The 288,358-nt window shown below is 42.0% G+C and overlaps 1 protein-coding gene across 2 annotated transcripts; it reads right to left on the bottom strand.

Annotated features, from left to right (window-relative positions):
• Nucleotides 1-153,911: 153,911 nt before the first annotated feature.
• Nucleotides 153,912-267,942, bottom strand: ZSWIM6 (zinc finger SWIM-type containing 6). 2 transcript variants are annotated; one of them, XM_075726201.1, is made up of 14 exons: nucleotides 267,432-267,942; nucleotides 205,042-205,398; nucleotides 194,983-195,131; nucleotides 194,302-194,452; nucleotides 179,934-180,113; nucleotides 178,189-178,365; nucleotides 177,761-177,907; nucleotides 174,967-175,113; nucleotides 172,867-173,127; nucleotides 169,489-169,624; nucleotides 164,394-164,551; nucleotides 163,710-163,873; nucleotides 157,108-157,189; nucleotides 153,912-154,788 (listed from the first exon to the last, which is right to left on the bottom strand). In XM_075726201.1, exons 1-14 carry the CDS (start codon nucleotides 267,940-267,942, stop codon nucleotides 153,926-153,928), a joined length of 3,483 nt encoding a protein of 1,160 aa, XP_075582316.1. In that variant the 3' UTR covers nucleotides 153,912-153,925. The 2 variants fall into 2 exon arrangements, with proteins under 2 accessions (XP_075582316.1, XP_075582317.1); XM_075726202.1 differs by lacking the exons at nucleotides 177,761-177,907; nucleotides 178,189-178,365 and having other exon boundaries at nucleotides 172,867-173,103; nucleotides 174,949-175,113; nucleotides 179,952-180,113.
• Nucleotides 267,943-288,358: the final 20,416 nt, after the last annotated feature.

Here is a 288,358-nt window from a genome sequence, read left to right as displayed (position 1 = left end):
TCTGCTTGCAAAGCGAATGAGCTCAGGCCCTGACTGACCTACTAGCCTCAATGATGCATGAATTTTGGTTAAGGTCTCACACAGTGATGTCCTTCCCTCTTCTGCTCCTGCATTCTTGTACAAAGCCGAAACAGTTGTACCATTGCATTGTCACAGCCAAGAAAAATAACTACAAACCTTGTGTGATTCAGAACTCAAGGTGACTGTTATGCAAGCTCTCCCAAGGCTGCACCTTCATCCTCAACGTGCTGCTTTCAGCTGCCCTGCAGCCTCCTCCCAAAGGCAGGGTGGGCACACAGGGAAAATATTGTCATTGCTTTAGTCACAGGGTGCCTTTAGATAGCATGGTAAATATCATAAGACTGGAAAGATGGTGTATTTCAGTACAGAGAAAGAGTGAGCACAAGAAGTGGTTTCACAGGCTGCCAAGTACTGAATCACAGCTGTGGATGTATCTGCTAAAAGAGACTGGAGAGTCCCTGCAAGCCTGTGAGTGTCCCCGACGTGCACACACACACATGTGCGCGTGAACACACACGCGAACTCACATGCACATGGACACACCTGGACACAGCCACCCCATGCCTGCTCACTGTGCCTTTCACCTCACCAACAGCAGAGCTGGCAGCATGGGAAGATAGCAAAAAGCCACAGATGGGATGGCTGTGCCTTTATACCAAAGACCAGACAATGTGGTTTCTCTGTAAGGGCATTCCAGAACATCATCTCCCAAAGCAAGTAATCTCCATGCTGCACACTGTGATAGCATCTTTGGGAAGAGACCTTTCTGCACTCTTCAATCTTCCCAGTGCACACGCTAGATGTGTTTCGTAGGGGAATTGGTCCTTGTCCAAATGTTATTTCTCCCCCAGTAACGCAGCATGCAGTGCAGTACCAGCCACTCTTCAACCCCAAGGAGGTGGCATTTCAGCACTCTTTCACTGGCTTGCTTTGGTTTGACAGGTGCCATGGAAAGGTAGGCTGCTGTGATGATGGTAATGATAGTAGATGTTAGCTTTGCATGGCAGGTATTTTAAAATCAACCACACTCTGAGACAGTTAACAATTGTCTATTGGAAATGAAGGCATGAGAAGGCATCAGGCTGAGAAACTGCTACATGGCTCAGCAAGGTGCCGGTGGCACAAAGCCACTGAAATGCTTCTCCCCCAGGTACAAGAAGAGAAAGCAAACAGGCTAGATACTGGTCACGTTGCTTCATGCATGACCAGGAGGTACTCAGTGACTTTGCTGATACCGGAGGCAGAAGAGCCTGTGCAGACCAGAGTCCTACTTGGTGCAGTCACAAGGCCAGATAAAACGGCTTCCTTTTTTTTCATTAGGGACTTTACTGTATTTAAAATAATCATCCCAGATAAGTGAAAAGTCAATAAGTGAGCTCAGGCTGCACTCTGCTTTGCAATAGCTGAGCTGTGGATAATTACAAGATTACCTTGAGGGGCTGCTCCTTTACTCAGATATGTTTGAAAAGCCAAAGCTTTGGGACATAGTGTGATGACTTTTTCAGAGACATGAGGTTTAGATCAGCCCTGCCTTGTTATTACCCCTGCAGTCTGGTCGTATGAGGAGCTTTGTGTTAGTGGGAGAAAGGGAAGACAGCAAGGACACTGCTGAGTGTTACTGGCTGCAATGAGGCTTGGAGCTGTTAAGTTTCTGATAGTTCAGGTCTTGGAGTATCTTTTATAAGGTTGGTTATAAATAAAATAATAATTTATTCACAGTGAAAGAATACATGGTAAAGGAATTAAAATCTCCAAAGAACGAGCCTGAGATCATGATAAAAGGGAAAAAAAAATCAGGAAAAATCCAAGAACAAGGTCTCAAACAGCAGATGAAAGAGAATTTTATCAGTCACCATCAGCTGTTGTTAACAACAAAACACCTCCCCCTTCTTCTGTCCTCCAGAAACTTCATTCCACTCCCAGCCGCTTTCTGCTGAGATTGAGCATTTTCCTGGTCCTGAGATTTCATTAGTTTTCCTCCCATTGCAGTGTCCTTTCCGAGCTGTGGCCACATAGAGCAGACACGCTCTCCTGCTCCCCTCGTGATGCTCTGCCGTGGCTTCGCCTCCCCTGCTCGCTGGAGCTCGCTGCTGCATAGGGCTGGAAGTCAAAGCCCCGTCCCCCCCAGCAGCGACCCAGTGGCCTCTCCAGTCGCACCAGCGGTTCCTAAGGCTGATTTATTTCTTTAGCAGTAAGTGAAACCCAGATGTTTTGACCCGGTGTCAAAAGACTTTGCTCGTACCACAAGCACAGAGCACTGCTCACGGAGGGACCTCCCGGGTCTGCCCCAGCTGCAGCCCCGTCCCACGGAGCGGGCACCCGCGGGGCTCGGTGCCGGCGGCCCCCCAAAAGCGACGGGGGGGGGCCGGCGTGTGGCCCCGCCAGCAGCCCGGTTCCACGGGAGGGCACTCTTGTTCCACAGAAATTGAGCAGCAGGGGCATTTATCTTTCTTTTAAAAAGGCAGTTTAGCTATGACAGGTAATTTGGCACATTTCTAGTTGAAATGTGCCAAATGATTTGGCAGATATTTCGCATACATCTGAAAATAGGAGCACCTGCTGCTGGCCTACAGGGAGGCTGGGGATGGGGGAGGATTTTATTAGTTGCTAATTACAGGCCCTGTAACAAACCTCTTGCGTTGGATGCGCCAGCCGGCCCCTGTGAGGGGAGGCCCGTCTTCCCAAAGACGTGCAGAGCTGCTCACTTTAAAATAATTTTCTCCCAGGCACTGGCATCTTTTCAGCCATCTTGGGTGACTCCATCACCTTGTGATGATGAGGAGCGTGATTGATCCAGGTTGTCAATCACACCGCATGACTGTGTTTGCACGACTGAATCATGATGTGGCAGATACAAGCAGATCTGATGCACCAGGGATAGAGGAGGTTCATGAAAACTTTACCTTGTGCTCTGGGAACATCTCTTTCTTTTTTATGGACCCCCAAAGGGTCTGCTAAAGTCTAAGCTGAAGACAGAGAAGGATCCTGTCACTAACAAAAACTTTATTAAAATATGTATAGACAGAATATAAAGGAACTTATGAGAGGAGTTAATTGTGAGCATACCAGGCTTCTGCAAATAAACCAACTGATTTCCCAGGATTCATCTTAGGCAAGATTTTCAGACTAGGAAAAGAACTACAGAGGTTTTGGAAAGGTTGAAATAAGTAGTTGTAACATGAAACATATGTCAAATATGAATGAAAATTATACGTTGAAATCTCTTTTTCCATTCCCATTTTCCTGATCAAGTAATCTTTTTGGTTTTGAAAAATCAATTAAAAGTAGGAGTTAATGCAGACAACAGTATAGCCTACATGTGAATAATCGCTTTGGCAACCGCAATCACATATATTGACAGAAAATAGTACCAGTGTCAGGCCAAACCCAGTATGGAATACAAATGCAATAAAAGTTGACAGAGCAAGGAAAGGTTTGTTCCTTTCTTCCTGTCTACAAATTTACAGGACAGACAAATAGCCAAAGCTATATTATATTTTTAACCTAACCAGCTGAACTTTCATATTTCTTGCGTTGAGTCATATCTTTAGCTCTGTCTTAGGATCTTACTAGTTTCATGAATGGTTTGGATGTACATTTGATTTTCTCATAGGTCCAATCACTGCCACCTCCAATGAAGTCTAGTATGTATTTTTAATAATAAATATTTATTAAGAACTAACCAAAACCAAGAGTCAGCTGAACAGACGCAGGGGAAGAGGTGAGCAGCAAGACCAAGCAGTGAGGATGTGACTGTTTGCGACAAACTGCCCGTGCTCATATATGGGGTCAGAGGAGGGAGAGGGTGCCTGGGTGCAGCTAGCTGTGCAAGAGTCAAGACCCTGCAGTACGAAGCTGCAATATTATTTATGCTCGAAGATCAAAAAGGATCACTTCCTTGTATTTTCAGCCACATTTGTTCTTTATAAATTACGTGCTGACCCAAAATGCCTTCTGTGAATGTCTATAGAACAAATCTAAGAAAAATTAAGATTTCTATCAAAGCAAGAAAGCATGCAAAATCAAATGGAGCATGCTTGCTCTTTTTAAATGTTTTCCCATCCATTGGCAATAATGAAGTCCTGTTCCAGCAAAGCCTTTGGCAGACTCTTAGCTCTCGGCCCAGCACAGACAGCATATTGAATCCTGGGGGCAAAAGGGCTGCACTGGACATCTCTGACTGCTTGGGGTGCACTGCCAGCCCTGGGCATCAGGCACCTCCTTGGGGATGGGGCTGGACCAGGGATGGGTGGGCAGGCACGGTAAGGGCTGACATGCACTGCTGGCCCCAACAATGCCTGGTTATTTTTCTCTAGTAGTTCCCCCTCTCTGCTCTCCCTTTTAACCAGAGAGCACTGAAAATCTGGACCTATAAATCTTTCAAATTGTGTAGCAGGAAACCAGGTGCAATTTCAGGCTGTAACAATTTTAAATGGTAAATGCTGCTCATTAGAAACCCTGTAATTCTTTCTAACAGTTTGAAATGTTAAAAATAAGGGATCTGATGCTTTCCACATGGAAAGAGACATTTATTTCATTAATTTTACAAGTGGTTTCAGAGTTTATGGAGCATCAGGCCAGGCAAAGACCTTGAGCCAGCCACACAGGAGATGAAGAGCAGCCCTGGCCACAAGAGATACATCTCCGGTCTGTCCAAACAAAAGTCCCTCTCTTGGTGCAAAGGGGATGCTTGGAGGAGTACGTGAAAAGAAGTTCATTTTTAGTGCAATAATAAGCTCCTAAAGGTGCCAACCATGTATATCCAGTCAGAGTCAGGATCACAGGCTTATTTAATACAGCAGATCAAAAGAAGCAGTCTGCACGCAGCAAAAAAATTCCCGTTGCTCTTGGGGTCATCCATATCTGAGTTGGAGTTTTGAGGGGAAAGAACTAATTTCCAAAGCCCAAATCACCAAAACTTGGAGTTCTTGTCCAGTTTCATTTTGGGGACAACCAGGCAACTATTCTTCACACTCTTCTCCCATAGGTGAGGTAGAAACTAACCTGCACTTGTAGTAGACAACATGTGGCAAGAAAAGACAGAGATGGAGGTTGTGTTGTAGCATGCAAGAACATATGCTTTGGATAGCTTTGTGCTGTGAGAATATAGTCCCAATTTAAAAAAGATTAAGAGAGTGGGATGTAGAGAGTAGCTCCACAGACAGAGAAGGACCATCAGATACCCAGAACCAACACAGCAGTTGCTTATGTACAATATAATGTAATTCATTTTTCCCTCTTTATGTTACAGTATGGGGGAGGAAATTACTGTTTTTACACTTGTGGACCTGGAATAAACATGATCTGAATTATTGCTGATGTACACTATTAGGAAATTAATTTCAAGCCCCATTTTACAGTATTTTCAGTCTCTTCACCTAATGTAAAGGAATTTTTCTTAATTTTGTATCTCACCTAGCATTAAGGAGCCAGTGTTACTGATCGCACTACTGAGAAATGAGAAGACAGCAGAGGTGCAATACGCTCACTCAGCTTTTTAATGATGATAATGTGAGTTTTCTCTGAAGTGTCCCAACCCATTAGGGTGCCCAGAGTGCCTGCTTCATCCGTTAGGAAGCCTTTGAACTCTAGTCTCCTGTTTAACTTCAGCCATACCAGTGCAATGATTGCAAAAACCAGCAAATCTCCATCAGAACCTGAGGCAGTGCTATGCTATGAGTCTGAAAGAAAGAGGTACTCAGGGAAGAAGCAGCCATGATCAGTACCTGGTGGAGATCCCTTGACTAGTGCAGGAAAATCCTCTGAGTTGCTTTGAACTTGAACTTGGTTTCGACATGATAAACATAGGTTTGATCCAACACCCATAAAAATCCATGGGGGTTTTAATTTAATGGGAATGTGATTAAATTCTAGGACCACTGCACTGGATTTGTCTTCCTGGTAATTTATGATAAAGTATACATCAGTTACTAGTACAATCTACTGCTCTTTGAATAGATTCTATTTCTTTTGTGTTATTTTTATTTCAGGTTTTCATAATGAACAGAAGATGACAAATGTTTCTGGGGAAGATTAATGGCAGAACTCTAACTGTTTCTACTGTTAATTTTTAAACAATTGTTTTTACTCCACTTAGGAAAGAGTTAATTAATTAAAACTATATCTTTGTAATTATAGCATCTGAACAGGACTTGAGATTATGACCTTGAGACAGACACAAGGACTGGGTCATCTGCGCCATTTTATTCATTCCCTCTGTATTCTCTCTCAAGCAGAATTATACATTTTATTATTATTTTTCTTCTTGATAAAATGTCTAGACTGATAACAAAATAGCTAGAGAACAGTGCCTTCTGGAGTTTCATAACTATTTTAATTTTCCTTCTCAGGATAAAGACTGAAAAGTGGCATTGAATTAATCCATTCTTGAGAACATCTTAACATTATAACGAGGACAAAATGGTACAAAATGTATTCATTCTCACGACTTCTTCATGATTGTAACCAGAATAGCAAATGGCAAAATGTATTAATTCTTATAATAAAAATGTAATGAGGACAGAGGATGGTGCAAGACGAATTAATTGTAATGGCAAACTTATAACTGTGAAGCATGGTCTTATTTGAATAACATACTGCATTTCTGTAGAAAACAAGTATGCAACAAAAACTGCTGTAGAGGTACTAGAAAGATACTGATCTGATCATGTACTGATCTGATCATGTTATTGTAGTACAGTAGTTCCATTTCTAGAAACAGGGTGGATTAATAGATGTTAAAGAATTATGAATCTGGTCCAATGTTTAGTAATCCTAATGCTTTGCAATCTTGTTAAAGCTGAAACAAGAAAAAGTCTCTCTGAAGAGGAAAGTGAGTCCATAATAGTGTATGCCAGTAAAGAAAACACTGAACCTGGGGAAGAGGCAATGGGATGGAAACGAGGGCCAGGCTGACCTTGTGGGTAGTGCTGATACCAGAAGCTCCAGCTCGAGGGCAAAAATTCTCTGTGGCTTGTGGCAGACTGGAACAGGATGTCCATAACCTCCATTTACTTGGGATAGGCTGCCAGGTGGCCTTACACCCCACCAAAAGGTAGGATTGGCCCAGGGGAGACGGTCAGTTTGTTCATGGGTTCAGCAACTATTTTCCTAGCTCTCCAGTGGAAGAAATAGCTGTGGTTACCAACATCTTCCTTCCACTCTCACAGCATCCCCACTCAGAGCAGCTTGAGGCAAGAGTCTTCAAGCTATTTCACAGCAAACACCCATCTCTGCTTTAGCAGAGCATGGCACAAGGTGCAGCACTGTGTCCCATATCTCTGACGTGTCCCTGTACACACTGGGGCCCCTAGGCAGTAAGTGCAGCACCACGCAGGGCTGCTGCTGCAGACCATGGGAGCTACTGGACATGTCATAGCACGGGCCCATACGACCACTAATGAAAGCTCTGTCTTACTACTTAACCCATGATCAGTGTCACTCTGATGCATGCACACACACTGTTTCTGACCCCTGAGCCAGCTTGCAATGGTGATGACGATCCCACTGTATGTGCTGAGGAATCCCTGCTTGATTTCAGAGGTAGACTTACCAGAAGGACCCCACGTGTGCATGTGATCCCAGCCACAAGACACAGACAATGGCCACGGCTGGGCAGCTTCACACCCTGCCCTGTGGAGACAGCCCTCATCCAGGATGGTAGTGCACGGATCTTCATTTCTTCTGTCAATTGTATTCAACAACAGCATCATGGTGAGGAAAGGGCAATGTGGAGACTAAAGCTACTGTCATTTGCCTGGTGGGGTTGGGAGGGAGATCCTAGAATCATAATGAGTACAAGGATGAATCCCAAAAGGGCCTATTTCCATGACAGTTTATGAATCCATCACAGTCTTAAACCCCACACCAGCAGTGCACAGCTATTACGCCATGAAGGGAAAGGAGTTAAAATGGTTGCTGGTGTCTCATTCTAAGAGTTTGGAAGATAAGAAGTATTTCTCACCCTGAATAGAGCAAATGGAGTTTGTATGTGTGTGCATGTGTATCTATGCAGTTTATAATCAGACGGTGATAACAGTCTTATGGCAAAGGTAATGATGTTCTTATCATCACTAAGTGAAAGGCCAATCAGGCTGACTGTAAACACCAAGTTATTCCTGTTTTTAGTGCTGTTTTGAAGAAAATTCTGAACGTTCAGCCACTTAAAATGAAGCAGATAGCTTAGCTTTTAAAGATGGCTTAATGATAAAAGAGCTGGAAACTGGCTTACAGTTTCCCCTGCAGGGCTCCCACTCTGCTAGTGTTGTAATGATCACTCTTCAGAGAGCTGGCCACCTCTAGCATTCAGCTGTGCTGCAGGAGTGCCAGTTGTAATTAAACATGTTAAAAATACTTTCACAGCTTATTCAGGGTGACAAATACTTCCTGTTCTGCGAACCTGTGAAAATTAAGGCAGCTCTCCTCCCAGATTTTTTTCCCGAAGTACTAGTTTCGTTTTAATGAGTTAGAAGAACACTCAATTTTTGCAGAACTTTCTTCAACTCTTTCCCATGCCTTTCCACCAAAAAGGGAGACCTTGTTGTCCCAGTTCTGTAGCAGGGAATACCAAATCACTCTGCAGCCTGCTGACAGAACCCACTCCTGATCTCAGCTTGGCGTCCAACTAAGCCACTTGGCCCACAGGAAAAACTTTCCTAATTACCCATCATCCTGTCTTTTGACAGGTAAAGGACACCTCTGTTGCAAAAATGATGCTAAACATAAGGGCCAAATAATGAGAATAAAATGGTAAAGTAATGGTAGAAAGGGAGGACACTCACCTAGCACTGACCAGGCTGTGAATAAAGGCTAATTCCTTAGTGTGTAGTTAGTCAGCTGAAGTATGAGTGACCATACCACGCACATGCTCAGCAGCAGGGTGGGCACATATGCAGTGCAGGAAACCCTCGCTCTGCTTTCAGCCACAAACAGGAAGCACATGTGGGTCCTGTGTAGAGCATGTTGAGATGCACTATGGGCCACATCAGACAGCTGTCAAGGTGTTCTCCAAGACATTAACCTGATCTGCTCTACCAGGATGACTGGGCTGCATGGATTGACCATCTAACCTCCCTGCTTTACGTGAGGATTAGTTTCATGACTCTCAAAGCAACTTTCCGAGGATGGTGCTTATTGTCCACCTCTGAAACACACTTTTACGGCAGTGATCTGTAAACAGCTGGGAGGCTGGCATATCATTCTTGCTAGACCTGTCAGACTCATGCATTGTATGACAAGACCATGACCATAAAGGCTGCTTTCTTCCTGCTCTGCTATACCTATGTAAGTTCCTGTGACAATAAGTCCCCAGTCTTCACGCTTCAGAAACAGGTCTTTACTTCTTTATGCTGAAGGAGGTTTGTAAGCTGTTAGAAGCAGTGTGTGTATGACATATGCCCAATTTGCATGTCATCAACCAAGAGACGAGCAGATCTGGCCATATTTTTATATTGTTACTTGTTCATGAATTATGATTTTGGCCTCATTATTTCTTCATTCACCACCCTTCAGTAAATTTTCCCAGTCAATGAAGTTCTTGTATTCTCTGTACTGTAAGTTAATGAGATGGATCTGGTGATGTGGCTTTCTGTGATAGCATCAGGCTGTCCATGACGTCCATATTAACCTCTCCCATCTAGTGTTCTGAGGTTAGGGGAAAAAACTCATCCTGTTTTACTACAGCCCATCAAGAAACTTAATTTTGGAATCACCCAGGGCAAAACCTCTAATTTGTTTTTCAATATTTTTTTTTTTGTCAGAGAATGTCAGAATTGGCGTAAAGGCTGTCAGGTGTCAACATGGGTCAAAGTTTCAGAAATGAGGTCTCATACCCGCTAACTTGAGAAGCTCCTCCTCATCATTGCCCTCAGAAGCAATAGGGAACATTAACTGGTGCCATGCAGCATCACATTTTAGGATGCTCTTAAAAGCTAACAGAAAGTCATGAGTAATGTATAAAAATGAATGGTGGTTCCAGGATCCCCTGCTGATGCTCTGAGTGGCTGTAGATTAAACTGTGAAGCAAGGTCTCAGGCTCTCCAAACCAGGGTGCAGATCTGTGCTTGTCAGCATGTTTACAAAGTTCTCACGTTTTTCTGAGGGTGTTTGGCTCATCACAATTGGTTTATAATCACCTTGATACTTCATTTACAGTACCGGTGTAGCTGAATTAATTTTCTCTCTGTGATAGTTATTAGTGTAGTTCATGCCTTGCTTTTAATTGCTGGATCAAATTACTTAGTGTATTGTTTTGTGCATCATCCCACAACAGAGAAGTTCAGAAAGGTATCTGTACACCTAGCTTCTCCAAAAAAAGGGTGACTCAAAGGTAATTTGCTGAACAAAATTTTCTTCTGTCCTCCAAGTGTATTTTTAAGAGGCAGAGGGCCAAATAAGTACACTGTGTAAGTGAATGCAAATCCAGTAAAATGAAAATGATTATACCTATTTACCTCCAGAATGACTGGCCGTCTCAGCTCAGATAAATGGAGTGGCACTGTCTGTCTTTAATGAACACTGGCATTAACATTAAAAGGGGAAATGTTGAAATGTAATTAAGAGTTGGCATTTAGCCATCATGCAGGACAGAGAACAAAAGGTAGGATCTGCTGTCTCCTCTGGCCGGTCTCTCTGCTTTGTGTCAGTCCAGGCTCTCCCCGACAGCCAGCAAGCACAGAGGTGAGCTTCAAGCTGCCCCCAAGCAAAGTTACATCCTACAAATGCCCTTGCTGCTGCTGCCATCTCCCATCCAGGCTGAAAAGATCTGTTCTGCCACTTACACCTGAGTATCAAACAGCTTCACTGGTGGCATCAGAGCTGCTCTGACATGTGGCAGAAGGAAATCATGGGGTGAGACAGGGAGATGAACCTACAAAGGGAAAAGGAGTGTGGTGCAGGCAGAGAAGAACTGAGTGCTGGTTTTGCCATGGGAGACCCCTTAATATCTCTGTGCGTTGCACATACCCCAAGCCTGGAGGACAAGACTCCAGGGATTTACATGCAAGCAGAAGGTGAGAAGCTGCCAGACAGCTGCCCTGGCATGCAGGAACAGCAGAGCCGGGGGGGCAGAGCATGGAGAAAAGTCATGCATGAAGCCCAGGTCTGTTTTCAGGCTGTGAACTGGGATGCAGGGCCCAAACAGCAGGAAGGCCAAAAAGCTATACTGCTTGTAGCTGGTCTAGCCATGAGCTTCAGTTTGAATTATGCTTAAAAATGGATGTTGGTCTACATAGTGTTTTGCAGCAGTAACTCCACTCGTTATGGGAGCCAGTGCAAAGAGACAGGGTCCTCTCCTTGCTGCCAGACCCCTGAACACCTGCCTCAGAGAGCTGTGGCTGCTGCAGCTGCATAAGCTCCCATTCCAGGCTCATCTCTTCCAGCTCCACATCCATGCACGACCATGCCTCTGGTGGAGGAGTGAGGTACATGGGCCATATACTGGGGTGGAGATGACTCTCATGGAGCAGAAGAAGGTGTGAATAAGTCTGTCCCTCTTTACACCTCTGCAACCCTGCCGTGGTCCTGACCTGCCCGCTCCCACTCTGGCCAGATCTGTCAGCCTGGGACCACAACAGGAGAATTCATGGGTCTTCCTCTCCACCAGTCATGCCCCTTCCTCCCTGCTGCGTCATGATGGGGTGAGCGGGTGGCATTTGTGATATCTACAGATTCCATGTACCCTGGAAGGATGTGCACCATGGTGGTTTATCGAGGCAGCTCACAGCATACTGCTGCCAAGACCCCCAAAGCACTCGCAGCCAAAAGCTGCTGGGACATGCCAGCATGGCATTGGGCCTGCAATAGCAATCTCTGCCCTTGGCCACTGAGGGCTGCAGGGTCCTGCCACATGGAGAATTATCCTGACCCTGCTCTTACATTGTTGAGATGAAGCAGACATGGTGCAGCAAGAGAGTCTGGTCCTTCATGACTGCCCCTTCAATAAATGCCTTATAGCTAAGCAGTTAATTAATTTTAGAATAACCTAATAAAGTGTATATAATGTATTCCCATCACAGCTAAATGTCATCTCCTGTAAAAACAAAGGTATTTCAGCAAATAAAAACCCTGTAAAAATAGCACTTGGGAAAGTGTATTTTTAAACTTCCACTGATGTTTACTTTTGAAGTCCTGAAATTTAATTCATGTGTTGAATAAATACCCTTCAGATATCTTTCACATCACAAGGGGTAATATGTTCTCTTCTGTTCTTTTGCAACATCATAAATAACTGTGGGCTTCCCTTCAGATGCTGATGACTGTGTGTTTCCCTGTAGGACAATGGGAGGGTGAAAACAAAAGAGGAAAAATGCACGTCACATCACGGCTCCCAAGAAGCATGTATCACATTGTCTGTTTCAGCACTGTGACACACGGAGTTCAAAGCAAAATGGGTTCATAACAAAGAGCTATTTGTGATGAATTGTTGGCATAATGTGATACCATAAGATTTGCCAGGATTGGTGTCCTGTCAGCAGCAGTCGTCTTATAAAATACACACCAATTCTGGCAGGTATAGGAACTCTATGTCTGTAAGTGGTTAAACAGTAGCTTTATGAATATATAAAGATGCTGCTGCTGATGTAGAGCATTTGGGTAGCAGTAAATAAAGCAGTCCCTTTAATCCTTCTGCTTCCTAGGTAAATAATACAAAAAACAAGTATGCATAAGCAACATTAAAAATGGCTGTGGCACCAGGAAGAAATGTAGCGTCACAGCAGGGATGTTTGGAAGAAGGGATAAAAAAGGAATTGTGAAAAGGAGGGAATGGGAAGGAGCTGTACAGACCAGCCAGCCACATCTTCAATGAGTCTGGTGAGGTCAATAGTGGCAGCTGTTCATATCTCCCACAGCCAAAGTTGCTGCCTCATGGCCACCTCTACAGAGAACACTTCTAGGCAAAAACGGAAGCTGAGTGGCATTGCAGGGACACCATGTCCTTCCTCTTTAGAAGCAGGAGGCACCTCCACACTGTGCAGCCACAGAGCCACCAGCCAGCTTTGCTCAAGGCACCACCGATGGTGTAGCAGGAACGGTGAAGGAGTTGGTGTGGTTTGCAAGACCCGTGCAGGAGATGAAGGAATATCTGTGAGATTAATCTCTGTTGAGCTGCATCCGCCCACAACTGCAATGTTTGCAATAGCCAAGCTGGCTATTCTAAAGCTAGTTCAGGCCTGTCTGTACAAACTGCAGAACAGAAATAGACTGCAGGCAGCTCTACTTTGAGGTATTTATCTGTCAGTGTTTTCCAGCTCATAATCACACTGCAGAATGAATAGCAGGTCTACCAATGGGCCACTAAATGGTCCTCCGCATCACTGTCCCCCATTTCAATGTGTGTGCCTTACTATTTGGCGCTACTTCTTATTGTAGACCGAAGAGACCAACTTTGACATAGAAGACCAAACAGAGGTACAAGCCACTAATAGTTTTATTTAAGAGAGGTAATTTCTGGTTTTTGAATGGAGGGGCAGAACAGCTCAGTAACGCTTACTCTCTAGGGGCGAATAGTGTTGGTCTTTTTCTGGAGACTCAAGTCCCTCTCACAGAAGACCACACTCACCATCACACTACATCTTCTTCATTATAGTCTCAGCACAAAACTCAATATGGCTGGATGCAAACCCCAACCTTAACTCACAAGAAAGCTGGGTAGGAGCAGCAGGGGAACAGGGAAATAGAGGGCTGTGTTAGGTAAAACTGGGCACTGGTGGGGATGGTGAGGCCGTGCTGCTGTTCTTTGCCCTCGATGTGAGTAACAGGGTGAAATGTGGCCTCTTGAAACCCAGGCATGATAATTGTCTACATTCTGTGATACTAGGCTGAAGCTGTTCAATATATTCATTAACAGCCTAGATGGATACCCAGAAAACACCTCTCCACCCCAGCAAACTTGCAGATGACACCAAATGAGGAAGAGTGACCTACACAGGAAAAGGCAGCACTTCAGACCAGAAACACCCTGAGGTTCAGACAACTGAGGGAGTCAATTCAGAAGACACTACTGTTCAAGTTCAAGCCAGCAGATGCCCCATAAGGCTTAGCCAAGAGAAGTGCAGGGTTTAGCCACAGGGCAGGACAACCCAAAGTATGGCACAACCAGAGAGTGACAGGCTGGGTCACCACCCTGCTGAAGAGGACCCAGGGACTTGCTGTGGGCTGCAGGCTGAGCCAGCCAGGCACATTCGCTGTGAACAAGGCCAGCTTGCATGCTGAGCTGCATTAGAAGAAGAAATAACTTTGATCACGGGATGTATTTATTCCCCTTTCCTGAGCACTGGTGAGGTCTCAGCCAGGACAAAGCCCAGCTCAGGAAGGATTTGGAAATGTGGTCCAGGGGAATACTACCAGGATGGACATGACCACCAAGGAGATGCTCGAGAAGTGTTCGATCATATAAAAAGGGGGTGAAGGGGTGATCTAATAAGCACCTACAACTACCCAAAGGGGACTTAAAAAGATGACAGGCCCAAACTCTTCCTAAAAGTGCAAGATGACACAGAAAGGGGCAATGCCTACAAACTGCATCTTGGGAAGGTCAGAGTGGACATTAAGAAAATTGCTTTGCTAGGCGAAGAGTGAAACATGGGAGCCGGTTATCCAGGGAGGCTGGCAATCCTCCTTGGAGGTTTTCAGACTGGAAGGAGTCAGAGATAATGGGTGCGTAAAATGCTGTAAAAATCAGGTCTACCAACAAAAAAGCATAAGAGTAAGGTATTAGTGTTACTTCTTAAAATTAAGCTATGGAAAGCAGCTGTACTCAAAATTATTTTGCATGGCTCTGGAAGTGCACAGCACGGACAGTGTACTCTAAGAAAAGCATGTGCACAGCAAGGAATGCCATGTCAAGCAAGTTCTGTCACCGGTCCTTGTGCTCTGCGGAAGTGAATTGCCAGCTCCCTGCTGCTTCTTCTCCTCCTGCTCATGGGGAAGGGTAAAAAGGCACCTGAGGCAAGGAGAAAAGGGCATCCTTAATGAGATTCAGGCTTGACTCAAGCTGCAAGCCTTTTAATAAGGCACTGAGCATACGGTTCCCTCCTTCAATTGCGAAACAAGAAAGACTTGTTGGCTATTCAGCAGTGCTCCACACTCCCACTACCTTGCTGCAACCTGAGCAGAGGTTTGATCGCTGAAGGGCACAGGGAGGACTAAGTGAACCTTAGGGGCAGTCAAACCTCTGCCCATGAGGCAGCGAAGCAGTGGGGCCAGGGACACACACCAGATCCATAGGGCGTCATGCCCCAGGCAGGTGAGCATCCCTCCTGGGGACCTACTCCCAAGATTTGAGGAGCATCGCTGTGAGATATCTCAGAGAGGGCATTGCCTACTCTGTGTTTTCAAAACCTCTTCTTGCATCCCACTGTGCAGTTTAAGGCATAAAGAGTAAACTTTGGGTGCCAACTCATGTCTTTTTGGGGTTTTCACTGTGCAAGCACAGCATCCTACTGAAGTAAGGGGCTGAAGCAAGCACTGTATCCTACCTGGGCTGTGAACAAATGGAGGAGCTCAGTTTCCATTTGACAAATACATCCATTCACTGGAGTTTTTTTATTTTTCTAATCGGGGGAGCAAATTGCCCATTACAGTGTATTCTCCATGTCCCCAGGTCCTCATATATTTTCCAGCAGCTCTCCTCAGCATTCCACATTATAAAATCAATCTCTATTTAAGTAAGAGGGAGATATTTATTTCTTAATTTTTTAATAATGTATTTTGTGATTTGTTATAGCTCTCAGTGTTGTATTATTTATTTATTGTGCCTATAGGGTGCCCTGCCACATGGTAATGGAGGAGCTACAGGAATTAGAGACCTAAGCAAAACCAAGTTCAATAATTTTGCTACACTGGAGGACTCGGTCCAAAATTAACAAAGGAGCAAAACTGCAATGCAAGGACAATACCATAAAGTTTTTACTCCCAAGTTTTTATGCACCCAGTGGAAGTGAGCTAAAATACCCAGAAAGATCAATTATCACTGAAAGCAAAAATTAGAACTGGTTCTTAATATATCTCCCAAGGTGTTTCACAACTCAGTTATTTGCTATGAAGTTCTTAAAAGTTAATTATAAATTTGCACAGAGACCTGAATGAAACAAGTATCAAGGTTTTCTCTTCCTTCTTTTCTTGCCTTCTCCCTGCAAAGATGATTCCTTTTCAAAATACACTCAGAAGTCTTCAGCTCAGGAAAAGAAGAGGATAGATTTAGCTTGCAAAATATCTGCATTCATTAGGTGATGTCTCAGGTTAGTTCATTCAGTGGCAAAGCTCTCACCAACTTCAGTAGGCTAGGGTTTACCTTAAGCAACTGAGTTAATGTATCATTGAAATCTGAAAGCCTGAAAAGCAGGAGTCCTGGCCCTTGCCTGCACTGTGTGCTAACCCTCGGGGAAGTCATGGTTATACCTGTCGAGGCATGACAGCTACGGCATACCTGCATCTTTGGTGTTCGTCTTCAATAAACCCCACTGGCAGCCCAGGGCCACAGCCCCTGCTTTTTGCGGGCACCGTGTCAGTGATCATGTTCTTGGGTGGCAGGGAGTGGAAGAAAGCTGTAAGTAGTATGTCTTTACTTATGACAACTGTACAAATCCCCTTCTGATCTCCTTTATGGTGCTCGGGATCTGATATAGAGAGGACCTGGAGCTGCCAGGAATCAGCAGCTTACTGACTGTTTCTCTTGGGAAATATTTACCCAGCTTAGCAAAGCTGATTCAGGTGGAGCTGGTTCAAATTTCTCAAGGTGAGACCACTCAGTTTAGAAACTTCAATTCTTCTGGCATCTCTCTGCAAAACTCTGGGCCTCCCTCCTCTCAAGATCACATTGGAGACATTTTGACTGAAGGGTCTTCTCTCCCTGTTGCTTCTTCCCCAACTCCACAAGCACTCCTGGCCTCCAGAGGTACATCATTTTTCAGGGCTATTTGCCTGTTGCTGTGATTGCTGTCACTGTCTCTGAGCAGTATCCCACCTGCCAGGTCAGTCTTTGATGAGTGTCATACCACAGCACTTAGCCCTTCAACCCACCACCAGGTTTCTGCCTGTCGGGCTTTTCTAAAAGAGTCTTCCCAGGAGACAATTTATCTCCTGACTATCAGGATATTTGGGGTTGTGGTGAGAATGCATGTGTCTGCTGAGACAGTAGCAGAGGTGATCACACTGAGCCTTCCCCTGCTTGCTGCAGCCTTCCAAGATGCTGTGCTGCTTCAGACACTAGAATGAGAGGAGGAAAAAGTATTTGGTTTTGTTTCTGCTTTCTGGATGTTGTGGCTTGACACCACACAGCCTCTTGCTCACTTGCCATCCCAGCAGGATGAGGGGAAGAGAATTGGAAGGGTAAAGGTGAGAAAATTCATGGGTTGAGGTAAGAACAGTTTAATAATTGAAATATAATAATAATAACAACAACAACAACAACAACAACAGTAATAGTAAAATATTGACATGGAAAGGCAAATACCAGCCTCTGAGAAATAAAACCCGGGAAACACAGGTGATGCAAATGAAAACAATTGCTCACCACCAACCAACTGATGCCCAGCCAGTCCCCAGGCAGTGCACCTAATGGCCAACCTTCCCCCTAGTTTTATTGCTGAGCATGATGTCATATGGTATGGAATGTCCCTTTGGTCAGTTGGGGTCAGCTGTCCCAGCTGTGTCCCCTCCCATGTTCTTGTGCACCCCCAACCTACTCTCTGGTGGGGCAGTGTGAGGAGCAGAAAAGGCCTTGACTCTGTGCAAGCACTGCTCAGCAGTAATGAAAACACACCTGAACTAGCAACACTGTTTCCAGCACAAATCCAAAACATAGCCCCATACTAGCTACTGTGAAGAAAATTAACTCTACCCCAACCAAAACTAGTACACTGGAGCTGATGAAATGGTAAGTGACTAGGCAGGAATTACAAGATCCAGCAGTGAGAGACTCAGTAAACTCAAATCCTACTTGGAATAGTTACAGAGGAAAAACTGCCATTTTACTGCCCTGCAGGAACAGCTGCCTGAATCATTCCTAAGAGGAGCTTCCAAGAAAAAAATCTGTGCATCATGGGTTTCTTCAGATGGACATCCTTGACACATGGACCCTTGGCATCAGGGGCCTGGTTTTGCCTCATATGGAATAAAAACTCACCAGTTTTGACTGAGTGTGCTCTATAGGCAAAGCAAACAAATCTGAGTAACGCTGTTCATTTAGTAGCTCACTGATTGACATCAGGCAGTCAAGGGTGATTAGAACCAACCGCAGCTGGCTCCGTTCTAGACAACCAAAAACTTTTCAGTTCACTAAAGTCAGAGCTGAGTCTTCGGTGGGGAGAGTGGGAAGAGCTACTACTAGTGTAAATACTTTTCTGCTAGTAACCAATGTCTTGCTCTGGTTTTGAGTGAATCATTCAGAGACTATTTGCATTAGTGCTCCCCTGTCATTTAGCCCTGAAAAGTGAGGCACAACTTGCAGAAAAGTACAAAGTGTTTTGATGACAATCTTCAGAAAGTCTGGCCATGGATATGATGGCATCACTAACTAGTCTATACTAACACACTCTAAAGCAGAGTAAAAATCTTTAGCAATCTACCCCAAAAATCTGCATACCAGTTTCTCCCTCTGGAAACCAGAGCCAGTAAAGCAGGCTGACCCCAAAGGGACTGTATGCATACTAATTGGCCCAAGTTTGTAAGGTGCTTGGAGATAAAAAGTGTTATGAGGACCCTGAGAATAGAGCCAAGACGTAACTCCCTGCTGGAGTTCCGAGTATTTCTGTGTTGCTTTACCACAGGAATGACCTTTACGTTCTCTTAAATCTGCTGGCTGCCTATGTTGCTTTATTTCATCTTAGTTGTTGGAAAACAACTTGCTCAAGGCCTTGAGTCAGCAATAAATTAACTTTTTTAAACAAAAAAACATGGCACACCCCGTAGATCAACTGACCTTTAGCCCTGAACACAAAATCAAGAAGTGCATTATTATTTGTTTTGTGAGGCTCTCTGCTCCTTTGCATCCTCAAGTGGTGCTGCTAGTGTTACTCTCAGCTAAGCTATTACAGTGCCAAAGTGATTCAGATTCTAAATAACTTGTAGGCTTGTTCTCCTGAAGCATGTTAATAGGTTAAGTTCACTTCACAATTGCTAATTTTATATTATTTCAGGGGATGATTACATATTTATATATTATTTATTACACAAATCTAGCATGATACATTATTTACAGCAGTATTAACAGTATTTATTATTTATTATGCTACTGTATTAATATATATTATTTCAAGCAAGACTTTTTCCAGTGTTGTTTGTTGATTCCAGTTATTGGACTTAATATTCTGCAGAGTAGACAGTACTGTCCTGTGGGCTGCTGCTGCTGAAATCTAATTACATTGGCCAAGAAATGCCATTCACTTTTGCCTTAGTAATATTTTATAACTTGGGGACAGATTGTGGTTAGCTCTCCCTGAGTATATAAACGAACGGAAAGACGGATGTGTAATATCTGCTTTTCCCATCTATATGTTGTACTCATGCAGAGTCGCACAGTCCCAACTTTCTTTTTCTCTGCCTGTAAGCCTGGACAGAGCCACAGATTGCCACAGCTGCTATAGACATCCAGGGAGATGCGGACATGGCCATCCCCTTTGTTTTGCTCCCCCTGAGGGAAGCCAGAATCATGGTTAAACATATTGCACAAGCCTCAGTTGACCCTAGACACTGGCTGGTATCTCTGAGTGGGTTAAAGAGGTGGTTTCTTGAAATGACATTGCTGTGGCAGCAAAAGCTCTAGCTTAGAGGTGGTTAGACCTTCACAAAAAGGCCTTGCTGGAATAAATTATTTCGCTGGAGAACAGAGCTACACCAACAAAGGCACTTCCAGTCCTCTGTGGCTTAACCTCACCAACAGACCTCTTCTCTTGAAGGAACAGAGTCTGAGCAGTCTGTCTCTGAGAAGATCTGCTCTTGGGTAGATCAGAAATAAACCTTGAGTCATTGTGAAGGGCTGGAAGGCACATTATAGCAGAAATAGGCCCATTTTCCCTTCCCACCCTGTCAAATACACTGACAGCCCACCTCTCCATACCTAAGGCCGTGCCCAGGGGTCTGGTTTGCTTACATGGATATGGGCTTATTCAAGAATAATTTGACCTTCTGTATGCCTCTCTCCTTGCTGCTCCTTCACCCTGGTCCCTGTTTCTTCAGGCTGGCATGCTTGGCTTGTCCCTTCTCTCATGACCTCTCATTGCAAGAGGGTCTGGAACTCACTCTGAGACCTCCTTTACTCAGTGCTTGCTATTTACTGTGCATTGCTCACTTCTGCTAAGTGCTGCGGGCATGTAATTCTTGAAGAGATTAGGTTAGGGGCCCCTTACCCTAACTAATCTTTAATGGAAGCACTGTCCCAGGTGGGGGTTTCAGATATCTTCTGAGGTTCCAAAGACTTTAGCAGATTTGCTCATCACTGTATCAAACCTTTCTGCACCGCCCACCTCCCTTTATGTCTGTGGGGTGTGTTATTTGTGTCCTGTTCTCTCCAGCTACTCTGTCTTTTTGTGTTTGGTTGCCTGTCTGTACGCAGATCTCTTTGGCATGCCACCTTGCCTCCCCTCTTCTGGTCTTCTCAGCTTGCCTGACTATTCAATCTCTTTTGGTTTTGCTGTCTGCACCTGGTACACTAACACTGTCTCACTTCACCTCTGCTGGAAAAGCTGTTGTGCATCCTGGTTGATCTTCATATTTTCCTGACTCATTCCCTGTCGTGGAAAAACAGCTGTTTATCTCAATTAAATTTTGCTTGGTAATTAGCATCTACCTGTCACTATCATTCAGTTTCCTCCAGTGTCCCCTTCAGCTATTTTCTATGCTATTTTTTCACCTGGTTTCCATGAGAACCATCTTACTATATCTCCATCCATCCAGCCCTGCCATAGATTTGGTTCCTGTCAGGAGAGAGCAAATAGAGCTGTTTACTCTCACATAACATTTGAATCTGGGGCTTCAACTGTTCCAACAATGCTCAGAATATGGTAAGAGTCACCTCCTCAAAATGTATCTGAGACCGTCCACATGTCCATGTCCTTCTATACCGTAGCACACTGTCAGTCTACACCCATCCTCTCTAGCTGACCAAAAGCTTTACAGACATACCTCAAGTCTCCAATTCTAGCAGGGACCAAGGACAAAGAGGATGCTCCAGAATCCTTTTCTTTGGGACAACAGCTAGCTTCTTTTCAAATCCCACCAAACAGCCTGTGTAGTGGGCAGCTGGACTTCAGACATGACTCCTCCTTTCTGTTTTACAAACTGGGCTTGTGAGAGGTGTTTTTGGAGCTTCACTGAGCCATTCATTTGCAGTTTTTCTGAGAAAATTAGATGGAAAAGAAAGGCCTGATCCTCTCCAAGGGGTATGTAGCTCCCTGGCATAGAGGGGCAATGGGCCAGGCTTTGCAGAGGTCCCAGCTGGGGCAGCTGGATGATTGGCAGCCCCTTGGGAGCCAGGGCTGGAGCATCAGCCGCCAAGGTTTTGAGTGGCAATAAAGCACAACACGGGGATCTCCCAGTACCCACAGGGCAAAGAAGGTGCAACAAATTAAAGATGACGTAATTTGTGTGAAAGACAGCACAGAATAACGCATTGCTACATACAGCCTCTGAGAAAAACAATGCTAAAGGACTTTTCAATTCACAAAGCTGTTTCTCACCACCCTGCAAGAATACATTTAAATGGTATTAGCTGGGCTTGGCATACATGGAGAGCTTCTAAATATTAACAGTACAGATTTTGCCAAAGTATGCATCAAGTCTTGTCCACCCACAACCATATAACAACATCAGTAATAATGTCTTTAAAGCACGGTGGTTCAGCTTGTGGATTATCCCTCTGTATGGAGGTGCTTGTTTCAGTCCAGCACGTACTTCAGCTTAGGGATATAGTCCTTACACTGCAGGGGAGTAACAAACACTGGAGGGCAGTACTTAAAACTGCTCCATGCAGGTTGTGAGAATATATCCTAATCTCATTTTATATCTACCCAAAACAGGAGCATGTGACATGAGGTTCAGTGCCTGTGCAGACTTTTGCGCCAGATAAGTCAGTTCAGTGTAACCTCAGCAAATGTCATTTAAGAAAAGTGCAAGATACAGCCATAAAGTCATTGACATGCTTAGAGGCTCATGTAGCACTGCTTGTTATTAGTTATGGCATATATAAGAGCAGTGTAAAAAAGGACAAGGCAAACTCCAGTTCTTCAGGCAGATGTAGATGCAGCAGCTTAAGCTGTGTTACAATAATTACTGTGAATGCTAGACAAGATGAAGATGAAGTACTTGATAAGAAAAAACAGGAAGCTTTGCATATTTTTAGCAAGGTTTCATAAGCAATTGAGTCTTGTGTGATCTGGGGGCCTGCTCCAGGTGTCTGTTTCTCTCCTCCTTCTCAGTAACTTCCCAACTCATTGACAATTTTCCACTTCACCTGGCTGGAGGTAAAAAGCCTCAGAGATGAAGTCTCTAGAGGCTTTGTGAAAATAAGCAACAGGATGGTCAGTGCTATCTTCTCCCACCCTTCTTTCACTGAGGAAGCACTTGTATGTGAGTCTTCTGGGCAGGAGCAGAGGTGGAGGAATGGATAAAATAGGAGAAGGTACTGAGAGGAGAGGAGAATCTGGCTGTTAGCTAAGGCAGAGAGACATGGTGGTTCCCAAGAGCAGACAGTGAAATATATTGTTTGCATCTGTAGAGCAGAGGAGGTTTAGGAGAGGATGAGAATGAGGATGATTTCATGAAACTTAGACCAGTGTCTCTTTCAGATTGAATCACTGCCTCTTTACCTGTGACCTGTTTTGGCTTGGAGTTTGTTACTGTTTGGTCAGACCAGGTGAAGAAATGACAAGCCCTAAAACTTAGCCAGTTTATGCAGTTTATGCAACTCCATCAGCTTGCTTAAGAAAAGATACTACTTCTCCCCTCAAAAGTGTTCATATTCCATCTTTAGACTGACTGCAGCACTGCTGTTAAATTGTTGGCATCTTCTGTTTCATATGCCATGTTACCTTATGCTCTCAGTGTTTTCAGGTGCTGTAAGCTAGTTGAACCTGGGTTGAATTCAGTCTGTAATCTGGAGATAAGGTCTGTCTACCACATGTAGCCCATTAAACTATGTGGAAAGGGTTCAGATACAAGTATTTGGTGGAGCAGGCTTCTTAAATAAGTTGGTGCTGTTGACAAGGAACCATGACTCATAAGTCAAACGGAGAGTATGACACTTGTGCAAACTTTGGGGGTTTATTTCTGGATTGTTACATTGCTGAATTTCCTTTAAAACTTTGTCTCCTCCACTCAGTAACTTCTCATCTTCCTTCACAAGATGTATTTCTTCCTGGAGAGATGCCAACACCTGTGCAGAGATGGGGCAGTTCTGAGAGGGACAAATCAGGGCCATGAAGAAGACAGTGTTACCCCAGGGAGATCCTGCCTGACATTAAGGAGATCTTGTCAGATGTATTCTTCTCCCAAACAAAGCTTGTTGATGTTTACACTTGCTATTGTGTTCTTGAGGTCTGTGATTCTGAAGCTGACTCAGGTGTATGTATACACTGACATCCACCACTGGCTTTATTGGTAGTTATGTTTGGTCTGGATTGTTTGCAGATTAGGGGCAAACTCCTGCCCTAGAAAGACGTTGCCATCACCTTCAGTGGAGCTTCACCACAGACAAGTGAGCATCAAAAATACATTGAAAGCCCCAAGAACCTTGTTAAAAATCCTAAAATGACATTATGTTTGTCAAGTACAGTCAGGTCTGGTTAATCACACCCTTTTTGCAAACATCCGATTTTATCAGGTTTTTTTTTTTAAAAAAGTCAAATCTTGTTCACATGTCCTATTAAATTAGTTTCTGCTTTAATCTGTGGCTGCTGAGACAATGCTAATAAACCAAGCATGATTTAATCAGCTCTGACTGTTCTGATCTGCCAAGCACCTTCATTTGGAGGCTGATTACTCGGTTATCCATAGAACATTCATGGATCCTACAAGATGTTCAGCTCTCCCTATATACTCGACAGAGATTTCTGCTGCAATTATAGGACTTGTTGCCTGACACATATAGAAGAAAAATATTAGCCTTTCCAAATGCTTTTAGGAGTAACAAAGCAGAATCAAATTGTTCTATATTCAAACAAGCTTTTCAAAACTTATGCAGACTGTTTGTTGTTTCTTCAAGCATGGGGGAGATTCCCTGCCTCCAAGGGATGGCTGCTAAGGAGCTGTATGTGGGACACAGCTCTAAATATTCCTCTTGTGTAGGATGCTCACTCGATCAAAGGCATTCGTGGTTAACAAATTTAAATTTTACACCTCACTCCAATTTAAAGCCAAAGAGCCACTTGAATACAGTGGTGCCAATCACTATTTTTCTGCTATGGCTGTTGCTTCCTCATGTATTTTATGACCTTACCTATCTCAGGTTTGCCCAGCTTGTGTATGTTATTCGACTATCATAGAACCATAGAATCATAGAATGCTTTGGGTTGGAAGGGACCTTTAGAGGTCATCTAGCCCAACCCCCCTGCAGTGAGCAGGGACAGCTTTAACGAGACCAGGTTGCTCAGAGCCCCATCCAACCTGACCTTGAATGCTTCTAGGGATGGGGCCTCCACTACCTCTCTGGGCAACCTGTTCCAGTGCTTCACCACCCTCACTGTAAAAAATTTCTTCCTTATATCCAGTCTAAATCTACCCTCCTTTAGTTTAAAATCATTATTCCTTGTCCTGTCACAACAGGCCTTGCTAAAAAGATTGCCCCAATCCTTCCTATAGACCCTCTCTAAGGACTGAAAGGTAGCAATAAGGTCTCCTCGCAGCCTTCTCTTCTCCAGGCTGAACAACTCCAACTCTCTCAGCCTGGCCTTATAGGAGAGGTGCTCCAGCCCTCTCATCATTTTTGTGGTCCTCCTCTGGACCCACTCCAACAGGTCCATGTCCTTCTTCTGCTGAGGGCTCCAGAGCTGGATGCAGTGCTCCAGGTGAGGTCTCACCAGAGCAGAGCAGAGGGGCAGAATCACCTCCCTTGACCTGCTGGCCACACTGCTTTTGATGCAGCCCAGGATACGGTTGGCTTTCTGGGCTGCAAGCGCACATTGCTGGCTCATGTCCAGCTTTTCATCTACCAGTACCCCCAAGTCCTTCTCCTCAGGGCTGCTCTCAATCCCTTCATCCCCCAGCCTGTACTGATACTGGGGGTTGCCCTGTCCCAGGTGCAGGACCTTGCACTTGGCCTTGTTGAACCTCATGAGTTTTACATGGGCCCACCTCTCCAGCTTGCCCAGGGCCCTCTGGATGACATCTCGTCCTCCTGGTGTGTCAATGGCACCACTCAGCTTGGTGTCATCTGAAAACTTGCTGAGGGTGCAGCCAATCCCACTGTCTATGTCCTTTGAGTTTGCTTACATAAGGAATGCTAATTGAGGGGAAAAAATTATCACTCTAGTTTACAGAAGTATTTGCAGATGTGGGTCACCACTTTTGCCTAGATTTTGCAACCAAGTTGCAAAATTTGATCATTTCCTGTTTTATTGATATAGGGTAATTATAATCTTACTTATTTTGACTTTTCCTGATTCTTTCTAACCATTGAGAGTTTCACTACCAGCTACTGCAATGTCTGCTGTAGCACTGATGGTTTTTAAATGTAACTGGGTTAACTTCTTTTGTTGACAGTTTTTAACTGCTTCAAAGCTGGTTCACTCAGTAGCCTCTCTCTAACTTGCTCAGATTAAAACCTTGTCATGAAGTGTGTGTGGATGGTGCTTTTGCAGGGGCCCACAGATGAGATGGTGAAAGCCTGGGCTGGGAGAGGAGGGGGCTGCGCTGGGCAGTCCTCACCACAACCATGCCTCTGCAGCAGCTCTAGGTAGGAAAAGCTGTGACAGAGTCACACCCAGCTGAGCCTTAGGTGTAAGAGTAATCCCTTCTAAGATGCTGGGATGACTCATGTATTTAAAGATATGTGTGGCAGAGGAGTTTTCTAGGGGCTGGGACTTCATGGCTTTAGTCTGATACTTGCTACAAAGGCCACCAGAGTCAACTAAAAAATCGCTGCTGCCTCCCACTTTGCAAATATATCTAGATGTGTGCTTTTCAACCATTAGCATTTTTGATAAAAAATGGAGGAATAACTGACTTTTTTTTCATTTTGAGAACTAGGTCCTTAAAGGTTTAGCATGAGCAGATTAACATATTTCAGTGCAAATAAACAAAATGTTTATATAAGAGTCTTTCTTATTGGCAAAACACACTTTTTTGTCTCATATCATTCCAGAGAGCTTGAATTCAGGAACTTTAGGTTTTGCCCAGAACTTGCTATGTCAATTCTCTTTTCACCGGGCTATACCATTACAGACAGAAGGGGATATGGTCAGAAAATTACTATCTACTGTTTTGAAATACTCTTTTTAAATGAAAGAAAATTTGTTACTTGGATACGGACATACAAGCTAGCAGCCTCCCATCCCCAGACTATGTGTCATGCTTAGTTTTCTCAGCTTTTACAGAAGGTTTTGTGTTTCTGTTTTTCTTCCATTGAAGACAATGGAACAATCTTCCATTAATTTTGTGGGAGCATGATTTGGCCCCTACTGACTTTATTTCTCTCTTTTCTCACCTCTTTCTTTTGCACAGCAGTCAACATTATAGCTTCCATACAAAGGACAGAGCCTGAAAAATAGCACCTTGACTAAGGAAGGAGAATGATTTAAAAATTAATGGAGAGAACTATTACTTTTCTGTACATACGGTACTGTACACAGCTCTGAAAATTATAGTTCCCATTACTTTAACACACCAAAGCCTGGTTTTTTTTAAAGGTGCTAGTTTGCAATTTCTGTTCTTATTAATAATTTAAGAGTTTAAGAAGATGTTGTAAAAGTAATTTACTTCATTGTGTCTGTTTCTACACAGTGAAATAGTTTTCAGGTTTGTTTGTTTGCTTGCTTTTTCCTAACTTTGAAGAGTGGAAAAGGGAATGTGGCCTCTGATTATGCAGATTTTCCCAAAGAATCTGTCTGAAGAATTTATAGCTGAAAATACTGAAACATGTCACTTAGGAATTATATAATGGAGGAAAAGGAAGGATCAGAGAACATCCCCCAGAAAGCTGTTCCCTGAATTTCTTTCCTGTTCCTCTGTGTCAACCTAGAAAGCTGTAAGACAAGGGAAAGATGTCCTGGTTAGCCAAAGTTGTGTTAAACTGCCTGTGAATTGCTGCTAAAGGTCATTTCAAATGAGGTTATGTGACCTGAAGAGGAATCTGATGGTGAAAAGACCTTTTTTTCCATAGTGCAGATGTATGTCCAAGTAGCTAACTGTGGTTGATACTGCACCCTCCCTTGGGGCTGACTCTGACAAGCCGCAGCACTCTCCAGATCCCTGCTTGGTCTCCATAGGGTTTTACATAGTGGTTTCTGTGTAAAATTATACCATTTCTGGGAAAATTATATGATCTATGTCTCTTTCATCTCTTTCAGCCACCACCCCATGTTTTTAAGGACTATGGTCCTTTTTCCTGCTGCTGAAGCTCTCTTTTGCTGTCTCCTCTCTACTCTTTCTCTCTTTTTATTCACAGCTTTCTCCTCCTCCCATGCTGTACCCCATAACCTTCTGTCTGCTCCCAAAGGTGCCACCCACTGTTTTGATTCAGAAGTTAATAGCTTTGCAGCTGCCTGCAAGGTCGTAGCCTAACCCTGCCTTAGGTCCTCACAGAAAGCTGGCTGTGGGATGCTGGAGCATTACTTCTCTCTGTGTCGCCAGTCCCCTCCACAAAACTCAGGAATTAGGCTCCCATTGTCATTGAATTTGCTGCTGCTTTCACTGCATCACTCAGCGTGAAGCTGCAAGCTTTCTTGTGTTGTGCCACCACTGTTAATGCATTGGTTGAAAATGTGAAAACCAGTGCGTTCAACCCAGACAGTGTGATCCTGTATTGCAGTGGCTCAGGGAAAGCCTCGTTCCAACAGACTGTCTAGCTGAGGCTGCATCTGAAATCAGGTCTTGTCCCTCTGCTTATTTTCTTTGCATCTTCTTTCACTGTTCAATCTGAAAATACTTCTCTGCCTGTGCTTATACTTCCAACTTTTCTCTCCCCATGTGGCTTGACTACTGACTCTTCTGAGCATCACTCAACCTTGCAGGCTGTTCGGCAAGGGCACAGCCTCCTCCAGTGTATCACTGCTCAGCAATCCACCACAGGCTGCTGTGCAGTTTTGGCAGAGCAGCTCTGCAGTAAGGACCTTCACTGGAGGGTTTGCGGCTCTGCTGTGGTTGCAATCATGCCGATGGCTATGGGAAAGCAAGTGCTTGGATGACAATGCCGAGTTTTGGGATCATGGGTGATACGACCCCACCTCTGCAGTCCCATGGCGTGTAACACCTGTCCCGCATTGCAACCACGCGGTCCCCTCCTGAGGAGCCCCCTCAGTGAGGGTAAAGCCAAAGTGCAGCAGCAATGAGCTATATGCACAGTACTTCCCGCCAAGGGCTCGGTCCTGCACCCAGCAAAGTCAGCACTAAACTACCGGTAACTGGGACAGGCTCTCACTGGATGCTAAGAGACAGAAAGTGCATAACTATTATGCTACGTTTTGGAAAGCAAAATAAAAGCTGTTTCTGACAATGACAGTTACTTTATGTCCTGGCTGGTAAAAGAAACCATATTAAAAATGCATAGAAATAAATGAGGATATTGCTCCAAAAGTCTGACTTTCGTACAGGAAATGTGGATGAAGACTAATATCTATTATGTAGAATGACATTTTTTATGTCATACCAGGTAGATAGAAAACTTTATTTTGAAAAGTTGAGTCAATACAGTTGTTATCAAAGGCCATTCTAGGATGTACTCTTCTTCAGCTGAGGGACCACATAACAACTTCCTGACTAAGTACAGCAAAAACTTCCAAACTTCTAATGAAACTTTGAAAACCATTTTAATATTAAGTTAATGGATCCCATTTTTGTTTCAGCTGTGAAGGTTTGCATCAATAGCATTGCACTGCTGTGGTAGAGAAATAATTTGACTGGGTTTTTTTTTAATTCTCTTACAATGGAATAGAAGCAGAATTAGTTAGACCACAGAATCATGGGAAAATAAAATGTATTTTAAGTCAGTTGGGTCAGTGCCAAATTAAAGCTAATGGGAATTTTTTGATCCACCCAGGAGGTGTCTCATTTAAATGATTGCTGTCCTTCTCCACATCAGAAGAGCTTGTGACTCATATCCATTTCCATTCTTAATCTCATACATAAGCTTTAGTTGTTGGCTTTATAGTTGATAAATAATTGATCATATGAACCTATTTCATATGTTTTAGAACTGTTTCAACTTGTACAATCTTTATACAAATCCCTTCCCATGCTGTACAGGGTAAATAGAAGCTACATGACTATAATACCCGAAGGAAATCTGTGACTATAAAAAGTTCCTAAATTTATTCTTGGATGGGATGCTCCAAAATATCTAAGTTGTCAGGGAACACATATTCTATCAACTCTGAAAGAACAAGCATGCATTAGAAAATTTAATTTCTTGGCAAGAAAACTTTGAAATGGCTGCCTAAAAGCTATCTACATGCCCAAAGAAATACAGCCCCAAAGTTCTCTATTCTGTTATCTGTAATTTAGCAGTGAAATCATAGAAATGTCATTCTTGCAATAATTTTAGAGTAAATATAGAAAATAAGCATATTCGTCACAGAGTCAATCCAGTAATTTAAAAAATAATAGTAAGCTACTTGGGCTACAGGAAAAAATGTCTAGTTTATTAGCAAACATTTCAGTTTGGATAAAATGTTGATTTTGTTTTTAATAACATTTTTTCCTCTGTGTTTAAAATGTGGAGGGAAGGTTGTTAGGGTTTTTTGTTCTTTGACTTGCCAGGGCATACCTAGTAAAAAAACGGTCTCAGACAATTCAAATTAACATATCTTAAATAGTTTTTATTTAGAAATAAATATAAATATGAGTAATATATATATATGAATATACATGTAATATGCATATAATATACATATACACACTAGCTGATCCCAGGCAGACCAGGATCAGGGATTAACATCACAGCATTGATGAAGAACAGCAGTGAGGTGGTTCCAAGAAATATGAAAAAAATACAGAAGAAATGAGGGCAAAATCATGTCTCACCCACCTTTTCACCTGCTGTGATTTCTGTGGTTGTTGGGCCTACAGGGACCATTACAGTTCCCTGAACAGTATTTGCAATAATGCAGTTGACAAAGGGACACATTTTGGTTATTTTCTATATGAAATGCTGATTTGTGTAGCAGACACTGAACGCCATCAATGAGCAAAGAATTGGCTCAAGGTTTCATTTTCTTTCCACTCTTTCCCGCTGTAAGATGTTTTTAGGGATAGGCGTACACCAGCTCCTGTATCAAAATGATGTGTATGCAGATGGTGTTGGCTGTAGTACTGCTTGCTCAAGTGTGCAGGGTCACATCAGAACAAGCAAATGCTGGAGAGCTATATGGAACACATGGGCATGTCTAGGACCTGGAGCAAAATGGGCCAGGGCTGCTCTTCTCCTCACCTTTCACATCTTCATGTTTGTCATGTAACACTGCTTCAGTATTTCTGCATCTTGTCCCAGCAATGACCAGGCAAGATTCAGGAAGGATCCCACTGAAATTAACTTTGAAATCATACTGACTTTGGTGGGAGTCAAGTTAGACCTAAATGCGAAGAGGTGGAAAAGCATACAGTGGTGATTTCTCATGTTTCTGTAAAGTGTTGGACCCAAAGCTTGGGGATCTCAATACTTCGGGCTGAGCTGAGCACTCCCAATTCGACTCCCAGTCTGGAGCTGGGAGGGGTCTCTCTGGAGCAGGTCCTCTCCTGCTGGACAATTACAGCCCCATCAAAACTTCAGTGTAGGGCCTGAAAAAATATGATGTTCAGGGTCTCTTATAACAATCGATGTGTATGGAAATGTGAAACGGAAATGAAATTAGTTTGGGTGGAAACAGCCACTGATGGACGATATTGACAATGCATTGCTGGTTCCTGTTAATGAAGCCAAACTAACAGAGGCCTATTAGTGGATATGACCCTTTTCACATGTGCCTTGTATCCCTGTTACAGGAGTGGCGGTGGGCTGTGGTTCATTCCTAGGACTTTATTTTTTTTATTCTTGAAACAACTACTTCCTAGTTTCTGCTGCATTCATGCACCAAACATTGGTAAAAAAGCAGCATTGCAGTCTGTTGAGTGTATTATATGAGTTTTAAGAATTATGTACTGTATTTACACAATTGACCTGTGTGAATATAAAAGCATGGCTCTGGTTATGGTCTGCTGGATAAATAAATGTCAATGTTTGTAGGTTTTTGAAAGAGATTTATTCTGGCTCTCTGCTAAATTTTGTGCTAGTTAAGAGGAATATCTTCCATATCTTTAAAGTACGAGCATAGATGATCTTTAAAAAACTTGTTCCTGCCATTAAACTAGGAAACTTAAAAATGATGGTGTAGCTTGGTGGTCTGAGCAAAGTTCTGGGAGTTGGGCAGCTCTGAAGCTTCTGGTTTTGGATGTGGCCAGGGTGCTTTTGTGGTCCTTGGTTTTAGCTACCCCCAAAATCCTTAGGTCCCTAGTGCAACTGTGTTGCACCTGTGTAAAACTGACCACTTTTTACCCAGGATAGCGCATTTAGAGGAAAACTCATGTGTTTCTATTTTGGTAACTGGCTCTCCATTCAGGCAGCAGGCTGCTCTGACACAGTTTGCAACAATTTGATTGCAAAATCTGATGCAAGAGAAGCAGTGGGAACACGTGTCAGAGGCAGGGAAGGCAAGAGGGACTACCTCCTTCACTTACTACATGCATGTAGAATGCCACAGAGAACTTCTAAGGTGTCCTAATCTCCTGCTTTTAGATTTGCCACATTTGTTGGCAGAAGGAATAGCTTGATTTTAACCAGCCATGTAAAAGTCATGTTAACTCAAGTCAACTCATGTAAAATTCAGATAAAAGCTTTTATTTCCAATTTCCAAAAGAGTCACATGAGTTTAAAAAGGTTGATGCTGGACATATTAAATAAAACTACCCCTATTGTGCATTCCCCCAAGATCAAAGCTCAGAGGTCTCCCTTAATCCAACTATTCGGGAGACAGTTGATGCTCATCCTGATGACAGTCCTTGGAGCACTTCAGAGCAAGGGGCAAATGTCCCCTTAACACTGGTGATTCACCATCTGCATTTCACTATCAACTATCTTCATCCATTCAAATTTTAATCCAATATCAGTTTGTACGTTAGCAGACTGACACAAACCTCTAGATAGAGTGTGTTCATTCCACTCATTACTGGCTTTTGATTGAAGTCAGACGTGATGGTTGTCCATGGTTCTGTGTGATATGTTTGGGGTGATTGACATAGAGCAGAAGAGAAATGGCAGATCTGGGGCTGACAGAGAAACAGCCTGGGGTCAGCCGGACTATGTGGGTAACACAGTGACTCAAACGAGCCTGCTTTAGGCAGGCTTGCTCTCTCCAGCTTGCCCTGCACACTGACATTGGGGTGCATGATGAAGCTGAGAGGTGGTGTGGTTTGGGAAGCTGGCTCAGGGGTGCTGTACTGTTTGGGCACCAGATTGTGACCATCTGTTCATCTAGATGCTGACAATTAAGTAGCGCTGCTGCAAAAGGTCTCTGTGTGAGGTCTGCATGAATCCTTTCCCTGGGATCGCTTCCTACCGGCCCTCTCATTGGGATTACCCCTGTTTCCAGCAGCTCTAACTTCACCTCTCTGCAAGAACGTAAGAGCTGATGCTCAGTGACAAGCATCTGACTAGAAATATGGGACCTCACAGCAAATCTTCCCAGCCCCGTTTGGTAGAAACCAGTGAGGCAGGCAAACAGTCAGCCCCTCTAAAATCTCCTTGCAGGCTTGAGTGTGGGTTTTGCTGCTTCTCCACAGGCATTGCACCATGCAAAATGTTGGCTTGAGTGATGTGAATGTTGTAAGGGGGTCTCAAATAGATAAAATTACAATCTCGCCTCAAGACAGTGGGCTACATTTTGCCTTTCATCTCCTAAAGTGCAAGTCCTTGACTTCACGGATAATGAAATGTCACACCTGCTCCTGTGCCTGTTGCAGATAAGGTGAAATGTGAGAGGAAAACTTGCCTGTTTAAGACACCGTGCAACTGAAGGAAAGTTGTATTGGGCTGAAAGCCAGAATTTCTGAGATTATCTCTTCCAAAGACTGTTGCTAATTCTTCCACAAGGCACCACTGTCATTACTGAGCTAAGCTTTGCATTCTTCTGCCAGGGAAGAGAACCTAGGTCTCTAAAGTGACATATCTAAGTCAATTCCCTCTCCATGCCAAATTGAAATTCCCTATTACATGATCTACAAAGCCAAATCTAATCCCTAGACTGAGAATATAACTAAGGTATCCTGACACCCAACATTACATGTGGGTCCCTCACAGCTGATTTACCTCCAGGATGCAGCATATGTTCTGTGGGTTTCTAAGGACTGCTCTGTGCACTGCATAACCACCTACTGCTCCTCTGTGTGGTATCTATGGTGTTTCTGAAGGCTCCAAGTCCATTACTCCCATCGGATGGAGCAGAACATCATGGGCCTTGGATATTAAACTATTGCTTTTTTCCCCAGAGGAATAGTCCCTAATTTGGAGTAAAACCTCTTAATCTCTGTATTTAGACTGAGAACTTCATTCAGCAGAGCTGTTAAACCAACATCTTTCACCCTGGTGCATCTACATGGCCAACCTGCTGCCACTGGATGCTGACCAGTTTCCCCTGCAGCTTCTCAGGATGAGGGGTGCTAAGCAGGGTGCTCTGCCAAGCCCTCCTGCTGGCACTGGGGTCACAGAGGTTCATGTCTTTCACTGTTCTTCATCTGGCACTAACTGTTTCTTAAAGTTGAAGGTAAAAAATAAAATACAACAGATGTAACTGTGGTGCAAAGTTTCTGCAAATACACGAGGTAGCTTCTTGAGTCATTTGCGCCAGACACCACACATGGAGCTGCAGGAAGGCTGGCAGACCTCCCTTCAGATCAGTGGAGGCAGCAGGCAGCTGTTTCTTTGGGCCTGAGCATCATAAGGCACTGAGGGCAGGGCCTGAAGTTATATATTGAGAAGGCCAATGAAGCTGGTGAAGATTCTAGAGCAGAGGTCTTATGAGGAGCGGCTGAGGGAACTGGGGTTGTTTAGTCTGGAGAAGAGGAGGCTGAGGGGAGACCTTATCGCTCTCTACAACTACCTGAAAGGAGGTTGTAGTGAGGTGGGTGTTGGTCTCTTCTCCCAAGTAGTTAGCGATAGGACGAGAGGAAATGGCCTCAAGCTGTGTCAGGGGCAGTTTAGGTTGGATATTAGGAAAAATTTCTTCACGGCAAGGGTAGTCAAGCATTGGAACAGGCTGCCCAGAGAGGTGGTGGAGTCCCCATCCCTGGAAGTGTTCAAAAAATGGGTAGATGTAGCACTTTGTGACATGGTTTAGTGGGCATGGTGGTGTTGGGTTGATGGTTGGAATGATGATCTTACAGATCCTTTCCAATCTTAATGATTCCTAGTTTTTACTTTCATTAAAAATAACCCAGCCACCAAGCCAGGAAACATGAAATTATTACTCTACCCTTAATTGTTTTAGTGGTGGACTTGGTAAAGTTAGGTTAATGGTTGGACTGGATGATCTTAAAGGTCTTTTCCAACCTAAGCAATTATATGATTCTATGATTCTATGATTCTATATCCCCAAATCCTCAGTGATGGAGCAGTCCAGTGTGAGGTAAATAGAGAGTGTCAGCCAAGAGACTCAGCTTTGACAATACATTTCCTTACTTTCATGGATCTAAAGTAAATCAGACTTTACAATGTCCCCCTTAATGTAACTTTAATGCAGTTTTTGTGTATTAATTCCCTTCAGGTCCAGTCCTTGTCATTAATATTGTCTATTGGCAAACAAAGAAGGATTTCTTAGACAGAATCTTGCCCGCTGAGGAAAATGTTTGATTTGCTTTGGTGTTGCCAAGCATTTTTTTTTTTTCTTTTTGCATTTTTCAAGGACATTTGAACAACAGTGTATCTCTGCAAATTTGCTTTTATAGCCAGTGTCCCTGCTTGCAGTCTTGCACTGTACCTATTAATTTTAATGTCTGTAATTAAAAATTGCAGGGAATATGTGCAGGATTAATAGCTCCTAATTTTCATTGATGAGTTCTAAACACTGATCAGTAAAGGGTTCACAGAACTGGCTTTCCCTATGCTTTGTTTTGCCTAGTGCCGGATTTTGTCTAAGAACCTCATTCAGCTTATCACACACATTGGTGTTTATAACAGCTGTATTGGCACAGACAAGATACAGGCAGTGTTTCAGAGTCCCGTGTCTGTGTTGGTTCAGTGTACAATACTTGTACCTCTCACAAATTGAGAGTCTAGGCTCCTGGGAGCTGATTACAGGAGAAGATTAAAAAGGCTGTCTTCCACACACATGTTCAGAAGCAATGGATGGCATCTGCAAGACTGAAGCAGCGCACATCTGCTCAGAAAGGAGAAAAATATCCCCCAATTAGAAGGGCACCATCGTTGGTTACAAGGGAAAAACATTGGAAATGCTATGTATGGTCTCATTCACCTATACATATACATATACATATACATATACATATACATATACATATACATATACACACATACATATATACACATATACACACACTCATATGCTTACATGTATGTGTATTTATATATTTAGAGATATGTATTTAAATATATGAAGGTATGATGGGGACGTTGCAGCACAGCTGAACTCTTGCAGAGATGAGCCGGGGGCTCCTGAGAGAGTTAGAGCTCACAAGGAAACCTTCGTGAAACACCCCGAGGGAAACAAGGGATGTTCCACTAAGAAGGTGACATGGCCAACAGCCCAGATGAAATGCCTCTACAAGAACGCACACAGCATGGGGAACAAACAGGAGGAGTGGAAGCTGCTGTGCTACTAGACAGCTACGACCTGATTGCCATAACCGAAACCTGGTGGGACGAATCCCACGACTGGAATGTGGCTATTGATGGCTATCGATGGCTACTGGCTGTTCAGAAGGGACAGGCAAGGAAGGAGGGGTGGAGGCGTTGCCCTCTATGTAAAGAAATCAATACAGTGTGAAGAGCTGTCCCTGAAAAACAGCCATGAGCAGGTCAAAAGCTTATGGGTAAGAATCAGAGACAGAGGCAACAAAGGGAACCTTGTGGTTGGTGTCTACTACAGGCTGCCTGATCAAGGGGAGTCTGCTGACAAAGCTTTCTTCCTCCAGCTCTGGGAAGCTTCACGCTTGCAGACTCTTGTCCGGGACTTCAACCGCCCCAACATTTGCTGGAAAAGCAACACAGCGAGCTGTAGGCAATCCAGAAGATTCCTGGAATGCATAGATGAAAACTACCTAAGCCAGGTAACAGACACCCCTACCCAAGGGGACGTGATACTGGATCTGATGGTCGCCAATGCAAGTGAGCTCATCGGTGATGTCAAGACTGTAGGCAGCATGGGCTGCAGTGATCACGTGTTGGTGGAGTGCACGCTCCTGAGGGACATGGGAAAAGCAAGGAGTGCAGTCAGGACCCTAAATTTTAGGAAAGCAAACTTCCAGCTCTTCAAGGAGTTAGTCAGAAGGACCTCCTGGGAGATGGTCCTCAGGGACAGGGGAACAGAACAGAGCTGGCAGATCTTTAAGGACGCCTTCCATAGAGCACAAGAGCTATCAGTCCCCAAGTGTAAAAAAGCAGGCAAGGAAGGGAAGAGACCAGCATGGCTGAGTCGAGACCTACTGGTCAAACTAAAGAGTAAGAGGGAACTGCACAGGCAGTGGAAGCAGGGACAGGTGTCCTGGGGGGAATACAGGGAAACTGCCTGGTTGTGTAGGGAGGGGGTCAGGAAGGCCAAGGCGAGGATGGAGCTAAATTTGGCAAGGGATATAAAGAATAACAAGAAGGGCTTCTACAAGTATGTCAACCAGAAAAGGAAGGTTAAAGAAAGCATATGCCCCTGATGAACAAGAAAGGCGAACTTGTATCAATGGACGAGGAGAAGGCTGAGGTACTCAACAACTTCTTTGCCTCAGTCTTCACCAGCAACCTCTCTCCTCACCCCTCCCAAATTGATGGACCAAAAGATGGGGATCAGGGGGGTAGAGCCCCTCCCACTGTAAGGGAAGATCAGGTTCGAGACCACCTGAAGAACCTCAATGTACATAAGTCTATGGGACCTGATAAGATGCATCCCAGAGTCCCGAGGGAATTGGCTGATGTAGTTGGCAAGCCACTCTCCATGATATTTGAAAAGTCCTGGCAGTCAAGTGAAGTCCCTGCTGACTGGAAGAAGGGGAATGTTGTGCCCATTTTTAAAAAGGGAAGAAAGGAGGACCCTGGGAACGACTGACCTATCAGCCTCACCTCTGTGCCTGGGAAGATCATGGAGCAGATCCTCCTAGGAGCTATGCTCAAGCACATGGAGGACAGGGAGGTGATTCGAGACAGCCAGCATGGCTTCACCAAGGGCAAGTCCTGCCTGACCAACCTAGTGGCTTTCTATGAAGGAGTGACTGCATCAGTGGACAAGGGAAAAGCAACGGATGTCATCTACTTCGATTTCTGTAAAGCATCTGACACAGTCCCCCACAACATCCTTCTCTCTAAATTGGGGAGATATGGATTTGATGGGTGGACTGTTTGGTGGATGAGGAATTGGCTGGATGGTCGCATCCAGAGGGTCGTGGTCAATGGCTTGATGTCCACATGGAGACCGGTGACAAGTGGGGTCCCTCAGGGGTCTGTACTGGGACCGGTGCTATTTAACATCTTCATCAATGACATAGACAGTGGGATCGAGTGCACCCTCAGCAAGTTTGCAGATGACACCAAGCTGAGTGGTGCAGTTGGCATGCCTGTGGGGTGGGATGCCATTCAGAGGGACCTGGGCAAGCTGGAGAGGTGGGCCCATGTAAAACTCATGAGGTTCAACAAGGCCAAATGCAAGGTCCTGCACCTGGGATGCGGCAACCCCCAGTATCAGTACAGGCTGGGGGATGAAGGGATTGAGAGCAGCCCTGCAGAGAAGGACTTGGGGGTACTGGTGGATGAAAAGCTGGACATGAGCCGGCAATGTGCGCTTGCAGCCCAGAAAGCCAACCGTATCCTGGGCTGCATCAAAAGCAGCGTGGCCAGCAGGTCGAGGGGGGTGATTCTGCCCCTCTACTCTGCTATGGTGAGACCCCACCTGGAGTACTGCGTCCAGCTCTGGAGCCCTCAGCACAAGAAGGACATGGACCTGTTGGAGTGGGTCCAGAGGAGGGCCACAAAAATGGTGAGAGGGCTGGAGCACCTCTCCTATGAGGCCAGGCTGAGAGAGTTGGGGTTGTTCAGCCTGGAGAAGGGAAAGCTCTGGGGAGACCTTATTGCTGCCTTTCAGTCCTTAGAGAGGGTCTATAGGAAGGATTGGGGCAATCTTTTTAGCAAGGCCTGTTGTGACAGGACAAGGAATAATGATTTTAAACTAAAGGAGGGTAGATTTAGACTGGATATAAGGAAGAAATTTTTTACAGTGAGGGTGGTGAAGCACTGGAACAGGTTGCCCAGAGAGGTAGTGGAGGCCCCATCCCTAGAAGTATTCAAGGTCAGGTTGGATGGGGCTCTGAGCAACCTGATCTGGTTAAAGCTGTCCCTGCTCACTGCAGGGGGGTTGGGCTAGATGACCTCTAAAGGTCCCTTCCAACCCAAAGCATTCTATGGTTCTATGATTCTATTGTCCCTGGAGGTCACAGGGGCTGTGCAACTGCAAGGACCCTCTGGAAACCACCATGGCCTTGCTCAGAGCAAGGCCAGCTTCAAAGTTAGATCCAACTAACTAAACCCTGTCACAATAGAGATGGTTTTCTGCAGATGCAAAACTTCTAGGAGGATTTTAAGGTTAAAAGAAATAAAAAGATAGGTTGGGACAACAGTCACCGAGGTGAATCTGAAAGCATGCCTTGTTACTGGGAGAAAAGAAAATCTCTTTGTATTAGACATGCATTATTATCATTCCTACATTGAATCTGCTTCAGAAACACTGGTCCAAATGCTACTTATCTTGCTCAGGCATGTGAACTCCTCTCACAGGCTCATTAAGCTCTTCATGAGTTAAACAAGAATATAGCCAATAAAATAATCCCCACAGAGTTGCTGCTCTCCACCTGAGGGTTCAGTGTTGCTTTGGTCTTGACTTTGTTCTGTCCAGCAAGGACAGGGTGGTGACCAGATCTCAGTGGGGACACACATGAAAGAGACAGAGCTGACAGCTCAGAGCTGGTGACATGGAGACTGAAGATGGGTGGTGGTGGTGGAGGTGGACAAGACAGCAAGGCAGGTGTTGTCAGTAGAGGCTCCTCGGTGCACATCGGCCAATTTAATTAACAGACACATGCTGGGGTAGGTCACTTTTGTCTCTTGGTTCAAACAACTTCTGTTGCTCCCTGACAAACAACTTCCGTAACTTTCCTGACAGTGAGATGTCGCAGATGGATGGGATGACAGATGTGGGTGTGGTGCAGGTTGCAATGGCCAGATATTAACTGTTGCTAGCACAAGTGCAGGAGTAGGTGCATGGGGCCAGAGTTAGCTCTCCTTTCCTTGGACAACTCAACTGTCATGTTTGTGGGAAAGGGTCCTGCTGCTGCAGGTCACATATGGGACCCCCATGTCCTCAGGCATAGCCAGGTGTCTGGAGGAGTGGTGAAAGGAGCCACCAAGTGTCTGACTCTTGAAGAACTGCATATAGTGCCCTGTGATGAACAAGATGAGCACCTTTGATGAACAGCAAAGAAAGAAACTGAAGGTGACAGGATGCTGGAGCTGGGAGAAGAGAGCTTGGCTTGCATATTTAATCAGTTATCTCCCTATGTCACTTCACTGGCAGCAAGCTGGGCAAGAGAAATCCTGTCAGGGTCAGCAGATTGGTTGCTGAGGCAAAGAGTTCACGTTAAAAGCTTCAGCAGCTGAAAAGGATGTTCATCTGCATTACACATGCACACGCAGGTAAACTACACAGTGGGAAGGAAGGTTGGATGGTCCTGGCACAAAACACATGCTGCCTCATTGCAGGTTCTGCATGTGGCTGCAGACCCAGCAGACACATCCACCCACATGCATATGCGTATCAAACACGGTTAATGGCAGATAATAGCAAAATTTAATGACCTTTCCACCTCTTCTCTTGAAAGCGTTTGCATTTTTTTAAGTCAATTTCCCATTTCTTTATGAAAAATTTTCAGAAGTGGCATTCTTGTGTCACGCTCTATGTTTCCATCTAAGTTCAAGGTAATGATTGAACTTGGTGTGTCTGCCAGCTGTGTTGTTGCAGTATCTACAGAGGAACATTGAAGGTCTATGTTAGTTTGGGACTCACAAAAAGTAATTCATTATGCATAATGGTGATGTTGGCAGTGCATGCCAAATGGTTAAATCTAATGTAGCATACAGTTTCATTAAGGCACAACAAAATTAATCTATCCCTTCCCACCAGGAGGTTTAAACAAAAGCAATGGGGAAGGAGATGCATGTAAAAAGCAACAATTCATTAATGAAATGAAGACATGTAAAATAATTAGGCTTATAACAATAGATTAGAGGACTAGATTAACCCTTTCATTTTCTGTGCAATATGAACAAGTCAGAATCCTAGCATTGGGCATTGTTATGTAAATGCATTCTTAGGTGTCTTCTGATTTCCTTCCAGGGAAGAGATGCACAAGTAGATCAAAATGAAGCCACTAGTTCCTTTTAATAACGTTATTCTGGTTTGCAGAAACTGCCTGTGATGACTATTTGTATTCAAAATCAGTGACTAGACTTCAGATCTCCAGTGGGAAATTGCAAATGAAAAAGTTAACTCAAAGAATCAGGGAGAAAGAGCTGCTGCTAAACTGGTGTACAATAACTGGTGTAATTAATACTGAAACTAAGGGACCAATCTAAATCAACGGAGGGATAGAGCTTTCTCGTGCCTGATTAGTGATGATAGTTGAAAGGGACAATCGTCTTTCCTTAGTAACTCCTGTAACCCCAGTAACACAGGAGAATTTTTTAAACAACAGTGTGTCTAAATAGTATAGATGCTGCTTTTTTAAAGGTATAAAGGAAAGATAAATGTTTAAAAATAGGCTACATTTATTCAGGATAAGAAAATCCCTAAATGCACAGACCTTTGATTTAACCAAGTAATCAAGGAATTCCTTGGCTTTCTGTACTTTAATTTTCTAATTTAGCTGAACACAGCAGGGGCTTTCCCTATACTTGCTGTTTATGGCTCTCAGCTCTGTCCCAGAGGGAAGAAATCCTAAGCACCCAGCAGTGCTTTGGGGATGAGGTGAATTCAGGGCACAAGGAAGCCTTTGGGAGAGCTCTGCAATGACTTCAACCCCGGGGAACATGGGACTCCCACCCCCAGGGCTCTCTGACGGATTACACCAGGCTGTGGAGCTGGAGTCTAGTCTGCATGTAGCATCGCCTGGATGTGAGAAATGAAGCATGGATGTTGTGTGCTAAGATTTTGTCCCACTGAACACCCAAGGCTGTAATGCCAGCATGCTTTGAAACTCATATGAGAGTCCATGGGAACTAGGTATATAAGGCAACATGAAAAGCCTCAACAGGTAGACTGAGAACCCAGTATTTCTCTCCACTTTCCAAAATTACTCTGCCAGCATCTAGAATGGGAGACAAGGTTTGGAGGCAGCAGCAAGACATCATAGCCTTATAGGCAACATGAACTTATGACCCCAAGGGAAATATAACACCAAACTTAGCAGCAAGTCCATACATCAAAAGAGACAGGGGATTCAGAAAGCCTTGGGCAAGCAAGCAGATGCAATGGCAGAGCAGGTGGCTGCACCCAGCACCCCACCATTGCAGACCTATGCAACAGTGCAGGGCACACCACAAATCAGGTGGACATGGCTGATAAGTATCGGAAATGATGAATTGCCCTTAAGGTTTTCTATTAATTATTACTGTTAGTCATGGCTGAAGACAGAAGATGTGGGGAGCTGTACATTTAAGAGGCTTTGGTCTGAGCCAGCTGGAGCTAATTATCTTGTTCAGGAGCCTCTAATTCTCTGTGCTTATCAGTTTTAACTCTGATGCTCAGCCTGTAGCTCTGAGGGATTTCTGGGCAAGGGAATGGCACAAAGATGGGGAGAAGTAGTGGATTCAGTCCAGACTGAGGTAATGTTGTGGTTTAACCCCAGCTGGCAACTAAACGCCACAGAGCTGCTTGCTTGCTCCCCAACTCAGCAGGATGGGGAGAAGAGAATTGGAAGGGTAAAGTGAAAAAACTCATGGGTTGAGGTAAGAATAGTTTAATAATTGAAATATTATTATAATAATAATAATAATAATGAAAAGGCAAATACCAAAGAGAGAGAAATAAAACCCAAGAAACACAAGTGATGCAAATGAAAACAATTGCTCACCACCAACCAACTGATGCCCAGCCAGTCCCCAGGCAGTGCACCTAATGGCCAACCTTCCCCCTAGTTTTATTGCTGAGCATGATGTCATATGGTATGGAATGTCCCTTTGGTCAGTTGGGGTCAGCTGTCCCAGCTGTGTCCCCTCCCATGTTCCTGTGCACCCCCAGCCTACTCTCTGGTGGGGCAGTGTGAGGAGCAGAAAAGGCCTTGACTCTGTGCAAGCACTGCTCAGCAGTAATGAAAACACACCTGAACTAGCAACACTGTTTCCAGCACAAATCCAAAACATAGCCCCATACTAGCTACTATGAAGAAAATTAACACCACCCCAGCCAAGCCCAGCATATTCTGCACTCCTTATTCCATACCATTTACGTCTTGCTCAGGTGTCACGCTATCCAGTACATCCTCATTAGCCACCACCCCCCTTCCCATCCTTTGATATAATACACAGATATCATTCCATGGACCACCCCTGTGAAATGTCTTTAAAATGTCCACAGATATCCACAGAATGTCCATTGAGTTCATTTAGTCCATGACTTTGGGCTCCATCTGTTATGGTGGTCACTGAGGAAAGGAGAGGTGGTGTGTTGTGTGGAGTTACTGGGCACCAAAGCCAGCTCAGGTCGGGTCACTGCTGCACTTGCACTGCTTCTTGTAAGGTTTGTCCCCCATTGGTTCAGGTGGTTACTGCTATAGTAATTCCTATAACATGCAACTCAAATCATGGGCTACAACAATTTAAAGGTTTTCCCATTACAATCTCCACCCCTGCTCCCTTTTGGCCAGGTTATAGGGTTTAACATTGCCAAGAACAAATCCCCTTGCTCACAGCCTAGCTACCAACAAGGGGTTCTTGCTATGCTAAATCCCATAACATGCAACTCAAGTCATGGAATATTTTCACCCAGAATTAAATCACCTTCAGGTACACATTGGACTCCCCCATCCTTCTGCATTATCCACCAAATACACCTAGGTCCTTGAGCAAAAACAATCCCAAGAATAGGTTTACCTTTTCCTGAGGAAGGAATAACACAGGCTGTTTTCCCCTACAAGTTCCTTATATGCACTATGGGGATCTCATCTCCTTCCACAGTGTGGAGGGGTTTTGACTGGGCAAGTCCAGGTCAACTGGCAGATCCTCTAATGTTAACTAGCCAAGTGACTTCTGCTAAGTGTGTATGACAATGCTTGAATGTCCCAGCACCCATTGCTCTCAGTGTAGTTTTTAGCAGTCCATTGTATCGTTCAATTTTCCCAGAGGCTGGTGCATGAGGGACCTGGACAGGCTGGACCGATGGGCCGAGGCCAACTGTATGAGGTTTAACAAGGCCAAGTGCCGGGTCCTGCACTTGGGTCACAACAACCCCATGCAACGCTACAGGCTTGGGGAAGAGTGGCTGGAAAGCTGCCTGGCTGAAAAGGACCTGGGGGTGCTGGTTGACAGCCGGCTGAACATGAGCCAGCAGTGTGCCCAGGTGGCCAAGAAGGCCAACAGCATCCTGGCTTATATCAGGAATAGTGTGGCCAGCAGGAGCAGGGAGGTGATTGTCCCCCTGTACTCGGCACTGGTGAGGCCGCACCTGGAATACTGTGTCCAGTTTTGGGCCCCTCAATACAAGAAAGACATTGAGGTGCTGGAGTGTGTTCAGAGAAGGGCAACAAGGCTGGTGAAGGGTGTGGAGCACAGGCCTTATGAGGAGCAGCTGAAGGAACTGGGGTTGTTTAGTCTGGAGAAGAGGAGGCTGAGGGGAGACCTTATCGCTCTCTACAACTACCTGAAAGGAGGTTGTAATGAGGTGGGTGTGGGTCTCTTCTCCCAAGTAGCTAGCCATAGGACAAGAGGTAATGACCTCAAGCTACACCAGGGGAGGTTTAGATTGGATGTTAGGAAAAATTTCTTCATGGAAAGGGTAGTCAAGCATTGGAACAGGGTGCCCAGAGAGGTGGTGGAGTCACCATCCCTGGGAGTGTTCAAAAAACAGGTAGATGTGGCACTTTGGGACATGGTTTAGTCTAGTCTACCCTTGATTGTTTTAGTGTGGACTTGGTAGTGTAGGTTAATGGTTGGATTGGATGATCTTGAAGGTCTTTTCCAACCTAAATGATTCTATGATTCTATGATTATATGATAGGGGATGTGATACACCCACTCAATGCCATGTTCCTTGGCCCAGGTGTTTATGAGGTTGTTTCAGAAACAAGTCCTTTTGTCTGATTCAGTTCTTTCAAGGGTTCTGTGTCACCATAAAACTTGCTTTTCAAGGCTCAAGATAGTATTCTGGGCAGTGGCATAGGTCACAGGTTATGTTTCCAACCCTCCAGTACTTGCTTCCACCATTGTAAGCACATGGTGCTTGCCATGGTGGGTTCATGGTAGTGTGATAGAATCAATCTGCCAGGCTTCCCCATATTTATACTTCAGCCATCGTCCTCTCTACCAAAAAGGCTTTAGCCACTTGGCTTGTTTGATTGTGGTGCACATTTGACATTCATAGATAACCTGTGCAATTGTATCAATAGTCAAGTCCACCCCTTGATCACAAGCCCATTTGTATGTCGGATCCCTTCCTAAATGTCCTGACATGTCATGGGCCCATCAAGCTATGAATAGCTCATCCTTATGTTCCCAATCCAGATCCACCTGAGCCACTTTGATTTTAGTGGCCTGATCCACCTGATGGTCATTTTGATGTTCTTCAGTGGCCCAACTCTTGGGTACGTGAGCATCTACGTGACATACTTTTACAACCAGGTTCTCTACCCGGGCAGCAATATGTTGCCACAATGCCGCAGCCCAGATGGTTTTGCCTCTGCGCTGCCAGTTGCTCTGCTTCCATTGCTGCAGCCACCCCCACTGGGCATTTGCCACCATCCATGAGTCAGTATTGAGATAAAGTCCTGCCATTTTTCTCGTTCAGCAATATCTAAAGCCAGCTGGATTGCTTTTACCTCTGCAAACTGACTCGATTCACCTTTTCCTTCAGCAGTTCCTGCAACTTCTTGTGTAGGACTCAACACAGCAGCTTTCAACCTTCAATGTTTTCCCACAATACAACAGGATCCATCTGTAAACATGGCATATTGCTCTTTCATTTTCTGGTAATTAATTATACAGTGGGGCCCTTCAGCATGGGTCACCTCCTCTGGCAACACTCTGAAGTTTTGGCCCTCTGGTCAGTCCATGATCACTTCCAGGATTCCTGGGCAGTCAGGGTTTCTCATTCAAGCCTGTTGCATTATCAGTGCGACCCACTTACTCCACATAGCATGAGTTGCATATGTGTAGAGGGGACCCTCCCTTTGAATATCCAGCCCAGGACAGGCAATTGAGGTGTCAGGAGGAGCTGTGCTTTAGTACCATCTACTTCTGAAGCAGCTTGAACTCCTTCATATGTTGCTAATATTTTTTTTTCAGCTGGAGTATAATGGGCTTCAGATCCCCTATATCCCCAGCTCTAAAACCCTAGAGGTGAACCTTGAGTCTCTCCAGGTGCTTTCTGCCAGATGCTCCAGGTGGAACCATGGCCCCTGGCTGAGGTATAAAGCACATTTTTCATATCTTGTCCAGTCCAGACTGGCCCAAGCAGTACTGCATGAACTATCTCCTGTTTAATTTGTTCAAAGGCTTGCTGCTGCTCATTCAAAGTCATTCTTCTTCCAGGTCACTCACTAGAGAGGGCTTACAATCAGACTATAACCTGGAATTTGCGTTCTCCAAAAACCCACAACACCTAAGAAAGCTTGTGTTTCTTTTCTGTTAGTTGGTGGAGACATGGCTGTTATTTGATTGACCACATCCATTGGGATATGACGATGTCCATCTTGCCATTTTATTCCTAAGAACTGGATCTCCTGTGCAGGTCCTTTGACCTTACTTTGTTTTGTGGCAAAACCAGCTTTCAAAAGAATCTGGGTTATTATTCTCCCCTTCTTAAATGCTTCCTCTGTTGGGTTGCCCACACAATGATGTCATCAATATACTGCAGGTGTTCGGGAGCTTCATCTTGTTCCAGAGCAGTCTGTATCAATCCATGACAAACGGTCGGGCTGTGTTTCCACCCCTGGGGCAGTCAATTCCAGGTGTACTGGATACCCCTACACCTGAAAGTAAACTGTGGCCTGTACTCTGACACCAAAGGGATCGAGAAAACCATGTTGGTGATATCAATTGTTGCATACCATTGGGCGGCCTTTGAATCCAGTTCATATTGAAGTTCTAGTATGTCTGGTACGACAACACTCAGCAGCAGCATGACTTTGTTCAGGCCTCGATAGTCCACTGTTAGCCTCCACTATCTGTTGGATTTTTGCACTGGCCATATGGGAATATTAAAGGGTGAATGAGTCTTACTGATCACTCCTTGACTCTGCAGTCTCTGGATCAGCTTATGGACAGGAACCAGGGAGCCTCGACTGGTGCAATATTGTCACTGGTGTCACTGGCGCACTGTCATGGTAGCAATTGGCACCTGCTGTTCTTTAAGCCACAGTAACCCCACCACAGACAGCTCCTCTGGGAGATGAGACAAGCTAGACAGCTGCTTAATCTTCTCTGTACTCAAGGTAGCTATACCAAAAGCCTGTTGGTACCCTTTTGTCTCTTTGAAGTACCCTCTCCTGAGGTAGTCTATGCCAAGGGTACATGGAGCCTCCAGACTGGACACAATAGGATGCTTTTGACACTCATTCCCAGTTAGGCTTACCTCAGCCTCCAACATAGACAGTTCTTGGGATTGTTCCATCACTCCAGAAATACAGATGGATTCTGCCCCTTTGTAATCTGATGGCATTAGGGTACACTGTGCACTGGTGTCCACTAGAGCTTTATACTCCCTTGGGGATCATGTGCCAGGCCATCGAATCCACACAGTTCAATAAACCCAGTTGTCCATTCCTCTGCCTGGCTGAAGGCAAGGCCTGTCTATTCCTGGTCAGAGTCATCATTACTTGATTTTTGTAACTGCAAAATGGAAGTCCTTTCATCAGGGTCAAAAGTATGATCATCCCTTCTGTTCTGCCCAACAGACACTGGACCAGTAATTTTGCTGGATGTGTGCCTTTTGGCTGTTGTTTTTCCTTGCAGTTCCTGTACCTGAGCTTCTAGTCTGCAGGTAGGTTCACCATCCCACTTCCTCATGTCCTCCCCCTGATCACACAGGAAGAACCACAGGGTTGCACATGGTGTGTGCCACTGGTACCTCTTCCCATGAACAGAAGGTGGCTGCCTCTTAATAGCTGAGGCCTTGGTTGGATTGTGCAAGGAAGACCTGTCCTTCTTGGTTTGCTTGTACGTTTTTCAGGTCAGTCCATCTAAAGCTGAGACACAGGCCCACGTGGAGGAAGCGAGATTATCTTTGTATTCTCAGAGTTGTCTAGCCAGTTCAGCTATAGTTGGTGCCTCCGGGTCTGGCCAGTTCATTATCACCAGGGTGTGGATGTATGACGTCATTGCATTTTGTACAAACTTTCACCACATGGACCTTGTGCACTGGATTTTGTCCAGGTCTTTGAATACCAGGTTGTCATCCAGGTTGTTACTGATCACCTCCAACACGGCTAATTCCCTCAGGTACTGGATGCCTTGCTCAATGCTAGTCCATTTACTTCAGGAATTTGCAAGTTCTTCCTTGAAGCAATACCTGTCCTTCACACTTGACAGGAGTTGCCACCAAAGACTGAGGACTCCTACTTTTTTTTCACTCCCTTTGTCAATGGCCTTATACTTAGCAAGGGATCCAGGCACCCAGGCTTCCTTACCCTCTAATTCCTGACTACTGGCCCTCATATCCTGGCATTGGAGTAACCAGCTGGGAATTAGCCCCCCTTGTTGATGGCTAAAATCTTTTCGCATATCTCACAGCTCACTCAGGGATAGGCATTGGGTGGTTTTCATCTCATTTATTATTTCAGTTTCTTCCTGCTCCTGTGCTACTGACTGCTCTGCTGCAGAACAGGCTGCCTCTTCTGATTCTTTCTCCTGTTCCATCTTAGAAGAAACTTCTTTATCCCTTACTAAATGAGCTGACTTCCACTTCCATTGCTTCTTTTTAGTTATAGGGGCAACTGATATAGTGTCTGGTTTAGCCATAGTGTCTGTTGATGTGTTTTTCCTCTCTTCCCCCTGAGGGTGCTGCATAATATCGAGCAGTGTTTGGTAGATGCTGGCCAGGGCCCAGCATAGTGTAGTATGTTGTGCCTCTTTGGAATAGTCACAGCAATTTTTTTTTTTTTTCAAACATTCTATCACTTCATCAGGATCCTGCAGTTGTTCAGGAGTGAAATTCCAGACCATTGGAGGTGAGAAGTTCTCTAGATACCTACCCATCTTCTCCCACATGCCATGCCACCCATGACCATACTCTCATGGAGCCTCGGTCATATTCCTAAATTGCTTGTTAATCTTAGAAAAAAACAAAGCAATATTCCTAAGAAATACCAATAGAAGTATTTTAGGCACCCAAGGACGTTCAAGATACTGGGAAGTTATTGTAATGAGGGAGAAAACATCACAGAAGAAGGTAGCAAAGGTGCCATTCTGTATTTCCTCCACAAAAAGAACTCTCAGAGGAAGAAATATAATTGTTAATTGTCTCCATGAGATGGTACCCAAAGTACAGTAATGGCTTCAGTTCAAAGCCCAAATACCAGATTAATCTCAAGGTCAGTGTTTTAATAACAAATCTCCCAGGCAAAACATCACTAATCACTACAGAGCACAGCAAATTGCAAAAGCCAACACCAATCTTTAACATGTACAGCAAAAAAAAAGAGTGTAACGTAGATCAGATAAACTAGTATTAAGAACAGGTGAATCAATATCATGACCCACAACTCCTAACAGATATAAATCCCTTCCAATATGCTCTGGTCAATTTGTTATTATCTCAAACCCTTTGGGCCCCACATTGGGCAAGAAAAAAGACTGTCATTGATTAACCCCAGCCAGCAATTAAGCACCACACAGCTGCTTGCTCACTCCTGCCCTGGTGGGATGGGGGAGAGAATCGGAAGAGTAAGAGTGAGAAAACTCCCGGGTGGAGGTAAAGACAGTTTAATAAGAAAAGCAAAAGCCATGTGTGCAAGCAAAGCAAAATAAGGAATTCATTCTCTACTTCCCATTGGCAGGCAGGTGTTCAGCCGTCTCCAAGAAAGCAGGGCTCCATTACACATAATGGTTACTTGGGAAGACCAACGCCATCACTCCAAAAGTCCTTCCTCTTTCTTCCCCCAGCCTTATATGCTGAGCATGACATCATATGGTATGGGATATCCCTTAGGTCAGTTGGGATCAGCTGACTCAGCTGTGTCCTCTCCCAGGTTCTTGTGCACCCCAGCCTACTGACTGGTGAGGTGGTGTGAGAAGCAGAAAGGGCCTTGACTCTGCGTAAGCACTGCTCGGCAATAACAAAAACATCCCTGAACTATCAACACTGTTTCCAGCACAAATCCAAAACACAGCACCATGCCAGCTACTATGAAGAAAATTAACTCCACCCCAGCCAAAACCAGCACAGGTAAACTGAAATCTTCTTTTTGAATTGTTCTTTCCACCCCAGGATTTCCCTTATGTTTTCTACAACCGCAACCATTTTAGCAGGCTGATTATCTTCAATCCAGTGACCTTGTACCTTCACTGATTTCAAGTGAGACATAAAACTTAAAGTGCCTAGATACTGATGCCTAATGTAGGAGACAAGGACATATTGATTTTACTGGGGCAGTGTTTATCTTGGAAGGCAGTGACATACCACCTCTGAAGTCTCCAACAGGAGAAGGGCAGTATGGCAGGTATCTTCACTATTTAATGGGTCTTACTTAGTGAAATTGGTGCACCTCTTTCTCTCCTGGCCATTCTCTTATGAAGCTGCCTAAGCGAGGTATACCCATATACTTAATGAATTGGCTTTGGTGATTTTGTTTCAGAGCTGGCTGACAAGCATTAAAATGAATGGATTCCAATGCAATTCCTTAGGTAGTCACTATGTTCATTGTTATTGATTAAGCAGGTACTTTAAAGATAAATGTGAAGAAAATATTTTTATTTTATTATTTTTTAATTTTATTTATTGAGTGGTGGTGGCGGCATGTCACTAAACTGGCTCTGTGTCCTCTGTATAACTCATTAAACTAAGTGGACACTCCACAGCTGGTGACTTGAAAACTCCTCAACCTAGAAGTAAATGTTGCTAGTTCATGGCTGGCAGCCAGTAGTCCTCTTTGTCTGGAAAGCTGAGATATATCTAAGCTGTTCTTAATTTTTAAGGGTACAACTCATCTTAATCTCTTAACTGCAAAGATTTGCCAAGATGTATCTGATAATATCTTAGACCACAGTGACACTTGGGTAAAGATGACCTATTTTAGAAAAAAACAGTCTTACAGAGATGAGCCAGGGGTTCCTGAGGTAATAGGAACCAACAGGGGAACACTGGTGAAATACCTCAAAGGAATTAAAATGTGTTCCTCTAGAAAGATGACATGGCTGAGAGCCCAGCTGAAGTGCCGCTACACCAATGCACGCAGCATGGACAACAAAAAAAAGGAGCTGGAAGCCACCGTGCTGCTAGAAAGCTATGACCTGGTTGCCATTACTGAAACTTGGTGGGACAAATCGCATGACTGAGGTGCAGCTATCAATGGCTACAGGTTGTTTAGAAAGGACAGGCCAGAAAGGAGGGGTGGCAGGGTTGCTCTCTATGTCAAGAACTGGATAGAGTGTGAAAGAATAACCACGAGCAAGTTGAAAGCTTACAGGTGAGAATTAGAGACTGAGGCAACAAAGGGAACCTTGTGGCTCATGTTTACTAAAGGCTGCCTGATCAAGGGGAGCCATTGATGTAGTCTTCTTACTCCAGCTACGGGATGCACCTTGCTTACAGGCTCTTGTCCTGCTGTCCTGTCCAGCCACCCTGACATCTGGTGGAAAAGTAGCACAGCGAGCTGTAGGCAATCCAGGAGACTCCTGCAGTGCATTGAGGATAACTTCTTAAGCCAGGTAATAGACAGTCCTACCAGAGGGGATGTGATACTGGACCTGTTGGTCACCAACACAAGTCAGCTAATTGGTGACATCAAGATTGGAGGCAGCCCGGGCTGCAATAATCATGGACATGGAGTTCACTGTCCTGAGGGATATGGGTCAGGAAAAGAGCAAAGTCAGGACCCTGAATTTTAGGAAAGCAAACTTCCAGATGTTCAAGGAACTAGTCAATATGACCCCATGGGAAAGTGCCCTCGGGGACAAGCAAGCAGAACAGAGCTGGCAGATCTTTAAGGATGCTTTCCATAAAGCACAAGAGCTCTCAATCCCCAGGTGTAAGAAATCAGGAAAGGAAAGCAAGAGACTGGCGTGGATGAGTCAAGACTTGCTGGTCAAAATAAAGGGCAAGAAGGAAAGGCACACACAGTGGAAATAGGGACAGGTGTCCTGGGAAGAGTATAGGGATGCTGTCTGGTTGTGTAGGGATGAGGTCAGGAAGGCCAAGGTGCAGCTGGAGCTCAGGTTGGAAAGGGATGCAAAGAATAATAAGAAGGGCTTCTACAGGTATGTCAGCCAGAAAAGGAAGGTTAAAGAATGCATACCCCTCTGATGAACAAGAAAGGTGAACTTGTAACAATAGATGAGGAGAAAGCTGAGGTACTCAACAACTTCTTTGCCTCAGTCTTCACCGGCAACCTCTCTTCCCACACCTCTCAAGTAGATGGACCACAAGATAGGGACTGGAGGAGCAAAGTCCCTCCCACTGTAAGAGAAGGTCAGGTTCGAGACCACCTGAGGAACCTCAATGTACATAAGTCTATGGGACCTGATAAGATGCATCCCAGAGTCCTGAGGGAATTGGCTGATGTAGTTGGCAAGCCACTCTCCATGATATTTGAAAAGTCCTGGCAGTCAAGTGAAGTCCCTGCTGACTGGAAGAAGGGGAATGTTGTGTCCATTTTTAAAAAGGGAAGAAAGGAGGACCCTGGGAACTACCAACCTGTCAGCCTCATCTGTGCCTGGGAAGATCATGGAGCAGATCCTCCTAGGAGCTATGCTCAAGCACATGGAGGACAGGGAGGTGATTCGAGACAGCCAGCATGGCTTCACCAAGGGCAAGTCCTGCCTGACTAACCTAGTGGCTTTCTATGAAGGAGTGATTGCATCAGTGGACAAGGGAAAAGCAATGGATGTCATCTATCTGGACTTCTGTAAAGTGTTCGACACAGTCCCCCATACCGAATCCTTCTCTCTAAATTGGGGAGATATGGATTTGATGGGTGGACTGTTTGGTGGATGAGGAATTGGCTGGAGGGTTGCATCCAGAAAGTAGCAGTCAATGGCTCAGTGTCTGGATGGAGATCAGTGATGAATGGCGTCCCTCAGGGGTCCATGCTGGGACCAGTGCTGTTTAATATCTTCATCAATGACATAGACAGTGGAATCGAGTGCACCCTCAGCAAGTTTGCAGATGACACCAAGCTGAGTGGTGCAGTTGGCATGCCTGTGGGGCGGGATGCCATTCAGAGGGACCTGGACAAGCTTGAGAAGTGGGTCTGTGTGAACCTCATGAGGTTCAACAAGGCCAAGTGCAAGGTCCTGCACCTGGGATGGGGCAACTCCCAGTATCAATACAGGCTGGGGGATGAAGGGATTGAGAGAAGACCTGTGGAGAAGGACTTGGGGGTACTGGTGGATGAAAAGCTGAACATGAGCCAGCAATGTGCGCTTGCAGCCCAGAAAGCCAACCGTATCCTGGGCTGCATTAAAAGCAGCGTGGCCAGCAGGTCAAGGGAGGTGATTCTGCCCCTCTACTCTGCTCTGGTGAGACCTCACCTGGAGTACTGTGTCCAGCTCTGGAGCCCTCAGCACAGGGAAGACATGGACCTCTTGGAGCAGGTCCGGAGAAGGGCCACAAAAATGATCAGCGAGATGGAGCACCTCTTCTATGAAGAAAGGCTGAGAGAGTTGGGGTTGTTCAGCCTGGAGAAGAGCAGGCTCCAGGAAGACCCTACTACAGCCTTTCCATACTTAAAGGGGGCTTGTAAGAAAGATAGGGACAGACCTTTTAATAGGGCCTGTAGTGATAGGACAAGGGGTAATTGTTTTAGGCTAAAAGAAGGTAGATTCAAAGTAGATATAAGGAACACATTTTTTACAATGAGGATGGCGAAACACTGGAACAGGTTGCCCAGAGAGGTAGTGGAGGCCCCATCCCTGGAAACATTCAAGGGTCAGGTTGGATGGGGCTCTGAGCACCCTGATCTAGTTGAAGAGGTCCCTGCTCACCGCAGGGCGGTTGGGCTAGATGACCTCTAAAGGTCCCTTCCAACCTAAAGCATTCTATGATCCTATGATTCTGTACTTTGATTTTACAAATAAAGCACCTTAGGAATTAACTCCATTTAAACCCCCTGGGCATGGTGGTGTTGGATTGATGGTTGGAATGATTTTAGATGTCCTTTCCAATCTTAATGATTCCTAGTTTTTACTTTCACTATAAATAATCCAGCCCTCAAGCCAGGAAACATGAAATTGGTACTCTACCCTTAATTGGTTCAGTGGTGGACTTAGTAATGTTAGGTTAATGGTTAGACTGGATGATCTTAAAGGTCTTTTCCAACCTAAACAATTCTATGATTCTATGATTCTATTTGGAGTTTGGCTACGGCATAATTGTAGAATGAGATGATGGTTACTGCTGCTGGAAGGTATGTAAATGAATGCAGATTTGCTCAGAACCTTTCCTGCTAGCAGACATAGGCAAGCCTGCTCAGAAGAGACTTCCCACTCCTGCCCCACCATCTGCATTGCTGTGCAGGGACCTCGCAAGAGCTGAGATATTACCTGGGGTCAGATAGGTCCCTTGGCACCACTGGAGTGTCCAACAGGCAGCAAGAGAAGATGGACTGACATAGACATCTTCTCATTAAACTAACTCTCCTTTGATTTAGTGGCAGATAATTCTTCCTAATTTCAGTGGAAACAGGTCATTGCTAGAATTTGTCTCAGACAGAAGAGTGATTTTTTTCATGGCTTCAAAAGTTCCTATTTTATTTACTCTTAGCTAGCCCATCTCAATAGCTCTGTAAGCTGTTGTTAAAACCACTGCAATTTTCCTGTAAATGCAGCAAGGAACCCTGGGAGGCACAGCTGCAAAAGGCAAGGGGATGCTCCCAGGGGTCACTCTGACATGGAGCCAAACGCTGGGCTTCACTTATGAACCTGTCTAAGACTGCTGATGCATCACCTGACAGGGCTCTGCTGCCCCACTTTGCCTCCTGTAGCTTCCTGACCATGCATGGTGGGAGCCCCTTGGGACACCAAACACATGAGCTGGTAGGCAGAGGATTTTTTTTATTACAGATTCCAACATGTTGACCCCCAAAATGCAAGATGAGCAAAAGCTGCTACATGAAGTAACCTCAGATGTAACCCCCTTGCTTTAGTCAAATCCTTCACCAAAGCCTCAAGGAGGAAAGGCAAGGTGTAAGCCCATCACCACCCTGACTGGAGGCTCACCCTGTGGTATTGTGACTCTTCTGGGCTTTGCTACAGCTGCCCAGAGAGCAGCACTGTGGTGCAGAGAGCAGGGCTGGAATTGCTTTTGCAATACAGCTGCAAGTCTGTACAGGGACGTGCTCCACAGACTGGAGTTCCCTCCATCACAGCTTTCTCTGGAATTATTAGAGAACAAGATAAAATGAAATCATCTGTGTCGTCAAATAATCGACCATGTTGCTGGATGGATGCAGTTCCAAAGATAGTGTCTGCCAGCAACAACAAAAATGACATTGCCATCCCATATTCTGGGTTATCTTTCCTCTTCCAAAGGGCGCAAAGTACAGTGTTACAGACTGCTGCATGGACATTTACTCAGGGTAGCACCTTACTGTTGTTACCGCTGAAATGTTTCTAAGCCCACGGGAATCCCTGTTTGTCTCTAGTAGAGAGTGTAGCAAGAATCAGCAGCAGACAGGCTGCAAGAGGACCGAGACAGTCACAGAAGATTCAAATCTGTGTTTTTTTCTATATAACCATCAGCATAGTCAAATAAGAATAGAAATAAGAATGGGGTTATCTTGGACTCAAATTCTAGCATTTACTAGAGACTGCTCCAGGGGGAGTATAAAGGACAAAGGCATCAGAGAGATGGGTTTGCCTAATGTTAATAAAAAATGGCAGCTCCCAGTTGATTTTAAAATTAAGCTGGAAAGAGTTCACTGCTTTTTCCCCTTGTTCTCCCACCACCACCTCTTTTTCCCCCTTTCTTTTTATTTGGACATCCCTTCTCCAGTTCCAGGCTCTACAAAGAGATCTGGAAGTGATCCCCACTGCTTTCCTTACAGTGCATTCTAAGCAGATCTGTGACCCTGAGCTTTAGACTTGGAGTCATCCTACATAGGATGTTAATGTTATTCTCAGGATCATGCTTTTGTAACATCTTCTTTTCAGTTAAGATGAGCCCCCTGGTACAACAACTGCTGCATTCCCCTGAGTCCTGCCTAACAAGGAGTATGGTGCATGTGCAGCAGCTTTTCCACCTCCATTCTCCTGCTCTCCTGAACTCAAGTTTTGATACACACTGCATGTGCTTCACAGAGTAGCTCTCTAATTCACTGATGGTCCGCAGCCTTTCCAAGTGAGCACAGGCAGATCTGCAATTCTCTGCGAAAAGCATGCAAAATTCTCGGCTTCACATAGAATCATAGAATCATAGAATGCTTTGGGTTGGAAGGGACTTTTAGAGGTCATCTAGCCCAACCTCCCTGCAGGGAGCAGGGACAACTTTAACCAGATCAGGTTGCTCAGAGCCCCATCCAACCTGATCTTGAATGTTGCCAGGGATGGGGCCTCCACTACCTCTCTGGGCAACCTGTTCCAGTGCTTGGCCACCCTCATTGTAAAAAATTTCTTTCTAATGTCTAGTGTAAATCTATTCTTCTTCAGTTTAAATCCGTTATTCCTTGTCCCATCACAACAGGCCTTGCTAAAAAGATTCTCCCCATCTTTCCTGTAGGCCCCCTTTAAGTATTGGAAGGTTGCAATAAGGTCTCCTCGCAGCCTTCTCTTCTCCAGGCTGAACAATCCCAACTCTCAGCCTGTCCTCATACGAGAGGTGCTCCAGCCCTCGGATCATTTTGGTGGCTTCTCTCAATCCCTTCATCTCCCAGCCTGTATTGATACCTGGGGTTGCCCCGTCCCAGGTGCAGGACCTTGCACTTGGCCTTGTTGAACCTGCTGAGGTTCACAGAGGCCCACCTCTCCAGCTTGTCCAGGTCCCTCTGGATGACATCTCATCCTCCTGGTGTGTCAACGGCACCACTCAGCTTGGTGTCATGTGCAAACTTGCTGAGGGTGCACTCGATCCCACTGTCTATGTCATTGATGAAGATGTTAAATAGCACTGGTCCCAGTACGGACCCCTGAGGGACCCCACTTGTCACCGGTCTCCATGGCTTATATGAAATCAGTTTGCCTCGATAGTTTTGGTTCAGCTTTTAGCTTTTCTGCTTTTTTAAATCTGCAACTTAAGGTGAAGCTCGGCCCTCTGAGTACACACCACACAGACTGAAAATGCAGAGGTAGTTAGTACAAACTGTGAGTACCTCAGAAAAATACATATTTCTTGCCAATGGTATGGTATTGCAGAGGGCTGTACAGAGGACAGATCTGGATTATACCTTCCCAAAAGTACAGAAGTGCTGAGATGTGTTTCTTTATAATAATTAAAACCATATGTAAACTAGGTATCTAGCCTTGGATTACCTCTCAGTTCTCGTGGACTTCTGATTTAGTAGGCTTTTTCACTTCTAACATAAACTATTGAGAAGTGACTTCTGTTTCTATCCAGGAATTTACTGTATAAAATATATGCTTTAGGAGCATAAGAATTATTAGCAGGATTTCCATATACCTGTACATGTGTATGTATATATATATGTACTTCAAAACACATGTAAGAAGCAGAAAGAAAAAGACAAGGGAAGAATAGTGTCATTTTTCCAAAGAAGAGCTAGTTAAAATGACCTAATTCCATTTCTAAAAGCCTGGACCAGATGCATGAGAGACTGCAATATTCTGAGAGAACTGAGAGAGCAGGTAAAGGATTTGTGGCAAAGACAACTTGTATAGAGCCAGGAATGCAAAAGTTGATGTTGATGCTTGACTATGTACCTTCGATTTTATCAAAAAGGCAGTTAAAAGCTACTCAGGGAACATGGTGTAGAGATTTAGAATGAAGTGCCTCCCATTGCCTGGCGCTTGTGGCGATGCAAAATGAGTGACTCTACAACTTTGAGTTTTGAACGTTTAAAGGTCATAGGTGAAGCCATCTCAGCAACCATTCAAACAATTGGGAAAAGTCATCTGCTGCTACAGATGTTCTTTAACTGACCATCAACAAAACATTACTGGGGATGAGACACAAATACTTGGCAATATTTAAGACAAGAGTTGACCTATTAGGAGAAGACCTGTAGTCTGTTCACACAAGAGTGCAGTATAGATAATGTACTTTGACCACTGGAAATGCCAAAATTGCAACTGTCCTGGGGACAAGGCCTTGGACTTCACGTCCAGCTTTCCACGGAACACAGAGTGAGCACCAACACCTATTTTGAAGTGGCAGGAATATTCCCCACACATTCACCAGAAATCTCAGACATGGGCACTGCAGCAGTGTCTGAAATGACTGGGTGCAAGTTGAAGTTGTAGCATCTTTCCCTGAAGATAAGGAAAAAGACAAACTGAATTTGATTGCCCGTGGACCATGCCACAGAGATAATGTGGATAGCTGAATCTTAAAATCTCCTTTTTACTCACTGAGGGTGTGCAGCTGCCTGACACTTCCAGCCAGATGCCTACCGTCCACAAGAAATATATCTATCTATGGATCCATGATGGGAGCTTTCCCTCAGGATTCTCAATGCTTCAGGTGTGTGGACAGTCACCAGCACCCAGCTCAGAGACCATCCTGGCAGCAACAGGACACTTGAGGTATGCTAGGGAGTAAGCACAGAAAATCAGCTTCCTTTGCATAATGCTTCAGACACAAACCACGGCTCCATCACTAGCAAATGGGGATACCCTGTTCCCAAACTACTTGTGTTCAACATCCTGGCTTGATAAAGAAGCCAAAAATTGTTAGGTGGTACCTGCAAGGCGCAATTGAGAAGTATTGTTGTTTATCTAATTTTATTATGTTTTAAATGGGTGCTCTCAAGTAAGGAAAGATTAAGCTTTGTGATTGTCATTGCTTATATGAAATGCTTGTTTGTGGGAACTTGCTGTGCTTGTATTTCTCCAATAATTGCTTAAACTCTTTCACCAAGCATGACCAAAGACCTTTGCTTTCATTCCACATTAGGAAGGTGCAGTGAATTTCTGAGGGTGGCAGCTGAATACAGACTTTGCTAGGGCAGCTGGCACACACCCACAGGTTGGTTACAAATTATTTTTCAGTCCTGAAAACACTGTTGACAGTAGCTATTATATCTATTAGCCACAGCATGGCAGAAAAGTTGGGATACTTCCCCAGGATATTTTGCTCGCATTTTCATACTCCTATTGAGATGGTCAGGAGTTGTTTGGTGAAACCTCAGTAAAAGATTAATGTAGATTTTATTCCTGTTCCACAGAGCTGGAGATGGTGTCCCAGTACTGCCCTGACATCCAAGTGCCCCAACCACCCCAGTCACTGCACTAACACCATGTCCTCTCCTGCTCACCTGAGATTTGCACTCTTGGCTGGACCTGGGTGCAGTGCCAAGCTGTGGGGAAAGGTCCTCCTTGCTTGCATGCTGCCTTTTCCAGGTTATCATATCCACTGTCTAGTAAAAGCTCTGTGATAGAATAATGAGCATGAAAACAACAACAACAAAATATTTTTTTAAGATTAAAATATTTCCTTTTTATTATTTTAACTCTACTTTTCTTCACTTTGGGCTCCTCTGGAGCAACACCCCTTCCATCAATATCCTGTCTAACTAAAGGAGGCACAGAGTTACTCTGAGTTCACCCCTACAGAGTATATAGCTTAAAATCATTCAATCACGAATTATTTTTTATGACTGCAGCATTTGTCTGCCATGTTTGCAAGCAGAAGATCTGACAGCTAGAAACACATGTTAAAAATTATGTCTGGTTTTCACTCTTGAATGGTAGATGTCTGCTCTGTCACCCTCATGCACAAGCAATTGATTGACAACCAAAATGGAGGAAAATGAATATACACTATGAGCATGCACATCTTTGTGCTTTGAGCTTGGATGTCTAACTTCTAGAAAATTAGGTGATGCCTGTCTGGTTTTTAAGAAATTGTCTCTTAGGCAAATATAGAATACTGGTTAAAAAAAGACTATTATAGGTTTTATCTGGTTCCCTTTAAAATTGTTTAAGCCATTCACTTCAGGTGGAGTTGGATAGAGCTCTATGGAATTATTTTCAAACCACATGGCTTATTCTTTCAGAAGTAGCTGTATCCCTTTTTTCTTGCAAGTGTTTGTTGTAATGTCTGGCTAATGTCGTATGAAGATGCTGGAGATTTATGAGTTGCTGTTGTTTTTGTCTGTGCACTCCAAAGGCCACAGCCTCTAGAGCTCACTTGTCTAACATTTTTGCAGTGTGCATTTCTGAAATCTTGTTTGTCAAGAATACTACATCATAACAAAAGCTTTGAAATAGCACCAGGAGACATTGATCTTGTCTAATCTCAGAGAATCACATGCTCTAATTCTTCTTAAGGAAAACTAATCATACTCAGCGTAAGAGAAAAAGAGCTGCATGCAGTTGGAGATGACATGATCATTTGCATTGGAGGTAAAAATGAAGGGTCATTAATTTTATAGCATTAAATGAAGAGAAGTGGTAGACCTCTATAATTAGCTTCAATGAATACATTTCAAAGACATCTTCACAAATGAATGTAGGAAGCATGTCATCTGTATACAGTGTTGAGAGGAAATTATTATATTCAATCTAACCTCATATACTGTATCTGCAAATGTAAATATATATAACGGGACAGACTTCTCATTCTTTAAAATTGGTTTAGTTGCTCTGGCCTAGTAATGGATATAATTCCAAAATGGCAATCTAAAGATTTCATTGCAGTTGTTGATCTTCAGTTATCTATGGTCCTCTGAACATAAGCTGTGATTTAAAACCCACATGAATTCTTCAGTATTAGTTGTATTTCCCATCTCTGTAACAGCTTATCAGCCACTTTAAATGTACTTAAACCATTTTATGTTAAAATTATATGCTTGTTTTTAGTTTCAGAATTTGGGGGGTGGTGGTGGTCATCATCGTTGTTGCTAGTAGTAGTAGTAGTAGTAGTAGTAGTAGTAGTAGCAGTAGTAGTAGCAGTACTTCAGGATTCTTTTATACTGGGAAAAATTTACTGCAATTGGGATCAGTCACCGCAGTGACTAGTTTGGTGGAGAGGTGTTCCAGAAAAACTGAGTGAGGTAATCAAATACAAAAGAAACATGAAAGACTCTCCATGTTAAAAATAATTAAAGGAATGTGACACTTTACCAGCTCTAACACTGGGAAGGGATGACAAAAATTCTCCATGGAAGGTATCAGTGGACTATGGGAAGTCAATGAAATATGGAAATCTACAAGGCCAAGAGCTCAAAACAAAGTCAAGAAAGCCCTGTCACCGTGGGAACCTGGGGCTACCATGCAGGGTTGAGCAGAAGTTCATTTCGCCTACTACCCTTCCTCTGATGTGATGTTGCCTATAAAGGTGTCATTACAAGCGCACTTCTATTGGATTAGGTGTCCCTTCCAAGCTATTTGCTGTTACTATTTTAGATAACACTATTATCCAAGGAAATTCTTGACATCCACAGAAACACTGGTCCTTTTAAAAGTACTGTCCTCAGAGGTTTCCTTAGTCCCATTTCCACATTTACCTTAGCTGAATATCTCCTTCTTCTCCCTGGAGGCTGCAGAGAGCACAGGTGCTCTTATTTCCTTTCAGCAAACCAGTCACTGATTCCTATACTGTTATCTTGCCCCTTCTTAGTCCCCTTTCTCAGTTAAGAAAACCCAGGTCTTTTGAGCACCCCCGTCATCAGAGATTTTCAGTGGTCTTGAATGCACACTACTAAAGCTGGCTACTGTTTTCCAGTCTGTATTAGCCAGCCAATCCCCCCCCCAAAAAATCCAGTTTGTTTAGGTCCTGCTGAAATCCCAGCCTCAGGGTGGACAGCAGAGATGCCACTGAGGTTTATTCTATATTGTACACAATGTATTGTACAGTCAAGGTAATACCTTTCAGGGACACTTTGTGTGCATCTACTGCCTGACATTTCTCCATCATATCAGACCTTCTTCTCTCCCTGTCTCCTCCACAAAGGCAGTGGTGTTGACCTTGTCTCTGCCAGACCTGCCTGCTGCAATCATCTCTCTTTTTATTTTAAAACAAACAGCTGGGTGTTTCCTTTCATTCTGCCCCTGCTGCAGCTGGGAAGAAACTCTCCTTAAATATCCATTTTTCTCCTTGGAGTCTCACCTCCCTCCTTTCCCTTGCCGTGACTCATACTTGCCGAAGGTCACACTGTGAATGTCTGTGAAGATCCATGCCAGCCAGCCAGGCATACAGGTACAGAGGAGAGCCTGGAGCTGAAACCCTCCCACCCTCCCACTGACGCTGCCCTTGGCCCTGTGCATGCCCGTCTCCTGTGAGGCAGCTGGGGCCGTGGTGCTCTATAGTCCCCTGGTCTCTCCAGTCCAGATCAGGGTTTGGTCTGCCCTTGGTAGTGGTTCCTTCATATTTCCTTACCTGCCTGTCTTCATCCACCATCTGTATCTGTTTATATGTTTGGCTTCAATGGGTATGAGGAGTGCCTTTTCATTCTGTGCTTGTGCAGAGCTAAGAACAAGTGGACTCACCATCTGAGGTAGGCTCTAAGCCTGGCTGGGCTAATATTGATACAGCTAGAAACAGAAAAAAGGCATGATGCAAACAAAACTTTATGACAAATAAAACACTATCCATGAAACAGCCAGCCAAGTTCATAGCTCCTCTGTTGTAGCTGAAGTTTCATTTAGATCAGTGCAATCACACTAGGGACAAACACGATCCAGAATCTAACTAGCATGAGAAGGAGGTCACCTCAGTAGCTCCCTGGATCTGACTCAAGCAGTGATGTATGAATAGAAAAGACTTAATATGAGTGGCAATATGGAGACTGAGCAGCAGGCAATCTGGGCTTTTATCTTAGAGCAGCCACGAACAAAACATGCCACTTTGGGTGACACCTCCCATCTCTTTTTCCCCTTACACCTTTATCTGGTCTCCATGTTTGGACTGTAAACTCCTCCAGGCAAGGATTCATTCTTACAACCATACAGCACTACACACAACAGGTGACCACTGCCCAGATTAACAAAGAACCCCCAAAGCCATAGATCACCCAATCCTGTGCTATCTCATTGTCCTTTTGATGGACCTTTTAATGATTCTTTTGATTTGTAATTTGAAAAGCTGGTATGACATGAGAAAATAAGACAGCCATGCCTACCAAGGAGTTAAACAGGGATCAAATGAGTATAAGATCCACAGCAGCTGAACAGGGTGGCCAACAGGCTGGGGGGTCCATCAGCAGGACACAGCCTCCAGGGTGTCCCTGTCAAGGTACACCACCACCCGGCAGGACATAAGACCTTCTACTGGAGCCACAAATGCTTCCCAGTGCATTGGCACAGGATGGTCCCAGGTGAGGGAAAGGATGAGCCTATCAATCTTTTTATTCTTTTATTTTGAGGGAAGACAAAAAACATTAAACAGAAATAACACAGAACAAATGCATGCTGACCTACCAGCCACAATATGAAAAGCAAATAGTATAGGACTAAGAAAGTGTGATATTACACCATTTTTACACAAACTGTCTATATGCCAGAAGTATATTAAAACAAAAGGAAAAAAAGGAAAAAAAAAAAAAAGCAAAATGCTATAACAAAACACTGAGCTCAGCAACCTGAGAGGACAGTCCTGGGCACAGTTAACTAATTTAAAACTAGTCATCCATATTTCTTTTGCTAGATGTAAACCAAGGGACTGCAAACAGCCTGACCTCATAAAAACAGGGTGCAGGGAAACAACAGAGAAATAATCCTTTCAACATGGTCTCAACAACACAGCATAACATAATCACACCTGATGTGAATAATGGTCCTTCCTGCAGCCCCGTCTCCATGTGATCCCATGCTGCCTTTCTGTTTCACTCCATGCAAGGCAATTACTAGTAGCTTTACTTTGCTCCAACTTATTTCTGCTGAGCACCTAGAAAAAAACAGAACTGCAGTTTTGTCTGCTTTTCCGTAATACTCCAGATCACAAGAATTTCTCAGTTCCACAGGGTTCTTTTTACTGTCTACTCAGAAATAAGGAGCTACAAATATTTTTTTCTCTTCCCAAAAGTCTATATAGATTGCTGGCCAGGGTGAGGTGAGGATTTTGAGGCAGTAGTAGAGCTATAAGAGTAGAGTTTCCAAGGCCCAGAGATCCTTTCCTTTTTGAAGACATTTTTGTCACAAATACCTTATTGCTAGGGTGACTTTTAGGTTTTTGTTTCACAGGAGAGGTGCCAGGTATGTCTATGTGGGTATGCTGTATAGCTCCTGAGCATAGTGTTTTTGTTTTCAGATATGCTAAATTTGTCTCCAGACCATATGGCTCTTTCTGTGTTAAGCCCAACCACATGGTAAGAGAATTCTCTAGTGCTAACAGCAATGTTGTAGGTTGTTGACAAGTGCAGTGCTATACTAAAGCCTAATCAACAGTCTCTACCAAGACGAATGAAAGTGACTCTCCAACTATCATACTCAATCAGCTTTTCTAACTGCCTCAAGCAATTAATTCAGAAGACTTTGGGATTAAATCAACATGAAGGAATCCTTCCACCTGACTTCTTATTATATGTTTCTCCTATTACAGCTCAGAGATACCACAAAGCATATACACCTCGGCAGGCTCCCCAGGAAGGAAAGTTTCCTGGATCCTCTTCACATGCCAGCGCACTGAGACCGCATGAGGAGGTGCTGCTGCTGTCAAAGTTTTGATGCATCCCTTTGCATTTTTAGGTTCAGCTTTAAATAGGTAGCTGTGAAGAAAATACTTCTCAGTAGAGGGGAAGCTAGAGGTAGGCAGAACAAAGAGTGCTGCAGTTTGACCTGGAAGTCTGATTCATCTCTGAAGCTGGGCAAGGTAGCAATGCAAAGAGGAACTGGTAAAGCGAGTGAATGATCTCTCTTCTGGATTAGGTGTTCACATGAGCTTTGCATGTTTAGGAGATGCTTCTGTGCAAGACTTGAGTCCTGGCTACTTTTTGCACCCTTCTGGCACAATGTGGACTGCCAGGGTGCCTGCTCTTGACCACTTGTTCCTTGCACCCAGAAAACCAAAGCTTTAGTGGTGAAATTAAACCAGGGCCTAAAAGATGTGGACAAAAGGTTTGTTAAGACACTTTCCAGCACCTGAGCATGGGCTGATCTGTCAGTGTAGAAACAGCAACAATTATTTATGTCTCATCCAGGGAAAGGATTGCTACAAGATATATTGATGCCTGGCAGTGATATTGATTTGCGTCTGTTGAAATTACTCCCTGGGCATTCAGCCACATCAGGGTCACTGGAAGACATGGCTCCCCGGGTGTGTGCCCTGGTCACTGACAGGACCAGTGGTTGGTGGTCCCTTCTCCTCGTGCTCTTCCTGCTTTCAAATGGGGCCCCATTTGTCTGGCTGTTGAGTGTCTGGGGTCCTTGGACAGTTGAATGATGTTTGAAAAGTGTAAACAGTTGAAATGAATGATCAAATTGTTGAGATGAATGAGGCTTGCACAAGTGGACATACTTTGTGTGTGTCGGTGGACTTGTTTGGAGACTCGAAGTAAATTGGGCTGACATAGGCTTGGATTCATTGCTTTAAAATTTGGGTCTCATTTTCTCACTATGTGCCCTATTTGGGTGAACATTTTTCAAGTGAGTAGTTCATCTGCATGCACAGAACTGTGTGCAAAATCTGTATTAAGGTCTAGGCATAGTATACTTTGTAGCGTCTCTTGAGAATTTTCTGTCCAATGGCTTCTGATTTCTTTGGTTTATCATTCATTGCATGCATATGGAAAAATGTATGTCTACGGAAAACAATGGTCTGGAGGTTTTGGTTTATCAATTATGTAATGATTTACTTGGAAATACACTGATACCTTATATCCTCATAATTACAACACCCCCCAGACCTGTTATTACTGAGGGAGAAAGACAAAAGGAACCCCACTCCTGCAATCCCACCTAAAGACACCTCCTTTGTTATAGCCAGCTTCATCTCTCAACTCTTTTCCCATCATTCCTAGGAATGAGTAACTTACAATACTGGTATATATTTTATCACATTTAGTAATAATTTTAAATTATATTATGACTCCTGTATGTTTTCTTTAGACTGTGAGATTATAATATTTTACCCTTCCAAAAGCAAGCCAACACTCTGCTCTTTGCTGACATATTCTTTCTTTTATGATTGTATTACATAAGACGTATCTTTAGTTACGTCTTTTCTGTTTGTATGTTTGTTTGTTTCTCCAGTTAAATTATATTTAGATTTCACATTCCCAGGGTTTTGCTCCTATTTCTGAGGGGGAAGAAGTGGGTCATTACAAAAATGTGATCTCTTTGATTAGTTGTAAGAACCAGAGCTAGTGTATGCTTTTGGAGAGAGATATGGGACTTGGTATTGCCAGGGCCCTTTAGATACACTGACTGACACCAGTCCTTGTTGTTGATTTTAACCTCTGGGGACATATTAGCTATGTTACCCCTTAGTCAGAAGCACCAGATCTGCCAGGAAACTCAGCTTTTATCTATGCTGTATTTAGATGGCTGCATTATTCATTAATTGCTCAGGATCAAGAGCCTGACTAAGCTCACCCGCTCACTGTCTCAGCCCTAGCTCATCAAATCTGTACAACACAGATTTGCAACCCTGTCTCAGCCAGGTGCTATTGGAGCCTTTTAAGATTAAATTCATCACACTTACCCCTTCCAATTAAACGTAATCATAACCATATCATAACCATAATCAACAATAGTTAACAATGATTCTGATACAACATTTCAAATTCTTATAACCCATGTATTAGCTAAAATAACCAGAGATGCTAGCCACTGCATAGTGGTAACCCTCCATTCATGTCCAAACCATTCTCCTGTGGTCAGCAGTCTCAAGCAAGAATGATAGAAGCTTATGTGACACCTTTCCTTGACAAAACATTTAATTCTATATCCCATCTCTATGTGGCTTCTGGGACTGGGAGATCAGCTCGGCTGCAGTCAGTAGTTTGTGTCCATTTTAGGAGACACCTTCACACAACAGCAGTTCTTCCTTTTCTGGACCCAATACTGTTAGCATCCAAAGTTTCAAATAGCATTATTTTTCTCAAATGGACATAGTTCCTTTGATCAGAGATCATCACTGTGTTGTTTCCCTTCCCTTCCCTTCCCTTCCCTTCCCTTCCCTTCCCTTCCCTTCCCTTCCCTTCCCTTCCCTTCCCTTCCCTTCCCTTCCCTTCCCTTCCCTTCCCTTCCCTCCCCTCCCCTCCCCTCCCCTCCCCTCCCCTTCCCTCCCCTCCCCTCCCCTCCCCTCCCCTCCCCTCCTCTCACCAGGGCAGCACAGCCCTGTGGCAGGTTACTCAAAGATACTGGTGAATATCTGCTGTTGCAGGTTTTCGAGACTGGAGAAGATAAAGCCATGGCAGACCTGATCTGGTGACTGTAAAGTCCTGCTTTGAGCAAAAGGCTGGTCTAGATGTCTCCTCCCAGCCAGCATTTCTGTTTCTCTAGTGTAAGTTTATGGTCCATTCACCCTAAGCTGTGATACTGCAGAGGATTTTCTGTGAGCTAATGCTGCTGTTGTCATCCTCTCTAAGTTGAGCACCGTGCAAATCCTTGGAAATTTTTTGAAGCTGCATAATCTATTGTAACACCTCCTCTTTTAAATGCTGGGCACTGTCTTGACTTGTGTACTTTGCCATAGTGTATTCAGCTCAGTGCAAGTTTTTATTGATTCCATCTTTGATCCTGGTGACTCTTTCTGCCACTAGTCTGTTTTTGTGCTGTTTTGGATCCCCCAGTGCTCACAGCATACAGCACTCTCTGCTTTCCCTCAGCTTCAGGCAGAAGCAGATGACTACATCGGCCTTGAAAATTCTGACTGACTTGTCAAAAGTTATTTCTGGGTCCTCTGGTTGTTCCCCAGAGTGTCTGGCACAAGGACATCATCTCTAATCAGGGGTGCAGTTAAGCCCTCCAGCCCAACAGTGAGATTGCCCCCTCAGGGTTTGATCATTCAGAAGACTTCAGTTTTCTCCCTTTCTTCCTCTTGACTCTACTTAAAAACATATCAACCATATGCTGAAGAGTGTTATGAAAGCCAATACATTTATACAGACTACTGGATTCCTCAAATTTATGTATGACAGTTTCATAGTTAGCCCTCCCTGCATGGGTTAACTGAAAACTATTAACACCAAGAGTCTGGGAACCACTGATTGCCAGAAATAAAGCTGCTTTCTGATGATCTGCCCCCTTGTTGGTGGTTACAGCTTGCAGAGACAGAGGAAAGTCCTCTTTAAACCATCTTCAGTTGTCCTTGCCATATCCAGCAAGTTCATGATGCAGTTTTTAACTGATCCCTTCTGACACTCGGAAATTTTTCTGAGGTTTGCTTTATAGGTAGTGGCAGGTATTATTCAGCAACTGGGCAGAATCAAGGCATCTACAGACTGCTGCTTCATTTGGCCCAGTGCATGATGCAGGAGTTGGTCCCACTGGTGCATTTCAGAGCCCCTTGGTGGTACTGCCTCCCACGGGGAAATACCGGCCAGTCAGATGGCAGCTGAGCTTGCTTGCCCTTTTGCCAGCTCCGCAATGGCTTTTCTCAAGTGAAGGAGGTTAGGAACAAGCTGATGACTGGCAAGGTCCCTTGACAGCCAGGCTCCTCAGGCAAGAAGGAAACCCCCAGGAATGAGACTTGTGTATCCGTTATGTTTCATAATGTCCCCTTATGAAACCTGGCTTCAACTACCTCTGCCTTGCCCTTATGCTTAGTTACTCACCTGAGTACCTCCCTTATAATGGCTGCAGAAATATTGTGTAAAGCTATGTTTTATGTCTGAGGTGATTTAAACATTTTGGGGTTTTTTTTTCCCATTTAGATGTTGGATTATGTTGTCAGATTAGATCTTGTGGCCTTGTTTGGCTTTTCTGGTAGAAATGTATCTTTTTACTAAAGTTTTAATTGTTTAAGAATCAGAATAGAATCATAGAATCATTTAGGTTGGAAAAAACCTTTAAGATCATCAAGTCCAACCATTAACCTAACTTTACCAAGTCCACCACTAAAACAATTAAGGGTAGAGTAGCAAATTCGTGTTTCCTGGCTTGGTGGCTGGATTGTTTATAATGAAAGTAAAAACTAGGAATCATTAAGATTGGAAAAGACCTTTAAGATCATCATTCCAATCATCAACCCAAAACCCCCATGCCCACCAAACCATGTCACAAAGTGCCACGTCTACCCATTTTTTGAACACTTCCAGGGATGGGGACTCCACCACCTCTCTGGGCAGCCTGTTCCAATGCTTGACAACCCTTTCCGTGAAGAAATTCTTCCTAATATCCAGTCTAAACCTCCCCTGGCATAGCTTGAGCCCATTTCCTCTCGTCCTGTCGCTAACTGCTTGGGAGAAGAGACCAACACCCACCTCACTACAACCTCCTTTCAGGTAGCTGTAGAGAGCGATAAGGTCTCCCCTCAGCCTCCTCTTCTCTAGGCTAAACAATCCCAGATCCTTCAGCCGTTCCGCATAAGGCCTGTGCTCCAGACCCTCCACCAGCTTCATTACCCTTCTCTGGATGCATTTCAGCAACTCAATGTCTTTCTTGTATTGAGGGACCCAAAACTGGACACAGTATTCCAGGTGTGGCCTCACCAGCCCCGAGTACAGGGGAACAATCACCTCCCTGCTCCTGCTGGCCACACTATTCCTGATACAAGCCAGGATGCTGTTGGCCTTCTTGGCCACCTGGGCACACTGCTGGCTCATGTTCAGCCGGCTGTCAACCAGCACCCCCAGGTCCTTTTCAGCATTTGCATGGGGTTGTTGTGACCCAAGTGCAGGACCCAGCACTTGGCCTTGTTAAACCTCATACAGCTGGCCTTGGCCCATCGGTCCAGCCTGTCCAGATCCCTCTGCAGGGCCATCCTACCCTCCAGCAGATCGACACTCCCACCCAACTTGGTGTCATCTGCAAACTTACTGAGGGTGCACTCAATCCCCTCATCCGGATCATTGATAAAGATACCAAACAAGACTGTCCCCAAAACTGAGCCCTGGGGAACACCTCTCATGACCGGCTGCCAGCTGGACTTAACTCCATTCACCACAACTCTCTGGGCTTGACCACCCAGCCAGTTTTTCACCCAGCGAAGACTACGCCCGTCCAAGCCATGAGCTGCCAGCTTCACAAGGAGAATGCTATGGAAGACTGTGTCAAAGACTTTGCTGAAGTCCAGGGAGATGACGTCCACAGCCTTTCCTTCATCTACTAGGTGGGTCACCAGGTCATAGAAGTTTTATGATCTCATTAGTTCAATCAAGTATTTCTGAAATTCTTTTGGCCCTGGAATTTATTCTACAGGTCTGGTCTTGGTGCATCTCAGTTCCTAGATTTTTCCTTATTCAACTCACCATCTTTGTTTTTTGCTGACCAAATAGCTTCAGGATATTCCTTCTGATTCATTACTCCACTGAATACCAGGACTGTCCCTATAACTAGCATACAGTGCAAGTTAATAAGACAGTGTACACTAATGGCAGCATTAGTGTACCTTATCCTGCAGCCTCTGATGACAGCCAGACTTTATAAAAACTGCATTATTGCTTAGTGAACTGTGTTACCAAGAAAAGGAAATGGGCCCACAAGCGGTGAGACTGCAAACTCCATAGTTCTTCTGCTCTTTTTTGTTTACACAGGACAAGAATTAATTTTGCCTAGTGGTATACTTTGATCTAGATCAATCTGCTACAGTGTTGAGCAAGTACACCTTCATTACTCCATCATCCATTTTTCTTCCAAAGGTATTTTTTAAACCCTTGAAAGCATAAAGCATCAAAGTGGGGCAATTCTATCAAATGATAAAACACATGGGCCTGATTCATTGCTGGTGTCACATAAATGATCTGTGGAATTACATCAGAGATCATCTCGGGTCCTTATGTCATTTTGGTGATTACATACTAGTTTTACCAGAACTAAAATAAAATTGGAAGCCTAAACTATGTTTTTATGAAACGTAACTGTTTTACCCATTTTTATTAGATGTGTCTTCTAGCTTGCACTATACTATAGAGTAGTTATTTTATAGATAACCAAGATGTTCTTCTGCCTACACTTGGATATGTGCTATGTTAAGATTCTTTTCTTAGTATTTGCCAACGTGTTTGCAGCTGTACTTAAGGTTCTTCATTAGAATATGAAAAGGTCCTATGTAAATTAGAAATAACTAGTTCGGGGTTAATTTTATTTTATTTTTGAAGGCATACTTTAACTAACAATGTGATAACAAGTACGTATGTGAAAGCATATTGAGACAGTACTGTACCACGAATATTTTAAGGAATGCAAGGAGCACTGGAATAGCCAAAATGGCATATATGCATATTATGCATACATCATAGTGTCTATATATATATCTAAATTTTGAATTAATTATTTAAAGGAATTGTGGAAGTCATCTCACTTTATGATAGCATTGTTTGGTTATTTTACTTGATGGTCATTTGCATAATGCCCCAAAAGAATTCAATCTGAAAATAATATATCTAATTCTGGAAGAAGTATTCCAAAATTATTTTCTTTTTCAGTTGGTAAGGATTAAATAACAAAGTCTGTATTCTTTATTGCTGATTTCTACTATTAAACCAACTACATATACACAGTGCTGATTGCAATATAAAGAATTATTCTCCTGGGTCCTACTTGTATTCATTCTCATTCTACACTTTAAAAACCCATTCATCAATTACTCTGCAGTGGCACCAGAGCTTAGCATGCGAATATTATCTTTCGCTCATATTCCAGTGCAGTCTTCTGGAGAGGAAGAGAGAGACTGTGAGTGTGTGTACCATGTGTGACTGCCCTGCCATACACACATGCACACATAGATGTGTGTATGCATTCATAGCGCATTGCATGTAATTGCCGAGAAGCCCTTTGCAGGGGGTGGATATAATACTCTTCATTTCCAACTCCCCAGAATCTCTTACAATGTTTGGATTCTTAAACCAAACCAATCTTGTAAACAGCTAGGTAAGCATCAGCACCAGGAATTTTTTGATATGCAGCATAAGTGAAATGCTGCATAATATAAAATGATGGCGCTATTAATCCTATAGCACTGGTGATTCCCAGCCCCCTCTGCTATTGATACCAACACCATTGTCTCTGGCTTTAAACTTCATCAGTATGCAAACGGAGTGTCACTATGATGGGTGGCAACTTGGTTGGATGCACTTTCTACATTTCTGGCAAATGAGTATAATTATTTTCAGAGCTGCGGGCAACTCATGCATGTTTTATCCTCCATCTGGACCTGCATGGTACACAATAGTGATAAAAGATGATTTCCCCCCTTGGATGTTCATAGGCCATCATCGACACCGTCCTGATGAAATGGTCATGTATCCCCTAGCACTTCTATATCTGCCACAGCTTGACAACAAAATTATTTCCCTATAGTACTAAAACACTTCAAATATTCAAGCCCTCTGTGCATATATTTGTGTTTTGAAGCATTGAGTGTTAACGTAATGTGGTAATTTATAAACTGACAAATTAACTATGCAGAAATCTGAGTGGGGCCTTATGGGGTCTGCAAAGCAGCAGAAAAGAAAGGAAAAGCTTTTTGCGCTCTATAATAATAATCTTATCAAGTGTCGGAGGCAGGTTTTAGTCTCCCATTGTTAGCACTTTTCAATCCTGGGCTTAGTTACTGTATGCTGAAGCTGAGATGCTTTGAATCAAACTATTGTCATGATTGCAGCTCACGACAAACTGTACTGTCATTGCTTCAGCAAAAAGGGGAAATATGAACTTCCATTGCTGAGCATGCAAAAGGGAAAAAAATAAAGGCAAAAAGGCTAAAATAGAATTTACCAAAACTAAACATTCATGTCCATGATAGATGAGCAAGAGGAATCAATCTCTGCAAAGCAGAGATTGCTCATGGGAAGGAGGAGAAGAAAAGGAAGATCAGCTTTCTTTGTTTCTTTGTTATAAAATCATTTTAACGATTAAAATCCATCACTGCGATTGCCCTCCTTAGTAAGGGCAGGCTGTCCTTACAGGCTCTCCATTGATCCCTAACCAGCCAGACACTGGGATTCACACCGCCTGTACCAACCAAGGCAAAGGACACCCTTCTCACTTTTACTGCAGGAGCCTGATTCTCCCTGAAATAAATCAAGGACTAATTTTGCCAGACCCCAGGAGAGGACTTGGTGTCTTCTGCTGCCCCATCTGCCTGGCATGGCTAGGTCCTGGCTGGGCGCAGGTGAGGCGGGATGTGTGGGTGTTGTACCCCTCAGGCTGTCCCCATGTCTGGCTGTGCCGCCTGTGCCACCGCCCTGTGCGGGGCCACCAGCATCAGTGCTACTCATCGCGGCTGTGCCAGGGTCGCCATGGCAACAGTGTAATAGATCTGCCCTTATTCAATCCCAGAGGCCACATTGAAGCACGATGCAAAATTTGCTGGAGCCTGAATTCCTTTCAAGTCATGGCTCATGTGTCAGGAAACAAGTCAATGCGCAGACAGCAGTAAACACAGGGACAGAAAGAAACCTTTACTCTCCAGTGCCACAAGCTGCTGGCGACATTCAAATGCCGAGACCCCTCTGGACCCCATTTCTGTCTCGTTTCCTCATTATTAACTCACTCTTCAGAGGGAGGAGGCAGTGGGATGTGGGCAGCTGTGGTGGGCAGAAGGCAGCCTGGCAGCCCCGAGGTGACCACTCTCCGCCCCTGGCCCCCAAAACCACTGTTGCCCCAAGGAAAGCAACCCTGTCCCCAGGGCACAGAGCAACTCCTCAGGGGCCAGGGCTGCCTCAGCAGCATCCTTGGTGCCTCAAAGCACAGGCAGGAGCAACTTGTAAGTGAAAGCATCCCTTCTGCAAACTTTGTCTTAGTCGTTAGCTAAAGCACAAAGACTTTATTAACACCTTGCTTGGCTGTAATAACACGAATGAAACATCCTGCAGTCCTGATGTCCATAAGCCCTGGCCAGGCACAGGGCTTCTTTAGATCATCAGTACAGCTGCAATCCCTGTCACACCAGGTATATTTCTTTTATTTCCAAGTCTCATGTTAATACAGTTGATAACATTTTTATAGGCTTGCTCATTATTTTTTCCCCCCACAGTTGCTCCAGAGTTAGGGAAGCCATCTTCATGTTGGTGGAGGCCAGTCAGCCCTGACTTGGAGCTCTTAAGAGAAGGAGCCATCCCAGGACAAGAGCGGGTGCTGTTATTGCCAAGACCCAAACACATGCATGAGAAACTTTCCAGTTCTACAGCTAGACCTCACTTACTCATGTTTCCAGACAGGGGCCCCAGGTGCCTTCTGCTCATGGAATACACCCCAACAGAACCCCACCCAGGAGGAAAGCTGAAGGCTAGCATGGTGGCAGAGCATCCCGTGCTGGTACATTGTGCTGCATCCTCTGTAAACCAACAAGTGCCCTGAACACAGTCTCACAGCCCTTCTTAGGTGGCTTCTGTTGGGACCGGACTGCTTGAGGCATTTGCTGGCAAACTGACAGCCAGCCTTTCTGCCATGACACAGCAGAGCTGGCAAGGGACAACCAGCATCTTCCCTAGACTTCTTCCATGACTAATGGTCTTTTGCTCAGCTCCTGAGTTGCATGGCTGTTCTGGGAGCCCCACCATTTGCAGGGTGAAGACCCTCTGGTGAAGGACTTGCAGTGTCTGGCTCATGGGCTGTGGCTGCTCTGCTGGCTGCCATACATTTCCTGCTCACTGTTCCAATGGGACTCTGGACACCCCACAGCAGCCCACCCTGGCCCTCCTTACCCCCCTCTGCCAATGACCAGTGCCCTGGGGTGCAACAGGCTGCTCCTCATTAATGGCTTCCCAGCGGGGCTCACATGGAGCACGGAGAGACAGCGAGAGCTTCTGCAATGCAGATGATTCATTTTAAATGTGTTTTTATTTCTTTGGCTGCTAAAATGGTTTCTTTTCTCTTTTATTTGTCGCTTGTCTTCCCTAGCTTGTATGCTGAAATTGGCACTTCATTTTCACTTCAGTCCCAGCCTAATATTAATGCAGGCAGCAATGTAAGAATGTGAAAAAAGAAATCCAGTCCTTACGCTCCGTGAACCCACTGGTGATGGATTAAATACAACATTTTTCCTTATATATTATGGAAATAGTTCTTGCATATCTGAAGACACGTGGTATTATCTAAAGTACCCTATTCAGACATGCAAGCTAAGTTTCCTCTGCTGTACTCTGAACAAACAGGATCAGGCTAATGGTGTTTTGTGTAAATGAGGCACATGTTAGATTGAGTGCAATCAGGTTCTGTTTATCTAGTTACAATTTTTCTTTGCAAGAGCCTTTCAGTCTCCAGTTGCCTTGTACAAATGTCCCATGCACTGAGTATCTGGGGGATGGGGGAAGGTCTAAAGAAGTTCAAGATTTTACAGCTGAATTGAACAATGAATACCAAGGTCAGGCTGAGAATACAGAAATTGATTCCAAGGGCAGAGGCGCAATGGAAAAGGCCTAGGCTCCAGCAAAACATTTTCGTTATTGTTGTTCTGCTATATTAAAAAAAGTCAGTTGTAATAGAAGGTGATGACAGAGGGAAAATGTTATGGAAACTGAACATAGCAAAATTTTGCTGGTGATTTATTGTATATGTATTTTGATTGCTCCTATCCCACTGTTCAGCTTCTCTGCACAAAACTGCGGCATTGCAGACCCTGGTAATGGATTCTTTCCAGCAGACCCCTGCCAGTTCTGGTCATTGATCCAGACATATATGCTGTCTCAGGAGCAAGAGGCTGCATCTACATCCTGCCATGAATATTTTCAGGAGTAAGCTATTTCACGCTTTAGAGTTATTACAGTTTTGAATATGTGTATAATGCAGTACTGTATATCAAACAAACCCTACATAATACTGCAGATGTGACCCATTCTGTTTCATCTGTGGTACTGAGGAATGGGAGGACAGCAGCACAGAATTAAGAGGTTTTCTATTGTGGCTCCCCACTAATTATTACAATATTTTCAAGACAGTACCACAAAGTGCCACGTGGAATGTATTTATATTCAGATAGATTTCATATTGTGTTAAAAATAGGCAGCTTCATTTAAATCACATGGATATCTACTATATGCTCAAAAAAGCCTCCATATGCAGCAGTGCAGAAGAAATTATGTAATTTTTTTTTTTTTTTTTTCTGTTGTTGTAGCAAGCGGTTGCGGAATTTTTCTAATCCATAAGGAAAAAATGAAATGGCTAAGCAGTGGTTTGAGACATCTGTAGGCCAGAAAGCAGAGCCTAAATTTGCACAGGGCATACACAGTCATTTGTGGACCAGCTGATTTCAGCTAAACAAACATGGGAACACTTTCAACTAGCGAAAAAGATATTCATGAAGCAGAAAGAGGTTTTTTTAGAAAAAGATAGAGCTGCCCAGGCATTAGATCAAAGGTGAATCTAAAAGCAACGTCACCGAACCAGGCAAGGAGCCTCCCATCTGCCCATGGTATTATTTTCCCACAGATCCTTTTAACTTGGCTTTGAGTTGGTTGGTTTAGTTGCAGAAAACCACTGTGGTTTTGCTACTTGTTTCAAGTTATGCAAAAGTCTTTTTAAAAACACGCTTATAGAGAAAAGCAGTAAGATGTGCTTAAGAGGGGTGGAACCACAAAGCTTTGTCCAGAAGTCACCCCAAAAAGCTAGAGGATGAGGTTTCGTGGTGCAGACCTCAGTCAGCAGGAGCGGGGCAGCCTCACACCCTGCCAGGCATGGGCTGGGCTGGGGCATCGCCTCTTCTCCCACCCCGGAGTCACCTACAGAGGCCTATGCCTTGAGGGCTGCCATGCACTCCTGACCTCTCCAGCCATGCTTGAACGTGGTTCCCTTGCACTTCTGCGGGGAAAACGCCCTCAGCAAAACCCCAAGGCTTTAGGAGCCCTTCCTGCTATAATGTGAGAGATCTACAGCTGGAACGAGGGGCTTGCCTGCAGAACCGGTGGATGGGATAAAGCCTTATGGAGTGTTTGTATCAGTTGAACCAGTTTCAAAGAGAAACTAGCAATCTTTATTCTTACCCGTCAGAAAACATTTACTGGGCTCAAATTAAAAACAAACAAACAAACAAACAAACAAACAAAAACAAAAAACCAACCAACTTTATTAGATAATTTAAAGTCTGTTTGCAGAATTCTTCGGATGGTATAATTCTCTCAAGGGCATTCCTTAAACTGATTTAGCAGTTATACGTTGGGTATAATATTCTCTATGAACTAGGTGTTTGCCACCATTTCCAGAATTCCATAAAGTCAAAGACTTTCAGTACTACTTAAAAAAAGAAAACTCTGCCTTAAAGACAATTGACTTAATTTTTCTGTCCAAACCCTGTTACAGATACAATACACCCAAATGCAAGACCATTTATGATTACAAGGCACTGCTGAAAACTGTTTACCACTTTACTACTGGACGTTCCTGCACTCTACCTCTGCTCCTAATTCTGTTCTGAATTCTGCTAAATCTGTTTCGGTTCTGCATGGTGGCAATGAGTTCTGTAATCTGGCTTACATGCTGTGTGAACAAGCAATTATTTCATTTTTAACATGACACCTTTATCTTAATTAAATACAGCTTTATTAATCCTTCACGCACCCTTTCTGTACCTTTTATTATGTGATGTACTTTCATTGTATCCCTTTCACTTTGGTGCTTTGCCTGCAGGATCGGCCTGTGCTGGGAAGCTCCAGTGAAGTGATTTCCTGAGGTTGGAGCCACACACATTCTTTGCTCAGGCTGACGTTCATGTACTTCAACGCCAATGCTCACTCATGGGACAGAGCTCAGCATGCTATTGACCTTGGGATGCTCCTTGCGGAGCAAAACACATACATGAGTGCTGCTGGTCTTTTCCGCACCTCACAGCCTGAGAGCTTTCCTGCCCTCTAAACCTTTCTCGTCTTTGAAGTTGTCCCTGAATTTTTACCGTTTCTGTCACATCTGTGGAAAGGGGTGGTGAAAACTGAACACAACCCTCCAGGTGAGAACAAACCTTTGATTTATATAATTGCATTGTGGTCTCTTGTGTGTTATTCTTGAAGCTATTCATGATTGATCCTTATGTCCTGGTAAGGTTGTTGACTGTTGCTGTTGCTGAGCTAAGGTCTTCATCTGTTTGTCCACAGCAATGACTCCCAGGTCACTTTTACACACTTTGGAAAACTATACTCTGGGTCTATTTTCTGAATATCCACACTTAATTACTCTAAGAATTACTAAAGAAATGAGCTCTGTTGTGTACTGAATCAGTAAATTCATTGCGGATGTGCCCTGTAGACATGCCCTTAGCATCTGAAAAATAATGTATGCGTAGGACACACTGTTCCCCCTTATAGCTCAGATAGCAACACTGGGCCTCACCTGCCAAACTGCTTCCCTGCATTCATCTTGCTTGTCTCAGCCTGGGAATTTCCTCTGAATCTTTTCAGTGTTTGATTAACTTCAATGTGAGAGTTATTGCAAGAGCTCTAACTCAACTTTCCAGCTGCTTTTTTTGATTTTAACAAACATGTTAGGGAGTACTAGTTCTAGAGTGTGACTTGGTCCATCTTGTTTATTACCAAATGAAACAGAGCACCATCCTAAAGAAAATGTCAGTAGTTTGAAATCTTGCTTCTTCTTTTTTTTTTTTTTTTAAATTCTTGTCCAGAAAAAAAATTGCAATTTCATGTAGAACACAAGTTCTGGGAAAAAGAAGGATTTAAGGTGATTAAGATCTTTTTTCCTGTGTAGTTTTGATATGTTTAATTTCAACTTTGCCCAAATATTTTTGTTTAGCATTTTTACTTTTATAGTAAATTGTAAATGTAAGTAAAATAGTAACCTTAATATTCATGTCATGAAATGAAATTCTAGTTATAATGAAACATTGCAACATAATTAAAACTGTAAAGTTCAGATGACTCATTTTGACCTTTTCCATAGCAAATTTCATTGAAATTAACACCTTCCTATGAGACAGTGTTATTTAAATAAATTTGCTTTTTTTTTTTTTTTTAAGCGGAAACCGGTTCTATTAGAAATGCATTCAAAAGTTCCCACTGCTAACCTTTGCCATTTCAGCAATTTACAGTGTATTATTCTTCTTTTGTGTCCCTTAGCCAGTTTCCAAAGCAGGAGAGATTTTCCTCTGCATACTTGGCCACTTTCTTTCTTTTGTAGCTTCCCTTGGTGGACTATACTAAAAGCTATCGAAAGTCCAAATAGTCTTTATCCCAATAGTCTTTATCTTTATTAATTTATTAGTGCATTCTAGGAGATTAGAGAGTCACAATTTTCCTTTGAAGAAACTGTGCTAATTTAGACTCCATTGTGATCTCTAATACTTTATTATTGTTTTAATTATAATTCCAACAATTCAAAAACCAGCATGCCAGATTTTCCAGATCATTCACTTTTGAAGGTAAATACAGCATTTTCCACATATAATTTTTCAGATCAATTTTCCAGTTTCAGTGAAGTTGTGTTTGCTTCAGTTCAGCCATTTCATCTTTAAGCCTCCTGGCGCTGCTGGATGCCTTCCACTGAACCAGGTGGCTTACTCCTTTACAATTTATCACTTTGCTTCTGTACCAAGTTTTCTGGGGCACCTCTACCTCCAACAACACCTCATTCTTAAAGTCAAATATGTATTCTGAGCAAGAAAAACATGATTTTTTTTTATTATTATTATTTTTGTGGAAGCTGGAATAAAGAAAATTTAGTAGAACAATTTTGCCTATCCAGATTTCAGATACCATTAGCTTTCATACATACAAGGACTGAGGTCTGTTGTCATCTTGTCCAGTACTGGTTTTCAGCAGGGTAGGAACACTCAGAGCAGATAAGCAGCCTGAGCATTGCTCAGTTTTTATAGACACTATGGAAAAGGGGAGATAAGTGAGATACGAGGGTAAAAATGATAGTGTCTTGCAGAAGTTTAGAGGGAGCTTCCTCAAAGTATCATGGGTAACCTGTCAGCAAAAAAAAAAATATTAACCAGCAAATAAGATGACTAGTACAGAATTATAATTAATTAAGATGGGAAATCATTTAGTCCAGTCACTTCCAAAACCAGTGCAATAACCTGACAGCATGTCTTACTTTGTGCCTGTGTAAGTGCCTGGGCAATCACACAGGCAGCACAAGGGGAGGTGGCCAGAAGCAATTCCATGTACACTACAGATGCCATTTTTTATTAATTTCATTATTTTATAACTTAAAAATATGAGAATTCCTACTTACTCATTAACATTTCTTTGAGAGCAGAACTGAGCTTCATAGGAAGAAGCGTCCTTTGATGAGGAGCAGAAGCCCATCAGGTTAGCTCAAGGAGGGAGCTGACAACAGATAGGAACACCTGGATGAAGGCAACACCTGGATGAAGAGGTGGCATCAACTCTCTACCCATTATATCCCTGTAACAAATTCAGCACTGCACACTGGGTATAAAGACACTGCAGACCACTTGTATCTGTCCCGATATGACATGGGGTCAGGGCAGGGTCCATCTATGTTTGCATGTTTGGTTTGGTGCAGCAGCGTGCTTGAGACATGAGTAACACCCAGGCTGTCCCCAGTTCAAAGTAAAACCTCTGAAATACCTGTTGTGCAGATTTTGGGCACTGACTGGTTTGATCTATTGATCTTTTTGATTTTTCTTTATGTAGACAGAATCAAAGCTGAATCAACTTTATTTTAAGGACTGATCCAGTTTTGTAATACCATAGTGCCTGCAACCTGCAAAACAAGAAAGCCTCACACAAAATTCAGGACTCCCTGCACACCCAGCCTCTTTCTGAATCACTGAGTCCCAGGATTTGCAAGGCTGCATGAGCCAACCATCTCTCCCTTCAGCAGCAACCGAGTTTAAAAGAATTTGCATAAATTGAACATTTGCAGCAAAACATGGCAGACAAAGCTGCAATCCAATGAGAGGGAAGGAGTTAAAATCTGAAAGCAGGTGTCTCAGAGAAGAGTACGTAGGTAAGCAGGAAAAGATATCACTTTGAAATGTCTGATACTCATATTGCTGCAACCCTCATAAGGGCTTCAAAGGTAAGGTGAACCACCAGTTAAGATCCCCATGTCAGGTGGAAACCGATTACACAGCTTTTATAGTAAATAATACAGTACATAACAAGGGCAGGAGCAGACACCTGTTAATTGCCACTGCATCCAGGTACATATGAGGAACCCTGGGATTGAGTTTTGGCAATGTCCTACCAACGAAGTCTGCCATCGACTGATGAGGAGCAAAAGATTGGAGACCAGTCCTGTCCTCCATGGGAGCAGAGAAATGGCATCCACTGTCCCTCTGACTTATCACTCCTTTGTTTTCTTCCAAAAAAACCCTTTTTACCCTTGTCCCGTTCTCCATCTATGCTGCTTTGCACAAAGACTGAAACTAATGAATTAAAGGAAAGACATGCCAGGGTCTCATTCATTTTTGTGATAGGTCTTTCAGTATTTCTAGCAGGGAGATATTTCTGGGCACTGGCCACATCACAGGGTAATTGCTTTGGTGGAAGAACAGATGCAATATCAAGGAGGCTGGCAGAGTTTGTGGTCTGCGCACTCTTGCCTTGAGGATTTGTTTCTGCCCACCCACCCAACCCATAAACTGAGAGGACCCTGAGAGGAGAAGAGTGACTGCAGATTTGCATCCCTTGTATCATGACAATCACTTCATAAATAAACAATCTAAACAAGCTTAACAGGAAAGGCTGTAAATGGCAACACTTTACAATATTAAAGGAATGTGTACAAATTACATGTATCTGAGGTTATACCTGCCCATTGTGCAGACCAAATCCTCTGGCTTTTATACAGCCACAGGTGAAACCATTCCTTCTCAGTGGGATCATCACCAACCTTGGTAAGGCATTTGACATGCACCTGATGAGGTGTTTGAGCACATGACAAGGTGTTTGACCAGACAAAGCCCCTTGCACTCTGCATACCACAAGAAAGAAACTGGCAGAAAAACAGTGAAGAAATTAAAAGCCAGTTCTTTGTTTGTCAGAATGTTAATTCAGGGCATCAAGCCTATTCCTCTTGTCTTCACAGGGAATGTTTAGAATTTATTTCAGTGTAACAAGAATTACTGAAGCACCCTTTATCTAGAGAATAACTTGCCTGACTTAAAACCATTCTGGGTGCTGATTACTGTTAGAGAAAACATGAAATGGAAAAATTAAGGAATATACATTTGAACCAACCATGCACAGCTTTCACTTATATAGCTTTTGTTTATGTGAGAGATCACCAGAAAAATTTCCAGTCTTTTTTCCATGTTAGCAGTGAGCAATTCCTTCAGACGTGACTCAACAGCTACCAGTCACATACATTATATGTTCATAAACTTTTATCATCAGCTAATACCTGCCATTTCCTTGGTGTGTTAATCCATAAACATGAAAAAGAAATATTTTTAGAATGCTATTTTATCAGCAACTTTTGACATTAGTGTCATTTTTTCTTTTTAATTTCTTTTCCTCATGTTCTTACATGGTATTGTCAGTCATCATTTACAATATAAAATAAAAGAAAAAGATCTCAAGTTCAGAAATTTGAGAGTGGGAAGAGAAAGAGTAGGGAGGAAGAAAAACACTTTTTTCTTTTTTTTCCTTTTTTTTTTTTTTTTTTTTTTTTTACATTCAGCTATGCTTTTGTCTAATAAGCCCCAAGAAAATTAGGATCTGATGCTCTGAGGTGTTTTTGTAGGGCCTGCCACAAAGCCTGCCGAAGCAGAAAAAGTCCAATTCCTTCCGCTCCTGTGTCACTGCATCCAGGACTGGGGAGGTACCAGCCGGGGAAGCCACCACTCCTCTCCTCTGTTCTCCCACCTTTCCTGTGCTTTGCCAGTCAATGCAGGCAGCTGGAAGGAAACTTGCTGTCTTTTATTGCCCTGAGGAAACACAGAAGACAGCTACTGTCAACCCCTCTGTACTTTAGGATGAATATGGACACAGGCGCCTTTTCATCACAAATTCCAGGTGTTTTCCTTTTTAAAAAATTGAAAGCTACTATAGTAAGAGGACTCTCTTTCTTACCTTCCTTTTTCCACCGTCTGCTTTTCCTGCCTCCCAACACAGCAAGAGACAAAAGTAAGTCTTCATTACCTGCTTGCTCCAGCAACTGTCTAATAAACTGATTAGTGCAATGCTCTTTGTGAGGTGTGCTGCAACACTCCACTACAAAAGACTGATTTTATTATATGGGGGAAAATATTAATTTTCTTTCTTTGTGTGTTTAATGGTGATAATGATTGTGACATTACATTTCCATGGTGCCTCTCGTCCCAGAGGACCTCAGCTTGCTTCATAAACCCACACCAACACCACAACTCTATGCAGGCATGGCTTCCTCTCCTATTAAAGTGCAGTCATCTTTGCGATGAATGCAGCAGTGATGCAAAGCTTTACAACCCAGCCCTCTAGGACAGAAAACACAGCCCTCCTGGTTCAGCTAGAAACAGCAGCTGGGCAGGCAGGAGATGGGGAACATAGGTGTGGAGAAGATTATTTCTTGCTGCCAAGAAGACCCAGGTTCAGTCTCAGGTGAACCAGCATTACTCTGCAAATAAATGTAGTGTGACTCACCTCTGAAAGGGGGCAGGGGATCTGCCTCAACACCTTGTCTCTGACCCTCCCACCATGGGACACTGAGTTTGTCTGAGGTACATTGCTAGCAGCAACAGGACTCTGAGTTTCTAGAGGAAAGGGGAGGGAAGGAAGCAATGATCAAATAAATTATTCATCACCAAATATTTGCTCAGCTTTGATTTGGAAGGAAGTTGTTCAGTGTGAGCTGGCACCCAAAACTGAAGAAGTTTCACCTTAATGTTCAGGGAAGGAGTAGTTTTTTCCAGATGGGAAATTGCCACTTTCGAGATGCCTGAGAGATAATACCAGCCCAGCTGTCGCTGCACTGCCTGAATGTCAGTTGAGGGAGCACAAGAAGGTAATCCTGGTAACCAGATTTAGCAGAACCCCTCTCCCAGCCAGAGCACTTTTTGGGGAGGGGGTTATAGTCACAGGGATCCTTCAGTCCACAAGCAAACCCTTATTGCCTGGGGGACAGTAAGGTGGTTAAGGGCTGGAAGGAAATGGCTACAGTAGTAACCTTATTTTAGACATTTATTTTCTTTGGTTTTGCCCCAGATATTTCTCTAGAGGCAAGCATGGTGTTCTGTGGCTACACCAGGTTCTGGGCCTGTTGTGTGGCTCAGGCATATCCAAGCTGGCTCCCAGCAAGCCCAGCCAGGTACTGGGAAAGTCAAGATGGGACAGCACAAAGTTCAGTGCGGGATGCCAAACTGGCCCAGGCAGCAAGTCAAATATCTGGGCTGTTAGCAGGCACTGTACTTCGTGCTGCTGTGATTAGACTGCTTTCATGGCCTTCCTTAGCCCCATACAGACAGCTGGGGTACAGCAATACTGTGTTGCAAAGCAGGTGCCATGTAGCAGCAAGTTGCTGACACATTCTTGCCAACAGGGAACAGGGATGTGATAAAAGGGAGAGAGGGACTTGGAAATGAGAATTCTGCCCTTCCAACTCCTTCACATCTTTCCCTTTTCTCCTCTGCAGATAGCCCTGAGCCTCTGCATGGCTTCTCGCCTGTTTACAGTCACCCCTCTTCTCCCTGCACACCATCCTGCCCATGCAGCTCGCTGGGAGCAGACAAATAACAGCAAGTAAAACAATATAACTGACTTTACTTTCACCTGCTTGCACCTTTGGTAATATTAAATAAAATTACTTCAATCTTCTTTCCCCCACCTGACCTGCTAACTCTTTTGTGCCCCGTATGCAGGGATGTGGTTTCTTTTCTGTTTATATTAGCCCCTAAGTAAGATTTATTTTATCAAATACCATGAGGTTGGCTACTGCTATTTAGAGTCAATCAATAGTGGGATATAACCCTCAGGGAAGTGTAATTCTGAGGTGGAGTGGAGGATAAGACTATAGAGCCCTGCAAATAGCCTACTGCCATTTCCCTTCCTGCAGAGCTGTGCGGCTGGGCTAGTGAGAATCAGTGCAGCCACAGAAAGAGCCAAAAAAGCTAAACGCACAATGTCTTGTAGTGTCCTGTAGTCTACACCTCATGTAGCTCCAGTGTCCTGCACCCCATCTAACTCCAAGGTCCTGCTATACTCTCAGACTGGAACCAGTTGACCTTACATCTATTGTGAAGCAGCCCAGCTGCACTGCACAAGTTATAAGGAGCAAGAAAATAACCAGTGAAATCATTCAAACCCCACTCTGCAGCTCCCCTATCTGACCTTGTCTATGTCCTCTCCCCCACACAGAGTGCTCAGAGTGCAGCTGTGCAACACCAAGCCATGGGTCCCCGGGGTCTATGCCACCACCCACCATGTGTGGTGCCTCCCCAGGGACCAGATGAAAAGCATGCCGGGGGAGCAGGAGGAGAGATGCCCAGAGCATTTGCAATGAAAGCACAATTTCTGTGGAAAAGAAAATACTGATCTGCTTCTGTAGTGTCAGAAATGAGGTAATCTCTTCCCATTTCTTAGTGGGGAGGAGTGAGGTGATCCTACAGAGGTGGGGAAAAATTGCTCCTTGCACTTTGGAAACAGTCCCCTGGAGATGCCACACAATCACAAGTTTTGCTAGGTTTGAAATTTAGGGGTCAAGATTATTGCAAAGACCTGGCTGGAAAAAGGCAGTGTCTTCAAAGATTGTTCTTCACCTGCGAGCAACTGAGGACACGAAGGAATCCTACAAAGCCATTCTTCACCTCTCTGTGTTAGATCAAGAGGATGGGATTTACCAGAAGTATCGTCCTCCCAGTTATGTATAAAACAGCTCTCAAAAAACAAAGACTGCAAGGAGGAAAGTTTGGATTAGCACTCTCTTAATTCTTTCAGTATGCAGCAGATCAGCTGCTGGTCTTATAATTTAGCCATATCCTAGTGGTCCTCCATAAGGACAGCAAAATATACCTGCCTAGTCACTGGATGACTCCTTTGCCAACTTTCAGACTACTAGAGGTCATCAAAGATACAAACTAAACAAAACCCAAGGCTGTTAACAAAACTACCTCTTGTTTGTTAGCTTCATTCTTCAAGGTTGCTAAATTATTTTTGCTAGAAGTTCAAAAAATGCTTCTTTTCTTCCTGGAGGAGGAAGCACTGAAATGCCAGACCAAGCCATGGCAAAGCCATGAGAGGCTGAAAACCGGTACCTTTGCTAGGAAGTGTCAGGCACTCTCAAGAGTGCCAGTGTTCAGCTCTTAGGGAGATACTAGCTTGAGGCACAGCCTCTGCTGTAAACATTTTTCTAGTGTTTTTTCTCAGAAAACTCTGAAAACTGTCTGTTGTTTGCAAGATCCAGAGCTGGAAAGCAAGGCAGCAATTTGCTTCATTGATAGATTTATGTCTGGAGCTTCAACTACTTTCAGATAAAGCAAGTAGTGTATATGACAACACATCCTGTCAAGTAGCAAAGAAATCTTAAGCCCAGAACAACAAAAAAAAAAACAAAAAAACATACTGTCTGTGTTATTTTTTCCCCATTCAAAGTTTTGTATTGATTGTATTAAGCTATCCCAAGACAGAAAATTGAGGCAAGGACAGAGGGTGCACTGAAATACAGAGGTGTTTTACACGGATGTATCCACCATGCTCTTTATTTACTCCCTCCCCCCGCCCCCCCCTCCCCCCCCCCCCCCCCCCCCCCATGTAGTCTCACATTTAACAGGTTTTGTTGTTGCTGTTTTGTTTGGCACTGGCGGACAGCAGCGAAAGGTGTGCTTGGTGAGATGGGACACTCCAAACCTGCCACAGCTGATTGAACTATGAAACTGGGCAGACAGTAAGATAGGTGTTTCCTAACGCAGAGTAGGCACTCATATTTTAAAATTAGTTGAGCCCTGATATTGGGAGAAATTCTTTATTACATGAGATTGCCACAGGTTTTGCAAATGACTAGGAACCTTGACAACTGACTATCTTGCATCTAATATGTTTTAAATTAAAAATCCAATGTGAAAATGTGCCCTGAAATTAATGACCATTGTATGCCCGGCAGTTTTATCTTACCATTTGTAATGCAATAAAAGAGGATCAGATAAACACAGGCATAACCTCTGCCACAACTGATAATGTAAAACATCCCTTGTATCATTTGTCTTTCCTTTAGGCAGTATACAAAAGACATAAAAATGAACAATTCATGCCTAAACAAAGAGAAGCTTGAAAGCAGTGCATGTCAGATGTTTACTCTAGGTCATTATTAGGGCGTTGAGTGGATTTGCTTATAAACACAGGTTACTTTGTGGGTAGGGAAATGTGAGAGATAAAGCGTTTTCAGAAACAAGACGTCTTTTAAAGGCACAATGTTGCTTTTTCTAGCATGCACAGTAAGTTACAGATAATTTTTTTTTATGGGATATGAAACACCGTCTCATGAGCAGTGTAAAACATAATGTGCTGTAGAAACAACGCTTTTTCTCTCCACTTTGTGCAAATGCCATTTTTCGCTACACAGTGAATCTGAGCTTGCCTGGGTCTGAAATGAAATCAGAAGAGCACCCTATGACAGATGGGTATGCAAACCTCTGATGTGCTGAAGAAAGATCTACTTGAGACCACTGGGAGGTGTTCCTTTGGTAGCTTTCACTTGAACCTAAGTTTGAAACATGGGAACTTTCAAGAATGTCACCTCTTTTTATGTTATCCATTTTAACCATTCTTATTCATTGCTGAGTTTACACCCAGTCCAACCAGAGGCAGCAGAAGAAAAAGCACCTAAACAAACAGAAAGAGCCTTGGGGATTCAGTAATGGGTACAGAGCGTGCGTGCAGTAATCATTCTTTTGATTTGTGTTCTGATATGTTTTCTACTTGCCTCGCAAAGAATGCATGCTTTCCCTCTGGACTGCAAATAATCTGAATCTGGATAAAACCATTACAAAGTGCCCTTCAAAACACTGAGCCTGCATTTGAAATGAATGTGTGACAGAAAAGCTCAACATGAGAATTACGAAACTTATGTTAAATGTAGAGGAGCTGGAGCATAGCAAACATCCTGCTGTGGATTTTCCTTATTCTGTCCCTTTCCTGACTTCTCAGCCCTTTCTTTAAAGTGAGTCACCACCATCTATGAGCTTGAAGATGTGGCATCTGTCTAATTAACAAAACAAAGCCAATGCACACCAACATAACCCCTCCAGAGAGGAAATCTACTTCCTGGCAGCCCGTGCTGCCTGCTCCCAGTGGTCACAGTGTGCTGTCCTTCCCATGCCTGCAACACTTCCCAGGTCTTCCCAGGCAGCTTTTCCATTCTCCCTGTGGCTCATGCAACTTTTTGCATGAATACCAAGTGAGGCACATCATGCAGTCACGTTACTCTAAGTATACAAAGCATACTGAAATGAGGTGATTAACATGGTTGCTTGGCAAATATTCATTACTTCTTGGCAGGTATTGTCACTTAGTGATCCTAGAGTGAATGCAAGCATCCCAGTTAAAGGCACAGGAGGTTGAAAGCAGAAACAGCATCGTTGGGTTCAACACCATCAAGTGTTGCAGTACATGCAGGTTGTGTGCGTCTCCAGACTGTATGGGCAAACCTTTAACCACAGCTGGTGACTAGGACTCGGCAGTGGCACGTAACTAGCACTAGACAGCAAAGTGGTTTTTCCTTGTTAAATTTATTAATTGGGTCTATAACACAACATTACAATCCTGATTGCCCTGCTCATGTGCAAGGGATGAGAGGGACTAGGCACCATGCTTGGAAGAGTCACCTTGGTGTCACAGTACCTCTGGAAACGCTCCCTCTTTTCAGCTTCCCAGTGCAAACAGCAGTTCCCAAGCCGTGTTAGCCATCATGGGGGCTTGGTGGATGGGCTGCCCTGCACAGCTAGTCCCTGGGCATAGCACAACAGGCCATCATCCTGAAAGCATGCCCAGCCTCTCCAGATGGCTGCAAAGGAGCATCTGAAATGTCCCATTTGCAACAGCTGCTGTCAAGAAGTCCCAGGCTGAGGAAGGCTGGAGGTGTTATCAAGCACACAGGAGGGAAGAACAAGGTTAATGAGACTGCCCAATTGAGAAATAAAGATGAATGTGTAATACATTACACATGGGCTTTGGTTTGTAAAGGACCCTACCAGCAGCCATGGAAAAAGTACAAGTTTTGAGTCTGTGCCTAGCACTGAGTTTGCTGTCCCAAGGACTCCTAAGGAAACCAGTTCATACAATTTAAAGTTTTAGAAAAGTTCTTGTCCTGCCAAAACTGATCACATGTTAAAAAGAATATGATTTACTTGTAGATCTGTTTCTATTGCTTTTTTGATTTAGATATACTTTTGGTCTAGAATAACAGCTTTCTTCCTGTGTTCATTCTCCAATAAAGTCATTATCCTGTGGCTGTAATAGTCACTCTACTGAATATTACAGTCATGTCACAAATTTAGCTTTACTGTTTCACAACAGGATGCAGTGAGAGGGGAAGATGGGATGAAAACAACAGAGGATGGTGACACATAAAACCTCTTAATCTGCTAAGCCCTTTCTTATCTTTTGATTTCCATAGCTGTTTGGTAACACCTCCAGCTTTCCTCAGCCTAGGACTTCTCCTTGACTCCTATCCTTGGCTCCCACATTAAGGCTGTCCTGTTTCTCTCACTGTCATCTGCTGAAGTTCATCTCCTGCTATCCCTCAAAAGCCCACACTTTGGACTTTGTTCCTATGCTTGCAGTTATTCCTTTGTTACCAAGGGATATGCTTGTCTGTGGATCAGATTATACCTGTATGACTGATAAAACTTGGAGAAAAGGCCTAAAGTTATCAGCTGGATGCCCTGTTTCTTCCTGGTCCATTCTCACAGTCACTCCCCACCCTTCCTCCTATGGCAACCTCACTGGAAGGGGTCTTACTCATGGATTCCAAATATGATCTTCACCTTCCCCAAAATAAATCTGTTATTGCAGCTGAAATACACATAAAATAGTCTTGCTTTGGCTCAGCCACAAGTCTCTGAAGCAACCTGACGGAGGCTGGTAGGAGTGGCAGAGTCTCAGCAGAGGCACAGACAGGCCAGGACACAGCCCCAGAGGAATTGTGCCAGAGTGGGGATTTATGGTACACCAAAGAAAGGCTTTGGGATTTGATGCCTCATCCAGTTCTCATTAACACGCACTAGGAGTCCTGTCACTAGCTCAGAGAGAAACTGGGCCAAGTCTTACACTCTTTTAAAGTTATTTAAAGTCTTGTCACCATCAACATCCATTTGCCATGCTTCTAAATGTCAGGATTTAAAGTTGTTTTCCTCAGATGTTATTCGGCAGCTTTCCATGATATATTCCATTTCATATCAAATTAAATTATGCTATTCTATAAGGATGTATATTCTATAGGAACCACTGTCATATTCCCTTCTAATGGAATCAAGCACAAAATTCAACAATCTTTTAAAATTCTATCTGCTAAAAAATGAGCTGGTAATATGAAATTCCTCCCACATACTCCCACTCTAATGTTTCTCTAAAATCTATTTATCTTAGTCACGACCTTATGAGCATGAACAGAATGTGGCAAACATTTCTCAGTGTAAGAATGTGTCTAAACTTTGGAAAAAGTTGTTATAGCTGAAAAGGTATAATTTCCATACAGCATTCAGGTTATATACTGTAATAAAAAAATACAAATGCCAGAAAGGTTTTACTTTGTGGTTTGCACTACTTGAAATAACTTCTCTCTGTTAATTTTGATGGAGTACTGCAAGTCCTCTCAGCCCCCATGGACATCAGTGGAAGCTGAACATTGTCAGACCCTGCTAGCAGACATTCAGTAACTCACAGGACTAAACCCTTTAAGAAATTAATTTCCAGCTGACAAAACTGCTCACTTAGGGTAATTTTCCGCTGATATTGAAGCCAAGGGGAGTTTTGCATTATCTTCAAGGATAACAGGACAGTGTCTTCAGAAATTGTAATAAATTAGTAAGGGACATAGAAAAGGAGTGCTCTTAAGTGTGTTTTGACATTTCATGAAAAATCTGAATAACCATAAATAGAAAGGATTAAGAAGTATCCAAAACAAATGTGCTGGTTGAACATTGTTTGATTCTACTAGAATTGCTTGGATTTTTCTAGAACACTCTTTATTTTCTTGAGGGATGAACACTAAACAATAAACACACTCAGATGACAATATCATTAAGGATTAATTTGCATCCAAAACAAAAGTTGAACTGCCCAAGGAAAAGAAAAAGACTGTCCACAGAAACACTGAACTGTCCCTGTGTATGTTTTGGTATAGATCCAAGAACAATATGTTCTGGAAAAAAGATGATGTGCCAGAGAAGTTCACCCCTGGTCAGGCATTCCCTAAACTCTAGAAACGTGTAATCTGAGATACCAAAAATATGTCACAGGCATGTTCAGTATTTATGGATGCCATTTAGCAAGCATGAGGTCAGAGGCAATGAACTTGCTCCATAATGTTGTTCCATGTTATTGCATATGATAGAAATGAACAGACTTTTTTCCACTCTAAACGGCAGTATTTATTACACTGTATACCAATGCTGAACTAGGGAATGGTGCCTACTTTGCTCACATTTCTAGTACTAGTCTGGAAAGTGAGACAAGTTACTGTGCTTCAAACTGAGAAACCTATTTAAAAATGCATTTCTTTTTAATTTATAATTGTCACTTTGAAGAGTATTCCATAGTTGGGTGGCCATATAGGAAGTAACGTAATTCACACTCAGTTTGGGAGACCAATACACTGCAAGCACATTAAAATGTTTTCCGTTGACTTATGAGTCAGAGAAATAAATGCAAGTCACACGCCTCTCACTTACCCAAAGTCTACAGCAGCATGACTCTGCTGAGTTCACTCCAAGACGTCTGTCCTGAGAAAAGGTGTTGGTTATAAATGAGCTGTGGAAGGCTATCTTGAGAAAGTTTAGAAAGACTCCTCCTAGGACTACAGATTTCTGTCCAGACTGAACAACTGGTACTCTGAGCTTTGTTTTTGCAGGATAAAAACCTAGAAGTTTACTTCAAAAACAACCAAACAAGACCAATCCCTACCCAACAACACCCCAAAGTTTAGGTTTCCTTCATCTATCATGCATTAGTCATCATGCTCGTGTCAATGCCTTTCTCAGCAAAAAAAGAACTTGTGTAGGCAAATAAATTTTGGTTCCAGGCATTAAGTAAGAGCTCAAGAAGTCCAGTGAATGTTTCATCCAATAAAATTCTTACTTCTTTTCTAGGTACAGTTTTCAATCAGATCTACTTTTTTTTTTTTTAATTATTATTATTCCATTTCAGGATATTGTGTCTGATCTTTCACAGAATTTGTAGATAGGCTAGACCTGGCATTAGGAAAACCTATCGAGGTTGAAATCAGTAAGACCAGGGGAGGAAGGAATACAATTAGGCTTAAAATGGAAATTCTGCTGGTTTTTTGTTTATGAAGTAGCTGTTGGCACTATGTGGCATCTTTCTCCTCTCTCTAAGTGCACAAGTCCACCAGCTAGCAGCCCATAGGAATTGTGCAGGACACACACCTGTATGTCCTTTTCTGGGATGACCTTCCTTATAGCTCAGTCTTTCTGTTCCAGTCCTTCATTATCTTTCCCAGTAGCAGGGTCTTCCTAGTGTCTCACCTGAATTTAAATTGCTCCAGCTTAAGCCTAAGACTTGTCTTGGTCGCCATGGATGTGGAAAATAAATCATCCCCACTGCAATTTTTTGTTGCTATATTTGTTAGGATTAATTCCTCCCTCTGTCCTCTGCAAGGTTGGCTAAAATAACCCCAGATGGTTTGTTCACTTCCTTTCTACACTCCTGGTCAGTTTTAGTGGTCTCCTCTGGACTTTCTACTGTTGATCTACATGTTTTTCAAAAGACATCACCCAACACGGGACTCAACCCTGCAGCTGTGCAGGCAGTTTGGGCTCACTGGGGCTGAACAGATTGGAAGGATTTCTCACACGTCTTAAGTTTCTGTTTATACTACTATAACTTTTGCTGGTTTTGTAAGTATTTCCTCTTCCTCAGCTCATGATTCACAATGGTCCTCTGATGGTCTCATGAAGAACCTGTGTTTTGCCAGCTGGTCTCTATCCTATGTTTATTTGATGAAGCCTTCCCAAGAACAGTACCTTGCATTTTACATTATTGACACTCTACTTTTCCAGAGCATCTTCCCCAGCTGTCAGAATAATTTTTTATTTTAGCTTTATTTTCCAAATTAACTGTGGTCAGTCCCAGTGAGGTGCCTTTTGAAAATTTAATAAGTGTACTTTATTTTTCCCCATATACATTGATATTAAAAATATTGAAGAGAACTGGACCAAGGACTGACTCTTACAGCACCTCACCACCTGCAATTTGTTTTAGTTGTACATCCTGGTTGTTTCTTGTTACCCAGATAATATTGCCGATGTCTTAGAGGCTACCCCATCCAGGCTATTCTTACTTGGCCAGGTTAGAAAAAAGTCATATGAAATAACGTGAAGATCTCGCTAAAATCAAAATATTGGATCACCCCTGTTTCTCTGTCTGAAAACTGTTTATCAAGTGGTGTTAGACTGATTGGCATTGTTTATTCTTGGTAAATCTATGCTTGCTTCTACTCACCTTGTTCTCTCCTAGATTTTTAAAAACAGTTTGCATTAATTATTTCAATGTTTTCCAGGAGCTAAGAATAACCTGGGAGCTCCATAATTCTGAGCTACTCTTGTTTTATCCCACTTCACAGAGGTAGGCACTTTGTTCTTTCCCGCTTTCTGACATCTCACTCTTCTAGAGCAGGCTGTTAATGATACTACTAATAGTGCTGAGACCGCATCCAATGGTCCTTGTATTACTCTGTGAATGAGGGTCACTGAGACCAGGAAGTGTGAAAACATCTGATTTACCTGCAAACTCCTTGAGCATTGCCTTAAGGATGGAGTTATACTGGCTGAGGAAAACAGCATCCTGCAACAGTCAGCATTGGTTTGCCCTGGTGATTGACAAATTGTCCTGCACAGGAGCATTCTAATACTAACACTATCAGTAGTTTGATTATGATCAATAGATATTGTGATAGGCCTGTGAAAAGTGCTGTTTGATGACTTCTACATGAAGGCAGTACAAAAATGTCTCTTAATTCAATGTATCAAAATATGAGCTGAGAAGCTGGCAGATAAATTATTGGAATACAGTCTTTGCACTGATAAACTTTTGAACTTTCATTGAACTTGTATATTAAGAATAGGCAGTTTTTCCAAGAGGAAAATTCATGAGGCAACCTACAATTTTTCTTTCACATATTTAAGGAAGATGTTCGATCTAGTAAGGAAATAATAGTAATTTATCTCTTTGATAATTGAGAAGGATTATAGTTCTATACACAGAAAGAAGCAGCCATCACCTGCTCTCTGAGTCACAGTCCTACTACAGAGGTAGATACCACCTTAACCGGATGAAGCCTCAATATTTTGGTTTAGGAGACCAAGGAAGCTTGCATCTCCCTGTGGAATGAAAACATCACTATCAGCCTCTTGCTGTCTCACTCCTGCCTTAAGACTTGGCACAAAATTACTAAATCCTCTTTCTTCCTCATGCCCTTTTCCTTAAAATGAGACAGTCATTTCCCCTCGTGCATGCAGAAGCTGGCTCTAGGGACATTGTCCTAATAGTTACAAACCTGCCTTCTTCAGGCTGGGCAAATTTGCAATTCTCTGTCCAGCATCCTGCTCTAAACAAACTGGAATAAACTAAAGGTTTATATATAATTCATGATACCAGTGAATTTTTTACTGCTGACCCTGTGGTGAAGGAAGACTGAATCCATTAAAAAACATCATCTGCCTTCAGCGCACAGGGCGCAAACCATAAGATTTCCTGACCAGTTTTGTTTCATCCTACCTAAAGTACAACTCAAGGCAATGAGATAAGCAGAAGGACATACCTGAAGGACTGATTTGCAGACAAGCCACCTCCTTCAGCCACTGAGGGCATGGAGGCTGTGCCTTTTTGACTCTCATTGAGCAAGCCCAATCCCTTAAAATCCTGTAAGCCATGAGATCTGCCGTTGGGCAGTGATGTTCAGGTGAAGATGTCACATGTAGGTCATGTGAACATGGAACACGTGTTCATCCCATGAAAAACACCACAGATTCAGGAAAGTGGGCTGCCAGGGGTTCTGCTTTCTCCACTTCCCCTGGGTCCAGCTCACCTGCCCTGCTCAGTGAGTTAGATGGGATGGGGGAATCTGAAGAAAAGTGATTGCTAAACACAGCTCTCCAGACTTTCATTGTCCATTTTTGGGGAAGGAGGCTGTGAATGATCCCACCAGCTCCCAGGCTGGCCACACCAAGACCTTCCCATCTCCCCTGAAGCGCCATGACCAAACTCTCCTTCTGCAGCTTCCCCATTCAGTTCCCTCTGATCAGTTGCTTTCTCATGCTTTGAACATGAGCCTTCTACCCTGCATGCTCTGGTGCTCTGGAGCAGCCTTCCATGCACTTCTCTCCTCTCTCATCAGGAACATATCCTTTTCCACCCTAATCTTTCTTTCTGGTCCAGTTATTCAGTAATTCCCACCTGTAACCTCAGCCCAGACCCTTTCAAAATGGAAATCTCCTGCTAAACTAAACAGGCTTTGAATCCATTCTATGTTAACTATTTTTAGGGTGCTGAGGACTGCCCTACTTAAAGAAGTCCTCTGCAACAGCTCTTGCATGCGCAAAAGCTGTTGCTTTCTCCTGTGATTATAAATGAAAATTTCTGTAGTTCTGTAGAAAAATTAACTTATAGAAGTGAGCATTACACATGTTTCTGTGAGGTCAGACATGTGGGATGATGTTAATCTAGCCAAACACAGATACCTGCAGATGGATTAGCCACCCTAAGGACACTTAGCAGAGAAAGGAGAGAAATCAGCGCTGCCAATATGGGAATGAATGTATCCTAAAGCAGGTGTGGGGTTGATGAACTGACAACTTCTGAGATGAAACCCATCTCTGATGAAGGTACTCCCAAGACGATGATTTTCCAGACAGAAAGCCTTATGTTGGTCTCCCAGGAGGATCTCTCTGAGTACTGATCTGCCTTTTCCAGGGTATTTTAACTTTATTTTCCAGGATATCATTGTAAGTCAGTAATCTGCAAGATATAAAAGAGTGTGTGCCCAGAAAGCCTCTCTGTTGCGAGAAGGCAGACCCATGGGTATCTCACTGCTTCCTCCAGCACTGCAGAAAGGGTTCACAGCTCTGCTGCTCCGTGGGCATTTCTTGAAAGTGCTCATGTTGAGGAGCAAACTCAGCACAGAGGTCAACAGGCTCACAACAGCCCACTTCTACCTGAGCAAATGCTCTGACCCACCAAAACTAAGTGGCCACTTGCAAACCACCTGTGGGGAATGGTCCCTGAACAGTGTTTGGAATCTGGACCCCTGTCAGCCCAGATGTCACCCTACCATCTTGAGGACTTGGTTGTGCAGATTATCCTGTCCCAGCTCCTGGGAACAATCCCGAGCACAGCTTGTTTTACCCTGTCATTTGCAGTAATGTTTTTCCTCTTTCTCAAAGCCTCACGCCCACTTACTGCCAGATGATCCACCCTTGTGGCAGCTTTAACAGTTTAATGTCCTCTTTGCTGCTGGTCAGGAGACAAGTTGCAAGCAGTACTGATTATTCCCCAGCAAATAATTTCCCCACTGTTAGCTCCACAGGTAGGAGCCACACTGACATCTGTATCCTTTCTGTCACTTTTCATGCCATTTGTTTTGCTTCTAAAAGTCTCCTGGCAAGGTTAAAGGTTAAATTAATTCATGCAAACTGAGGCTTTCCTGCTGCAGATAGAAACTGGAACAGATAATTTCTTTCTTCTTTATTCAATCATGAATTTAAACTTGGACATACCTTTCCTGTCTAGCAAATTTTGTCCAAAATATTACCATAGGATTGTTTTTCATTGGAAAATGTGAAGCCGTTGGAACCCAAGGCCTCAGCAAGGCTATGAGAGCATGTGCTCCCTGAAAGACAACGCAAGGGAGAAGTCAAACCCAAAGAGAAAACTCCCACCTCATCAAAATGAAACAATTTTGGTCTTATCAAAATTAAATTATATAGAATGAAGTTGAAATAAAATGTTCTTTCTATTTGATTTTTGAAGCCGAGTTATATTGGGTTTGCATGGCAAGGTTGTTGGGTGGGGGGGGCAGCGCTACAGGGATGGCTTCTGTAAGAAGTTATGAGGAGCTTCCACTATGTCTGACGGAGCCAATGCCAGCTGGCTCAAAGACAGACCCAGTGCTGGCCAAGGCTGAGCCCATCAGCAATGGTGGTGCGCCTCTGTAATACCATATTTAAGAAGGGAGAAAAGAAAAAAGGAATACAAAAAAACTTCAGCTGGAGTGAGGAGTGAGAATATGTGAGAGGAACAACTCCACAGACACCACCAGGGTCAGTGAAGAAGGAGGGGGAGGAGGTGCTCCAGGCACCAGAGCAGAGATTCTCCTGCAGCCCATGATGAAGACCATGGTGAAGCAGGCTGTCCCCCTGCAGCCCACAGATGTCCACGGTGGAGCAGATCTCCACCTGCAGCCCAGGGAGGACCCCACGCCAGAGCAGGGGGATGTGCCTGAAGGAGGCTGTGACCCTGTGGGAAGCCCGCGCTGGAGCAGGCTCCTGGCAGGACCTGTGGCCCCGTGGAGAGAGGAGCCCATGCTGGAGCAGGTTTGCAGGCAGGACTTGTGACCCCGTGGGGGACCCAGGCTGGAGCAGTCTGCTCCTGGAGGACTGCACCCTGTGGAAGGGACCCACGCTGGAGCAGTTTGTGAAGAACTGTAGCCCATGGGAAGGACCCACGTTGGAGAAGTTTGTGGAGGACTGTCTCCAATGGGAGGGACCCCATGCTGGAGCAGGGGAAGAGTGTGAGGAGTCCTCCCCTGAGGAAGAAGGAGCAGCAGAGGCAAAGTGTGATGAACTGACTGAAACCCCCATTCCCCGTCCCCATGCACCACCCGGGGGAAAGAGGTAGAGAAATCAGGAGTGAAGTTGAGCCCAGGAAGAAGGGAAGGGTGGGGGAAGGTGTTTTAAGATTTAGTTTTTATTTCTCATTATCGTACTCTGATTTGACTGGTAATAAATTAAACTGATTTTCTGCAAGTCAAGTCTGTTTTGCCCGTGACAATAATTGCTGAGTGACCTCTCCCTGTCCTTATCTCGACCGGTGAGATTTTCGATATATTTTCTCTCCCCATCCAGTTTGAGAAGGGGAGTGATAGAGCAGCTTTGGTGGTCACTTGGCATCCAGCCAGGGTCAACCCACCACACAAGTCAAAAATATTTTAAATCCCAGCTTTTTGCCCTGTTTGAAGCTCTGTTGCGGTGTCCCTGCCTCTTGGGCAGTGGAGAATGAAGTTCTGGGTACTCCTTGCGTGGCAGTGGATATGCAGAGACACTCAGGAACAGCAGGGTGGCAATATCCTGGACACAAGTGTGATGAATTTTTTTATCATCTTATCTGTAAAGAGATTGAAGTGAGGCAAGTCTATTAGGTTTGATTTTCCAACATAAAAAATGTTACCGTGAGAGAGTTGTTCAGATGTGGCATCTGCCTCACAAAACACCCCTCACCGAAGACACACTGCAGCGACCCTCTCCTACTCCCCTCATTTTATATGAGAATCCCTTTCTCCTTTCTCCCTCTACCCCCACTCTGTTCCCTGAGGAAATCAGTATTAAGACATTTCTTTCCACCTTCTTTGAAGTATCCCAACACCCCAGACCCAAGTGGCTTCTCCCTTTAGCAGTATTGGGTACTCCAATTGCAATATGTACTTTACATGCAGATCTTAGTGATTAGGTTAAAATCAGTTTTTTCCTTGAAGATGAACAGCAGTGTCCCCTGAAACAAAAACAATTTTTTTGAAGCAGATCAATAGCACATGGAAAGCATTGTTAAATTGAGCACCTACCTTACTGTATACACTAGCAAACTTATGTACAGAAATTTCAAGACAAAGGTATACTGGAGAGAGTGATAATAATAGGGTTAAAACCAGCATGTGAGACTGTGACAGCAACTTTTTAAAATCAGGTTGTGTGGAAAATAAATTAAAATCCTAAAAAATATAGAACTCAAACCATTTGGTTCTCACTCAAACTGTGTAGTCATCAGCAGTTTTAGATCATAGCAGAGACTGTCGGTAGTGGTTTCATTTCATAACAAAAAGTTGGTGAATCTCTAGCTCTTAGGAGTCAGCAAAGAAGACATACAAAAGCAAAGAAGATGATAAAATAAAAAAGAATTGCCATTTTTTTTCTCCAGAAGACAGTACTAGCTCACTTTTGCAAATCCATAAGTTGAGGCCAAAAATACAGGATTTTCTGTGCTACCTTAGATGAGATCAGTGCCTCCTGGAGACACAGAACACTAAATAAGACACTGACAACTCTCTTGGCTTCCTTACATAACACCAAACGAAACTGGGTGAATCAGGCATCAAGCTGGGATGCTCTTTTCTATTCTCAGCTCTGCCCATAACTGGCCTCAGAGCTTTTGGCAAGTTCTTCACATCAGAAGTTTCATCAGGAAAAACCCTGTGCTCCCACACCCTCTGGTTTGGACAAGTCCTTTTCCTCACACAGCACAATGAGTGGAGATGGGCACACATATGGAACCTAGACAAATGCATCCCACTTCACATGCTCCACTGAAGCATATGGAGGACATGGTACTACAGCCCACGAGAAGTAGCAAAATTCTCCAAAAGCTAGGGAAGAAAAAGGTCTCCTTAGGACTGATCACCCTGCAGTTGCAGCAAGGGTTTCTGAAAAGCCTCACTTACCTGCCATATGATTTGTTATTACAGACATATGCAGACATATATTTAGCTTAGCTTTTGTAGAATTAACCCGTCCAATGCCCTTTTTCCACTCATTTTTAATGCAACATGTGCAGAGGGCAGTAATTTTTCCCTGTTTTAGGCAGAATGACAGAAAAGGAGACATGGTGTTCTCCAGAAGCTAGGCTGTAGAAAGTGAAGTACCTAGTATGAAAGATAGATCAGGAACACTCCAAGAAAAAATATTTTCATCAGGATTCAGGAGAGACCTCATGGTCTGCTGACTTGTGTGGTCTCCAGCAGTTTGGCAGGTCCTTGTTTGAGCTTTTTCTTATTTATAGGAGTGAAACAGCTCCAGCATGAGAAACTGAGAGAACGGTATTTGTGATACAGCTTCAGAGATCTGGGAAAGTTTTACAAAAATAGTTGTGAGCAGGTAAATAGCACAGATGGCACTGGCAAGAAAAGGAGCAAAATATCTGCCTTGGTTAAGCTTCAACAGTACAAGGAAAAGTTAAATGTCCTCAAATAAAGTGACATGATGAACTCCAGATAAAGGTGCTCAGGAGACGGGCTGAGGCATTAGCATTATCCCTGGGTATTCCCTGAATAATAGGTGAGGAGCCAGAAGGCCCAAAATGATGCAACTCTTGAACAGGGGGACAAGGAGAGGGGAGACAGCTCTGCTTGATTTCAGCATTCATGAAAAACATCACAATGCAAGGTTTATAAAGGAACAGTGATTCAAGCCAGTTTTACCTTGCATTGGAGAAGTTTTTGAATGTTCTCATAAAGACCAGAACAGACCCTGACATCAAAAAGCTAAATGTGTCCCCAACTTGTATGTCAAGGAAAGATACTAATAATTCTGCCATGACTTGGTCATGGCTGCCTGGGTTTGTTTCCATCCTCTCTGTGTTTTTTGTTTGGTACATGCAGGAAAGGTGCTACACTGGAGGACACACCGGAGAGTCAATCCTCCAGAAAGCTCCCTGCGTACTCCATGGTCAGCATCACCACTGCACACCTGACTCACAAGCATGGGATTGAGTGCAAGCATAACAGAGCTGCACCATGTGGCATACGTGTTCTATCAAAACAACTCGTATTTTGAGTATTAAATATTCAAGACAAGTAACACAGGAAGAAGTTGTGCCCCATGAATTATTCACAGTAATTTGGTGTTTTGAAAAGTGAATATTTGATAAACTGTGACTTGTTTGTGGACAGTTTGTAATCAGAAAGAGATGAAAATCATCAATACATTACTCATTACAAATTATTTGTTCATTTCTAGTATCAGGTTATCTGAGCTGCTTACTCATGCTTACAGCTTCTCTCTGCAGCCCTCCCCAATGTTGTGTCAGACAGTGCTGGGTGTCCAAAGGAGCCCAGGGCCCTCGTTGCTCACCTGAGGTCCTGCTGTGCAGCAGAGCTGTAGAGCCACGCTGGCACAGATGCCCCTCACCCTTCCCCACTGCATGGGTGATGCTGTGGCACTGGCTGCACCCTCTGCAGATCTGCTCTCCCAGGGCTGAGCAGGGTTTGGGAGCTGGGGAAGTGTGAGGCAATGGCATGATGAAACTTGAGGAGGAGAGAATATAAGAGTAACTCTCCTTCCTCGCCCTTCCCTCCTCTTCCACAGGCAGAAAGCAGCCCTAACCTGCACTCAGGTTAACAGCATGAGGTAAAACAAGTGACTGGGTGGTTGCAAGCAATTCTCAGGGTCAGGCTCCCCTGCAAGCCAGTGTTTAGTGGTGATAAAGGCTGGACCAGCGGGGCCCCAGCCCTGCTCGCAGCAGTGGAAGGCATAGTCAGGTCTGTTCCTTCTCCCACTTGGTATTATACATGTTTACTATACATAGCACCTGCTGGATTTTTTTTAAAGAACCTCTGGCTGGAAACACACCCTTTTTTCTTCATCCGTTTTCTTTTTTCTTCAGTGGCAAAATGTAAAAACAGAGAAACGCAGAAGGGAGAGAGATACCGGAAGAGACCAAATCTGACATTCAAGTTCCTCCTTCTGCCTCTAAAACAGCCCAGGTTCTTGCAAAGATTTTTTTGATAGACCACACTGAACAATGGGATTGACTTAAGAAACCCTTCCAACCTTGAAAAATGGAAATTAAGGCAATAATTTTCTGCAAAAGTATCTTAGCACTTGTTGATCAACACAGGTTACCTCTGCCAAAGCAGGGTTCAAAATGATCCAGACAGTACACAGAAGAAAATCAGGCAAGCCATGTCATGATACCAGTCACAGTATCCTCATGCTTTGCTGCTTTCATGTGGGGAAATGGCTTTATCTCTGTTCATCTCTGTCTCAGCTCTGCCAGTTGTTAAACCATGACAGAATGTTGTCTTTTCTTCTGCAATTACTTAGACTTCCTAGTAGGCTCTTGCAATGGATGGTAGCAAGCTTTTTGGAAACCCAAGTACATTTCATTTACCAATTCTCATCTGATCTCTTTCCTATAACAAGTTGTGTTATTGTGACTAAAGGTATAATTTTATGTAGCTTAATTCACCTGAGATAAAGTTGCACCATTCATCATTCATGAATATGTAGACACCCATTATCAGTTGAAACCTTGCTTATCTTGGTCCAGCTTGCACTGGTGAATTTACAAGTACAAGTTAAATGCATATAACACATTTGAAGATTTTCTTAAAAAAATAAACATACAGAAGTTCCATCACTTTAACCAAAAGCAGATCCTGTGTGGTGCTGTATACGAGCCCTAAGGGATGGGTGACAATGTTTCTTTTTGCAGAAGATGCAAGGAATACAGTTCTTGCAGAAGGAGCTAGTAAGTTTATCACGTTTTAAATTGCCAGATGCTCAAGCCATGGTTCTTCTTAGTGTTTCATTTCAGGAAGTATTTAATTTCTGTTCTCATTTAGAGGAAGCATAGACTGAGGAGAGAACCTGGGAGGCTGACACTCATCAGGATCTAGAAAGTCTGTTGCTGGCAAAACCTTTCTGGAAATTTGGAGAGTGAACCCAGCTCTTTGTCTTTTGTATATAGCATTGTAGGCACTCTTTTCTGTAACTCTCATTTTTTCTTCTACCAAGTAATCTGTATGTCCTGGTGCCATACATTACCTACTGTGCAATGAGTAGTGGTTTGTGTGAACATCAGTAGTTAAGTATCCCAAATGAATACACCTAATGTAAAGCTGATCTCTATTAATTCTGGAGTCACTTAGGCTCAACACCAATAAAAGGCTGTACTTCTCCATATACATGTCTCTCACTCATGAGTCTGGGAGAAGAAAACTTCACTGTAGCAAAGAGGTAACACAAAATTTGCATGGGAGCCAGAGCATCAGCAAGGCTATAGAGAGAGTAAGTAAAAGTTTCATTACAGACCATCTAGCAAGCTTTCCTCCTTCATCTGCTGGACCCCACCAAGAGGATGCAACAGGGTGTATTGAGGGTATCTGACCTGCAGGCGTAAAGGAATCACCAGTCAACCATCTGGGGGTTGTCTCCCACATCCTCAACTGACCACAGCTTGACCACTAGACATCTCTGCCCTCATTGCCCAGGTTTCCTTGCCCAGAAATTAAAAAAGGCTGAAAGTGGCTGACCTACAATTATACATTACAAGTAAATCAACATGATCCAAACTCAAGCTGCAACCCTGAAATATTATTTCATCCTCCATACCTGGAGGTATGCAAGATGGGAGAGAAGCTGACCCCCCTCCTCTCGGGCTGTGATCCCAGTTTTTCTTCCACCACAGGTGCAGAAGTGGAAAAGGAGCTGGGAACACAGCCCAAGAGGAGGAGAATGGGCTGCTCTTCCACCTTCGCCTTCTGGAGGCTCTCATGCACATCCAATGCCCAGTGCAACTCCAGTCCCAGGCACGCTGTTGGAGATTGCCTCAGCCGTGGATTTCTTTATAAGTAACAGGCATTACATACAGAGATGCTCTCAGCAACAACTTAGAATAGTTATGTGCAATACCTGTGACATAATGATAAGCCGGTAGCTGCCAGCAAATTAATTAAAATAGCTTGATAAATGCGCCCATATTGAGAAGTATATGAATGCTTCAACCCCAAAGACTGATAGGAAAGAAAAGTACCCATTTAGAAATAATGGTGCAGTAGCTGTTCCATTTCTGAATTAATATCCTCTGTCAGAAGCTATACAGAAGCTGCTCTACCCTTCTTTCGTACCAGCACATGTGCCAAAAGAATGTGGTTAGTGATGAATAGTATTTGTCCTCAGTACAGGATTTAAACAGGAATAGATACAGAAAGGGGTGTGAGACAGGATGTATGCAGAGGATGACAACTGTGAATTTTTAAGACTGAATGTTAGAAAATACATAATACAAAAAAAAGGCAGCCGTCTTAGATTTGGCAGGTATGGAGGCATTTCTTTCCATACTAATATTTTCCAGAAAGATAGGGGGACATATTTAAGAGCTGTCTCTGTCTTTCCCAAGGTGCTGTCCATTTTCTGTTTCTATCTCTTAGATCCTATGGGCCAAAAAATAGCTTCATCTGCTCAGCCCTCTGTCATCATTAAACAAACTGTATGAGAACAGTACCAATAATACAGAGAAAGAGCTTTTGCCTTAATGGGATCAGAGCTGAAATTAAACCATTCACATAAATAAACAAAATACAAGCTGTCTTCAAAATCAAAAATATATCTAGCAGGCCTGCAAATTGCAAATATTTCCAGACTTCTGTGCTTTAAATGTAAGTCCTTGTCTAGCACTTATGGGTGTTGGGGATCTGATATGGGCTTTCAGCTGACAGCTGCAGCAGCTAACGATGAGTTCATTGGCTGCTTGCTGTCACTTCCTTCTGAGCAACATACCTTGCATAGCAGGGCTGGCAGAAAGAAACCTGTGACGTGATGCACTTCTTTCAGCAGGTTAAGGAAACACACGGGTATGTGCCCAGGAGCAGCCAAGGTAGAGGACGCTCCCTTCCTATCTACTCTGCTACTGAGAAGATAACTTCCAGCAAGAAAGTCAAAAAGACAACTGCTGTAGTAGTTCCCTAGACCTCTGCAGCAATAGTTTCTAGAGCATGTCTTTCAGAGTCTTAATGGTGTAGATTAATTTCCTAGGTGACTTTGTTAGAGGATAATGAACCATTATTTATGTCAAGATTATGTGATTTCAAAAGTCAAAGAGATCACCAGAAAACTGAAAAGGTTATATTTTATTTGCACAATTGGTACAATTAAATAGTAAAATTATCATTTATTTGCCATTTTGATAACAATATTTTTTGAATGTGGCATGGTATAATGATGACTGTATATTTCATATAACCTGCCATGTAGCACAGAAAGGCAGTCTATTCTGGGGTGAATTGGAGCCAGCATTCTGCATGAGTATGTTAGACAGAAATATTATAATCTGCCTAATGTTACCTAATTATAACCACTTCTGACATCTCTTTTTGTATTAGTCGTGTCATTGTGTGACACTTAAACAAGGAAAAAGACTGTAAGATTTAGCTGAGCAGTTCTTATCTTACTGAGCACCCAATGGCATCTATGATGTGACATCAGAAGCAATTATTATACTAGTTATTTATTTATTTATTTATTTATACAGAAGCTCCCTGAAGAGCTTATTGGATTCTCTGTTGGATAACTCATCTTCTCATTTGTAAGGTAGCTGAAATTTGTCTGGACATGTGCATCTGCTTTAAAAGACTTGAAACAGAAGAAAGACAGGAGAGGGACAGACTCTTTTTGGGGTTTTGACATACAAGGATCAGAAAATCAGGTTTAAAGAAAAACAAACAAAAAAAAGTAATGATGTGGCAATAGATTAAGACTTGTCAATGGATGGATAGTATGGAGAAAGCAAATACATGAATAAGAGTGTGGACAGGCATCATCTGTGAAAGAACTAAATTTGTCTGAACTGTTGGATGAGGTCATTGAGAAACAACTGAGCAGCTTGTGTAACTTTGATTTATATCAAAGCATCAAATTCCGAACTTCTCCTAGGATAGTACTTATTGTCAGCTACAGGGTTGGATTTAGAAATGGATGAATATTTCTATAAAGTTATTATAGAAATAAACACTGTCAGGGATGTAACACTGTTGTGTCATTGACCTCTCAGATGCAGATTAATAGGCAAATGCAACAACTAATGGTACAGCTTACTTATTCTTGGACATGATAGCTGACAAATGTCTTGCCAAATAACCACCAAACCTACTAGAGATGATACCTTGTCAGACATGGATTATTAGGTACTCAGAAAAGTATAGAACAATCAAACATAAGTATAGAACAATCAAACATAGAAGACAAATGTGGGTTGACTTGACATGAGAAGATTTAGTTTAAATAAAATGGAGGGCTAAACAAAAATAAGTCTAGAATATTTTCTATTTAAAAAGGAAAACTGCAAAATAAACTAAAGTTATTAATAATGTCTAAAGTGCTAAAGAAATTAAATGTGTGGAATCCAGGAATACTCTTAAGTAAAAGATACAAAAAGTATTGGAACTGAGAAAAAGAGGTGGGTGGGGAAATCATGGAAAGACTTTAGAAATGGCTGGATAAGCTGCCATTTTCAAAAAGCTATTAGGAGTGAGAAAAGAACACCCAAAATATGAAAAAAGCTACTAGGAAAAACACCTGTTGGGGGTCAAAATTCAGGTTTAGCTACACCTTACAGAGAAAATTGGGAGCAAATGATGAAAAAGTGAATTAGTCATATAAATAACAAGGAGAAAAGGGTGGGATAGTGGGCTTGCTTTGCAGTTAGAGAAGGGAGAGACAAGGGAAGTATGACTTCAAATTTAAGTAGTTTGCTGTAGTTTCAATAGAAAGATGTTGACCAGGGAGGTAAGAACAGAATGGCTAATGGAAACGAAGATTTGGGAACAGAGCTCATCACAGCTGGGACTGAAATAAAACTTAAATAACGTAGTGTATTCAACCTGAGGAGGGGGGGTCGGCAGCAGGCTATCCTCACCCAGATCAGTAAAAGACCTGGCATGTGAAATTGCAGGTCCAGAAGCAAGAAATTTTTTATAAATATTTGAAGTTAAAGTAATGCTGCATGATTGCAGAATAGCATACATAGACTCTGTATCTGAGGAGAGAAGAAAAGGGACCTGAGCGAGAAGACTTAGACTCACTTCAGTATTATGAAAGGCTTTAGACAGATGACTGTGCAACAGAAACTTTGGAAAGGTAAATCATGACAGGGCAACTCATTGTCCTGTTTTACTAAAATATTTTATTTTTCTAAAAAGAAGCTGGATTAAATCTAAACTCTATCTCAGCAAAATGTATTATTTACCTATTATTTAATATTGTGCCACATGAGAAACTATTAGTTAGAATGGCGAAAATAAGAGTCAGATTTTAAGAGACACATTAAACTAGCCAAAAACAAAGATAAAACAACATCTCTCTATGAAAGAAAGCTACGGGCGCAGAGATTTACCAGTGCAGCCTCTTATCAATACATTTCAGAGCCGATACTAATTCATTGCCTTACTGTGGCACAGAAAGCAGAGCTGTGGAATGAATGTCAACCAGAGTAACACAGAGGAAAAAAATCTGAAAGAAACTGAGACTGAGACTACAAAACAGGATTAAATGTAACCATCCAGGGTTGGATGGTTCCATCAGGAACTTGGAAATTATATACATTTCTACTAAAAACAGGGAGCTTATCAGCTGGAAACGGTATAACTGGAGAAAGATTCAGATACCTCGATCTCTCTGAGGATGACAGCATGCTGCTACTACTACTGTGCGGCCACACAAGAAAAGCAAACACAAGCCAAGTATGTATAAGGAGCAGTGATGCCATGAGACAAGGCCTTGAGGGAGACAACATCCACACAGAGTTCTGGCTGCTGTGTTTCAAGAAACAGGAGTTAAAACAGAAACAGATATGAGGAAAGACAACTTGCAGTGCTAGGGGACAGGAGAGCCTTTGGAGAGTGGAGGCAAATACAAAATGTCTGGTTTAGCAAATAAAGGCAGAAATGGACTAGAGCTGCCACTTATAAATACTGGGGATGGAGAGGTGCTGTTTAAGCTAAATGTCGTGCTAGAAATAGAGCAAAGGACATCAAATGGCCATAAATAGCCACAGGCTGAAAGTCAGAAGGAGGTTTCTAGGCATCTGAGAAAGTGACCTTTTACAACAAACTTCCAATAGAAATATTGGGAGCAAGAAATCTAACTGGCTTAAAGGTGGATCAGGATAAATTTGTGAAAGGGATGGTATGAGATATGTTTGTGAAGCCACAGGACTACATTCAGACTCCTAGGATGTGCCGCACATCCTCCCACTTTCCATCGTGAAGGAGATGGAGAAGCAGAGCATAGAGCAAGGTCCTGCCATGTGGTGTTAGCTCCCTGTGAACTGACGCACCAGCAGTCAGCAGATGGCAACTTCCAACCTACAGAGTATAGCACATTAATGCAAGGAATTTCCATTTTCCAGTTAGACTTAATTTCTTAGTGGAGTTACAGAGCATATTACAAAGGCTGATTAGGTGTCAGTAACGTTTTTTCTGATTTATACCTTCCTAGAGTCCCTGATGATCTTTTGTGATTGTGTTTACACATCCATGCATGCAAACACATAAACACTGTAATTTTCTGCACTGGAAAAATGAAACTGCTTCAATGAAATTACCACTTGGTGTGGATGCAAACTTTACGGCAGTTATATTAGGCTCTTGATCCATTCCTGTTTAAAGCCCAGGGCATTCTGACCTGGCCCTCACCTCCTATGTATTCACCTTCTGTCAGCCAGCGTGGCTCGTCATTGCTGTGCTGGGACTCTGATGTACAGCCCTGGCATGAGGCTGTGTGTTTTTTCCAGCCCAGAATGGGGAAGGTGATGGCTCAGGAGATGGGTGAAGTCCCTTTCACAGCTGAAGCACAGCTGGGGTTGGATGTCATGCCTGCACACAGTGACGACAAACATGATGGTCCACATGCACTGATGAGAAGCATCAACTGTCTCACCTTTGGTGACACATTAGCAGAGGTGGAGGATTAAGCAATGTGGAGATAGAACCAACAGTCACCAGGAATATGTACCACTGAAGCAAGTGCACTGGAGCTGCACTTGCAGAGGTCATCTTGTGCCTACTCTGCTGCTAAACAGAGGTATCTATGGCTATATGTTCAGTGCATTTCCTCAATTCACTTAAATAATTAAACACTGTGGTAGTCACACAGCATGCAGCAAGAATGACTCCACCACCACCTTCCCAGATACGCAAAACTTTCATTCGTCTCCTGGCATGGAAATCTCTTGTCATCTAGTTTGATGTAGTTAAATTGACGCATCTTGTTAAATCTTGCCTAGTGTCTGACATTAAATTGGAATGTACTAAAGAGAGAATGGCTTGCAATACTGTTTCCTTGATTCACACAATGACTTATTTAAAAACAGGATAAATCTGTTTCTGCAAATCTGCAACTTTCAATTGCCAGACTATTTCTGTACTTTAATTCTTCAAAGAAAAAATTGTCTCTTACACAATGCCTCTGAGTGGGGGAAAAATACAGTTTCAATTTTCATATGTTGTAGCATTATAGGGAAAGATCTCATTTCTGTCATGTTGTATCCTGTCCCAGAACCAATAAATATTTTATGCATTTAATGCATTTATCAACTCTGCTGTATAAAAAGTACAGAAGAACCTATGCAGTGGTGTCAAAGACATCTCATGTATTAAGGGAGTCTGAGCAACCTCTTGGGTGCTTCTCCACCTTGAAATTTAACTTTACGTCTTATCCATCAACTGAGTGAGAAGTGACAACAGTTCCCTGCTCTCCAAGGTAACCGTGCACTGTTTTTGCAGGTGGAAATGCCATTCTTTCAGCAGATGATAGACACTGTACGTTTTCTCACACTGTGAATTTACACAGGTTACTCTTATCAAGAAAATAAGACAAAATTATTAAAGAAGAAGCATATCATTTAATGATCCAAACTCACCTTTAGTTAAATTGGTCCAGAACAAATTGGTCCAGAGAAATTTGGTTCTCGCAAATAATGACTTGGACTTAGAAATTGCTCCAGTCATTTTCTTTTCTTTAACATTAAGATGTTCAAGAGAGTGTAAGGGAATCAGATACCTCAGTATGAAATTCCATAGGATCAAGCTATCTAATTTATGAACCCCACTGAAAAATCCCATTGTGGATTTGTATGCTGGAAATTCCTGTATTAAAAAAAAAAAAATCTTACTATTTTTCTCTATTTATACAAGAGACCATATATACACCCTCATACATATGCACACACACGAACACACATGACACAGAATTTAGTATGGTGTTAATTAAATCCTCTAGTATCACTCAGATGGAAGGCACCACCAATACAGATGAGGACCACAACATCATCTTGGAAGTAGTGGACAATGTTGAGGATGACCGCAATACAATAAGGATTAAATTTATAGTCGGAATTAAGGTCATCTGCTGAGAGGCAAAAGACAGGAACTTTGGCCAGAAAACATAAGGTCATGTTGGCTGGGAACACAATATCAGAGAAAAAGAAAGGTCCTTTCAGTATCACAAAACCAGGACTGAATTTGAACCACCAGCAAGGTGCATGTCTCTGTGAAATGCAGCAGAAAGGAGGTCAATGTCTTTAGCAGAGCAAATGAAAGCTAAGGGAGGTTGTTATCCATGTTTACAAACAGAGGGATAGGGAATTGCTGTTTAAGCAACGGGACAATGCTGGAGCAAGAACATGCTATATATGTCCTTATATGTATATAAGATTGACAGGAACAGATGTAAGGTGGAAATAAGGAGTCTTCCCCAGGGGAGTGAGGTGGTTAAATAACCTTCTCATAAGAATAATGGGGGCAAGAAACCAAATATTACAAGATGGAGCTATTTATTACACAGACCATGCTACAATTCAGCAAAATTATGCAACATAGGCAACTGTTATTCAAGAGAGATCTAAGACTGGTAAAATAAAGGTATTGTACATCAGGAAAGATGCTGTAAAGGTCTGCGAGTGAAATAGTAAGATTGTTCATTGTTCTAACCTGAGGAAGGTTACCTAGAGGTATAATCCTGAGCTTTAATTTGAAACAGATAGTTGGGACTTTCTTACTGTTAGATCCTGTTCTATTGAGCATCCCCTATAACGTCTATTGGTGTCTTTTAGGGGGTGGTTGGTTTATTAATAGCAATGTTTTGCTTTTCTAGCTTCCAGTCAGTCTTCTGTCCAGACAGAAGAGGAGAGCTAAGAACTGGAAATTGTCATCTAAGCTGTATTATTTTTCATTATTATTTTTAAGATCAACCTGTAAGTAGCTTTTCGTATTGTATTAGTTTTACCACTCCATTTTTCCTACTAGTATATCTAATGACATTTCCACTGTTAGGAACTGATTCCATGACTTTGTATGTCCTAACTGACTCAGACCTATTTTTTCCTTTTTTCTCTCTTCTCTTTTCTTTTGGATCTAACATAACTTCCTTGTTACTTTTAGCAATCCCTTGCCTCAGGCTATTTAATTCAACACAGGTTCAAAATCCTTGAACTCTTCCAAAGCCATATTTTTGGCCCTGAAGTTCAAGGTTTTGAAAGGGTCTCCAGACTAGTGAAGGTCCTTCAAGCTACCCTTGCTGTCATAGCAACCCACAAACTTCATAGAGGGACCAAGTGCAATGCCAAAGGTGTCTGCAGAGTCCCCATGAGCAGGATGAAGAGGCAACAGGATGGAAATCTTCCACTCTAGCATGCAGAAGGAGAAGCTGAGCCTGCTGTCTGATTTGCATAGCCACCTATGTGCCCTCTCGCAGAGTCAGGGAGGTTGGCAAGCATTAATTATGGCATAACGATCCTGCAAAGTGCTGCTTGATTCTTCCTCACTGCTGTGTTTTTCTGTGCTTCTTTCTTCTCTGAGGAGTTGTTTGTTTTAATTTCTTGAATAGCAGGAATCAAGAAGATGTGCTTATTTAACCTAGGCTTATCCCAGACTCTGCAATCATTACCAAACTATTAAACGAACCTGGGCGAAGGCCTTTGGGTGCTGTGTCCTGTCAAGCTTGACCTCTACCCGCACAGCAACTTGCCATGACCCAGCTTCAGTTTTTACAAAATAAAAACCCAGTAGGGGATAGTAAGAAGAGGCAAGAGAAGAAGAAAGAGGAGGCCCTATATGAGAATTGGTAAAGCTGACTTACCTCAGAAGAAATGAAAGAGTAGTACAGGCTCTTGAGTAGATTCTACAGAGACTGCTGTCACTGGATTTTAATTTTAACCTGCCACATACTTTTGCTTTTTTATGTCCTGAGGCTCTGCAGCTAGAAGGTGTAATTTTGCTGCAAATATTCGTCAGAGGTTGGTGAAAAGACTATTGTACTAATTAGCTTTACTGGGTCATATTACATAGTGAAACCCAGGTCACTGGGGACAAAAAACCCTGAGAGGTGACCTTTATTTACCTGAATAGGGACTAACCGCATAGATGGTAAAATTAGCCTTTAGTATCCAATCTCAAAAGCTATTTAGGTGCGCAACTGCTCTTTGCATGCAGTCACTGGGAACTTGCGACAACATACTTCAGCTTATCAGGCCATGGTGCTTTTTTTCCCTCTGAAGTATCATTTGATTTATTTCTCAGGCACAACTATGGACAGTGAGTGTCTGCTCCACACCTCCTCAGCTCAGGAGCATACCTTCCCTTTCATCCCGATGTGCTTGCTACTGCCTGAGACTGCTCCTGTCATCTCTGCTCCCTGTTGGGAAATGCACAGAAATAAAGAGAAATTGGACACTAAGGAGGGGTGGCTTTGCTTTCCCAATCAAATGACTACATTCCTATTATTTCTATATGATTTATATATGTTGTCTAAGGTGCACATAGGTAGAATGACAGGGAATTCCTTGTTAAAGGAAATTGGAATAACTATTAAATACAACATTATGAAAATAACGCAGGGGAAGAAGGAAGCTCTAGGAGCTGCCTGCCAGCCTGTTTCATCCCTTCCTGCCTGTGGAAATCAAATAGCAGAAGGGCTGCAGCTCAAAAACCCTATGTCCCCTGGGAGCCCAGCAGCCTGCGTGTCAGAGGGGCTCCCGCGGCTGGCAGCGGCTCCCCGTCCCTCGCAGCCTCGCAGCAGGCTGCAGCTTTCAGCGTGGTTTCATTATGAATAACTTCATTACCCACAAACTTGGCATTTCCATCCTCCTCGCCTCCGTGGCAGGGAAACTTTCTTGTGGGGTGCCAGATCTCATCTCCGCTCCCTTCTTGGTGGGGATGGGAGGGAAGAGGGTGGGATTTGGGCTGCTCTGGGAGACACTGGCCCTGCTGGCGTGGGGGCAGTGGGGTCCCGTGGTGCTACACCCCTCTCCGACCAGCAGAGCCTAGCAGTCCCCGGCACAACCTCCCAGCCAGTTCCAGCACTGGTAAGTTGCTTCATGCAAAGCCATCATCATCCCCAGGTAAACTCTGATTTCCTGCTTATCAGGTGTAGCTAGAAAACAAAACAATTAATTAAAAAAGAAAAACACAAGACCTAAATGTTATTTATGCCCCTAATTATCTCATTCTAGTGGGTATTTTAGTCCCTGTCTGGTCAGAACATTAATTATCTTCATAAATACAGCAAAAGTTAAATAATAAGCACCCAGGGCTACAGAACCACTGCAATGATCAAGCTTAAATGAACAAAAAAATTTTATTAATGGATGCTTTATACAACTCCATGTATTATAAATCAAACAAAAACTCTATTTCTATCTTCTAAGGTTGCAATGAAGAAGCTTTAACATTATTGAGGATAATTTTTATTAAGTTTAAAACTTCTTTTTTCCAGTAATGAGACTGTTATGGGGATAATTTAATCTAGTTTGTCATGAGGCACCTCAGCTTGTTAAATAAGTTAATAAATGACTATTCATTAATCACACTGACAAAGCTATGAAGAGCCAAGGATGGGAGACAATTCTGGTGATAGTATTAATTAGTATTTCATTAGAAAGTTAGGGGCCATAAATAAAAAAATCATGGGAGAGACATTTATGCAAACTGCTTTGCAAGTGTGGTGGAGATGTATTTGCTTTAGGGAAAAAAACCTTCTTTCCTTCCACCCTTTCCTCCTTTTCCTTTTAATTTCTTTCCACACTGTACATAGCAGCATTGCAGTGACATCACATGGATAGAAATGAGCTTATTATATCAGTTTTAATTTTTTCCAATTAGAGGGCTCTGCACTTGAATCATGCTTTTCAGTCTCTGGCTCAAATGGAAGCTTTTTTGAGATTTTTGATTTCTAGACAAACAGAAAGAAAGAAAAACCCAAAGGGAGGGCTTTTCTATTTCTGCCATTTTACTCAAGATGTGCGTCACCTTTCTCTAAGGAAGAATTGATGTCATAACAATGCTGCTGCAATTCTCTGTACACAGCAACCTCTTCTGTTCACAAGTGTGAGTGGAGCAGGAGGCCCGTTCACTCATTATCTCATGTTGCAGAACAGGAGCAGGTTATAATTATAGCCCTTTTACCATTTCTCTCCACAAAGTGCCCATTTCCAAATAGGCAATTCCTGCTATCAGAAGAGATAATATATCACTCTGTTACATATTTCAGTCTGTTTTCCTGAAGAGCAGACCTTATTATTTGTTGTGTTTACACAAGAAGGATACCCGCAGTAAAACTGCTTTTTCTGTTCACCAGTCTGTCTCTGTCATGGCTCATTTATGTGTGAACATCACTGACTGAAACCAACATCACCCACAACTAACAAGTGCCAGACCTACAGTTCAATCAGCCCCTTCCTTAAGATAATGCCAAGGGCTGGTTATTTGAAGTAGTGGGACAATGAAGTGGAGAGAGACAATCAGGGTCAAATTGATCCAATTCCTGGTGTATAAAAGGGATTCTGCCTAATCACGCACAGCTCTTTTTGCTCTCCAAACACATTAGACCTTAAACAGGGACCTGGCCTTCAAGGAAATGTGTGACTGACACAAAAATGCTGAAATTTTAAGGTGGTTTCTTTAGCCATTTCCCTTCAAGGCCTTTCATTAAGAGTATAGTGCAAACCCAAGATAAAATGCACCCAGTACCGAGGGTTTTTTGGTTATTTTTAATGGGATGTTTAGATTGAAGAGCCCAGTGATGTCGCAGAGTTCATTCTTCCTTTACTTTTGTTTTCTATTTGTTTAACAAATCATCTGCATCCATTAATAAAATTAAACCTGAGAAATGAATAAGAGGCAGGTCCTTTCAGTGATGCTCCCAATTCCCATTGCCAATATAGCGAACTGAGTTCCTGAATACATTTCTTTATATTAAGTCTCCACAGAACACTGCAGTTAACAGAAATATTCCTTCAAAATTAATAGCTGCTTCTGTGCTGCAATACATATCAGCTCTGGAATTTCATAAGATATTTTACTGAACTTCTAGAAGATAAAGAGCTGAGCAGTAGTCACTGAAGACTCAAGAGAAATTTTGGTACCTTGAAGCATTAAGATACCAAACTTTTACGTATTTCCCTTCTTCCATCCACTAATTAATAAGGCCCTGGAGTTGCATGTGAACATCTATCTTTTTATTTTTTCTTGGATGGAGACAGATCCACATATATCAGTAATGAGAAAAGTTTTTTCTACCTCTGTCTCTCATTTCCCAGCTACCACCTACTTAGCATATTGAATGACCCACAAAACTAGATTTATTACCCTCCAATTCCAGTACAAGCCCCAAAGTAGGAGGCCAAGCCTGCTGTGTGGACTATGAGATGTATGTCGGCTGGTTCTGTGGTAATTTCAGTAATTTTTAAAATTTTCTGTTGAACCCAGTGAAGAGGATAACACTTTCAGTACTAAATTTTTTTTTTGCAGGCGCTGCTCTGCTTGGGGTCTTACAGCCCTGGACGGTCCCTGCCAGGCAGCATGTACACAGAGCTCATAGATCTGCAAGCACCTGACATGACTCTCATACACTTCAGTTCCCACCTTCCCCTGTGAGTGAATACAGAGTCTGGAGTGCTCTGGAGGAGAAAAAAACAGGAAGGGAGAGGAAAAGAGCTGGGCTGCCTAGGTCTATTTTCAGACCAGCCTTGACACCCCTCCACACACTGGTTTATCTGCAATGTGGCCAAATACAGACTGATACAGTGTGGACAGCAGAAATTAGGTCAAATGAGGATTTTGGTGCACTGTACTGAGCCCCAAACAATCCCAAGGGTGTTGGGCTGCAACCAACAGGAATAGGTGCACTTTGGTGGTAGGGGTTCTTTGCAGACATGGTATTTTGGAAATTTCCCTCACTTTTTTATGACCTTTTTTGTAAGCTTACATGCTCAGTGAGAGTGTTTCCTCGAAAAGACATGGTGCTTCTGTGTGCTTCTCAGTGGACAAGGATTTAACTTCTATCTTATTCTTGCTCAGGTGATTAAAAGACTTGTATGGTGTGAGTAATCAATAGCAGGATGTGGGGCTTGGTCCCGCAGCTCTGTAGGTAGCAAGAAAATTTCTCTCTCCTAGGCTCAGTTTGGATCTTTCCATCACACCAAACACCAGAGCGTGCAGCCTTCAGGAGGAAGCACTACCCACTACTGGTGGGTAGTCACAAAAGCCAGTGTGACTGTATTTGGACATGGAAAGCCTCCCTGCGGGGGGCTATACCAACAGGGACCACAACTGTACTACTCTGAACAATGTCTGGAGAAACCTCTTTCTCTCTGTTGATGAAGGAAGGAAACCTCAAGAACTCTGGCCAGTCCTTGCAAATAGCACCCAGTCAATAGTGTTTGATGAAAAACTTCAATAATAATTATGATAACGTTTATATCTATGCAGGTGATAAGCACTAATTATTGCAAACACCATCTAAAGGATTTTCTTATGTCATATTAGCAGAGCCCAATATATTGGAAAAATGCAGTTGCACCATTTGTCTTGATAATAATGCAGCTAGGTTTCCTATAGAGCAGCATAAACTTTGAGGATTACACAGAACACACCACATAAACACAATGTAATACTTACAAATTTTATCAAATAGCATACCGAAGGACTTGCTCTGTACATTATTTTTATAGCACTCTCAGTTAGAGAGGCTCCATGATTTAGGATCTGTGCATAAACACCACATTTTTGAGGGGTCTGTATTTCTGAGTAGCAGATCCTCAGGGCTGCTCTTTTCTTAAGAAATGCAATGATTGCTCATGTAGCATCTCATTGCGTCATTAGCAGGTCTTCTCAAATTAGCTGCAAGAATTAGGTGTTTAACAAATCTAGCCCTATTTCATTTTTTTGTGAAACATTATCAGACTGTAAATCCACAGCCTATGTCTTTCCAACAACACAAGGAAATGAAGAAAAATGAAAACAGAGCACTGAGCTACCTTTAGGATACAACTTGGGAAGTTTGCATCAGGCATTATATGATACATTTGCCTTCGAGAGTAGAGAACTGGATGTGATGGCACCTGGACATGATGGCACAGCAAGCACCTCCCAATTCTATGTGCCCATGAATTTATGTTATCAGAACAGCTTTAATTATAATACTGTAAAATTTTATACAGACAAATAAATTATACCTTTCCTGAGCTTTATATATCCACACTGATGGCTAGTCAAAAAATTCTAATTACCTCTCTAGTTCCAGAAAACATTTCAGTATACACTGGAATTTGGTGAGCTTCCATGGTTTTAAAATTGTATTGGGGAGTGAATGCCTCATGTACAAGGCATGTAATTGCACATGAAAGTGCATGCACTTCCTTTTCATTTGTTAGTGCCTGCTTTGATGTGTTTAAGCTCCATTTTCATGGGCATGGGAGGATGAAAACAAAATCTGGAATGCTCCAAAAAAAGCTAAAGCAAGAACTGAGATAGTCTCTTAAGTCCTGCACTGTTTTTCAGGCAAGTGATGGAACCACATCTGGATACAAAACCAAGCCAAACCTGCTTTTCTGCAGCCACTCCAAAGTTTAAGTTAACTGGAGCTCATTAACTTCACCAGGCAGAAGATCTGATACAGTGATCTCCAGGCCTTCAGAAGGAAATTGGAAACATCGGTGAGCACAGCCCCCGTGCCGTAGCTGCAACATGGGTGGTTTATATCAGGAGTTGACATGAGGAGCGTTTCAGCACAAGCATCCCTCTGCACATTGATGCTGGGGAAGTTGAAATACTCAAAATGGAGCATTTCAGTTCCTCTCATTAATGTTTTTGCATTTTCCAGGTTTTAACCCGTCAACTCTCATGGAACTTCTTAGGAATAGGCAGAAGGCAAAGTCTGCACGCATGGCTCCATGGAGCGGGGAGAGGTAGACAGCGCGCATGGGGGTGGCAGGACTTCATCACACATCCGGAGGCTCTGTGTGCCCAGTTAGGCACCTCCTCACTCCATTACACATCCACATATGCGTACGTATGTCACAGCTTAGAAAAGTCAGCCCTTATCTCTCCATTACCCACTGTGTGGATAGTCACAGCCTCAAGTGATGTAGCACCAGTCACTACATTGAGTTATGTTGTGTGTTTGCTGATTTTGCCTGGTCTGATTACTACTTGTGCTGTGAACACAGTGAACAGTATTTGAAGGTCAGACAAGAGCACAAGTAACACCACCACAAAATCCCAAACCTCAGCTTGCTTTGATAGTTTGATGATATTAAATATCTTCCCACTATTACATTAGCAGATATGCTGAGTTTTTTATATATACACTTTTCCTTACATCTTTTCAGTTTTCTTTTTACACGATCCTTTTTTATATGTGTTCCTGAATTTGCTCCCTGCTCCCTGAGCATGCACAGAGGTGGGAGGGGTAGTGTGCATCAACTCACTTAACTGAATTTCAGACTGTTTCTCCTTTCCGTATCACTGCATTCTGCAGTGTGCAGCTTGATGTAGTACCAGACAAGATGAAACATAGAGGAAAACACTGCACGTGGGTGGTGACACCCTGGGTGAAAATACCTGCATTGAAATAGAAAAACACCAGGGGAAAAAACAGAGGAGAATGGGGAGGGGAGGTGGGTTCCAGTAATTACCCCACATTGTCTTTTCTGGAGACAAGGGAGCTATTCAAGAGCCCATTAGCAGTTTGGAGAAAAACAAGTATGTTTTGAGGATAAGAAACAGTGGGTATGGTAAGCCTGGCTCCAGTGTCTGGCCGGAGGCTCAGGCAGATGCAGGGAGGGAGCAAATCTCTCCACCCAGGAGCCCAGTGGTCCCCACCTACCACGCATATGTGCGAAGGGGGCTCTGGCACATTGCAGGGAGCACCACGTGCTGGGGGTGAGCCGGGAGCCCTGCCTGACTCCACTCCTTCCCCTGCCTACCACCACAGCAGGGGAGTTTGATACTGCATACATTTCAGATCACTGCAATGATGCATGGTCAGCCACTATTTTAGGGTATGTCTCTGGTGGACTCACCAGCAGCCAAACCTGTGCCTGCAGTGCCATAGATGGTTTCTGCCTCTGTGGGTGTGAGCAGCCGGCTTGGGAAGAAGAGAGATATCCTGAAGTAGATTCCAGATGGAAGTATTTTACATTTCTGAAGGACTCATTAGTGAGAAATGAGAGAGCAAAACATTATTCCTTTGAAGACAAATAAAGCTTTTCTAAACCACATCAAATGGAGATTAGCTTGAGCAACGCTGTTTGCACTTTCTAATTTTGCGTAAACTTTCAAGGTGTCTTGCTCTGGGCTCCTCTCTCCCAATAGATGGTCTGATGACCAGACACTCCCCTTCATTTTGAAGGATAATCTATTAAAGAACAGCTAGGAACCTCTTCCTTTTCTAATTACTATTCTGAACTCCATTTCTTAAGTTTCTTCATCTATAAAATAGGAATATTATTTTCTTCACAACCTGTTAGGGCTGATTAATGGATGATTGTGCATGTATTTAGCTATACAGTGCAAGGTCTTATTATATTAAATTTAATCCTGTCCCATTTTTAGACTGTGAAAAGTGCCTCTTTTTTTCCACCAGAGTTACCCAGAGGTGAACAAATAGAGCTCATCCTAGAGGAAGTCAGGACCTCTGTGCTTACTTAGTTCAGCAGGGTTACAGCACACCTCAGCTATGGGCTTCTGGAAGTTCTTACACCTGCATCCATATGGAAAAGTTGCATGCAAGTCATGGGGCTGAGATCAGTAGGAATCCAAAGAAATAATTCCAAAACCCAAAAACTTTCATAAAGAATAATCTCCTTTCTATGTATCTTAACAATCCTATGAAATCCTGCAGTAACATTGTACATTTCTAACATATTCTATATGACAGTTAGAAAAAACTGGGTGGCTAGGTTATCATTTTCTCTGCAACTCCTGAGTGCTTTGCCAAACACACTCATCAGACTGGCATCAAAAAGTAGTATTTTCAATGCTGGACATGAGATAGGAGAATTGATTCAGAAAAATGAGAATTTGGCTGTACTGAAATGGGGACTCTGTCTATATAATAATTCCATTTGATTTTGTGTGTTTACATTGATGTGAACACCCGATGTTAGCTATGAGGCTTGCCTGCCTCCTTTCTGTCTTCATCTCTTTGTGGATGACAGTTCTGGCAAGCAGTGGCACTGAGTTGACTATGGAGGGTCATTAAGAATTGACAGTAAATCGAGGTACTTACCTCTGGTTATAGTTATTTATCTTAAATGAGCTAGATCCCACCATATACATAAATTTAATATATCATGTAAGGGCAGATAAGGACAACTGTGATCATCTGACCTGACTACTTTTGTAACAAAGGTCGTAGGACTTCCCTGAGTTAATTAATAAAGCTTTTTCATAGAAGAATATGTTTTCTTCCCCAAATTGGCGCCAGAGCACGCTGGAGATGGTGCCTTTCCAAGGGACATACCCAAGCTGCAATGCCTTGCCTGTGCGAGAGGGTCTTGTGCCCCCCCATGCCAGGAGAGGCAGGAGCAGCCCAAACCTGCTCTGCATGGTGGGTGCAGGCTCAGGGCAGGGAAAGAGGGATCTCCCTGTGTCCAGGGAAAGAGGGATCTCCCTGTGTCCGGGGAAAGAGGGATCTCCCTGTGTCCTCCCTGGGCAGCGGCAGGGGTGGGCTTAGAAATCCCAGACGAGCCTTGGGGGGCTTTCCTTAACAAGTTGAACCTTTTCTGGAGCAATTCTGAACCTTTTGATGTGTGGCTCAACTCTGAACTCTGTTTTATTTGCCAGCACTGTGGGAACACTGAGCTTACCCGGATTCACATGATGAGAAAGATTTCTCTTTCATGTGTGATATGGAGCATCACACCACAGCTACTACCCCTCTCTTCCAGAGGAATGAGAGCAATAAGACAAAGGTTATAACCATTTACAACAGCCTAAGGGCAAGCAATTTCTAAATTTTCAGGAGAAATCACTGTTTCTTGTGGGACTGCATGTACTGGCTGGTATTTCATTTAAATACCATACATGTCCATTGAGAAGGTGGCCACACAGGCACTGCAGAAGAACATTCTTTTTCAAAATATTTTGTGCTGGTGAGAGGAGCCACTTTACCATTTAGGAAAATGCAGGGGATCTTTCAGCATATTAAGATTTTTCCTGAGACCATCAGCAAGGCTTTGAATGCTCTGGCAGAATTTTATCGATACGGACAAGATAAGTAGGTTGAGACATTAGTCCATTTCCCTTACAAGTAATCAAGACAGCTGATGTTGCCAAGACTCCATACTAAGGGGCTGAGCTAGATTTGGACCCTGGAAGGCTGAAGTACACAAAGGGAAAACTACTATGCTTTGGGAAGTGTGCTTTGGAGGTATAAGCTGTCTTGGCCTCTGAGCCTAGCTGAGTTGCAGGTGGGCTTTTCACAGAGGATTCCCAAATAACTCATCTCTCTTCTGATTCACAGCTGTGTGCTTGCACACGTGATCTTTACCTAGGTGGGCAATGTATATCACTCTCTCCTCTGCAGGCTCAGCCTTGTTGCTTTGCCATCCCTGTCATAAGCCTCTCTCACTCTCCTGAATGAGTGATTCACCCTGACAAGTGCTGCCATTGCCAAACCAGTAGCTGGCACCTCTCTAGATATGGCTCAGATTAAACATGTTACCATGAAGTTACCCATGGTACCCAGCCCACTGCAGACAGGGTCTGGCAGTGCTGGGGGGCAGCTGCATGTTAAGTCATAGTTGCACAACACTATGAGTTTGGGGGATTTTTTTCCTGCAAATGTTGATAAAAATATACCTTTTCCTCTTTGGTTCTTGGTAGACTCGTAGCAAATATGATTGATGATTGACAGTCTGGCATTGAGCAAGGGATTGTCTCTTACAGTATGAGATGAACACATATTCCACTGTTTTTAGGAACAGTTCTTAAGGTTCTGGTTTTCACCTTTAGAGAAGCTGTCCCCATGCCAGATCTGCTCTAAGCACTACTTAAACTAAAGTCTCCTCTGAATCCAGCTCCCATGGAAAACAAGGCTGGAAGGGACGTGGAGGACAGATACTGCTGCACCAGGCAACGGCATCAAGATACCCTGCTTCATAAACAGATTAAGCAAAATGTAAAACCAGGTTTGTGTCCCCAACAGTATGAATAGGAGATGTTAAAACACCACACTCCTATGGTCAAAACAAATTTGCTGCTAATTCCTCATGCAAATTTTTTCAGGGATGGTTATTAGGCAGTTGTTTTTAAGTTGATACTTTCTGTTAGCTGTAACTCTCTCTTTTCCCTTTTGGCATTAAACCACTATGCTTCCCAAACTATTTACAGGTAATAGCCGTGTCTCTTTCTCTGCCAGTGAGGGCAAGAAGCTGGGGAGCCCATCCCCTAGAGCCAGCTCCCATTGCCATGGCAGTCCTCAGAGCCTCCCTCTGCCTGACTTCCATCTGAGTGCCTTTGTTAAACACAGGAAACCAGACCTCCATACACATACACAGACACTCCATACACAGACACTCCATCCAGCAGGAGCAGGGAGGTGATTGTCCCCCTGTACTCAGCACTGGTGAGGCCACACCTGGAATACTGTGTCCAGTTTTGGGCCCCTCACTACAAGAAAGACATTGAGGTGCTGGAGCGTGTTCAGGAAAGGGCAACGAAGCTGGTGAAGGGTCTGGAGCACAGGCCTTATGAGGAGCGGCTGAGGGAACTGGGGTTGTTTAGCCTGGAGAAGAGGAGGCTGAGGGGAGACCTTATCGCTCTCTACAACTGCCTGAAAGGAGGTTGTAGTGAGGTGGGTGTTGGTCTCTTCTCCCAAGTAGTTAGCGATAGGACGAGAGGTAATGGGGTCAAGCTGCACCAGGGGAGGTTTAGGTTGGATATTAGGAAAAATTTCTTCATGGCAAGGGTAGTCAAGCATTGGAAGAGGCTGCCCAGAGAGGTGGTGGAGTCCCCATCCCTGGAAGTGTTCAAAAAACAGGTAGACGTGGCACTTTGGGACGTGGTTTAGTCTAGTCTACCCTTAATTGGTTTAGTGTGGACTTGGTAATGTCGGTTAATGGTTGGACTGGATGATCTTAAAGGTCTTTTCCAACCTAAACAATTCTATGATTCTATGATTTCCAGATGGGATCTCTTCAGTACTGCATCCTCTGGCATGTACAAGATTTTTCCCTAACTCTAATCAGAGTTGCATTTTTTTCACAGGTCCATTATATTTATAGCTACTTTACACTCAGCAGAGGGTTGCAGGACCCTTTTCTGTTGCTAGTCAACAATCTGATAGCAGAATTGTTTGTTTCCCAATGAGTGAGTGACCCTGTGTACGCAGCAGCAAATCCCACACCACATTTGTTAGTCCCATTCACAATTTCATCTGTTCCTTCCTCTGAGATCTTCCAACCCCCTTTAGTGCGAGCAATGCTTCCTACACCTCCAGCAGCCACCATCGAGCCCATTGTACTTTTTCATTCCTCATTTGGACAAAGAACGTCTTCACAAAAATAGCATGAAGAAGCCTAGATGGCTGACTGCATATTTACACTGCTTTTCATTCCTGTTTGCAGCCTTCCCACCAGCACACAGCTCCCCTACCTCCTCCTCTGCTGCATTAACATGTATTCCATTCCTCCCCACGTGCCCCACTTGAGCAGACTTTTGTCACCAAAGCAATGTCTATTATCACAGCTTGGAATTTATATTTTTACTGTGAGGTCAAAGTCCACAAGCAATCTCACAGAAACCACTTAGCATATACGAGATCTAGGGAAAAATATCTTCCTACTGTGCAATAGGAAGAAAAATGCCAAAAACCTATACCCAGCCTCTCTACCTCCTCAGATTTATATTTCAAATATGTATTTAAAAAAAAATAAAAAAAGAAGAATGTCCGTCGCTGAAGACATTAAGCCACATTCATCTCAGAAGTTAAGTTCCCGAAAAGTTATGAGCTCACTAGGAATGAAGTAGCCCTTGAAAAGGTGAGGTTAGAATCTTGCTTACCAAGACTGGCATTTCTCACCTGTGCCAGGTCAGTGGAGTAGTCTTGCCTGCTCACAGCAGAGGATGAGGAGGGAGGGATGGAGCTCCTCATAGTGCTAAAGCAAAGGTGAAGGCAAGGAAGATCAACATCTGAAAACTTTTACAGATACTATAAAAATGAGTCCAGGATCGGCCTGCTTAGGGCTTTCTTCTGTGCATATCTTTTTATTGACAGTATTTCTGTATCCTTCAAGTAGCAACCTGCGAAGGACAAGGCAGAGCCCTGCGGCGCCAGGAGGACAGGGTGCTCTCAGCAAAATCCCACCTGCACCGGCTGCACCATCTCATAACAGCGCTACTTGCCGCACCCGGGCTTTCGCTACCTGCCAGCAAACCCCAGCAGTGTCTCTTGCTGAGTGCACCCTCAGGCCTGGAGCTACATTGGGGTTTGCCATCAGCCACATCCCAAGTGGTGGCTGTACCCAAGGCAGAGTACCTGAGCTGTTGGCATCTCCCTTGGTGCGCTCGCAGGAAAGGGCCTCACGTCAACATCACGCTGCAACACCGGCCACAGGCGCTTTGTGCAACATGGGTGCACAGGAATCAAATCAAACAAGAGGCTACAGAGGCTCACACTTGTTGATCTGTGAGGTCTTTGCAGACACAGACTGATGTTCAGCCTGAGTGCCCCAGCGGCAGATATTCTCTGATGCCTTCTGGGACCCACAGCCACTCCTTCAGCGACACCGCACGCACACGTTCACCACATGTGAAAGCCAGGCTGGAAAGGACCAGAGCTCTTTTGCCACTTGTATCCATCCAGGCAGGCACAGCCATACTAGCTGTACCTCAGGCTGCTGAGAGTCAGGGCTTCCCTCCAGGATCAGTTTCTCCCTCCCAGATGACGGTGGCAGGTGCATGCTGTCTGTCTCTTTGTGAACAAGCCAGCAAAGGGGTCCAGGCAAGAAGCCCATCTCCCCAGGGACCCACCTACTGATGCTTGCTGTCGCTGGGTAGGTAGACACCCAAGTCAAGGGCTTGGTGTCATTAGATACAGCTGTACAACTGTATGCAGGAGCACACCGGCTGCCATGTACCCTGAGGTGCCAACTGGAGTCTTCATTAGTTTACAAGGGACTGCTGTTGCAAAACATGTCAGCATCAGTGCTCTCCCCAGCACAGTTTCATTGCTTCTTTTTTCTTTGATGTGTCTCGAAGCCTAACATGGAAAAAAATCAAAGAGCAAATTGTCGTACACTGTAAGAACAGGAGGGCTTTTGGGCTGTGTCGTCTCCTCCTCTGAATAACATAGACTGTTAGGTTTCCTCCAAATGTTGTTTCAAGGCTAGAGTCTGGACCAATACACCCAAGTGCAAGGCACTTACACACCAATGAACAGGGGGTTCCTGGCATCCGCTGTGCCCTATGGCCAGGGACCGATCAGCTGAGTGGCTCCCTGCAGGAAGGCCACGCTCTGCAGCTGCCACTGCCCATCGAGCCGCTCCTCTGCACCTGAATCCCAGCCCTTGTGACCAGTGTGAAACGGCGCTGGCAAGACAGGCCGATCTTCCCAGGCACTGGATGAGCTTCTCTGAGTCCCACAGGAGCACCAGCCATTCCTGAGCTACATCTATCGTCTTGGAGCAAGTCTTTGTATATGTGGCAAGCAGTCACAATGCTACAATTTCCTTTCTGGGCCCCTGTAGTTATTGTTGCGCATGTCCTGTTTTTCATAATTATGTGATAGCTGGTCAGTGGGAACCCCCAGTCACTGACAGCAGAGTGGAATATAGCAGGCCAGACACAAAAGGAATCCAGTAATGAGATTTGTGCATTCGAGGTTTAATTGTTTAACACTCTTTGTCCAGTGCTTGTGTTATTTTCGTCTGTTACACAATGGTTATCTTCATAAAATAGATTAGATTTCTATCAGGCAAAAATGACTTAGTCTATAATTAACCACTAAAATGTATATATTATCTCCATATCCACAGGTACACAGACACAGCAAATGGCTTTACAAAAAGGCCATGAAGCGTGCTGTGTTTTCCATTAAATGTGCCACTGAAAATACTACAGGAAAATGTATTCCCATGGTACTATGAGTGAAATGAAAGATAATTGAATACAAAAGAAGAACGCCTGCTGAGCTATGCTAAAACACAAAAAGTAACTAGCCAAAACAACATTCTGAAAATAAAAAATTTACAGAAAAATTTAGACAAATTTTACCCCATTGGTATATTTTTAACATGAAAACCTAAAAAAATGCACCATAAGAAAAGCTTTTTGTGTAGCAAGGCTGACTAGAGCTCCAGTTGCTGTCTTAATTGCAGAGTAGTTATGTACAAAATGAAATAGAGAGGAAACCCCTGTATCCCATATGCTCCAATATTCAAAATACCTGCCTGCTTTTAATTACAATTCTTGGAAAAAAAAAACCAAAAAAACTTGCAGAAGGAAAGAGGAAAAAAAATCTGTCAGGGTATTTTTCTCCTATTGTGTGTGGCTCGTTTGAGTGATGGTGTATTGTGGTTCGTAGCAGAGATTTTGTGCATGGAATAATGAATTGTCTCCTAACAAAAAAATACCTATGCTCACCTTCAGCATCCATTGAGAAAAAGATGTTAAACACTGTAGTGATATACTGCAGCAGCAGAGAATTTCATATTAATCATATCACATGGTGCCAAAGGCCCTGCTGGCATAATCTGTGACACTGCTGTAGAGCTACCGAGTTTTTCATTATCAGTGTTGATAACTTTTTACTGAATTCGAATGTAAATACTATAAATAAATTCCAGATTAAAATATTCCAGGAAGTCTTCTCTCCTTTAGAAGCAGAAAGCTGATATTTAGGCCTTAAACAAGCTGTTTTCTTCCTAAGATCTTTGCATACAGTACACAAACAGCTTACCACAGGCTAAGCTGAGATGTGAACAAAAAGGATGCTGCTGGCTGCTTGGGTAGGCACCCATGGGGAAGTTCTTACTGCAGGGCAGATGTACACCAGCTTCTCTCTCCTCCTTCAGGGAAAGAGTTGCTCCACATACACCATGGGCAGGAGCATACTCACAACCTGTAATCAAGAAACAGCTGACGTGGTCTATCTGTATGTCCAAAATTACTTCACAAGAATTTCGTACTGGAACCATATTCCAGGCAGAGATTTACCATGGCCCCATGGGGGATTTAGTTTCTCCTGTTGTTCTCTGTCTACTACCGCTTTTTCCCTCCTTCCTCATCAGTGTGCTGGTGTTTCCAGTATGAGACTGTATGTTCTTTCCAATTCCCCAGTCTCAGACACCCATGGAAGGTGAGTGCAGTACTAACGATATACGAGGCCTGTGCAGGCTCAGGGGAGGAAGAGATGGACAGTGAAGGTACTAACCCCTCTTCCTGGCTGAAGATGTGTTCACCAGCCTTTCCCCCACCACGATCCATCATGCAAGGCCACCCCTGGTACATCATTCAAAACAAGGTGTGCTCGCATCAATGCGGGCAACTTCACAATCTATTCACATATGGAGTTGCATTAACCCCAGCGTATCAATAGGTATCTAATATACACAATATAGATTTTTAAAAGCAGAGATGAAGATAAATCACTTAGAGCAGTCACATGCTTCCCTGACGTTACAGTGCTGTTCCTTACAGTCTGGAGCTGAAAAGCACCAAATTATGAGCTTCACACACGTTCTTGTCATATTGTTCTACTTTCACAGGCAGGAAATATTTTTCTAATCTTCAACTAAATTTACTCAAGCTGCTGTTCCCACACTACAGATTGCAAATCTTTGGAAACTCTGCAATAACCACTTCGCAGATTACTCCCTCCAAACTGCAGGCCTGGACTGTGGTGATGGAGAGATCCTGCCTTAAAAGCGTGCCAGCACTGTGGGTATGTTACTGTCACAATCAGTGCTGAGACCAGCTGCTTGCACAGACACACATGGGCAATGCAGTTTAACAGTAGTTTGATTTGGGTATAGCCAGCAGGATGTTACAGGAACATGAAGCTCAACACAGGCAGAAAGCTTGACCGAGAGCATGGGTAAATGGTTTGCATGGGGAGGGTCACAGCTAATCTGGTTAGAGCTCCCAGTTGCTGCCATCACTCTGCTTGTTTTATCCAATCTGATTTAAATTGGTCAAAGCCAGCACAAATATAGTCAAAACTAGAGAAGCAGTGAAGAAATGGACTTAGGAATGAGAAGGGCCTATTCCAAACCTGAAAGTGACATTTTTCTGGTGAGAAAAAGGATGGTGTTGAGAAAAATAGAGAAAAAAAGTTTTCATTGCTTCAGATTTTTAAAAAAAATGAAAAGTTGCATTGTTTTGAAGTTTCACTCTTGTTTTCCCTCCTTTCCAATATATCACAGCTGTTTTGAACTAGAAGATAGAATACAGTTACAAACGGGAGAAAAATTTTCTTTGCAACTTTTCCCTTTTAGAAAACAGATATTTCTCTGTTCTTTACACACCTTGTTTTGATGTGTATGTAATTAAAAAAATGTTTTTGAAAATTAAAGTAGACTTATGGACAGTTGATGTTAAGGATTCCTGCATAGTCTAACACTTCCATGGTTAACAGAATGACCTTCAAAGTTAAACTAAAGGCTGTCCTTCAACAAGTTAAAATGCAGGTAAAATTCTGCTTAGCTTGAACTCTGCCAGTCTCTCCTCATGTTGAAGGTACAAAGAAAGGATAAACCATACCTTCATAGTTTTCCTTAAATAAACTGGTATAACTTTAAAATTACTTTTTTCCCTCAAGCTTAAAATGACGAGATGTTGTGAAGGGACACTTTTGGTTAGAAAAAAAATTTGGGGGTAGACAGGTGAGATATTTTTCTGTGCCTTTCTAGAGGACTTATGGGTCCTTTCTGGTTTTCTGTGGCTTTCTTGAAGAGTGCTGTTGTAGCTCTGTTCAATCCCAGGCTGAGCTGCTCCAAGCAAGGACAAGTGCCAGAGCTGCTGAGGATAACGCGTTTTCCAAGTGGACCTGCTGTCCTCAGTTTTAGTGACAGAGCAGCAAGAAGCTCTCCAGAACTGGCCATGGGAGCTCTGACCCAAATTCCTGGTACAACAATAGCCTTAGAGCCCTATGCTTAAAGGCAGAAGTATACATTTTTCCAAAATCCCAAGCTGCTCCCTTCAGACCCCTTTCTGCCTCCATAATAATCCAAACTCCCTTCCCACAGTTACAGCTCCTCAAATGAGATAATACTGGCCAGAACTGTTTCACTCCCAAACCCTAAAAGTGGAGGTCATACCTACTCTATAATGCCAAATCAGAGTTTACAGACACAGCTTCTTCACCAAGCCATTTTGTAGCCAGTTCTTCATTTTGACATACCTCTTACAGATACAGATGCAAAAGAAGGCATGATGGCACTGCAGCCTGTGACAACACGCATTCAGATAAGAGCCCTTCTCTCTCACAGTGGTAAGAAGTCAGAGATGTGAGGCGGGAGACAAAATCATCTAGCTGTTCCCATCCAACTTTGTGATTCTAGTGACCAAGTTTCTGAAGTGTTTTGAATAAAACCTATGTTGCTAATGGCTATACAGCCACAGTGCTTTGGCTCTCTATAAAGATTAAAGTAAAATTAAGTGTGGTTCATGTTCCATCATAACATCCCAAAACTTTGGGGGTTTGCACAAGGAGAACCAAAATACTCCCAAACACTTGTCATTTCAGATCACCAAAACCTGAGAAAAAGCAGAACTTCATCAACCTGCCTCTTGTATTTTTCCAATAAAAATAAAAACATGTATCCATGCTGAATACCAGCAGATTGTGCAGGCTGAATATCTGAAAGTCTTTCATACAGAAGCTTTTTGGAAGCAGTAACTCAGTAGGGTAGTCAATAAGATTTGTAAATCCATTTACTGCATCTTTTAGATCAATTTCTTTCTGACTTCTTGTACAACATTTAAAACCTGCTGCAGCCCCAAGACATTCTTCTCCTGTGGTGCCTTTAGAATAAACCACTCAATCATCAGAAAACATTGCGTATTTTCCTTCACAGACACAAACTGTGACTGGTATTTTAAGTGCTATTAAAGCTAAGGAGTTGAATGTTGGAAATACAGCAGTGAGCAGATCTTTCACAAGTTCTTTCTCTCCACACTGTTGTTTTTGGATTACCTTCAAAAAAATGACTGATTCAATTTCTTGTTACTGTTTTTTCTCCCACTGCCAGGTCTTAATTGCAAGCCAGCAACACTTTGGCTGTGTGGACAAAATTAAAAATGCAATCAAAAATCAATAAAAGCATGTGCAACTTTTTACTACAATTTACTCACCTGTGTTTCACTTTATGACAAGTTATAGCTTGGCAAAACATCTTACCATGATCTAGTTTTTTTGTTTCATATAAATCTGCTATTATTCCCTACTACTGTTCAGTAACTTTCCTAAGGTTTTGCCTTGCACCAAGTAGGAACATTTCAAAAACAACAGGGAAATTTGCTACAACAGCTATGAGCTATAGCCCTTCTCCTCTAGATCATGACATGGGAAATAAAATTCCAGGAAGGTGTTGGTCATGAGCTATTTTTACCCATATGATTATGTTGATGGGTACCTTAAGGGAAGAAAGAGTTATCATTCTGCTCTATTTGAATATGTGCTACAGCTCAGAATAAAACAATCAAATGCATGCAAAGCTGTCACATCCCCAAGTAGATATAAATAAGTACCTATCTTGCCTGCAAGAATTGATTCAGATTATAACCTGTGCGTTGCCATTAATTGAAGGCTGAGCCACACACAAAGGTCTCAATGCATATGTAATGTTAAGTGGGGGAATAAGCTAGAGTCTGAGTACCCACAGCTCATCAGCCATGGCTGGAATCACCATGTGCTGCAAAACACAGACCAGTGCCTTGCAGGTGGTGCCCAGCACCGCAGCTGGTTCTCAGCCAACCATGGTCAGCTCTGGAGGAGTCAACATAGAAAATTAAAATTACCCAGAAGGTGACTTTGCAGTGAAGGTGTAGCCTCTGGGTGAAGCTTATGTAGTCTTGCAACTGCTTCATCACTTTGAATGATACCTACTGGCCACTACAGACTGCTGGACTTGGATTACTGTTGCTAGCTCACAGTAAATTCATGTTACACAGACCTACAGGTTTCCTGAACAGCTGCTGCTGTTCTTCACTAGAGCTGGGTCAGCTTCTCCTATTGAACAATGCATTTAATTTTGTCTTTTGTATTACATCTACACACAGATTTCAGTGTTTTCATTATTTAGAATTATTCACTGAATAATGCATGGGAACATCTTGCATACTCTGTACTTACTTGTGAATGCTGTGCCACAGTTATTGCTTGCTCACTAGTTGGACTGTGTGATTGGTCACTGAAGCCAAACAGTATTTTTTCTGCTCTCCCTGTAGCCCTCCCTGCCCAGACCATTTTCAGGTTGTATGTTTTAAAAATGAGTATAACCAGTCATACACACTTTTTCACCAATACCTATAACATTTTGAATTCCTTTGCACCTTCCTAAGAGAATAAATTCTGCGTGTTCACGTGTGCAGTCAATAAAATGTGAAACAAATCTGCAAATATAAATGAATAAATAGAGTCAGCTCTTAGCCTAGTGAGCAGAATACTTACCTAGGAAATGTGAAATCTGTGTTCAGTTTCCTTCTCAGCCTGAAGGCATGCAGTCAGGTCCCTGAAGATGAGTCCTCCAGGTAGGGACATCTCTCACTGTTCATTTTGAAATTTTCCCTTTCATCACTCAAAATGCTGAGTATCCTGAAATGTGTTTGGGGCAGGGGGGGAGAACCCAAGCCAAACAACCAAAAAAACCAAAACTCAAGAAAACCTGATTTTGTAACCTTGTAGCCTGGCAGCTGGTGGGAGAATGTAGCCCTGACCCAAGGCCCTTTTCTGGAGCAACTCTCTGAACCGCAGCACAGGCAATGGCAGAGGGTAATACTGACACAGTGAAAAACATCTTCCAAGCAGCAAAGCCTGCTCATCCAGCACCAAGGCAGTCACTACTCTCTGGGTCCTGAGGGGATGGAGACCACCCAGGGTGTAGCCCTGATTCAGGCACTGGGGAGGAGCAGGAACAGAGGATGACATCTGACTTCATGTCTCCTACTGACTGGCTCCAGGTTGCTACCTGGTATGGAGAATTTGGGGGTTACTCTTTGGAGTGGTGTTACCCTTCCCATCGATTGCACAGGTCCTGTTTTGACCTCTGAACCACCCTGCTGGGGTTGGACACCTGAGTTTTTAGGCAGTGCAAGGTCTACAAGGGAAGCCCTGAGCAGATGCTCTGAATCTGGCCCCTTATTCCTACTTTCAATTATTTATCTCCCATTAACTCTGGAAATTACTCTCACATGTCACTCCTCACCACCAGAGGGGAGGTGTAGTACATTACAGGGTTTCCAGAAGAGCCGACAGAAGCTTCATTTCCCTCCAGCTTTCTGTGTGCCATGGCCCTGAGCACACCAAAGGCACAGGGATGGGGCAGGTGAGGACCTCCAAGACCAGGCCCAAGGAAAAGTATGAGACAGTCCTTCACATATCCAATGAAAAAGTTAACTTTTTAACAGATAAATTTTCAAAGGAGGGAGAAGGTCTTCCAGAGCTGCTGTAGAAACAAAAATGCCAGGGGTGAGGAAGGCCAGGGAGAAGCTGTGAAGGTAGAAATTTTACAGGGAGGAAGGAGTATAAACAATATTTGATGGGTACATTTTTAATATAAAAGCAAAAAACCAGTGAAATGGGTCAAGAAACAAACTCTGTGTAAGACCTTGTGTTTCCAATAAATGTTATTGATTTTGTAGGTGCCAGAGTTTTAGCCTCAAAAAATGATGGTGGTTTCTGCACTATATCCTGTGCTTTCTTACCCAAAACACGCAACTGTAAGAGAGAGAGAGAGAGAAACTTGAAAAAACAGTTTGCATATTTTCACTTAGTGTGCTTGGATCATGTGAACTAAAGTATAATATAGTGTAAGATTTTTGTGTCTTGAATAACTGAGCTCACACCTGTTTGCCATTACCTGCCTTCACCTGCAGTGTCCATTGGACGAGAAATATTGACTACGAGGACAAGACTATGCAGCAGGAGATGGTGTCAGAGGAGTGGAGCTACACAGTGAACTGCCCTTGCAGCAAATCCCTCTCCCCAGAGATGTCCCAGTGTATGTCCCACTGTCATTCAGTTTCCACAGTCACATCTTTGTGGCAGTTAGTCCTTTTGCCACTCTGTCTTACTCCATCTTTTTTTCCTGCTTCCTCTTGGTTTACATCATTCCTTCTGCTCTTTAGGTTTCTCTTCTCCTACTGGCCTTCAGAAGAAAAGGAAGTCTCATGCAGAGAAAGGCTCATTTCCTCCTCAGATGCGACAGGATGAATCACCCCTTGACCATGTCACCCTCCAGCACTGGATCCTCCCTTATCTCCCAAGAGCCAGGAGAATAAACTGGGTTTCCTTCATTAAATACACACTTAACAACATCATTCAGATGCTGCAAGAGTTAACAGATATTTGTAGAGACCCTAAAAGTGCTGTGTAAGGTGAGCATGGTAATAACTGATCCTCTTCTCCAGGGTGCTGGCTGAGCGAGGAGCCACAGGAGGAAGCAGCTGGCATGGCTGAGGCCCTAGCCCAGGCAAACACCCCAGCAAAAGCAGGGAGAGAAGAGCAAAAGATGCATCCCCATAGGCTCCTCATCCTACCATGGGGACAGGGGAAGAAATCCCTTCTCCAACAGCTGAGAACAGTAGGATGGTCACAACTTCTGCTGATGAAGCTATGGTGACTTTCTTTACAACACATTTCAATCTCTTTTTGACAGCACACAGTCCAGGTCTCTGTTTAGCTGGAGTCGTCCCACCTAGCCACCTCCCACCCTCCTAGGATGCTCAAATGCATCAGCTTGAGCACAATTCTCCTGCTTTGCTGGCAGCAAAATATCTTGTGCATCAGCATGAAGGTGTGGGTGCCCATCAAGGCAATTAGACAGCCTAGATGCTCTCCTGCATCCACCCCCCTCAGTGGGGGATGTCAACACCAAGGAGCTGCTTAAGCAACACAGTTTCCTGCCACGTCTACTTTGTTTCACATCACTCAGGAAAGTCCTTGAACACAGCCCCAGTGAACAGAGGTGCAGATGCTTTTGAATTGCCACCTGCACTTGGTGGCACACCACAAGCTCACACTAATGTTGTCAAGTTCAGGCCCCTCAAGGCTTGCATTTGAAGACAGCTCCTTGTATGTGTCTATTTTCCATCTGTAGCACAAAAACCACCAGCTATTGAGAAGCACTGCCAACAGCAATATACACTGAAATTAATAAAACTTGGAAAGTAAAGCAGTAGACTTCAGCCTAATCACTAAACATAACACACTGTCAAATGGCAGGCTTGGTTCAGATGAGCTATCTTGGGGCATTTGCTCTGAAAATTAGTGTGGCTGGGAACATCACTGAGGTAATGATCATCACCTCCAGGGAAGAGCACTGTGTTTATGGCTCCCCTGCACCTGGATGGACAAAATGGAGGTTGCTGTGGTGGACCTTTTGGGTAGAGGTGTAAAAAGGCACTATACTACTGTCATCCACACCAGGTCTCTAAGGCCACCTTGTCATACTTCATGTCCCTACCACACAAGGCTGGGTGCTTGAGGACATCACCGATTTGTATCTGACTCAGGCGCCCTCCCTTTCTGAGGATCAGCAAAGTCAAATGCAACATCAAGTTCACTTTCCAGCCCTTGACTCAAAGCAGGCCTTTCCCTTGAGCTGTGTGGTTTCATATATAATGGATTCATTCTGTTTGTTGGTGACACCAAGAACATATTTTTTGTTATGAGTCAACCTAAGGGAGTTTATTTGCTTTTTGGCAGCAGAGAATTCTTTGTGGATTAAAATCCTTACTTTGACCCCCAAACAAGATGTTTCATTTCATTCTTTGGATGGGGAAGGAGAACTGTGTCTTTTTCTCAAAATTAAGAAAAAAGGCAGAGGGGGACTTGAGAAAGCTTAGGATGGATCTCTTAACATGAAACAAATGAAATTGCTTTACAAATAATTTTGTTTCCCAATTTTAATGCAGTTCCCTATTCAGCATGAGAAGAAAATGGCTCTATGATTTATTCTCACATTAAATTCATGGGGTTTAAAAACGTCCCTGATTTTGGAAAGTTTCCTATGTTGCTACCTATCTTCATAGCTCAGGTAAAGTGTTCAGTAAGAAAGCCCAGTTCTAGCAAAGACTTCTGACCATGGGAAGGAGAGAAATCCTGGCACAACACAGTTTGCAACCTCAGAATAACATGTGCAGTGCTGGATGCGGGTGAGGAGGTGGAAAGAGAAGGAAAGAGAATGGGGAAGTCTGAAGAAACACAGGATGTGCAAGAGGCACAGAGTGAATCAGTGTGATTTTCTGGTAACCATGAAGTTACAGGGTGGCCAAGGGGCAACACCCACACACAAACTCCAAACTCCTGAAACCTTCAGGCAGGGGAGGGGTGGTGGGACTCAAGCCACAGATTTGGGTTGAGTTGTTTGTCTCTAAGAAGCGTGGACATGTGAAGAATCCATGAACACTTTTCCTGCCTTGCTGTCTCAAGCATCCTTATTTCCCTTTTTAAGGAGAGATGCTCAACCGTATGTGTTCCTACACCTAATAAAACAATGTGATTAGGTTAAAAAAAAAAATCTAAACCTGTTTATAACAAATGATTAACAATAATAAACACACTACATTATTGCATTCCTTTTAATGGCATACATACAAGCAAGGAATGAGTGCTTGCCTCACTCCTGGACATGAACTAAGAGCAGAAGCAGGGTTCACAGGCTTAGCCAAAATGACCAAGGTGCCCAAGACAGGCCTGAGGCTAGCTGGTCACTGGGGAAGGTGCACCATGGCTGTCTAGACTATAAATGACACTGTAAACAGAAGAATTACACCATTGGGGTGTTAGAAATGTGAACACTCTGACAAAATTTCAGCATGAAGTTGAATAGCTGCATCCATCCAAAGAGTGTTTCTATCTTCCAGTCCCTCAAAAGCTGCTTTAGCAGCATAACACACTGTGAAAAGGCCACTTGCTGACTAGGCAAGAAATATTCTTTGAACCTGGGGTAGGGATCTGGCCTCGTGTAGGATCTCAAATTACAGGGCAGAAAAGGAGGATGGAGTTGGAGCTAGGAGTATAAATGAATTGCAACACAGTACTGCCAAACAGTGCTGCTAATCAGAGGTGTCTGGGGCTGGGAGATTGCAGTTCAGGCTGGGGGAGACTCCTTCCCTGCTAGCACAGATCAGGAGGAGTACAGCCAGTAGGTGGCTGAAACATGTTCACTCCTGTCCCTGGGCCTGCAGCAATATGAGCTGTCCCTCCAAAAAGTATTCCTAAATCCTGTCCTACCTCCTTGACCAAAGTCAAAGCTGGTTTCCCAAAGTCCTATTTGCATCACCCTTGTTCATATTCTTAACATGATACAGATCTATGGCCTTAAGTGAAGACTAGAGCAGCTGCAGAATATTTGATGTTGCAGAGAAAGTATAGATGCTAGGTAACAAGATATATTCCTTTGTCCTATTTCATTAAATAAGAAAATAGCCTGCAAAATATAGATTAGAACAAAACGTGCCAAAAGCAGGTTCTCAAAAAATTGCCAAGTTACTAAATTATCTTTATTTCAAAGTAGTAAGGGGGAAACAACACCATCCCTCTGCCATTGCATACAAAAAGTCCCTGTTTGGGATCAATGAATAGGCATGTGCAGCCAACCTTCTTGCAATTGCCTGCAGGTTATGAATTTGGAAGTTGGTGGAAAATTTCAGATTGAGCCTGAACATTCACTTGCATCTGGACTTTAATGTAACAGCCTAAAGGGAGTGTTGCTCTAAATTTTAAGTCACACTGAACTTGATGAAGGGCTTGACATGATCTGCAGAAAAAGGTCAGCAAAGCTGTAAATGTTTATTTCAATGAGATTAAACCAGTGCTTTCAATCCTACTTTTACACTTCCATCTATGTATTCACTTACAGTCTCTGCAGAAAGCTTCTAGTGCTTTTCTGTCCTAGGAGGTCTTCAACATACATGCACTGAAAGGCAGTGTACGTGGCGTATGGCCCTGTAAGGGACCGGTGTAGTGGAATCTGCAGGCAACTGCATTGCAATTGCTAACTCAGTCATCTCAATAGTAGAAAAACCAGCTGGGCAAGAAAGAGGAAGCTTGGGCTGATTCAGGAACACTAACTCCTTTTGCAGGAAGGCTAAAGGCTGATGTAGCTGACAGCAACATCTAATGAAAGGTGCCTTCACTGTTGAGAGACAGAGGAGAATGTAATGGACAACGTAGCTTCATGTAGATCATGTAAGAGACTGTCCAAAGGAGGTGCCACAGCTGGGAAGTCATCACACTGTGCTACAAGTACCTATCATTTGGGGAGGGGGAAAAAAAAAGAATCAAAGAAGAAAATGAGAGTAGACAAGACAGGCCAAATCATTATACTATTCTTGCAGAGAATAGATGTCAGTACATGCTGAGGTACTCTTGAAGGGTGCCAGAGACTTCAATGGCAATGGACAAAAGAGGAATATTTTATCAACTGTTTGGGCTAATCGGCTGCACACATTGCAAAACACAGATGTGTCTGCCCTGCAGCATGCTTAGGAAAAACTCACTATGTGTTCCTGATCTTCAGCTGTGTCTACTCAGGGCTATAAGCAGCATTGCCAACTGTGTTTGAACTCTGCTTAAATGGCTGACGATTTCTACGGCCAAACTGCCAGAGCGTGAACTCAGTGCTGTGCACTATGTAGGAATTTGGAACCACTGTTTCTAAAGTCAGCTGAAGTGTGCACTTCCATTCTTGAAGCCGGCTGCTAAAATTATCTGCTATAGGGGAAAACCCAAAAATAATGACAGGGGTGTGATGGTAAGGTCTGATATTATTAATGATACATTCTTGCACTTGCAAAAATGAGACAATTTAAAAAAAAGAAAGGAACTTGGTGTTTAAACTGCAAAGTATTATATGCCACTTCAACACACAAAAGCTGAGTTTAACCCTGGTCTGTTTGACACAACCATTTAATAACTGCATGGAGCTACTTGACACTGACATGTGGTTCTTGTTCCCCTGCCTTAGGATATCACAACGTTATTCCATACTATTTGCTGTGTACACTTTCTTGGCTTCTGAATAACTGAACTAACTTGCTCTCACATTGGTAACTTACCAGCTTGGGATTTTTCCCTGGCTTACCATGCACAAAATCCAATCTGCCGCCTTTTGTGTGTGTATTGCTGCTTATTTCCAAGACAAATTCACATTCGTGATCATTTAGAGGAAAAGCACTGTCCAAGGACAAAACACAAGAATTTAGATGAATTTTAGAGTTGTTACATAATATGCAGCTATAGACTACCTCTCCAGCACCATTTATTTTTGCCTGAGCCTAACTATTTACAGTGGCTTGAGTGCTATTTAAAAGACCATAGAAAGCATACTTAGAGAGCACATGCTTTCTGGTGTTTGGACCCATGACAGGTGAATTCTTGATTTAGTCTTCTCTATAGCCTCTTCCTCTTGTTTCCATTCATGCTCTAATCCATCAAATTCCTGGTCTACAAAGCAAAGAAAGTAACCTGCAATGCAGCAGCAGGAAGAAACCAGTGAGTGTTCATGCCACGAATGTCAGGTTGTGTAAGAACAAGTCCAGGCACGAATGGCTGCGTATGTGTCATTTGTTGAAGTGATGCTGCCTCTCAGGAGTATTTGCTGATTTCCAGTTTAGGAAGTTGCACTGCTGCTCATTTAGGCTTGCATGCAGAAATGAAGTATATAGGTAATATCTGGAAAACAGTTACTCAAATTGGGTCACTCCATTTCCATAATGACTACTGCATATATGTAATAACTATTTTTTAAGCTGAGTATTTTGTTCCATCTGGCCACTTTCTATGAAATGGTTCTGTTTGTACTGGCTACTGAAAGTAAATGATGGCAATATTCTCCCAGGTCAAAAGCAAACCTTATAAAATGCTCACTATGATCAGTGTGAATTAATAGGGGTCTCCTGCTGTGACAACAGGTCCACAAAGCTGAGGTGTTGTACCTAATGCCATTCATCATCTGGGGCATCTCCAGTAAAAAAATGATGGGTGTAGGGTGAAAGACAGCAGAAGTATCATCATAATGTCTTCCGTTTATGTGAGTTTGAATGATTTTTAAATAAAGGTAGCAGTTCTTAGTATTATGATGCTGGACAAGACTAAAATCTCTTGACTTCAAAGAATGAATAGTTTCATATCTCAAGCATTTAATGCCAAATGTTTGCCAGGATTTTTATTTTAGTCCAACCATTTACAGCAGCTCTAAGGCTATGTAAAAGTCCACAGCAATCCATCCCTAGGGGTTTATATTACTATTTGGCTTTATACTTCTTTCACTACTTCCAATAAATCATGAACTTCTTCAGATGTGTCAGAGGGCATTCCATTTCCTCAACTGCAAATGACAAATGATGAATAATACACATTGCTGACTTTTTTCCCCCCTCAAATTCCTATCTAGCTCTCCAGTGACGCCAACTGTTGCATTTGGTCTGTTTTTGCAAATGTATCCTGCACAATGGCTGGGAAATATCTCAGATTTCATGTATGATGATCATCCTCTTTCAGTGCTGTACATATGTATGCATTCTATTCAGCTCATTTACAGTAATTGTCAATTTAGTAATTTTTCTCTCCCACTTGAATATACAGAAATATGTGGAAATAATGGAAATATTATATGGAAATAATTATTCATTGCTCTGTTGAACTTAGGCACCAAAGTAATCATCCAAGTAAGCAAGTAGCAAGCCTACTTTGTGTGGTCTGTGCTGAAGAATATGCCTTCACTCTTGCTATCCAAGCTAGCTAAAGTTAGTACAAATATGCCTTTAAAAGCTGCAATCACACATTCCAAAAAGTTACAACCTGTGTTTGGTTGGCATCTATAAATGAAATGTTTTTGCTCACTCTCCATATTAAAAGAAAATCAGTGGAGGAGGTGCTTGCATTTTGGGGAGGACTGGTTGGAATAACAGGAGGCACATACGTCAACAAAGCCAAAGAGAGGAGTTATTCATTCTCTTGCACTCAACAGTGCTATGATGCAAAAATGAGTTATGAAGCCAGTTAGACTGCCCCAGTCCTAACACAAGTTTCAGCAGCCTGTGCTGGCTTTGGTCTTTCTGGGCACAGTTTACATAATTTGTGAATTAGTTCAACAAAGCACACCTACATGTTCTTCCAGCTACACAGCCCTGGGTGCCTTGGGAGCTGGCTTTGTCAGCTTCCTGCTGCAGGAGAAATACCTTGGGTGAGATCAACCTCCTCTCCCTGCAAGACCTTTGGTAGCTGTGTCATGTGTGGAGTGGCCATAACGCCTGTGAGTGACAGACACATGCCTCTGTCCCATCCTGGAAACTCTTATGAGCTGAATGTCATGCTGATGGTTACCTATTTTAAAATAGGCACTCCTAAAATACCACCTACAAACTGACCATGCTTCAGCAAAAATGGCATGAAATACCACACAGGCATCCTCCAATCTGTCATTACCTGGTTCAGTAGGTGCCACTAAAGCCCACCTCTGCTTGCTGAGGAGACACTTGTAGCACTACCCTCACAGTGCTCTTCGGAGAGGAGTAGAGGTGAGGATAACTGTTGGGAACAGTCTCTTCTGCACATGACTTTAACCAGAAAAGTTTTGAGTAGGGAATGACAATACATGTTTCAGGACAATAGACTTTAAAATATTTTTAACCAACAGACAAGGTTCCTCAGCTCCCCTTAGGTTTCTTGTTTACAATGTCATATTTAGTACTGAATATAACCAGTTTTACCTGTAAGAAATCTGCCAATAGAGCCTATGATGAAGGAAAATTTCCTTTCCAGCCATTCTCTTTAGGAGCTGTGTTGAGCCATTCTCACATATGTAGCAAACTTCCTGCTGCCTTGAAGGCACCCATAGGCACTCAAGCCTCGGAAATTCCCAAAGCTTAAACCTGAACATGTCACTGCCGTGGCTGCTTGTCTTCTGCCATGTCCTGTAGATTACAGAAGGCTATTCTGGAAAAACAAAACAAAACACCTGATTACTTTCTGCTAATTAAAAAGTCCCTACCAAGCAAACCATAGCATTTGATTACCATCATTTTCAGAAGAGGCTCTTCAACAGCAGTTCATTCACACAGTCAGTTCTGGCATGAGTGACAGGAATACGCATCTTGCCATGGTTTAGGAAGGAGAGATTAAACTTGGTCTTTCTGGAAAGGTGCATAGGAGAGGAAAGACTGTTTCAAGATCAGCTGAAGAAATTGCCTCAGCTAAGTAAGCCATATTTGAGGCAATTGATTTTAATGTGATCCCATCCGGAAATGTTTAGAAGACCAGCTAGTCACACTGTATGGCTTCATCTAAAGCATCACTTAGTTTTGTGGAGCCCAGACTGTATTTAAACCAAATTGCTAAACTGTATTGTAACAACGGGCCTCAGAGGGTCACAGTCTGGGAATGTGGTTACAGCACAGGTGGTTCCTTATCAATATTACCCAAGTCATGCTGTAAACATGGTGGGATACCAATGTTTTGTAACTATATTCATCATTAGAGTAGTTTCTACAGATCAATTAAGATCAAAACAAAAGTTCACTGACCTTCTTGCATTTAAGGATTCCATTACCTTTATTTTAGAAATCCCTGAATGCAGGTTACTTCCCATTACATATTTAAGTCCATGTTGTCTCTGACGCTCTTTAATTCTCTCAAGATCTGAAAGCACTCTTTCACGATGCTTATTAATTTTACAAACACTTTGAGACAAGTTAATAATAAGATCCAACTCACCCACTGTCCCACTGTTGGGGAACCAAAACGCACAGATGAGAAACCTAGTGCTAACAGCAATGTGATCCAGATAAAGCTGGTTGTATCCAGCTGTGTTAGAAAGTTAAACAGTCTGATGCTCCTGATCCCTCCCATTTTGTTCTGCTCTGTGGAAGATAGTAAACAATCCCACAAGCATTACCAATTTATAACGTAATTTTCCTTCCAACTACTACATAAATTTTGTTATTGCAGTTTATATCTGAGGTTCATATACTACCACACTGATACTGCCTGAGCAGTGGAGATGTAGATTCATTAGCCAGAATATACTGCACAGCAGCAGCCATTCTCCTTTCTTGGAAAGGTACCAGGCTTGGGAAGGAACAGAGTTGCCCAGGAAATGCCATATAGTTTTGAGCGGAAAGATTCTCTCTGTGCCAATTCCTGTGCCTATGCTGGAGGCACAGGTGAGGCAAGAAGACACATGCTCACTCTGGGGTCTTCAGATACTAGCATAATATAAATGTTTACCCTTGTCCAACAACTTCAATTCAGGAATTACTAATTATCATAGGAAGCCACGAAGCAGCTTGCAATGAGTGACTTATTCACGTAACACAGCCACTGCTGTGTTTGTGATTAGTCTAATACAAACAGTAGGTTTCTTGTCATTATTTGCAGTTCTGAAGTTTACTGAAGTAAACTCCCACCATTGACAGAAGTACGGCCTTGTTTAAAGACTGAATTTGTTGCACAGGTATTGCTTTCTGTGGCCACCTAAGTCATGTGCTGTGGGTCCCCGTTGGGGTAAAATTTTACTTAAGGGTAGGACCCTAACCTGAGAGCTATCTCTTTCTCGGACTGATGCAGGGGGAAGGCAGGTTAGAGGGAAAACTGAGTCTTTGGAAGGAAAACCTGATATATAAGCTCCCAGAGCTTCAGGATATTGAATTAAATGTTCTGGTGTTCTTCTGCAGAAAAAAACATGCTAGATGCACATGCATGAACACCACTTTCAGGAAGCTGGTGCCTTTGCAGTGGCTGTGTAGGTCACCTCACAGATTGTGTGCTCTCACCTAACATATGCACCAAAAAATTCCTCATGCACATAGATGTGAAATTGTAACTGGAAATATTGCAGCTGAACCCCTGCTTGGCTTGTTGAAGGACAGAGCTGCCACTGTCATGAGCTGAGGGCACCTGTGTTCGTCCCACTCTGTGCTGTACTGTACCAGCCTGCAGCTCAGCTCTCTGGCCTGAGGTTTTGAAGAAGGTTGCTTTGCTCCCCACTCAGCCTATTGACTGACATGGCACTTGCTCCCCTGCACCTTCTGGTGCACACTGAAAATCAGGAAGCTTCTGGGAGATTTGCAGGAGGAATTTGCTCAAGATGCAAGTGGAACTGCACACCTCCAGCAGAGGGGAAAAGCAGTCAATCTGCTACTTCTATCAGACTGCCTGTTTTCTGCTGCCCCCAGCTGTAATAACCACCGGTCACACCACAGCTCAGAAGACAGCAAGGACATCACCCCCACAAACAGTGTGGTGAGTCACCTCATTTTCTCTGTCATGGGGCTTTTTCAGTACCTTCCCATCAGCACCCACTTGAGTGTTTCACCCCAAAGAAACCTGGCCCCCTTTTCACTTCCCTGTGAAAGCACAGCCCCAGAGTCTGACTATGCAACACTCCCTGCCTTGTCTTTGAGCCTCCTCAGACATACTGCAGAATTTTTCACTCTATGGTCAACATAGTTTCATCCCATATGGTTTTCTTGGGGCAGAAGGCTTTTCTCCAGCTGCAGCGGGCTGCTGGCATGCACTGTGAGACCCTGCGCCAGGGTACATTTTATTCCATGGGGAACAACAAGGAAATGCAACAACAACAAAACATAATCACAGAAAAAAATGTACTGTCACTAAACCCCATGCAAGAGAAAGGGAAGATCATGGTGGTGAGCCCCAGGAAAGGCTCCAGCAATGTCCAACAGAATAGCAGCACTCCTGTGTTTAACATCACCATTCCCTGTTTACAGTGCTTTCCACTGTGAGGGTGTTATCCCTAGGACCACAGCTCAAGTCCGAACTGTGTCACCACACTCAGGCTTACAAATCCACTTTGCTGTATCTTGATATGAACAAGCTTCATGCCCCTGAGCTACTGCATGATGCTGCACAGCTGTGCTGCACAGCTGCCCCGCTCAGCACCTGAGCTGGCTGTGTCTCGTTAGTGGCAGGGACAGATTTCCTCCGAAAGCGCTCACAAGAGCTTGGGTGAAAGGTTTTAGCTGCAGCTAATGCTAAATGCTGAAGATTCTGTCTACTGTTGTCTATAGGGAAGTCAGAAGCCAATTAAAACTTGTAAGAAAATAATTAAGAATAAAGTTAGCCACAAGAAGGTAGATTTCTCCTGGGGACAATGTTAACAAAAGCAGGAGTTTGGTGATTGCAGCCAGTACACAAAAAACTAGAACAGTTGCTCCATATTGGGATTTATTTCAGGAAATAAAATATAGGGAAAAAGCTGGAATGTCTTCATGCACTGGATCACACACACATAGGTAAAATTACATGTTCTGAAAAGGACTGTGTTTCCCATATTGCAATTGGAAAAGCTTTTAGATATCAAACACATTATTTTGCTACATACTGGTACCATCTGAAGTGTTAGATATAATGCAGGGTGTCTTAGATGCCATTGAAGATCCAAATGGTTTGAAGAACAGAAATTACAAGTTTCACTTTAGGCAGAAGCCAGTATATCCTCTCCCAGAACAACAGATAGATCTTCTAAAACTTCTATGGGATTTATTATGGTGGTGCCTATTAGCATCAACATATTTAAGGATGTGCCAGTGTTTCCATTATACACCCCTATTTTAAAGTGTTTTATAGTTCAGCTGTAAACATATGGCACTTGGCAGATAGACACAATTCATCTGTTTCTATACCAGTGTGCATGCACAGACATACATATACAAGCAATTGCGGGATCTTAGTCTTTAATGCAGTTCTATAGTCCAAAATTATCTAAATCAAAAGAATAATTGGTCTTCTCTGACACAGCTCTTTACTTTCACTGCTGTCCTGTTGTAGCCAGTTATAATTTGTTTTTCAAACCTTAAAAGCAACTGTTCTTATACTGTACCCACTTCTCCTGAGGGTTATTATGTTACTGCCATGGGAGTTTCACCTAGGGAGGGAGCTTCCCTCATCCTCCTATTGCACATTTCTGCAGCAGGCCTATTATGAGCTATTTGGTAAACAAGCAGCAGTCTGAAAATCTCCTTTAGGAGGTGCTTACAAAGCCTACCTTTAAATAGGAGAATTTTTTCAGACACTAGGCTGCAGAGAGCTTTGATACATTTGCAAAATATCAGCAAGTGAAACAGCTGCCAAGAAGCAATTTGTTTAAGTTTTAATTTTCACTGATGTTCAGCTTTTTATTTTAAGCTGTTAAAAAGAAAACAAAAGAAATTGAATGAAAAGCATCTCCATTTAAGAAAGCCTGGCTGTTCCCTCCCCAGCCTCCCTTGTGTACTCCCTCATGTCCATTCCTGAACCTCAGAGGAGCGCTGTGTCTCCCAAAGGTCTCTCCAGGAAGAGCAGGATGGGCTCCTCCCAGGACCTGTCAGTAGAGCTTTGCAGTGAGGGGTGCATGTGGGGAGCCACCCGCAGCAGCTCTGGGAAGATGCCCCCAAGGCTGACGTACTTTGCGCAGGCAGTGTGTCTCCCACCAGCTGCTAAAAGAGCAAGCTGTGCTCTCCACTGTGCTTCTCAGTCCTCTTTTTAGCGGAGTACTTTAAGGAAGTGAGAAGTACCATTAACCTCACAGGGACTATTCATGGACAGAAACTCAGCTGTCTGCTCCGGTATCATGCTAATCCAGAGACCTAAATCAGGAAGACTGTTCCAGACTTACATCTGGTCTTCATGTTAGGGATCCCTGAGGTCTGCCGTGGGAACTGCTACTCGCCCAGTATATAGGATAAGAATTTGTGGAAAAAAACAGAAGCCAGATGCATTTAGTCTTTTGGAATTACAGCTTCCAGAGACCTGTGCCTTGTATGTGCTTTCTGTAGTGTCGAGAGGGCTCTGCAGTTGTGCTGTTGATCGTGAAATAAATGCAGCAAGCTGAAAACCACCACTATTTGGAAAAGCCAGACATCAAGGACCCACTGAATAAGCTGAGGAATATTCTTTATTGCAGAATTCCAAAACTCTATCATTTCTGAATTTCATCACAAATCCACAGTGTGGCTGTTCAATAAGCAGTTTCATTCCCCACAATTCTCACATACAGGAAATCACCAGAACTGCTGGCAAATTGAAACATCTGCAGGAAGCCAAGAGCTGCACAAAAGAGCGTTCACTTGAAACAAAGGCACAGAGGCAACAGTCAGTCAGGCTCACAGATGGGATGGGATGGCATGACCCAACACAGGGAGGATCTAAGGAAGGTCTGTGATCTCTCTGTCACATGCCCTGCACAGGGCTCACCCTGCTGCCTTGATCCTCACCATCATTTTTCCAGTAGAAAAGCATTTAGTACTAGGGAAAGAGGAAACAAGTAGTTTCTCCAGGGATAGTTACGCCTATGGTTTATCAAGCTGTTTAGTTGTGTCCAGGAACAAACAAGTTGCCTGGTTCTTTTGTCCCCCTTGCTGTCCTCTTGCCCAGCCATAGCATGTCCTTGCAGGATGTAAATGCTGCTTGGAAAGACCAAACCTATGGATATCAGCTAGTGAGCCCGCCTGTTCTGTGCATCTGTAAACAAATGTTTCATCCAACTGCAACAGCAGAAGAAAGCTTGGCCCCATGGTTAATAGCCATGTTTGGGCTTGGACAACCCCCTTGTCCCCACACCATGAGGTCAGTCTATGTCTGCCCCCACTGAACATGCTCACCTGTAAGCACACACTTGAATAGCAGCAAAGACAAAACCCCTGCAAAACTACTGTCAAATTCAGGCCCTGAACTCAGCAGCTGCTAAAGCTCAGGCTTCTACTCAGAGCTATCAGTGCAGCTGCACTTCTCAAGCACCAGTCCAAATGCTAGAAGTGTCTTTCATTTTATTTCCCATCAGTAGAAAACAGAGACTCAGCATTGCTGCTGGTAACAGATAACCTAGATGTATTGTAAGTAAAGCAGAGTGAGCAATGAGATAGCACAGGGAGATTGCCAATGTGGCAAGAGTGCCAGAAATACATGTTATTCTCCAGTTCAGCAGGACAAACAGGTGCATAAACTAGCATTTTGACACTGGGCTAAATAAAGTCAGCGACATTTTAGTGCATCCAATTAGATCTCCCCACACACCCCCAAACTAAACAGACCATCTGGCTACTAAACAACAGGCAACTAAAAGACCAAATCATCCTGTCTGGTTTGTCTGGACTTTTCTAGGGGTAGAGAACTTGTGCTTTGGCATGCTTGTTATATGCTTAGTGATGCACTCCAAACTCTTGTCAGTAATTACTGTTTTCCTGATTTGATTCTTTCCCATGAAAGACCAAATGTTGGAAAATCTTTGTCTTTTACAAAAAATTGCTTCTTGTTAGCTTCTGGCTTTTATGGCCTGCATCCTTCTCAAGGATGTAAAAATTGCAATGTGCTAGTGAATATGTGTTGTGTCAGACACTTGTATTGACACAGAGGGGTGGTGGAGCAAAGACATCCTGAGTAACTGGGCACAGTCTTCCCATGGTTACTGCTGCATCCACACCACACCTGGAAATCAGCCATTAGGTGGCTAGAGAAAAAAGGCTTTTAAACTCAGGAAACAAAACACCTTCCAAAAACACCTCCTTACCCTCTCCCCCACCAAAACCAGCCAGAGAGGAGTGATGGTTGTCACAGTGCCATCAGTAAGAGCTGCCCTTCACAGCTTTGTCTTCGCAGTGAAGGCAGGCACAGTATGACTGCGAAGAAATTCCTCTTCAAGTACATTTGTTCCTTTCAGGAACAAGTTAGCACAACAACCATGTCTTCCACTTTGGTGGTTATTTTGGGATATTTTTAGTTACCATACTGATCTACTAAACATGTTTAAAGTGTCAATTAGAAGCACAAAAGAAATCATGTTTTCTTCAGAAACCACCATTTCCACTCATTTAAGTGAACAACTGCTGTTTAAGCATTATACAAATAGGGTCTTGCTGGGAAAGCTTTTCATGCAATTTTCCCTGTTGCAACCATAGCCTCCTGATTTGGCTTGGTGGTGCTGCTGAGGGTTCCTTAACATGTAGATGGCCCATACAAGATGGCCCAAGCAAGGCCAACCTTTGTCCCAGACCCCTCATTTTCAGAGGGGACACAGGGCTTCAGTGATACCATTTGCAATGCATGTGATAAGAGATGAGCTGCAGTCTCCTGGTACATTGGAAAAGCTAGGCCATAAAGAAAGCACTACAAATAGTCATTGTGCTGTTTAATGAGATTCAGGTCATCTGGAATTGAAGGCCACAAACCCCAAATGATTTTTCCTGCCCACTGACTGGGCAGAATTTGGCAATGCTTCTTTCATCGCTGTTGTATAACTAACAGGCTTCCCAAAAGGTTCTGCCAAGAATAACCTTGATGCAATTCCAGCAACTTCACCAGAGGAATATTTAGCTCTGTCCCTAATCACCCGTGTCCATTTTTTGACTTTCCAGAATCCTTCTATGAACAGTGATTTGCCTTTGATTCCTGGGACACCAAACCAATACTTCTCTGTGGTCAGACAAGCAACTCCAAGGTCAGAGTGGTGGGAAGGCAGATAGTGTCAGTTCTGCATACCAGCTGTGGCTGCTGCCTTGGGTATCAGCTCACTGGTCCCTACAGTAAGTGTGACTGAACAGCTCACCCTTCTCATTCACTGCTCCACAGGTACTTCCAACACCACTGACCACAGTTACTAATAGCTCCATTTGCTCATTTTACATCATCAGACCACAAGCACATCATCTTCCAGGTAAGAAATTTTCCAAATACAAAGCTCCCGAAATTACATATACAAAAGACGAAGGCTAAAGAGGAAGAAAAGGAAAGCTGTAACAATGAAATGCAGTTGGTACAAAACTCGGTGAAAGGCTACTCACTGGCTGGCTTCTGGGACAGTTCATGATTGTAGTACTTTCTAGTCATAAATGTTCTCTACAACAAGAACTATAGAAATCTGCCAAGGTTGGTTTTAGAAATAACTTGTGCTTTGCAGCCAATATATGTTAATAGAAATCTTTGATCCTATGACATTGCAGATGTCTGCAAATATAGCAGCTGATGTAATTTTCTTTTTAAGGCAGGTTCTTTTTCTTGGAGCATACAATGCTCTACTTGTACTAACTTTAGGGATACAATGTAACCTGTAAGGATGAATCACAAACCTTTCAGCTGACAACTAGGTGCTACTTGGTGCTGACAGCCCAGGGTGTTAGCAGAGGTAAGACCTTGTCTTCCCATGGGCAGTACGGAGTGTACACTTCTACAGGGGAGCCAAATCCTAGCAACCTCTCCTCTCAAGTAAACTTATCCCTGACACTTTGTTGTCTCTCCAGTTAAGAATCTTACAAAGCTTTTCATATTCAGTGTAGTTTCTATCATGCTGTAATACCCCCAAATCTCTACCACCTGCTGCTACCCATTGCATTGTCACGAGGCAAGGGTTGGATGTAACATTTTGTGGTTTGTGCTCCTTGCTTCCCCACCTATCCTTGCAACAAGTACACTTTCAAGGGGAAAAGCACTTAAAAGGATGGAAAATGTTTGTCTATGAACACTTTATCTCTAGCCAGAACTGCAGAGCAAGAGAATACTTGAGAGTATCATACTTCCCAGTTCTGTAAAGGTATCAGCTATATTGTTATTTTTCCAAATTACATCCTGCATGAAAAGTAGATGAGTTACCAGGACTTTTGTTTTTAAAGCAGAAATGGAAGGCTGGATGAGTTTTCAGTAAAAATCTGTGTTTTAATCAAATTGAAGGCATCTCAGTGAAATAAGTTTACTTCTAGTGGAAATCCACTCTCTGGAACTACAAATCTAAATTGGCACAACTCAGAAAGCAAAATTTCCCCTCCATGTAAGCAGCACCCCAGTTTTGGTGCATTTCTGCTACTCATACCCACTTACATGAAAAACATAATTGTGGCTAGACAAACCTGAAAGAAAACTGTAGCTCAAACTAATTTGACAGAACACTAAAGCATTATTGAAAAGTGACTTTCACAGAGACTTATGAAAGCTTGCAGCAGGAAACCTGGTATGGATATACAAAGAAAACAATGGAATACAGGTTTTCTGTAGAAAAGAAATTTGCTAATGCAAAGCACTCAGAGTGGCTTCTATCCTTAAAAATACTAGGAAGCCAATTTTACTTTTTGATAGGGGAAAGAAAAAAAAAAAAAAAAGAGAAGTCCTCCAGAATTTCATCTGTACTGCAAGAACTGTTGATTGGTCATCCAAAGCACTGACTGCACCTATTAGCAGATGCACTGTCTTGAAAGACCTCCATCTGTTCTACCAGACAACCATGGTGACACACAGTCCCAGTCTTCTCATTGCAGCTCTAGCCTCAGAACATTACCTGCAATTTCTCTCAAACAATCAATTCCCGCCTTTCTTTCTTTTCCATGCTGAGAAGTGTGCAGTTTTCTCTAACAGGAAAACTGAAATGTGGAAATTAAGTAGGAGTTGAAACACTAAAAAGCTAAATGAAGGTGATGTAATTTGGGTAAGTAAAAATCTCTCTAGCTTCTGTTCTGGCAGAATCAATAAAGAAAAACTGAAAACAAACTTATGGGCAAAAGTTTCTTGGGCTGCAAGACAGGCTCATAATATAGAAACAATACCACATCTTTCAGGCTTTCACTCAACACACCAAAAGAATGAAGATTCAATGGCAGCCTATGATATGAAGAATCATGCTCAGTTCCCTTCACTACAGAATAGCAATCCTGGATTTAAAAAAAAAGTTCTCTTTTAAAGGAGTGTTGAAAAGCAGTCAAACACTTGGAGACAATGATAGCACTAGTGTTCAAATACATGACTCTGAAGGCAAGAAATTTGAGACATTGTATTTTGACTAGGCTTTCTTATGCTTCAGAATTAATTGCAATGTGTATTTTTAGAAATTATAGGAATATTTGATCAGTTTTCACCAAAAGATCCCTCAGGCTTTTTTTTGTGGAATCCCATCCCTGGGTTCTTCCCACCTCCACAAAGCAAGATCAGGACATATCTAGACATGTTTGCTGGACAGATCGGCCAAGCCTCTGTTGATCCTTGAGGGGTTTTAACATGATATGAATTGTGGCGCAGCACCACTGTGGACACAGAATAGATTTTACTGAGTCATGAAAACAAGCCAAATAAACTTCCATCAGTTCTGAGAAAAGAATAAGTCATTGTGCTCATCAAGAGCAGGTGGCAACCATCAGGACTGAATTTACTTTACATGACAAGTTGTACAAAGATTCAGACCTTTTCCTCCTTAATCTTCCAGTGACACAAGTGTCACTGTCAGAATTCATGGGTACATTGACATCTGATAGTTGCTTGCTGCACACTAATTCTCTTTTCAGCTGAAGATACTAAAAAAAAAAAGGAAGTGAAGGTGTTCAGATCATGTAGTCAAATATGACATCATGTAACATTCCTAAGATGATAAAGATGTTGGTAAAGCAGAACGCTCCTCTTCAATTGTCAACCATGCCATATCCCATCCTTTACTGAGTGCTGGAAAACTCACACAACTTCTACAGAGCAAGGACTCCAAAAAAGCAGAAATGTTGCCAATCCAAGAATAGCAAGAACTGCCCTTGTATATATTCGCAGCACATCCCAACTCTCATGGTCACCCAAATAACCCACTGAATGGAAACATATCCCCACACACTCCACCATCCTACCAGGGCAGTATGTCAAGGCTTACTGTTTGCTGTATAGACCACATATCTTCAGTCACAGGCAGCATTTGGCCCCTCCTCTGATGCACCGGGTCTTCTTCCACCAGCCACTGTGAACACTGCCATTCCTCAGCAGATTTTTGAAGAACAAAACCTTTCTTTCCTGGGCTTAGCGGTCATATTGCTTAGCACCATAATGCATCAAAGTTGCAAGCTGGGCATTTAAGATCTATGAACTATCCGTACACAATTCAACTCCAGTAACAGACACCATAAAGAAAGCAGAATCAACTTTCAAAAAACTAATTTTAATCAAAACAAAAAAATTGTTGATCATTAACAAGTTTATAAAACAGTGATTTAGTTACATAAATAAATTGATATCAGTGTATCAAATCTTAATTACTTTCAACTTCATGAGCATGTTTACATGGGTGATGAAGTACAACCTTTTTACCTATTATAATAAATAAAATGGAGAGCATGAAATAGTTTTTCTAAACAAAAATACCTACAAACATACCTCTAGCATGTTCTCTAATGAAGGGAACAAGAGACACTGGACAACTTTTGCACCAAAACATAAAAACTGCTTTAAAAAGCACAAGGATACAGAACCATCAGCTAAAGTAAAGACACTATACTGTAACCAAAGTTGGTATTTAATAATATAATGAACAGTTTGGTAGTTAGATCTCCAGTTTGGTTATTTTAAAGCATTAAGACAAGGCAAGATAGAAGGCTGCTTTTGTTTGAGTAATTCTAGAGAAAATAAAATATATTAAAAAAACAAACTGAAAAGTAGAACAGTCATACCTACACAACTTTCTGTCCTGCACAAAGTCAAAATACCTATGCAGAATATATATATATAATATATATATGTTATTTGTGCACAAAGGTTAGCTTATTATTAGCTCACTGCAAAGGCGTAATGTATTATGTCAATCATTTTGGAAAACATTTTGCGTTTTGTGTCAAAAAGGATATTTCTTTAAGTCTTCTAGGCTAGGAGGCACAAACCCCAATTCTGGCATACTGTATTCTTAATGCTAAGGCTTGCTGCTCTGGCTGTGTATTTTTTGTTGTCCCTCTTTACTATAGTGCCTGTTACAAGCATGTGTGTATGTGTGTATACATATATATGTATACACAGGTTGTATAAATATATATATATAAAATTTCCCCCAATAGGTATCAGTCCAACCATGCAATCCAAAAGGTGGCTCTGCATAGATGCCCAGCATATAGTTCACCACCTGAGCCAACCCTGAAGCAAGGCGCACTTTAGTCCTTCTGATAGGTTTTCTTTTTTGTTTAAAACCAAGCTACTGCAGCTTCAAGTATTTTGCATTACATAGATTTTTTTTTATAAATTAGTTAATGTTATATTTTTCAATATTCAGACATATACTATAATATATATACAGTACAATAAATGCTCTCATTCTTTTTTTAATTTTTTTGATAAATCCCTGAGAATGTATGTTGACAGTCGCTAAGTTTCCACATGCACAAGCATTGTGTGCCATGCTTCTGGATGAACAGCACTGCAAAGCCACGTGGTCAGCCTTTTAACTATTAGTATTTCATTTGTTGGTTTGTTTAAATATGCTGAAATGTAAGGATGAGTTACAAAGGAGTAAAGCTGAATCCATTCGAGGTACTTATCACAGGATGGAGGTGTTTTGTTTGGTTTTTAAAGCCATTGCAATATATGTTTGTTTTTGAGGCTGTGAACGTATACAGAAAGAACAGGAGAGCAATGTGGGCTTTGCCACTTGACAACATATACTCAGTGTAAACCAAACCTTTTTTAACCTCTCTCTCATACAAAACAGAAAAAAGGAAAAAAATTAAAACACACAAACTTTCACAACATGACAGTTTAGTTTGCAAACTCAATATAACTATACACATATAATACCGGTGTGGCTCTGTTTCTTTAAGTTAAAAAGGATACAAAGGCAGGCTCAAGTAAAAACAAACCATCCCCTCCCACCCCTGAACCCTTCCATTCACACATTTTCATCAACCAAACCGCTCACGAACCAGCATCATCAGTTTCTTTTTGCCTTTGTAGATTTGTTTTAGGTTGTCAATAAACTGTGTAAACTGGATGTGACCATCATGAGCCATTAAGAAGGTCTCTCGGGCCTTGCTGAGGAACTCTATAAACTCACTATAGTGTCGCGGACTGATGTGAGTGAGGCGTGAATGAGTTGTATTAATGTAGGCTCCGATCGTGGCATCCAAGAGTTGCCGTAAAGGGGCTTTGTCCAGTGACATGAGCTTACCAGAGTTCCTCCTTCCATGAAGTCCCACCATGCCAGGAGTGGTCAAAGTACACCTACGCAAAATGTCTGACAGTACTGTTGCACATTTGACACTTTTGACCACCAGAGGTATTATAGCTGCTAGCTCATTTTTCCCAAGGGAGTGGCTGAGCGCACATGCCCACAGAACGTCATTAATGGCAGGGTGTGTGTCCTGATTGTAACTCAGGTTGAGATGTGTCATGGCCAAAGTGGCCAGCTTGTAGGCCCGCATGGGGTAACCACGGTGCTCCATGTATCGTGCTATAGTAAAAAGCTGTGAGTAGCTCATGCCGGTTGTAGCAGCATCTAGAACGATTTGGTAAGCGGTCTCAAAAGCTATGTGATCCTTTTCACATAAGGTCAGTGCAGAGAGGGCACAGTTTTGAGGATCCTTCATGGCACACTGTAGAGCAAGCGTCCTAGCACTGCTAGCCAACTTCTCTTGCTGATGGCAGTCCAGATGCAGACGGACGATGGTGCTGTTGGACATCACTGTCGTAGCAACAATACTAGTGGCTTCTGTTGGAGTGAAAAGTGTAAACCAGTTTTGCATGATACTATCCAGTGCATAAACACCTGGGGAGAGAAAGAAAGGATTAGCCACAATTGATAAAACCTAGCAGATACAGGTGTTCAGCAAGAGATTATTACATTTGCCTAAGTAAGAGGTTGCCAGTACATCCAGGGGGATGCTCTTCAGCAAGAAGGGCTAAAACAGATAGCATGGCTGGAAAAGGACATTAAAATAAAGGCTACTGTGCAAACTCTGTAGCAATCACCAAAATGCACAGAATAACAAGAAAACCTGCAAGGTAAGCTTTAATCTCCTGATGTGACAACTGAGCTGTTCTACTTGTTATTTAAGACAATTTGGATAACAAGTTCTGGCTCAGTTGGTCTCATCACATAACTCAGAAGCAGCCCTCACACTGAACACTTTTAAAAGGCAATTTTAAGTTCTTTTCTCACAGTGCATCTCAAGGCACAGCACATGCACAACAGAATATGGAAGTATGTTAAATGGCTTTCTTAATAGAACACCATGGTACACCCTAACAGAACACACTACGCATACCTTAAAGAAGAAAAAAGAAAAAACCCTAAGCCCCACCTCCTCCCAACAGGCTTTTCAGATACATCTTGTATCAAATTCATATGCACCTGAACGTCAAGATCCTTATTAGGGAAATACTCTGAGCAATATGGACTACTGAGTATTATCTGAAATAGGTTATCTTCCTTAGTGTCACTTTATTCCCGGCATGTGTGTTTGTGTGTGTTTGGCAGGGGGAGGAAGGGGGAAACAGTGGCTAATGGGTTCCATAAATTGAAACTCACAGCCAACTAGAGTGCCTTATTATTGCTAGAGGTAATTTACACACATCTGTGAGCCCACCTAAACCACACCCAGAGGTCCTCATTTTCTCTGTAGAACTCTGATGCTTCCTGTGTACCCCTTCACTCATGTGCAACAATTCAGCCTAGCCAGAGAATACCAGATCGGCATTTAAATAAACAGATTCCTTGCTTTACCACCTTGATTAATTCTCAAGAGTATTTTGTATGACATTATAAGTTCTTTATGGGACACTTCTATTAGAGTATGTAAACTAATTTAAAGCAGTATTAAAACCAGCATTTTATTTGCCAATATGCAACTGCACAAAATAATACCCAGGCACTAATATCTGTAAGATAGCCTCAGCAATAATTATCTTAACAAAGATATAAAACCAATAAAACAACAGCATTGCATGAAAATTTGCAGACAGACCACTTTCTGGCTGAGGGCATACAAAGGCAAACTGTATTTTCCCATGCTACTGACAACATTAATTTCCCAGTTAAGCATAAAGCAAAGAATAAACTAATCCGGAGAATAAGCAGCAGCAATCCTCTGAAGCTCTGAAGCTCAAGAAGTATTTATGTGATACAATCCAACTCAGATACACGAAAAACGAATAAATACAGTATGAAAACACACTTCCCAGAAATACCTTAGTGACAATTAAAACTGCTCCTTAAGTACTTATGTTGTCCCCACTATGACAGCTGCTGACTTTTTTTTTTTTTACAGCTACATAGTTTTTAATGCATTCATCTTCACTTTCAGATTGTGTATTCTCATCTTGCAGATGGTAAACTAGAATACAGAAGATGAGGGACACCTCATCAAGACACACAGGAAATCTATGGCAAAGCCAAGAAATGTCCTGCGGAGTGCACTATTCTCCCGCTGCTGACCTCTAAGTATAAGGCTGGTTCTGCTCCCACCTTATTTTCACCTTACGTGGTTAACGATGTGTGCATTGGTATTTAGTTTGTTTTACAGTGCAGATGAGAGGCCGGCATAACATCATAGCCATATAACAAAGATGCATTATACTCTAAGCTTGGATTTACACAGGGACTTTAAAAACCCCTAAAAATTAGAACCCCTTCTTGAGATCCTGTCTGCCACACAGCAGAAGGCATCCTCAGCATTTCTTTCACCTGTTTCCTGGTTCCTCTTCCCACAGCTGACCAGATCTCTCCTGCCTTTCAGAGCAAGCAAAGTTGTAGCACAGTGCAACAGCCCATAACCACAAGCCTCTTCTCTACTGCAGCCTCAAACCCAAACCCATCATGGAGGGGACAAGGGGAAACTTGGGGTGTTTCCCAAAGGTTATGACCACCCCCCACCTTGCAGGGGAAAGAAGTCACACTGCATTATTCAACTATTGTCTTACTTGGTCTGTGCCTAAAAAAACCCAGTCATCATTATCATAATGCCTTTTCACCAAAGGAATTTTATAGATGAACAGAAAAGTGGGAGACATTTGCAGAACCTGGGTACTAACAAGCAAGATCAAGCCCTCTAAGATTAGCGGACAAGAAAAGCATCTCAGAACATACCTACTTCTGTTGCACATGTTACCAACCACCTCACCATTTCCCGCCGTCGCCAATTCAGTGTTGACAGTGTCATCCGCATCACCTGTTAAAACAACACAAAATACAAATTAATCCTATTGCAAACCAAGGCAATATACCAACAAATAGGGATTTTAAGTTACTCAAACACGCTAAGGTTCAAAATGGCAGCCTCTTGCCCTCTCCACTCTGTTACCTCTTTTTTAGCTTATATGTCAAAAGATTTGCAAAATATTGTTCAGCTGTCTTAGAACAGTATGCAGAGAGTAATTCCAACTGCAGATCCTTCAAGGCTAGAGGAGGCTGTTTTATCCGTGGGGAAGAAAAAAAAAAAACACACCCCTACAAAAAAGTCCCCCCAAACAACAAAAACCCAATCAATTACCAATTATTCAAATTAAATTATATCATGTCTCCTCCCTCTATGCACAGTAGTATTTAAAGTGCAAATGTGTCAACTTTTTTGGGCAAACCCCTTAAATTTTTCCCTCATCTGCATTTCTCTTCGTTGACTTCAACAACACAGACAGGAGTTAGTATACTTGTGATTTGACTGGCTGCTTATTCTGCAAAGATATATACAATTCCAGATATACCTAGGTATTAAGTTCACAGAGATGATTTCTCTCTGAACAAGGACTCCCTGCAAGGAAGTTCCATCATAAAACCATCAGAATCCTAGAAAAAAGCACTTTGAGCTTTGATTGTAGCGCCCATATTTTACATCACTTGCAGTTATTGCCTATGTTGTTTCTCAAAACATGGGCAAATACATTATTCATTAAAACAAACACTGCATGGCAATTGCATGTAAAGCTCGCTTCAGTTACCTGGACAGACCCCACAGGTACCTAGATGAAGAAAGCAAGTAGTTTTCCCCTTACAGTATCAGTAATACTATGGTATTACTATTTGTAGCAATAAAATAAAGAGCATAATAGGTCAGAATTCTCCATGATGACCTTTACATATTAAACTCAACAAATGCACTCACAAAACAGCTTGGAGTCAGCAGCATTTGCAAGAGGGTTCTCAATCCATATCCCCTCCCAATCCTAAGGTGACTTCAAAGCAGCACGTAGCCCTCTGTCATATTTGTTAGTCCTACCACCTCCTTTAGTCCTGTGCTGTAGATAGGATAATTAAGATAGGAAGGCTGCTGAGGAGCACAAATGTACAGATGATCTTTAAGAAGTCTTTTGTGCTGGGTCCTGCACTTGGATCACAACAACCCCATACAACGCTACAGGCTTGGGGAGGAGTGGCTGGAAAGCTGCCTGGCCGAAAAGGACCTGGGGGTGTTCATCAACAGCCGGCTGAACATGAGCCAGCAGTGTGCCCACGTGGCCAAGAAGGCCAACAGCATCCTGGCTTGTATCAGGAATGGTGTGGCCAGCAGGAGCAGGGAAGTGATTGTCCCCCTGTACTCGGCGCTGGTGAAGTCGCACCTCGACTACTGTGCTCAGTGTTGGGCCCCTCAATACAAGAAGGACACTGAGGTGCTGGAGCGTGTCCAGAGGAGGGCAACAAAGCTGGTGAAGGGTCTGGAGCACAGGTCTTATGAGAAGTGGCTGAAGGAACTGGGGGTGTTTAGTCTGGAGAAGAGGAGGCTGAGGGGAGACCTTATTGCTCTCTACAACTACCTGAAAGGAGGTTGTAGTGAGGTGGGTGTTGGTCTCTTCTCCCAAGAAGTTAGTGACATGACGAGAGGAAATGGCCTCAAGCTGTGTCGGGGAGGTTTAGGTTGGAAATTAGGAAAAATTTCTTCACAGAAAGGGTAGTCAAGCATTGGAACAGGCTGCCCAGAGAGGTGGTGGAGTCACCATCCCCGGAGGTGTTCAAAAAATGGGTAGATGTGGTGCTTTGGGACATGGCTTAGTGAGCATGGTGGTGTCGGGTCGATGGTTGGACTGATGATCTTAGAGGTCCTTTCCAATCTTAATGATTCCTAGTTTTTATTTTCATTAAAAAATAATCCAGCCACCAAGCCAGGAAACATGAAATCGCTAATCTACCCTTAACTGGTTTAGTGGTGGACTTGGTAGTGTTAGGTTAACGGTTGGACTGGATGATCTTAAAGGTCTTTTCCAACCTAAACAATTCTATGACTCTATGGCTCTAATCATAGAATAGAATCATAGAATCATAGAATCATCTAGGTTGGAAAAGACCTTTAAGATCATCCAGTCCAACCATTAACCTACACTACCAAGCCCACTCTAGACTAATCAAGGGTAGACCAGACTAAACCATATCCCGAAGTGCCACATCTACCCGTTTTTTAAACGCCTCCAGGGATGGTGACTCCACCACCTCTCTGGGCAGCCTGTTCCAATGCCTGACCACCCTTTCCGTAAAGAAATTTTTCCTAATTTCCAGTCTAAACCTCCCCTGGCGCAGCTTAAGCCCATTTCCTCTTGTCCTATCGCTAGCTACTTGGGAGAAGAGACCAACACCCACCTCACTACAACCTCCTTTCAGGTAGTTGTAGAGAGCGATAAGGTCTCCCCTCAGCCTCCTCTTTTCCAGGCTAAACAACCCCAGTTCCCTCAGCCACTCCTCATAAGACTTGTTCTCCAGACCCTTCACCAGCTTCGTTGCCCGCCTCTGAACACGCTCCAGCACCTCAATGTCTTTCTTGTAGTGAGGGGCCCAAAACTGGACACAGTATTCCAGGTGCGGCCTCACCAGCGCCGAGTACAGGGGGACAATCACCTCCCTGCTCCTGCTGGCCACAGCATTCCTGATACAAGCCAGGATGCTGTTGGCCTTCTTGGCCACCTGGGCACACTGCTGGCTCATGTTCAGCCGGCTATCTACTAACACCCCCAGGTCCTTTTCGGCCAGGCAGCTTTCCAGCCACTCCTCCCCAAGCCTGTAGCGTTGCATGGGGTTGTTGTGACCGAAGTGCAGGACCCGGCACTTGGCCTTGTTGAACCTCATACAGTTGGCCACGGCCCATCGATCCAGTCTGTCCAGGTCCCTCTGCAGGGCCATCCTACCCTCCAGCAGATCGACACTCCCACCCAATTTGGTGTCGTCTGCAAACTTACTGAGGGTGCACTCGATCCCCTCATCCAGATCATTGATAAAGATATTGAACAAGACTGGCCCTAAAACAGAGCCCTGGGGAACACCGCTCGTGACCGGCCGCCAACTGGACTTAACACCATTTATCACTACTCTCTGGGCTCGGCCACCCAACCAGTTCTTTACCCAGCGAAGAGTATGCCTGTCTAAGCCGTGAGCTGCCAGCTTCCTGAGGAGGATATTATGCGAGACTGTGTCAAAAGCTTTGCTAAAGTCGAGGTAGATGACATCTAAGTCTGGTTATAAGCAACCATGAGTGGTTACAAGCTGGCCTCCAAACATTCCCACTCTGAGACTGTGGTGACTGGTTGTACATCACCCAAAGTTACAGAATAAGGCCAGCTTTGTTGGCCTCAGACATTGTGGTATCATTTCAATTAAACAGTAATTTAAATGCTAGATTGGAGAATAGCATTTTGAAAGAAAGCAAACTGATCCGTAAGGAGAAGCCCAACACATTTTAAAATATGAATATATGGCTAAGGTAAATCATGGAACCAGCCTTTGCTTGAAGTCTTTCTGGAAGAAAAACAGGCAGCCCCAAGTAAAAATGCTTTGGAGTGCAATTAGCTGTCCCATTCTGTCCAAAGGGAAGGAGTCTAGGCGACTTCCTGTATTGATGCACACACAAGTTTAAGGCTAACACTCTTCCAATATCCATGATGAATTTTCAGCTTCCCCCAAGTAGAGTGAATCCAAGGGAAATTACAGGGTTATGGACTGAATTCTACTGGTGAGGGAGGGAAGGAGGTAAAAAAACCGAGGTGTGAATGACCACCTCTCTGAAAGTCTTCTCCAATGACTTCCCTAACTGTGGTGGTCTGTAAAAGTATCAGCAGTCAGAAGAGCCTTCAGCATGTGTAGTGGGCATAATAATAGTTCCAGTGTAGACAGTCCTAACTTGAGAGCAAAACACAATGCCGTACGTAGTTTCTTGACATGAAAAAGCATCTTGACAAACTATTCTGCAATTAGGTTCCTTTCATTTGATTAAACTGACAAGCTGAGAGCAGCAAGAGAGGGGCCCTTTACTAATGATGAAAAAACCCAAGGATTTCAAATAAAGCATGTATTCATGTTCTGACCAAGGAAGAGCTGAAGTTAATTTATACGGTAGCACATGCAGCCAAAGAACTATTTCACTTCTGCTCAATACATTCTTGAGCCACCTCTTCCTAAAAGGGTGTTCCACATCTGTCCAAGATCTATCCAAGATCTGTGCTATCAATTGAAGTCAGGAAGTCTGAAAATTACATGAGGCCCCTGGGAATTACATAGCTTATCTGAAAGCCAAGCTCTCTTCCACATATAATAACCTTGACTTTGTCTTGATGGATCTTTATAAGAAAGTCTTATAGAGGAACAGATGTCATTACCCAAGAAATGGCCAACCAACCATTAGTTCCCGCACCACAGAGAAACATCTTCACCATGCACACTGGAAGAAGGTTTATTCATTCATTCACAGGACTGGGGAGAAAGGACACCACTTGCCAAATACACGGACTGATCACCTGTGCTAACTTGCCGCAGTTCTGTCACCCGTACCTGTTTGCAGGTGTGCAGTAATACTTACTTGCACTGATGTAGCATACAACAGGCAAACAGGAATAGAAGCCCCTCCTGTACCTGCAGATCTTACAATGTCTGTGCCAGTAAGGTTCTGAAGGACAGAATACACCTGAGATGCTCCATGCCCATTTGGCCATGCTGATGACCTCTTTCCACAGCCAGTTTAAAAGCCTTCCCTCTGCTGAGTCACGTAACACATGCTGCCACTGGAAACAGGGAGAAAGAACCTGGGAGTCTATACATTACTCCCAGATCTAGAACAATGTAAGAGGTTTTTCTGTCTCGGAGATCCCAGTGACAGAGTTGCAAAACTGTTGGTATCATCTCCTCAGCCCAGCCAGGCCCACACGTCATTGCTGTAGCTGAGGCAGAACAGTATACCTGTGAGGACACTGCTGTTTACATTAGCACATGATGGGAGAAAGAGTTTTCTAGGGCACATAAATGTCATAAGTAGTCAGATACTAGAGAGGGAATACAGACAATCTAATTGCCATTAAGTTGCGGGGGCAGGAAAAGGGGAAGCATCTGCAGGCCACTAGAGACAGTGCTGACACTAAGGTTTTTGCATAAAAAGTGTTAATGTAGAAATCTACACAGCTGTGAGCTACTACCAGAAAACTGCTATGCATCTTCCTTCTGGAAAGCAAACTACCTGTAAGATTCTTAAAACACCTTTGTAAGCTTTGGACAGAACAGTGGTCAAGTTCTACACCAGTTTGTTCCAAATCCTGGGACTGGGGAGAAAGTACATGACATTTCTTTCACTAGATCTCACTGAAGACATTCGGATGACACCATCAACTACAAAGGGGTATCCATGAATACAGTGATATCCAAAGTGTGCTGCTACTACTGAATGATACTTGGTGAATGCTTGAGGTTACACACAGGTTGATCATAAGGATCTTTCTCTCTCTCAAGTAAACACACATTTGAGGCAGAAATGTACCAAGATGTGAAAAAAGCAGCAGATTTCCACAGCAGCCTTGGGAATATGAAAGTCTAAAAGCATACAGAATCTCAGCTTTCTGATTAAAGACTTTAGCTTCTAAACGTCTAGAATAGGCAAATAGTACCTTTCTTTGGCATGAGAAACAACTGGGATAATATCCTTTCCCCGGAAGTCTTTGGAGCTTTGTTTACTGAAGCAAAGTAATAAATGGTTTTCTGATCTTTGCATGGTTTTTTTGAAGAACTCCCTGAAGAGGGATGAAGAGATTTATTTTTGTTGAAATGAACTGTGTAAACTCCAAGATTCATCAGTGTCAAGCAATATTACTCCACATACCTAAAACTTACTGTCTCCTTTTAGCTTGCAAAGTCTCTCCTAAGAGCCTGAAAACTGATCTCAGGTTCTTGTACACCTCAACCTGAGTATGATGCATCTGACCACCCCACAGCTTATGGAGTACAGGATTTTGATCAAGGAAGTGAGAGGGATGCTGTTAGCACAGTCTGCCTTAGAAACAGGTCATTATGGTTGACCTTGGCTTTCTCTAGTAATTCAACAAGGACCTACCAAATCTCATTTAAGGGAAAGGAAGGGAAGTAATGATAAGAAACCCCTCAAGGCCATGCAGAAAATACAGTGAAATTCTGGCAAGCAGAGTAATTTTGCTTTCTAGCCAGTCTTACACATACCCCTGAACCCACTGCACCAGTCCTCTCTCACCCTGGAACATAAGTGCCTTGCATCAAGCCACTCCCAGCTTTCTCTTCCACACAAATGGCACAAAGGGGCTGCACAGACCCTTGGTCTGTGTTCACCAGTCCACTGAGCTTTGCATCAGAAAAGAGAATCTAAAAATCTCCAGATAGAGCCTGAAGAGGGTACGGTCCTCAGTGCTTAAAAGCTATACCCAGCAACACTGGGTCGAATTTCTTTCTTCTACCGTAATAATAATGAACAAGGGAAATACCTGAAGGCCCAACTCCAGAGAAACTTTCAGAAGAGTGATGTCTGGCAAGCTGTCCATGAGTGTTGCTATTTTAAATGCATCCTGGGCAAGTTTGAAGATGTGTGATGAGGAGTGGATATTTTTCTGGATGGATTCTAACACTGTTTCCAGCCTCCGAACATCACCTGCAAGGTGTAAACAGAATCACCAAAATGGAACAAGCTCCCAAAATATCCAGAGATGCATTATAATTGAGCCTGACATTGCTATGCAATAGTATGATGTTTCAGTTACACACACTTTGCTTTTAGAAACCTTCTATAATTAAATCACATACAAATAAAAGACAACACAGCACAAACTCCTCTAGTGCCTGATGGTGTTAGTGCAGTACATAGCCAAAAGTCATCCTAATTTGTGAATTTTAGAAGTGATTTGTCCACTCCTGGGTCTCACAGTCTATGTCGTGTGTCACAAGAATAAAAAGCTGTCTTATCAGGCCCAAATCAAGCTCTTCTACCATCTAGCTAGCTTAAATAGTTTGCTAGAAAATTGACAGGTTTAAGCCAACTCGGTTTGTTGTACCCATTTCAAGCTCCTGTCAGACTGCAATTTGGATTCCCAAACACAAGTTTTGTAATCTGTTTACTCCATGCAATATTAAAACCATACATTTAATTGAGTACATAACTGACAGCAATGTACCTTTGGCTGCTGTAAGCATGGTCGATGCCAGCTCACACTGCTGGGATTCGATGTGACTTAGGGTGAACCAGCGGGGATACCGGTTTGGAACAACTGATGCAATGTGGTGCGGGCGGGACATGTCTCCCGAAGGAGCTGTAGATTCCAATACTAGCAACCTGAAATAAGGAAGAAATCCTCTTTCATTAAATCATTACTACACTAGGTTACTCATGAGCAAAACTAAAGCTGCAAGAACACTTGACCTTGTTTATGAAATGTACCTTTTCAGTTATAAAAAAAGATTGGAAAACCACTTCTGTTCTTGGGGAATCTTAAAAGTCCATTTGCCAAACTTGCCTACATCAGTGGGCATCTGCAGGAATTCACAGGACAATGAAGTCACCTATTAGCCAAGGCAGCAGAGACTTTCTGCATCATGCATAGAGCTGAAGCTTTTCTCCCTGCCTTGTTTCAGTCTTCGAACCACAGCCCTCAGGAAGGAAAGTGGAGTAGTTCTCCACTGCACTGAAAATGTGTAAATATTTTGGACCTACTTTCTTCACTTACAAATGCTCAAAGTAAGGGAGAGGGATGTTCAACAAGTCATTTGGATTTTGACTTTGCAATAAATTCAGACATGAATTTATATCCAAAAAGGACATTTTACTGTTCAACTATTAAAGTCCTTAAACTTTAGCCTACCAACATTATAAAATGTACCATAATCTCATGTTAGGGTCCCAAACAGCAGTGTCAGAGGAAGTTTCCTTTAAGGTTAATTTTCAGAGTCCATTTTCTAATCCTGAAGCAAAAATTTCTTTGAGTATGCAATCTGTAAGTCTTATCCCCCAAGGAGAATTCAAACTCAGAAAATCTGAATTAGTGTGTTTGCTGTTGACTACCAAAACACAAGTGATGGCCCACAACAGAGACTCAACTGATGGCCCTTACAATACACCATATATACAACCAGTATACTAGATACTATATAAATGCCAGTGCCAAAAGTAGGAGTAAACAAAAATAGGCATTTTTATTCAATACAATTAAGCATAGTTTCAGGACATGAATGGTTAATGAGACATCAAGTGACAGTAATAAGACAATGTCCAAAAGAAAAGCCTTTCCTGTGCTTAGCTTCTTTATCAGGATTAACATCTGAGTTCTGTTTCTGCCAGCTTTCATATGCAAGTGATTTTCTAACAGGAAGTCACCTGGGAGGATGAAGGAAATTGGATCTCTTTTCTCAATAAAATTGCAACTGCTATATTGAAAAACATATCGCATATATAAAAATATATATTTATGTATATAAAATAATATATATATAATATTGAAAATCCAATGCATAGTGATTTTCTGTGATAGAATACTTCTTATGGAATAAGCTCATTTAAAAATAAGTTACAATTCCTTGCACGTAAATAAATACCAAAGTTCTTTAAGTAACTGCAGTGCATGTCTTTTTTTTTTTCAGTAAGATAGTTTTAAGTTCCATCAGCTTTCTGTAGGTTCCTGAAGCACATGAGACAATCTTTAAGAATTCCCTGAGAAAGGTAATTTTGAATATATGGAAGGGTATCTAGCAGGCACATATAAATACAACACACCACGTAAATAACTATCAGCAGGTTATATTAAGATTTTCAGACACATGTATGTGCATGCTAATATGAAAAAAAAAAAACTTCCCTTTTGATTTATACCAAGAGTCAAATCTCTTCCCTAGTACCAATGAGACACCTCTTTATATAGCTTTATATACATAAAAATAAAATACATATAAACTCTTCAGCTGATTTTTTTCCAAGCAGAGAGAGAGGGCAGGGGGAGAGATGCATTATTAGATGGTTTAAATAAACAGTAAAAATCCCAACTACGTAATGCAAAATGGGATTACTAGGTTATGAGTAACAGTAAATCGACAAAGTGCATGAAAGAAAGAGGCTGTTCTGGGGAAATCTTTTGTCACTTTGAATTTAATTGCCAACTTCTATGTTCTTTTGCTGTGAAAAGAAATGCTGTTGTGAATTGGTGGCTTTCATGCAATTTTGGCAAGATTAGGGAACATCAGAACAAACACAAGCAGATTTAGCATTCTTCACTTCTCCACCCGCCTTTTTCAAACATCAATTATTTAGCTAGGTTTTAGCAAAGCTACCTTGTGATTAAACAACCATTAAAGTCTGGCTCCCAAAGCCTGGATGAAATTCAGGCTTAACAATGGATCAGCCAAACTAAGCCAAACATTCAAGTTCAGATTCCAAGTGAGCAGTCAACTAGGTCACTGCAGATCCACATTCTCCAAGCCTCTGCTCCGTATGTTTCAGTGCTGCAAGCAGAGAACTCTAGACAAGTGACCATCAAGGATAGCACATTCCGGTCCTTACAGACCCAAGGTGTATGCATGAAAGGCTTTATGGTCTCAGCTTCCATTGATTTCATACTGAGTGTTCCACACACTAGAATAGCATTCAAAAAATGAAACAGCAACAGCTGGTTTTGAATACAGAGAGGTAAAATACTCTAGAGCTGCCATCATGCGTCATTGACCCGTGTAGACTTGTGTGTAGACTAACACTAAACACTTATGTCTGGAGAGCAACTAGCTGGGGTCTTGAGAACTTAACTTTAATAAATGTTGAAGTGAAGAAAGAAATATGCTCCACTTCTAAAAGCATGAACCACACCACAGATTTCTGTGCAGCACCTTTACTAATTTCCACATGAGCCTTTTGTCCTTGCCACAGCCATTTCCTCTCTGCTATGGAAGAAAAGATGCTGAAGCTTTCCTCTTCTGATCCATTCAACCTCACGATCACGAGACAGGCATTCAGTCTTCATGTTTTCTTTGCTATTCCCCCTTCAAGGCAGTATTAAGTTACTTTTTCATTTGGTTTGTATTGGGAGTCCTTTATATGCTGAACTATTGCTTTGGTGTGAATGGAAAGAGTAACCAACTTTCTTCAGGAGTATTTGAGAAGTGCTGAGGAATGCAGACAGACATGGAATAGAAAGTGTCTAAATCTGCCATCACCACAGTTCAAGATAGCAGTCCACATTTCTGAAGAGCGCCAAATATCAAAACACAGAAAGACTGATTATTGTCTAGGGATGAACTCTCATCTGCCTTATAAAGTGATGACAAAAGGCCTATGGAGAAGAGCCCCGATTACGCTGATGTCTCCTGTGATTTTACCAGATGGAAATGAACAGACGACTCTTTCTTATACTGGTCTGTTTGAAAAGTAACTTCTTTGGCTGAGATGACAGCTTCATACCAAAAGATGGCTGGAGCTACCCATGACTAACCAGAGATTTCATCATTTGGATCTTTCAGTGTCTTGCTTGTTTTTCCAGTTGAGAAGGGAAACTTCCAGAAAAGAAGTTTCTAGTTATGTCTGGTTTCTGGGGAAAGCCCAAATCTTTGTTCAAAAGGAATGGCATGCTGCCGTCACGTTCACTGAAGCGTTCAGTGCACTGTGCAAAGCTGTTGATGGATGTCTGTTCCAGCCTTTCAGCATGGTTTCAGTAGTTTAGTTTAAGGAGGAAAACTCCACACAAACAATCTCTGAGAAACACTTCAAGGTAGTAACTAAAATAAATACAAGGACACAAGTCTACTTTGTAAAATTGACTTTTTTCCTAAAAAAACCCCACAAAACCCCAAAACCAAAAAACCCCACCCACCACATCTCATACTATCTTGCTGATCTGATATGACCAGGGTTATTGATGCACTTAACTTGCGATAAAAGAGGGCTGTACTTAGATGGCCCAGACAGCTTTCTGATCATACCTTTCAATGTTCTCAATAGTTCATCAGTAATGCACTTTTGCCTTCTCAATTTATTTCCTAAAATGCCAATCATAAGCAGCAAGTACGCAGGACCATGCTTCATATGTCTTAGACTCTTTCCTTAACATCCATTACTAGACACTCTTGGAGGCAAAAAACCCCAGGCTAAGCAGACCTTTGGCCTGACCTGATAGTAGCTATGTTTTCTTCTTATGCATGCCCTCCAGTTTAGTCCTTTGAACACAGGATTATTTTCTCCCCATTTAGCTTTTTGGAGAAACTAGCTCCAGAATACACATCTCCAAACCACTAGGACACAACCTGCCTGATGAAGCTAAACACTGCTTGTATGGATAGTGTGTCCTTCAATCACTGTGTAATCATCCTTGATAATAGTGACAGGAAAACCCAATACCTTTATTTCTTTTTAAAATCTGGGGCTTGATTGCTCTTAGTATTCAGTTGTGGTTATTCTTTGTCAACCATCAACTACAAGGTTCTTGACAGCGACCAGACAATCATGATGGGACCAGTTTCCTCCCTGCATTGTATGTGGACAACAGATTTATTGCTGATCTTTTAGGCCCTTGAAACTTCCTTCAGAGTCCTTTTCTTAGCCACCATTACCAATCTGTCCTGCTTTGAGATAAAGCCAGCACACACTGAGCACTCCCTGAGAAACACCTTTTTCCTAATTACTGAAGACAAATGGGATGCAAGTCAGACATACTGTTGTCATATGACATACTCCATTTAAACCCCAACATTCACCCAGAAGTGACTGGTGAATATACACCAATTATTCATTATGAAGCACAAGAAGAAAGTACTGGCTCAGAGCACACCATATGGTTTCAAATCTATCATTTAGAGTTAATTTATAAAGAAGGCCAGCAGAACAAATACTCCTACCAAACAGGCTAAGTAGCAGATGATCCTGAGACTGCTGGTGAGATGCCTCTTTCCCTGCCAATACCATCACACGCACACAACCACATGGGTGAGAATGCACGTGCTAAAGCTGTCATTGTTTAACACAAAGCCATGTAGCCAAGGAGTGGGATTCTAGAAGGATCTGTAGTAGAGAATGCTGTTTTACAGTTGTAGATAAAAGACTAATTGTACATTAATACATTATTATACTGTAGTTACTACAGACACCAATTGCTTTTACAGATGGCAGAACCAAAATATTTTCTCCTTAAAGGGAAGAATGCTTCTTTTAGCAAAAAAGACTAGGTCTTGATTACCAAGCTTTTTCCCCTTTTCCTAACTGCTACTTGTGCTCTTTCTAGATGACTCATGAATACATACCGCATGGCTCTCAGTGCAGTTTTGTATGCTAATTCAGCATCATGAGGTAGGAGAGAGGTGAAGAGATACTTGGCAAATGTGTGCATTGGAACGCTCTCTCGATGGATGACTTCACCTAAACCACTATATGGTCCAGCTGCAGGAAAGAGAAAGAGAACATCGGTCTTTACATACTGCTAAAACCCAACTTCTGGACCTTTAAAAACATTCACTATACCTTCAGTTAGAATTGGTATTCAGAGACAGAGTTTGCTATACAAAAGGTAAAGTTATATTGCTATTTTCTCTGAAATACATTACACATATGTCATGTATATAAAATGTATTACAAGTACATTAAATACCATGTATTCTTTGAGACAAGACAGATTGCAAATTGTATAGTACTAAGCACACTACCAGTGTGCATACAAATAACAGAACAGTTCCGGTGCTCCATGGGGCTCATTCAGCAAGCCTATGCTATGCAGAAGTAGAAAGCGATCATCCTAGCTTTGGCTCCACGTAGTTACACTGTGCACATGAATACCTATGAACCCTGTTGGTGCGTGACTGATTTATCACAAGTCCACCAGAAAAAAAAGAAAAAAAAAAAAAAGAAGAGTGGTTACAGTAGAAAAATGCATATATTTAATTGAAGTTCCATAGCCAATCACCACAGCAGCACCCTATCAATGTCTCACCTGACATTAGGCATTTAAATAACTCTTTGGTCTGGACTTCGTCTCCAGAGAAGACTAGGTCAGATCCTACACCAAAGCTGGTTTTGTTAGTCCATTATAGCCACATGATCTTAAAAATTGTATTTGTCGTGGGAAAATTCTCCCCATTGTTAGGGCAATGGATTTTGCTCACACTCAGTGCAGCCAGTGTAGTATTTCAACTTCGTAACAGCAGCGTCAGGATTGACAACAATAAAAAAGTTAAATGCCACTATTTCCTTGCTGAGTTTTAAATGTTCATGGTGCATATGAACCCCACTTTTAAATTTTTCCTGCAACCTTAAGACTGTTATTCCTGTTAATAGAAAACTGTGTCAGTTTTCAACTTCAGCGACTAGAGGTTCAGGCATTAAATGTTGCAAGATACAGAATAAGAACCTTACATTAAGCATTATTGGACTATTATTGCACAGACAGCAGCCAGCAGTCCTAGAAGTTACTACTACTTCTTCTACTAGAGACTCCAGCCCACCACACTTGGATGGATGGATGAATGACCGTGTGAGCACACTTCTTTGCTGCAGAGTCACATGTGTCATTTAAACTGCTTCCAGCAGCGGTTCAAACTAACATGGCTGACTCTACACTGAAGCAGATGAGGAGAGCAGATGAGGAGAAACAGCCAAGCTGTTTCAGCAATGTTTTTCTGACTGGTGCCTTAGCACAACATGCAAAGATAAAAATCACTAGGCATGAAAAAATTTTGAGCTCCATAGGTGGGCACTTCTGAGGACTTGGGCTGATTACAAAGGAAATGTCAATGAAGATTTAGTAGGTGACAGTGTGTCTCAATCATATAAAGTGAAGCTGAAAGCCATTCAAAACTAGCTGGCATTGCTTCAATGAAAGAAGCCATTTCACTATGTTTGCCAGTTGGTGGTCCAGTCAGAAACTCAGTTAGGACATGAAAAATACATGACAAACCATTTTATATGAAAATATATTCTGCCATTAACTTAGCAGTCAAGCAAAAAATTAGAACAGTTCTTGCAAAACAGTCTCATGTTCTGCTTTCCCACGCACTCAAATGGTAGCTACATACAGCATGCATTAATCTGCATTAACAGCATAGAAATCAGCTTAATATTGGATTAAGCTTTCTTTATTACATCTACAGGACTTTATAAAAACACAATTGATATGATTAGCATCTTAAATCACTGCATAGTTTTTCCTCCTTGTGAGCTGGCAGTTTCTGCCTAACCTGGAGTAAACTGAACCTATTGCAAGAAAGCCAAATTTCTTAGCACGCAGTAATGCAAGACCATCATTGCACGCTGCTCACCACAGCAATTTTGTAGGTGGTTATATTAGCAGATTTCCTGCTATGATCACTTGTTTACTACTCTAAGAAAACATAAAAAAGAATTTCAGTGATCAAAGTAGTAAACTAGAACTATCAGAGAACACTTCAGAGAAATCCTGCCTTTTCCTCATAAACCATCCATACCAGTAAATAGATGCAGCAAATTGATTTTATAATCCATAGGATCCCTGTATGGTGGTTAATAGCTGGATCTAGCAAGCAGCAATTCTTGTCCAAAGACCAGAAAACAGCAGTACAGCCACACCATAATGGAAACTCTCCCCATGGTGTGGCTTCTCTGCAGTTTCAAATGGCACCATCAGTAGGTACCAAAGTCTTTAAGGACCTGAGCAAAAATAGTGACCCAAAGCTGAGAACCCTAAACAACATACAGCACCTCTTCCATTAAAGAGGAAGTTTTAAAAGAGAAATGTCTTTCAGAAAGAAAGCAAAACCTGACTGCTGTGTAACAGTCTTCACAATTTACCTAGAGCAGTACCACACTCCCCACTATCCCCTGAGCAAGCACTCAACACTTGGACCATGCCTTTGGCTAATTGGTTCCTCTAAAGTTTTTTTCTTCCATTTAAAAAACCCAAAGCCCTGAAAGACAACTTCAGAACCCATGAGACTACTCTCTGAACATGAGGCTTAAGTGCTACGTGTTAAGTCTTTTTAAGAGCTAAGGCAAAACTATGCACTCTTTTGTACAGATTTTATTGCAACACACTGGCAATTCCCAAACAGAAATTGTTTGTCTTGGTCAAAATTTAGTCGCAACACAAGGCCTTAAGCCTCAATATTTGATCACATATTTCAATTTTCACATATGATACAAACTTCAGAGGCAAGTCCTTTTCCTAATTGCTACAAACAAAACGTTACATTTTTGTCCCAGCAATTCTAAGTGAATTTTCTGAGCTCTTCACCTAGGAACAGAGGTAAAACTCTTCAGACATTTACAAAGCTGCCAGTACCTTTTTCAGGATATAAGGAACACACAGAATTTTACAACCTGAGAACTGTTGATGGTAACGGATGTCTCTCTATTATTTACTTGTGAGCCTGGGTTGTATAATCAGGATACTGAGATTACGACAGATGACAAAACTAAAGAACAGTGTAATCAAAACAAAAGGCTTATAGGTCAATAGATGCCTTATCTCTAGAGTCTGGTGATATCTGAAGTATGTTTGATTTTCGTAAGAGATTGGAAACAAAATTTTGCTGGAGTTCTACGTCAAAAAAACATCTGAAGTATATAAGGCAGTTTCCACAGGAATACTAGTTCCGTGTGCTTGTGCAAGTGAAGACAGTTTAAAGAAGCAGTTAGCATCTATATTAAGCTACCTTCTAATAGGAAGACTGCTTGTTTTCGAAAAATCTTCACCAGAGTATCATCCAATTCAATTTCCTGTAGCTTAGAAATGAGCTGCTCCTCATTTCGACAAACCTTCTCTTGTGCATACAAGCCATCTGGCATTATTCGTTGCTGTCCCAGCCCTATCAATGCCACTTCCACAGCCAGCGTTAAATAAGATTCCCCTTCTTCTAAGAACTTGTGTGCAGGCAGGTGCTGGTACTCCAGAGATTTGCATTGCCCCATGTTCTCTGTACGGAGTGACACAAAGAGAAACACATCAGTGAATCATTCTAACCCATAATCTGCCTATAATGCCACATACACAAATGCTTCCTCTGTTAGTATTATACAACAGGCCTGGGAACTCCAAAACTTTAAAGCATCCTCTGTTTGCTAGTGTTTTTTTCAGGCTTTTTTACTTGTTACAGTTGTATTTATGATAAAAATGTGTATTATTAACACTAGAAGTCCTACTCTTAGCAAAGATTACATCTAAGTTCCACACAGACCAAGCCATTGCTTTAAAGAGTACTACCGATTCATTTGGCACTTCAGACACACCATATGACAAAATGCTATTCCAACATGTAGCAGTTTACAGTCTAATTTGGGAACAAGAAGTTACAATGGACAGATGTACGGAGATGGACAACTGCAGCAAGTGGGAAGGCTGAATGCATTTGGTAGATTGCACATGCATAGGAGGAAGTTACTTTCCAACACACACCATTTTTATTTCATGGGGTTGTTTTGTTTTTTTATAATTGCGAAGAATCTGATTTCCGATTTCTTTTAATTAAAAGTTCTTCCAGAATTGGTGGATATGGGATTAGAAAGTTATTGAAGAAAATCTAATTGAATAAAAGTAGTTTTGAGGCAAAACCCCAAGAAGACTGTGGATGTGCATATAAAAGAGATGCAGGTAGAGGAATGAATCCAGTTTCTGTCCCCACAGGTGGTGATAAGAAGCTACTGCAAAGGTGGAAAGAGAGTGAGAATCAGGAATTAATCAGTTAAGCTCCTGGGAAGCAAATACTGAAATTAAAATGGACATGCACATCCTATCTTAAATCATGTATCGATACTGCAACACTGCTTTCCAATTCGTATCATTTATAGACCACGTATGTCATCAATTTTAAGTGTTTTGTCATCAGTTTGAAGCATTACATACACTTGTAGCTAAGTAGTCCAATAACATCCTGGTCTGCAGGAGGAGGAGTGCTGCCAGCAGGCTGAGGGAGGTGATCCCTTTCCCTCTGCTCAGCACTGGTGACCCCACACCTGGAGCGCCATGTTCAGTTGTGGGCTCTGCAGTATATGGAGATACTAGAGCAGATCCAGTGCACAGCCACCAAAATGATTAAAGGACTGCAGCATCTCTCATATAATGAGAGTAAGTAAGGTGGGATTATTTAGCCTGGTGAAGAGAAGGCTCAGGAGGATCTTACCAAAATGTTTAAATGATGGGAGAATGTAAAGAAGACAGTGCCAGACTCTTCTCAGTGGTATCCTGTGACAGGACAAGAGGCAATGGGCACAGACTGAGATACAGGAAATTCCACCTAAGCATAAGAAACCATTTTGCTACCATGAGGGTGGTTGAACACTGCAAGAGGTTGCCCAGAGAGGGTCTACAGCGTTTATTCTTGGAGTTACTCAAAACCCCACCAGACACAGTCCTGGGCAACCTGCTCTAGGTGACCCTGCTCTGAGCAGAGCAAGTGGACTAGATGATCTCCAGAGGTGCCTTCCAACATCAGCAATTTTGTGATCTTGTGATTTCCTGCAACTTCTCAGAAAGAGGACAGAGCAACATTTGTGGAAGAGGGCTGCTGCTATAGTCTTATTCAGTTTTATTTCAAGTGTGAAATAAGGAATTGTCTTCAAGAATGAGTAACTGGTAATTTTTTAAGTGCTTTCATATTTTAAACATTTTCTTTCCATTGTGTTTTCTTAAGGAACACAAATGTGAGTTCTTACCCTATAAGAACACTGGTTTTGAAGCTGATTCAGAAAGCCAAGACAGCAAAATGCCTCCGGTAAATGAAGACATAAAGAAGATTGCTCCCTTTGCTTGGCCTTACCTGTGAAGTCTGAGAATCCATGGAAGCTCTCATCATCCACCCTGCAGGCCTCCATCAGACTACTGAAGAGGGTGCCAATGGGGTCCAAAGGGTGTCCCACCCAACCTTCAAGATTCGTTATTGAGGTTACTCCTCTGTGGAGAATTTCTGTGATAGAAAAGATGGAAGGAAGAAAGAGGAAAAGAGCGCACATGTTAGCCCCTCAAAACAATTATAAAACTGATCAAAAAGCTCTCAGTACAGAATTCACAGTATTTCAAGTTAAATGTTTAAATGAGGTATACAAGGAAAAAAATTGTCCTTTAAGTGGATCAAGTGCATTTTTTGTCATTCTAAAATTTCAGTCAACAAATACCTTCATGGATACTTTGTTGTGTAGCCCTCACCCATCATTCAGTTAGAACATGAAAAAATTGTTTAGTGAATTGAAGGAAGTGTGGTTGTGGTAACAGATATTAGAGATTCCCCAAATCTTCTTCTTTAATAACAGTCTTATGGCAGCAGGTCCTTTGACTCCAACTCCCAACTTTTTTCCTTCTAGACACACGACTGAACTGAGAGATCAGACACATTATGGGTGACCATTCAAAAACCATAAACAAGCCATTATGGATGCTCTGTTTCTCTGCCTGTTACACACTAACTTGAACCTGCCTCCACTTGCCCTTCCTGAGTAGCCAAATGTATTAGCCCAGAGCTGTTAAATCCTGCTTCTTGCCTATTTAAATGTGTGGGGCTACAAAATGAAACAGAGCCACACTATCAGGAGGGTGGTTTGTAGGGTTTTGGGGGTTTTTTTTGTTTGTTTGTTTTTTTTAAAGAATCCACTGATACGCAGTATGAAAAACAAACAAGTAAATCATTGTCTTACTAAAAAAATAGCATGTACTAAAGATGACAGGCAAAAGCAAGTAATATTACCAAAAAGGATTAATCAGTGACTTCTTACTGACTCACTTATGTTCTATTTATTCTATTGTGCCCACTTATGAGCTTCACTCGTGTCACACCAAACACAGGCTTCAGTCCTCCACTCATACAGACATTTAACTTTAAATCATGCAAGTGGTTCCACAGACGTCAGATCAGTCACATGCATAAAAATTAAATAGGAGAATGTGGTGTTTGTTGAACTAAAACCTAAAGCTGGGCTGTAGCTGCAGAATTCATCTGCTTAGACCAGCACACTTTGCACTATTAGAAGTGTGGTTTTTAAAAATTCCACACATAAAAGGAAAAAAAAATAAAAAAGCAGTGAGTGACAACATAGAAATGACATACTACTTTGTTTTGGGGCAGGATGGATGGCATTTCATACACTCCATTTTTTATTTATAATAGCATAATATTAGTTGACAGCTATAGAAACTGCTCACAGGGAAAGAAACTTAACAAAAGTATTGAATGTCTAGATACTGCATTAGCAACTGGGAATGAAAAGGAGCAGTACCACAACCAGCACACTTGCAGTAGACCCTTCACACCTGCAGTGGTACATACACATATGCGCGCGCACACACACTGACACAGGCCTCTCCCTTCTTACACCCCCAGCCTGAGAAGCTAGAAAAGCTGCAAAGCTTTTAAGGGAAGACTTGTTAAGGAAAGATACATTACATGATAAAAAGACTTAGCAAATACTCCTAAGTAAGAATACAAAGTGCTTTTAAGTTTTGTTCAAATCTAGGATCCATAATAGTGCTCAAAAAAACCCCTTCTTCCTTGGTTAGGAAGGGTGGGGAAGGAGGGACATAGGAACTGCCAGCTAATTTTTCTTCTGTCAGGTGTCTACCTTGTGTTCTACATGCTAATTTCTGGGAAAATATCTGCAAGCACACTTGGAAAATTTACACATATGAATTCACACTGGTGTTTTTGCATACAACGCATGAGAATACACAGAGTTAAGAGTAGCAATGAAGATCTAAAATAAAATTTCAATTAAGGGATTCTTCTAGCAGCTGAGAAAGTAATTCCAAATCCAGCTCTTCCACGTGCATTCTTTAACTACAAAGCCATCCCCCTTCTTCCACTGGCTCTTCACAGTACCAAAGTTCAGTGCGGGATTATTTTGGGTAGCAAGGATCACATGGCATAGAAGCTGTATCTGGAAGGAGAAGGTTCCTCCGAAAAAAAAAACCCAACCAAAAAAACCCCCAAAACACAAACTTCCCCCCCCCAAAAAACCCCACGGGTAGTGCTCATCCAAGGAACACCACAGAACATTTTATAAAAAACAGTGTTTCAAAAACAACAAAAAAGGCAATCCACCCCTATTCAGAAACACTAAAATTTTAAGCATTACAAGAGACTCTTTTTGAGAAGACTGCCAAATTTGATGAATTTCTGTGGTGTACTTTGCCTCATTGTCACCCTCAATATCAACTTTAGGCTTACAAGAAATATATAGTTCAACTAAATTATATATCAGAGAGAAAAGTTATTTTAAACACCTGACATGCCAAACGCAAAGCTCTGTTTAAAAGTCTGTAAATTACACAGGGTGAGTATTTTCACTGTGTAACCGAAACCCCTGACTGGGACAAAGGCCCCATCATGTCAGACATATTGCAGAAGGGAGAACAGAGCCCTTGCCCTGCACAGCTTTCAACCCAGCTTACAGGAAACCTGTGACATCCAGAACATGACAATACCACTATGATCGTTTGGACCAAAGAGTTAAAGTCACCTCTTTTGCTTTAGTTTCAAAACTGGTTTTTCTCATGCAAAGTTCCAGTCCAGTGTTATTGTCACCTCAGCACATCCTTTGCCCTTCTCTCTTTCCCACATTTACCTTTCTTCTGAGCCCGGAACATTTCCAGCTGTTTCTGCTGCTGCCTTCTTAGTGTATTAACAATAGCTATTGCTAGCCTCAGTGCTTCTCGTGGGTATCCATGAGATCGTAATGCGTCCACTCTTGCACAGGCTGTAGGAACATGTTCTGAAATGGAGAAAATAGTTGAGGAATAGCGATGCTTTCATGTCTGCAACGGCCTGTTTTACTAGGTTACTCAAAAGAGCTTATTTGTTTGGGTTTTTTTTGTTTTTAAAACTATGCAAGAGAGACTTAAAGGACTACTTCTGAGCCAGCATTTCAAGGGAGCCTCTGTTCTTTTTGCCAGGCTTTTCATTCATCTCCCCACCATCCCCCCCCAAAATAATGCCATAGAAAATGAACAAAGCAACAAGTCATGGAAACGTCTTTCCGGTTTAGCCACTTACCATGCCAGAGGGGCCACCCGTGAGAGTCAAAGAGCAAGTTTTCAGTGTCGTCATGGTAACAGTAGTTGGTGTATAGGTCACTGCTGATAATGTGCTGTAAGTGGCTGTCCTGCCAGTGCAGATCGCACGCCTCAATGGCTCGAGTGAACACTGTCCGATGTGGCCTGTTCGATGAATCTGTCATTTTCACAAGTTCAGAAAGCTGCATCAGCTTTTACTCATTCATATGTGAATCAGTCATTCAGAGTATTCTTGTCTTCTGCCTATTCACCAACCCCTGAAGGACGGCAGCCTGCCTTGCCCCCCTCTGCACCGAGCAGCCTGCAGATGACATTTCACATCCTATTATTACCCAACAGCTCAGACCAAGTGTGTGCCATTCACTTTGCATTCAGAGAGATCTACAAATCAGCATGGCTGATGCTAAACAGGACTTGCAGAGGTAACAGCTAGAGATGAAGGACATTTAACAGCACATACAGAACTCCCCTAAAAACAAACTAGAAATTATAGGGCACACAGCTACTCAAGCATTCTCAGCTTCTCTTCTCCTGGGACCCAGAGCTGCCAGGATGAGGGGATGGATAAACATCACAAAGATTTTTACTTGTTCCCTTTGAGGAGTGACATTAACTTTGAGCACTTGTACAATTTTTTTTTTCGTCATAAACATATACAAATACTATAAAGAAAGTGAGGTACTGAGGCCATGTAACATAATCCTTACTGAACATCTATGGCAAAACCACTCTGTCGACATGGCACTATGTCTGAACGTTGAGATGCCGTGTCAAGTGACCAACTAGCCTACCCAGGTTGAGCTGAAGATCACAAGATACAGAAAGCAAAACACCTCTGTAGGGAGTTACATGCTGAATGAACTACTGTCCCCAACTAGCTGCGAGATTTAAAAATGAACCAAGTCTATTTCCTTCAGAGGTAGACTTCCAAGAAAAAGAAACAAGGAAAAACCCATCTAAGTCCAAATCTTCCAGCTCCCAAGCATTTAACTTTATCAATTACATGAAACACGTAATAAAATACTGAGGGTTTTGAGGATTACAAGGGTGTTTTCCCAGGTAAATATCCTGCATCTTCCCCAGTTATTAGCGAAGTAGCCATCTTTGCTTGAAGATGACTGAACAAGACTTCTGTCAGATTTGATAATCACATTTTAGATTAGGAAGCATGATATTGAGTAAGAAGAGACACCTCCTCCAAGACAGCAGCGTTGCCTCTGCACCCCCCACACCTGGCAATGCAGACTGCACATACAGAGCACATCCCACAGATAGCTGCTTTAGTTTCTCACACGCTCAAGTGTAATGCAGTTGCAACAGATCACTCTTTAAATAGGTATCAAAGGCTTCGTAACTGCAAACAAAATAAAAACCCCAACACCAGAAGGAATACAGGATTATAGTCAAGCAAAGAAACAGGCTTTTACAAGACATACTTCGAGGACATCCAATTTTCATGCAACACATATTTAGAAGCACCAAGTGAAAAGTTAGAAGACCTGTCTACAACAAATACTTGCTTTGAAAACGTTGCAGCCCCAGCACAAAAAAAACCACCTATTTATCCTTTCTGCAAGGACAGTATTAGTGAAAACAATTTTGGCTGGTCAATCCTCAACAAGAAAGTTACTTGTCCCAGGAAAGAGTGCTGAATTCTGCAAGGCTAGAGTATATAAGATAGAGGTTATATTATATGTTGCAGTCAGTGCATATGTTTAGGCTCACCTTGGTTAGCATTTGCACCCTGAGGCAAAGCATTGGTTAAATTGGGCAGCTCGTTTCCATGGTTTCCATCTTCCCAGGGACAAACATCCACACTGTTCCATTTTTTCAGCTGTTTTAGCCAACTGGCCTTCTGCTCCAACTTGCAGTGGGGATTTAAGACTATACACATCCACAGAGCACCTGATTTTAAAAAAATTGCTAAATTATGTTTTCTATTAAAAATGCAGCAGCCAATGACTAATTGCAAACTTCTATACTGTAACACTTTTTCTCCCCTCAAAGTCTACACTGTTTGCTTCCCAGCTATACCTAACACCAGGCAGACTGAATTCCCAATGCAGGATCTTGGAGCTGGTGTGGCCCATCTGAAGCAGTTGAAAGATGGTACACCAAGCCAACTTTCTCAATTAAAAGGCATTAAGAGGTCTTTTGTATTAGAAAATCCAGAGTTCAATGTATGGCTCATCAGACAGGAACATCAAGTGAAAAGCAAACAAGAATTCACATAAAGTTACGGCAGGAAATTACTCAAGTTTTTCTTCCAATTTTTGTACCAGAAGCAAATGCTGTTTTCTGTGAACAAGAACTATGTATCTTCCAGCTTCACATTACAGGAACCAAAGAAGTGCATTAGTAAGACATGTTTTTTGTAAACATATACTTCCACACTCAGAACCAAGCAGGAGTACAGCTGATCATATAACTCATTTGCAAACACATCTGAGTCTCAGAGATCCAGTAAACACTGGTTTTGTGCAGTCTAATAGGAATAAGATATTTTTACTGCAATTACTTCAGTAATTTGGTTACACTAGAAAATTTGTTTTACATTTTCTGTTTATGGAGCTCAAAGGGAAAGCTAATTTGTGCTGACATTTCACACATACCATCACTTTGGAACTGCTCCCTGAGACTATGTAGAGCAGGCATAAATACATCAAGGTCTCTAGCAACAATTTTCCAATGCAAAGATTTTTCTCTAAATCAGCTGTCTCTTCAACAGCATGAACTTTGACAGAAGCATGAAGACATCTGAAAGTACTGTTTAGCAACAGTTCATTTGCTCATTAAGAACGAGCTTTATATGCTACAAGAGATTTAGAGAATATGCTTAAACTATGCAATCTTCATGACAGGCTGAAAAAAAAGAAGAGTAAAAATGCAGCTGGTTCTTCTGATAGTAAAATTCTCACATTCAAGTGTTCTGTTGCTAACTAAGAATGCAAAATGAATACCCAGAGAACAGGCAATCACGTTACATTCATTCCTAAAGTAACTTGGCATGTTGGTATGCCACAGCACAGGAGCCAGTGGAAACACAGCTTGATCCTTAAGGTTGCAAGTCCCCTGCTGTTCAGACCAACATGGAATGGGGAAATAATATCAAAGAAATCTGAAACATGATATGGTACAGTGCAGAACAACAGAGACACTGCACTGCTTCAGATTATTACTGCACAGTAGTTAAATACAGTACAGCAAGTGTTTTGTTTTGGTTTTTTAAGTGTCTGAAACATGCCATAGGAGTGAATAAGGCCAATACTGTTTATAAAAACTTCTTTTGAAATCAAATCATATGACTTTCTTCAGACACACTTGTCAACATGCTTCACTCTCCAAACAGAGTCAAATTACAACTGGTTCTCATTATTAAGCACCAATGCATTCAGCACTGCCCAAGACAGAACAACTGTATTTCTTGTCATCTGTAAACAAAACAGAAGATGGGGCATACTGGAAAGCCTTGGAGAATAGTTAACTTGGGCTTGCTTATTTATTTTCAAAATCAAGTATCACTTGAGGGCACTAAGGAGACACTGTACCTCTCAGCATCTAACAAAAAAAAAAAGCCAATTTAATACTTTGTAACCAGATTCCCAGTGTTTTCAGACTGAAGCAAAAGCAAAGTGGAACACCTTAACTGCATTTGGTGAGTACTTAAATCATCCAGCAAGGTGGAACACACACTACTGATTACACCATGCCCCTACAAAATGAGTGGCCTTTTCTTTTTCCACATCTCAGAAACACCACTAGAGGCAAAGGAATTCATTCGCCTTCTTCAGAAGCTCCAGTATGCATGCAGTACATCTAAGAGGCAGAGAGAGGGAAGAGATACCTCAAAGTACTAAAATCCTTTAAAAACTTCTTTGGTTTAAAGAGGGAAACTATATCAAGCATAACTACATTGTCTCAGAAAGCCAGGCTATTTTTATACAAATGAAGCACACAGACAAGTGTATTTCTAATAAACCCCACACAAACCACCTAAAATTTCAATAGAGCCCAACTGCACCCTGCTCCCAGTGACTTCAGGGCAAGCTGCACGCACATCTGAGATCTCAACCAGCTTTCACGGCTGCCCAATTCCCTGCAGGAAGAGGAGTGCGAGACAAAACTCCCTCACGAGAAGAGAAGGGAACAGAAAGAGCCTCAGGCTCAGCTCCTGTAGTGCTACAAAGGCTACCATCTGGGAGAAGGATGCATAATGCCAATGACCCCACACTCTTCAGCCTGTTTGGGTATCTAGGTTTTTTGGTTCAGGTTTTTTTGTGTGTGTGTTTTTTCTTTTTTTTTTTTTTTTTTCCCCTAGCATGTGTGCATTTGCCTGTATTCATACTTCTTCCTCCTCCTGCTCCCTAAGTGCCTTCCCCCTCCCCTGACATCTGCTCCATTCTGGCTCTTTCAATTCACTGGTTCCTGTCCTGCTCCTAGCACTGAAAAGTCTGAGGAAAACGTTCACTTGTGCCCAGATTTTTACCACATGCCAACTGGAAGGAGCCTGGAGGATATTCTTCCTATTTCACTCTGATGCTGCTCAGTGGAAGCCCCCCTGAGCTGGCCCTTAAATGTCACCACCAACCTGAAGGCTTACACTGGCCTCAAACAAGAGAGTCTATATTTTCTGCTCCCATACAGGGAAACAGCTGATCACACTTACCCCTTACCACAGATAAGGCTTACAGAAAAATGAAGGGCAGCTACTTGCTATTTGTGGAGAAGGTATTAAATCCATTTGCAGTGACTTCAGCCTGCAAACTGCTGTTGGCAACAGTCTATACTCAAAAAAATTCTCCCAAAATAAATTCCTGGCATTCTCAAGTTTACCTGTTTGACTAGATTTAATGATGTCACCAATGCCACCTGCAATATGAACAAATGCCTCATTAAATGAAAAAAAAACCAACCCCACCCAACAGAGAATGTGTTTGTGTTTATATATTCTGTTTTTCTCTCTAACACAGCTCACTCTTCCTCCTGTCTCCCTTTCCCCAGGCACCAGGTATCTTCTTCACACTGGTTCTCAGAGGGCTGACACATCTTCCTCCCTGAACTACATGCTACTAAACCAAAAGGAAAGTTCTGATTTGGATCCCTCAACTGTGACCATCTGTCCAATACAGAACTCCTCACATCCAGTGGCAAAATGATCATAACCCAATATATAAAAATATTTCCCCCCGAAGAAAATTGGAAAATAAGACATGCTGCGACTGCAATTCGGTATTAATTTCACAGGGGAATGAATATTAGAACTGTCTTATTGCAGTGATAAATTGCCGATTTTGGTTCAACACTAATCCTTTTGACCTGGAAAAAGCCAGCTTTGCCAAAACAGACCTTTGGTTCGGACAGCCCTCCTTTTGAAAATGCATGGTTGTCATTCATCTTTAGTGTGCCTCACACCACAAAGAAAAAAAAAAAAGGTTATTGCTTTACACAATGCATGCCTTCCTTGTACATACAAGGGAACATCAGTACTTTTGTGTTTCTCAGTAGACATCCATACCTTTGAATTCATGGGGGAGAAAGGGACAGCATGCCTTTACACTGATTAGGATTTAAATATGCAAATGGAAAACCATTAAGAAGTATTCAGTCACTGTAAAAGTAGATGTTGTAATAATTACACATCCTGTGTATGCATGGATTCATGAAGCCAAAGGAGGTGCAAGGAATGTATACAAACTCTCCCAAGAGATTAAGCACTGCTCAGTTTTCATAAATCCCATTATATTTTACTCTCACCCCAGTAAATGGAAAGGTGGTGATGGAAACGGTTTTAGTGGGGCACTAGGACACTGACCATGACTGAAGATCCAGCATACAATTCCATTTGATTGTTTGATTACAGTCTTCCCCAGAAATCTGCTTTTCTTAGAAGTGTTATGCTACCTTGTCAGGGCTGCTGTGTAGCTAAGCTTGGGTCAGCATTTACTCATTTACAATACCTGTGTAATCAATGGCTGAGACTTAGGCTTTGTTGTGGAATTTTACATTAATATACTTAAGGTCAACCCATTCATTTGCAAAATTAAAGTATGCAAGAAGCAGATGCACATCTACTGTGACATATCTTTGCCCTTCCCATTAATGCACATCTCTTTGTAAAAAAGAAAAACCCATAAGCTAGCAGCATTTGATCATTTCAAAGAAAATGGAGCCAGGTAATCAAGATCATTCCCTTCGTGCAACAGACAAGTCAGCTTCAGCACTTCCTGCACACTTGCCACTGTGCCCCATTTGAGCCTAATCAATTCTATTACAAAAGCATCATTTTCCAGCATTGGAAGTGCCAGAACAGAAACAATACTAGGAGACAGAACCTATGACCGCTTTACAGTAGAAGTGTCAGCAAAGGATTTTAAAGTGGTTTACACCTGTTTTTTAAACACATATGCACTTTCACTGGGACAGCCACTTGGAAACCTCAAAGAAGGTAGTCTATGGTATTTATTGCTTCTCAAGGAGAAGGACAAGTGCTTTCAGAATGGCTAGTAAAGCCACCTCCCTCCTCCAGGCACAGAGATATCTCCATTAGAACAAAGCATAATCAGAAGTCCCACTGGAGAATGCTCCAATTAAACAGTTGCTTTTATGGAACAGTGAAGATAGGCAAAGCACTTCAGTGCTGTTCTCTCCTTGATAAGAACCCCAAGGAAAAGTACTCTCAGCATTCAGTTGGATCCAAGTTGCAATTTTATTCATAGAAACAATTCCTTAATGCATTCTGGTTTCTCTGTGCAGCCTTCAGAAAAAAAAAGGCTTTCTATGGGTGCTGTGTTTCTTGGAGAACAGAATGTTTCATTTTGCTCTAATTCATTCTATTACTGAATTAAACTTTGATGTATTGGTCTTGACAAGTGCTTCATGCTGATTGTATTGTGTATGATAGTATAATCACTCCCCATGCATTTCGCACTAGCTGGCTGATTAATGCAATAGATTACCTGCAGCACTGATGGCAAGAGGGAATCATTGCCCTTCTGCACACTAAACTCTGAATGTGCATTAGAGGGAGTGGAGGTTTAAGCCAGGGACAAAAAAAAAATGCCTAATTCCTTAGGTTTCCCTTTCTCTCTTGCTGCATACTGCTGCTCCAAGGGTTAAAGGCACATGTGTATTTGGCTGAAAGGAAACAAGTATTTACATATTGAGATTCTATTCTAAGCTATCATCAACTACATGCTCTGATCTCAGTGTGTCAAGTAGCAAAAAATTCCTGCTCTCATCTTCCTACATCTTCAACTTTTAGCACAATGGAAAAAAGAACTAGCCAAGCACTTCTGTCATTTTGCATGAGCCCATTGTTCTGGGTTATACCTTTTTGAGTTTGTTTTAAAAAGTGCTGCATCTTTGCAGATACTCTGCCATTTGACCAAAGGGTTTCATATAAGAACAGAAATTTGCTTGAAAGATGCAATTTACAGTATCATAGCCTAAGACTACAATCTCCCTAAGAGAGCACTTAGGATCTGTCACGTGTCCATTAGATGCCTGTCTAGGCACCTACAGTAGCCTGTAACGTGACCACTGTAGCAAGACCTGGGCTATTAGTCTGCAAAGCTAGAGGAAGATAGAGGAAAGTATACCTGCAAATGAATCTCACCAATTAATCTCCCTCGTATTCACAAAATCACTCATTCATTTGTTCACAAACAATTACTTGAAGGTAAAAGCATTGCTAATACTAGCAGAAATAGTAAAAAAATACTCCTTTATGAGTATCTTAATATGATTCTTCACAATTTTAAGTTGTTGCCAGTATTTACAACTAGGTCATGAACATAAAGTGTGCTCCTCCCTAAAACAAAGACCAGGTATTTTATCCAATATTTTAACTGGTAATACACTCTCAGCACTCACAGTCTCTTTTCAGAGACTTTGACAATTTTCAGAAGAAAAGTTATGTGACTACTAACTATAAATACACTAACCTACCTCTATTTAAATTTATCATTGAGATGAATGAATCCCTCTCAGTTCATTTTTTTAGGAAGATGCAAAACTGGAAAGTTTGATAAGTTTGTCAAAGAAAACAAGATATTCATAAGAGAAAGGTATGAAAACACCTCTTTTTAAGAAAAAAAAAGTGGAGCAATTGCAAACACTCCCTTGCATAGCGGGAAGTTCAGGAAAAAGGTATGATTGCCACAACTATGCTCACAGAATGTAAATAACCCACTGTAACCAGCCAGAACAACACATTCTGATTGTCTAGTCTGAATTCCTTCCTACTCTAAAATTTCCTGAGTTACTCTTGTCTTCCAGTCCAAAAGTGATGAGTTTTTACAAAAACAGCACACCTCAATTCAGATTTCTAATACAAGAATCTAGCACAGCTCCTGATTAGCTGATCCACTGCCTGGCTACCACAACTCAAAATTCTAAGCTTATTTCGAGTTTTCTGGTTAAATTTGTCCAATTTGTCCAACTCCGACGACAGTTTCAGCTACCTTCTGTTTGCTTGGCGGAAGTGTCTTTCCTATTGATTTTTTAGTGTACGCAGGTTAATTTAAACTATGAGGGATTTCCTTTGTCTTGCTTTGACAGACCCAAGCAGACTGAGACTCTCGCACCTCTCACTTTGAATTGCTTTTCCAACTTTTCATTTATTTTTCCAGTACCCATTCAAGACGGAGAACTGGAAAACACCACAAGGCTAGATTGTTGGACCATAGTAAAGCTCAGATAAATCAGCGAAGATTCAGCAATTCCTCTCCACGAACCTATTACTTCTCTCTACCTATGGCATTCACAAAAAGTGGTACTGGAAAATTAAATGGCAGCTTAATGTTACTGAAGTATTAAAAATAAAGAGTGAGATGAAGGATAAAAATAATGCTAAGTACCAGCTAGGGCTCATAGTAAAACTCTGCCCATAATCTTGGCAGTCACGATCCCACAGTTAGGGCCGCAATGAGTTTTGTACCAGCTCTAATACAGAACATTTTTTTAGGACATTTGTAAGTAAATCAGTTCAACAGCTTAGGAATAAAAGCTTCAAAAACTGTTTTAATGTGGGTACTTCAAGAAATTGGGCTCCTGCTGTAAAAGTACTTCCCATCCAACTGAACTAAACAGAAACCCAAACTTTTTGTATTGCTTTAAAAATAAGCCCCTCAAGCTATGCTTATAAACTGAAGTTAATTACTTTCACCATTATTCCTCAAATCTGATAAATGCCACAGGAAGGAACACCATCATTGAAAATAGTTCCCACTTACTGTCATACTCTGGCCTCATACACCCGCATTTCAAATATTATTATGGCACATGCCAATAATGAAGGAGGAAGGAAATCATCCTCAAAGAAGACAGACAGAACTCATCTTCGCAGAACTGCGGCCTGGCTTCATTCACCAGGGAAATGAAGGTGACAGCAACAACCAAGACACTCCAGGGCCATGACAGCAATTTCTTTAAGCTGTCATCCATAACTTAGGCCTTAGAGAAGCAAAACTGTCTTGTGATGCTAACTCAGAAGTATTGTTAATTTAGTGCCTCCAATTGTGCTATCATTCAAATACACTGGCATATATGAACAGCTTATTCTGTGAAAGAGCAGATGTAACCTTAAGTGCATGAACTGAAGGCACACGTGTTTTATAACTGTATGGCCACCACACCATGGCAGCTAAGAGTAAACAAAATGTAAGAGAAGGATTATCAGTTGAGCAAAGACAGCCTACTGGATATGATACAGTTAAAGACACAAATATGTGTAAGATATCACTCTAGCTAGAAGTCCCATGATGAAAGACCAAGGGAAATGGTGCAAAGCATGGTGCATCCCACTTCCTCTGAAACATAGGTCTTCCTACAGCTTTCACTTCAAGGTCAGAAATGTACTATCTGCAACTGATTAATCTAACTGTAGAAATCTGAATTTTCTACAGGTGCATTGGTACTGTCCTTAGCTTTAAATATGGGGAAAAGTGAATGCTTCTACTGCATAGTTGATCCTAAAAAGAGATTGCAAGAAGTATGCAGCTCCAGAGAAATGGTATTAGAGCACAAAAACTGTAATGAATGCTTAACTTTAGTGATTCTTTTTCATGGTAGCCCTGAAGTAGTCATCAAATCTGGCATCAGGAAGGAATTTCTCTAGGGGCATATTGGCAACAACCCTAGCTGCTTTTGTCCTTTTTTCCCCCTCCATTTAAGTATTAAGCAGAGATAATCTGTTTAGAACAGCTGGCACGTCCCATTCATGCAAGTTTGTCTCTCTAATTACAAAGGGAAAGAATGTCTGAGATCAAAATATAGATGTAGAATAGCTTCATTTAGTTAAGGTTAAAAGAATCTAACATGGTCTTTTCTAGAGATGAATATGAACTTTTATCAGAAAAATTCAGACTGATTTCCAAGTAAAAAAAGCATTATTTAAGAGTCAATCATTAGTTTGCTCTTGGCAAAATGGTAATTAACTCTCTCAATTAATCTATAATGATTCCTTCCCTAAATTCAACATTTAGAATTAAGTTTTAGATGAGGAGCAAAGTGTTACTAACAAAAATTTAGGCATGATCCTTCAGGAAATATATTGTACTATTTCTCTGCATGACATGACCTTGTATAATGATATTTTAGTTTTAAGTTTTAACACAAAAGTGTATCACCCTAATCCAGAAAGTGGCCAAAGTATCAGAAAATGTGAACTCAAAGTAGACCAGCAGGCTGTTCCAACATTTATTTAAAAAGCAGCCCAGAATAGGACAAAGTACTAGTGAAAAACTACTAAGACTACTAGCACTACTAAGACAAAGACATGTTATTCCACTCAGGAAATACCTTTATGACAACAACCCATTTAGTATACATAACAGAGAGGATTCTAAGGATGTCACCCAGGAAAGCTTTATCCCATGAATGAGGCTCATCACAGTATCATGAGAGGTTCCTACACTTAAAAACTTTAGATACCAACAACTGGTTGAGGTAGGCAGGAGAAGCTTATGCATTAAAGTGTGGAGACTACCCAGCTGGAAGTAGAGAATACCTTTTAAGTTCTCCTCAACATCATAAAAATAAGAGGACCAGAGACCAGGATCATCATGACACAAACCCAGAAGGCATTCGTCAGCGTTATCCACTGCCCTGCCTTGCAAGAGCTCTTTGGACACAGCTTCTCCCCCATGACACAGCCATCATATTTTTCTTCCACAAGAAACTAATCCTTGACTTAAAAAACCCCAGCTCTCCTCCCCCTTAAACAGTTCTTAAATATCAAAATGGAGGAAATCTGCTAGAAATGTTTGTTTTGAAACATGCAAATTACGTGAAATTTCTTCACCACAAATGCAAGCAAGAGGATATAAAGATACTGAAAATGGTAGTTCACAAAAATAAAAATCTGATCCTGTAATCTACATGTTGACAAGCTGTTGGGCTCCATCACTCCACCAAGCAGTAGATACTTGTCTTAAGATTCTTCTACTTGACTGCTTTCATCAGATTAAGCATCTGGGATTTAATTTAACAGTTTCAGCTTTATTAAGCTGTCACAAGAGCAGCCCCGCTTTGATAACAGTAGCTGCTCCAATTATGGCTTGGTTTAGGGTTGACAAGTATAATGATTCATTCGTGGCACATGAGAAGCAATAAAAGGTTGTTTTGCATTACAGCTTTAAAAATGTGGGCACTTTTTTCATTTAATTTGTCACTTAGCTTTTGCTAAGAGGACATTTAAATTGCAGTAAAAGGCAAATGGGGCTTTTAGTTTAAATGTAATCCCCATATTTAAATGATCTGTAATGGTGCAGTGTTCGAGTGGGAACACTATTGTTTCACAGTGGGCCCTGATGGTGACATGTGACATTTGTATTCAGGTCCTGTATTATCCATGTGGCTAAAGGGCTTCCAATTTCATTTCACAGCCAGAAGCCTGCAGAAAACACCAATTAACTTGCAGATCCCATTTGCCGACAAAACTCAGCCTCTTCCCGATGTCTGGCATCTGGCAGTGCTCAACATTTAATTCCAAAGCAGGGCCTCACAGTCATCATGATCCCTGGGCTGGGGCACAAAGTCAAATTTTACCCCTTTTTTTAAGGAAATCTTTTCACTTTTGTAGAGAACAATCAACTTCTACTTAATTTTTCATGGATGAATATTAACAAATTATTGCTGTAGTAAGATTGCATGGTCCTTTTTTTCCCTCCAGACTACAAAGGTTAACTGACCTTTTCTTTAAATGGGAGATCTCAGCTCAACAGGCATCAGCACATATTTACTGTGCATTTCCATACCCCCCCATTTTAACAATACAATTTGATTAAACAGGCAAACGAAGGGGCTTCAGATAATTCATCATTCTGACACACTGAAGTCCTCAACCATGGTCACCAAGAGTTGAAAACCTAAAGATCAGCATGTGACATTTACCTACTGAGACACCATTTAAACAGCAACAACATGAAGAATTCTACTCTGCTCTAAACTCTGGACAGCGCATTTATGTATTACTGTGGCAAGTTGGAAGTGTTCACCAGTGCTTCACTGAAGTTGCTTCTGAATTCTTCTAGTATGAGAAGTATATGAGCTAAGCCTTATAGCTTTGACCTGTAATCTTGATCTTTCTGATGCTACCTTTGGAGTTCATAAGTAGCATTTAGCTCAACCCATTCTTTGATGTACAACAGGGGAATTTACTGAGTATAATTATTATAGTCTTCCTCCTGATCTAAAGACTTTAAAAACCAACTAGCTAGTTACGTGTAAGGTTTTTTTGTTAACTTGTGGCTTTTGAATCGTAAATTGCTTACGGAATTAGGATTTTGTATTAGAAAATCACCAGGTTCATACTTAGCTGTGAAGTAGTTAAGTATTTGTGGATTTTGGGTGGGGTTGGGTCCCCCTCTGCCTTTTTTTTTTTTTAAAATCAGCACCTTCAAACATTCAAACCCCATCTGAGTCCTACTGAAGTCAACAATTTACCATAAACTTCAGCAGGAACTCTGATCAGAGCCCATCATGTCCTTCCAGTACCCTTGCCAGTGCCCAATGCCAGGCAGGAAGCATCAGTTAAATTCTAATGAAAGGCTTGAGTGACCCAATCAAGGAGCAAAGCTGAAGTTATTTAAGTATGCTTAAAAAACCCATGCCAAGATGGAACTGACAAAGTGGCCATATGCCTAGCAGTTGGCAGGCAGCATACCAGGCCAAGCAAGCAAGCCTTTATTAAGCAGAGTCTATATTTACATACTTTTTATGTCCTAAAATTCTCTGTAACTACAATGTTAAATTGCTACCTACCTCTCAAATAAATGAGATCATAGATAAAACATTTTTTTAAAGACATACGTATACACCACTCCCAGATTACTCTGAACAGATAATACAAAAAGTTAAGTACGCAAAGGTCTGTCACTCCATTTATTGATATTTTAGTTCTGACATCCTAGAAGATGACAAGACAGGAAGCCAACATTATTTTAGAACATAATAACAACATCGCCCCCTTAAACACAATGTCTGAGTTTTCTGTCACTACTGGCACAGATCATATGCTGCCGGGGCCATCCTGCTCTTCCTCGTGCAGCTTGCTATTTTAACTCTGGTATCCCTTAAAATGTCCTTCAATTTTTGCACATGCACTTTTTTTTTTGAGATGCACATTTCACCTGGAAAAAAGGGATGTGTTTAATCTGAGTGAAACTCAGGGTGAAATCCTAGCAAAAACATGGCAGCAGCCTTCACACAACATAGGAGTCAAGCTGGAGAGTTTCATCCAATCAACAGCAATTTTGAGGGAACTTGCTAAGCACCAGTGGAAGGAATCCTACTGGTGTGGGGAAGAAATAGACAGTTTAGCAACATAAACACAAGCTGGAGGTGGAAGAACCAAGTTAAGTTCTACCCTTAGCCTACTGCACACCTGAATGATTGAAATGTATTTGCAATTGACACCATGGCACACAATCAACATATTTTGATACTGTTAGAGGCATCAGAGCAGTTCAGGACTGAAACAACAGGGTCTGCCTCAGACTGCAAATACACCAGCTGAGGTAGTGGTGAGGCTGGAGGTTGCACTGCAGCTTTTTGGGAGTGGCACCTGTAATTCTGATCAAAGGTAAACTAACCAATTCAATTAATGTAAAATATTGCTTATTCGATGCAGCAAGGCAGAGAGATTCCACCTCCTCTACCTTCAGACAGGTGCTGTCAAGAAAATGATGTCATTATGAAACTGATGAAACAAGAAGAGGAGCCACTAAGAAAATTTAACAAAACCTTTTATGTTTATTGGCAGCATGTGGTAAGACTGCTACAGGTAACAGATGGAGAACACATTTCTGCTTCTCCCACCACCTACCAGCTCAACCCACATAAGCAATGAAGCATGAGACCCTCCAGTTTTCAGTATGGTGGGATACAATTTTGCTGCGTACATAGAATCATAGAATGTCCAGCTAAGCACATGCCCTGCTTGGCAAAAACTGTTATTCCTGAATAAGCCAAAGCATCATTAAAATTACATAGTAAAAGGGTTGTTACACTTGAAGACAAGTAGTTATATCTACAGTCTCTGACAGAGCTTTGCCTGCTCTGATATTAAGGCTTTCTACCACAGAAGTCTATAATCTCAACTAGAGAGCTAGTGCTTTATTAGCTTAATGCTTCATTTAGAGTGAACATAATTTATGCTATGCAGGTTACATCTAGTCTTAGTCTGACCAGTCAACATGCAATCATGGTCATCTCTAACCTTTAACAGTGGAAAAAAGTTTTGCTTTTGACACTTCCTTTCTAAATGAAGCATGTTATTCTTGCTTGGATTTAATTTCATATAGCGTGATTTTGGACCTTTAAAATACATCAAGAGCATTAAGGTCTTTGGCTCTCTTCTCTGCAGTGTTTACATAATGTCCCACAGGGCATCATCTCTAAGGTTTTTGTTTTATTTAATATTTATTTATTTCTATTTTCCATGCCACAGTCAGGCATAACAGTAGACCAGAACACATGTCAAGACAGACTCCTTTAAGTCTAGATTTAAAGTGCCTTTCCAGATTGAGTGAGAGCACAGGTAACTACTCCGAGTCCCGTGAACCACAAGGCAATTCCATTTAGGCTGTGTGTCTTCAGCTTGCTTTGAGAAAGCCTCCAAGACAGCATCCAAAACCTTACTACAGCTAAGATACACACATTAATCCCTTCATTCATACACTCAGTGAATTATCTTTTAGAGAAACAAGTTAGGTTTACCCCTGTATTTTAAATTCATTATCTCCTACACACTTACACACCAACCAGTTAGTAGTTTGTTCCAGTACCTTACATCTAGGAAAGCAATGCTTGTGGCTACTTAATATTGTTTCCGCTCACCTACCCACCTTTAAAATATTGGTGACATTTACATTCAAGCTGTTTTGAATTTCCCCTCCCTACCACAAATTCCTATACATTTTGAGAACTTCTGAAGCAGTAGTTCAAAACTGTATTAGCAAGTTTCTGGAACACTTTAGAGCAAGTGTGCTCAGACCTTACTAGTTTAAATATTCCTTTCTGATTTCAGCCTGTGTCCCTCTCTCCATTGTACAACTGAGTCATGTATCTGGTCACAACTGACCTTTCCTGTAAAGCAGTGTTAATTGTTTTAGCCTTTTAGCCCTCTGTTGTTTGATCTCTTTTCCTGATCAGTAATGGAATTCTACTTTCCTTTGTTGCTATCTTCTCATACTCTTAATAAATCTTCTCTTTTTGCCTTCTATTTCTCTCTAGTTGTGAACTGATTTCTTCCTTAACCTTTCCAGTTTAGCACTAGTGGATTTATAATACTTACCCTCAGTTCTGTAGCCGTTTCAACTTTTTGCTTTATTCTTTTTAGGTCCTCAGGTACTTAGAACCTGTTGCAATTGTACTTGTTTCATATCATGCTTCCTCTCCTCCAACTGCAATTGCCTCACATTGTAGGTCAGAAATTCAATTTCACCCAACCGTAACTGAATAAGCAAAACTGTAGAAAACTCTAACCTGCTTTACCTAGTACCACAATAAAGTTTCTCTTGACCCCAAATATGTAATTGTTTCTTCATTACACATATGAACACCTGAATGATTTTGAAGTCTGTGCATTTACCCAGTTCATCCCAGAGCTGCCTATACTTGTCAGTCATTGCAGTTCCTTGTTGTCTCCAAAGCGACAGACGAGGGTCAGCCATGAACTGTTCTGTTATCAACGTCAACATGCGAGCTCCATTTGAATCTCTCATCTTTAGCATTTCTCGCACCTAGGAAACGAGTCTTTTAATACAAACTTGAAAAAAACAAGCAAATCACATTACAGACAATATGCTGCAGTGTTAAATATTCTAACTCTGTTCAATAAGAAATGTAATTTATATGTGATGTGAAATTTTTAAATAGAAAAAATTGTCTGCCTTCCCAATTTTAACAATTTTTAGTTTCAGTATCCCATTGCAATTCTTCAAAGACAATTCTTCCACAAGTAATCCACAGGTGTGTTATGCAAACTGATGCAAGACTAATTTCTACAGGTTTCTCCAACACTCTGGGGGTGGGAAGGAAGAGAACAGCAAAGCTGCAGATGGTTGAAATGTTACTTCATATCCTTAAACTGATCTCAGGACACATCAGATTGCGGTCCATTGCTGTACAACTCGGTAACAAGTTGCAATTGTGTTCCCAAGGCTTCATCTTGTTTTAGAACAACAGGACTTTGAGTAAGATGCGAAAAAGTACAGACTGGCTTGGGGAAAAGGGAAGAGAAAAAAGGGAAGGTTTAGAGTACTCAACACACCTTGGCAAAAAGCAAATTGAGCTGCTTCCCTGATCCATGGTATCCACCCTGGGAGAGGAAGAGTTTAACCTGTTCTTGGACCTGTTCCTCATCCAAATGCCAGCAGTTTTCATCATCTATGCTAGCACCTGCTGTTGGGTCAGGAGCACCTGTAAACAGCAAGAAAAAAATCATTATGCTCTGTATAAAGAAGACAGGTTCATGGGTCCAGGGGAGAGGACTACTGCAGAGGTATTTGGATTTGCGTTTTGTCCTGGTTTCGATGTCCTGGCTGTCACATAAATATTCTTTAAAATAGACTTAAATTTCTCCCCAGTAGTCCCAAGCACTTAGAAATTACAGCCTATGAAAAGGTATTTCTTAAAATATTTTGTAACAAAACAAAAATTAAGGTGGGATATTTTTCCTCCCACCTCAGCAGCTATACTAGAACAGGTTTACAAGGAAAATTAGACTTTGCATAGTATTTCTACAACTGTGATGTTAAAACCAGTCTCCCCAAAACACCTGTGTAATTCCTGTACCTTCAGCAATCTTCCTCAGGTTTAAGTGACTGCTAGCAAGGACTGCTGTTGATGAACATGAGGAAAATCATCACCTTGGTGCCTCTGAGCTATGATGGCTCTGTAAAGCTAAACAGAGTAAGAAAATCCCCAAACAAATCCAAAGTCTTAAAGCACTATAGGCATTTCCATCATAAATAAGAGTTACAGGTGTGTAAGACTGCAGTGCTTCCAAAGGAGCATTTTTACACAGGCAATATCATCAGCACAGAGTCAGTTCAGAACAACTCTAATTAGCCTGGTGTGAACTGAAGTGACTAGGGCCCCTCAATATAAGAACGACACTGAAGTGCTGGAGCGTGTTCAGAGAAGGGCAATGAAGCTGGTGAAGGGTCTGGAGCACAGGCCTTATGAGGAGCAGCTGAGGGAACTGGGGTTGTTTAGTCTGGAGAAGAGGAGGCTTGGGGGAGACCTTATCGCTCTCTACAACTACCTGAAAGGAGGTTGTGGTGAGGTGGGTGTTGGTCTCTTCTCCCAAGTAGCTAGCAATAGGACGAGAGGAAATGGGCCTAAGCTGTGCCAGGGGAGGTTTAGATTGGAAATTAGGAAAAATTTCTTCACGGAAAGGGTAGTCAAGCATTGGAACAGGCTGCCCAGAGAGATGGTGGAGTCACCATCCCTGGAAGTGTTCAAAAAATGGGTAGACATAGCACTTTGGGACATGGTTTAGTCTAGTCTACCCTTGATTGGTTTAGTGTGGACTTGGTAATGTTAGGTTAATGGTTGGACTGGATGGTCTTAAAGGTCTTTTCCAACCTAAACGAGTCTATGATTCTATGACTTACATCAGACAGTGCTTTGGCCACAGGCTGCTCTAACTCAAATTTTGCAGTTGAGATCAGTGATTTTCCACTGGTGGCCTCTTCTAAAGGCTAACCAAATTAACTAAAACAAGTTCTCATACCATCTAGCAATCTATGTTTTTCTGAAGAAGCCTGCACCTCCACTGATATTTTTTAAAAGGTATTCAAACTGAAAATGCTGAAAAGAACTTATCTAGACTGTCAGGGAAACAACTCAAGGCACTACATCACCACATCAGATGTAAGGTATTTTAAGCATGCCCAAAACTCCAGTTAACTTGACATTTTGATTCTGGGCTTGTCACAACTGTGTAATCTCTATGTCTGTTAGGTTTTGAGAAGATGTTAGAAACTGAATCACATTACACAATCTATCACTTTTAAATCTAAGTCCATGTTACTTCTGTAGCCAAAAAAAAAAGAGAGGATACTGGCAGGGAAGGAAAATTACATAGTCAGATTTGTAAAAACTTTTTCAAAGAAGTTCTGAGAACCTGAAAAGCAAAGATAGCTACAATTCTTCAGATGTTTAGGAATTAAACATGGATTCTATCAATTCAAGCCTTCATTTCACAACTGCAGCTCTGCCATGTAGGTGAAGCTGTTAAGCAGTCTCAGGGAATACTGGAATCTTTATTCAATGAAAATACCAGCAGAAGATGTAAAGGGTCAGAGGGATGTCTTGTCTACTAGTGGCTGAGAGACGTTTAAAAAAAATATTCCAGCTCAGCAACTTCCTAAACTGTCTCCAACTTCAGAGCCTACAGCTGGGAATGATGCACTAGTGTGTGCGTATATACATATATGTACTTACATATATGTATGCTTAGATTAATAAGAAATTGTGTCTGAAGATGTGGATGAACTCTCCTGCCTTCCATAAGAAGCATAAGAGTCTCAGAAGACAGGAATCAAGCCCAAGACAGTACAAAAACCAAAGAATGAAACAGCTCCTTTTCAGTGAGTGCTTCCAGCTTTAGTATGTTAGTTTTAAGAGGCTTTCAATTCAGGCAGCTACACAAAACACATACTGGTAAGTCTTCAGATGCAAAGAACGAGATAAAAAGGGAAATGAAGCCACACAAGAATAAGCGGTGCAGCTGTTGCACAGACCCAGGTTTGCAGTATCACCTTGCAAATAGTTTAAATATTTCATTGCTCTAAAACAGAGAAAAGATCTGTGAAAAGGAACTATACACCAATATACAAAATACACTTGTATTCACCCCTCACTTCAATGGAGATTTATCTTTAAATAATCTTGGTAAGGCTACTTTTAAATTGAATTAAAAATAGCTCAAGATTCCTCAGCTAAGCTTCCCTATTTAGGGAAAAAAACAAAATTCTTTCTGTAACTGTTTACATTTTATCAAAAGCTCATTCGTCAGTTTGTGCTAGAAGGTTAAATTTCAACACAGCTACCACAGATTCTTTAACAACAGGGTTCCTTTACAGGAACAAGGGTGCCTGCTGCCCCAGGCCAGCAGCACTGCCCCCACCAAGGCCTCTTCTCCCAGCACGATCCCAAATATACCTTTCCTCAGGGGCTCAGTATCACTATACTTACACCAGTGTTATTTTCATGCCAGTAGGCTAGAAGACTGTAAAAGCTGAAGACACCAGGCAGAAGGTCCGAGCTCTACGATGCTGTTCAGCACAGTACTACAGATACGTCCGACTCGGAGTGATTTTTCCTTACAAGATATTATACAGGCTACACGCAGTATGATCAAAATTTTTAATGGGGATGTATAAAGAAATTTCATTACACATGTAACCAGCACCTGCTACAGTTGTAATTCACTGATCTTTCAACACTGTTGGCAGCCTTCAGCAATAGCATGGACTAACAAGGCATGGAGACAGCATGTCCGATCAGGCACGAGTCCAAACCACCTTCCCACCGCAGCAGCAGCCAGGCATCCTAGTGGTGCCACTGGGGAAACCTCAGCTTCCACTGCCTGCGTCACTCTTGTTTTGGGGTCAAGACGCAACCATCTCCATGTCTCTCAACCAGGCACTTTTCAAGACCACTACATTCACTTAGTCAGCTGAACACCGATTGATCCAGCCTGTCTCCTCTCCCACTCATACACAGATCACTCTTGGGCAATGGACGGGATTTCTACACCGCCACTTTTCTTCTGAAGACATGGGACCGGGTGTGCAGACAAGAAACTGTCTGAACAAGCAACAGGAGGGAGCTGCCTTAGGAGCTGTGAGATGAAGCCTGAGAAATAGCTGGCAGGAAGGCTCAGGCTCAACACCAAGCAGAGCTGAAGGTTCAACCCGAAGGTGGTGGCTTCGCTCAGGGTTCAGTGCGGCCCCAAACAGGCACTGTGAGGCTTTGGGAGATGGACAGTTTGGCTGTAGAGAGGAACATGGGCAGCCCTGAATGTAATCTCTGCAGCGCAGTTTGGTACTAAGACCAAATCATATTCCCCACTTGTAAACCGGGGATAAGTATTACTTACATGCTTTAGAGGGGTGTCATGAGGATAAATTAGTTCACATTTGAACTATGAAAGTGAAAAGCACTGTATAATTATACTAAATATTAAAACCTGTAATTAAACTGTGTCAGTTTATAGGCACTAACATATTAATCTCCCTCCAACCTCTGGCTTTTTTAAATTCTGTCGTGACTGGTCTCTGAAACAGGTTTTACATCATGTACTTACAGTTAAATACAATAAATAAAGTATTTATACTCAGTATATAGATACAGGCATACATATTTACTCATGCTCTTCTACTAAAATTACTAAATTGCAATCTTAGCAATCAAAGCAGGAATATTGTGCACAACTGTTTGTAACACTGAACACCCAAATAAAATTTGAAAACAGGGTAACAGCCTTTTATACTTATGGTCATAGCAGGTTACATGTTAAATATAATCAACTCCCAAGTTCTAAGAAGCAGAAGCATTTAAAAAACCACTTTGATCATTTACATAGCAATTTTAAGAGCAACTGCTTTCAAAATGAGCAACTACATTCAAGAACTGCTTGTATGTGGAAAACTTAACTTCAAAAAGTAGGAGCAAAGCAGGCAGCATTGACTAAAATAGGGTAAGAATTGCCTAGGTTGCAAACTACTCAAGTGCAGATCAACAGTCAAATTTGGTTAGAACAACCAGAAAATAGTCTTTAAGGCAAACTGCTTCCCTGATTCTTATTTCTGAAGTATCACAAGAGTTGTCTTCAAACGAAACTATGCCAAATTGCTCACTCATAGCCATACTGAAACTTTTTTGAACTCTGTTTTATAAAAATCTTATTAATTTAAGTGTACAAGTAAACTGTAGATCACTTAAATTTTATTAAGTGTCATCTGATGGCAGCATTAAGGAGAACATATGGAAAAATGATTACAAATGAAAAGCATGACTTACTGAGTATTATGCAAAGATTGAATGGTCCCAGCTAGAAACCAGTACTGCTGTACACTGATTCACAACAGAACAGCAATTGATTTTGTAAACTTAATGTGCTCAGAATTATTCTAAACAATAATTACATAAACCGAAAGATCATAAAATTAATGATTCAAACACATTATTATGCCTTTGATTCCCCAAATGATTCAAAGTTTAGACATAAGTCACTTCATCTTGTACTTAATTTCAGAACTCTTGGGTGGAATATAACACCTGTTCAGCAGCGCACAGCATCAAAGGAAAACAGCAACTGCTGTGAAGCAGCCAGGGCTAACAACAGAAAATATGAAGACAGGCCAGGCTACACTAAGTTGCTGAGGAAAGTTAATAAAACCCCAACAAGTTAACTTCCAAAAAATTCTTTCCCTTCCATCTGCACACACAGCAAAATGCATAAACCTATCTACTGACAATACATAACCTCTCCTACTAAAATCCAGGTCTCACAAACATTATATAGCAGTAAGTTTCAAAGTCTACTTGTGGGTGGCAGACAAAAGAACTTCCTTATCTGTACAGACCAGCATGCATTATTTTCATTTACTTTTACCTTCCATGTCTCAAAACAAAATCTATTTTCTACATAACAAGTTTTATTTCAATGTTTGATGTATCTGAAAAAAACTTTCCTAAAAAATGATTTTCATAAAATGTTTTTTCATGTTATTTTGCAGTTATGAATCTTTCACTTTACATTGTTACTACTTATTTACTTCTACTTGGATTTCAGAAATGTCTCTAGTTTTGGCTAGTCTTGTTACTCCCTTCCCAAATCTGATTCACTAAACATCTCTCATACTAAGCATTGGAGCAGTTCACTTTCATCCTTCTTGAAAGGAAACTCACCTGCCATTTCCTACATTCTTCTTTTGCACCTAGTCTCTCAATTTTGCCAGTTTAAGAAGGGCCATATGCAAGATTCCACCTTTTTTAAGTAATGTATCTTCTTTAACATTAAACATTCCCTTTTCTAGTAGATTGGCAATACATTATATTTTGTTGTTCAGCTCTACCCTACCCTGCAGTTTTCCACTAAAACCCCCATTTCAGTTAAATATACTAAGTTCATATTAACACACGTTCACCTCTACCTCCAGATTGCCCTCTGGAACCTACAACATATAGGAACAGTTCTAGATACTCCGAAATTTTCTTTTAGAGCAATTTTTTGGACATGTTTCCTTCTTGAAGGCCTCCACCGGCACTCCTAATATACGTTACAGATTAATGTTTGCAGAGGACATACCTAGATCTGCCTGGATAAATACAGAAACAAATACCCAGGTACCTCTGCTTCTGAGAGGACAAATACACTTAAACCACTTTCTCCCAGGTCCTCCACCCAAGTCTGAGTTCATCTGCAAGTGGTTTTGTACTGGCAAGTGACTTGTATTGCAAGTTGGAGAATCAGAGAACGGGACAAAGTCTGGACAAATCCATATAGTTCTCTTAACAAGAGTGATTGCAACAGCAGCCCTAAAGACTCAGGAAAGAAACAGTACAGCTTAAAAGGTGAAAATGAAATTGGTTTGCTAGGCTGCCCTTATACCAATAAAAGGCAGACCTTTTTCACTATGGACATAATAACAAATCAATGCTAACATGAGATGAAGATGCAAACAGACCTTCCCCCCTCCCCCGCCCCCCATCTTACAGTTGCTTTCCTATTTCCACTCAAATTCTCAGGAACATAGTTTCAAGTTCCAACCAATTTAAGTGAAAGTTGCATACCTAAGAAAAGACATATCCAAGATGACAAACCCAGCTGATAATCCATCATCCTGACTGTTCTCTTCCTAGCCTTACACACCTGCCAGCTTCCTTTGCTACAAAGGTACAAAAATTAACAGGAAGGAAAAAAGGCTCAGCCAAGCAGGATAAAAATCTACATTCAGCTTCCCGATTCAGCATCCCCAAATTGAAACCCAATGTGAAGCCAACAGTTATGCAGTGCAGACATCAGGGTATCAGTATGAATACCTACAGCTGTCTTCAGTACATAAGATTAGACCCCACATATCTCCAGTTTTGAAATCATGAGGAACATGTACAGCTGTAGCAGTGTCACATGCGAAAATCAGAACACAGCAAGTCTTCTCAAATGTAAGAGGTGCTTTTGTGCTCTAAAAAGATGCAAAACCCTCTTGTAATGTAATCACCACCAAGTGAAAATTAGCATGGCAAATATAGAAGAGGATTCCCAAAATATCACTCGGCTTTCCTGAAGAAGTTGGTGAACAGACAACACATTCCTGTGCTTCTAGCAGCATCCCCTTATTTTTTCCTACAGTGAGGCTCAGTCATGAGGCAAGAAAGAATATTGTGTCATTTGTATCCACCGAGGAACTCAAAGGCATTTGTGATTTCCAAACCCGTGTCAGTGTTAGTCACTTCACTAGTTCCCCCAGTAACCTCCTTCACAAGGAAGGTGGTCAAAGCCAGTCACTGAATGCTGCATAAGAGAATTTTGCGTAAATGAACAATTATCCAATTCACCTTTTGTGAAAGGAAATTACTGCAGAGTTGTTCCATCTCCCCAGCTAGCTCATAAGCAAGTCAGTAAGACTGCTGTAGTCAGAGCTCTTCAGAGTCCTGGATCATTCTTATGTACAAATAAACAGTATTCGAGAGCGATTTCTTTTGCCTATTGTGGGAAATATATGAAAAATAGAACTAGTACAGCCACCATGAGAGACAAAAATTTAAAAAAAAAAAAATCTAAGTTTTGTATAACTCAACCCTGAAATTAAAACACCTGTAGGTAACATTGAAAAGAATTTCCTCCTCCAACTCCAGATTCAGGACTTCCCTTTGATCAAAGCTGTTTCTGGTGTTTGTGTGCCAGGTCTTCTCTTACTTTTATAAGCAAGTTTTTGTAAGTTTTTCCTTTTACTTAGCCTTCAAGCAGTGTTCAATATAATTCTTCTTCAAACACTAGTTTAGTGAGGTTAAACTGTTCAAAGCAAGACAGGTCTACAAGACAGTTCTGTATTACAAACAGAACATCTGCAGTACAGGAGATATAACAGTAAATAGCAATCTTATGTTCACCAGCCTATGCTGTTAGAACCAGGGATAGATTTCTTTTGGTTAACTTTATTATTTTTAATGTAAGGAATTTGATTAAAGATGAAAATAACAGAATTACAGTACAAATCCCAGAAGAACGCTTACTTGCCACATAATCAGAGGAACTTACTATTTCCTTAAAAGAATCCTGTAATTTTTTAAGATTGTAAACATATTAAAAAAGAAATCAGACCATGATTTTATGGGAGCCTGAGAGGAAAAGCAGGAGACTATAGATCCTCTTTTGTAATCCAGCTTTCTTTGGTAATAGCTGTATATTTTGTTATGCTGCCTGGATTTGCTACTTCAGTTTTCGGTATTTTATTGAGAAATACCAACAGTCAATAAAGACATACTGCAATCTCATTTACTAGGAAAACAGCAACATGTGTAAGAGACATTTTAGTTTTGTGGATAATTTTGAACTACCTTAGTCAAATTCATTGTGAAGTTTCACAACTGATCAACTTAGTTCTTTGTTTCCTATTCTTTTTGCTATTTGGGCTGTGATATAAACATCCAAATATCTCTCTAAAAATGCTTTAAATACTAATGACTAATGAGATATTTTGACAGTAAGAAAATAGCTGACAAAGACTAACATGCCTATGATTAGTATAATTACAGACTTAATTTTGATCAAGTTTAAGCACTTGCTGCAACAGCTTGTCATTTCTCTTACATTAGCTGTGATATAGCTAATACAGCCATATATAGCCATCGTTCCATTCCCACCCCTGCCTTCCCCTTTCCTAATCACCCTTGACTTTTTGAATCTTCTGTGCCACTCATACTCACCATAATTCTTCCTTCCCCTTAATTCCTTGTGTATCAGGCTATTACCAACTCTCATGCAATACATGCCTTCAGCTTACAACATCTGAGCATCTTCCTCTATTGCTTAAGGTCCTGCACCTGCTTTAGCCTCCCTTTCTTTCCACCATCACCAGGCAGCTCAGCCAACCACTTTCTCATTATGTTCCATAACAACTAGAACAACTGCCTTGCTTCTGGCCACATCCCCATTGCCCCAAAGCCAAAAAAAAAGAGCACTACTCCCAAAATTCACCTTCTTGCAGCACTGTCTGCCTGGGCCTGCCAGGGTCATCAGACCCTAAGGAGAAGGGCTAGGCTGCAGATGAGTCCTGTTATTGGAAAGACTCTCTTTTGTTCTGCCTACACTGTATCTAAACACACACGTTTTTCTTTCTCTAGTATTAAACAGCTTGGTTGTGTTTGTATTGCAAATTCTTTGGAATAACGGTCATCCCTCTTAAATATCTAACACACAAGAATTGTTCCTGTCAGTGAACAAACAAAAAAAGATATTTTTAGATATTTAGATAACTTATTCTTCCCCTCTAAGCTGCCCTTACACTTACAGCTCTGGTCACCTTCGAGGACATTTCTATCATGTGACCTTACAGGAACACAGGACTCTAGTAGCTTGGTCACCTCCAACCCACAATTACCAGCTTTCGGTTCAGCAGGGTCCATAGAAAAGCCACCTCAGAAACCTGAAGTCACACCCAGCACCCTTTAACAAACGTAAGATGTTCAGTACAAGAAACTGAGAGCCATTAAAACCACGTGCGGCATAAAGAGCAAGAAAGATCAAGACCTTTGCTGATGCTGTAGGCTGCTGCAGCACTAACAAGTAAAAGGCACTGAAATACGGGGTTTATAGTTCTCAAATCCCAAAGGACAATAGAAGTATACTTAATGAATGAAAAAAAACAGTAACACCTACTTGCTTTTATGCTTTGTTATTAAAACAAAACTATACAATCAAAATGTCAGATTAGTTCTAAAAACAAAACAACAAAAAGATGCTACTGGTAAGTTGCTAAGATAGTTCCTTTAAGCAATGTAGCTATACAAAGAACACCACTACTCAGTTTTTCATAGCTGGAAAATACAAGTATGAAGCAGAGCAAGCCCAGGCCACATATTAACAGCACAAGAGACATCAAGCTCATTGCTTACAAATTCTTCTCTCTTTTCCAAAAAGTACTGCTTTCTAGTGAAGGTTCAATAACACAATTCTCTTCAGTAAACACCATAGAATCACAGAATAATTCAGGTTGGAAGGAACCTCAGCAGGTCACACTCCCAAACGCCACAAAAAAATCTCAAAACCAAGAGGGAATGAAGCAAAAGGAAGAACAAGTATCAAACTCACCATGGACTTGATTGATTTCTGAATTCTGAGAAAGAATTTCATCTGCTAATTTTTGAGCAGTTGGCAAAACTTCTGTGTGGTGCACTGTGATCAAATACTGTACAAATTTTTGTAGTTGGTCTCTGTTCATTTGAAAGAGTGTCTCTGAAATGGGAAGATGCAGTTTGACCTGATCTGGCTTGCGGATCCGGTATAAAGACAGTGCCACAACGTGTGCACAGTAAAATATGTCCTTGTTTCCACAGCTACAGGTCACTGAGGTAATCTTGCAACGATCAAAGCTGATAGCTACATTGCAAACAGTTTCTGGCTCCGATTGCATTGCAGGCTCTGTCACTGTGCCACTCAAGTGGAAACCTGTGCAGGGGAAAAGAAAAGAGAACTTAATGAGATATTGTATTTTACTTACATCACCAAGAACCTTTCGTTAATAAAGACATCATCTATTTTGAGGAATTATATACCTTAAAGAACTTGCTTTAATTACAAATATTATTAACCCTTCCTTTCATACACACCCTTTTCATCTCCAATAAAATCAAACAGGGAGTAAAAAGCTAGTTTACAAGACCTCTTCACAATTCCATCACAACATTCATAAAATCTGATAGTAAGAAAAGCATTTATTTGGTTAATGATAGCTGCAGCAGAAGGAGAGCTGCATCCGATTAAGACCAATGTGAAACTCCTAGTACCTCAGCAAGTTGGCAGCAATTTTCCACACCCCCCACCAGGGAGCCTGCAGCGCCTACCAGCAAATTTAACCATTCCCTCAATAAGTAAGAGTGAAGTAGTGCACTCTAGTGGCATGAACCCAGGTCCTCATCTCACCTCTGCCACTGATTCACTGACACAAGTCACTCCACCTCTTTACTTTCACCTCTCCCACCACTGAGCTCGTGCTAAAGCTCACCTTCACCCAAGCGATCCTGCAGGATGGCTGGCTGCGTAGCTCTCTGGAGACAGAAACTGCCGCAGTTACCAACCCACAGGATATCACATTTACAATACTGAATGAGACACGTGTGCACTGTTTCAGAAGCCTGCGTTATGGTCCTGTTTTCCATTCAGCATAGTAAAGCACAAAGCAAAAGAGCTAGGTTTTCTTGTATTGTAAGAGGGTACGGTATACCATAACAAAGATGTTCACTTCAGTGAAGATGCCGCTAGTTGACACAGCACCCTGTTGAACCAAGGTCTCAAACTCTGAAGATCAGAACTTAAACCCACCCGTTTGCCCAACATGAAGGCCCTAGTTTGGCTCTCAATACTTCATCACTGAACAGCAGAATTTGGGGTTTTCTTTTGGATTTTACATAAAACATGACATGGATTTTGACTCAAGCATTAAGCCAGAGGGGCATAGATACAGGGCAATACAATTAGATTTCATATGCCATACCAGTAATAGACCTAAACAGACAGTGCATATAAAATCTGGGGTGGACACTACAGATAAGGTGTTATATATTAACTATTTATAATGGAAATAATATAAAACCACACTCCCTCAAAGTCCAAAACTGATTTAGTATTCTTGAAATACCAGAAAAGTATATTGCAAAAGCAGTATGACATGAAAATTGGGTGGGGAAAAAAGAAATATATACACAGCTCTTGTCCAAAATGTCATATCTCCAATTGTTTTAAAAAAGCTCTTCAGTTACAGGAAACAAAGAGGAAAATCTGTCATTTTTTCCATTTGTTTACACTGTACATTTCAGAGCAGGTTGTACAGTCAGCATCACTGTTTGGATTACATTCAGCTGCAGTACTCTGATACTCTATCCTGAAGAAGGTCATATGCACACAGTAACCTCGACTTTGCAAGAAGATGTTTACCAGTTAAAGTAGTTAAAAGTCAAGGCTGAAGAGGCAATAAGCTATAAAGTGCACAGTGAGGAATGGGGGTGGACAAACAAGCCCAGGCATACGCAGGTTCTTGCTCTTGCCTCCACTCAACACTTGCACAGAGAAGGGGAGCGGAATTGCCCCTCGTACCACAAGCTCCTCCCTCTGCATTTCCCTTTGGTTTTTAAGTAGTCACAGCATGCTCCTGTTAAGCACCTTCTCTCAAAAAGAGAGGCTTTGTTAAAACTTAGCCAGCTCTATTTATTTCAGGTTAATTCCCAGTAAGTGACAGTTGGATTGGTGGTCCCAAAGAAACTGCATGGGAGACTTTTCTTTTGAATATCACTTTCCTATGAAGCATACATAAAACAGTCTCTCACCTGTGAGCTGACAAAAAGCCCAGCACTTGAACACAGAAAAGGCCTCATCCCATGCCTTCCTACTCTCAGTAAGTACCTGAACTACTATTAATTCTAATACAAAAAGGCCCAAAAAAGATTTTCTATTAAACAGATTTTTTTTTTAAAAAAAAGCCCAACCAGCTACTCCAACAATATTATATACTGACAAATTAAAAGTGATAATTCAAGCATTCAAAAAAGTTGAAATCTTCCTGGAAAGATGAATGTCTCCAGAAATATTCAGAGTTCACAGCAGGCCTGCCTTTAAGTCCTCACACTGTTCAGACACAAACATGGCTCACTCTCCTCTCCACTGAGATTTTTTGAGAATTCATGTTACAAGCAGCAACATTTTTAAACACTGGTCCTGGTCTAAACAATGACAACACTAATACAGTCAACTTACCTAACCTATCCTTCTTAAATTACAGAGGGTTTAAACAAAAAGATCAGCTGCCCTTGCAGGCTAAAATGTGGAAGCTCTGTATTAACTACGCCACAATGATGTACTACGCCTGGTAATTATGAACCCCTATTTTCCTCCTCTTTTTCTGTTTGTGTTTTTAAAGAAATTGTTGTTAGTAAATATGACCTTTAAAAAGGTTTCAACACACCAGAGAAAACAATTCAGGAAATTTCAGCAAAGCAGCCCTGGTAGGGCTGTTACAATTTAGCCTACCAGACATGAAATGCCACCTTCTCCACTGCCCCAATACTGCAGAATACTCAACAGGGAAGGCGGTTCCCCTCCCACAGACACAGCCTTAATCTTTAACCTAACCATCTAATAGTCTCCAAATAAAGCATGAAAAGTTAGTAGCAGGTAAAAAAAAATGACGCACTGTGCTTTGCTAGAAAGCTTTCACCAGCAGACATTTATAGACTGACCGGAAAAGAGATGTTACATGCTCCTGGAAGAAGGCAAAAGGAATCACCTCTGTGGGAACTCAAAGATAATGACATTTCTCTAATAGATCCAAAGTAGCAGAAAGTCTCTTCAGCTAAAAGCTGCAAGCCCTCACTCCAAATAGGTATTTCCCTTCAAAGGGAAAATTCCTCTTTTACTCAAAGTTACAAACCTTCACTGAAAGCATTTATTGATTCCAAAAGCCCCCAAGAACACTAATGTTTCACTTTTAAACTAAAAAGCTCATTCATTATTATCTAAAGACAACAAAAGAGTTGCGGGCAGAAAAGCATGTGTTCACTACAGAAGCTATTTATAGAGCAGGCATGTTTCACCTTTTCCCTTCAGCTGCTGCAGTTTGAAATGTTTTACTGTTTTCAAACCAGCACGTGACCAGTAATTCAAGCTCCAGTGACATTTTCAATGTGCAGAGGGTTTGCATTCTGAAAAAAATGCGTTTAGAAAAGCAGCTGGAGCATTAAGACAATGTATCAAATGAAGCTCGTTTACAAAATGATTTTGCTTCTGTTGAACACTCACCTCAAACACACCGCAAAAATTACTTAACAGCCAAAAAACCAGCATTTTCAGCTGCTGTGCTTTTGGAAGGGGACTGTGCCAAAGTGCCATCAGGAGGAAAGCATCAAGAAGTCAGCGAATTTTACAAAGCAGTTTTTGCCAAAATCTGTTTGACAGCGTCCAATCCATTAACAAAAAACATTCTGGGACTGTAAAGCTGCCTGATAAATGAAAATTCACATTACTACAATGTAGCATTTGCCAGCACAAGTATATATGCTTGTCATAAAAAATAAATACTTTAGAATAAAACAAAAGAAACTTCAAACTGTAAGGCACTAAAGAGGAGAAATGACAGTGGCATGCAGAGAAGGAGCAGCAGGTCTGCTTTTAGTTACTCAAGTCAAAACCAAATTTTGAAATAGCGAGTTCCAACTAATCCAACGGGATAAGCTGCAAAGTACTGCACTAAATAAGCATCAATGACATCTCACAAGCTTAATTAATTTCTACTGTCACCTGGTGTTACAAAGCATCTTCCTCAATAAACCTATGTCCAAAGATGCATTTTAAAAAGATACAGACCAAAACGCACAAAAACTATCAGAACAAGCAGCCATGTAAAATGCTGGGGAGGGGAGGGTGGGCAGGAATTATGCTGAGATTATATAGTGGTGTAGTTCAAGGAAATCAAACAAGAGTACAATATAAAACTTGTAAATTAACTGTAAATAGAAATTCAATCTAAAATTTTAGACCATTGTTTCTTTTCTCTCATAGTTTAGAATTCAGGATTCTAAGATGTTCCTGTAGACACAGGAAAAAAAAACTAAAGAAAAAACCTCTCATTCAAGGGGAGCCGCATTCATTTGTGACTCACTCAACAATACAGCAGGCTATTGCAGAGTGAACTTTATCTGAAAAAATAATTCTCTCAAACTTTTTAGCTGCCTATTCAAAAATAACAGCAATATGACAGCAAAACAAACACATTACCGGCTTAAAAAATAGCAGGCTGTTCTTACAAACATACACAACAATAGTACTTTAACAAAATGTATTAAAAATGCAAACCTGCATTGCATATATTAAAAATATATTTGTGCTGTCAAGAATTCCAGTAGTTCAAAAAGAAAAAGCACTTTAAGTTCACACTTGCAATTGAAAGCTTTGATTGAAATTCAACCGTACATTGCCAGTGGGTATTGTTTATCATTTACAGAAAAAATAAAAAAATGTCAGAACTGGATTACAGAAATACCCTAAAGCTTAAAAAATGGTGCTTTTGAGTATCTTTCTGCCATGTACCTTTTGAGAACACCATGCATGCCTCATCCACTACGCAAACATTACCCTAAAATTAGGAAATATCCTACCAACTGTATTTGGAAAATGGATGTGTTCCTTAATATTGATCCACTGACCCTTTTCCCAAGTAGTTCACAAGAACCATATATATACTTGTAGTCAGGAAAACGCATGACCTGCTTTACATTCACAGAAGAGACTGGCAGATGAGGTTAGTTATAGAGGAAAAAAAAAAGGAAGAGCTTGTTCTAGGAGCTGGGGAGTGCTTCAGCATGCAAGACCTACACAGGTAACCTTCCCCTGCATCACTTTAGGTTGCTAATCAGATTCATACCCTCTATCTTTATCAGTCATTTAAATTAAGTTGCAGGCCTACCAGCTAAGATTCAGTCATACTACTATATTTCTTGGCAAACACATAATCACTGTATAAAGTGAAAACTACCTCTGCTTCATCTTTGCCTACAAACGACAAGAAATGCTTATGGAAAACAGTTTCCAGCTATGCCCATGAGCTATTTTTTCATAACTGAGATCAGTGGTTGCATTTTTTCCCCAGACAGAAAAAGTCTAAACCATGTTTGCCTCACTGAAATTTTGTCTTTTAAGAAGTGGGTTACCTTTAAGATGGGTAGTAGTATCTTACATTCAATTCTGTCTGAACTGTGCAACAGTCTAAAAACAGATCAACAACACAATTTGACATTATTATGAAGTCAAAGTTTTGCACGTCACCACTCAGCCTGAAGCTAATGTTCACAGCCTACTTATAAGCCAGAGAAAACATTGATTTAAAATGGAAAATACTTACCCATAGTACCTTAAACATGCCGGTACAAAGGTAATCAGGAGTGGAAAAAAAAAAAAGGATTCATTAACAAGAGCAGCACATAAGATGTATACTGCATGTAGTGAATGCACAGGGTATAGAAGAGCTTATGTTTTGAGAGCGCTGCCACCTAGAACAAAATTGGCATTACCACTCCACCCAAACTCTACCAGAGGATCCATCACAACCACCCGCCTGGAGTCCACAATTCCCTTTCATAAAGAGAATAGTCAGGTTTTGATATTTCAGGACTTTTGCAAGTAAGAGAGAGTGGAATTAGCATTAAATAACTCCACACACTCCAATGACAACTTCAAAGTTCGCTACTGCTAGCACACATCCAAGAACACGTATGCTGTAATGGTGACAGTACTAGTGACTTGAACAGCAAGATTTATTTGTCCCAACACTGTGAATTCAACAGATGCATTTTAAAAAAAATCTTGCAGGACTTCCTTCAGCAGCCCAAACCCTCAAGTCTGAGAACTGTTCAACTAGTTACATTGATTAGACAAAGGCCTCCCCTAACCCCTCAAGCTAAGCTTGATCCCATCTCTGCTGCTCAACAGCAGCCACTTATCACTGTGGTCCAAGCAGGGGCCATGGGTGACCGTGGATGTGATACATCTATCCAGACTACTCTTCCCTAAAGCAAAGGAAAGGTTGTTCAAACAGCAAATAACATAGCAAGTAACACAGCAAGATGCCTTCCCTTGCCCAACAGCCATATAAGATCTGGACTATTTTAAGACAGATGCAGACTGCAGCAGCTTATGCTGTCTGGAGGTGGAGGCATTGAACAAAACATGCATGCCATGAGCATGGCCTCAAGGGTCCCTCGAGGTTTCACTGCTATCCCTGTGGTTAACTTGCAACCCACCCCACAGGAACCCCATATGAACTACAGAATTATGTTCTTCACCAGCACTGTTCACAGCCTCGGATCACACCTCTGCAAAACCTGAAAGTCACTTGCACTCCAACTCTTAATATGGATATAATCAACCCCATTTTAGGTGTTTGTAGCATTAGCTTTGTGGACAAAGCAAAAGCAGCAAAATCTTGGTGTAAATAAGAAATATGTTTAAAAAAATGCCTTCTGGACAGCAGTAACATAGAACTCTACCGCTAGCACAGTGACACTCAAATTATGATGGAGGATGCTATGGCAAACGATGCTTATGGCTCACAAAGCAGGAGCAGAGAAGTCTCTTCAATTAAAGGCTTAACACAGTGCTGAGCATTTGCCAGAAGTGTGAATGCTGACTGACCCCTGTCAGGTCAAGAAGGCTAGCAATCCATGGCTGCAGACCACCCCCTGCCAGGTATACAACCCAAGCCTTTTTGTTGGTTTTGGTTCCACACATGCACAAAGTGCATCAGTTTAAAACAAACTTTGCTCCTCTACACTAAGAGTTTAAGAGCTCCTCTCTCAGTACAACATATCGCAAAGGCACCAGTAAACAAAATAAAAAAGAAATCTCCATGTGAGCCTGGAAACCCTGAAGCTGATGGGTAGAAAACTACAGTTTACTGTGAGACACCAGCAGACAGGACATTTATTTATACGTGTGACAATTTTTCTAATAATACACCCCACAGAGATCATGTGAAAGCTATTTAAAAAAAATCAAGAATGCCAAAGAAATCATAAGCTTTGCAGGATGTGGGCAAATTAACAGTTTATGATTTGACACATGGAATATAGTAAGCCTCAAACTTTTGAGAGAGACCTAATAGGTTATCTGAGCTGAGGGAAACTGGCTGGATCCATCATACAGCAGCTTACAGCAGCAACAGTGTGAAGTGGGAGTCATTGAAACTGCACTGGTGCCAAAGAGGAACTGGAAGTAAATTCAAAATGAGGGGTAAAGAACAAAAGGGTAATTAATACTCAAAAAAGTTGCTAGAAGTCAAGCTACTCCAAAATAACTGAGCTTTTGACTAACCACACTGCCTAGACCATCAGCTAATGTACACTAAAATCTTTATAGGTGAATTGTAATAGAATATAAATAAATGTAGGCCAGCATTAGGCTCAAGTTTACATTCATCCATAACAAAGGCTGGAAAAAAGATGTTAAGATTACTAAACATTTAAGTTCTGATAAACTTTCACTCTAGTGGTGAACTTCCGAGGCCATTGTTTTTTGCAAAGGGAACAGATTGAGACTGCAGGATGTGCAAACAGTATGCAAGGATCTGCATCCCAGGAACACGCTGAGGGTGCCCAAGAACAAGGATTGATTACAACCAGTCTTCAGAGAATCAGTGCAAAGACACTTGTTGCTAGCTTTTGATGAGGAATTCACTCTACTACGGTGAGCAGAAGCTGGTATCCCTCCGGCAGGAAGCAGGCAGCAGAGGTTCATCCCATAGCCCAGGGTATCTATCTCCCAAGGTGATGCTGTTTCAGCTTTTACCGCTACCTAGTTTTCCCATCACATTTGCAGGGAGAAATTATGCTTGCCTGCTACAGCACAAGTATAAACATCACAAATGGGAAAGTGACTGCAAATGAGGAAGAGCAAAACCAAACAAACTCAGATTATACCTCCTGCTTTCATTAAAATATCCTTAAAGCAATAACAAGAAATAGGCTACTCTTACAATCATGAAAGTAAATATTTAGAGACTATCAGTTCTTTTAAGCAACTTAGAATATGCCTTGCCTGTCAAACAGATATAATATAGTCATTTTTTAAAGTTACTATTTACATTCCTATTGTTAAGGGGAAAAATTTTCTGTATTACATGTCTACAGTTAAAGGCTTACCTTCAGGTAAGAATCATCTGTCTCCACCAAAAGGAAGTGACAGAAATTAAATCACCTGAGACTGAAGACAACCTCCACCAAGACCTGCTCATTTTTAAGGGAGGGAAAGAGGAAGAACCCAGTCTAACCAAATTTTCTTTGTTTCTAAATTTCCCTCCACCAGCCCAACCATACCTCTGCTCTTTTCACACTTGCTGCTACCACATACCCTTTATTTATGTGACACAGGCTGTATGAGCTTCACTATCATCTTAAGTTAGGGTTAATTTTTGACTTAATTTGTACAGTGCCTCTGTAAGGCTCCATCATTCAGCTTTTATAAATAAAGCATGATTAGCAGCACTTGTCTACATGGCTTTTCAAAGACAAATTGAATTCAACTAACATAGGACACAGAACAGCATAGAGCTTCATCAGAAGATGGGTGAAAGCAAGAAGGAAAAGCCTTTAAATATTACATCCTGTTTAATTCGTAACACTGCTTTATCATCAGGAAAAAACTGCTTTCTCATCCTCTTGATAAGGGCTTGATCAAAATCCCACTATATTTTTTATGGGAAATGGATAAAATCCTAAAAAGGAAGACAACAGCAATCACTGATATGAAGTTGGGAAGAGATTTTAAGATTAGAAAATGACTACTTCCTGAAAAGAGTGTGTCTGGATTTCCACAGCCATACTTACATTTTGGGAAAACCCAGCACAGGATGTCTGAAAAACAGACTGCAGTAAAAGGTATTTAGGTCATTCCAACACTACAAAACATTTAACTAGTTGAGTAGTTCAAGACTGCACTCAAACAGTTCAAGTTTAAGGTATGCAAAAGTGCAAGCCAATATAATTTTGAAACTGAACTGACCTTCCATCAGGAAATGTTATACTTGGCCTAAAAGAGGAAACTGCCGCTCCCATTTCCATTACTAGTTGTGGAATAAATCATTGTCTTTTGTTTAAAAAGTTGGGGGGAGTAGATCAATGCTGCACTTGTGCCAAATGAAAAGTGGCATTAAAACTCCCAGAAGGTAAGGGAGACCCTTTCTTTATGGCCATGATTCTGTTCTTCCACTTGTATACTAAATAGTCAAACACTTAATTCTTGGCATTTACAAAATGTTTTTATTGCTTTAACTTTTTAACAAATGTTTGTGTATCACTAGAAGATTCAGGATGTTCACTGCACTCCTGTTTTATTCATAATCGAAGTGGAAGTAAAGAAATGGTTTTAAATGTAGAAAAAACAGTCACTACGTAGGACTTTGGGAGGGGCTTAGTTCATTTTGGACAGTAAATGTTACAAGATAAATGTTTTCAGCAACTTCCTCTGGTCACCAGAGCATTACAAGGGATTCCAGCAAAAATAATGAAGTACGATGTAGTATTTCCTGACAGAGCAGCAAAGAAAAAGCCACTAAAACCATAGTGTTGAAAGAGTTCCAGGCTGAAAGTCTAAAAAACCACGAACATCACAAGTGAGTCACCCTTGCATGGCTGACGCCAACATCTGGGGAAGCATCTTTTTTCTAGCTGTTCAGGGCCAACTGCAGTGGAGCCCCAAATGCAGACTGGAATCCCAAGGAACTACGGTAGTAACAACAGAAGTGTTAAAAAGAGGTCATGCAAAGATCACTTATACGTCAGAATAGCCTTGATAACACCGGCGCACAGCTTAAACCCACACAACAAGTGAACATACTGTACGAAATCAGGTTCTTGTGGTTCACAGGTTTTCCATACTGTTGCTAGGCTAGATCCTAATTCACTTCTCACTGTTCCAATTATTTATCAATGAAATCAAATCAATATACAGCAGCTGTGGCTAGTGCACCCCATCGTCAAAACTGGTTGATAAGACTTGCCATACTAGTACTCCTCTGTATAGATGTGCACCACCTCTTTCCAGACATGGGATGCAGAATGAACAGGCTCCATGTAAGAAAAATGGATTTCCAAAGACACAGACAATTTTGAGTGTAAGCTGCTCACATATATTTTTATAATCATAAAATACAACTATCTCTTAGTTTAAACAAAAAAATTTGTGTGTGTTCCCAGGCCCTAATTTCTTGGCATCTCAGATTTCTGGGATGCTGCATGCACAGCAAGCACTTGGAGTAAGAGTAGGTGTGTGCAGGTGGGTAAGCCTGATGTAAGTTCTTCTGCTGACTAAGCAAATACTAGGACATTCAGAGCACACAGCTGATCCTCAAACAGTGCAGTTAAGATTAATATTCAATTTTCTTAAGAGGTAATTTAGGAGCCCACCCCTTCCCCTAAAGCTACAGACTAAATCTCCTTGAATGAGCAAGGCATACCATTCTTTTCTTGCCAGAGCCCAGAAATTCTTAGTAATATTTACCTCTAACCTGTAGCACCCAGAAGTTTAACAAGCTACAGTTATTCTGTTAATCAGAATCTAGATAGTAAGTTAGTACATAAATGTTATCCAAGCCTCTATTAACATGCATAGGGTTGAACAATAAAATGCAACAGGAGATTTTTCCTTTTTTAAATTCATGCCTCACACCCACAAATTCAAAACTTTCCAGACAACACAGAAAGAGTTAAAAGTTTGGAAGGCAGAAGGAAGAAGGAAAAACCAGAACTGCACAATCAAGAAAGCAAAACTTCCAGGATACATTAAAGAAAACAAACAATCTAAGGAAGGAGGGCAAATTATACAGCTAAACACAATCTAATTTGTCATTTAGATTTATTAAGCAAGTTACTGGAATTCAGCATGCTGTGGTTTGGCCTCCAGACCAGGTTTTACAGTACGTAAGCTATTAGACTGGGGACCCCAACAAAAAGCACATCTGGTAACATACCATATTTCTGACTTTCACTGACAAGCCAAGGAACACCTTACAACTACCTTTTCACTGAGGAAAAGGAAACAATTACAAAACCACCATCATTTATTTCACTTTTACAGTGCACGGTGGGGACACACAAAAACAAGGACACAGAAGACAAAAACCTCAAGGATGGCAAGTCTCTCATCTACCAGTGAGCCAAGCAGCAATCTGCTTTCATGCAATGATGAAGTAACTCTCTCCCTTCCAGACCCCTGCATTCTCTTGCCATGTATTTTTGGGCTTCAGTTTCTGATAACCTATCTATACTACAGCTATTAGCATTTGTGATAGCTGGTAGGTGGTGTACTTGTGGAAGTGTGGTTAATGCCTTGTTTTGCTAGCTTTGGTTGCTTACTGAAATAGTCAAGGGTTAGGCTCGCTGATGAACATGAAACCCAACCCACAAGACTAAGGACATTGCTAGCTAATTTTGTGCCTCAAGGTTGTTTCTCAGTTTCACTTACCTCAAACTAGACATTGGTCTTGTGGTACTAAACCTCCTTTTTGATGCAGGTGTCATGCCTACAGTTCTACCTTTGGCAATAAGAAAAGGTTCTCTGTCTGTGATCTTAAATTTTATCATAACCTACATAAACATAATTGGGAGGGGGGAAAAGAAAAAAAGGAAGACTATTTCAAGTTCTTGAAGAAAGCACAGATGTTTATACCAACTCTCAAACAGATGCATGTAAAAAACAGAGGGTGCCCTTTGCTGGTGGAAAAGTTGAACAAGAATCATGCCTCTAACATCAGTTGTTGATATTATCACTAATGGTTGAAGATTGTTTTCTGGTTTAGATTAAATTAAGATTAAATTCAGCAACGTACTGGAGTATTACACCATACCATTGTCACCTGCCCAAGGTTGTGTTGTCACAGTGCACTTAAGACAGAGACAAGATTACAGATGCATTAGTTTTCAGTGTTGCCCAAGGTACTCAGATCAAGAGACTTGCTAGTATTTGAAGTAGTTCTCCGTATCACAATAAGAAAGGCAGAAACAGAACAGTTAAATTCTGTATCAAGCCTCTGTTACGATAATCAAGAACTGTAAACTGAAAACTGGACCTTTAACTTTTAACACAATCAGTATCCCAGGCCTCATCAAAATAAACTGAAATACTTCAAAGTCAGGCCCCTTACATTGAAGGCTATTGATTTATTTTCTTTATACTTTAAAGAGTTCAAAAGTTAAAGTATCTAGAAAATGCTCTCAGTCTTTTCCCCATCCCACCTTTCTGGAAATCTCCCCTGCTCTCTCTCAGCAGAGTAATTTGAAGGAAGCAGCTGGGTACTACAGCAGAGTTGTCCACTTTTTAAAATCAAAATGGCGCCCCCAAAAAATCCATCCATACCCTCTTCGGTCAAATGGGAAGGAAAAGAAGTGTAGAACTGTTTAACTAACATCATACTTCCAGAAGGCTGACTGTGATTCAGGTTATTTTTATCTATTGAGAAATGGTTTAAATAGATCATTAACTACATCATGATAGATTTGACTATGCAGCAAGGATTACTATTCCCTACATCTGTTTTTTTTCCTGTTTACTTAGTCAAACAGGAGGCTTCCTCCTCTGATAAGGAGTGAGACAGATATCAGGAGCTACAAACATTATCAGCCATTTCCTTAGAAATATGCCTTTCCTCTCTGCAGCCTGAATCTCTGGATTAGAGTGTGCCAGATGTCCATATGATACCTCCTGCCCTTCTTAAATTCTCCAAGCAAGTCTTAGAAGTTCAGATTCACAGACCTAGCTTGGTTCTAATAGGCAGTGATGATGATTTAGCCCTAAATGGGGTCATCTCCCCATATAAATATTTGAACATCAGACCAACTATTTTCAAAATACCTTAAAAACACAGAATAGCAGTAATGAACCTGGCATACCCAAAGTTTGTTGGCCCCTGTTTCTCAGCAAGAAAACTCCTAGTTCTCATCTCTCACAAGACAATGCCCATGGGATGTGCGAGTGCCAGATTCAGTTGCTAGCTGAATCTTCCAGTCTGTGAGGATCAACAAGCATCCTCACATGCTCTGAAAGAGAGAAAAAATTGCTCACCTTTTCAGTGCCAATTCTCATGTATGCTTTTGCTTATTTTTATTTCATCTGTTGGTTGCACAAAAAAAGCAAAAAACAAGACATTCACCACCCTCAGAAGAGGCACTGAAACGCATCACCATCTCATCCCTGCAATGTGTGCTTCACATGCCTGCTTGTCTGTTTGCAGCAGTAATTCCTCAGTTTGAATACAAAGTAACAGATGAGCATCTCTCTTTCTGAATTTACCCCCAAGAGCTCAGAAATGTTGCTCCATTAAAAGCACATCTCAGCACATCCTGCTGGTTTTGGTTGCTGGAACACTCTACCCCTCCCCGATACCCTCCGGTCTCTCATGGACTATCGAGATGAAATTAGCTATTCATTACGTGTGAAGGAGTCTCACATAGAGCAGCACCCTGCTGCTAAAGACTGCTACTTTACATGGCAATTCCACAACTACAGCATCTGCTACCTTACTAGTATGTATATTTAATGCTGCTGCATAATGCGCAGAATTATATGCTATTCATTGCCTGTTTGTTCAGATATTATGTACTCTTAAGTAGCATTATTCCCTTTGAAAAACATTGTACTTTTTATTAGGCCTTCTCCCTGGTGTTCTTTGTAACAGAGCCCCAAATGAGCAGCTCGTAGACTTTTCTAGACCAAAAAAACCCCAGGACTCAGGGCGAGATAACCAAACATGACAAACTTCTGGCCTGCAACTACTAATATAATTTATAGTTTATTTCCTGGGTCTCACTCTCCAGTCCATAGTTTTACATTGTTTTGATACAAGGGGAAGTGGAAATGGAACCCTACCCCAACAACTGGTTGGAAACCTACTCCAGGCTACTCTTGCCACTGCACATGTGAATACATCTATTAGAGCAGTGGCCTTTGCAACAGATTTTATTCTTTTTACTAGGGAACACTCAAGGCAGTAATGCTAAGTTCTATTACACACAGTTATTAATCATTTTGTTCACAATAGCAAACTACCTCAGAGGAAAGAAATCAAAGTTTTAAACCAGAGAAACAAGGGTACTGGAGTTAAGTGTTGGACCAGCACATGTAAGATGTTTCATGTCCTTCAGGAAAGGCTTCGATATGCTCCTATGCCAAATACAGTCTTAAGACAGTGTCACCAGTCCTCCCTACACCTAATTCAGGGAAAACTGATTATGAACATGGTTATTCCAGGTGACAAAATGATTGGCCATCTGGTCTAGAAGGCAGCGAGCGCTAACTAACACGTATGGTTCCCAGCTCAGATTTTGACCTGAATTACGTATTTGCAAAGCAGCCCAAGTAAAGGTAATGAATCTACTCTGCATCACTGAAGTGATGCCCTCTGGGAAACACTACTTGAAACCTGCTTTGGAGGAAGCAATAATCTGCTCTCTGTTAGAGGGCAAATGTAATGCAAGGGAAAGAAAATTCCAATATACTTCACTAAAACAAACTTTATCTCAACTAGATGCTCAGGATTATGCAGTCAGACATTTACTCTAGGATTAGTTTTCAGATCATTTTGATGTTAGGAAGATTTTGGGCTATGACAACACTGACACATGCCCACAGGCTGCTTTAGGATGTTAGAAACAAAATCTGAAGTGGTCTGTTCTTGTTCCAAGCTACAAACAGATCTACAGGTGAGACAGAAGTGACATAGACAGCCCTTGTTGACCAGACAGAGCTTCAATATAGTCTTCTCTTATCTGCTATGAGCATGTGAGAGTCAAATAGCCCACTGTTTCAATATGAAAGGATGCTCAAGGCTTTCCTACCCCTCCTTTCTTTATTTATGCAGTAGGCAAGCCTCTTTCCTGGGGACCAAAGTACTCCAGTGGACTGAGCCTTTCTGCTCACCCAACACACACGTAGGCTGCTCTGACGTGCAACCCAAACACTGCCCTGAGAATTTTGTAAAGCAGAGCATCACCACACTGCCTGACAGCTTAGAGAAATCATCAGGCTAAAGTAGTTTGCGGCCTGCTATGCATTGCTGATCAGAGTATGGACTGCAGATGCTGAGAAGACTGTACCAGGAAGGAACTGCAGAAGGAAAGACCAACATCCTCCCCTCCTGCCCCTTACATGCAGATGCATACACACAGAGTGTGCAATCAGAACAACAGGAAAATTGTCAGTTAATCTTCTCCAGTTTGGATCTGCTTACGACAGATAAAGCAATAAAGAATATTTTAATCTTTTTTGTGCTGTTATGGGAATATACAAAGTTTCTCTTTTTAAAGCAGTAAGCTATTCAAACAACACATCAATACCTCTCGAAATGAGGCAATGGTGACCCTATCAGTGAGGAAGGACCATCACAACTATTGAAACCTCTGAAGCACACGAGGGCGAGCAGAGCCATTTCTCGAATTATGCCAGATTCAGAACGAACAAACAAAAAAATCTATTTCTTCTACCACAGGCATATTTAACAAAGACAACCCCCTTGCAGTCCACATGGAAAGAAACAATCTGAATACCAAATCATGAAGCAAAACCAAGACTCTTCTAAAAAAAGTCTAATATATTTTTACTCATATACATAAAATTCATGAAGATGAAAATGGAACTGTTATATTTTGGTTTTTCAAATTTAATATGCTTTTAAAATATTCCTGCCAGAGATAAAATTGGTGAGAAAAAAAGACCTACTTTCTTTTTAAGAGTAACTATGTCACAACCCACACATTTTGTTTTAAAATGTGATGTTTGCTTTTTTGCATGAGGGCAATGTAAATTCCAAACCTTCTAGACCATGAAAAACATTAAAAAGTAGTTTCTTCAGCTTTCTTAAGCAGGGTAATACTTCATTTCTGGAAAAATCTAAACAGAAAAAATAAATTGTCCAGTTGTCCAGGGTATTGAGAGAAATAATTTGTATTGTAATAATGTATTTTCTCTTCAGTCTGTCTTCCAAACAAATGAGCACTGGAAAAGCCACAAACATTATTTCTATTTCAGGTGGGTTTCAGGGATTTTTGGTTTTAATCTAGCTGTCCCTACAGCCTCATTGTTTACCACATTTGGACAGGGAATTTTTATGTGAGGCCAGTTTTATAGTCAAACAAAGACCTTCTGAGGACATTTGTAGGATCTATTGCTGTAATGAAATGGTGGGTTAGTAGAAGGACTAATTACTTTAAAGATGTTCTACAGTCTGACCAGCCCAAAACAAATACTACTTGTAGTTATTCTTTCAGAGTTAATATTGAAATCAGAAGTAAAACTCACTGAAAACAAAGTACTTAACCATCTTTTTTTCTTGCTTAATTACCTGTTAAGCAAGGAAAAAAAAAAAGCCTTAATAAGAGAACATTTGTTTGGATTCAGAGCTCCCGGCCTGGAGCCCCCTATTAAGAAAACCCCTTTCTTGAAAGGGGAAACTTCCCTTCTTACTGTTCTTTAAGGGTAATGAAGAGACAGAAAATGACTGTAATCTCACCAAGTACCTCTGCCTTCAACGACCTAATGAAATTTGTTTTGCTTTGTTTTCCCCAGGACTCCAAAGGCCCTGCTGTAAGGAAGCTGCTCACTCCAACACCTGGATGCTGCATACCACTGACCCAACTCCGCCACCACTTCAAAGGGCAGAGAAAAAGCTTCCAACACACCAGAGGCAGTTTGCTAATGTTTGCAGCACTAGAGTATTATTTATATTCATAATCCACAAAAATCATCTGGTGTATGGGGGGGTGGGGGAGGTCTATTTCTCCCTTTATTATGGATTGCACAGGGTCATGTTGAGGTAAGGCAGTGAAGGCATAGCACAATGGCAGAGTGGGCTAAGCCACGGCAAGGCTGACTGCTATCCTGGAGGAACGCCTGTGTGAGACCCAGCCTCTCCCAGCCCCAGCGGAGAGTCAGGCTGCAGTTGTCAAAAAACTGCTTCCTATTTGCAGCAGTCTGAAAAGCAGAAATATGTATGCAAAAAGCTTGCAGGGTAAACTGACCCCCTCAGATGAGAAGGATGTCTAACACCAGCAGAAGGTAAACTCCAAACGAAGAGGGGAAGAGAGCCCATGCTGCTGCTCACAGAGGAGGGAGCAGCACAACCTGTGAGTAACGTCTGCTCCAAGGAAGAGCAATGCATGAGAAACAGGCAGTCTAGACAGGATGGAGGGGGGGGTGCGTGTGTGTGTGGGGGGGTGTCCAGCTTGTTTGCTTCAACTGTTTCACAATGCACTTTTCCCACATCAAAAGTAGGGGCCAGAGAGGGGAAGCAGCAGGCAGCCTTACAGGAAAGCCTACTCCACTTTTTAATAAAGAAAGGAGTCTACCACCATTTATTGATGATACTTATTTCATGTCTTAGAAAAGGTTGTTTTGCTGCTTAATAGCTCAAGGATCATTTTTTCCCATAGCTGTGTCACCAAGAGCTGGATCCAATTCATTATCTCCCAATAAATTTGACAGCGGCTAAGTTGATGCTAAGAATCTTCCAGCCTAGTCTATAGCCTACTTTTAGCAACTAAGCAAAACCACTAAGCTGACTATTTCAATGCACCATGGTAAACAATTACCCTCCAGATTAAAAATATAAAAAGAAGAGCAGAGTATGGGCATCCATACCCTGCAAGAAAACTATTTCCCTTCTTCCCTCAACAGCAGTTCTCCAGTCATCCAGCAGCTAGCCAAATGTACGAAGTTTGAACCTTTCAAGTAGGAGGATGGAATGGAGTAAGGGTGAGGAAAGGACACATTAGAAAAATTAAGCCTTCATGAAACCAGAAATTATGTGAAACATAGTATTTAACAGTTGTTTAAATATGCATAACTAGGTTTGGAATAGTTATCCTGATTTAGAGCAGGAGTGCATCTGTTTATGTGTAAGTAAATACAGTCTGACAGCAATTTGGATCATCTATCAGAAAAAAAATCAACTGCAAGTTTAATAAGCATTATTTGTATTCTACATAATATGCTATTTGTTCTTTCCAGCCACTGCAGTGATAACACATTTAAAGTCTTCCACTGTGTACTAAATCTAAGGTACCTAGGCAAAGCACAGCATATTCCAGTTGGATGCTTCCCAAACCATATCACTCAACTTTTTAAATATTACTGCCATCTGGCTACTAGGCTTTGTTTACCAAAACAGTAGCTGTGCACACATTTCTACAGCAGCTGTAGTCCAAAAATTTAAGTAATGCCATTTGGTTAAGTTATAATTCACATTAAAAAAATGGAAAACTCTAGAACTATTTTGTCAAACCAGTTACCATTGTACCTAGAAAAATTAAATATATGTAGCTTTATGTTTTGCTTTCTTTCCCATTTCAGTGCTTTAATGTTCTTCAACTCATTTCCCATGTACACTGGCACAAGAAAGAAGTAACAGTGACTGAAGAATATGTCAAGACCAAAATAAGTAGTCTTGCTTGTATTATCTGTAATTCTCTTCTAGGTAAGAACTGGCACTATAAAGTATGACATGAAAATGCTGTCATACCTCGGGTCACTCTTAGGGTGCATATCAAATCATACAACCCTCTCAAAAGAGATGCCAAAACCAAGCTGTTCAGAGGCTGAAAGCTCTGATAAATTCCAGGGACTCTTCCCAGTGTCTGGGTCACACGAAACAAAATAAGTATTTCAATTATGACTAATATGAAACAATGCACAATGAAAGCTAGGGAAGTCTTGGGAGCAGTGGGAATATTTAAATTGGAAAAGAGCCTGTGGGGGTTTTTCCTATTCCTAATTACAGTACATTGTATTAATCAGGCCTGCAAACCACAAACTCAAGGCTCTTTGTGACCAAGTTGTCATGGCAGCACAAAACACACTCAAGGCCAAACAGATGAACAAGCATTTTCAGCAGCTTACTGTGTGGGTATCTTATAGGTGTACAGCATACAGAGGAATTCCAATCTTTAAAAAAAGGCTGCAGCGTTGGAGAGCAGATAAACCTTGGCTGGATAAAAGCCAGTGACAGTGTAATTACAGCAGAGATTTAGGGGGGTTTTTTTTGGTTTTGTTTTTTTTTTTAAAGTTCTGCTGTGCTTAAAACCTCGCCTAAAGCTCCATCCAGATACTTACTCACTTCAGTACTCGACCAAATACAAAAGAATCTAGCAGTGGCCTAAAATATGTATAACTAGAATTGAAATAGTTGTACCAATTTAAAGCAAAAGCACATGTGTTTGTGTGCAAGAAAATACAGTCTGACAGCAATTTGGATCAACTACCAGAATCAACTGCAAACTTAATAAGCTATGGGATAATTAACAAGCGTTGTTCGTACTTATGTCAATATGTTGAGCTATGTGCTGTTGGCCCAAGTTTTCCACCAGCAACTCTGTACGAGTTTGGTACATGCATATGTATTCCCTGTGGCAGTCACAACTCGTTCCTAGATCTGAATGAAGACTGCAGACTGATAAAGAGCTTTACAGTCCAGAACAGCTCTGCGGGCTGATTTTGCAGAGACTATAGTAGAACTGTAGTAGAAAAGAAGGGTCTCTGTTCTCATCCAGAGAGCAGAATTTTGTGTCCTACAGTTTGTTCACATGTTGGTGTTTTAGAAAGAATTCAGTGTTTTTGGAAGCAATAATTCGGCTTTTACTTTTGTTTCTCTTCTCTCTGGAGTCAGATAACCGCAGTCCCTGTAAGAAGTCATAGAATCATAGAAAGCTTTGGGTTGGAAGGGACCGTGAGAGATCATCGAGCCCAACCCCCCTGCAGTGATATGTTCCAGTCCACCATGACTGACACAGGTACAGCATCTGGCCAAGTTTCAGCCTGAGCTGACCAGAGCACTTTATACAAGATTTCAGGCCATAAGAGCAGCCTCCTCTTGCTAGGGATCAAAACAAAAAGAAAATTTTAAAAAAACAAACTATATATACATTTGATCCATAAGCAATCAAAAAACCAGCATCACACAATTGTGTGAGAAAATCATGCAATACACATGGAAACCAGGAAGTCTATCAAAAGGAAAACACCTTCATGAATGGATCCTGAAGTATCAGAAAAGTTATCATTAGGGGTTATATATGAGCTATCTACTAGACAGAGACAGAAACCAAGAAGGTAAATATTTTCTCTTCTTCCCATTTTATACAAAACAGCTTTGAGAAGATCTAAAAAGAAAAGCTGAAGGAACCATACTAGCTTTCCTCAAACATTTTCACAACATACTGCATTTTTCATCCCCAAGATAAAATAAACCCTAACATGAAAGATTCAAGTAATCAAATGTTAATGAACAGTAATAACACAATCCTGAGATTTTATGATACTGCTCAGCTGGTGAGTATTTGAAAATGACCAGTGCTGCCTCCTCCCATCTAGCTGGGAAACTTCAGGCAGAATTGTGATTTAGATAAACAAAGTCAATACAGGTTACACAGCTGAACATACCAGCAAATTCTGAACAGGTAAGTAAGGGAAAAAATAGCAAACAATTAAGGGACATCTTTCAATCTCTAAAGTTTGAACAAATTCAAGAATTAGATACTCCTTTTTTGGATGCAGATCAACAAGTGAGCAAAACCAAAAAATATAGATAGGACAAAAATAGACAAGATACAAGAACTGCAACACCCAATTACTACTCTAACTATTTGTCTCTTAGAGAAAAAGTTTACTACTGTGGTGCTTGCTTCAGCAATATGTCATTCTTTCAAGAGATTAATTTCAGATGCTACAAGCACAGCTGGCAGAGAAGAATGGTACTCAAGTACCAAATTTAGTCTAACTTCTCTTTGGAAAGAGGCAGGAAAAAAGAATGCATTACCTTGTAAAGACATATTCATTTTTAATATTGCCTTATATCTTCCACCCTGACCTTTTATGTATTCCTCTTATCTGGTAAACCTAGTAATGACAGAGATTTGGCACTGATGCATTAAGTGTTTTTCCTGCTTGTTTGTACAGCATATACTTACACACAGTCCCAGTCTCAATGAAATCCCTAGGAGCTAGAACAAAGATTTATATTTAAAGTCTGACCTCCAAGGTGTATATAGTTATCTAAACACCTAAATGAAAGGTGGTGGTTTTATTTCTCTCCTCCTCCCTTTCCCCGCCCCCAACTCTTCAGTTTCATGACAAGAACAAATCCCTTTTTAATCCTTCCCTCAGCTTCTGACCCACACCTAACTGCTCTTCCAGTGTTAAATAATACCAGCTGGGGTAGCTATGGATGAAAGCATTATTCACTTGCCCTGGGCTTCAGGAGCTGAAGTCTATGATTCAATTTGCACAGGTTGTCTAGATTCCATCACCATCTCTCCAATGATGCATACACATCTAAATTCAAATGTAGCACAGGCCAAAGTTTAATTTAATGTTGTTGAGAAGAGGGAGGCAGAACTGTTTTGAAATTCTCCCTGAAAAGCAGCCTGTTGTATTAGAACAAAGCAGCTTGTTTCTATCGTTCCTTTGTTTGACAAGTTTGGGCTGGTTAGAAAGGTCATTTATGCCTCAAAGCATCAAATTAACATTTGAGGACATGAATTTTAAAAATGGCTATTTGCTTCTGCTCTCTGAATTGCTAATGATTTTTTCTTAAAAAAAGAAAAAAGAAAAAGACATAGCCAGACCCCAAAAGGAAAAAGAGCCTTTTCCTCAGGCAAACTAGGCATTGATTTTACATCCATGTCAGCACAAGCTGACTGTATCTTAATTAAACCTCACAAATTAAGCAGGTAGTTGAAAAGGTGTCAAACAAAAATAGTTTAATTACTGAAGAAATACCTTTTGGCATATCATATACAACTTTCTCTCCCCTCAACACAGACAAGCTCCAATACTCACAATGAAATCCCCACTAACAGCAATAGCTCCCAAGCATGCTTTGCACTAACCTGCAATAGTTAACACAGTACTGTTCATCTTGCTAGTCAAACTACCTCCCTACTCGTAACACAAATACAATTATTTATAAGTGTTGGGTTTTTAAAATAAAATAAACAAAGCCTATGTGCTTTTAAACTAGATAGCCATAAGTATTTGGAACCAGGTTCTCTAACATTAGGCCTCTGACTCCCCACCTCTTGAAAGCACCTGTGGTTTACATCAACCCTTCACAACTAGCATCAGCAATACTAAGAATTATGTTTCCATGAAAACCTTACAAGCTTACAAAAACATTTGCAAACCTGCAAACATTCCTCAAAAACAATCAAGCTGAACTCAAATTATTCCAAACAGGTACAGTTTGAGCAAAAGCTCATACCTGGTCATCTGCTTTTTCCAGCTCCCCAGAACATGTTCATCTGTGTTGCATTCGTTCCCCACTCCCAGTTGATGGAAGCAGAAGACAAAATGCAGATAACATTCCCTGCCACATGGAGGTCTTGCTGGCCAAAGAGACTTTAATTTTAGGCAGTAATTCCCAAATAATAGCACCACCAGCTCTACTCCAGCAGCCTGCACAACAGCGGCTGACAAAGACAGTACCAACGAAGTTGTTTCAAAGAGGTGGGGCAGCAGGAGGAGCCCAAGGTAGTGCTCTCACAAGATGTTTATATTGGCAACCTCCCTGGGAAATGTCCCCACTTGCCAAAAACAATCACCCAGAATTCACCAGGGATTGGTTTTCAATGCTCCATTCAATGGGAAATTTGTATTTATGGAGAACAAACCACATTTCACCATATAAACTTTTAAGTATTGTCCAAACCCTTTAGCCAAAAAGAACCACCTCCTCTCTGTTCTTTCACAGTCAGAACCATTTCAGACTCAGCATCCCCAACAGCTCAAATACCTACTACCAAATATAACAATTCACTTCCAGCCAGGGCAAAACTCACAGGAACTCAGACACTTCATCACAACAGACACTGCTCACCTAAAAAATCAACTAGATAGTAGTATTCACTCTGTGACAGCGTAGTCTGTAGCGCAAAAGCACTGCCTAGATGTTGCTAGGCACTAGTTCATAGTAAATACAATTGTAGATTGCTAGTACAAAAACAGCTGTTGTTTTGAAGGCAGCAAAAAATCTCAGACAACAGATACTTACACAAGCAAATGAAGTCAAAATTTTCTTCATGTTTCCACCTGTCGATGTGAAAAGTATCTCATTGCTTTATGCCAAAACAGGGAAAAGAGCAGTGAGCAAAGGAAAAACCAAACCTGCATAAATATGCTTACAAAAATGCTGCTTTGTCATTTTCCTGTCATTGTTATTTGTGTTATTTGTTGAAACATCAATGCACAGAAAAGAAAGAGTACTAGTACAGAGTTACCCACAGAAGTTACTTCCGAACACAGAGGAATTATTCTTTTAGAGTGTGCCATTATCAGCATGAAAAGCCAGATCCTGTACTTTTACATTATCAATTTTGCAGCTAGTAAGTTTTTAATAAACTCTTATTAAAACCACCATGTAATTCCAGACAGGCAGGAGCAACTATGCCAAAACCTGTGAATCCTTTTCCTTGTTATTTTTAATTTCAGTTAGATTTACAACAACATATCAATTATACAGATCTGTGCAGCAACTGTCACTTCAAAGAGCATACTCTGAAATAGCCTCCAGAGAAAAAGTTTCCAAAATTTCATGAAGTCAGCCAAAACTAAGCCTGTACTCTCCCACGGACACAACAAATCTCAAAGCACTGGAGAAATGCAGATGATGCCATATCTCAATGTACTATTACAGTCTGACATAAGTACCACACTGTGTTACAAGAATTTGTCTGCTGGTACAAAAGAGCTCTGTAATACTTTTCAAGGCTAGAACAAGGTTATACCACATTTCATGGAAAATAATCATCCATACTTGAGCCATCAGAAGCAGTTAACAAAGAGGACACAAAATCCCTTTAACCAAATTCTAACTGAGCAGGATCCAGCTCTTCCTAACTCGGCCTCCCACTAGCGCACACCAGCCACATCCAAACCACACCAACTGGTGTCTTGCTTTTGGTATGCAGGCAAAAGATCCACTCAGCACAATGAGCTGTGCTATTTACATCCTGAGGTTAATAAAATGCAGTTTATGTTTTGCAGAATCAGGTAAAAGAGTAGAATACCATCAAATCAAAATTCAAATAAAAGAGATACAAGATTCAAATCAAGGTTCAATCAAAAAGATACAAGAGCTCAAAGTTAACAAACTTCCTATGGGAACTGAAGAAACATTTTAACGAAAATTTACGAAAAGGCTCCACTCACTCATTTAACTACACTCCCCTGTGGATAAAATTATTTTACCATTATTAGAAGCATTAAGAGAAAAATTTAAGTAACTTAAGACACTCAAACCAGCCACCCACAGTCAAGTCTACACTGTGCAGAAGAGCTCTGAGCCACACACTGTATTTGGTGTGAGGTTCCCAGAGAAATTAACATTCAGTTCCTCCTCGCCACTGCTCAGCTGAGACTCCTGCACCTCCCCTAGGATCTCCTGGCAAAGGGCACCAATTACACTGTCACTATGGCTCACATCCTGGTGTAGGGACAATATGGGATGCTGGGCAGACAGACTTGAAGTGAAAGCTGCCAAGTGTCTGGGGAAGGAGAGATGGAAAAGGAAGTGATATGCAGCAAATGGGATGGGACAGAAAGGTTGTTTATTTGTCATCCCTACCATGTCCAAACACCATCAAGGCAAGCATCAAGCAAGAGAGATTTTCATTCTCTTGATTCACCAAACTAGAGGGGAAAGAAAAAACCAACAAGCCAACAACAAAAAAAAACCCTCAGCCTTTTTAAAGCTAGAGGAGCATTTCTACCCCCACCCCGTGAAAATTAAGAAACAGCTGCAAAACAAAACCGTTTTTGTGCCACAGCACATTAAACAGGTAGGGGGGAAGACACTTGGTAAACTTCCACATTCACCTTCTGCAGAGTTCTAATCAGAATCACTAGAAATGTCTTTTGCTGCACTTACAAACAAATTATTTTTGGCTACTCATAATACTCAGTAAACTAGTTCTGTTGAGTGTTATTTTCTTACCTAATTCAAATAGCTTCCTAATTTATTATTCCCAATTTATCCACCAGCTGTAAGAGTTCTCTGCTCTCAGCTCTCTAGCTGCAGGAGTTCACCAGATGGGCAGTCCCCAAAGATAGACCTAGTGGGGGAAAGGACAGGAAGAATAAGTGGTGTCTTAATCACAGCCCTTGCTAAAGTAGTTTCTGTAGAAGCTGTACGTGAAGTTGCCTTTTAGTTAACACCTCTAGAAAAGAAGTGAGGCAAGGACATATTGTGTTTCAAATTTCTTTAGTTATTAAAACTCAAGACACAGATGCAAATTCAGCTCAAGTACCCCTTTGCCCAAAGAGCTGATACAGGAAAAAACAACATGGCACTTAATACTCTGTCAGGGAAAGGAGCATTACCCAGGGAAAGCAGCTAGTACACACATGGCATTGATTAGGAGTCTGATCTCTTTTAGTAATACTCTGCCCATTAACAGAGGGACACAACAGGTATAATTGCAAAGGCATTGCTACTATGTTGGTTTAGCTTCTTTAGAAGCATTGCAGTGTTTTGTTCTGCACACTTACACTGACATTGTACTGAACTGCTAATACTGCATCAGTACAGATGGACAAGATCTGTACAAGACAGGACCATAAGCCAGTAAAGCACAAAGGGAAAACAGCATGCCATTTGGGTACTGGTACTGCAGCACTGCTCTATGCTTCTGTTCTTTTCAAAATTCCAGTAAATGCTATGCTGCACAGCATTTCTTTGTGGATACATTACTGGATACATTTCCCCTCAGTTTACAGGGGAAGAGCCTCTCTCTCTCTGATCTGCTTCTAGGTTTCTTTCATTATGAGTCACAATAATGAAGGAGTTCGAGGTACAAGAGCAAGGAGAACTGCACCTTGAAAAACTATGCTTTGAAAAAGAGAAGTGAAACAGCAAACACGAGGAACACTAGCTACCATAACACCAATGAAAACCAACTACACAACCAGGATTGCTTCTGCCATGTTAATTCATAGACCTCATAAAAAAATCAGAATAAATAAATGCACACTTATGTAGACATTTTAGTAAAAAACACAACCCTGAAGTTTAGTCCATCTCCACACATCAAATTAAACCTCTGACAGTGAATTTCAGAAGCAAGCAATATGTTAAGCTTTATGTGGTACCTATTCTTTGCAGAAACACAGAACTTCAATGAGCTTCTCATGGCTCAAACACAGTATTCACAACTTCTATTCAACACACAGCAATATTTAGGAACCTTGAAAGCTCCAAACTCCTGTTTTATATGGCCTATGCTGCATATAACTAGACTTAGTCATTTTATAGCTCAAGAGGAAATCCCAGATTGTGCTCACTGGAATGAGAGGTATAAAACTAGTATGATTCAGAGGCAACCCAGAGGCTTCCTCGTAGTCACACTACTGTATTACTACTGCCCGGATGCCCCAGACAGAACTTGAGGCACCACTGTGGTATGCACTGTCCAGCAGCAGTCATGAAATTTAATAATAATCTCCAACAGACAAGACGGGAAAAGGACAGCGGAGAAAGCAACACACAAGCAGAGTGACTCATTCAGAGTCATGCAGCACCTCAGTAGTACAGAAGAAATTCACTTCTTCCAACTCCTAAAACCCCAACCACTGACTAGGTTATGTCTCAAACAATTTTTAAAAGGTATTTTCCATACTAGTACATCTGGTCTTTTTTGGCTCCGCTTAAGACTTGGCCCTAAAACCATCTGACAATGAATTTCATGAGGTAGTCCTGCCTTGCACAAACAAGGTTTTTTTTTTAACAGTTTCAAAATTTGTTATCTTCAGTCTGCTGACTGATCTCTTGTTTGTCTTTAGTATTAGGAACAGGTAACTATACTGACACCACCTCCATCTACAGTATCATTCACAGAATAGGAAGTGGGAAAGCAAAGAGAAATGGGCTTCTCTTCAGGCTTTTTTTCCATCTCCCTTCTCCTTAGAACAATTAAAAATACATGATGAACTAATTTACTATTTAAACTCTGAATGGAGTCCTGCAACCTGTATCTCTAATTTAGAATAGGATTAAACTGTTTTATATGAGACTTGGTGATGAGTGAACACCGACCAGAGACCTGTGATGAGAAAAACTGCCCCAGAAGCTTTGCAGATTTACTAGTGAAGACTAGAAGCAACAAGACTGGTTATAGGAGGAAAGGTAGCCCCAAAAAAACTGAATTAAAAAAAGCCAAGGGAGCAGCTTCAAAGAAGCTGCCTGGACCTGCTTAGCAAGTATCCAGGCAGCCCAGAAGCCTCTGCAACCAACAGTTCTCCCAAAATCCTTTAAAAAAAAAAAAAAAGATGACACATTTAAGTAATGCTCCATTTACCTATACTGCCAGTAAGGCTGATAGTGAAACATGCTTTCTGTCACTCTTCCACAGGCTGCATATTTTCCAGATACAATCATTTTTGTATTTGTTTCATAATAATCCATAACCATAGCTCCACACTGAATCTGATTATAGAGCTGAAGAGAACATCACCCAGAAGGCAATCAAGTCCAAGACCAGGATGATTTTAATTGATTTTTAACTGAAAGCTTAATGCCTTGCCACCCTCAAAATACTCTTCTATGAAAGTTTTCCCCTAATTCAAGAAAAAACATGGGCTGTGATAATTCAAGAAAGAAATGGGCTGTGATAACTCAAGAAAAAAATGGGCTGTGATGGCACCGTGGTGTCCTTATGGCTACAGTGCTTCTGTTACCCAACGGGACGGGCAGGGGAAGGAGCTCCGATGGTGGAAGTCACACACCGCCTCCCAAAATCCGCCAGCCTTGAAAGCTGAAGGCGGTTTCTGCACCCTCTTCACGGGCTCATCGGCGGCACCGAAAGCGAAAGGCAAAGGCAGGGCCGTGCGGCCGGGGGAGCCGCGCTCCGCTCCCGCCGAACGGCCTGGCCGGCGCAGCGCAGGCCCCGCTCTGACGGAGCGAGACGGAGGAGGGGGCGGACGCGGCGGGGAGGCCGCAGGACCCCGGCGGGGCCGCGGCCGCGGGAGGAGCGGGCGTTCGGGGGCAGCTGAGGGGGGCCGGCCGGGCAGGAGCGGGCGCTGGAGGCGCGGCGGGCGGCGCAGGCCGGCCTCCCCCCGCTCCCCCCCCCGCCGCCCGCCTGGCCCTCAGCTGAACCGCCCGCCCTGACGTCAGCTGGCGGCGGCGGCAGCATTCCTCAACAGTTCAGACAAACCCACTGGTGGGAAGCTTAGAAAGCCCTCAGCTGTAGTGAAGAAAGCAAAGGCTTGGCCGGGAGCCAGACTACTGAGCTCAGCATTTTGTAATGCACTTCCTTTTTACTTAACAGCTTGCATAATGCCTCGGCCCCTTCCACCTTTAACCCCTTCTTCGCCCGCACCCCCCCCCGCAGCCGCACCCTGAGATCGGGTTTACAGCTGCGGCGCCTCCTCGGCCGGCAGCCCTCCCTCAGAAACACTGGAAAGCGAAGGGAGAGGGTGCGGCGTCCAGGGAGTTACTGCCACATTTACGCCTCAAATCTGCATGTCAGAGAAAGAGGAACTCCCCCCGGGTACCCCAAAGCAGATGCAAATCGGGCACTAGCATTCGCAGCCAGATCGCCTTCGTCTCCTCTGCTTCTACCCAAGTCCGTCTGTTGACGGATACAGAGACCGTATTTACAGCAGCTCTGATTTCAATCAGATTTTTATACATGGTACTTATACACGAGTCCTGAACGTGCCGCTGGCCACCCGGCTTGATCCATACAAGCAGAGAACCCAGCAGACCGCCACCGCTGCTGCACTGGGACTGGGCCCAGGGCCCAGGCCCCGCAGAGGAAGACGCAGCCCTCGTCACGCCGAGCTGGCCGGCCGAGTTAAGCAAGGACGCAAAACAAGAGGATCTAAAACCAGAGGTGGGGACGAGCTCACAATAGCTGTGGTAACAGCCTGCTACATCTGCTATGCAAATGATTTCCAATAATGTCTACAAATCTGAAGAAAACAAAGGAAGCTTTCTGAAGGTCACATAACCTTAGTTTCCACACTCATTCACACAGCCCTGCTACTTTTGAGACCGTGCGGTTCCGACGCTAACGCTGTGAAGACAACGCAGTGTAGTAAATTCCTTCCCACCACCCCACCCACGCTGTTTTGTGACTCTCTAAAGATGACCCATTTTTAGACTTCTGCACCCAGACTGAAGCTCTGTTTACAGCACAGAACTGTCCCTGCTCAAACTCTCCCTCTCCCAACACACACCAGTTGTTTTGCAATAGCCAGAACAACAAGCAAAGAAAGTTTCACTATCCCTGAACCTCTTTTTCAAAAGACATAAGATTGAAGTTAAACACAAGAGCTCAAACTAGTTTAACACTGTCCGGTGCAAGTGTTACCAACAGCATGCAACAAATGCCCAGATAAAGCATAACCACAGTCTGCCATTTTGTAATGTTCTCTTAGAGCCCTATTCTACACCATTAAGTTCACCTCTGGTTTTTCTGAGTGCATGCCATACAAAAATGCTTTTCTAGAACATACAGAGTTTCTGCCCTTTTAGGTGAACATCTACCCAGTACATGATGCCTCACCCAGCAAGGGGCACTAATTTTAAAATAGTGATCTCCGTAAGAAATAGTTTTATAAAATTCTTTGGTTTTGACTGTCAGCATCACCTCAGCCACCACAGCATTACAGCTACTGCAAGCCTGAATAATTTCTCAAATAATCTGAGAAATGTCATAGTAAAATTAGAGACAGTTTAATTCAGCTAGAAAGTAGATTGCTGCCAATGTGCAACTCAGTCACAGAAAATTCTTTACAAGAAACAGGAAAGCATTTTACAGATGTTTCGTTTTGATCAGCTGTTTCCAGATCTCCACTACCATTCACCACACAAGTAATCACATTCCTGTAACTGCGTCAGGTGACCCAAGTCTGAAGAAAAAAAAAATCTACATACTTCCTGAAGAGGGGCAAGTACAGTGTTGGCAAGAACTCAGAAGTTTACCATTACCTTTTTTTCAAATTACAAGTTAGATTTCCTAAAACAGATGTTCATGTTTTTAATCGTAAAAACAAGTTCTGATTTTTAAAGTTCCCCACTGCAAAAAGAACACAAAACAAAACACAAAGATAGCCATCTCATCTAGCATTCCACAGAACAGGACATTGCTCAGGGACAGTTAAAGCAAAGCAAAAGCTTTGACTTCCGAACCGTAATTTTTTCCCACACTACTATTTAATTTGAAAGAGAGATCACAGTATCAACCTGTGCTCCTGAATTGAATGAGCAGGTAGGGTGGGAGAAAAGAAAGGATGTGTCTTCCGTCACACACTCTCCATGCCACCCATGCAGCCTAAAGCATGGTTTCAAACAAAGTCCCTTTTCCAGTCTTCTGTAACCACCACCATTAGGAAGTGCAGAAGCTCCAGCTGTCAAGACTCTCCAAAGCTGAAGCTCTACAGTATTGTAAGGTGGCAACACATGTGGCCCATGCAATTTTAATATTTGAAATCCTTTGTGCTTCCAGTTGACAAATATTTAACATTTCTACAATTCCTTTTATGTTAAGTTTTATAGATCTTGCACAGATTGCATCGTGGTGGCAAGCTGGACAAACTGAAGAGTTAACTAGAACAAGTAAACACATTTTATCTGAATGCATAACTGACACCAGTATCTAAATGCATGGAATTAATCAGTTCAATGCCTTCAAAGCACCGGGGCACTTACTTGAATAAAAGTTCCCCACAGCTACTAAAACCTCCACAACATACACATTTTAAGGCAAGATTTTATCAGCATATACAGCAACCAAAACACTCAAGCACACTAGGGGATTACTTAATACTTGCTGTGGGGGCCATAACTTTTAGTTTTCTTGACATTTACAAATTTCATCTCTGCTTTAAACATGCAAGCTCTGTATTTCTTTTACATTTAATAGATAATTGAGTTGGAAAGGATCTGTTGCTATTTCTGATCTATTCTATCATTGCAGTGTACGATTCACAGATTTATAAAGACATTAATCTTCCTGAAATACTCCTAACAATGCCAGTTCCATAAACTGACTAAAATGTTCCACTGGGTAACTGACAGCAGCATTAAAGGGATTTTAGTTATTGAGCTTCCACCTTCTTAGTTTTACGTTTTCATTTGTGGTACTTGAGTGAACTATTAAAAATAGCTCCCCATGAGCCTCTCCCTGTTTCTTCTGTTCCAGTAATGCTCCTAAATCACCTTTGTTGATAGAACACAAGTTGAGAAACATTTAGTATAGCTCCTTTTTAGACACTACAGTGTTACAAAATTTAAATTAACAACTACTTTCAGATGTACAAGTGGACAGACATTTGAAATTCAGATGTAACTTTCTGTCATGTTTATAACACTCCCTCAGGGTGCTTCCACGTAGCACTCTCATTGAGAACGATGTCCTTTGGGTGGTTTTTACCATATCACTAATTGCAATCTCAGTAGTCCTCAAAAGAAAAAAGATCATCAGCACAGAAGCCAACCACATCATGTGCTGTTTCTGGGTCCTCTCAGGTACTTGAAAACCGGAAAATGACTGATGGTCTACAGGCTGTAACGAACCTAGCAGCATTTACTGTCACCAGGTTTGTGTTTCACTACTAGCTCACCATTTGAAAAAACTGAACAACTCAATACTAGCCTAGGCAGCTGCTGATACCTTCAAAAAGTCTTCCTACAATAATCTCATTCTCTAATTTCTCAGCGTTTTCTACTTGCCATTGGGCTTCTCTCATTTAAAACAGTAAAGTTTTATTTATGTCTGCTTTTTGGCCTTTGCATTGTTTTTAAGCTTGTCTTTTTAGCTGCAGAGAGCTCTTTTGAAAACTGCAAACTACTAAAGCATTACAAGAGGCAAATAACCATGGAATTTCAAAATTATCTCCTAGGGGTTTTTTATTATTATTTAAGACTTTGATTTCAGAAGTAGTTAATAATGATTTTTTAACATTTCAGTTGACAATTGCACAACACTGTAATCACGTACCTATCCAGCCTATGAAATCACACATTCACATCTTTGTTCTCATTTACTCTTCCCCTTCCAATTTTTTTGCTACACCCTTTTACATCATAATTAAGAACAAGCTTTTCAGAGCTAGGACCGACTGGTATCATGAGTTTATACAGGATCTAGCACAAACAGGACAAAATAATAAACAATGTGCAGTAGGGTAAGGGCAGACATGACAAGGAAGTACTGGAGTGACATGTACACAAGGTCTGAAGAAATCCTTCAGTCTCCTCTATCAAATCAGCCAAAGATAATGGCTTTATAAACACTAAACAAACCATTCTTTGTCAGGTAGGTAAGTATGATTATAAAAATCTTCTGAACATTAATACTATGAAAGAGAAAATTCAGAGAGGAAAAACTTCTCTAATACATGAACAAGGAAGTGAAGGGAAGCAAAAGGACAATTCAGCAAAAAGACTATACAGTTAAAATTTCTGTTTGAAGAGAAGAGCTAAGGTGGCTCTTATAACCACTAACTATCTATATTTTTATTGCAGTTAAATATAAATTGCTAGCCTTACTACTATTTTTAAAGACAAACTCCAGTGCTAAAATGCACCCTTTTGAAAGCCGGCAACTCTTCACAAGTTCTATTTAAGAACAAACTGAACTCTTAACGTTTCATTTATGCAGACTAACACATGGTTTTCTCCTGTGAGCTCTGTGCTTTCAAAAGCTCTTGTTCTTGGTCATCTCTACAAATCCATATTTCATTCATAAGAGGCCTAAGAAAAGGGAGATCCAAATGATCTTAACTTGTCCTTACCTATCTTTACCTTTTGTACTGCAGTGGATAGTTAAGCACACAGATACTGAGCGATTTCAAGCAGCTATTACTACCTTGCATTGTGGTGTATTGATGCAGCTTTGAGCATCAGTATTTAATGAACTCTACAGCAAAAACCTAAGGAATGACAGATGCTGCAGGGCAAACAACTCTCCTTCCATTTTCTCAACCAACCTGGATATACTTCAGGAAACAGGGCAGCATACATTCCTTTTTTTCAACCAGCAGAGACAGGAGTAGGAAGAAGCTTGCCCACTGAGGATGTTACGTGGTCTTTTTACATGCAGAACTACATCAGATAAACCAAATCCTTTTAGAGCCTCCTAGGAGAAGGAGACGCTTTGCTGTCAGGTATTTTTCTTCCTCCTCTTAGTTTTGGGTGGCAGGGGATGGTTATTGTTTCTTCCTTCCATCTTGTTTTTTTGGAAAAAACTTCTTCAGCAGCCAGGCCTAATGTAATTTAAGGGCTGGCTAGGAGAAACTAGATAAGCCAGATACAAAGGGGTCTCCCTGCTCCTCCTTGGACAAAGATTTGCTGCCTTAGCATAAGCACAAATTAGAAGAAAGAAGGTAGAGTATTCCATTAATGGCTTATGATTAGGACTGGGAAATCCATAGCACCTCAGACTAACATACCTACAGGCATGACCTCATCTGTGTTGCTTTCAGCATTAGGGAAGCGGCAGAAGCTGCAGAAGACTACACCAGCCACTGACACTTATTTTTGCCCCCTACTCTGTCCTCTCAAGTTCCATCAAAACTCCTCTGTGGTCTTATGTCCTGAACTGAGTCAAGGAATGGTTGTTTTTTATTCCTAGCTGGGTCCATAATAAACCATCTTTCACTGGGTAAGTTCCCTGACCCACATCACCACACGAGGCCACACACAAAACAAAAACCCCACTTCTGCTGGCGTAAAGGAGTAAGGCAAAGACAGAAAGAAGCAGCTGAGAGCAACTCCAGCTCATACTGACATTGCAAGAAATGTATGTGAAACCACAGCCTAAATCATACTTAAGTATACATTGAGTTCCCCCACTGGCCACAGCACATGGTAAAATGTGCTTGCAAATATTTAACCCATCTTAGGAATTATTTTAATAGTTTTTTACTAGTTTAAAATGTAAATTTCAAAGTAAAACTTGCTAAACCAAAAATACAACAGCTTCCACAAAGACAGTAGGTAAAAACACACACCCCAGTAATATTTGTTCTCTCCCCATTGCACTTTCAAATTGTAAAAAACCCAGAACCTACATGTCAGTTAAGCTGCTGACCTGACATGAAATCAGTCCCTGAACTTTTTTATTCTCACCACTTTAGCTAACAAACCACCACAGCTTAAATACTCATGAAGCAGTCTGCAACTTTCACAAGCACCCTGAATACACAAAACTGTACCCCATGCATTTTCATGTAAAAGACACTAAGTTCCAACCTCTGTGTTTCATTATGACATGGTTCAGAGTACATATTGCTAGTTACTCTTTCAGATCAGTTTTGCAAACCTCTAGCAAAAAAGGTTAAACCTGTTTTCTTGAAGTGTCAAGCCCCTACAAGAAGAGGCACGAACTCTGCTTATACAACATGCTGGAGTTTTACTATGGTATCTTGCAGCCCTTACAGAGAGCTTTCTAGTTCAAACTACAAGCTTTCTTGTATTTTCTGCCTACAATATAGTATTCATAATAAAATGCAGTAATCTGCAAGGAAGCATCATCAGCTAATTAGAACTGCAACTCTAGCAACTGAAGGAGTGTCATCACAGAGTTCAAACATAACATAAAAATACAATTGCAATATATTAGGATGCACCAGCAGTACAGTCCTTGCAATTGTGTATTGGAGAACAGAAATCATCATACAAAGAAGGAACTTCAGATACTTAAAATAAACATAGCTCATAGGCTGCTAACCAATTATATGTTCAAAACAGACCCTTCTGAGGAATCACCCCTTTTTATTGACATTTTAATCGATCAGAAAAAAATTGGAAACATTCCTGCCTTGCAACAACACAGAAAAGCCAGTAGTTAAAACTGTGGTATTGCTGAGACAAAACAAAATAAAATGAACAAACTGGATTGCCAAGTGCATTGAAACATTGCAGTGTAAGTGCTATAGGGCAAAATTAAGACGCATTAGTGACTCAAAGCTACACCGACAAATGCCAAAAAAGTTGGTAATATCATATTTACTCTCCAAGAAAAACTACCATTACAGGAAAAAAAAAAGAGACTAGTAAAATGCCAGACTTGCAGGGTGTTTAAACATCATTGCAACAACACCACCTACCGTGGTCATGTTCATAGTTAGTAACAAGGCCTCCAGGCTCTAATTCTATTTACAGAATGCAGGGGGCAGGGTGTGTTCATTTGTATCCTGATGCATTAAAAGATTTTTGCCCCCAAGTTAAGGATAGGATGTAAAAACAGGAAGGTCTCTCAGCTAACAACAACAGTACTGAGGTCCCAGGGAGTTTGATCCAGACTGCCTTTGTAAAGGGGCAGTCTCTTTGAGCAGATGAGGGTGAAGGTCAAAGCAGATTAACCACCACCTAATCTCTTAGCAGCCTCCTGGAAACTTCCCAACAGACAAAACAGAAAGTGGCTTTGCCAAATTGAGATGTAGAAACCAACCCAACCCCACATAAGTCATCTTCTCCAAAGATCTTTAGGGAAGAAAATGGTCCCCAGGGAGTACCTGCTTCCTCAGAATGGCCAACCTGGTTAGAGAAAAGTCTCCAAAGTTTTAATATAAAGAACTTGGCAACAATGAAATACAAACAACATTTACACAGAACTTCGTTCTCGTTACTCCTTAACTACCGTATTTCTCAAGGACTACATCATAATCAAAATTCCCTATTTCAAACCCTTTTATTTCATTGCTGTTACTTCAGGGAATGCAACTTTTAAAAAGTATCTTTATAAAGAGCAGCCTTTCAAGTCTTTTAATTAGGTGGTGGTGGTTACCTCAGATTTTATCTGAAAACCTGATACCATACTTAGTCACCATGCAAGGACATAAATTATAACGTGTAAGCCAAAGCTATGCCAAAACTCCTCCTGAGAATTCACTCCATGTCTCATGTTCCAAGGAAGCTGGCTTTTGATGGAAGGGACAACCTTAGTAATTACTGTAGAAGGTGAAGATATGAATGGTTTACAGATGAAACCAAAGTATTTAACTAACTGCTGTCACAGGTTTGGTTGCAGCAACATCTACTTGTGAGCTAGAAAATATTTCTCTCAAGTTACATTTCTTCTCCCTCCATGATGGTGCTGGCCAGAACAAGCGTGTCACTTCCCTGTCCCTTCAGTCAAATGAAATGGGCTAGGCAGAAGCTACTGATGTACTTGCGAGGCATTTTCTCCTGTTGTTTCGCTGGCCCTGTGCAGAATGAGACAAATGGGAAGGAAATATGGCTTCATCCTAGTTGCCTCATGAAACACAGTCTAATCTCTGGACAAAATAACTTCTTAACCTAAAGACACGGAAGAAAAGACAGGGTCTCTGCTCCACCAAAACAGAAGCACACCTGCTCACCAAAACCTGAACCTCACACAGCTCTATTTTGTGTTCCAAACAGAAGTTAGTCCAAGCTGCAACTCTTAATTACTGAGAAAAAGATCTGAAGCACAAACAGAGCCAACAAGAGTGTGGTTTGCCTGCTTACATCCTCTGCTGATGAGAACTCTTCCGTCATTGTCATCTTGACAAAAAAGATCAGAAAACTGAATAAAACGTGCAGAACTTCTAAAGAAGATCCTAAACACACCAGCATTGTTTCAGTCATACTGCTCTCCAGTGACAGTGATAATGAACTGTAGAGGCAGAGGAACCAAACAGAAGGAGCCAAGATGAGTTTTACTAGTTGGCAATTTCCCTGTCAGGAAAAAACAACAAAACCCAAACCAAAACAAAAACCCTACCCACATATTTGCACCAACATCCCTGCCAAACCAAGTTGCTTAGACTCAAATAACTTTGCCTTTTGGACTGAAATCATCCATTTGCCTCGTTTGGTTAGGTATTTAAATTCAAACCCATTAACATGCTCTTCAGTCCCTAGATTCCATTACTATGTCACTTCACTGTGGACTTATAAAACCCTGAATTCTCCCTAATTACTTGGAATACTCTTGGAAGAATCTAGTTTACTCTAGCTCCCTTGTACTCAGACATTTTCCTACCAACTTTGATGACTGGATTAAAATAATTTTAAACAAGATGCAAGGCAAAATTTTAGTGGGGATGGGATTGGTGAAATTAGCACTTTGCTTAACATGCTCATGGTGTGGAGAGAAAGTGAATGAGCAAAAGCTCAGTTGTCAATATGAGTCTTCTGGCTGTACTTTAGATACTTTCCTGTGTCTGGCATGATCCTAAACATTTTAAATTTTTACTTAGCCACACATCTTCAGTGATCCATTACACAATATGAACTTATCTTCAATTACCATTAAATCTTCTGTATTACATTCAAGGTCAACTCCATGTCTTTTCCTATAACTTAATTTTTTTAACATCCTCTTAAAAGCAACAGTAGTATTTCTGCAATGCATTTTAAACAAAACACTTGCAGTCATCCCTACTATGACCTTTTCCTGCATGTTCATCTCCACCTGCTGCAAGAGGTCCTCAAGAGTATGTAGAAGGCTACAGCTTTACAGATTCGAAGTCAGCTTAGGTCCACCTCAGTGAATATACCCAACAAGCAGTTGAGTATGGGGCGATCAGGTTGTGGCCATCACTTCATCGTTACAAATCCAGAGGTAATCTGGCTGAAAATCCTTGAGGTTTTCCACCAAATACTCAAAGACATAAGCAGATCTTCACTGGGGGGTAGGAAGTTTTGCCTAAATTCCCCACAAAAGACCACCATTTTAGAACATGAGAATTTGCAAAGGAAACAATATATTAGAATTCTACTGAGATGGGGTCAAGCACATAAACTGGAGTTAAAAGTCAAAAATACATTGCTTAGCTGTTTCCAGAACATTTTCTTGCTTCCTTCTTTTTGTTTTATTTGGGAGGAATTAGCAAACATCTATAAAGCTGTATCATTACTGCACTCCAAATTTTCCTCTGAGAGTGAGGGCTAAAACTTTGACTGCAAGGTGGTATCTGTATCTATTTTATCACCTACTTTCCAGTCTTCCGTCCATACACCAGCCTTCTATCTAAACCACAGCCTACCTGTATTTCTCAACTGTAATCAAAAAACCAAAGAACTTAAAGTTGTTTATTATACTGACAACAAAAACAGTAGTAGACCCTATATGTAAGCTTTAGGAAATAAACCCGTTTAAAAATGTGGTGTGATTTTTTTTTTTTTAAAATCCCTCCTTAAGTACTTATTTTCTACAAATAGAAGTGATTTCTCAAATAGCATGGAAGGGAGAGCAGTGTGGATCATGGATCAGTTGCCTATCGGTCCATTTGAAAGCTAGCTTCTGAGTTGAACTGCAAACAGAAAACCCAACTTTTCCTTAGGGAAGGGAAAAAAGTCATCAGTACAAACTTGCTATTTAGTTACCCCTTCACCTGCATGAAAATGCTTATTTTATAAGCATTACTGTACACAGAAAAGTTACATACACTGTGGAAACTGAGAGCCTCTTAGACCACATTTGGGGAAAGATTTCCTGTTAAAAGAACATTAAATAATTTCACTTCTCAAATGTAATTTTGCAGGTGTTTTTCTTGCCTGTTGCTTTCTCTAGCTGTGATAAACTAAACCTATAAAAATATGATGGTTATTAAGGACAAATAATCATTGTCTGAAAACTACTTCACTTTCACAGCATTCTCTGTTCTACATTAAAACATTTTTTGCCATTTGACCAGAAAGCAGCCACTCAGATGTACTTTGCAACTATAATCTTTGTTTTGAACTATGATCTAGTTGTAGGAGATTCATCATAAGATTATGTACATTCTGGAAGTGTCAGAAAGAGCTATCTTGACATTTGTTGGTGGGAGACCAGGAGAGAAAAGAAAGGGCAAGGAACAGATCCTGACACAGACAGCCTTCTCCACCTACACTACTGTTTCCATTTCAGCTGAGGCTAGTAATAAAGCCAGAAGGTTAAACTACTGTAGAGCTCTCTGATGACCTCCTAGTAAAAACACTTATTAAAAATTGCAGCAGTTTTCTATTGTATGCAGAAAAGACAATAACCAAGATTTCTCCAAAAGATATCCTCAGTTCCTCTTTACCCATGCTTCACTATTCAAGATAATCTAGGGGAACAGGAAAAGGGGTAAGAGAGACAATCCAGGTAACCTTACATTAGTACCCTCATGGCCGAGGGACCTGTCTGTGAGAACCAGAGCAGCAGCTGGTCACCTGCAACCGAGTTCGATTAAGCTTAAGTCCAAGCACATCATGGAAATGACTATAACTAACACTGGTTAGCAAACAGTATGCTAACAGAGAAGGAAATAAATACACAATTCATTAAGTAATTCTGTAGCTCCTCCCAAATAAAAGCAGAACCAATTCCAGTCCCCATCCACTAACAGATTGGTATTAATGCTGGTGTTATAAATTCAAGCTTGAAAACTATTCCCTCTTAGAGTTAAGAATGAAATTGTTCCAATTACACAGGCAGAGCAAATGAGGATTTGTGATTGCTTTTTAAGCAAGTGTTTTTATTTTACTGCTGTTTGGGGTTAAGGGTAGTCTGAAACCAGAAAAAGTTAAATTGCTCTCTTTTCATTGTTAGCTGAAAAATAATTAGAAGCTTCAAAATGCTTAAACTCTTCACTTACATTAGGAAAAAATATCAATATAACAACAACAACAAAGAAAATCCCAGCCTCACAAACAAGTGGAAGCGCTCATTCATTAATGAGCTTGGAAGGATACTCAAAAGCAAGTAATTTGTATTCCACTTTCAGCCAGAATCACCATTAACAACTCTGAACTTCCAGACTGAAAAAAGCAAGTTATTTCCACTGAGTCTTACTTTGCCAAGAATCAGTTTGAAGAAAGTGAGTGGGACTTGCACTTCTAAATAGAGCAGAAGTTTTTTCAAACCTTTAACACATGACCACTGTTTACAGCTATCACCATGGTATCTGCACCCTGGATTAAGAACACGGCTAGCCATTTTACGTAACTTTTCTTCCTGCTCCAACAGTTATCCCCCTTCCCAAGCAAAAGCTGAGTAAATCTGAGGAGTAAAGGGATTGAAGATTTTTTGTTTGTTTGTTTAACTACCCCCCAAAGTGATGCATATTGTGCTTGAAATAAAGACCCAAAAATGTTTCTTAAAGGTACGCTGGGACTGAGCACAAGATTTCTCAGCCACAGCAGTCATTTGCTGTAAGCTAAACCGCACCTGTACAATGTCACTGAGCTTACTGAACAAGACGCAAACCTAATGTGCCAGTGTGTCCCATGGGCAGCAGAAAGGCAGCTACTGCAGGCTCAGATCCACAATCCACTGTCTTGGTCGGAACTTCTTTGCGTGAAGCCTCTCATGCCCAGGAGTAAATCAAGTTCCAATGCATGACCTGCTATGCAAGCTTCTAGTCAGTGACATTCAGCTCTGTAGTAATACAAGCTGTATCTGTACTGCTGCACAGAAAGTGTAACGTTCTCTTCCATCAACAACCTATATAAGAATTTTATGGGGCCAGGTGTTTGTATTGTGCTGTGGGCCAACCAACTAGAAAACAGCTTCGCAGAAAAGAACCTGACGGTTTTTGTGGACACCAAGTTCAACAGGAGCCCTTGCAAAGGCAGATAGTGGTATCCTGGGCTGCAGGAGGAGCGTTGCCAGCAGGTCGAGGGATGTGATCCTCCCTCTCTGCTCAGCACTGCTGAGGCCACACCTGGAGTCCTGTGCCCAGCAGTGGGCTCCCCAGTACAAGACAGACATGGACATACTGGAGAGAGTCTAGCAAACAGCTACAAAGGTGATGCAGGGACTGGAGCACCTCACATAGGAGAAAAGGCTGAGAGCTGGGGCTGTTCAGCCTGGAGAAGAGAAGGCTCAGGGGGCCCTCATCAATTTGTACAAATACCTGAAGGGAGAGTGTAGAGATTGAGCCAGGCTCTTGCTGGTGGTGCCCTGTGACAGGACAAAGTGAAACACAGGAGGTTCCTCCTGAACATAAGGAAAAACTTTTTTTATTGTGAGAGTGACTTCCTTACCAGTCTTCCAGGCCTAAAAAGCTTGCATGTCAATACAAACTGTCCTATCAGTTTGATAAGCATGCCCATCAATATTCTTCAGTCTTGACTGAGAGGTCAAAATCCCAGAAACAGAACTAGTTTTCTCCCTGGATTAACTCTCCCAAAAATCCAGACTAAAGAGTTTCAATTCTCAGCTGGTCACTTAAATCAAACAAAACTCCCACAACACCACAACCCAAGGAGACAATCGGCCTAAGCTATATTGATAATTGGCCAAAAATTGTAAAGCTTAAATTCAGCTGCCAGCAAACACACAATCAAAAGTGGTTAATGCCTGCCGAAAGATTTGAAAAGCTCAAAAGACTTAGGTATAAAGTACTCTACAAATCTGACTCCAATCATTTCTGTTTTCAGTGAAAATTAGGTTCAAGTTCAGCAATCATTTAATCAGCTTTCAGTAGGTTCCACATTAGCAGTAAATGCCACACAGCACATGTAATTCATGTGAACTCAATTTAAGGCCCATCAACACTGCAAGAGTGCACGTTCTTCAACTGCAGATGTACCCAAAGCTACATTAGCACCAGGAATGTCCAATGACATACTGTGCAGACACGTCATAGTATAACCCAGCCCCATCCTTCTACAGAGGCAAGCGAGTTCTAAAACAGCAAAGGAAAAGTAAACTATAACTTTTAATTAGCCTTATTGCATACAGCTCTTTACAGGATGAACAACATTTCAAGAGTTGCAGATGCCCCCTGAAAAAGGTTTAAGACTTTTTATACGAAGTTTCAAAAGCAGAACCCATAATAAATACACTAAGAAAAAGAACTGATCTAAGTATCAAACTATAAAAGAACCCAACCAAGCTTTCAAACGACATGAGGTAAGAAAAAACTTTAGCAATGAGGGTCATGGACAAGAGACTCATTCTGCTCTTTGTCTGCAACAGATGAAGAACACAGTACAAAACAAAAATTTGGAGAAGGGACAAGAGCAGCAGGAAAGGAAACATGCTGATACCAGTATCTAGCCAAAGAGAACCCAAAATTACTTCTTGAGCCTCAGTAACGCTGCTCTCCATAATCCAAAAGGTGCCTTCAATAACTGACAAAGAGCTTGCCACAAGCGAGATTAAAAAAAAAGAGAAGAGAGCATCAAGTCTGCAATAGAAATAGGTCATCTTGGCTTGGTGGGGCAAAGAGAATGATTGCCATCCATTATCCTTCTACATCAGAATCAGCTCAGCTCTAATACAGAAGAACATTTTGAATAGTGTAACTCACTGTATTGTTTAGTGTTGAGCATGCTGTGTTTTGATAACCCTATACATAAGTCAGTGAACTGTTCTAATCAACAGTTTCAAATATGTGCTACACCCTTTAAAAAAGGAATCCTAAAACCTGACAATCTCTTGCTCTTTACAGACAATATAGTTGAATAATTGCAAAGCAGAGTGATTTAAAAACAGTGTAAAGAGCTTAGAAAAAGAGGTGGCTGTAACCAATTTTACATTGTTTTCTATTGTTCAATGAACACATTGCATCTTATCCTCTGTAAAAGCAGCCTAAGCACTCAAGTCTGGTGTAACTAAGCACAATGCCTACTACATGCAAGACATAACTTAGAACCATCATATTTTTAAGATTTTATGACTGGCACAGAACTGAACAAGATAAAAAAACATACTTCAACTAATATAGTATAATAGCTTATTCTAATTAGTGAATTTAAATATTTCAATATTCAGTACCAGTTAAAGCTCCCAACAAAATGTTAAATGTTGCTTTGTTTGAGATCACATAACTCAGGTAGGTTTAAACCTCTCTTCTCTAGGAAGCCTCCCAAAGTGTTCAATAGCACACATTTTAAAAGAGGTAGCATGTTGTACTAGAAATGCTCTTCAAATTGAAGAAGAAAGTAATTTCTGTTGTTGGTGTTAGACTGTTAGAGTCATAACAGTTTATAAACTGAAGTACACAAACATCTGTTTGCCAATTATGAAGGTTGTAATAAAACCTTTTTTTGTTTTGCTCTTCAAGGCAAAGCAATTTACTCTCAGCAAATGAACAAGCTGAATTGTGCAACACTGCTTTGTTCCATTTATGCAAGAATTTACTTTCTATACGTCATTTAGCCTGTGCAGTGCAATTTCTTGTTATCATGCCGTTGCACTCAAGTTCCTCCTCTTTGTGCCAGGAGAACTTGATTTTATTTCTGCCAGCACAGCCCTCCCGCAGCCCAGCCACACACTTTAGCAGCAGCTACCCTTCAAAGTGGAACAGGCATTTCTCCTTAAGAAAGTACTCCCCGAGCATTGCTGCCAAGTTACAGGGTTAAACAGCAGAGTAAACAAACAACTGGAGAGTTAAAGCAGTCACAGAGCTGGATCAAGGGTTTGTGGTAATGGTTCAGATACAAAGAAAAAATAAGGGGGAGATGAGTAGCATTCCTTTAAGGTTATCTAAGTAATAACACATATGCAAAGTAAGAGTTACTACGGCTGTGGAAGGAGCATTACAAAAGCAAGCACATCAAGATACTGGTTTACAAACATCAGGGGTTGCTTATTTTGAATGAGTATTTCCATAACACTCCCACATAATGCTGGATTCAGGAAAACCCAAGAGCTCCAAGACCTACAGGGTTTATTTATTTAATCTACTTTAACCCCAGCGACCCCCCTCATTCCTCACCACAAGACAAATCACACCACTTGTGCAAGCACTTCCTTCCCTCTATTTTAACAGAATTATTCTCTGTGCATTACAGCATTTCTTACAATCCACAAAGCAGCATACAAAAGCATACAGTTTTATTTGCTAAATATTAACATCCTTAAAAACAATAAGATAAAAATAAATCCTTGCACTTCAGTACCACCACAATTGGGGGAATTAAGTTTCCAGTTATGTTTCCGATTTGCACTCATGCTGCCAGCTGCCTTTACACTTGTGCTTCTGGAGAAAAAAGCCTTTCCTCCCCTTTTAAAGGTCTTTGTTCTACCCAGAGGCCAGCTCACCTTACCCCTGAGAGCCTGAGCTTTTGTCAGCTGTTCACACAATAAACAGCTGTGGATGTATGGAAAACCTATTACCACTGGCAGAAAATGAAAGGTGGCAAGTAGTTTCTGTGTTTACAATGGAAGAAGGTCTCCAAAACACATAGGCATTTCAATACAGTCTGAGAGACTTTTTTCCCCTTCCCTCTCATACCTGTTTTGTATGAGCCTTCAAAATTAGTCTGTGTAAACAGCATGATAAATGTAATTACCCTATTTTTGGCCCTCTGAGGTTACCCCCCTGCTAAGCACTATGGTGAAATGCAAGAGCATTAGCAGGAGGAGCAGCAGTCATCATCAGCACATAGGGTTAATGAAGGTTTTCCTACAGGTCCTGTTCCTACTTTAAGGGAAACGCTAGGTGGGCCGATATAAATCTAACAGGGTAGATGTATATCAACTCTGAACACTGTCAACAGAAGAAAAAAGTTACTCTATCTCTCCAGGCATGCTCAAGAGTTTCATAACTTTCAGTGAACTGGTTAAAAGCCACAGATTCCCTTCGCCTGCTACGTTTTTATCTCTAAAATAACCTGCCAATTCCCAGTTTGATATTTTATTTCAGGTATAAACTTCAAATGATGAGCAAGATACAGCACACACATACTTTATCCCATCTTCTGAGGAAATACATTCTTTCCTAAGCGACCAGGCTGAGTGAAGCTATTCCAGCTTTCAGGTGAGGCTGCTGCTTTGTGTTCTGTTCACTTTCTCCATATGCATCAAATTAAAGCAGGCTTAATCAAGGTGTGCCAAATCATATTCAGAATAAACCAGAATGCAGAAAGATTAAAAAGTTTGCAATCATCAAGAATGTACTTCAAGTTTTTAGCAATTAAGAGTTGAAGGATTTCCAAACGTTCATAACCATTGCATCTAATGAGGTCAGTGTCACATTCGGCTTACAAATACATAGTCTAGATCTCAGCTGTCTCTTCATAATAAACAGCATGGGGTTCAGGTTTGCCTTTGCCTTTTCTTCTCATTACTCCTACGTGGGCAGTGAGGAAGAAAAGGAATTGAACTGAAACCATCATGAAGCTCTATGAGAAGCACAGTGTAGACCTGTATATTCACCACAATTCATCATTCAGTATAGACTTTTTCTTCTTTTAAGGACACCAGTATTTCCAAAACTGACACACTGCTTTGAATTTCTCAATTTAAGTGTCCACAATGGTCTAGGTCAAGAATAGCCATTCCTATCTAAAAGCAAGTTTCACACACATGATTCAAGTGAAGAATGTTCTGAGGCCTCCAAGTAGGCAAGGTTTCAATCATTATGCACAAAACTTCTTCTGTTTTTTTTATTACCTGGTGCAGTGCTATTGTTGGGAAGGTACTATTAAAGGTCACCTCTTAAGGACTCGGACTAGTCAATTTTGTACCTGTTGTTTCTGCCTAAGTATTCTGAGCTAAAACAGATCCAGTACTTGCATCCTGAATCGGTAACAGATTCAACTTGATGGAAGCCCATCAAATCACTGTACACATTCTAAGTTCTTCTGAGACGCATTCAGCAGAAATTGTGGGATAAAAGTAATTTCATGAGTCCCAGCTCCTAGCCTGCACATAATTTAGTCTTTAAAGATGGACACATTTAAAGAGACTACTATATGAAATAAACCTGCCACCTGCACAGCATAACTGGCAGGAACTCTGGCCTGAATTCAAATAGCACCAAAGTAGATAAAACTACACAAATAACTTTAGTAGTAGTAGTTTCTGAATCCAGTGTGACCTCTTCCTTATATCTTCATAATTTAAAATCCAAGAGTTGTCTTCGACTTCTCTACTAGGTCAAACAACCTTGTATAACTTCACACCTACCACAGCAACAAAAACTAGGCACAGGCACAGCTGGTGGCACATTCATTGCTCCACAGAAAGTGCCCTGTGGAAGGTCTCCCAATAGTGACTGGAAAGTAATCCACAGGACTTTATCCACAGGACTTTACCCCTTGGTGGAAAGCAGTCAACTGTCTTTCAGGAAGGTGCAAGATAAAGGTCCGAAGAGAGGAAATTACAGTGAGCAGCTGACATGCAGCAGCTTCTGGCCATGCACCCAGAGGCAGCATTCTCACCTCCAGCTGGTGTGAAGGTATTTACGTAATACTTCTGGAGGGCTTTGGCAAGGATGGCAAGTGCAAGTCAGGATTCCTGAACCAGTTCTGCAAAATTCTGAACTTGTGAGCAAATCTGTATGCAAAAAGCTAGGTACGTTCTTTCGGGTTTTGGTGGTAGACTGTTTTTCACTCAACCCCAGAGCTGTGATGAGAACATCCACTATGAGCTGTTTGTTCCATTAAAAACATCAATCCCAGTAAGTTTTAAGTTTGGCATGTTTGAGGAGGCTCACTCAACTGTAGTGCAAAAAAATCCCAAGTTCTTAACCCTCTTTTAAGTGCCTTTCCAGTAAAATAATGCTTTTTCACTGAGGCACAAAAAGTTTTCCCCAGAGCAGAGACAAAACATACTCAGTTATGAATAAAGTGTAATTTAAAATACCCTTCTAGAGCAACCTGAATCTGTGTCACAATCTTGGATTTGTGCAAATACAGTAATTGAACTACACATATCTACCCATAGCAGATGAAATAACTTAAGAATTTCATGAAGATAAAGGAAGCCTACAAGCACCGTTCCTCTCCTCTTCCCCCACTCAGGTCCCATAAGCCTTCTTGGGATAGCACCTCTTAGACTGAATATAACTTACCCAAGCTTCAAAACTGAACACTTTTGTTTTATTTGACTGTGTTTAAAGGACCTCTTGCATTATTCATGGGGATTGTTCTTTTTCTTATTTGTTAGCTTCATGTGAGCAACAGTACTGTATAGCTCAATACCCTGTTCTGAACTGCCAGTTTCCCCTGATTGTGTTTGTCTACAAAATAGCAGAGGAAGTAGGGGTAGAGGTGGAGGGGTTAAAAGGAAGACAGCCATGAAACCACACTAATTGGTACAAAAGTTGAAGGACTGATACACCTGACTGCTCTTCAGTCTCTGAAATGGAGAAGAGTTCAAGGTGGTACTTCAACAAACCTGGCTTGCACCAGTCATGGTCAGCTTACAAAAGTATCACATTAAACACCTGTGATCAGCCTAAAACATGATTTGACAGAAAGGAGACATCTAATTTTACAAGACTCTTAGCAGGGCAGCAATGGAGCAGGAAAGATACCAGACTAAGTAACTTCACCTTCCTCACATAAATATTTGGTGTAGGAGCTTGGATAAACATGTACAATAAACATCACCTGCAGAGGTTAGGAAGGAACTGGACACTTCAATTAGGGCTGGAGGTCATGCAGGCTCCCTTCCAGCAGGAGACAACCAAGAGAGGTAAAATACTCTGCTTAAGCTCTGTACAACTTAAGGACCCAGCCTCTCACTCACACACACCCTGAAGAGTCCAACAGCCACAATTGTCTAGGCAGACCTGTAGGAGGGCTCTAAGAAGTAAGCAACCCAGATCAATCCTTCCACATCGAAGCGGGCTACTCTGTTGAAAGTGAGCCAGTAATAAGCTTTAAACTCCCCCAGTGCAAGCAGCTGAGAAAGCCAAAGCATCCTCTCCCACACAAGCCCACACAAAACCCCATGAAATTTCTCTTTATGGTAAAGGGAAGCCATTTCTGCCCTGAAAATGGACTCATCTACACTGTGAAGTATGCGACAGGGCTTCCAATGCACTTCTTCCCTCCACCAGTTACGGGCAAGCCTTGTTCTGTGTTAGGTCCATCTGGAATAGATCACACATCAGCTTTGAGTCCTGAAAACAAATCATTTCAGTAAATATGCCTTGCTTACAGGAGCAGCTGTCTGCCATTTAGCTTCCACACTAAGCAAGTTATACAAAAGCACCAACATTTTGCTCAATTGCTGTTCTACTTGGGGAAGCAGTAATGATACTGGAACCCCACAAAGCTATTTTACACTGTCAGTGAGGTCCATATCAAAAGTACTCAGTCTACAAGCAATAAGGGGTTTTTCCCCCCTACATGCCAGCCCTACAAACTCAGCTTGAGATCTCCAAGTCACACTCCATCATCTCCTTCTCAGGCACTACCACCAGTAATAAAGACCATGCAAGACAACTGAAGCATCTGCTACACCACAACCCTGCAGCCTCCAGTGATACTGTTGAGTAGCAACAGATCAAAGTCCAAGAAGCAAAGAGGACACTCCAGCTCATTCTTAGCATTTGCTCAGCAGGCCTAACCAGACAAAAAGCTGTGAACACTTAACTTTAGCAACTGAAGTCAACAGCTATGAATGAAAATAAACATAGAACACGCTATTTGGTCAAACAACTGCATAATAAGCAGAAAAACTGCCTCAAAAGTGTGTTACATATGAATATGCTGAAGCTCAGCACTGTCTCTAAAGAAGAGGAAAGATACATACTTTGAAGGCAAAAGCCTTTTGCAATAGCTATGCAGATATAGAGAGAAGTGAACATGTATGATTGGAGTAAATAGTTAGGTATTTCCTTCCCCTTTCCTGTACTCAAAGTAAACATTTGTCTGGCTTTCTTTTAACCACTGGTGGAGCGTGGGAGGGGTACGCATCACTCGGCCACGGTTTTGTAACACACAAGAACACTGGGGATGAAGAGATGTGGAAGACTGCTCACTCATACAGGCCCAACACACAACATGAGCTCAGAAAAGGCCCATGCTGCTGTCTCTGGAACAAACAGGCTGCCTTTTGCCACAGGTGAATTCCCAAGCACAGCAGCCATCTCCTTTCCCGAGGCAGCAGTCAGGGCTTCATGGACACTTTAAGCCAGTCTAAGTGTGACTGCCACAGAAAGGAGCCCTGCCCTTCTCAGTGCCCCCCTCTTGTAATCTCCTCTCCCTTGAATCAACAGTACCATTTTCTTGGCCAATAAACCAGGTAAAACTCACCCAGCAAGATTTGAATTCATAAGCAGGCCAGTTCTCTGGCTCACCACACAGCTCCACAAACCCTGGCACAAGCTACAAGCTTGAGAACAGCAGTGTCCCTGTGACAGCAACCTGCATTTAAGCCAGCCTAAAGCAAACACATAACTTCAGGGTGAATAACACACAGTGGTCTTCGCAGTGGGTGAAGTTAGCAAATGACAATCGCAAAAAAACGTTCCAAAACACAAGTTTAAGCACAGCAATGTGCATTTTCTGTTCTAAGAGTTACACAATGACGCACAGAACAGTAAACGAGTCACAGCACAGCAAATGAGTCAGTTATTTCATTTACCATATTCATGACTAGAGTGTTTCACAACAGAAAACATTTATTTCAATACGCCTGTTTCATAGTCCATCCCTGGAGGAGTTCACTGAGTGACAAGAGGGAGCAAGTCTGCTGAAATGGGCTCCTGGAGAAGGGCTGCTGCACTCACAACCATGCTTTGCTGCTGTATCAGCAGCTTTCCTTAGGGCAGCAGGCTTGGTCATCCAGGAATGTGCCCCCTCCCTAGAAGAAGGGAGGGGCAAGAGTGATAACACTGCTAAATTGTAACTGGAAATATAGTTTCAACTTCTCTCAGAGTACAGGTTTATGGCCCTTGTCATTTATAATCTTTGTCAGGCAACTTGAAAGAAGATAGACATCAGGCTTGTATTTCAGCTTTAAACCCATATTTACAGAGACCATAGACAACTGGTCTTGGCCTTTGATCAGCACCTTTACAACACAGCCTGGGTTTTGTAGCCCAGTACAAGGCCCTCTGAAGAGCTGACACACACAGCTCAAGCTAATGGAGGCCCAGTATCAATGCACCAGCATGCCCATGTCAGGGCTAATGAGCTGTAAGCACCACACTGGACACTGCCATTAGACACCTACAGCACATATTGCTAACAAACCTGACAACAGCCCGCTGCTCACAAATACTCATTGCTGCATGAAAGCAACTTGACCAAAGGCTCAGCAGTGCTTTCACCTCTGGAAGAGGAGCTGCTTGGTGCCGAGAGCAGGGTGCGAAGGCACTGAGCTCTGTGGGGGATGAGCCCAAAGGTCCCTCGCTCCACCCTGTGCTGAACATGCTCCTGGCAGCTTACACTACTTGTACCCAACCACTGATGGATGATTAAATTGAAGGCTACCTCTGCAGCAGTCCCACCTCCAGCCCACCCTGCAAACATACCCTTCTCACTCTACTTCTGGCATTTCAAACCAGCATCAGCTGCAATACAGGTGGATCTGCTCTGACTTTGTCTTATTCACTCACACCACACTCCCCCATCCCCAGGCTCAGGACATTCATTTCCTCATCAAGGCTGAATGCAATACCACCTCTCCCAGGCTGCCTGGCCCAAAACACAGCTGCAGAGTAACCCCTGCCTAATCAATCAAGCTACATGCATGCTAGGCTAAAATACAGACTTCTTTTTGCACTCTTAGGCTGCTGACCCCCCCACCTCATTCACCCATTAACTTTTGCCTGAAAGTCCTCCCTTATATGCCGCCACCACCACCTGTCCCACATCTTCTCACTACCATGGCAAAGTCATCAAGTACACCAAGGCCTGGGATGTGGTTCTGCCATTGGGCCTTTGCTGGTTCCAGTGCAGTGCATCACACTGGGATGGCTCTTGCCAAGGTCCCCAGTGGAGATCTTTTCTGCATGTGTTTCAGGATTTGGATTCCTTTACCTTTCAGCGCTTAGACAAAGCTATGATTCCTCTCTCAGAACTTCTGACCTTTACTGGCTTTTGCGGTTCTCCTTTTACTTCCTAAAAATCACAGCTTAGTGTCTCATTGCACAGTCATCCTCCTCTGCTTCCTCCTTTCAGCAGATATTTCTCAACACTTCTTAACTTCCATTTGTTATTGAAGGAGGGAGGGGAAGATGGACCTCATAACAAACAGGATTCACTGAAGTGCATGCCCATGATTCACATCTCTTTCTATTCATCCAGTCTAACATTTCACTAGCTATCATTTCACACTTTGAGTAATCAGGAAGTAGCAGCTTTGATCTTACTGCCATCTTGCTCCTTTCAAGCTTACTCTACATGCTGGGAATATTCAGTTTTCTGACCACATCAGCACCCTTCCTCATCCCCCTGTGCATGTACAAGTCCTTCCTTCTAAACCCAACAAAACTTTGGATCTCTTAGCTACTGATATTACAGTACTCACATTTGTTCTGTTTCCAGTCTTTACCATTTATCTTCTACTCGCACCAACATCAGGTTTGTCTTCCACATGGCCTCTTATCCACAGGAAAAACTTCTCCAGTCCTTCTGATCACCGCTATAGCAACTCAGACAGTTCTCTTCCTCTTCCTACTTCCTACCTTTGTCTAAAGAAGTGCCTAATAAAGCTATGCATCACTCTATCAGATTCCTGTCTTTCCTCACTGCACCCCCCATTCTTATTCCCAGGTCAGCACAATATATAGCCCTGGGGCGGGGGGGAAATCTGTTGTTCACAAGTCTGGGTACCACGAATATTCACTCCTGTGGGGAAAAAAAGATAAGGAAACACATCTTTTTGCAATATACAATGCTTTAATATTAAGCCATTTATTGCCTGTTGAAGAGAATTAAACAACAACTTGACTGTGGCTTATAGTAAAAGAAATTCAGTTATATTCTATGATCTTAATGCATATTTAACTCTGTGAGTAACTCCATTTCAAACAGTTGTACAAAATGAAGTCAATGGTTTTATTTTACCACTGTAATGGTGAAGCCTCCACAATGACTCAACAGAAATAGCTTCTGCTTCTGATAAACTACAATCCAAACACCCTTCAAATAAATAGACATCCAGTGCTTTCTGAAAAACAGAGCATTTCCTTCGTGCGTCAGACATATCTTAGCCGTAAAATTGAAATTGGGACGTAAGGTTGAAAAAAAGAGAGTGAGAGAATACCCACTTCATAATTTTAAGCATATTTTACAGTCTCAAAAGCTACAGGACAGCTAAGTTACAGTTTACCAGCCTGCTTTCCATTTTGAAAGATTTGTTTCATTTTGTAGGAAAGAATCTATCAGTTTCCATGCCTTCATGAATACCTGCTGAAAGTAGACTATATTGAGGGAACAGTCATTCAGACTATACCCTCCTTAAATACACCTCTTCAGGGATCTATTGAGATCTTTGACCTCTACCTTATCTCAGGCATCACCACTTCCCCGTTTCTCTTCCTAGCCTCTCATCTATAAAGATCAACTTGGCATTGTACCACTTCTCTTCAAGCACATATTATTCAATGAGCCAAACTCTTGTTTACTCCTAAATACTTCTTCACTCCTGCCACCAAACAGCCACTTATATCAACTACACATCTACCTAGAAATCAAGCCTGTAAATTATTGCCAGGATACATGACAATGTAAAGTTCGATCACTGAAAACTATCAGTAAAACTAAGTTGTATGCTGCTTCTAAAATTTTTAAGTAGCACTAGCAAGTTACTCTCAGCTTCCTTATCCCATGAGACTGCCATGGTGTTTGTTACATCAAGTCCCATTCCTAGTCACTGCCTACCATTCACGCATTAGTAGTGCATTTAGCTGAAGTCACCTCTATTAATTCATGCATTTAGATTTGGCCAGGAAAGCTGCATGATGGCACTCTCACATATCATGGTTTGCAATAATAAAAAACTAAAACACAGCTACACACTTTGCGTCATCCTCACCCTCTGCTCTAAAAGAAGCAAACTTTAAGTTTCATGCTTCCGTGTAATATAGCTACATTAAATCCAGACACAGATACAGGATATAATAGACTTGATATTTTATCCCCAAGACACTAACTGTAGTCAGTTTGCAAGGTTTCAGTTTACAACCTAAATCAATGGGGGCACTGAGACTCATTTTGCATGTACAACAGCAGCACAGCCAGTTGTCCCAGTTGTCATTGGTCATAACACAGTATTTCAGAAAAAGTGTTCCAGGTTTGCTTCCTTTAGCTAATATATTAAACAATTCATTTAGACTACCGTTTTTTTCCCTGTTCTTGAACTTTTAAAATCAGCAGACTCAGCAGAATTGTCTTGAACAAGCACAAGCCATGTTTAACACAGTCACTGAGGCCAGCTTTGTAAATATGCAAACAAAGTGTTTTACTAAGACTACTTTTCACCCTCCTAAAGCAGTGCATTGTATTCCACAAACAGGAGAAGAAAAGCAGGTGCTTCATTAAGGCAACTGCCATGCAAGTCATCAATAGCTTACTATAAGGTTCTCCGCTCAAGTTTGCTGATTTGGTCATGTTTTCCAGAAGATTCCAGGAAGATTATCTGTAGGCATATTTGTTAATAAACTGTTAACACAGACATTTTATCTGCCATCCTTTTATAGCCAAAGCTGCAGGTAAGTGGCAAACATGACCAACCACCAAGCATACGAAACGCCGAACACCACACTACCTGCATTTATTTATACTTTCCATAAACATACTATCAATGCCATCATTAATCACTGTATATGGATTGGTGCTCTATGAGCTTTAGGCCAGACAATATCAAAGATGAATGTAGACATTAAGTACTACTAATAAAGCTCACCAGCTGCTCTTGACAAGGATAAGCTAGAAGCTGATTTGCTGAAGAGAGTGTGTTCTACCACTATGCCTTGCACACATAGCTGAACACTGCTATGCAGGGAGAAGGCAGGCCACTAGTATAAAATGAGAAAGAGTCAAACTTTAAGCATAAGGAAACAAATCCAAGAGAGCCACTGCTGGTAAAAGCCTTTAACCCAAAACCTTGCTTTTGAGACAAGTTTAAACATAAGACAATAACTAGGATACATGCAAACTTGATCATCTATTCTATTACATTTGTCTCACACTTTATAAAACAATTTATCCAATTTTAAGTGCCTCAATGGTCAAATGTTCTTTATTTCATTAGTCAGTATAAATTAAACATTGTAGTCAGCTGCACAGTTCCTGCACTGTATTTGCATTACTACCGGCTGTCAGTAACCAGTTAGCAGTTAAACTTGGCGTAAGTACAACAAAAGTGTCTCATTTCTTAGAAGTCATACAGCTATGCAGCATTTGATTTTCCCAGCCTTTAAAACGGTCATTTGAACGCAATTAACTTTTGTCCAAAAAAGAAAAGATACGATAAAGATATATATTAATGCCGCCTTCTGTGAAATTTCTTTGTATTATGCCATTTTCCTCCACTTACTTTTTCCAACAATCCCATAACATATTAAAGGTCTGACACCAATTAACAATGAAAGATGACTTATGTAAACAGGCAGATTGTTAAATAAAGCAGGACAAAAGGTAAGTCACCTGAATTTTTAGCACATTAATTCAGTAAATGAGCTTCCTATTTATCTGATCAGCCAGCTCTACTAGTGCAAATTTAAACTTACTGACAGGTTTTACTGCATCCTTCCAATTAACGCCAGACCTTCTCAGCCATTCCCCCTGCATTTCCAAAGCAAAAATTTCCAGATATTTCAAGACTGTCAAATGCACTCACTTGCAACAAGGAGTAGAGGGTTAGAGTAAAAAATAAAAAAAGTTTAAGCTCTCCTTTTTAAACTGTGTGATGGTACACATCACAACTACCTTAAAATATACTTTAAACACTGTTAAAGACTCACTACTTTCACAGTCTGTTTTTCGTCTTTCGGAAGGGTTTACTAAGGTGTTGGTAAAAAGCCCACATTAGGAGAGACTTCAGTCTATACTAAATTGTGTCAAACCAGAGAAAGTCTTCTTTTTGTACGACCACTCAGCTCCCACAGCAGGCCTTTTATCAGTTCTGACTTAACCACAAAGGAATTCGCTACACTGTAGTCACTATTAGAAGGCTACACTCCCCTGGTCTGTTTGCACATTTGCAGAATTAAGTCAGGAAAAAGAACTATTTTAAGATAGTGACTTGCATCACAAGTTTTCCAGACATCCTGGTCTTCAATAGCGGGGCCAAGGCAACAGAGACTGGATGCGTATTGCTACTTCATCAGAGGACAGCAGGGTAATGCACCGCAAGGGCATCACATAAATCATGGTAATTGGCATGCAGCTGGAAAGAGAATGCAAACCAGCATACAGTACCAGACGACATCTCTAGTGATCCAGGTCACAGAAGGTTATGAAGCCATGTCAAGGGCTGCATATATATCCAGCTGAGAAAACCATTTTACATAGGTAGTCTTAGATAGTAAACCGAGAGGAAGAACTGGAAGTTCAAGGAGACAGATCTCAGAACAACAAGTGCAGTTGTTGGACAGTACTCAAGTATTCACATGCTGTCAGGCTGACTGCATTCCAGGCAATCAGAATTCGCATTAAATCTGTACCCTTGTTGCACATGAAAAGCTTTTTAAAATTTCAAATTAGTTCCTGTCACAGACAGCATATTCATAAATTAGGATAGCTTTTGTCAGTTAAAATAGTGTGGTCTTTTTTTTTCTTTTTTTAAAGATGCAGTAAATTCTCCCACCTAATCCCCAATGAAAACCAGTTAAAGAGAAAGCAAGTTGAGGGATGTCAGCTGCATTCCTATACTACCATAACTTTGCCCTCATATTTTGTTACACTACTACAAAACTTCACAATTTGTCTTAACATAACTAGATTACCTAGACAGCATGTGACATTAAAATTGAACGCATGCAGACAATCTTATAGCGTGCCATCTAATATACATTATCTTTCATCAGTAAAAACTGCTATACGTGATAATATACTTTTCACTCGAAGTGGGTTATTTTTTTAAATTAGAACTTTACCAGAGTCTTATGTAAGGGTTCAATTCTAACAGGTTCACAAAAAAAAGGAAGTGATACAGCAAAACACAGCAACTAGCTCCTGATTTTTAAGGAGACCAGTTCGTCCAATGCTGACTTAAACAGTATTAGCCTACCCTCACACAGAGATTTTGCTTTTAATTAATTGTTCATCTCTGAAAGTTAGAGTACAGGGAGAGCGCAAGCACACACAGGCATCAGTTGCTGGCATGACAACTGGCTCAAATTCAAGAATTGCTACATACCAAAACATCTGATCATATACAGAGACAGAATCACTTTCTAAAACAGAAAGCAAGCTTTGAAAATGAAAATTGTTTTCTCAGAAGTGAGGAAAGCCTTGAAGTTAGGGGGAAAATGAAACATGAGAAAACATGAAGACTGACCTAAAACAAACAATGAAAAATTTTTTTACATCAACCCAACACAACACTTTTCTATAAAAGATTCCTTGTTTTAGAAACTGCGATGGGAAGCAATTTACAATTCATTTTCTCCTTAAAAACTAAATAAAGTCTAGAGTATTACAGACACTGTCCTATTACATTATCCTACTGTTCATAATTACACAAGTACAAAGTTTTATTTTCATATCTTGAAATCACTCTAAAATGCTTACTTTCTCTTGAAATCCAGATTAGATATTTTTAGAAAGACTGAAAAAAGGCAGGAGCTGGTTTACAAAGTTTTCCATATGGAGTGATCTGGTCTTGAAAGAAAGCTTTTCTCCTTCTTTTCCCTCCCCCTTTTTTTTTTTAGGGTTTCCAAAGAAATTATTCAAGGTCAAGGATAGTACATCAGAGCACACACACTGAAAATAGCTTGCGCGTTCCCTAATTAATGCACTGCATTCCAAATCTAACAAGGAAACTGGAATGCATTCAGATGTCTCCCTTTCAGGAAGAAATATTTAAAAATGAGTTTACTTGTTTCTGTTCCAGAACTGGGAAATATTGGTAGTTATTTCTTAAAGCACACTGAAACTGGAATCAATGAAGATATTTTCGCAAGACTCTATTCATCTTGGAACTAAGTCAAAAAAAGTCCAGCAAAAAGTCAGACATCATTTGTTTACTCCCCTACCACAATATTGTATTAACAAATCAAGTCATACATTCCTAACCAAACCCCAACATCAGGCCGACTGCAGAAGAAACCATGCTTGTTCCTTTGACATGTCAGCAGATAAACTTCTTGTCCTCAAACAGGCAGAGTTTAACACAACCTTTTCCCTTTGGAAAAAGGTCACTACGCATACCAAGACAATTTGGTATCACAGGACACCAAGAAGTTAATGCAAAACACAGTGTTTGTATCTCCACAAATGACAGGCTTCGTTTTGTCACACAACTTAGTATTACTTGCATTAATTTTTTTTTTTTTTACTAAATCCATGTGTTCTACAGGTTTCATCAACAATTAGATCTATATCACATGTCAGTGAAGATCATCATGTCTGCTAAAAGGCAGATTTCAACTCACAGCACAAAAACATTTGTGCCAGCTTTGCTAATAAAATACTCAGTGTGGTTTTATCACCAGGAAGGTATTTCACATGATACTGTTGGCACTCAAACAACTAAACCTTGAAAGGAGAGGAATTACATTTGTTTTATTTGCTCCACAATTTCACATTATTTTGAATAAAGATAGCTAGAAAGAACAAAAAAATATTAACTAGACTCATCATCCATTAAAAGGACATGAAATTTGCTGACTACAATACACATTCAACCGGAATTATAGTACAGTTACCAACATGGTCTTGTGTAAAGCTGTCTCTTCTCCCTGGTGAAAATATGGCTTCTCCTGGTTTTGAAAGCAATCACCAAATTTTAGCTCATATTTAAAAAGGAAGGGAAAAAAAAAAAGAAAAGAGGGGGAATAATCAGCTGTAACAATAGGTGATAAAAGCATCTCTGAGTAAGAAGATAAATACTTCTCATTAAAAGAAAACTGGGGGGGAATCACAAGTCTTAACTTCATTTAAGAGTCAACGAAAGAAACATCCAGGAGCTCCAACCATTATTTTACACTTGAGAAATTTTACTTCGTTTTTCTCTACGAAGCATTTTGCTTACATCCCCCAATCACGTATCACCAACAGACTTCAGAAAAACAAGTCTGTAGCTCCACACTGATGATGCTGTTCAGCTGGACCCCCTTCCACAGACAAGGCAGTTTTCTAGCTCACAATACTAACATTAAATTCTAGAGCTGTGGTAAGTGCCAGTCAATTAATTCTTTACATTATTTTCCTTCCCTAGGAGTCTCTTCCCTCCAACTCACTCCCTTGCCATTCATACCTAAGAGGCATGACTACCATCATTACAAAAGCCTCATGCTGCCATGGAAAGGATGGTAAAGCCTTAAAGGAAGACCTGTATGAGCAAGCAGGGTCTATGCAACAAAGACAAACCGACCTCAAATTACAGACAGACAAGGATACTCTAGGAGTACTTATATGACATATCAAAAAACCACTTCAAGTACTTCTAATGTGGCTGCAGCTACAGCAGTAAAGCTGAGCTTTACAGCACTACAGCGAAGGCAGTCTCCGTCTTTCCCCAAGCAAGAAGAGTCATACCAGCAGAGGCACAGGGTTTTTTTTTTTTTTTTCTTCTCCTAGAATAGCTGCATTAAGGGCTCTCACCAGGTCAACTGTGCTATTGAGGGATCACACCTCTTCCTAACCTTGACAGCCACAGCTGTGACGACAATACAGTACTGTATACTAATTCAGGACTAACCTCAGAAACCAAATATACACTTTACTGTCTAAAACCGTCTGCTCACTCATGGCATCTCCACAAATTCAGCCAAATGAAACAGTCAATTTCTAATTTTCCTTCCAGATTGTTGTATTTACTCACAAAGTGCTTTCATGTTTAGACTGTAATTTTTACTAAAAATACTTGGTTTGAAATAAATGAAAAACATATATGGTAGAAAAAGCTCTGTTTTATGCAGTTGAAAAGGTTTGCTTTAGGAGCGCGCATTCTGTACTTTTTTAAAAAATAAACTAGAAAAGAAAATCCTTCATGTCTAATTGAAACATATCAAAAAGCTATAAAAACATGAATAAATTAGATGCAAATGGAATTTTGAAGCCAACTTTGGAGAAAAATATTTCAAAATTAAGTAATGCTAATTGTTATGATAGGACAGTATCATTCAACTTCAAAATAGGCTAGCAGACAACTTTACTACTTGATTATTAAGAACACCATTTGTGCATCTCACTAATGTCATCTTCCTTTTATTTAGGATTTTCTCTTCATCACACATAAGAGATTAGGTTGGGGGGTGGGGGGGCACAAAGCAGCATGAAATTAAGATTTTTAGCAGATCACAGACACAAGATTTTTGAAATTCTCCCGTTTGAAATGAGCTGCCATGATAAAATTGTCTGAATGTTTATTCAGGGCTAGACTGAAAAAAAAAAAGAAATGTAAAATTCAGAAGCAAATGGTCCCATTTAACTACCACTGCACCGAAATTTATGCACATCCCTCAGAAATCAAATCTTGCATTCCCTGTTTATAGTAATAGTTAGAGTTACAAGTAAGGCTGTTAGAATTGATATGTAATAAAACGTACTTTGTCCAATAACTCCACTTTTCCATAGTACAATAGTAAACATTTACAGAGTTTCCATTACTCATACTGCAAAGAACATAAGTTCACATTTATATGGTCACTAAACATGCACTTACATAAACTCAACGCTAACTTCTGCTCAATGCTACATATTCAGCCATACTATATGGAACCAATTCCATTCTCCACCCAATGTAACTCACCCCAGTCAAATTGGCCTTAACAGTTGCACCTTTCTGCTTCACAAGGAATACCCTGCCAGCAAGAGCCAGCCCCAACGACAGAGCTACCTGCCCAAATTACACAAGAACTTTCCTACAGCAGGACCCAGCCTACCCAAGTGCCCCGTGACTCCTCACCAGACAAGCCAGAGGCCTCTGTCAGAACAACTGACATGTTTCATATCACCAGTTTCCACTACTATTTTTGTGCAGCCTTCCAAAGGAGGCTCACATAAGGTTGGGGAAAAAACCAAAACAAAACCAAAAAACCACAAAGCAAATCTGCAGCAGTAGGTATAGCATTTGTTTGGAATGTGTTTAAGGGCTCCAGAAGCAGCAGTCAACACTTCAGTTGTATTTATGCATATTTTCTTTCTTCACATTGACCCTTGCCAACATTACTCAGTGCCCCCCCCCGCCTTTTGAAGCCATACAAAAAGTTACTTTTTTTCCTTTCACAACTACTCACTGAGGCCTATTCCACTGCTGAAAGCAAGTGAAGCAAAGCCCACGCTGGGTGTCTGTCTCCTAGAGAAGATTGCATCTTTTATTTATCGCCCCTTGGCTTTATTTTCACAGCGAATTCCTGGCTTAAATGTAATCAGCCAAGAAACCCTCCCTATGTGCACTCCTGTCATTCCTCATCGCTTGCAAACAAAATCAAGTGCAAGCAAAAGGGGGAAAAAAAAAAATAATCTCAGCACTGCCAACCAAACTAAAAAAGCTCTACTTCTGGTTTTGCCACTCCAGAGGAGCCACAGATGCGCCTCAGACCTTTGCAAAGAGAAAGCCAAAGGATGAAACTTACAAGAAAGTTAATTAGATTAAAAAAAAAAAAAAAAAAAGAAAGATTGAACTCCCCCTAGGCAGAAGGGAAGGGCACTGAGCCTAGGAGCAGGGACACGGCTTCCCTTCGGGGAAAAAAAATTGATGGCACGTTTGCAAGCCGCCCGCCAAGTCAAACCCGCAGTACGCAGGACCGAGGGGTTTTTTTTTGGGGGGGGGGGGGGGGGGGGCGGGGAAGGGAATCCCGGCGTGTCCCCCCCACACACCCCGAGCCGCCGCCGCTAACAAAAGGCGAGCAGCAGCCTCTTTTGTCTGGCTTCCCCTTTTCGGGGAAGGAGGAGGAGAAGCGACAGAAAACTGAGGCGGGGGGGGGGGGGGGGGGGAGAGGAAGGACACAAATAAACATGAAAATACAGAACAAAGTGGCCCAGTCGCACAAAGAGCATCATCCACCGGCGGGGGGGGGGGGGCTGTCTGCCGGGGGCGGCTCCCCCCCGCCCCCGGCAGACAGCCCCCCCCCCCCCAAAAGTGGGGGGGTACGCACCTCTGCAGCCCTTTAAACACAGGCAGGGAGGAGTTAACCAGGGGCGCCCGCAGCGGGTGAAGAGCAGCGGCAGGCGGCGGGCCGGGGGCGGGGGCGGAGGAAGAGGGGCGGCAGGGAGGGGGGTATTGTTCCAGGAGGAAGATGAGCAGCTCTTCCCCCCCCCCCCCCCCCTTGTCACGAAGCGGCTCATCCCAAAGCAACCCACACACACACACAAACCCCCCCCAGGCGGGGCGGATCGCGCCCCCCCCCCCCCCTTCCTCCGGCTCACCGCCGCTGCCCTAGAAATGCCTTTGTTCGCGGATCACACCCCCCCCCCCCCCCCCCCCCCCCCGCACACCCGCTGCCGGGGTCTCGCACCGCTTTTATGTCTTTATTTTGGACGGCGACGCATCCCGCCCCCCCCCCCCCCCGCCGCCCCCCCTCCGGCTCCTTCCCCCGCCGGCCGCCCTTCTGCTGATTCATTTCCACCGGCGGTCCCCCCGGGAGGGGGGGCGGGGGGGGGGGGCGGCATCTCCTCGCTATTGTGGCTCGGGGTAAGGCGATGACCCGGATTACCGGGGGTGGGCGCTGGGAGGGGGCAGAGCCAAGCGGGATTACACGGGCGAGATTACCGGGAGCGGGCACGGCGCGGCTGCGGGTCGCGGGGGGGGGGGGGGGGGAAGAGTTAAAGGGCCAGGCGGGGGACGGCCGGCCCGGCGGCGGGGGCCGCGTCCGTGTCACGGAGCGAGGGAGTTACTGCCTGTCCCGGGTGGCAGGGGGAGGAGACCGGCGGAGGAAGTTGCCCGGCCCGCATTACAGCCGGGGAGCGAAGGGGCTCGTACGGGCCGGGCGGCGGGGGGCAGCCCCCCGTCCGCGCCGCCGCCCCCCCCCCCCCAGGGGCTGCCGGGGGAGGCTCCGGCCGCCGGGGCCGCGCAGGGAGGGCAGGCGGGAGGCGGCCCGGCGGCCGGCAGGCGGGTGACACGCAGGGGGAGACCCGCGGCGGGGGAGGCCGGCGGCGCCCTGCCCGGGCGGCGGCGGCGGCCCGGCTCCGGAGCGCGGCCCCGCCGGTGACTCACCGACTTGCAGCACGTTATCGACGCAGCCGCCGTCGAGCAGAGCGATGCCCCTGCGGAAGGGCAGGCGGTTCTCGTCGGCGGCAGCGGCGGCGTCCGCCGCCCCGCCGGCCGCCGTGGCGGCCCCCCCGGGGGCGGCGGCGGGGTCCTCGGCGCCGGTGTTGAAGGAGGAGTACATGCAGATCTCCCTCTCGCTGCGGGGGAAGGACCAGTAGACGATCCTGCGCTGCACCGGCTCCGGAATCCGCTCGAACCGCTCCTCCACCCGCTGGAAGGGCCACTTCTCCGCCACCTTGCGAGCTGCGATGTCCAGCAGGGACTCGGGGCTCTGGGTCTTGCCGAGCGGCAGCAGCCCCAGGGCGGCGGCGGCAGCTGCGGAGGAGGGTCCGGCGCAGAGCGCCCCGCTGCCGGGTCCGGCGCCGCCCGCCCGCTGGCCCGGCCTGCACCCCGAGCCATAGCCGGGTCTGCAGCAGAGGCGCTTGGCGGGGGGAGGGAGCTGACCGCGCTCCGCCATGATCGCGCCGCTTCTAAGCAGACAGCGGAAGTGGCTGTACCCTATAAAGGGCTGCAGGAAGGCAGCGAGCGGCCGCCAGCCACGCCCCCTTCGGCCCTTATATGGAGATAGGGGCGGGGCCGGACGCCTGGCCAACGGCGGGGAGGGGGCGTGGCCTTATGCAAATCGCCGCCACAAACGTAAATAGAACGGCCCGAGGACGGCGCGCGCGCCTGCCTCCCCCCCCACACACACCTCCCTGCGCCTTCCCCCCGCTCCCCACCGTCACACACACGCACCACACCTCCCCCCCCCCCAAAAAAAAAAAATCACCACCCCAGCTGATGTCACGCGCGCGAGCGCCCGGGCGCGCCCCTGGCGCGCGTGGTGGGAAGAAGGGGGCGTGGCCGGCGACGCCCCCCCCCACCCCCCCAAACACACACACACACACCCCCCCCCGTTCCCCCTTTCCCGCCATATTAGGAATGGAATGCGGGGGCGGGGCCGCCGCGGCCTCAACCCCGTCACCTCTGCTGGGAAAGCCGGCGGGTGGGGAGCGGGGCGCCTCGCAGCTGGGAAATACGGTAACGCCTCCGGCGCCTCGGGGGGCAAGTGGGAGGGGGCCCACGCGGGGGAAAAGGCCACGGGCTCCTGCCACGGGGGAGGGGGCTGAAACGGGCTTCGCCCGTTTCAGCCCCCTCCCCCGTGGCAGGAGCCCGTGTGGGTGTCATTCCCCCCCTCCTCAACGCAACCCGGCGCGTACCCCTCTATTAGAGTCATTACGGTAGCCGCGGCGCGCCACGGGCGGGTTTGCAAAGCCCGGTGCCAGCAGCCGGCGACCGGTTCGCTTCGTAGATGGTCCAGCTTGGAAGGGCTCCGGTAGCCCAAGGGGAAGGGCTTGGTCGCCACAGACCCACGGTGAGTCCATTGGGCGCAATTAGCGCGTGTGCCCGCCCGTCGGAAAGGTTTCCTGCGAAAGGGCCGGTGCTGGGCGCCTCTCCCGCTTAATAAATTTTTTTTTTTTTTAGGAAAGCGGTGCGTTTGCAGCAGAGCCTGAAGTCGGAAGGATTCTTCTCATTTTTCTGCGTGCGTTGCAAAACGTACCGTTCGGGATCGTGCCGTCTCCTCAGATGAAATGGCCTTCCTGGAAAAAAAAAAAAAAAAAAAAAAAAATTAGGAGCAAATGAACGGCAGCGGCAGGCTGAGGATATCAGACTCCTGCGTAGCACTGGGTAAATACCAAACGCTGCCTCTGCTTGTAGCAGGGGGTTATGGCCCTAATTGCAGCCACGCCGCTAACCTAAAATATTCTGAAAATACTATGCGGTACGGATCAGGGCTGGCAAATAAAGCCGGTGCCGCCTTTCCTATGGAGAGAGACTTTGATGTGTCATTTGAGGACAATCGGCATTTTTTTGTTGATCAAATTATGTTGGAACTTTAGCTTGGCAATGGCATTTTTGGCGACTCACGGTTGAAAACGACACTTGCTCGTCTGGCTTGGATTTAACAACGAAACGGCACCTGCTCGCATGCGATGCAGGAGCCGTCATTCGGGTGCCTTCATTCACGTAGGCTGGTTTACCCAGCTAGACTACATTTTCCATGATGCAATGCAAGCCTTCGGCTGGGAGGTGCGCAGTCGGGGGGTGGCTTCGGCAGGGAATGCGGCGGAAGAATGTCAAGTGTGCCAAGACCTAAGAAATAAAAATAACATCACGTTGACTTGAAGCTTAACATCCACTTTTTGTTTCCGCCAAAACCCCGGACTAGAGCGATAGCTTATCTTCTGAACAGGGGATTGAAGAGCTTGGCGGAAGCTGCATTTGCCATTAAAAATGGATGGGAAATTGAATGAACCCTATCAGACACGCTGACTTTGATTTTTGAGGAAAGATCAGCAGAAACCTGAAGGTGGTTTAGAATGTGCAAGCACTGGCTTTTTTACATGCTTGTAAGCTCTTAGACAGTAGCACTGATTGAAATTCCACAGTTTTTTTTTTTAGGTCTAGAACTTCTTTTTTACTTTTTTCTGCAGTCAGTTGCTCATACTGGGAAAATTACTGATGTTTTTGTAACCAAGGAGTTTAAACTGCAGACTACAGACAGGGCCTAAATGATGTTCTGCGTAGTTTATTTTTTTGTACATACTACAACTTGTTTTTTCTTTGGGATCATAACAGCTACCTTCTGGGTAAGAAACGAGTATGAACTGATGCTTGTGCTTCTGAGTATAGACTGCTCAAAACAGTTACTCTTGAGGTGCCGGTTCCGTAAGTCCACAGATACCTTGCTGGGGTATTAACGGTCTTCTTCCTCATTTTAGGCATATATCTTACAAGTAATCTACTGGATTTATAAACTTACTCCAACTAAATTTTGGAGGTGTTAGGGAGCCTGAATGATAAAGGCCCGAGATGAGGATGTAGTACTTTCTTTTACTGTTAATATGGTATTGACTTCAGTATTTCGGAGAGCAGAGAAATGGAATGTGCAGAAGGGAAAAAAAAGAACGTCATGATTGCATGTGTATGAGAGCAGAGGAAAATTATATTTAATTTTCACCCCTTCACTTACTCTTTGTTAATAATTGTTCACATCTCGAAGCAATTTTTCTTCTATGTTGTTCTAGCGCTATTTCTGTTTTAAACAAGTGTCTAGCAAGTCAGTAAAATTGCTCTTCTAAATAGGGTAATGGCTGTTCTTTACCAGGTCTTAGCCACCTGCTGCAGTAAAAATAACACAGTAATGCCACTGGAAGAATCCTTCCCGTCACAGTCAAGAAACTTTACAGTAAAATCTGACAAATAAGAGTGATAGGAATGCCAGTGAACAACAAAACATCCATAATAAGCAGAAGTAGCCCACATGCCAGTTATCTCAACTTAGTCGTTCTTCTGGCTCTTCAGATCTGGGCAGAAATTAGTAAATTCGCTTGAGAAATCCCAGAGAGAAGCAGGTGGGAAAGCCCATAGATCCACCTCTGTCATCCGTCTACCGCTCAACAGGAATAGCTACTTCCCATTAAGTCTATGAATATTAATAGCTACACAGGATGCTGGTGAAGCTTTTTTATTTCTGGGCTAGGGAACCCATGAAGAGGCAGTGGCATCTTTGCTCTTGATACTCCACCATAAGCACCAGGTACGCTTCTCCTTGGGCTCCCTCTGCACTGGTGTAGCACTTGCTTGCTTTTTCGTTTTGCTTGCTTACAAATTATTGTCTGAGGCTGAAGTTCCTTTGTCCTGCCAGTTTTGCCCTTGAGTTCCTTTAATTTTCTGAAAGCAAGTGGGAAGATGTGTTAACTCCAGCGAAGAAATTAAAATGTGTTAAAGCCGTATTTTAATCTCCAGTTAGTTTTTCTTTCAGTGGATGTTCTTCTTGTGGAAAGATCTTGCTGAGCTGGGCGTTCATTTCCTCTTTTTTCTGCCTCACAGTTCTGGGATGTCTGTATTCCAGAGCTATGCAGAGAGGAAGGAATGGCTGCAGAACAGCAACCTTAACTTGGTTAATTTCCTGCACGTAATCAAAGGCTATTCTATGAGCTGCTTGGAAAACTACCCTTGGCCACCTCTCAGTGAAACTTCTTCTGAATAATCTTTCAAAGCATTAGGCCAGTCATTTTTGCTCATTCCAGCAAAATGTACAGGTCTTGAGCATTCTACCAGTTGTTCTGATTTAAAAGGAAGATCGCCTACAACTGCGCTGTTGTCTTTCTGCTAAGGAAATAATGGTCTAAATGTAGTAAAATGGATGGCAGACAACCTAATGCTGGCCAACACAAGTCACCCTGGTGATTAAATCTTATCTGGGAAGACGAGACTCAGCATTCCTGTATTGAAGCTGAACAAGAATCTGGGTTCATGTGCTGCATAAAGTATTTCAAAGCACTGGGAGGGTAAGGGGTCAGAGATGAAGAGGAGGAAACTGGGGAGGGGAGGCTAGAGGGTTCTTGGAGCTAGAGCTTTAAGAAAAAAAAAAAAAAACACAAGAAAAATTACTTGAGGTGACAGCACCAAAATAATCAAATACATGAAAGACTGATGGCCTACTGAAACAGCTGAATTTACAGTGCTAAACCAAGTCTTTTTTATCCTGTTTCTTTAAGCCTCTTTAGATGACTAGATGACTTCAGTTCCTATAAGAAAGCAATTGTTTTTACGGATACCCAAAGTATTCTAACATTTATCGTTTGAAAACTTGAAAACCACTGCTGTAGGTAAAGGTGGTGAATATCGCTGTGCTTTGCACTGTAGTGACTCTGGAAATTCAAATACAGGAACCACAGACAGTAGTGATGAGTGTTGATGAAGTTACTATCTTAAGGTTGGTCAATGAAGAAAACAATGTTATTGGTCAGTATCTTTGGTTTGACAATGTTTTCTTAAAATAGTTTCCTTCATTATGTTCAGAAACTATTTTTAATTTAAGGACTTAAAAAAAGAACCTTTTACTAGCCTTTTAAATCAAATACTCTAGGATAAATATTGCCAGCTCTTTGGAGTCTCTCTGTTAGAGTGAAAATAAACCAGCAGCACTGAATGAGCCCTTTCAAAGTGCAGCTTTTTATTCTAATTAAATTCCGTGATGATTCCAAAACTGGAATCAGAGGCTAGAATCTAAAAGCATTTAGGAAAATGTACTTAAAATACTAAGCGTGCTTTACCAGTATTCTAGAATAATGAAAAGAGGCAAGCATCTTAATTTGAGCTAAATACTCTTGACATTCATTTCTGTGTCCTCTGCCTTTTTGTGGCTTGATACTTGGCGTATGAAGTCATTCTGAGATGGACTGAAGGGGAGGGCATTGTATGTGCCATAGTCCCAGAACTGTGTGAATTAATGCTGCTCTGTATTTCCTCAAGGAATGAGCACATTCGGTTTACATTTATTGAGAATAGACCCTGGGAATGAATTATTTCTTCCTTATAAGGAGCCTTGTGTTGGGATATCTGTTGGGACAGTTTAGCTCACTGCTAAGTTACCAGGGATAAAAGCATCACTGTTACAAGTAAAATGATAATGTGCAAGTGGCTTCTTAAAATTAAACATGTTGGACTGATTTAGAGGGTTCAGAATTTCAAAGTCTTGGAATAGAGAAATAAGAGTATCTCACCTTTCTTCAGAGTTTTAACATATTCACTTACCATTTGCAAAAAGTCAAAAGCAGAAAATCCTGTCTCTGAGAGGAATCTAGATTTAACATCCCTCTGGGTTTGTTGTGGCCTTCTATAGATCTGAGTCGCAGAATTCCTGTACACTCAAACTAAGTTATTCCTCTCTCAGGCTTTTGTAAAAAAAAAAAAAAAAAAAAAATTTCTCAAAGCTTTATCCTCTTCTGGTCAGACATCCTCCACCAAAAATGTGATAGACCAGAAGTTAATCGGGTGCAAAATGCCACCGATCAGTCTATCAGCAGTTGTACGAACACCTCAGCACATATAGTGTACAGAAAGTAAAGTCGACCGGTGGTCTAAAAGGAAACATTACTGGACTGCCGTCTTGTGGATAAGCATCCTACACTAACAGACCTTCTTTTTATCTTCTTGGGCTTCCTCCCTTTAAACTGCACTTTACTTTAGACTTCCTTGCACTCAACCAAATAAATACCTTGCTGTGGCAGGCAACATAATAATTCTTGGCCAGAAAGTCTGCGTGAAGGGCATGCAAACTTCAATCCACTAATGTCAGGAACAAAAGGCATTGCTTACCCAGATTTTCACCTGTGGCAAAGAAAGAGAAACAACATATGTTAAAATTCTCAGAAGTGTTTATTCCAGGATGCTAAGTGCTGGTTGACTGGCTTTAATGAAAAAAAAAAAAAAAAAAAGAAAAAAGGAAAAACAACAACAACAAAACCCAACACACACACCCCCCTCCCCCAAAACCCTCTTTCTCCCATTTCAAGAAGTCTGAGTCCAGCTTTGTACATGGTGGCAAGAGACCTGTACTTACAAGGGAACAGCTTAAATATGCCAAAAACTGAAGCTGCTGCCTATGCGCTATAGACATGTGCTACGTATCAGTAGGACCCTTGCTGTGCTGGTGCCTCCTTGTGTCCACCAGCACAGCCAAGACAGCAGTGCAAGGAAGAGGAAAGTATAGCTACCTGGCCAGCAATTGCTTCAGATATTTGCCAGCCTTCTGTGAACTTCTCTGCCTTTATAAATTATAACTGAGGACCTGCAAAAAGTATGGAGGCAGAGAAAAGGCAGAGATAGCTAAGCAACACTTAAATGGTCCCTGTTTAAACAACTGGCATTCTTTCAAAAAGCTTGGGTGCAATGTCTGCTTCCCTCAACTTGGTCACCAGTGATTGCATTTAGCAAGCTGGGGAAACTGAGCTGGACTTGAAGATTTTTTCCTTAACAGTCTATTTAAAATTTGATTCCTACTGGTATTTAAATTCTTAGTTTACAAGTATTTGAACAATATTGCAAACCTGCCTCTTGACACCCAGTCAGGATTTAGAGACGACTCTTTTCTTGGGTTGTATCAGAGACAAACTTACAAGGTAGTGCTCTAAATAGGAGAGCTTTTTTATAATTCAGACACCTATGGAATTAGGGACTGAAATGTTTCTGTATGGCAGAAAAGTTATGCTGTGCCATCTGGTTAAGCGTCACTTGTTCAAAGAGGACTGTGGACTGAGGTATAATTAATAAAGACCCAATGCGAGAGTATAACTTTTGGGGGAGTTGTTTTCACTTCCCCCCCACCCACCCCAATTTAATCTTCTGTTTGTATCTGTATAGCAGTATTTGGTGTCAACTCCATCCTTAAGCAAAGTGCTATTTAAGTACTTTTGTGGGTTAGGTTTAACTAAGTAAAACTTGGGCGTTTGTCCCAGGGCTTTAGAAAGTATTTGAAATTTTGTAGCCCAAGTGCTAATTAGGCTGATGTGTACTTGTTTTACCAAGTTATCCCTGCAACGCTGAGTGACTGAGCTGTGGAATACCGCACCCATTTGGAGCAGTCAACTTTCAAAGTTAAACGCAGCTTACCAACATAAATCTTGGGTGATGTTGATACGCTTTCACCTGTATTTTATACCCCAACTGTAAGTATTTCCATTGTATATTTGCCTGTTTCTATCCCTTCTTTCTCTTTGCCATCTTCCTTTGACCATATGTTGGTGCTGCCAGTTCACTGTACACTGTACTGCTCTGTCCCGACGAATGCCCCATAAGCTTTCCATCCGCTTACCTTCCTTCTTCCTATTCTTCCTGTCCTGCAGTCTTGGAAATTGTACCAGAGCTAGTATCTCAAGCTAAGCCTTGTGATCAAATTCAGAAGACAAAGATAAGCTGTGGTTAGAGCTCTGCAGTAAAATTTTGTCAGAGAAACCAGTACTTCCTTCTACTTCAGTAGCTTCAAAGGTTTCACTGGAATCCCTTTCTGGGAGCAGGGATTTTTTTTTTTTTTTTTTTTCCCTACTGGTCTGTCACTAAACAGCATCTGACTTTTGAAGTTGCTCTGAATGGAAAGGGAGAGCATTCTTCTTTTTCCTCTTTTGTGCTCCAGGGGTTAAGATGAGCTGAGAGATATGCCTCTGCTGCACTTCTCCACTTGGAATAATAGTGGCACACTGTACTCTTATATTTCCAGAAAGTTAGTGCTTTGAGCCTCTTCCAGAGGGGTATTAGGATTTGCAAGAATTTGGCAGTTTTACTCTTGAAGAGGAAGGGACCCCTTGATACTTAATATGTATCCATGCTTCTTTGCTTCAATAAATTAGGCAGGACTCATGGGACAGCTGTCTTACTGCTAGACACTGTCCTCTGCTGGGCTGTACTGGGGTCCTTCAGAAGGAATAGATACAGGCACTGTGTGTGGTGTGGTTCAAACGCCGCAGGAGATACTGTGTCAGACACTGTGGCTGCGAGCTTAGGCAGATGTCACCATCCGTCATCCTGCGGATGTTGTGATCCATGAGCAGGAGGGGTAGAAATCTATTCTGGTGTGTTCACGTAAAATAAATTTTTTTTAGTGGTTCCAAAAAATGGACCCTCTGGGCAGGGACAGGTCTCTGTGGAGCCTCTGAATTCATCCAGCTGTGGTGAAGGTCCAACACTATGTTACTGCTTCCTCAATCTGAGCAGATGGAAGAATCTCTACAGCACCCAAACTCCGAACTGGTTCCCAGTTAGTACTTTTAATATGTGCTTCTCAGAGCTTTGTTACAGGCAGCACAAAAATCACCTTGTTCTTCTGTGGTTTCAGTGGTTCTGAGCAGCGGCAGCCCCAAAGCTCAGGCATGGTTTTTATTGTGCTCGGGGCAGCAGTGCAGGCACCAAAGCTCTCCATATGGACACTTGGACAACCAGTACAGTTGGTTTGCACTCTACTCTGACCTTTCAATTTATCTCTGCAAACATAAAGGCTTTGATTTTTGCTTTTTAAAATAAAAGTACTGGCTGCCATTGAATGGCTGCTTTCGAAGTTCACTAGGAAAGCTGGAGATCTTTTCTTTAAAAGAAAATAAGAAATCACTAGGATATGAGTTAGAAGTGGAAGAACTGAGGAAGAGAAGGGCAGAACTAATGCAAGTAAGATTTGAAGGATGAATGTATAAACTCAGCCCCTTGCCAACTCCACCCTCTAAATGGCATTCACTGCCAGGGAAATTGGATCCACCCTGAACTGATTCTAGCGTCAGGAAAATCCTCCTAAAATAGCTCTGGGCCTTGCAAAAGTTGCAGTTTCCTCTCCCAATAATTGATGCTGTGGTGACAACCTCCATCTGGTACTCATGAGTCTCAGTCACCACATCTGCTAAGGGGAAGAAGGCAGCATTTTCCCTTTGCTCAGAATCTCTTGCCTTGTCTGCAGTGGTGGTCCTAGGAGCGAAAAATCGCTTGCTAAGTTTTGAGCACTTCTTAAAAGGAATGGTGTCCCCTGTACTGGCACCTTGGAAATGAAACTAATCTCTGCTTACTCAGATTTTAAGAAGTGTAAATGAAGAGGAACCACTTTAAGAGTACCTGGGGATTGGTCTAAGTTGCACTATTGCCATTGAATGTGGGTTTATTTCGTACTGTTTACTAAATGGAGAGTATAACCATGGCAACATTCATGAGATGCTGTGCATGGATCTGCTAACACAAGACTGAAATTAGCATGCAGAAGACAACTGTTTGAAAGTAGCTTGAGAACTGAAAAATCATGTTTCAGACTACAGTCCAGATAAGAACACACTTCAGCATCTGCAGAGTGAACATTATGTAACATTTACTACTTTGGCTTATGCTGATCTCAGCAAGAGTATTTGTGGTATCACTTGTATAGATCTTACCTTGATGAGTGAAAGCATAATGGTATAAATACTAATCTCCAGTGGTGATTCTGACTAGCCCCATACAACCATAATTTTGTGTGAAGTATACTAAAAAAATACAAATACTACTAGCCTTTTACGCTCAACTGTAATGCAAAGATAGTTAAAATCTTTTTTCCAAGTTTACTTGGGAAAAAAAAATAAAGAGTGATAATTTCTAGACAAGGTGACGGTTCTACTGTCTTCATATAAAGAAAAAAGGTGTGGGGGTGAGTGGGAATAAGGAGAGGAATATAAAAGGAAATTCTAGATCTGAGTTAGTCCTCTGCTGTCCCAGGTATAAACTGTTGATAAACAGTCTAATAAATATTTTTTGTTGTTGCATGTTGTGATGTTCTTGCAGAAATCTTTCATATGGGAAATTATGGTCTGACAGAGCGAGGGTGGATGGAATAATAGCTTGCTGCTTCATGGCTCTCCACAGGTCACTTCTTTCTGAAAGGAGCAGAGTCAACGTAACTACACCTTTCATGCGAGCTGTTGCAAGTAATGCTGAACAAAAATAATTCCCTGGTTACTCTGCCTGCACTTTTATCTGTGCTTAGCATCACTGTTTTTGTTTAAGTCAGTTTATTCTTTTGTGTGCATCTGTCACATAGCAGGAAAGACATGTTTCTGTAAGCAAGCTTCACAAGTCGTTTAGGAGATGTGTAGGAAAATATAGAACTGTTTTTAACTAACTTTTGAAAGTTGGCTAGATTTTAAGCTGACTCTGCCCTTTCAACAGATGCTCAGAACAGTGACTGCTCTTTATTGCCTCAACACACCATCTTGGGATAACACATCAGCCAGTCTGATGGAATATTTTATGTAGACTTACTACTTCCCGTGAGTCAGTGCTTTAAATGGCAATTACGTCTGCAAAGAACACAGCATCATTCATATCCCTTGCTGCCCTCATGGCTAGAAGTGGTACATTTAGGGAGAGTTGTGTTAGTCCTAAGAATCATATGGATCTATAGAAATGATGGAAATGTTGCTAGTAACACACAAAAGACTGAATAATGAAATATTTTTTTGTGTGTTTGAAGCATATGGGTAAACCCCAAACTTTTGTCACTTCACAAGGTGAGAAAACACATCTTATTCCAGGAGTAACTCAGCATCGTGTTAGCCATCAATCCTAGGTTTAAAGTAACACATTCAGATAACTTTAATTCAGTATTTATATTCAAACTGACCAAACAGCTATCTGTATTTCTACTGTTTGTTTTCAATAAATTTGAAACTGGGGAAGACAATCCAGAGGATTTGATGAAGTTTAAAATACTGGTAGTACAAAGGGTAAAGAGGACAAACCAGATGATTATTGGCTAGCATCCATGTAAGCAAAAAATATATAACTGATAGGTAAGCTATTAAAGGAAATCAGTAGAACTAATGTGGGCCAATATGGGTATATGAAAAACAGATCTGACCGCAGTTTTATTAAACAACACACTTGATAAAAAACATAGTGTTTACATAACAATAGTGTTTATGTAATACTTAGGCTTCTTCCAAATATTTTGACTTACTACTGCATGACACTTTTTATATGTCATGCTAATTTAATCAATATGACCTGCTAATTAAAAGAATATTGGTTAGCTGACAGCCAAAAACAAAATAGTAAATGGAGGATTCTAACTGAGCAAGTATATTCATATTAGGGTTATTTTAGGAATTGTTTTTGGCCATGTTGTCGTGGTTTAACCCCAGCCAGCAACTAGGTCCCACACAGCCGCTCGCTCACTCCCCCACCCTGAGGGAATGGGGGAGAGAATCAGAAGACTAAAAGTGAGAAAACTCCTAGGTTGAGATAAAGACAGTTTAATAGGAAAAGCAAAAGCCACATGTGCAAGCAAAGCAAAATGAGGAATTAATTCACTACTTCCCATCGGCAGGCAGGTGTTCAGCCGTCTCTTCAGGAAAGCAGGGCTCCATCATGCATAATGGGTATTTGGGAAGACAAAATGCCATCACTCCAAATGTCCCCCCTTCCTTCTTCTTCCCCCAGCTTTATATACTGAGCCCAACATCATATGGTATGGAATATCCCTTGGTCAGCTGGGGTCAGCTGTCCCGGCTGTGTCCCCTCCTGACTTCTTGTGCATCCCGAGCCTGCTCGCTGGTGGGGTGGGGTGAGGAGCAGAAAAGGCCTTGACTCTGTGTAAGCACTGCTCAGCAGTAACTAAAACATCTCTGTGTTATCGAAAATCCCAAACAGAGCCCCAAACTAGCTACTGTGAAGAAAATTAACTCTACCCCAGCTAAAACCAGCACGTGTTATTTAACGTTTGCTTTAAATTACATCAAAGATTGTACAAAATTACTAATGATACTCATAGATGACCCAAAAGATTGGGGATGTAATAAGCAACAAAGATAAGTCATTGATGCAGCCCAGATGACTTTATTTAATAAGTTGTGTGCAAGCAGACAAGTGTTTTGTGGCTAGCTATTAAGTAACACATCCGTGAACACTGAAAGCAGGCTGTCCTTTTTACCTGTACATTTGGTCTGCCCACCACATACCAGAGCTCAAGAATGGAGAAGACACCCAAATTTGGAGCCATTGAAGGTCAGTTGAGCACAGTGTTCTCAAAATAAAACTCCCCAGCAAACACAGCCTTTTGTTTTAGGTGAGTCTAAGCCTCCAATTTGCTTTCCTGGGTTTTCTGGTATATCATGGCTCTGATCATCTCTAAAGCATTCAGTTATGTTACATGCTTCCATAACTTTATTTTGGCATCTCAGAGAATTGCTAGAATATCCTCATGCTATAGATTTACTCTACTTTTGAACCTTCAGCCAGTCGTTTTAAATATGTCTTATACCAGAGATGCATCACTACTTCTGTTAACCCTTTCCCTGCCTTGCATAGCTTTTTCACATGTATGTGTATTTGCTGTCATTCAAGACTACATTATCATCTAATCATCAGCAAGTTTGCACACCATGTTCTTCCCCTGTGAAGATAATCTCCATGACGGATGATCTTTCAGCTCTCTAACTGGCCCAACTTAGGCAAGACAGCCTTAAAACTAGTGGGCTCAACAAAAAAGTATGTCTTATTCTTTCTGTGAACTCACTCTTCTTTGTCTCTCCCAGCTTCACTGGTATCAAGACTTAGAGCTCTACAAAATTGCTCCATATAATTTCTGAACAAGTCTATTGGTACAGCTATAACAAATAAAGGAATAAAACCATGTCTGCAGATAATTCCCATAGTCTAATCATCAGTCACGTTATAGCAAAGTTAATGAAGCTGTTGCCTTTTTCATATTCAGAAATTTGTGTTTTGCTGGACATAAGAAGAACTGAAAATGCTGGTTGGAATTTTTCTTCTGTTACTGAGTTTTTATTTGGGGATTTGGAGGAGGAATGAAGAGGTGCAGAGAGTTTTGTCAAGGAAGGTAACAATGAATGAACTTGTAAATATGGTGTTTTGGTCAAAATGCCTCATGTAATTCTTGGCTATACAAAGAGAAATTTCTAGGGACTACGAAGACAATAGCAGTTCTGTGTTTGGCACTGAAACATTTTTTGCTGGAATTTGCTTTGTCCAGTCTAGGATGCAAGAAGACTGTTGGTAGACAGAAAAGGTTGAGAGAAGAGACAGAAAAATCATTGATTCATGTTGTGTGACACAAGGAAGTTTTTCTGTTTGTTTTATCAAACAGAAAAGTGTCTTGACTGCAGTCTACAAGTATCTGCAATGAAACAGAAACTTAATATCTGGCTTTTCCATCTAGCTGACAGAGACATAACAGGATCCAATTGCTGGATGTTGAAGCTGAAAAAGTCAGACTAGAACTGAATGGTACAATATTCCCTAAATAATGAGAAGTTAACCACTGGAACAGTTTAATGAAAATTTTAATGGGTTTTCCATCTGTAGTAGTTTTAACCTCAAGACATGTCTTTCTTAAAAGACATATTCTGTCTGAACTCAGCAATAGTTCAGGAAATCTCAGGGACTTCTGTGACAAAACAGATCAGCCCAGATGGTCATAGTGGATGTTCTAGCTAGAACACCTCTGATGTGGACCAAGGTGGTTTTGGTTCTTCCTTCAGCTCTGCTGTGGGCTTACTTCATGATCCAGTTTTTTGCCTAGGGATGCTAGTGTTTGTACTGGAGCTTCAGTGCACCTGCAGCAGTTTAAGAAAGGGCATAATCATCTGTAAATTGTATAGTGTGGCAAGGGATCCAGACTGCATAAAAACCTGTTTCAAAGATGTACACAGAGGATAGGCAGCCACATGTGGAATTTTAGGACTACTTTTTCTTGTTTATTCCAGTTTCTGAGCAACAGTCTTGTGAATTAACAGTGTACCTGGTGATTCTGTGCTACTATATAAGCCTGTGGTCATATACAGAAGGTGGAATACTGTTTTGGATTCACAGTCTTAGCTCATATATTGACTCTTGTATGCCTGTATAATTTTAAACACACCAAAGGTATGTCCATACTGACACCTGATTTTTTAGCTTGTCCAAAACTTGCAACTTGTGTTTGGGCTCTCGCTTGGAAAGTGATATTTAGTCCTTCGAATGAAAAGTACAGAAGTAGTTGGTAACATTAACTTGCCATTATTTACAGCAAACCCATTCCCTCTTTGTGCATAGAGAACTAAAATGATATCCTTGCTTGGCTGAAAACTTCCTTTCTGCAACTAATAAAAAATGCAAATATCCCTTACAATGGCTACTTCAGCCTTCTTGCAGCTTGGGGCAAAACCACATTGGCAGAAGGACAATGTCTTGTCTCTGATGGCTATGAAGCCTCTCTGAATTCGACCTGAATATGAACTTCTACAAAAGGGACCTCTGTGCAGTGACGGGAACTTGAAAACAGAATATAATTACGTAAGAAATTTAAAATAAGTTGGGGAACATGTTTGAATGAGATCAGCATTCCAAGTAGTCCCTAACAAGAATTGGATATTTGTATCTTTGTTGCCACTCAGTTTTCTTTATGACTGATCATCTGAATTTTTCTGTTAAGCTTCCTCCAAGCTGAAACCTTATACCTGACAACAATCCTTCCTAACAGCCTTTTGGTGCAAAGTTGGCCTTGGTATCCTATACAAGTCTTCCAAGTTCTTTCATTACTTTGATACTGATAAGGAAGGGTGGTGTTTAAAAAAAAAAAAGCATCACAAAGGACTCTGTGTTTTCCTATCCCGTGTTGAATAAGCTAAGAAATTGCATGATCTCACAAAATCAAGAGAAGGAAGAGCCATGGTAGTATCATGGAAGTAGTAGGTAGCACTGGTCACCTCGTCACTGCACCACTGACCAGGAGGGAGTGGCGCTAATTGCTGCCCTTGGTATCAGTAGCTCCAGGCTATTCAGATGAAGCCAGTTTCTTGCTAAGCTCCCAAACAGTATTTTACCACTGAGGAGATTCTTAATTTGCTTTTAGGGGTAGTTTTTCTCTTTTATGTTCTCATCAGACTACCTTGCATGTTCTTTGTAGTTTCACTGGTTGCCACTCATTGAGGAGTACATGTGATGTGTCACTCCTTCCTCATCCATCTTTGCATCAGATAGCTGTTCGATTATACTTACACTACTTTGGAAATCTACAGGTAAGCAAAGCATCAGTTTTCTAAGTAGGCCTTATGTCATATGCCTGAACCTCTCAGGTAAGTAGTCCTATATTTCCATGCCTTGAGAACCCCATTTTTGGATTGAGTACTTTTAAGAATCATCTTTACCTTTGCATCTTTGTGTGTCCCCTCCATGGTAAAGACTCTGCATGGCAGCTCTTACTGAGACAGGAGGCTCCAAAGTGCAATTGTCATGAGACGACGGCTTAGTACCTCACACTTCCACAGCTGATTTTTGCCTTATCCTACTGGGGTTGTCTCAGATGCTATTGCTTGTGTTGCAACAAAGTCACAAGGAGAGACCTTGCAAAGCAGCACAGCATTTGCTGGTCTACGCACAGCTACACTTGACCATCATCCCCCCCCCTTTCTCATGGGCATCTGAAGAAACAAATTTTGATCTGTGGCTGTGGGGAAAGGAGCAAAACCTTCTCCATCCTCCTTTCCCCAGTTTTGCTTTCTGTCTTTGCATTGAAGGAGGTTTCTTTTCTGAAAGAGCCTAAGTCTTTTAGACTTCTGATAGAATTTTCCTGGGATACACACCAGGCTTGTGTCAAAGTGCTGTGATAACAGTCAGTTGTTTGTAGCAGAAATCCAATTGCTCTTCCAGACTGAAAGTATTGCTGGCTGAGGTACTCTTGAAGGCTGTTTCAGCTCCATAGATATAATCTGTTTCTGCTACAAAATGGTGAGTCTGATCTGCACTTTAAGTTACAATGAAATCATATCCACAAACTGGCAGGCATTCCCCAGACTATCACACGTTGCTTTTAATATATGGGCTGACGGACACAATCAGATCAAATGATTTTCCAGACTTTTTGCTATATCCAGTAGGCAACTTTTCTCATTTAAGATTCGTGTCGTGAGGCTGTATCTCCAATGATAGCTTAGATTCTCATCTGGTGTAAATTATCATAGTTCCAGTCAACTTCAATGGATTTGATAATTTATGCCATCTGAGGTTCTGCATCTGAAAACTCTGTAATAAAAAGCAGCTGCTACTTTAACTAATGTGAAAAATGATAAGTGCCTAGTATGTGTCTGAGTCTAGCTATCTTAATACCTGTTACTCAGCTGCCAGCAGACCACTGCATACTGGAGAATTGAAGTCCTTTGTCCTGTATCTGAGTAATGGGGATTGTCTCCTGTATTTTATAAAAAAACGGAAGTCGAACAGAGACCGACATAGTCCTTGACAGCAACTTTGCTGGGAGACCCGAAAGCCAACAGTCCCTTGGCAAAGTTTGTGAGTTTGGCTCTGCTAGAAGCTAGTCATATCTTTATACTGACAAGGAACATTACATATATTATGCATATGCAGTATTTTAGAGCAATTACTTAGGTTTGTCACTTTATGGTGTTTTAGTTTTGATTTCTATATTCATCTTCAAGCCATATGAACATTAGTTGATGTGCAGTGTCAATTTGAACTTGTAAAGACTATGAGATTGCACGCATATCAACTATTTGTATCAAGAATATGGTAAGAATTTTTAAAGTGTTTCATAGAAGACATGGTCTCTGACCTATTCCAGAATGTGATGCTGTAAATAAAGTGCCTATCACTATATGTTTGAAGAAAATGTGTCTTCTTTATTTACAGTTCTTGATTTAACTCTCCACACAGAAAAAAAATAATCATTTTTACATGGTTAGAGTATGTTATGCAATTTTGCCTGTAAAGAACTATTTGTGCCATAAAGCATTGTTTGCCCTATTACTTTAAAATTTATATACAATTGTGCTCTTTTTTTTAGTAACAACAGCGTGTAGCTATAAACGCCACCTTTTCTATAAATCATGTCCTTGACTGTCCCCAATGGGGAACATTTTTAGTGAATGGCAGAAGTTTCTGTCCATGCTCAAAAACCGTCCTTAATAGGTCAGCAAGAAAAAGATTAAACTTTTGTTCCAGCTTGTTCCTTAGAAATCACTGGTGTGACTTGCTTTACATCTTGCAGAGACTTTACATTCATCTAGACCTAAAAGTAACTTTTGCTGGTATGCATGGGTATAAGCATTGATAAATGACAGAATGCTGGATTTTAGGGGATGAACTGTTTTTTCCTGCTGGCTGAAGGTCATCTTTTATCTCTCTAGGGCTGGTTGTTTCATGTTTCCTCTGCATCATCCTCTTTGTTTAATACCCTACTACATACTTTATCTCTAGCTAATACTAAGCCCTAAACCCTCCAGTTATGGTGGTGGTGTTGGGGGGAAGGCAGGGGAAGTATTTTTGCTTTTAGCTCAATTGTCAAATTTTCTTAGAAATGTGTAAAGAAGAACGAGTTATGAACCACCAATCTAATGAAACTAGGTGTTTACAATCCCAAACTGAGAGACATATTTTGGCAATATGTGTCAGATTCTACTACAGTCACAGGCCTTGTTAAGGGGATCTGGGGTTAGTTGCTTTGGACAATAGCTGTAGCTGCATCACCCAACAGAGCCTAGAACCTGCAAAAGGAACACATTTGCCCTTCATGAGGCTTTTGGAGGTGCAAACAGAAGGATGACAAAAATGACCCAGCTGACCTTAGGTAAATAAAACACCGCCAAGTGAAGCCAAAGTATCCTTGTCTATAGGTTGGTGGCAAAACTTAAGCAAGGACCTCCCCAGATGTGTCTTTTCCTTCCTTTTCTCAGCCTCACAGTGTCTTTACCCTCACTGCTGTTTGACTACTGTCCACATATTTGGGTGACTCCATCTTACTACAGAGGGACAACGTCCTCTGCCCATCCCAAACCACAGCTGCTTTCCAGCTCAAATATTCCTCATCTTCCTGCCACCTTGTTCCCATGTAGGGGCCATGTGTGTGAAGTAATTGCCAAGGGTGAGAGAAAGGGCAACAAAGGTAAATAAATGTATGGAGATCATTGTCTCAGTGAGCCTGCAGGAAGCCTGAGGTGTGGTTGAACTAGTCTGGTAATGTTCCGCCCTTTGGCACTATTTTATGTGTACTCAGGGGAAGTAATCAGTAGTACAGTCATTTTTACATTTAGGTAGGGTATACAGATAATTTGTGAGTACAATAAATATTTTGTTTATACAGCACATGTGTTTGAGTACAGTTTTACCTACTTATGTGAAATGACTTTATTCTGCATGTGCTTCAAAATACGTGGCTTACTTTTTGCAATGCTTCTATAGATAAATAGTGTATGTTATGTGTTGGACACAAATATGGCAACACTTTGTATTGTTTTACATGCTGACAAATCGATTTGAATTTATTTGCAGCTAACCAAAGCACCATATCCAAAACCTGATCTTAATTACAGATATTCAATTTTGCATTTGCTAGAACAAATAGATAGTTTCTTACGTCAGAGATGAGTTTGGATGATAAAATATAAAATGAGATGCTGTACCTGCAACTTCTCCTGGGGTCTAGCCAAAGGATGCCCCAGCCACTGAGTTACCAGTTGGCTCCAGAACCCACACAGCAATGATAAACACCTTGGCAGCTGGGGAGGAAAGTACCTGGGCTCTGGGGGAATCTTCAGAGGCGGGGAAGGGAGTCAGCCTGAGCTCCTCCCACAAAGCTAGTTTTGCAGTCTGTCCTGCCTTTTTTTAAACTGTATAGACTGGGTTGTAACAATTCCTTCTCATTTCTCATCAACAGTCTTTTGAAAACTTAACCCAAAACATTTTACTAAGCTGAACTGATAGGACTTCAACTTCAGCTGTGAGAGGTTTTATTCTTGTTCAAGGCCTCATTCAGGCCAGTAGTGGAAATGCAGAAGCTTGGAAAGTGTTACAGGCCAAGGCCAAGGTGCCCGCGAGGGTCTTTGGTTAACTGCAGCTCAGAGGGAGAGGACAGATCCCTTGCCCATTTTTCTACCTTTCTTCTTTTCAGCTCACTTTCATGCCATGTGTCTCTACATGTCATCTGATTTACTGGATTTTATTATTCTTCCTAGGAAGATAATTTTCTGAGTAAAAAGGATTTGCCTCTTGGAAGGTTTTTATGCTTATTTAGTAACAACACAGGATGTAGTGCACTCTAGGTGCACAGTACCTCTACCTATTCAGAATCAGACCCAGCACAGGCAAATGCAGACAACCTCCTCATAAAAGAAATGCATCCATCAGATTTTGACAGCTTTGGTGCGGCAGCATGGACCTTCATGCACAATGAGAACATTCACAGCTTCCTTTGTACGTGGGAGTGAATGCACTCATCACTCATAAAAGTTCAAACTTTGTAGAAATCCTACTTAGCAAAATAGCTTATTGCTCCCACTCACCTTGCGGGAGTGAACTCCAACTGCGAAAGCCTTTCTTTCATGTAAAAGGCATTTCCCTTCATGAGTTTTCTATTTGATATCCTTTTGATTTCACAACATGTCTTTTCCTTCTCGTATTGTGAAATAGTAAATAAAAGCACTTAATTTCTTTCCTCTTTATGTTTTTTGTACTGTACACAAATTTCAGTTGTATCTCAGATCTGTCTCCCTCCAAACATTGAACTGTTTTCTGTCTCTTCATACCCAAGCGATGGATACTAATAGTTTCCAGAACCGCAGCATTTCTATTAGGCTTTTTAATCTTGATAGATGTTGGGGTTTTACTTTTTTTATTTTAATTGAAGGCACTTCTACCCAGAAAAAAGCTTGAAAATCCTCCATGCAATATCTGCTCAGTACTTACTGCTAGCCCTTATCTAGACAGATGGCTTTTTTATTAAGATCCATCTGACTTCAGGCAGGCACAATTAAAGGCTACAGCAGGAGAAATCAAGCTGAATTCACCTCTACACTATTTTTTTAATCAATTTTAAAGTATATGTGCAATTGTTAAAATACTTTATGTGAGACTAGCAGAATAAATAACAAATATAATAAGAACATTAAGATAATTTTAATTGTTAAATGTTTTCTATTAAAAGTCAGAACTGACTAACAGATTCTCTCATGCAAGAATATAAGGGCTGACTGATATTGATAACCCCTCTTTTCTTCCTCATAATACAGCAGATTTGTGTGCACATATAAATTTGTGTAGTTGTAGTCTTCCCTGCTAACATTTAGCAATGCATATATATACATCTGAATTAGTATAATAACTGAACACATTTTGAAGAGGTAACAGTATTTCATTTGAATGTAAATGTCTTGTTTTGAATAAGCGGTTATGTTATGGAGCTAAATCAGTCAGCTTAACAACAAAGGGCAGTATGTTGATGAATTATGTATGTTATCTGCATTTTCTGCCTGCTGATAATTGACAGGTATCATGGCACCTTCTACAAACTTCCTGTAATTATATGCCACATATCAAACACTGACTTATGTGTAATGGTCTTAAACACACACACACATACACACACATACACATATTGTTTTTATGTTTTATTTAAAGCTTACAGCATTTTAAAATTTTCTGTTTCTCTCGTTCTGGTTTCCAAGCTGCTTTGCCACTCAACCCATTCAACAAAATTAAATTAATAAGATTTCCTCACTGTTAGTTTGTCAAAGTCACTCATTCAAGTGTTT

This window comes from Pelecanus crispus, chromosome Z, assembly GCF_030463565.1.
Source record: "Pelecanus crispus isolate bPelCri1 chromosome Z, bPelCri1.pri, whole genome shotgun sequence".
Classification (NCBI taxonomy): Eukaryota; Metazoa; Chordata; class Aves; order Pelecaniformes; family Pelecanidae; genus Pelecanus; species Pelecanus crispus.
Note: the sequence above shows the minus strand (reverse complement) of the source record. Positions and strands in the feature narration are given on the sequence as shown.

Coding starts and splice junctions, on each gene's coding strand:
- ZSWIM6 (XM_075726201.1), bottom strand. CDS start 267,942: ATGGCGGAGCGCGGTCAGCTCCCTCCCCCCGCCAAGCGCCTCTGCTGC. Junction 195,132..205,041: donor AGAAATCAATCAAGTCCATG/GTGAGTTTGATA, acceptor TGCTGTTTACAG/GTGCTCCTGACCCAACAGCA. Junction 173,128..174,966: donor TGGATTCTCAGACTTCACAG/GTAAGGCCAAGC, acceptor CACTCCGTACAG/AGAACATGGGGCAATGCAAA.